The 279109-nt window shown below is 35.0% G+C and overlaps 2 protein-coding genes across 3 annotated transcripts; both read left to right on the forward strand.

Annotated features, from left to right (window-relative positions):
* Positions 1 to 43588: 43588 nt before the first annotated feature.
* LOC149786448 (four-jointed box protein 1-like) lies at positions 43589 to 88724 on the forward strand. 2 transcript variants are annotated; one of them, XM_089976892.1, is made up of 2 exons: positions 43589 to 43724; positions 86193 to 88724. In XM_089976892.1, the coding sequence occupies exon 2, from the start codon at positions 86866 to 86868 to the stop codon at positions 88441 to 88443; it is 1578 nt and encodes a 525-aa protein (XP_089833018.1). In that variant the 5' UTR covers positions 43589 to 43724; positions 86193 to 86865; the 3' UTR covers positions 88444 to 88724. The 2 variants fall into 2 exon arrangements, with proteins under 2 accessions (XP_089833018.1, XP_089833019.1); XM_089976893.1 differs by lacking the exon at positions 43589 to 43724 and adding an exon at positions 79608 to 79724.
* LOC149786449 (four-jointed box protein 1-like) lies at positions 43596 to 169922 on the forward strand. The gene is made up of 2 exons (XM_089976894.1): positions 43596 to 43724; positions 166030 to 169922. The coding sequence occupies exon 2, from the start codon at positions 166854 to 166856 to the stop codon at positions 168381 to 168383; it is 1530 nt and encodes a 509-aa protein (XP_089833020.1). The 5' UTR covers positions 43596 to 43724; positions 166030 to 166853; the 3' UTR covers positions 168384 to 169922.
* Positions 169923 to 279109: the final 109187 nt, after the last annotated feature.

Genomic DNA, 279109 nt, shown 5'->3' on the forward strand with positions numbered 1-279109 from the left:
AATTCAACCACTGTGAAAGCTGTGTTGTACATGTAGCACAGCATATATGCAGAGCCCAAGGCTTGTCTTGGTCACCAACCTTGCATCCGAAGTAAAGATGATATGCCTTCTTCACTTGAGAATTGATACTTTTCTTCTGGTTGGCAAATGTCACTTCCCCACAAATATAGCAAAAATTGTCCGCGGTATTAACACACTTTCGAGGCATTACTGTTCTTTATTGTACGTAAATGGATAAAATAATAAGTTTTATGTAACAGTAGCTTGAACTGTCTCGCACAACGTCTAAAATATTTTAAATGCTGAACCTATCTGATTGGGCTTTATATAGTATACTGCTTACGTCAGCTTCAGCAGCCGCCTGGCATTAGTATAATAGGCCTACACATGTATAGTACACTGCTGACGTCAACTTACTTCAGCAGCCGCATGGCATTAGTATTGCATTGCATCAGAAAATGATGCAATCAACTGTGGATGATGTGAGCATGATGGTATTATGCAATGTTACATCATTATTCCGGATGTTGCTGCAGTCCTACTGGAGAAATTTACACAGTGAAACATAGAAAATGAGGTATATGAATATCTTCAAAACGAGAGCCAATACAAATTTTTCACGGTTATATTCGTGTTCGGCACACCAAAATACTACAGATTAGGGCCTTTTCAAGTCAGTAATGATTTCACTGTTGACCAGTGATATCTAAAAATCTAAATTTATGAAAACAAAAACTTTTTCGACTTCAGGTTTCAAACATATGGTCTGTGGAATTTGTTACTTTTTATATTTTTGTCTATAAGGAGCAAGTTTAAGTTTCAATTTGTCTATTAACAGTTCTGAGGAATCAAATTATTTTAGTAAATCTTAGGTTAAAACTGACAAACATTTGCAAATTAAAGGTAGACGTATCTCAGTGAGCAGCAGCTGTTTTGATTTTGATGTAGATTTCGGAAGAATTACATCTTGTACCAATATTGTTGAGTGATTTTCATCACTGGGACACAAACGTGAATTGCATCTTTGTTTACAATAGAAATTGTTACGACTGTTTCAAAGAGGACTAAAGAGAAGGAAACGGGATAATATTATTTAGAATTTTCTTGTTAAAAACATCCAAATCATTATTTAATGTATTACAAATTTAGTCCGGAAGCTAAAAAGAGACTGAATCATCGTTTAGTTAAAAACATTGCATGCTTAAATTATCACCTTTAAGTTCAATGCATCAACTTCTTGAAATGAAAACATTAAAATAGAGACTTTGAAAGTATCGAAAATTAGTAAGTTTTCTGTATAAATGTGAACACATTCAATTACTTTTATTCTGTAGAATTTACCCTGACATTTCCTTGATAACAGAATGTGTGTATTCAGGAAGTAGTATGTATGACAAAGGGACACTTACTGAAACAAACCTAATGTCATAACAGAGTAGTAAAGAAATTTCCACTTTCCTTTGACTGTAGTTTAAATCTGTTTTAATCAGCATATAAGGAATTCAGACAGACTGATGACACAACTTCACGGTATATATCTAGACCTAGCGTCGGTTACTTACGCCACGTGGGGACTTTTCAGAGGGTTATACAATATCTTTTATCAAACGTCAAATGCATAATTCAGTTTTATTTAAAGTATACATGGCAAAAATTGGAAAGACTGTGTGACTAAAAATGGGGAGATGTAATATATACAAATCTACACAAGTGTTTTGTTCTGAGTAGGGGAAAGAGCTTGTTTAATACGGCGTAGGAACATACATTTCAACCTGATGGGCTCGACATATTCCAACGCCATATGAAACTAGTTCTTCCCGCCCACTCGTAACAAAACACAAGTAGTTTTGTCTGTTTAAGCATCACAAAACTATTTTTTATTGTTTTTTTTTTTTGTTTGTTTAAATGCTTTTATATGTCTACATGTGGCTTCTAGTAGGCGTACTGCGTACACATTGTCACTGTTACGCGGTTCGTGTATACATGAATCCGTTATCGTCAGAATGTCTGAGAGGAATCCATCAGCAGTAACCAACAGCAAATGGACACGTGTCGAAGCAACACCCGAGTATGATGATATTTTAAATCAAACCATTTTTACAGCTATGTTCAAAACAAAACCGTTCATCAGTCACATATGAATGGTAGTTGCTGTGTCATGACACATTCAATAAATATCAAGATTACTTGTATAAAGCAACCATCCAAAAGAAGCGGGTTTCATTTTCTAAATTGATTTGTGTCTTCCTCGTAAGCTTTATAGACGACAGCAGGTGTAGACTAGTGTTTCTTTTGTACAATTACGTATTACGTAAATGTAGTGTTTTATTGCTGAAAAAATGCAAGATTCTTCAGGTCTCTGCATATGTGTTTTTTTTTAGTTTATCAGCTTTGTGTAAAATCCTTTCCATTCAGTACAGCGGGGGAATTCAGGTAGAAGCAAGTACATGTATGCTCGCTGAAACACCTGGAAGTAGATAACACAATTACAAATTTGAATCCATTGCGATGATAGTACTGATTACCGAGTTGGTGAAGTCATCAGGATTGAAAAATAACACTAAGTGCGACGGTTTTAAGCTTGCGCTCGCGCATTTATGATGTGCGTTTTTAAAATTTATTTCCCCGATTACTTATCGAGTTGTAAGATAAGAAACAGCAACGATTAAAATAACGATTCGAATAGCGACGATTCAAATTAAAACAATTCAAATAGCAGCCATTCGTTCCCTTAGAAATGGGTGACCACAGAAAAGAATGCATTAACCATACAAAGAAAATAACACTATTATTGTATCATCGTGACTGAACCGATTTAGTGACATACTCCACTTTTTCCTGACTTGAATTGGAAGTTTCGAGATGAATAAATATTCTTTAAGATAGTTAAATCTTCCAAAGAGGAACTTCCGTCCTAGAGATTGCATAGAGTCCAATTCAGTATATAAAAACTTAAAATGTGTCCTCTTGCAGTTATGACCAATTTCCAGACGCTAAGAATATTGCCAGATTGTTTACTTTAACTGTAAGATTCATTACAGACAGATCCGATTTAGCGTATATTTGTGTCTTTCTGGCATTTCGCTTTCACCATCATTAGCCTGCCATATACTACGACATTCCAACTGGCAAAACTATCTCTTGAAAGCTGACGAGAGTTCAATTAATAGAATATATGTAGTGTATTCAATTGCTTCTGTTAATGCTGCTTATAATGTATATGGCTTCAGTTGACACAAACGCCTAATACACCATTACAAAGAAATATAACTGTATGAAATAACTTGCATGCAGATGTACTGGCATAGAGATTCAATGAAAATCAATGGAGTTTCAAGATATCAATGCCGTCAACATGGTCTTCGTTTCGTAATAAGTATTTTACCAGACGTAGAACGGTTACAATGCCATATCCCCATAAATGTCGATTGCACTTAACAAGACACCATATATATCATATAGAAGGTACGGCCAAAATTAAACTTGTGCAAATTGTGCCAGCTGATCACTGTTTACAGTCTCTGTGTATCACTGATGAGACAATGAACACGGTAAATTTTGTTGCACTTATTTCGGTAGATTGATGTTTACGTTTGGTTAAAAATAGGACTTGTATTTTAGCTGAAAACGTGTACGATGTAGTTATCTCACTTGTTTGCAGTCTGTTAAGTCACTTTTTATTTCAGAATCATGATAAATTGTATCTAGAAACCACTTCAGTCTCAAACGAAGGCAATCTTTTGGCTGAGTAAGAAAGTTTTAAAAGTTTTTGAGTGATATAATGACTCAGTAATCGTGTTTCGGCCAAATGTGTGAAGCACTTAATTCGTTTGTAACCTCTCTCTCTCTCTCTCTCTCTCTCTCTCTCTCTTACGTTTGCTCTGAAGTTTATCTTCGTGAAATCTCTTGTCTAATTGGAAGAAGCCTTATGAAAACAATTTTTCAATAAAATGATGTATATTATCCACACGAAAAAAACTTTCAGTAGCTATTATACCAATCACTTGCATCACACATGACAAAATATATTATGGAATTTGTTTTTTGTGTGTAAATAATCAGAGAAACACCACCTTTTCTTTGAAAGCTGAAAAGATTGTCTTATCAACTTACAGAAATCAAGTTAAATATAAATAGAGAACATGTTTTATAAGTTAACAATATTTCGATACGTTGAAGCCAAGTCTATATGATAAAGTGGTCATATATCGGCGGAATTTGTTATGTCGAAGACAAGTGTCAATACGATAAAGTAGTAGTTGCTTGTTTGGCGGACGTTTTTTTAGGATATGTACGTTGTAGAGAAAGTCATACTTACGTGACTCAGGTTTATGTATAAACCGTAAACCACAAGGAGTTTGATGTCATTGCCTTAAATAAATTATAGGCGACTCAACCGATTTGTGTCCCTTGTCTGTCAATTAATGAAATATTTATTTTAAAAAGTTTCCTTAATAAATAAATAAAATAAATAACCAAACTGAAATATAACTGTCTACCACACATTTACCCACGATAAATTCACAGACAAACGTCTAACGGAAAGTTACGGGTAATATTTTATACAAAGACATGTGGTAAACAATATATCATTATGGACATAGATCTTCCCAGTTCTTTATAAATTCTTCGAAGGGAATGCTTGACACAATATGCAACGTAACCATAAGCAAATAGAAAAACTTCCAGTTACAGTGTGTACACAGATATGAAAGTTTGCATGGATAAAATTGGCATGGTATCGATGTGGGCAGATGGGGGTGGGGGTGGGGTAAAATGGAAAACACATTCATTTCCTTCGATGAAGGGTACCTTGTGAAGTAAGTAAAGTGCCTTTCAAGAAGAACATCATTGGTTACTATCCAGGCAACAAAACAACTTTAGATAATTATCACCTGCTTGTAGAATATTTGGCTGAGGAACAGTTGATTTGACAATGAACAACATCTGCAAAATATAGGATAGCATTTCCTTTGTAATGCTTAGATTTTACACAGGCAAACGTTTTAAACCGATTACTTGGATTGCACATCAAACAGTTCAAGCACAGAAGAGAATATTTACATAAAACATTAGATACTAAACGTCTGATACAGAATTTACTCGGGAACACAGGCCATCAAAGTGAGATTCCTGAGTACAAATGTATGTCAATCTTTGTCATAGGTTTCCGGTATTCCTTTGACTCAGTAGAGTAACCGTCAAGATGACGACATTCCAAGATTCCGGGTCGTAGACCTTGGCGTATAAATGAGAAAATAGACCCGACTGTGCATATTTCTTTGTGTACTCACAGAGGCGGCGTTAGGAGTACGCGGGGACTAGGCCCGATCATGACCGCGCTGGGCCAGAGTATAGGTATCTCGATTGGTATGCTACTGCAAACACTGATTATGTCTAGACTAGATCAACTTTCGCGATTTGACGTACGAATTTTGTTTTTTTCATTATTCATTTTTAAAAATCCTGTTTGTGGACAACGGGTTTTTTAATCGAAATATTAGCATGATGACAATGTCTTTGGCCTAATAAACTGATTATTATTGTCGTTTTTCAAATAAAAGGAAGACACGAATTAAGAACAATAATTTGTGTGCATTCCGTGCGGCCTTTATCAGCGTTTCCAATTTACCGGAGAATATAGCTTGACAAACTCATAAGGACGATCTTAGGCCTGAAGCGCGGGGCCCCTCAAGAGCGGGGCCTGGGGCGGTCGCCCCACTTGCCACCCCCAAACGCCGTTCATGTGTACTCATGTATATCAATATATATCATACCCACAGTATAGTAGAAGTTAATGATAATATAGGTATTTAAATATGTGGTTTGTTTTCAGCATTTTTTATGTGACCATTTGATGATTTTACAATGTTAGGTTTTTATCATGGCTTAAGTTATTAAATTTTAATGCGATGGTTTTACACCTGTAATATTCTGAAAATCTCATTTGGAAAAAGATTTTTTTTAAAAGCACGGATAGTAATTTGTTTCCATGTAATCTATTTAGTTAGAGAAATCGTGATATGTAAATTATCATATATCATCTGATACGGTGATACACACTATAACGTTTTACGATTTCAATGGCAAACTTTTCCAACTTTTTTGAGCCTGTATCTTTAAAACATTGCTCTTTGTAATACGCGCTATCTTTGCAGAATTTTTTGTCTGCATGTTTTATTTTATTTATGCGCAAAATAAAGTTATTTATTTGACCAGGAAAACGAGACACAATCTGAAGCCATTTTAGATAACCTTTCTTGCACGTTTAGGGCACTGTTAGACATCGTAGAACAAAATGGCATGGATTTTACAATCATCAAGTTACCTAGTTTGATCGTGATTTATGGAGGCTGTAATTAGATGGTGCACCCTTCTTCAATGGCAGAATTATACAAATTGAATCCTAAATGCCACAATGTCTTGACGGTACCCTTGACACTAAGGAGCCTTCCTTGTACCAATATAAGCATGCTCATAAAGTCTGGTATTTTCAAGACGTCCATGGAGAGACTATACGTTGAATAATTAAACATCTGCTCGCATAACAATTCATAAATCACCATGCTTTTCCAACGCACATTTCTTCTGATCCAAATGCATCTCACATTTGGCTGAATTATTCATGATGTCCAACACGAGTATTCATTATAAATTACCCAATCTCATAATTAAATACAAATATTCAATACTGTACAGCAATAGTTTGATAAATCTTGTATTCCAGCTATGATGTATGCACATAAAAATGTCAAAGATGATTGTTTGTTACTAAAACCCAATATGTGCCCCTTTTTGAAACCATAACAGTTTGACTGATATTGTGCATTAATTGTATAACATAAGAAGTACCGCCAATTTCTACAGATGTCTTCCGGACTTCAAACAAGATTCTCATCTTGGAAACACTTTTTTATTTCCAATAAAGACATGAATATATGATAATATTGTTGGCACATAGTAAATCTTTAAAATATCAGATGATACTGGACACTGCTACTCGTATATCAAGAGCTTTACAAACGACACTTTCTAAAAATAATAGCCGAGTGGCAAATACACTGAACATTTATGGTAAACGTGGACTCGGATATCATGCATGGTCGCCTAAAAGGTTATTTAATGGGCATCATTCGCAGAAAATATTATCTTAAAGGTGTAAATAAATAATTTTTTTAACTGAGCATTAATAGTGGATGCCTTGAGATAGGAAAAAAGATGCAAATGTTTCCTAATAAGCAGATGACATTATATAATTTTCGGAATGAATATGATGTCACAACCTTTGTATCTGATATGCGGTAGTATGACCTAGGATACAGTTGAAGAGCAACATTTGTTAAATATGAGGCATGATTATGAATGACGACGTTGAATAACAAACGTTGTATTGTAATAAGCCAAAGGCTCTCTTTACCTAGCGAATCTAACCCTGGCGTGAATCCTGCTAGAAGTCGCTTGTTTTCCCCTGATTTCTAAGGACTTCTCAACAGCAATCGTGTTGTCATGCAGTGTGTAATCGGTTTTCAAGTTTCATGACTTCATGACTCGTGTACAATATGAGATTTTATTTTTAAATTAAGCTTTGTTTCGGTGAATAGGAACTTTTATGAACCAGTTACACGGTTGTATTGACCTCTTATTCTCATCGGTCAGTGTGAGGTTTACTGGTTAATAAAGACTTATATTAAGTCAGTAATGGCTTATATCGATTGTTAGAACATATTTAAACTGGCTAAATACAATGGAGCTTTTATTCTACTGCATATGTCTGAAAATCAACACCTAGATGGGGGATGATTAGACGTTGAATTTTGTTACAATAATAGATCAATTTGGTATATTGAACAAATGTGTTGTCCATACCAACAAACTAAACATTTGCATCGATTTGGATATATGAGTCCTGTCACCAAATAAATGCCCCTTTTCCATGATTGAAAATCGTTCCAGGTTAGCCTCATCTACAACTAGATACAAGGAAAGGCTAAACAATCGTGTTGATATTTTTTTTATACGTTTTCATTGATAACTGCCATTTCGTTGATACTATATGTATATTAAAGCCCAGTAAGATGACTTTTTGACTTCAAGACGGTTTATTTAGTAGATAAATAGGTAATTCCAATATTTGTTCTGCATTCCGCCCAGTCATTTGCGTGGGACAGGCTTTAATTTATTTACAGTACGATAAAGGTTTATTTGGTTATTTCAATGAACCACACGTCAGCCAGTTTCCAACCCTGGTAATTATTTTAGTCATCAAAACTCAAAATTACTGTACGCTCAGTATATTTTAGTCTACTGTGAGGAATCTTGTCTGATGAACACTTCCCAAAGATACCTGTTATGTAACACTTTGCAATCACTTAACACCTGTGAACACCTGATGACCTTGATATAGGATTATGGGTCATAGCAACGAGATAAGGAGGTGTTAAGTACGTTTGATTGACATTGTGGAACTATTAATTCGAGCTACTTTACAACTTGAATTTCTCTACAGAAGTTTGTGGACAATTTAAATAAATAATATAATAAATTATTGCCTTTCATCGACTGGCGAGATATATAAATTGGGATGTTTGACACCTGAAATCAGCTTTTATAACTATTAGAGACGTGCTATGTAAATAATCACGTAAAGACGATTTCATCCATCTCGGTCTTATCTTGTGTTTTATATGTTGTTTTATTTGTTCTTGTACACGTGGTAAATATCTAGATTATATAACAAGGCGGAAAGTTTTTGTCGACTTAAAAGATTCCTATTTAACGGATCTATTTCAAATTATATTTCAGAAATCCATGAAATGTCTATTGCAAATAGCCATTTAAACTGTAGTTGCAACGATATGCAAATATATTGTTAATAAATTGCATATAGCAGTAATATTCAAGCATATAACAGTAATATCCATACATGTAACACAAAGATCACACTAACATACAATCCAGATGGCAATATATCTCTACTGGCAACATTCGATATATTCTGATAACATTTTCCAATGCTCAGTAGATATGATGCGTCATGGACAAACACAACCTGACGAATCGCCATCAATCTACAATCAGTCATCATTCAATTTTTCTTTTCTCGAAACTCAAGAGACCACTAGCAAATCTTATTCTTTGTCAAGTGTAAACTGTTGCGGGATGCAACATGTTGTCCCTATTTTGTCTGACAACAACAACGCAGCCCCCCCCCCCCCATGGTTAGACATCTATACACTGTACACTGAATGCTATAAATATGAATACTTAATAAAAATATTTTTATCCGACACGCATGAAAGTTTTTGAATGACAATCTAACACATGTCTGCAAATAAAGTGCTAAAACTGTAAAAATGTCAAAATGAAAAAAAGTGGTTCCAAGTTTCAAAATGTTCCTGAGCGTGATAGGGAGAGGTTGCGGTGACCTATGTTTTGGCGATTCGACAATTACATAATATTGGCCAAATTTGTAAAGATAATCGTGTTTGCATTAAGGTTATAGCAAAACCTTATGTTTTAGACTATATATGTATGATATTGCAAATGTTTACTGACGTCTTGGTATAATCTTTGTTCTTCAACGTAGTGAGTAGATAATACATATTTCTGGTCAGGAATGGCACATGTATGGCACATAAAGATTTAATGGTATAGTTTCTGTTAACCAGAAGAGTGGTAAGACGGAAACATTTCTGGTCATGCATGACACGTGTACGGCACACACAGATGTAATGGCATACACTGTTTTTCCAGCAGAGACGGAAGATGATAAACAGTTCCAGTCATGCATAACACATGTATGATACATGAAGATTTAATGGCATAATCTATGTTAACCAGGAGAGAGAGAATACACATTTCTGGTTGTGCTTATGGCACATACATATGTAATGGCATAATCGTTGGAACCCAGCAGAGAGGGAAGACAAATACATTTCTGCTCATGCATGATATGTGCATGGCACAATCGTTGTAACCCTTTGGATAGGGAAGACAAATAAATTTCTGGTGATGCATGACACGTGCATGGCACATGAAGATGAAATGGCAATCGTTGTAACCAATTAGAGAGGGAAGACAAATACATTTCTGGTCGTGCATGGCAAATGAAGATGAAATGGCGTAATCGTTGTAACCAATTAGGGAGGGAAGACAAATACATTTCTGGTGATGCATGACACGTGCATGGCACATGAAGATGAAATGGCGTAATCGTTGTAACCAATTAGAGAGGGAAGACAAATACATTTCTGGTCGTGCATGGCACATGAAGATGAAATGGCGTAATCGTTGTAACCAATTAGGGAGGGAAGACAAATACATTTCTGTTTGTGTAACTTCAAGTGGCAGTAGAGATGAACAAATGATTCTTCAGAATTAAATTTGTCTGTTTTTACTATAAGACTTTCATGTTTCAGCTTATGTTATGATCATGGATGAGGAATCATTGAGTTATAAAAGCCATGAAGGTTGAAGTCTTTCTGTGCCCACACATATCCTTCTTTACTACATGTATTGGTATATCATTCCATTATACGTCTGCACTTCTAAATCCACACTTTGCACACCAAAACTAGCTTACTTATTTATCATAAGCCTAAACTCGCATTTTATATTCATGCAGAGGGTACACTGGACGGTCTTCTTTCTGGTGACGCGAACCCTGAAGAATTAGTACTTTTGGCTCCAGATAAAATATGATGCCCAGAATAGGATGCATCTGTAAACACATAAGAGTAAGGTTCGGCAACATGCATGCGAACTCTGTCCAGAAACCAGTCCCGATTCGTCCACCAAATCAGATGATGGTAGGAATGAAGATCTGGATAAACCGGAGCAGTCTGAGTGTCCCTGTGCAGTTTTGTGTTTGCCAACAGCAGAAACCGATTATGCATGAATTAGCATAAGTTGATACCTGCTGCACAAAATGTGTTCGTACACGTCAGAGCTGACGCAGGTGCAAGGCTTTTTATACCGTATTAAATGGCCAACAAAAGCAAGAGATCAAACATATGCAAATCAAACAGGTGTTATCTTTCAAAACAAGGTTAAAGAATGACTGTTTCAAGCAACTATTACTAAAGTGGGCGATTTATCACCAGAGGAAAGTCGATGGTACTCCGTCCGAAAATACCCGCCCTTGGAACTAATGTCTTTTTCATATTGTAATCAACTGGAACCAGTGCAAATTAGATGACTCACCATTGCCAATCCCCCATATCCTCCCCTCTACCACCAACCCATGGGACAATTCCTCAAAGGGCTAGTACCTGGAATCCATTACATATGTGATGTTGCTTCATGTTCTGACTCCATATACAATGTTTGGTCCTAAAAAATAAAATATAAAAATTTCACTTTTAAAACCATGTAATAAATAGCACAGTAATATTGCCACATTCACTACCTTTCACGCTGTTTCACTTTTACAAAGATTAAAAGTATTCTATTTAAAAAAAACACAAACAGCAACTTTGATTTGAAACTCATCATGTAAAGTTTCGGCAATTGCTTGCTTTAATTTGACCCCTTCCATTCAATATCCAGTAGCCCCTGGGGCCCCAAAAATGCATGAAATGTTTTTAGCTATTGCAGAACTGTACTAGAAGGGAAACAAAGGAACTCTAAACAAACAAACCCCAAAAGAAAGCAAAACAATTACTATTATTCTTTTCCTGCCTTTTGCCGTACCGGTCGACTCCAAAAAAGAAAAAGGGGACGCCGAGGGCTAATGAAATTAAAAAGATTTATTACCAACCTATATTCTATAGTGGATTCACTGAGTTTTGAACACTACTTAATGCATAGTATAAAACGTTGTTGTGTGTTCAAGGACCTCACACTTATTCCTTACCTGTCGCTCCAAGGAGTCAGTAAGACGATTAAAATCTACTCCATGCTAAAGTATTTACCAAGAACTTTGAATTGATACCTATGGTGACATGTCTTTGTAATGTAGTATGTTTTGACCCCTACTGATCCCTTTGATCCCCTGTTCCTGATTCCCTGAGACCCATTTTGAATCAGATGTTAAGCGTATATTTTTAGCAATTTAAGCGCTCTGCCAAAACGGAAAACTCACAGTCAAAGGAGGGGAAATATATTATGTTATTTTCATCTTTAACACTGTATCGGGACCCTTAGGGGCTCCTGACTGTCGCAAGTAAGTTCATACGGACGTACTCAAGGACAGACAGAGATACGAAACCAAAATATCCACCTCATTTCGTAAAGGCAGATAAAATGTTAGAAATTTAGAAAAACTGTATGTATGTATGTATGCATGCACGCATGCACGCACGCACGCACGTACGTATGTATGTATGTATGTATGTATGTATGTATGTATGTATGTATGTATGTATGTGTGTCTGTATGCATGCATGCATGCATGCATGCATGCATGCATGTATGTATGTATGTATGTATGTATGTATGTATGTATGTATGTATGTATGTATGTGTCCTTCAGTATTTAGCATATTCAAATTATAAATAGGCGTTTTTCCCCCAATTTTATGCTTACCTTTAAGTGGCATTTTGTGATAGCCTTTGTCCGTCCGTCTGTCCGTTACTATATCTCCTATAGCAAGAGCGACGAAGGTTCATTAAATTCTGTACATATCTTGCCAAGGTAGTGATCATCTGCGAAGAATGGTGTATGACTTTTGGCCCCTCTCTCATGGGGTCCAAGCGAGGGATCAAAGGTCTTTCTTTTAAATCCCTGATAATAGAATGACATTTTTAAAAATTCTTTTTGGCAAATATTTACATATGCATTTGTTGAAGGAGGGAAATATAATATATGTAACGGAACGTGGATTACGCCACCAGTACCATGGCATGGAAAAGGTAGGTAAAGAGTGGGGAGTATCTAAAAAGTCTATGCTTGTGTTAGAAGAGAGTGCTCCACTAGTCTAAACACTTGAAAAAAAGACATGACTTAGTCCGCCCAATGTTGCACCGAATTACTGTACCGTACTGCTGAGCAGAATTAACGTGTGCAGGCGTATGATTTATGGTCATAGATATCAGCCATATTTCGTAATATTCTAACAACAGGATCGTAATAATCATGTGAGGGCATTCAAAATGCGTGGGAAATTATGAAATATATATATAAAATATACAATAACCTTGTACCAGGGAAGAGGACTAACAGAGGCTGGCTTGAGGTCGAGGTATAGGTATCCCCTATTTTTAGAGACCCAAGGTGGTTGCCATTTTTAATGGTTTTTAAACGCGCTGATACCACAAATAACTTTCTTCTGGTCAAATTATCGACCACACATTCACAATACTCCATGTTCACTCTTGCATGGTTCTTCTTGCTTCACAGCGTGAGTTATTAGTACGCTATATATCGGTATTTCAAGACCCAAACGCCTAACACACAGAATTATTCCAATCTCAAATTACTAAACACTTTTATGTGTGCCTACTCTGCGAATTCTGTATATTAATAAATTAGGGAGGGGTCATTTTACGAAACTAATCCGTGCTACCGTAAAGTCTAGTTAATTCTGTAAATGATGATGCATTCTCCTGGTAATTGGCTAATTAGTCGGGTTATGAAATATATTGCCAACATCGATTCCCATAGGTCGAAGAAATGACCATTAAAATAATGGCAAAGATATAAACGGAGATGGTAATACAAATAGCAAATACCGTAGGCTGGTTACTGTTTCTCTCACCACTGTGCACGATGCCTTCAGGACACACGGTACCAATTGTATGGAAAAATGGGAACAAGCCTGGAAATGAGTGAACACAAAATAGAGTATATATGGGTTTGGCCAGGATAGGTTAATAATATAAGTTATATTTTTTAGGAAAAATAATTCTTTGACAGTTTATCCTAGTTTTAATTGAGAAAAAAATAGAGACATTGTTTTATTGATGGAATTTCAATCCTTTAACATTCTTGAGTTTGCATTACTGAAATTGCACCTGACACTGGTGCGGAATTGAAAACACATGTTTCAAACACACGTAGGCACAGAAAATGCAGCAGCTCATATCCTTTTCTCTGAATAGAAGCTGACATCCAGGTTTCATCTATACTGATAAATATAGGTTTGATTACGAGCACTCAGAAATTTAAAGTTATCGAATGTTTAATATCATGGTGTTTACATAGGTATAATATGGGGACTCTATTAGTACCGTGAGTCCTTCAAAGCCGCATTCCTTTACACGGGTTATGTGGGTAAATGTGACTTTGTGAAAGACTGACAAGGAGGAATCCGAAAATTTCAGAGTTTAAACCGCTTGTTGCAATGGATATATATCTTTTCTCCAACTCAAATAACGATGCAAATGAAATTCGATTTCAAATTTACAAACAGATCATTTGTGACAGTTTCTTAACCATACTCAATCGTGTGCAGTGCCGGTTTTAGACATAGTGAGGCCCTATGCTATGGAGATCTGTTGAGGTCCTATTTGACATAACACAAATTTGAGAGGCCCCTTCAGTCTGAGTTCAGACTGTGAGGCCCTAAGCTGTAGCTTGTTTAGCTGATGCCTAAATCCGGTACTGATCGCGTGTATGCGTGCGTGTGTGTGTGTGTGTGTTTCTGTATATATGTATATATATATATATGTGTGTGTGTGTGTGTGTGTGTGTGTGCTTCTCCTTTCAGATCGAAACTCATGCCAAACTTTAGTTTATTAATTATTTATTATATCTGATTAAGATGATTTAACCCTGTGTTATTCAAAGTGTTTTCTCCCAACACTTGTCTTTCAGAACCTATTCTATTTTGCCTTCCTCCTTCTGTATACTTTTTTGTTTTAGTTTTTTTTTTCAGTGGTACACTTCTTAAAATTTATTCCTGCAGAAATACAGCTCAGGTTGAATTTTACCATTTATCTGCTTGCATGCACCTCATCAAAATGTACTATCCTCACTACATATAAAAACGCAGGTAATATATCTCCCTGTCTTTCACAATGTCATAAAAACTATTTCTCCCTCAGAGATATTTAACACTAAAAGTACCTCACAAATGGCCGAAGCTAAATCCTTTAGGCAACATTTTCAAGCAACAAAAACAGAATAAACAAAATACAATAACTTCTTGCATGACGTGTTCCTTTCAGTCCTATTTAAACTTGATGTTTGGAAATGGAGTGAGTATAAAAAAGGGAGAAAACTGTTTAATTAATTACTCTCATTTTCATCTTTATGTTTAAATATTCGTTGTTAACTACGATATACATCATTCACGGATAAATGTTAAAGATTTTGCAACAGGTTCAATTATTTTAATTATACATTTCATTTAACGAAATGCTGCTGTACATGAAAATAATTAATCTGGATGAAATTTCATTCTTTAAGTGATACATGACAGTGGTAAGTACGCCTTTAAAATATAATATCTTGTTCTGCAAAAAAAAAAAAATTATTTTCATTCAACCGGGATAAGATAAATTATGAAACCCGAAATCGGATTCCATTGTAAGTCTTATGTACTTGAAATTAAACAGCTATAACATCTGCATTGTATTTGCGTTATTACTACGTAGATTCCAACTTGAGGCGATTGTTCCTCCTTGAAACAGAGTAAGATAATTGTGTCAAATATAACAAGAAGATTTATTGTTATCGAGGGCAAACATTTGTAATGCATCAACATTTATATTCTTAAATATTGGACCTTGTTGGGCCTCATCGTAAATTATATCAAGCAAAAGCTGTGGTGCGAAATTTATTCATGATGAGTCAAAATATGATGTAAACATAAATGGCGAGATTGAAAACTATTATAATCGTAACCGTTCTAGCTGAACATGTAGAACGTCAGACTTTATCATATGATGGTTTCGATACTCCTTTCCCCCAAATCAGCCGATGTTGGTTGTTTCGGTGTGTCAGTTGCAAGAAAAGGCTCTCAGCTTCCATTTCCTCTGGACAATGAAGCCAATGTCTTACAAGTGCCATTAAAACAAAATAAAAGACAGAATCAAGTACTGGTGAACTTAAACATTCGTTCCTTCCTTCTGTATGATTTTGTATGCTTGTGATATTAAACAGCTCCGAACTATATACAACATATGTTTTATTTAGCTCGAAGCATGAGGATGATATAAACATATCCAATAATCGTACACAGATCAATTAACGATAGATAACTTAAAAGTAAAAGTCCGATTTAGAACAGTTTTCGAGAAATTATAAAGTAGCTTGTATGTCATAATAGTTGGCTGGAATATTAGGCAAATCTGCTGCAATAAATAGCGATCGTAATACATGATCTACCTCGAAGAAGATTGTTGTTTAGACAATATTAATAAATACGCTAAATCACAGAAATTGTGCGTTGTCTTAAACCTTTAACCATTTAACACAAAAACACGAACCCTGCTGATCTCTAATTGTTTTAAAAATCGTAGTCCCAAATTCCATGTTCATATGTAATTTCCTGTCGGGTCACATGCTTCGTATACAAACTAACTTTGAGATGGGACTGGTTTAGTTCATTAAGCGAATGACTGTCTTCTTTCAGTGACAGGTAAATATCATACGAATTTCATTTCTAATTTGACAGAAAAACTACCTGACCTGATACCGTTGAGCTCAAAGAAAGTTTATGATTTCAATATTTCAACTTTATATTTTAACTTTAAGTATATATATATATATATATATATATATATATATATATATATATATATATATATATATATATATATATATATATATATATATATATATATATATCTGTGTGTGTGTGTAGAGAGAGGGAGAGAGAGAGAGAGAGGGGCAGACAGACAGACAGGGACATTATTTATCTACCAGGTTAGAGAGGATCATTTCGTTCGAATCAGAACTCGAACTATTGCCATAAATAGCGGTACATATCAGCGTCTTGCTCTCGTGCATTAATGCTATTGTCAACTCGGCCACGTGCTCATTCCGAAAATATTGAAAATATCGAAAAATAAAGCTTGGAACAAGGCCGAAGGAAGGAGCGCAAGATGGACTGAAACCAACTAGCTGAACAAGTGTAAATTTAAAGTCATCTAAATGTACCAACCCACTGTATTTCCGTTTATAAATACCAGGTAAAATTATAGTTTACAAACGTCTTTTAGAGAGAAGAAAGAGCTTATTCCTGGATCCGATATTGTATGCTACATGAATATATGAAGTACATGAAGGAAACGTATACAGACTGACACAGATACAATATTCTAGGTTACAGAGTAATAATTTGTTCCAATCATAATTCGAACTCGTAAGGTGAATAACGGCACACATCGCCTGGCTCTCTTGAATGGGTGGTATAATCCACTTGTTCATGCGCACTGATCCCGAAATAAGAAAGCCTGAACAGTTCACTTGTCTGAATGACAGAGGAAATCTACAGGAAAATAGTTTTTAAAAACTGGGAAAAAAGTGTCAAAATACGTGTCAATCTTATGATTGTTACAGCATAACAATATCTCATCAATAATCAAAGGTGGGAGTAATTCACATAAATTGGTGCTATCTATGAGGAGAACCACATCGGATTGACCTTATTCCAAGCTATAGGCAACGGACGGAAGCCATTATTATCGAAAACCACATCTTCTATCAAGAACAACAATATGTACTAAAATTTATCTCGGTTAAATTATGATTGCTGAAGGTAGTAAAGGTGACATGTGGTGAATCTGTAGCGGGATAGTGTCATCATCATCATCATCATCATCATTATCATCATCAATTCAAGTAAAGAGAAAAGGAGTATTTACATATGTGTACGGGTAAAACTATTGCAAAGATTTGGGTAAAGTCAGACAATCATCCCTTACAGAAATGCTGACAAGACTGTAAAGGTTAAATTCTTTAATTTACTTCAACTTCCATATGAATTCTCGGTTACTTTCTTTTCTTGAGCGTTCTGTCCGCCGCGGGTTTGACCCAATCGTTGGCACTTCGAAAAACTCTACTGAATATCCAGCTGAGTTGTGGTGGTTGGCAAATTACACATTGATTTTGTAGGAGAGTGACTATTGCGATTCTTCATTTGTTTTGTGAGGACAAAGAGTTAACATACTAGTATCATGCGAGCTTCTAATTGATAGTAAAGCTAATTCCTGTATCCGAACTTCGGAACAATTTTACCTCAGACTGATGCTTGCAGTTTGGGATGTACATGCATTTCATTGCAATTGTATGTACCTGCATCTGTATTCCGTCCAAAGTTACCTTGTAAAATAAAAGATAGATGGCTTTTGAGATTTTAGGTTTATTGTAATAAAACATAAGAATTTCTTCAACTATGCCAATCAGACTTTAGGAATATTCGATCTGGTGCTAATGCTTCTAAACGATCTGATATAAGTTTGGTTCGTAAGTAACAAGGAAGGGGTCTTCGTGGAACGATCCAAACTCATATCAGATCGTTTAGTTTTGTTTTGTTTGCTGTTTTGTTTTATAACTTTCATGGTTTTATGTTTTTGGAGGGCATTTATATGGAGGGTTCTAGTTTTGTCATTTATGTGGAGCATTCAAGTTTTGCTTATGTCTTCGTCAAACTTTTTCTTCCGTATCCTTTGCTTCTGAATTACGTCTTTAACTCTCCGTGTCATTTTTTCAAGGATAGCTGTGTTGAAGCAGATGCGGTTGGTCGGAAAGTGCAGGCCGCATATACATTTTGTTACTTGCTTTAGGGTGGCAGATGGTCGAGAGCAGATCCTGGTGAGATTCAGTTGGTTTGCAATATAGTTTTTATGTTCACCTTTCAAGGGGTAGATAGGGCATCAAGTCAGATATTAGACCTGTTTAATGATTCCTACATAATTTTAATTGTAGAATGGAAGACACTGGCTAATTCAACCAGTATTGTAAACAATTTCGCCACTTTCGATTCATTTTTATTATATGTCACCAAGGACTCTGCACCAGCTTAGAAGTCTATTGGATGCCTCACTGAGAAGCTTTTGTTAAAGACTTCCCATGAAAACATCGGCAAATATGCTATTTAGTACCTAGCACAGTCCCAATGAATTGCAAGAAGTACTGATTGTTGAACACAAATAGTTGTTCAACTTGAGAACATGTATTACGTTTTTGACCAAATGGTATGAGGAGAAGGAACAGACGAAATACTAAGTGTTTGTTTATTGGCTCGGGTTCCCGTAAATCTGGTTATAAGGAACATGCATACATAGTGATTAGAACATTGACTGCAAGGAAAGTTTTGTTAATGTGGTTTGCATCATTTTGGATATATGGAGGTAGTTTCATCTACGAAAAGGCGAAGGCGACAGTCAATGTTCGTTTCAGAAAATGACATGCCTTGCTGAATCTGCTTCCATTGCATGTTACGGAATAAGTCAAATATCCCTGAGTTAGGTCGACTGATAGTATGTAAGCCAGGACTTAGTCATCAATGTTCCCTTCATTGTACATTTCTTTTAATACGTAATTTCCCTATATTCCTGTGTCATTGTTAAGTTTCTTATAATACCTCTAGTCTGAATATTCGCTGTTTAATTCAGCGATGCAGTCAAACGTATTCATGACATCAGATCAGGACTCCGAGTCTGCATGATTGCAAAAATAATCTCCCCTCTCGCCCTTATTTCAGTTACTGTCTTTCTTTTTGGATTAAATTCTCTTTTTGATATGACTATATGCGATATAAATGTAACTATCCACCGCAGACAAAAATGCCTCTAAGGCTGAGGCTTTAATAGGGGGTGGAACATAATCGCTCTTGGGGGGAATCAATTACTGTAATTGGATTCCATAGCGTAGTCACTAAACCTTTCCTTGAGTGTCTTTCTCCGTGCAAAACTGTTGAAGCCATCTCTCAATTCGAACAAAGGGTATGTCTTGGACTGGGGACAAAAGTTGTTGCCTTTAGGGAAAAGACTTATGGTAGAATCAAACAACTCAACCGATATTAAGTGGACGACGAGCTTGATATACCTGTTTAGGAAGAGATATTTCCCGTGAGACTTTGTATTCTGTATTTGTTTGGCTGATTCTGATTGTCGAGATCTTACGTACCACGTGCTGTTTTGTGCTATTTGTCCAAAAATTGACTTTTTTTGCTAGTTAGAGATGTGGCATGTTTTTCATTTTCAGGAGAAGTACAATTGGAAGGTAGGTTCCTGCTTAAATTTGACTGATTTGGTGTAATGGGTTTGCCTTCAGAAGTGTAAAACCTTAATGGAAAATTTACAGTGAAATGAAGAATTGATAATAGTTCTTGTTTTTTAACAGAACTGGATACTTACTCAAATAGAAAGGGCAAGAAAATAAAGTTTAAGACCTAATTAAACATTTGTTTACGATCTAGCTCTCATAATTGTCCACACTATGTGGTGCCCTGATTTTCTTCCAGGAAGAGATTTCAGATTAGACAATAAGGGATTTAATGTCCATTGTTGAAGAGGATAAATGCAACTCAAGAATCCATGAAGGTAGATTTATTGTTTATTTTTTAAGGAAAACCAAGAGACGAAACAGTATAATCACTCAAGAAAAGACGGAATAAAAACGGTCGGATAGTCTATAGAATAAAATTTCCACAGACAATGCAGGTTGTAACCTAAAAGGCAATTTGATTTAACAGACATCAACACAAGCAACAAGTTTACCCGTTGAATAGTGTCGAATTACAGTAGGAGATTAGTCAGAGCTTAGTCACGTGTATGTACTCACATCTGTGCCGAGTGTGTCCGCTATAAAATGTAGTTCTAAGTCTTTCTTTGGCTATTTACATTCATCCTTGCATATTGATACTTTGACTGTTTTCTCTTTTGAGTTTCTATTTTTATTTACATTGATCAAATCAATATAAGACACTTATAATTTATACAAGAAAAATAGTTTTAATGGAGAAAGTAGAGTTAATGCTCAACCATTCATTTTCCGGCACATGGAAATAAGTGTGGCGTAGAAACGTAGCGAAATGACGAGCCAACAAGAAGTGATTAAAATATTTAATATTTGTACAGATATCTAAGTCATTATTATTCTGCTTTAGTTAACAATACTACCGACCATAAAATTCTCTGTCTGTCTGTCTGTCTGTCTCTTTCTCTCTATTTATTTATCTATTTATTAGTAGTAAATATTTTTACAAAGTTCTCCTTTTTCCTATTGGGCATATCTGTAATTGGCATCTTAGAAAAATTAAGTTAATTCTTATTGGATCAGTTATGAGTTAGGTCACATGTATAAGTATTTTACAATTTTAGATTGAGTAGTAAGATCTGTCACGTGGGGTATATTGCGACATATATCCGTAATAGAATCTTGAAGGCGCATATAAGGAGAGAACTGAACAATCAGCTTCACTCCTATTTCGGAGTCATTCTTATTTCTTGCCTTCCTGTTGTAACATCAAGTCTGTAGATGTGTTTTATGTTGTATTTAGACATTATTTTTGAGGGAAAACATTTGTTGGGACTATCCATTGGTAATAGAAAGGGTTCATTGGACTTCAGTATTATTCTGGAACTGTTGTGAATTATTCAAAGGAGTTCTGAACACACACACACACACACACACACACACACACACACACACTCTCACACACACACACACACACACACACACACATATATATATATATATATATATATATATATATATATATATATATATATATATATATATATATATATATATATATATATATATATATATATATATACATATTCAACATCGAGTTACAGTAGAGCAAAATCAGAACATATGAAATTTCGACCAAACTGCCATATTCTCATATCCGGCTTTGACATTTTTGTTGCTAGGTAGACTTTTATGTAAGAATTTAATTTGAATGTTTCTTAATGTAGTTTCCAATGTACACTGAAATAGTACAACATAAATATTGTTCCACGTGATTGTTGAGATGTCCGAATTTACCTTATACAAATGGGCTTCATCTTCAAGAAAACATAAAGGCAATTCCGTAATAAGGTATGGTACAGTAAAATTAAAATGTTGAAGTCATTCACTAAACAAAATATTTAGACGTGTCACATACTAGCCACCATAATGTCTCTTTTTATTAAGGCAAATATTATCTTAAAACCCAGGGCGGTATTTCATGCCTCTGAACATTTCAAGAAAATATTAAATGACATAGTCAATTTAATTAATTTGCGGGAATGAAAAAAGTGTTTTGACACCTGAATGTCATACGTCAATGCTAATTATGATGCACATTGCCCTTGCACCTGCGTGACAATCAGTTGTCGTTGACATCGCGGTAAATGATGTCAATGATTAATTCATAAACTCAGAGTAAGGTCTGGCATTAGTTTGATAATATGAGTGGAGTAATGTTCTTTTTTTACCTAACTGATTTTGTTTGTTAATTTGATGTTTTACCGCTAAGCAACGAACGAGGTTTGTTGTATCGAGCTGAAGCAATTGGCGTATAGTTCCTTGCAAAATGACACACCGCATCAGCCTTTACAGACTGACCTGATGTAGGATTTGAACCTTCAACCGTCAAATTACGAGTCCGGCATAGTAACCAGTGTGCCACAGCGACAGTCATTGAGAAAATGAAACATTTGTATAAGTAACATCAGTCTAGGTACTGTGGGTCCGTGTGTAAACAACAGTAAAGAGCATTTATTGTAATCAATTGTTATAAACGTTTACACAGACATAAAAATGGTATTAGCAGCTGCTTCGCTTGACGCTCAGCATTGAGGGGTTGGTGTTAGGACTGGTAGGCTTGGTGCCAGAATAATGTGACTGGGTCAGACATGCTGCTACACGGCTGTGGCATTATGCCCCAGTGCTAGACGTCACTATAAACTGCCACACTGCAGACATCGTAGCGATACGACTAAAATTGTTAAAGCTACATTTAAAATCAAAATCACACACACACACACACACACACACACATAAACAAACACACGTTTTGTATATGATGAGTATTCTGGTGTCAGACAATAACATATTCCAGCATAAAGTTTTCTATTTTTGGCTCATCAAAATTAGATGTAATCTCAAGTTACATTTTCAAAACAAAAATTAGATTCAATGAATATACATTCCTTTTACAACAAAAGATTGTAATTTATAACGAAATGTTCTGACTAAGTAAAACTCAGTTTAAAAGTTAACCATCAGATGCTTTGCTCCTGAACCCTTCATTTATTAAAATTATCATATAGTCGTTACACTTTGCCTACATTGTGTGCAGTTTCATACTTTTTATATTATACATGTGAACACATCATTTAATGTGATTCTGATTGGCCCAAATAAGCCCATGAAATCATTGTGCAGTATTCTCTGTACTGGTTTTCTGTGATCACTGGAAAACGTTTTGATCCCCCCTTCTGGAATTTTTGTTTTCATTGAACATTTTTTGCCGTCATTTTTTATACGACTCGCAAAAGGGAATTGGGAAGAAATGGTTACGTCTGTTTCAATATTGCCAATATAACCCCACAGTTTTTTTTATGTTATGTATAACATATCATAACATGAAAAATGGCAAAACCCTTAAGACAAGAACAATAACAACAAGTACAACTACCGGTATTGCTTAGATGAAAACGAGGATGAGGGTGAGGATCGATTGGTGGCATGTCTGTAGCATGGAATCCACTTATATACAAGCTTGGTTTAAATGTGAACTTACTGAAGTAAATAAATTCGCCTTTGTTCACATAAGAATGTAGACATTAACCGATCTCCCGAACTGACAGAACTTTATCCAACTACAGCATATTTACGCGGTAAATATGTTACGCAAGTCTGACTCAGAAAGAGATTTGATTACGTCTTCTATACATTCTAATGTTCCAAATTAAATGCTGCGAATATACGGTCACAAATACAATACAACAAATATGTGCATTTCTGCATCCAGTAATCTTCTTTTCACAAAGGTATCGCAACAATGTAATGTTTAGTTGTGAAGTCGAATTTCAACGTAAACACTGTCACCCTGTCGTCTAGGCCAACTCAAACCGGTACTCTGCACCTTATCCAACAATGTGACATTCCACGCATTGGACATTTTGTATTGAAAATGCTTTGTCTCTTGTAAAATGGTCTGTTTATTTGGATGGAAGCTTATTCTTTGATTTATAGCTATCAAAAATGTATAAGTTTACTGTTTCAATTTTGTTTGGGACTATTTTTTACGCACAACAAATGAAAGGTACAACGTCTGTCAGAGTGAACGAAATTATTCGTTCTTCTTTCCATCTAAATAATTTCTACTGAAATAAAACTTTGGGATAAAAAGTATCTCAAGTGGGAAATGATTTAATAATAAATGTATGAAACTCGTTAAATAATGTCCAGCTTTTGCTTGCCTTTATAAATTCAATATTAAATCGTTACCCATTTGAGATCGTCTATTTATTAGATTTTGTAGCGATCCCCCTCCCCAAAAATAAATTACAACAAAAAGTAAAATAATGTCGAAACAAAATATATCAAGGCAGTAATCTTATGTTCAAGAAAGGTGACCATGAACTGGTTTTTTGACTGTATTATATTAGCTAGTCATGTCACATTGTATAACTACTTTAGCAAGTTATGTCACACTTTATACTATGTTATCATAACAAGTTATGTCACATTTTATACTATGTTATCATAACAAGTTATGTCACATTTTATACTATGTTATCATAACAAGTTATATCACATTTTTTAAATGTTGAGAGAAACACTCTGAAGTTTCTTATCGGTTGAAAATATAGCAGGAATCAGTTGGGAACTTGAGAATATGAAACTTTGTTGGTGAATGCAACCGCTGAATAGGACTTGGCCTTGTGGGGAAATGGTCATTGGCCCCTTGCTATGCAGATCCAATAGTGATTCAGATGAAAGAAGATCCGCCAAGTGAATTCAAAAATGAAAGAAGACATCTGTCGAAAAGATAATCTCCCCGAATCAGATTTTCGTATTTTTCTTTAATTTTCTCTTTCTCATTCTGGCGTACATTACTCTACTCCATTTATGTTTTCTATTTTTATTAAATGATTTTCTTCAAACGTATCATCCATTAACTTATTGATACACGAAACTATTGTATCATATTTAGTGACGTCGCCAGTGATTTAATTGAACTTTTCTCGAATAGAAAATGGTATACGTTCATAATACAGCAACATATCCATTATGAATTGTAACTTGGACAAACTTGCATTAGACGAAAAGTCGTAGGCATTGCATCTCATACAGGTTTCTTCAACTCACCCCAGTACCAAACACTTATAAAACAACTATCAGCTACCTCGCTTGGCGCTCAGTATTAAGAGGTTAGTGTTAGGACTGGTCGGCCTGGTGTCACGATAATGTGACTGGGTGAGACATGATGTCATATGTCTGCGGCAATGTGCCCCCGTGCGTGACATCACTATAAACTGTTATACTGCAGACATCCTAGCGATATGACTGAAAAATTGTTAAAGCTACGTTAAAAATCCAAATAACACAAACACAAATCACCCCGGACAGGGGCCCTGGGTGACCAAGCAGTCTATAGCGCCAGGGTTTACCGATCACTGCCATCTCATCCATGTCCGTGTATCTTCGTGTCTCGGGCTTGGCCAATGATTCCATGTGACAAAGCTTGCATGTTGCTTCCCGTGTGTCGGTGATTTTTTTTCGGGGGATTTTCCGGGTTCTTCCTCCACCAGTTATACTGGCTGCCATGTATAGCATATCGCATCCTGAAAATGGAGTCAAACCAACAGCAACAATGACAACAACAATGACAACAACAATGTGGACAAATGCATAATGTATAATCGTATAACGATACTTCGATTTCTTCTCTTTACAGCTACTAACCTATTCTATACAACTTGACATGATAAATTCTCTCTTTTCTTGTATTGTCGGGTATAATTTCTTGCATCTGTCGATCGTTTAAGGCAGCTGCTCCGATCCATCATTTGAACTCGGATACATCAGTTCTGGCTTGTGAGACTGTCAGGCCTTATCTTTGCACAAAACCGTCGATATCTGCGATCGACAATTTGTGTCAGCATCATTTGACGACACGCCAAGTGCTGATTGTTAGACGAGACATCTAATAAGCTAAATTTTTCCAGCTCCGGTATGAACTGAAGATCGATTCATGAAGGAGCAATTTAGTCAAACGTTTTAATAAGAGATATATAGCTAACGAAAGTATATCCTTTTGTAATAAGCAAAGATATATACAACGTTGCCAAGAAGAAAAGAAAGAAAAAACGCGTTATGTTTACTCCATAGCACGCTAAAATATTACAAAAAACAATCTGCCTTGTAAAGATCTGAGAAATAATTAAAGTATTCTGAAACGGTGGTCAGTCTTCCGGTAATTGTCTGCAGCAGTCAGCGTCATGACAGTCCTCTGCAATACGAATCGTGTTCATGGGTACCTCGGCCATTATTAACCACACTAATCTGAACATGATGAAGATCCGGTAAACGGTTTTAACAATCCACCGCATATGTTGACTTGATAGGTGCTAACTTTGAGTATCAAAATTAGTTGATTATGATGGGCATTATTAAATGTCTCCCGTCTGGTGGAATAAGTGCAGACAGGTCAAAAGGGTTAACTATCACGTGACAGCTCCAATATCTGAATGGACTGTTATTATCTTTCTAGAGCCAGATGCATGATTAAACTCAGTTTTGATGAATATAAATCGATACAAGTCTCCATATTGTCCTTGAATCCCAGCTGGCTTCCATAACATTTTCTTTTGGTTTCCTAATGGCTTAAAAGATGTGATAAATATTTGCAGATATGCCTTTGAAAGAATTATATATTCATTTTAACTTTTCATTTTTCTTATTGATTCACTTTTTATTAAGACCTTTATTATTTTCTAAGCCCTAGTAAATAACAAAATGTATGACTTGAGCAAAGTTGATGTAACGTCATCGCAAAATACTCTTTTCGAAAATTGACTATGTCTGAGATTAAAAACAATGTGAATTAGTGCTACGTAAATGATTTGACATTGAAAATAATTACCCCCAACCACCACCATTATTTACTATTTAGTGTCAGGACAGTTACCTAGGGACCAGAACACAAAATATATTACATATATACGTTCGTGCTATGTACAGTTTGGTTAAAAGTAAATGAATTAAAATGTCCCCCTCCATATCATGGTATCAAAGTCTTCAAGTTTTATAAATTCTATGCCTTTTCCTTAATCGTGTTTATCATCATGATTACAATTATTTTCATGACAAAGTACTTTGGAAAAAAATATATTTTACTATAATGGCGACATGCTTTGGTGATGTCTTTATTTCTTTTCCACTTTTGATTTCTTACCAAAGAAATCCAATTCTAAAAATGGCGCTACATAATACATGAACCGTACCAAAAGCGGGAAAGAAAACCCAAAATCAACAGGAAATAAAAAGCTGAAATGCAATTTTAGTGTATAACCATGCTCAGACGCTCTGAGAGTGTCGGGTAGATCGTGACATGGTGATTGGACGAGAGAGAGAGAGAGAGAGAGAGAGAGAGAGAGAGAGAGAGAGAGAGAGTTTGAAAATTGCATTAAATTTGGTATAAAAATTGGAATTCACCGAGTTTCAAAGCCGTATAAGGTACAGCAAAACAAATCTTTGAATTTACAAAGTCTCCACGTTCATGCTTACGACAACATGATTTTCTTACATGTACTTTGTCGATCTTTGTATCCTCGCCCCGTATATTAGCGATGGATCAAAATCCATTTAAGAAGTACATACTCTTGAAGACTTTGATTTGACAATTGATGACATTTATTGCCTATGTCCTTTTATTTTATTCAATATACTTCACCCCAACCCCAACCCACCCTTCCCCACCCCCAATCTTCAAACAGGACAAATGCATTCTGATTCTTGAAACATTTAAAATCTGTACCAGAATGAAAATCAAAAGCACGATTTTTATATGCAGTTTTTACTCTCAGCTTTCCCTGGTGTATCAGAAAAAGTGGACAAATATACTTTAAAATCTAAATTCCTATAAGGAAATCACCTGCCAAGTTTGACCACAAATCGACATACAACATTATCTTGTATGACATTTGCATCGTTGTTAATGTGTTTTACTCGGCTATTTATGGGCTTATTTACTGTTTTGACTGCACGTGATGACTATAATGTGCTTTCTTATGGTCTTGTGTTATCTGACCGTAATGATGAACAATAACATCTCTATCACTTTAAGTTACGTGTAACACAACAACATTATATTTCTCCTAAACGAAACATTTACACGTATTGAAACATTGAAACTTTGGAAGTTCACCTGGATATCAAAACAATGTTTGGAATTCAAAGGTACATTTTTTTTGGTCTAATGCTTTGATTGTATTGTCGTGTGTGTAACACATTCTAGTTTAATAATGATATTGTTAACAAGTTTCACTGGTGATAAACGTTGATACAAAACTGTTGTATTGTAATTGTGATTCAAATTACAAATATTAATACTCAAAAGGAGCAAGATTTCACTTTCTTTTATATAAAAGCCAACTGTAACTTGCACATAGTGAATGTATCTTCTCTTTAGCAATACATGTATCTAAGTGGCCTTGTCCACGAACGCTTTTTTCTATTTTCCCTGTTTTTAATGATCTCGCGTGTTATTACCAGTAAGAGTTATCTCTAAACTGGGCAATCATAAGAAATAAAATATTCACCTACCTTCCCGATTGTTTGTAACTCGAGATCAATTTTATAAACAGAAATTATCAAGTATAATAAATGCAATAAACTACTTAGTCATTTCGTTCATTAATTTATAACTTCTGATCTGATTGTCACCTGGGAGTCCCTAACACTGTAATCTGCTGCGCTTTTCAAACCCAACGGGTGCTTCTTTCCTTACACAGTATCATATTTGCGTGGGCGAGTCTATTTTGTTTTGCAAAAAATAGCTGTGACGTCGTTCGCCGACTTCATAATGTTTCGAACAATTCCTAAAATCTCTGTAACTTTTTGGGCTACATTTCTTAGACCACATGCATGAGTTACACCATTTTAATTTGTTCAAATTTGGTTTTAGAAAGATTAAACCAGACCTTGCAAATACTGGATACAGATAAAACATTTTCCTGAAAATGGACTGTTGTAAAAACCAGGAAAAGGACAATAGGTATGGGTGTTGACAGTGACAGTTGCTGTTTGATTTCAAACGCTAACAAGATGACAATGTTGGACGTCTCCTGGTTAAATCAGGTTAAAAACTATACATCGATGAATGAAAAGACAAAGTTTTGTGCATTTTTATATCGCTAATGCTTTTCGTTTTCAAAAAAGGTAATGGGTACAAACAAACGGAAGGATAAGCGAATAGTATAGAAATACTGACCAATTTGCTTGTGTCGGGCCCATGTTTAGCGTTCTGCAAAGTAATTATATAATTTGTCATTTCATATAATCAATGCCACATCAAAATACTGCACCCTCACTGCTACACAACGTGTACGCCTGGACTGACTTCAATATAGACATTGTGGGTTACATTCCTGGCATGCATTCAATTTTCTTGATACAAACGGAAGCGATCATTTTTGAGGTGCATAAAATTGTTTACGGTAGAAACAGGGTGTATAGCTTCTTGAGCCATATTCTAAAACAAAGTAAACCATGCATACATATACTGGGACCCAGGTAAGTGTTACTTTAGTGCCATGCATATCGTGTCAATATTTACTATAAAATTAAGGCTATAAAATTAATCTATACAAATATCTAAAAATACAGAGCAAAAACAAAAATAGTTTAATGTCATCGAAAGGCAGATGTTCGAGTGATGACAACATTTTCATCATCACCAAGAAAATCGTGTGTGCTATTTCCAAGCACATGCTGATAAAATATTTCCGAAAGAAGGTATGTTTACATAAAAAAAAAAACGCTCAATGATTTTGTTACTGGATGTGTGTTTTTCTTTTCCAATGCCAATTTAATTGAATGAGTTATTTCCTGCAATTTCGCAATTTCGTAAACGAAATGTGATTCTCTACAATTGTTTCAAATAATTGATAAAAATGGTTCAGTACGTAGAGCATTATAGCGAAAGGCAGTAATTTTGAATTATGCAGTTGACGATGATAATGAATATAGCGATCATGAGTAATCGCTAATGCTGTACATCAACGTCAAATAAGCCTAGGAAAAAATTAACAATGCGTCCTTAATTTGCTAACATTATTAAATTATCAAAAGCATTTGCCGTGTACAACAGGATCAGCATACGTGGAGCAAGCAGAGGTTCATGGGTGAAGACATTCAAAATGACATTAATGTCATTACCATTCCACCTGTAAATGGGGGGGGGGGGATAATTTCATTAGCTTGTAACAACATGTGCACGGTATCTTCCAGTCGTTAAACGAGACCTAACATCATTTGGTCAAGCGAGCAATTACAAACCAAGCAATCAAGTAAGGGCCTAATGGCAATATAAATGTCCCATTCCAGGAAAGCATTTATATCTCTCAATCCAATTTTAAGCATGCAAATGATGCTTACACTGTATTCGTGATTTACGCTGGCTGACGTAGGAAAATGTAGAATAAAAATTAACAGTACCACTTGCCTTAAGTTCAAACATAGTTCTCTTTCCGTTTGAATGAATAGAGTGAGGACAATTAAGTTAAACAGATACTGGTAAAACAGAACCAATCAGGTATTTTTTGCCCATGTTTCAAGTCAAACATTCGTTTGCGGAGATATGAATGTCACGCGATCCTTATTTCTTGAGAAATATATTTTAGATAGGTCATAAATCAATTTAAATTTTGCTGCACTAATCTATGCACATATTTTAACCTGTTACATATGCACCCATCAAACTGTTATTAATGCTGTATTTTTGTATTTAATTCAGACATCTGCGCTTTATTACAGTTTTAGTAGCAGGAAAAACAAAAATAGGTCTTTTCGTGACTGTGAAAAAGAAATAACCTTTCGTGATGTAGACTTATATTAATACAGTAATATTTTTGGGAAAAAGATCAACACAAATATAGTAATATATGATTTTTAAAGACAGATCAACACAAAGCAGTATCTGTCTTTTTGTTGTCATTCTTTGTCTGCATTTCAGGATCAATGCGTGTTATAAACATTAATATATTTATTAAAGTATATCCATCCTAACAGCAATACAGTGATTGATGTAAGGCGTCAGAGGTTGGAAATAATGTACCTTCTTCCTTGTAATCATGAAATTCCGCATTTATAGCATTTTATATCATAACGTTAAAATAATGATATCTTCATCCACCCAACATGGGCTAACCATATGGTATGACACGTGCAGCTAGACCATAGTACTGTGAACAGCTAGCGTTGATCTGAGCTTGTGTTAAGCAACTTAAAGGTCAATCACATTGACAGTGCTGCAGTATGTAGGTTGCATTGACCTAGCAAGTCAGGTCACAATCAATAGCGTTTAGTCGTATACAGAAAAGACCTCATCTAATTTCATGTAGGTTACTGCCACTCATATTTTAATAGGTACTAAACTACGCTGCAGACACAATCTGGTAAGCAAGTCTTAAGATTCAAAGAAATAGTGAAGTATGGGAGATAAAATTGTCATGCTAAAATGACAATCACGTGGGCGGGGGGGGGGCATAGCTTTGCCGCCCGTTATGCTTCAAACTAAATTATTCTGAATTAATGTTGTATACAACTCTGAAGGCTTAAGATTCATAGACACCATCTCCGTTAGCCAACATTAACGTATTAAATCAAACTGTAGCCATCTGCTTGGGGTACACTTTTAGAGGGAAACGGTAGAGGGCTATTTCGCGAATTGAAAATAATCACACAGATGGCTGTAAGACTTACTTGTAGACTAAAAAGAAGAGTTCCACTAAAGTGAGAAATATTAGTCACAGCGACCCACTTTACGTGGCAATTTCGTAGTTCATCTTGAGATGCACCAAAATGACAAATCCAGAAGAAAAAGCATGATAATTAAACAGTGAAAATCGGGTCACGCCGGTCTGCTTCGGTCGGGAATTGGAAGCTGTGTCCGCTGATCAACAATGTCTTGATCGATCTAGACAAATAAAATACTATCGATACATTCAAATAAAGGCACCAAATTGTTTGGAGGCTAAACGTCTATAAATGAAAACAAATTTAAATCGACAATTTGTTTTATGTTCAAATTTCAAGCTCAACGGTTTCATGAACTCGGGTCACGGACAAATTTTGTAATAATATAACGTTTAAAACAACGACAGAATTTTCCTCGTTAACTTGTATTTTTGAATCGAGGACAGCTTTATCTAGTCTTGTGTACATTAAGTTCAATTTAAGTTATTCATTTTGAATTGATTATCTCAATATTTGATGGGAAGTTTTTGATGTGAAAAGGAAAGAATGTTTTCACTGTAATAGAATCGATGGTATTACGTAACGTTTTCCTTTTTTTTCTGAAATATCAGTAATTTAACATTAAATATTAGGAATTTAACATTAAATGTGGACATGCATAAATGACGAAACATGAAGTTTCATTATTGTTAAAATACTTATGGACACATCAGTAAACATCAGATAGTATTACATAAAATTGAATTAAAACTAGTTTTAATGTCATAGTACTGTCCTTTTAGTACTCTTTGATTGCCTGTATAATCTAAGGAATGAAAGGCACATGTTAATCTCACACATATGACACACCCAGTACCAAAAGACTGCTGCGAACCTGCGTGAAAATGTGTGCCCATCATATAAATACTCATTAACTTTAATCTTCCATTTGTAATAGCAGTTGAGAATTTGTCGAATTTGGGCAACTATCGTATGCTGTTTCGTTTACAAATATCATATAAATGTGTGGTGCCAAATCGTTCAAAATGGATGAGCTAAGAAATATTTCAAACGTGGCCTAGTAAAAACATAGTTGAAAGCTGCGAAAGATATTGAAAGGGCGTCGCTTGCGCAATTATCAATTAAACCGACAATATTTAATTGCTTTTCCAGATTTTATAAGAGAAATGATTGAAGACAAAAGGAGTAACCTATAACCTGCCATCTATATCTATTACGATCTTTCTTAATAGAACAGAAGTAAAGCTATCGTACACTACACAAACTGTTTACATGCCAAATACAAGGTGTGGCGTAATACTTTTGAAGTACTTCTATAGTAGTTATTCACGTTCCAAATACAAGGTGTGGTGTAATGATTTTCAAGTAGTCCTTCACTAATCATTCACATTCCAAATATAAAACTTGGTATAGTGATGTTCTACTCCTAAACGATTTGTCTACATTAAAAACTGCGTATCATCTCTATAACCAGAATGCTGCTTGACAACAATTATTGTGCCGAAGATGCAACGAGAATATGGTATAATCTGTCAGGCAACAAACCCGAACTAATTTTGGTAGTCCTTGGCAAACTCAGCAAAACATTCAGGTATAATTAGCTTCATAAATTCATCAAACATTAATTTGTAGGGTGGTCGAGTCTTGAAATAAAAGAATGTGTAAACTGAAAATTGATAGGTAAAAGTAGCTCCCCACCGCCTTGTGATTAGACAAATTCCATAGCTTTTTCAACTGGGTTGACAGTCTCTCCTGCATTCTGAACAATGTTTGAAACACGAGACATAAGGTGTTCCAATTGTTGTTTCGTATCTTCGAATTTATATATCTCATCGAATGACTTTTTCAATGCATCATCTAACATTTCGTAACAATGCTTGTAGAACTCAGCTGGATATGTTAGTCCATAGCGTTTCCCACACCAAGTCTTTTCTTTTAAATTTCATTTTAGGAATTTTATTGTTGTATATGCGCAGCATACGTTTGCTGAAGGTAGTCCTGTTGTTCTTTATTTTGACTATTCTTATAGCATTGCACAAATTTGTTGGAAAAGTTGGATGTAACAAATCAGTAGATTTGTAAGTATTTTCTTAATAAACTGTCACATTGGTAAAAACTTGGATGTAACAAATAAGACTGGGAATCCTACCCAAATACCGAGCTCTGTCCTAATTCCCAGTACACGTTCAAATATACGCTTGATTGAACAATACTTGTCATGGACAAGCACTACAAACATTTCGAGGAATGAAAAGTAAAAAGTATGTGCTCTTTACAGGAAAGGATATGATGTTCCGTTTAACAGGAGGCAAATAGCCACAATCATTACTACATTGCCATGTATGTTACCAGTACAGGACAAATATAGCAGACATAGATAGCACTATCAAGCCAAAAGAAAACTATATATCTTTGAACGATAACGAGTTCCTATTATGTACTGACGTAAAATGCGTAACACTGGAAAATGAGTGAGTAAAATTTGTATCGATCACAAGATCAGAGTGAAAATAAATTATGTACAAAATCATCCCAGTCAATTTGCATAATGGTACACATGAACAGTGTGTGAAATCCTAGTCAAACAGCATAATGATACACATAAACAACGTGATATCCGAGTCAAAAGGCATAACGGTACACATGAACAACGTGAACTCCCAGTCAAACAGCATAATGGAACATATAAACAACGTGAAATCCCAGTCAAACGGCATAAATGGTACACACGAACAACGTGATAAGGCGACGAGAATGTGTGCATTAAATGACATGACAAAAAAGACTGACGAAAATAACATAACAAATAAGACTGTAAGTTGTTTAGCAAGATAACGATAATCAGGACGTCTTCTCTCAGATTTCATTGAAAATGGCATAGCAGAGAGTCACACAGTCACTGGACCAACGATGCATTTTCCCTGAGCACAATTTTACCATTAACAATGTTGGTACATCAATAAACCTTTGATCACAAAGAATTACCATGTAATTAACCAAATTCAATTGATTTTGGAGTAATTTGTACGTCATGAGGTACAAAGTGCACATTTTATAGTAGGCAGATGTACAGATTCTGAAGATCTAGTTTTCACGCACATTCAGCAATTATTCAGATTTTTCTTCTAAAAGAATGACCTAATTTAATGAACCTCCAGATAACGTCTCCTACAAATGTTACAAAGCAAAGCAGGTAGAGCAGGGGTGGGCAAACTACGGCCCGCGGGCCGCATGCGGCCCGCCAAGGGCTTTCATGCGGCCTAGGAACAAGTCATCATTCGCACTGACTCTGTTTATGTAACTGTTTGTTTATCAAATAAATGTGCTTCTTTTGAAGTTTAGGTTTAAGTTTTCAAATATTAACAATATATTAACAACTGAAAATTAATTAGATGTTATTTAGAAAAAACCTTTTGTTTTTGCAATTTCAAATATTAATTATTTTACTTAATGAACTATGCGGCCCGCGACAAGGTGTAAATTTGTGTATGCGGCACTTGCACTGGAACGTTTACCCACCTCTGGGGTAGAGGAAATGGAACAATGAAATGAAAAATATCAGAGATGCAAAGATTGTGTGAAACAAGGAAGATACTTGTATATTACGATAAGGAGGTAATGAACAGATCAAAGTTAAAAATAGATAGAAAATACATGAGAGTATGGGAAACAGTTAAAAGAAGATCAAGAAATTTGTACAGGAAAGTATACCGTATCCAAATTAAAGGAATTAATTTTCAGGAATCTCATCAGTACATCACCTTACCCGTGTAGAACAACTCACTTTAACGTATTAAATTAGTTAGCCCACGCAATCAAGATAATACAAGATCTTGATTTAACAAAATGAAAACCCACATCACTTAAACTCGGGGGTTTTTTTTTACATACAAACTGCTAAACATGTTTGAAATCAAGGCTCTTTCATTTTTTAATAGATAACCAATGAATAGCGACAGGTTACAGTTTGGTATGAAATTTTGGCAGAATAACTAAACTTAGCAGTGTAGATGACGACGTAGTTTCGCAGTATTTCATGCTGGTGTTTTATTCACAATAACATTACATAGTTGATCAAATTTGCAAATTTTACTTTTGTGTTCAATGAATAAATTGCTGTAAGAAGGTAAAATACTTGTATAACAAGTACATAATTGCTAACAGACTAGAAGAACATAAAAATGGCGTACCAAGGTTTGGGAGGATCTGTTGTATTAGTTGCCGGCAAGTGTAAATACGGCTCTGGAACAGGTAGTGTTGACTAACATAGAACAATGCAAGCTGATGAAATGAATTTTATATACAGTCTACACAAACTAATCCTCTGTCAACAAGGCTATAACACAGATGAAAACATCATGATAAAATTACAGCAGTACAAAGAAAAGATTCAATAAAATTTGGAATATGATTTTGGAGGCGACAGTCCCTTTCTGTCGAGTGACATTATGATTAAAATGGGTTGCATCATTGGAAAACAAAATAAATTACAGGAATTCGGTGACTCATTTAAACTCGTTTAAACTTAGGTTAAAAACGTCCCATCGATGCCGGGGTAACCAAGACGGGTATTGCATAATCTCGTAGACAACCTAAGACAGTAAGACAAACAACTGTAGATGACAAACATGAAGACAAAGTAAGTAGCAATTATATGGAGAAGAAGGAGAATTATGAATATATTTCGTAGCCTATATGGAACAAGCATAAGTTGTCGCTGATACGGTGACACATGTAGATTTACAAACTCCAGACAGCAACAGCTGTTTTTATATTTTTATTACTCATGGTTTTTGCAGCTTATTTTGAAAAATAAGTTCATTTCCTCTAGCTGTTTAAGTTTTTTTGTGTTTCCATTTCTGGCAACAATATACGAGAAGAATGAGTAGTTAGAGTTCGAGGAGAAGTTTATAAAGGTTTATTATGAACAGCTGGATAAGGAAAGACAGCACCTTTTACAAAATCGTGTCATTGAAAGTGTGGTTGGTGACATTGTCACTGCAATTGCTGTGTGTGAAGTAGCTCTTACATTTTGTTTGAAACAGTTGGTTTAGTCTATCACCTTACGAATATTTTCTTTTGAATTGATCTTTCCAACAATTTCTCTAAAACTACTTTCCATCTGTGTGAACTAACCAATTAATTAAGCATTTGTTAGTTCAAGAGTTTGCAACTATGCCTTAAATGCGGCCATTTCATCTATTCGTTTTCATTACTGAATTTGATTGTTAGCCCCTGAATGTGTCTCACAGATGCCTCTACATCAGACTTATTAAACTCAAGTTTTGATTGAGAACTTCCTTAACATTCACATAGCACTTTATTTCCCTTTCCTCACGAATTGTGAATACTTTTTTTCATTTCCTTAAATGAAGCTTATATCTGCTTCCTTGAATTGTTCGTTTATGAAATGGATTATTTTTTTGTATCGAATACGTACAGCTGTACTTTTAGGCACTAGTATCGGTTGCCGGATGGCAATAGATGGTTCAATATTGATTTTATTTTGTCTCCTCTGATTCCTCACCAGGTAATGCCCATTTCCTGTCCTGCCTTACTCAACCTAACATGGTTTGAAAACTACCAACACACGCCGCGTGTTATCATATATGGTTCTAGTAGCAACATTTTTTCTAATATCATCCTTCCATGAAATTTGAACTAGGCTGCCAATAAGCTTTTTCATATGCATTAGCATTGACCAAGAGCAGTTTAACGAGTTTTGATAATTTAAAATGCTATGGGCACAGACGTCAATTTGGCCTAGCACAGTAGCATTGGTTAATGCTCTAGCCACTAGCTAAGCCAGCTGTCCTATAAGCTATTCCAAGATGTATCCCAAAAGCTTGACCTTTCTCCATACGATTTGGGCATCGGTATCCTCAACATATGCCTAACAATTACCACGAATGATATGTTATTGAAGCAGGTATCGTCATGGCGGATATATTGGAGTGGTTCTGACTGACATTTCAAAGAATGGTGTTGATGGGAGGAGGAGACAAGGTCCGGTTGGCAACCACTGGAAACAGGGCATCGCAGAGCATGTTAACAAAACGAGACTTTGTTCAAGAGTAGGGTCCAGTGAGTCGGTTCATCCACTATCATTTGATATTTGTCGCTTTGTTTGGTGAGGTCACTCAGTTGACAGGCAAAGCACATATCGGATGATCTCAGGGTTCAAACCGTGGTAAAACACACGTCATCTATTCCAACAACTGAGACCTGTTGATCTAAAGGAAAAACATTTGCCGCCCAGTGTTAGCGTCTGATACATATACCAACCAACCAATGTGAGTGGCATGGTGCAAACTTTGGTACCTAAACTTCGACGTACGAAAGCAGGCAGTTGTACAGCCTGTACAGTCAGTGTTATATTTTTGCTAGAAGTCCTCAAATGTATTTTCTTGACTGTACCTAAAAAACACGACTGCCTCTGGAGGGTATTCGCAAGTGCTAAGAACAGCAACTCTTTCAGTGGTGCTCAAGTCAGGTCAGCCGCAGTTTGCCCTTCAGATGTTAAGCCGAAAGACATTTAGTCGTCCACAATCCGAACCTTTAATGGAATCTTTACCATGATTTCATCGGTGCTGTACATAGTTATTACGTAGACAGACTTAAATATTATCGTTTGAGTTGGTCAAGTTTGCAGTTTCAATGCTATCTTCTTCAATGTTCTTCAAAACCAACTCCTGTCAGCCTTAGAATGATTATCATACGCTTCTGCTTTTAAGAATGTTTACAATGGCACTGAAAGGAAGCTTGGCAGTCTGCACAACTTATGAAGCAACGGTGGTCCCAGTTAAGCCATATCCTCTGTCTAATCTCTTTCAGAAGTTCGTCCATATCTCAATAGCCTCCACCTCTTCATAGTGCTCGACCTAATCTTCAGTTCACGTATGTAGACTCTCTCTGATTATGGGAACATAGCTGCTTCTATTTGCTGCAGTAGATAGCCTGGCAGCCTGTCTACTGCAGAATGCCAAGATAGATGGCCAGAATGGGTTTGGGCATTGTGCAGACTTCATCCTTAATGACGAACTGATGTGAAATAGACTAAAAGATACATCATTGATAAGTATGCTAATTAACACTGAAGTTGCCCAGCAATATTCATGTACCCTTATAGGAGATGCCCAGCAATATTCATGTACCCCTACAGGAGATATTATATTGTTTTCATGCATTCGTACGAAAATGTAATGTACCCATAAACGAGATGTTAATATATATTAACAAGTAAATGCATGTAATATCTACTGCAAAATAAAAGTTTTCTTTACTAAAAAAACTCAAATTAGAGTGTGTATTTACCAACACAGTGCATACAATCTTTGAATACTAGTTTTCGATGAAATAGTTATGGTTGTATGGCTTGCCAGTTAGATAAATCTCATTATGAAGTTTCACAAAATATGCATAGCACTGGATTTCAAACTAGCTACAAAAGTATGATTTAATCGGATCAGTTGAATAATTTGATCACCGTCTATCTTTCCAGAACAAAAACGATGACCACGATATATATACCACAGAAAGTACTCTTGCTTCAAGATCAAAGTTGAAAACAGCTAAGCAGTGTAAAGTTTTCATTAGTGGTCACATTCAATACCGCATGATATCTTTTCTATAATCGTTCAGTACAAGAAATTTTACTTCTTCCCGGAAACAAGGGTGAATCAAACACTTGGAATTATCTGATAACTAAGACTATGTAATCTAAAGATCATCACACGATGGTCAGGAGCAGGCAAGATAATATTTTCATAAATCCAACTGTTGATTTCGCTTTCAGATACATTAATTTGACCTGATATATACTTGTGATCGGCTGAAGGTCAAAGAGACAACCTTGAAGATACTCGATGATGTTTTATTAACTTTTTGCGAGATAACGTTTTAATACATGGCTGTAATTTTTTTCCCACTTGTTAAAAATCTATCTTCAGAAGAATGTAAAGGTCAAATAACATCGTAACTGCTGTGTCAGGTAAATGGATATTAGAATCCTGACTAGTACCTCGAGTTATTTTATTTATAGATCTTACATTTGCTTGTCAGATGTATTACGAACAGCAATAAACAGTCTCCATTATTTAAATTTTCCTGATCTATTTACCAGATAATAAACTGTTTACGAATCTATACCCAAATAGGCGTGTAAATGTCCCCGAATTGATCAGATAACGGTGTTAAATGTTTACACCCTTTAGAACTAAAACCTTTTTATCGTTCAATTTATAAGCAAAACTTAACACACAAAAAATGACCACTAATAATTTGTTTTTCTACAGACAAATGAGCGTCGCATACTGATAAAAATAGATAAATGAAAATTTTAAAATCGGTGAGAAATTACTGCGATAAATTGTGAGCTCCAACCTTGAAGGACTTATTATGTTGTACAGCAAAATATAGTTGTCTTTTACGGGGATTTTTTTGGTTCTATCGACAGTTTTAAAGCAGTATCGGCAAATATCTTATTTATATTCAAAACTATAATATCATTAATGGTTAACAAAACAGGTAAGAATATATCACGTAAATGAAGCTATTAATGGTGGATAAGAATGATCTAGGCGAATTTAAATTGACTGAGAATATAAAAAAACTTCTTCTAGAAAACTGAATTCAATTTATTATGTTTAATTAAAGTAATCCGAATAAATCCTACTTAGATACAATCATTAGACAAAAACTCTCGATCAGTGTATGCAGACATTTGACTCATCCACTTTTAACTGGATACGATCCGATATAGACAACTGAAATTAAAACTGGAAAATGACCTCTTCTTTCCCTTATAAAAAGCACTATAATGCAAATACCAAGGCATTTCGAACATACATTCATGGTGTGTCTTTTGAGAAATATGCATAGACATGAGAGATTATGCCATTAGGGACCGATCATTTAATTTTCGGGTGGGGGAGACTATGATTTGTTGGAAAAAATAACTCCTGGCTCTCAAATAGCTTGCTTAATACGCATGCCCTGATTTATAGTACCACAAATAAGCCAGGCTATTTATAACCATAATACTAGTTGAAACAATGAATTATCTTGAGGTAAAAGAAAAAATCAATCCCGATTTTAAAGAAAAGCCTGGGCCAGAAAATGAAATAGTCGGTCCCTTATCTCCTAGAGCCAAGCCAGGAATTGTAGTTTTACATCAGGTCGATATGTACCAATGCTTAAATAGTTACTGTATTCTGTAAAATTGACGTTTTAAGACAACTGTCTATAATGATGTGTGCGTTTTAATTCAAACTTCTTTACTTTCTGAACCTTTATCTGAGGTACATTTTTTTTTACCGTTTTCAGGGAGAGGAAGATTTCATAGTAAACCGCATGAATGATATATGTCAAGTGTTTTTCTTAACAAGCTAACGGCATTCATAATCTCTCTCTCTCTCTCTCTCTCTCTCTCTCTCTCTCTCTCTCTCTCTCTCTCTCTCCTATCTTAATAGTGGAACCCTCTCGCCTATGTTAAAAGTGGAGAAATCCGCTTCAATATTAATTCATTGGATCTAACGGGTCTTTCTTACTAGCAGAGGTGGTATCGCCATTCAGTTTTGTTGCACATTGATAATTAATAAGACTCACAAAGCATACGCCTGGAAATACCAAACTGTTATGAATATTTAATTTGTATTTGTTAGTTTTTTTTACCATGATTATATATTACATACAGTTATTTTTTGGCTTGACCTTTCCAAAATTAAGCTCATTGTCTACGTGACCAGAAAAGTTTATTTCTATAAACAAATAATACATAGCTAAAATTGTCTCTATGAGTGTGGGTTAGTTATTAGGATCACTATCAACAGAAGTAAACATATTTATTTGGTTCATGGTCATAGTTATTGGAACTACCTCATAAAAATGCCTAGCCTACCTGATGTGTACCACATTCTATATTATAATTTTAGTAACAGAATTTATCTTGTACACAACTTGGAGTTTACAATAATAAAAACATTTCATAAAGTCATAATATTTCCAGAAAATAGTAATTGTGACCTAGGTCATGCAGATGGCTTTATAATCTTGCCTATCTAGAAATTACTCATTCTTGCTGTAAGATCATGATGCAAAATCATTTGTATTGTTGTCTTTAGTATTTGATTTGGGCTAGACTTATTTATTCAAATTGTTATGCTCTGGAATTACAAAGTGCTCAGTGTTATTCTCTGAAAGAAACATTACCTCGGAATTATAGTGATTTCAGACAATGGCATCTTGGAGTATAGTATTGTGATCAATTGAAGATTGTTAGCACATCATCACACTTCAGGTGGCGGGTACATAAGTACATTCTAGACTACAGGCACATCAAAACCTTCAGCGCTGGATCTTATTTCGTACACCGCTGGAATTTAATAAGAACTTTATTAATTAGGACTGGTCATATAACTTTTTGGACTATTTAGGATTTAATTCGCATTACTGTACGTTCTTTATAAATTGTCACTTTTTATTCCAGGGAAAATAAATTATTTGTTTAATTTTATAAACCTTATTGGTTTTCGCTCTTTTATATTACTTTATTTAACATAGAATCATAATACATCTACAACAAAACTGATTATATAAGCATTGCTAATTTTATTTAAATAGTAAGAACAAAATAAATTGAATGAAATTGTGACACAAAGCTGACCGTTACTCAAAACAATTTATTAAGTTGAGAAGAAGAAAGTAATACATTGAGCAATTTGGAGGCTGCGATAGCCTATGATTTAACAATTGCTACAGTCTTAGTCAAATAATGTATTTTTTAATGTTATAATTCTATAAGACGTAGCAAGCGTGCTCCTAATGGAAATCGATCATCCAAGCAAGTGGAATGAGATATGCAACCCTTATCCAGTCTTTAAACGAGACTTAATTAGAAATAGGATGTAAGGAACAAGTCTTGAAGGTAAAATCAATTCAGGTGATTGTAATGCTTCTTCTTCTTCTTCGCGGGTTCGATCCCCGGCCGAGTCATGCCAAAGACACAAAAATGGTACTAACAGATGCCTCGCTTGGCGCTCAGCATTTAGAGGTTAGTGTTAGGACTGGTCGGCCTCGTGTCAGGACAATGCGACTGGGTGGGACATCATGCTACATGTCTGCAACATGATACCCCTGTGCTAGACATCACTATACACTGTCACACTGCAGACATGGTAGCAATATGACTGAAAAATTGTTAAAGCTACGTTAAAAATCAAAAATCACACACACACACACACACACACACACACTTCTTTTCTCTAAGTCTTGCTATATCTTGATGACCCTATCAAAACATAAAACAATGTTTGGTTTTTAGAAATCCCTTAATCATTCCCATTACGCACGAGGACCGAACTGTTGAAAGCAAACTATATTCATATTGAATAAAGGTGATAAGCCAGAGCAATTAAAATTATTATACCTCGGTTTGTTGCTAACCACACAGATGACGTAAACGCTGGTCCACGCCACGACTGAGTTCATATCAAATGTTCAAAAGGATAAATCGCACATGCGTGGTACCCTGATATATGCACATGCACGTCAGACTGGTTATCCCTCTCTAATCAATGAGAAATTCAAATGCCAAGGTATGTCCTTTCTTTTGGTGTATAATTTATTTCGAAATTCTTTAACATGGAAACCTTATCCGCGCTATTGTGTTATCCTATCAGGTAGAGTCAGTGGAAGTTTAAACATAATGATAAACGCGAAATTCAGGTGGATACCCCATTATAAGCGTGTTACTGCTTTGGGTAGACTGTGTTACAAATACAAAAGATAAGCCAAAGCAAATAAGGATTTCAACATTAATCAGTCCCGACTTTTCATATAGCTACGACCGCTCTAAAGTAGGTGGCACGTAGCATACTGAGGGAAACAGATTTAGTTTTGAGGTATCGGGGTAAGTCATTACGGATTTGTTTTCGTCATCATCATCATTATCGTAGCCGTTGTTGTTCTTTTTGTCGTAATCATAATAATAATAATAATCTTTTTCTCCTCCTCCTCCTTCTTCTTCATGATCGCAACAGTATTTCTATGTGCAGTTTCGTCAGCAACTATTAATGATATAAACTTTTATCGTGGTGTTTGGTCCCCTTGTAACTTGCAATTCATTTTAAATTCTGTGTCATGCAACCGACGACTCGCGTCAAATTCAGTTTCTATGCAACCGAATCAACTCAGTCTCCGTGCAACCGGCAATTCATATTAAAACCCAGTCTCCGTGCAACTGGCAATTGATTTCAAACGCAGTTTACATAGTTTTTGTTCTTTTACTTTTGTACAGTGCCTCCCAGTTCCGAGTATTGAATCCTATTTTTAAAATGAAGCGTTTTTTGCATCCAATCACGTATATTTGTAAAAAAAAAAATAAGGCACGTTCAAAGCTTTATGTTCTACAAAAGTAAATTTAACTGAAAATTTTTCCCGTTCTTTTCTGTTTCTAATTACCAGCAATCGTTTTCTTTTTGCAAAATACATCTAGATTATTTATCTATGGTTCCTTGTTATCATATGTTAAGAATCGTAAAAACTTGTGTTTTAGAATATTCAATATAAACAGCAACTAACATCTCGCTGAGGTACTGAATCGAATTAGGTTCTGTTCTACATGCATTGCAGTGTGGCTTTCTAGCATCCACAACGGTATTAAGCATCAATGAACGTTTGTACATTTAAATATCATTCTCATAAATTTTTAAAGTTATCTATACCCCACACCACCCCATCCTACCCCACCCTCAACATCGTGTGCATGTGCCGTTTTGATTTGCTTACCAGTGACGTTATTTGCCTTTGCAAAAATTACAGCCAAGTGAACGTACGAACGCATTCTACCTATTAAACACGCTATCTGATAAGTCATATAGGCCGTACCATTTCTCCGAGTTAACATAAGTGATGAACATTTTAAAAACAAAATTTCGTAATGAGAGCCACATAATTCAATTGTACCGATATTTAGAAACAGAAAGTATCGATTTAGGAAATAGGTCAAATATAGTCACCAGTGAGGAATCAGAATTTAAAGCGAACGAGAGGATGATTAGTCCAGGAAGGCGGAAATACTAGGATAATGCCATTATGCGGATGATAAAAAATGTATATCCAATACGAAATTAATCAAATGGTCATTGTAATTTATTCCTCGTTCTTGAAAGAAGTTGATTAAACCATGTATAAAATGTATATCCACTGATGTCACACACAAGACGTATTAGCCAAAAATAATTTTAAAAAATGTGTGGAAAGAAAGACTTTTCTTCGAAGATGTTTCATTTCTCATTTATTTTTTTCATCAATTGCTAACTACTATGAAATTTGACAAATGATCCTTAAAACTTCATAGTTAGATTTTGAAAGTCAAACAAGAGAATAAAGTTTTATATAATAAATATGCTGTCATCCAAAGATTTGCCATCCGATTACACTGATTGATATTGTGGGATCATACTTCAGTGACTGCTGACCTGAATAAACTGTTGTCCTCTTTCTTGATCCATTCCGTGACAGGTCATTAATTTCCATTCTGGTTTATTGTAAACCCATGGCTACAGGGCAACAAGTGTCGGATTACTCCACTCTCAATCCAGCCAGGTATCCTCGCATAATTTGGAATTCCAAAATACATTTTTTTTTAAATCTGTGGATAGTGTAACATGAACACAGGAAATTCTTCTAATAAATGTGTTAACTATCCCATATAATGTTAGATATACAGTATTAATGAACCTGGATGCAAGAGAGGGTTTCAAGGAATATGGGCACACTTTCCGGCAAAAGTGAGTTCGACAACTTTTCCTTTCTTTCTTTGAGCATAGTTCTCGGCATTTTATTAATTATCTGTAGCACAGTTTCGTATCTTAATATGTGTGGCTTGATGATATGAAATGTTATTTCCGTTTAGAGAAAATACATGCTCATACAAATTACACTTCATTCAACAGCTAATGCGCAACAACAGGCCATTTTATGTTTGTCTTTTACCAAATATGGTGTCAGCTTGTGAGTGGATTGATCTATCTCAATAAATAGTCAAAAATTAACAGTTCATTCACTGTCTGTCTCTAAGAACCAGCCAAAAACCAAGTTGACGAATGGATCAATCAATGTTGTCACGTAAGAAATCATCATCGTCGTGAAAAATGTAGGCTTTCGTTATGTTTTTGTTGTTGTTGAGTTTAATTATAGTAGCGTTCTCACAACTGTGCATGTGCCACTTTTTTCTGACTGCACCGCAGCCTGCTAGTTGTTCCTGGGGAAGGGGATGGTGCCACCTCCCCCAGGCTTTTATGGATTCAAGGAACCCTGATAGTTTGGCCTCAATCTGTGGGTCCATAAAGGTCCCTACAGTTGAATGGTTGGCTGTCATTAGTGGGAAGGAGGGCTCGGGAACGGTCCTGCTTGCTTTACATCGCTGGTTTCTTGTTGCATTTGCCTGTTGTTGTTTTTTTTTTTTTTTTTCGAGATTTTTTTTTTTTTCTTCTTCTTCAAAATGTTCTAAAAGGAGGTGGGATGTTCTATGCTGTTTATAGAGGTTCTTAGTAGATATCATATATGAAGAGAGATTTTCAAGATTATTATGGGATTACTAGTCGAGGTGTTTAGGGTGTGTTTCCTACGTTATGTTATTTATAAGTTTTTAGATATTACCTCTTTAAGTTATTTATTAATTGATGTTTTTAGAGATTGAATGTTATTTATACTTTATTTAGCAAGAGACCTGAGTCCTAGCCGATTACACGGTTCGTTAAGGACATCTAGGACATCCAATTTTGCGGTTTCCTTAGTTTTTTTAGAGGTGCTTCGTAGGTGAATTATTTATTAATAATTTTATAAAATTGAATGATATGTTATGGTTTTTTATGTGGTGGCTTCTAAATTTATTTAGCTAGTTACTGGGTCTTTTGGTTTTGTGGGGATAGTAATTATATTTTGTTCCTAAGTCCTGTTGAGTCTATCAATTGATTTCTATTTTTATATGCTGATTGTTTATTTTCGTTATGTTAAATGTGTTTAGACACGAGGATATGTGCCTTAGGCTTTAACCAATGTCTTCGCATCTATGAATTCATTTCCTGTTTATCTCATCAGAGACAGTTGTATTGCAGTGGGACTGTTTGTACTTGAGTTCTCAAATTCAGTCCGGCTCCTGATGACTTGTACTCAAGGTGTTGATAGTTAGACATAAAGTAACTGAAAAAGTAGAAAGTAAGTTTCAGTGATATCATTTTTCTTCTCAGTTGGCATCCATTTCTTAAATGGCAATAGAGACGTCTGACTTCAAAATACTTACTAAACTACCTGAAAAAGGGGCATGGATATGTTTGCTGCCTTAAAGGGAGACAAAGATTTTGATCATCACCAATCTCGTCGCCGTTGTCGTCATTTTTATAAAAATGGTTTTGTGTCAGAAATGAAACATCTACATGTGTGGACCCCAAAACATAAAGCTAAATAGTTTCACATTTGAAGTAGTGTTCGACTGAAGAAGCGGAATAATGGAAGTCGATTCATATCTAATGCAGGAAATATAGCAACTAAAGTTAAATGTTACAGATGCCTGAAGACATCTTTCAATTGATAGTAGATATCCTACAATTCTTTAGTTTGGTACGAACTATACGTTTAGATTCCTAGTTCAGTATGTGGTTGGAGGTTGTTTAGTACATGGTTGGAGATAGTTTAGTACTTCGTTGGAGATAGTTTGATACTTGGTTGGAGACCCTTATGTGTCCTTTTATGAGTACTAGCCAATCTTGTCCTAATTCTGTCATCTCCAAAAATTACTCGTCTTGGAATCATGTAAACAAGTGATGAAGTTATAGTTTAGACTATGTATGTATGTATGTATGTATGTATGTATGTATGTATGTATGTATGTATGTATGTATGTATGTATGTATGCATGCATGCATGCATGCGTGTGTGTGTGTGTGTGTGTGTGTGTGTGTGTGTGTGTGTGTGTGTGTGCGTGCGTGCGTGCGTGCGTGCGTGCATGCATGCATGCATGTATGACGCTGGTGTCAATAGTGATATTATTTAATGCCAAAGATTAAACGCGGATGTCGGGAGTGATATTATCACATAGTCGATACACTTTGCCTACAGTGTGTGCAGTTTAATATTTCTTATATTATACACGTGAACATATCACTTTATGTGATTCTGATTGGCCCAAATAAGCACGTGAAATTTTTGCGCAGTATTCTCTTTACTGATTTGCTGTGATCGCGTGAAAACTTTTTTAACCCCGCCTTCTGGAAATTTTTGTTGTCATTAAACATTTTTACCACCATTTTTTGATTCGACTCTCGAAAGGGATTGGGGGAAAATGCTCTTGTCTGTTTCAATATTGCCAATTTACCCACACAGGGGAATGTTATGTCATGTATATCAAATAAGAACATGAAAAATGGAAAACCCCCAACCCCCCCCCCAACATAAGAACAATAATAACAAGTAAAACTACCAGTTTTGCTTAGATGATAACGAGGGTGGGGGTATGGAAGGATGGGCGGTATATCTGTAGCATGGAATCCACCTCATATACAAGCTTGGTTTTAATGTGAACTTACTGAAGTAACTAAACTCACCTTTGTTCACAGAAGAATGTAGACATAAACCGGTCTCCCGAACTGACAGAACTTTATCCAACCACAGCATATTTACGCGGTAAATATGTGATTCAAGTCCGACTCAGTGTTCCAAATTAAATACTGCAAATATCCGGTAACAAATACATTACAGTAAATATGAGTATTTCTGTATCCAATAATCTTCTTTTTATAAAAATACAATTTTAACTATGTTTGGGACTAATTTTTACGCACAACAAATGAAAGGTACAATGAATATCAGAATGAACTAAATGAGTCGTTCTTTTTTTTCTATCTAAATAATTTCTGCTAAAATAAAACTATGTGATAAAAAGAATTTCAGATGGGTAATGATCTAATATTAACTTTATGAAACTCGTTAACTTATGTCCAGCTTTTGCTCGCTAAGGCTCACAAAAGCTGTATCTTATTCAATTCGTTTCATAAATTCAATATTAAATAGTTACCCATCTGAGATCCTCTATTTATTTAATGCAATTTCGTATGCAACGAATACATTACATCTGATATGCATGGCGTTTCTTCAAAAGAAAACAACCACCATTAATTTTGTATAATTCAACAATTCGAGGAATTGAAAAAGATTTTTTGTTAGTGTCTTTCCTTTGCGCCCTACTGAACAAAAGAGTGTCACTACAAGCTTACTGATCCCTTGATGTTTCAACTCTCATTAGTGTTCAAGGTAATTATTGTTAGGAGTTGTTTATAATACGGCACCAATTCGTAACATCTTTGCAGGTATCTTACAGATTATCGACAAGTCTGTCATTTGTAGTAATGGTGAGTTAATCTTATATGATTACGCAATTCCGAACAACTTTCCCATAATTCCTCACAAAATTCTTCCTGGTTATTTCCATCTCTGAGATACAACATATGCAGATAACGATGATAACATCTACATTTTCTCATCGTCATAATGTGATTGAACTATTCTATGACCTCGGTTATTTTCCAGAACAGTTATCTATGCCCGTTGGAGCTTATTGGAGAGAAACGTTTTTAAATACAAGTGTGTTTTGTTTCTTTAATATATATATATATATATATATATATATATATATATATATATATATATATATATATATATATATATATATATATATATATATATATATATATATATATATATATATATATATATATAAAGCCAAGGCAAAAAGCGAAATTTGTCAACAAATTACCGATAATTTATAAGTGAGTCGGCGATGAAAGGGCCTCAAGGCGTTGCTGGACATCTGTAAAGAAAGGAGTAAGACAAGATTATGTCTAGGGTGTCTTTGTTATAAAATCTAGATGGATGACACTTTTGTTTCTTTTTGTAAGATCGGCATGGGTAGTGTGTGTATTCTGTACTGACAACGTAGACATAATTATGTACAAGTGCTAAATGTTACATTCCTTATTCTTATGTCTAACAGGTGTAGACATAATCTCGTGGGACGAACATGTATCAGATAATTCTGGTTTCGTTACTTGAAATTGTTGAAGAGGGAGAAGTTGGACACTGTGCTGCTGCTACTGCTACTATTACTACTACTACTAATACTAATACTGATGCTGCTATTTTTGATGTTAATGATGATAACAATAATGATTATGATATTAATTCTGATGCTACTGCTACTACTACTGCTATTACTACTACTACTGCTATTACTACTACTGCTGCTGATACTACTGCTATAATTATTATTATTATTATTATTATTATTATTATTATTATTATTATTATTTGTTATTGTTGGTGTTTTTGTTAATTTGTTAAGAGTAATGACGAAATGGTCATTGATCGTTCTTGTCTCAAAGCACGTGCTCATTTGGTCAGATACTGACCCGCATACAGATATAAGTTTTTGTTTATATTTCCTTCCTGGAGTAAAGTATTGAGGTGAGAAAGCTAAGAAACATATTCAAGTCAAAAGGGATTGAATCATATCAAATCCATGCATGATTCCTTCGAACATAACGGTTATCTGATTGAATTTAATATATATCCGTTATTTTTTGCGTGGATTTGCCAAGGATACTGGCGTTATACAATTTGCGTTTCGTTTTCAGTGTAGAGAGATGCGTCTTGATCATAATTTTGAAGTCACATTCTTTGCAAGTATTACACTGAATCATTATTTTAATGAGATGAATATTTCAGTATTAATTTTGTCTTGTTATATTTAGTATGGCGCTTTTAAAACATTCTTGCCCTGTAGAATTCCCAAACATTACCCGTCTACCACCAGCTATTACTTCATTTTGTTGTTTATTCGAAATTCCTATAAAGTCACTAGCCTGTCTTGACATGCGCAACGAGTGATCCGTTATGTAATGATACTTTCCCGACTGAAAGGTCATCTGCTCCCTGATTGGTTGGACACCTGAACAGTTTACACTATAAAGCATTTATGCATTCAATGTTAAATACGTAGATTTTGTGTGGCGGTTTTGGGTGGTGATGGTGGTGGTCAATTTCCAGAAAGCCATTCGCAACTTTAAGATAAAATCATCTCCTGAAGAAAAGAAAAAATGCCATTTATAATCAGTGTTATCTATGACACAAATCAAGATAACTCCAATCTCGGACCAAGGGTAAGGGGCTTAACACTCAACCCCCACCCCCAGGACGACCAAGGTCAGCTGATTCAAAAGCGTCGTTGGGAAAGGCGCTTAAATCTCCTGTCCTCAGCATGACATAGCTAACAATGGGTGAAAGATGCGGTCAAAACACACAAAAGCAAGACAATCCGTTTCGGGAAGAATGCGATGGGATATTATTAGTTTTAAAGAATAAAACCACAAAACTGACGGAAATTGATTTTTCAATGCATTTAAACTTTTCTAAGACGTTCAAACATTATGAGCATTTTTGGAAATTAATTTATTATAGACATCACGAAATATTGTTAAAACTGACGTATGAAAATGCATTTTAAAAATGTCCCCGAGTAGATCAGTTTCGTACTGCCAGGCTACATGCAGAAAATTATTTGTGCAGTTGTCAGTAGTAAAATGTAACAATAAAACCTGGCGCAGCCCTTGCCGAAAAATGTGACGTGTCGAGGCAACATTTAGGTATGATTAGATTTAAAGTAACACCTATAAATAAGAACTTCCAAACAATATCATTCATCAAGGTCACACGGGAATTGTATTGGTGCATCACGACATATCTAATCAAGTTCCATATCAGTTGTACAGTTGAACAAAGAAACAGGTTGAGTTTGCAGGTCTAATTGACTAACTTTATTTGTAGTTTTGCACAGTTACAAATGTAGACGGAATCCATATGTTGTGTAAACATAAATTGTATGATCTAATTTCTTTGTTGTAAAATGTCAATACGACGTTCTTCGATCTATATTGGAATATTTTTGTATTCTCACGCTATCAGCGTTGAAACATTTTCTCTATACGAGTATGGAAACGTTTTACATTAAAAAAGGACGCATTTAACATCACAGTGCAATACCAACACTCACGTCTTCAGTGCTGTGCTGTGGTGATTAACCGATCTACTTTGACCATAATGTCGTGCTGAAGTGACATCGAATGTTGTAAAGAAACGAGCAACGCATACCATCAAGTTCTTATTACCCCAAATTTCCCAAGAGAAACCCAGTTCGCATATACGGTTGGATACTGAAGCCATTAAATTAATTAGAATACCAAAAATTATTAAATGTTACGAAAGGGTCAACATCTTTATTTTTAATTACCTTTTATAAGTTGTTAAGAGTAACATATGCATTTGACTTTCAGAGTTAAGATATATATATAATTGAAACGTTCGCAAGTGTTATCTTCAACACCCATCATTGCACAAGAATCTGTTACCGCACATCTAGGTGGATGTTCGTCCGCCAAAAACACTCATCAATCCGGGAAGTATCACTATGATTACCTCTGCGTCCGAGGGCCCCAGGTGGCCTAGTGGTAAAAGGGCCCCAGGTGGCCAAATGGTCGAAGGCGCTAGCCTTTACAGATCACTGACAGTCAGTCTCGGCTCAGGCAACGTAGGTATGTGGGGAAAATATTCCAGTGGCATTCCGAAGGTCAGTGGTTCTTTCCAGGGTTTTCCCGGGTTCTTCCTTCCCCAAACAGACTTCCTCGTTCAAAAAAACCCCTCTAATCTTCGAGTCTCATATAGTCGAAGTTATTCGACTCGCACCGGAAAGAGACTTGGACGTTACGAATGGGAAGTATCCTCAAGTTCGTGGTTAGTATTACGTCATGATAACTTCATAATAACTTAAATGACTTCATATTGTTTCGATGACGTGCCATCACTAATAGCACTAATAGCATTGTAAGCATACGTTTAAGGCTAATGAAATCAAATAATGTTCTTTATTATTGTTTCTAAATATCACTAAAAGGTTGCAGGAATAACATTAGAACTTTCAAGTCCAAGTATTTCATTGACCATTGAAACGTCTTTAAACGGTTTTCTTCTTCTTTTTCTCAAGAACTATCTTTTCATGAATATATGTTCTTAGCACATATATCTGAATGTTCATCCGCCAGAACTGACCTGTTTGGAAAGTATCACTCGAATTACCTACAAGTCACTATTAGAGATTCGATGAAATTTCTAATATATTTTCCTACTTATTTTGATAACATTTCAACATCACACATGAAAAAATTGTTGAATGCATCCAGTACGAGCATCTGATACATAAATCCAAACTAAAGTACTTGGTTATCGGTAAGCTTCGCTTGGAAAATAGAATCGGTTGTATAGATCTTAATTAAATCCTAGTTTGGCTTAGATCTCTCACGCGAGAGTTTGCTTTAACGAGATTATTAATAGCATAAACCACAATCGATTAGCACAGAATACGTTAATTGATCGAGATTTTCAGTGTTGGTGTGAAGATAAATTTAACACATCGACTGTAGTCACCAGATGTCTGTTTCCAATTATTGGCAGTTATGTGTACATTTCGTTCTGTAGGGCTCTTTTTAAGACATAATAATGAATATTTTGGTGATTTTTTGGGATGTTTGGACGGAAAAACAGAACTAAACAATCCAGCGCTTTAACATAATGCGAGACCCTAGAGAAATCCCAATCTTTAATAATTATATAAAGAATTACTTTTATCTCAGTGTAGGTAGAAATTCATGTCAATACAGAGATTCTCAAAGACAGTGAAGGATACGCTGACTGTATAATCTTTAGGTCATCCATAAATAGAACCCAACCATTCTTTGCACACTTGTCAGTTCCTGTCAATCAAAAAGGAATTTACCTACATGTAGAAACGTCTTCGACGAACAGAAAACTTCATTTTACCCATTTTGCAATTAAAAATTAAAAAGTTTAGTGTAGTGTACACATTTTCTGTGTAGTATTATTACCGGAGTATATATGGAGACAAATTAATGGCCAACAAATTTTATTTAGAAAATGATCGGGTCGTTTTATTTATTATATACTGTGCAAATGGCCTTACAAGTTGCCATTCTCTTTTACGATGTGAAGCATATCTTTTTTCCCAGTGTCTAAATATGTAACTCTGACTGTGTGCAATAAAAGAGAAATTGTGATTAAAAGAGCACATTCATGTAGAATCAGAACCTTTCTTGGGTCTCAAACTTTGTTGATTTGCATGTGAAATTAATTTCATGGAGTCAAACTTTCTTAGATTTCATCGGCGAAATAATGTTTATGCAGATTTAAATATAGTGGATTTCAAAATTCAGCAATGTCATCTTGACTAAATCATCAAAGATTATGCTTGACATTTGTTTGAGAAAGATGCAAGAACTTGTAAAATGTTGACCGTGCCAAACATTACTAGACTTAAATATAAAAAAAATAGTGCTACCTCATTCCGCATTGTCGACGCTCTGGAGACTACCCACAATGCTCTCACATGGCGGCGTAGACGCTTATCTCTTTGTACACAGTCATTTGAAACATCATCCAGTTTAATATAGTTCAAATACTGATATACAATAGCTTCCCAATCAGGCCGTTGTAAGTTTCTCCACAATAGTAGATAAGGATCATACATGGTTTTGTAAAGGACAAATCATAGGAAACTTCTATGATTTAATGTTTTACACCGAAAAGCACACAATTTTTTCTGGTCAAGTCTCTAATTGGTTTGACATCGAAAGAGAGTGTAGACATTTGGTCAAGTCTTCTCATATATTTGTATCCTGTGTGCCGAGATTTTAGTCCATATTATAAGAACAATTACAAATATTAGGGGATCAAACACAGGTAGTATGTTATTTCTCAGTATGAAGACAATAAAACACTTACTCTTAACGGTTCACGTAAATCATTAATGTCTGCATTACATCTTTTATGTCATTGTCTCCAAATTATTTGGTCTTAGTATATTATAGGTAGTTTTTAATTGGAAGTAGAAAAAGTAGTAGCAAGAAATATTGTACAGCATATAAACTTAACTGGACTTGTACTGAGTTTGCTGTCTTATGTGTAAAGTTTTCAATGAATTTAGAAAAATGCTGCTCTTAATTATCCTTTTTAAATTAAGGAAATTAAAATAATGCTCATTTAGCGGAAGAAGTGTTTGGAATGATATCGGTCATAATTTTTTTATAGCTATCTTTGCAATTAATACTCTTTTATTATTATTTTCAAGTTCATCTGACCTATTGTTAGTGAACTAAATATATTATTTTACAAACTTTGTATGTCAAGGGGTCAAATGACAAAATTAACGAAACATTGATTTGAAGGATTATCATGAAGAAGATCAATTATGGCTAATATGCTTAATCTGGAAATGATTTCAAGCTAACATGGTTTGAAAGAAAATTGTCTCATGAATCGAAATGGAGAAGGCTGTCAATTTTCTTTATAAATAAATGAGAATTTTTAATATATATTTGGAATAGATTTTATTCTCTTAGTCCAAGAAGATTTTAATCATTTTTGCAAAGAGATTTTAAAGCATATTCGGAACTAAATGGAAGATTAAAATGTAAAAAAGAATTTAATGCATATTCGGAACTAAATGGATGATTCAGTGTAAAAGAGTTTTAAAGCATATTCGGAACTAAATGGATGATTAAATGTAAAAGAGATTTTAAAGCATATTCGGAACTAAATGGATGATTAAATGCAAAAGAGATTTTAAAGCATATTTGGAACTAAATGGATGATTAAATGTTAAAAATAGTTGCATTAAAAGAAACTCATTAACAATTGCGACCCTAATCTACGGCAAGCTTTTATACATAGTGTTGTGTATACCATTGTAAGAGACACAAAAAGTTCTAGAATTATAAATTAAAAGTTGTTTGCAAACAATGAAATATCAATGTACAGAAGAAATAGAATTCGGAATGTGTCAGTTTAGAAGACAACGACGGAGAGCAACTTTTCTTGATACCCTATAAAACCTACAAAATATGCAAATTTTACATGGTTCCAGCTTAAATTATTACATACAGACATGACTACAAATGTATTTCTCACACGAATTTTGAATTACATCTAACGAGCTCTGTTACTTTTGTATGTTACACGCTGAGACAATAACAAAATTTGGTACGGTCACATCAAAGATTCTTCTAATGATATTTTGCAATGGATTTAAAGCAGACGTGGTCACATAGCTAACATAAAATTCATACAAATACATATTATATTTGGAAAGAGAGACGAAAACCCAGGCTGATAATTCAATTATTTGAATAAGTCTATATTCAAAACAGCATATTTATTTTAAAACACGTAAAGTTTATAAAAGATTTTATTTATTTTAATTTTAACTTAGAAAATATAGTGCTTATAGAAAACATAAATGGGAAAAGTTGGGTAATAGATAGATGGTTATTGTACAAATAGTTATTAGATTCGTATAGCGTTCTATGCAATCTCTGTTCAGGTCTTGGAATGTCCCAATGTCGGTTGCCTGAATTTTTACGTTGGCACGCAATCATGTTTTCTAATACAGATTAATAATGTGAAAAAAATGGAATCTGTCACTATCATAGGCAACCGTTTATCTCTGACAGTGTAAAGATAACTTTTCATAAAAGATTGTGCAATCGAAATGGCAAATTTTGACAATGTTTCTCAAATGCTTACGTGGATAAAGTAAAAGCTCTATGTGAGTGTATATATATATATATATATATATATATATATATATATATATATATATATATATATATATATATATATATATAATGTTTCTCAAATGCTTACGTGGATAAAGTAAAAGCTCTATGTGAGTGTGTATATATATATGTATATATATATATATATATATATATATATATATATATATATATATATATATATATATATATATATATATAATGTTTCTCAAATGCTTACGTGGATAAAGTAAAAGCTCTATGTGAGTGTGTATATATATATATATATATATATATATATATATATATATATATATATACGGTGATATTGATAGTTTGGTGGTGATTTTATATCAGCGTATACGTTGCACTGACGTGTTGCATATAAATATAGGCACTCTTCATATGTGATTAAATATGAGCTTGTTGTTACATACAAAACACATTTCCTTTTCTTTCCTATCTTCTCACTCTTTCTTGTCTCTTAGCTTCTTTTCTTTCATATTATAGTGTCACAAAATAGTTGTCTGAAACAGCTTTCGTTTTTGTCTTCTTGAAAATGTGTTCAAACACTGCTCCAAATATATAACGTATTACATGCATTATGTCAACACTCATCATTTAAATAATAAAAAATATACCAGAAGTACACCCATTCTTCTAAAACAAATCCAGGTTAGGTGCAGTTAATACAACTGCATAATGTACCCTATATATATATATATATATATATATATATATATATATATATATATATATATATATATATATATATATATATATACTATCTTATGAACAGAGTCCAAATGCAAACACCGTAGACCATGACCTGCCGTCGTATAATACACTGGCGAATAAGGGTGTATGTTGCTTGTTTTGATCATTACTCCAAATAAACTGCATGTACCCAAATCAGCCTGCACATAATGCTACCGCAGATCTTGGTCGGTGCAGTTAGGCTCAACTCATTAGCTAGTATAAAAGGTATGCGATATATTGTGATGGACATGAAAGTGTGTGACAAGTGCTGGATAAGAGCAGAGAGCTGTGATCGTTGGGATGTACTGAGATACTCGTAACTCTTGAGTTGTTGTGTATTGTCAGAAATACGCTAGCCACAAGTACGGCAAGACCCTCGTGACAAGTCGAAATCAGGGAGGATTCCTTGAGTAGGCTATCGTGTTTTGGCTTAATATTCCTAACGTTGTACGCCACAGCTAATACTGTTTGAATACAACAAAATAAGACTCGCACCTAAGATAGTATTTTTAGTACGTAATTTTGTTTTTCTCTTCTCCCGAGTATAAAGGAAAGTAAATGAAATTCCATATTAAATACTTCTTGCAGAATGTTGTTTTAATAGAAAGGTATTCTAAATCAGGAAATCAATTACTCCCAGTAACCGTGTATGCTTATCATTAATAAACGGTGAATATAGAAACTGTCATAGTGAAAATTCAAAACAATCGTCAGAGAAACATTTATTAGCACCAGGTTATATGTTTGTCATAGGAAATTCCACTCGCATGACCACACTTAAATGTATGATGACGAGGATCATCCCATTTTTAGCGACGTTTCCAAAACATTGCGATTGATTATCAATCATACGACTAATTTCAAAGGAAAGATTGTTTAAAATTGTCATTTTTTTAAAAAAATAATTATTTGTCTCTGTGTTGTAGGCAGGCTTATTTCTTGCACATACGTTGCTCCTTTAAAAGCAAGACATCTTCTCTTTTTGTCATACCAAAGACATCAAAATGGTACTAACAACTGCCTCGCTTGGCGCTCAGCATTAAGAGGTTAGCGTCAGGACTGCTGGGACTGGTGTCAGGATAATGTGACTTGATGGGACATCATGCTACATGTCTGCGGCATGATCCCCCAGTGCTAGACATCACTATAAACTGCCACATGGCAGACATCGTAGCGATATGGCTGAAAAATTGTTAAAGCTACGTTAACAAATCCAAATCATACACACACACACACACACACACACACAGACACACACACACACTTCTCTTTTTCAGTAAAAGAATGCTTTTCTAAAACCAGAGCATTCAATAATATAAGTCAGGCATATATTCGCAACTAATTCGGAACATGAAAAGAAATTAGTCTTATTTTAACACGGTCGGACACTTTTATGCATATGGGGTAATTAATAATGTCATTTGGGTGATTATGAAGTAGTTATACTAATTTAATGTTTGAACAAATTTTAAAATAAATATGTGAGGTTCTTGCCACTCCAATTAAAATAAATCACGCGTATTCGTTGTATCGTGAAAACTTTTCACACTTTTCTTTTCTGGCAACATTTTTTTTCCGCTGAAGACACGCGGATATTTCCAACTTCAAATTTAATAGCAAATGCTGAAGACGGTTTAGAGAGTTTAAAATGAATTAGACAACTCCGTATAATATTATGATGGGCTTTTAAGGAAAGTAAAAGGAAAGTGGTTCTGAAAACAGTATCAAGATTATCGCAAATATTAAATTCGAAAATGTTTGTGGCAAGCACATACAAACTGACCAGTCCCAAAACGTTGCATAATGGAAAAAGGGGGATGTTCCGCCTAGAATTGATACAGGTTAAACAAAAAAAAAATTCTTTACGTTTCTTTTTCTAAGTCCTTATCAATAGCGAGGAGTGCAGATATACACTGGAATGATCACATGATGAAATTATACTGCGACAGATTAACAGATTTGTAAATAGTTCTTTTTACTCTAATGTCTGCGATGAGTCTAAAATATTTTTAAATCCCTAATTTAGGAGAGTATATTCAGTAAACACTGAATTTCGTGCATTTTGATGCCTTCAAACAACACACGATTGCACATTATTACAAATCTGTTGCTTCTGCAAATTCAAGTTAAAGTATAACTCTTTAACTATTAGCATTGTAAGCAATCTGATTAAAATCAGATCTCCACTGTCCAACGTAAAGATTGACAGCGACCGCTTATGGGTCTTGTTCTGATGACCTTTGAATTAGCCGATGGAAATGCATCTTTCACATTGTTGTTCTTCAGCCATACTGCTCAGTTTCACAAACGGGAACGAATACGAACTCATCTGATTGGCTGATAAAATTAGCGATTATGCCAATATAACATTGTTCTTCAAGACATGACCCCATAATGGTCGCTGTCAGAGCTTCACGTAGGACAATGGAGTTATGATTTTAATTAGACTGGCATTGTAAGATATATCCATGACTTGTATTTCTTACCAAATATACGCATCAGGTATTCTTAAAATAGTTCTTGTCCGTCCGTCTCTGAAACTGTCTGAATGTATACATTCTGCTTTTAATGTTTATTTCTTGAAATGGTGTCTGAAATTCCTTCTCTCCTTCCACTGATCAAAGCTACATCTTTACATATATATAGTTGTACTACCCAGCCTGAATTTGATGGTAACGAAAGCAGTTATCTCTGGCAAAATGTCAAAGTTATTTAGCATTTTGCCAATAAATATATTGAAAGGAAAGTGTTTTTGGCATTTTGTTTAAAGGTACCTTCTGTGTGTTTTCTGATTGGCATTAAACAGCACTCGTATATACCATTTTGCATTCATATTTTTGTCCCCCCCCCCAAAAAAAAAAAAATGTTTAAACGGTAAAAGTATTACTCATGTTTATGTTTTCTCACACATATTTTAGAGAAGCATAGTTTGATTTAATTTTACATCTTTTTCAGCAACTATCTGAATTTCCAATAAAGTAAATGTAATACTTGTTGTAAATCTTTTAAAATACCTATACGTGTTCACTGAGGAATACATTGATTCTTTTGAGCACCATAAATTATTGTACACCTTTTCATGAGAAATCATTATTCCTGATGCTTGTACAAGGAAAATTATGTGTGGATGATAAAACTAACATAACATTTCCATTTTATTTGTATGGTAACTATACAAACTCACATTTCAGAAAGCTGTGTCCACCTGAAATACTATCGGGTACATTGTATGTGTAACATTACAATAAGATTTATCGTTATGGAAAGCTATAAAACGTCCAATTAATATTAAATTTATATAATCGCATAAATTAGACCTAGTTGTTCGTAGGCTTCTTTTGAAACGCATCTATGAAAATAGTCTGACATCCACTTAATTATCAATTCAGAAATATAGCCTGACATCCACAGAATTAACACCTCAAAAGCTAATAGGTAAGTTTCATTTGTCATTTTAGAACCAAGTATTCGAGATTTGAAACAGCTCGAGTATTTGAGATTCAAAACAGTTATTCTTTAGGTGTTATCCTTTTGACTAGTGATAGATACAAACACTAATTATGCAACATGCCAGTATAAATGAGCTCCACCCTTGAAGCACACAAAATATTTTACAATATTTAGAGAATGGTCACATCAGAATTAAAAATGTTTTGCCTCTTTCGTGCTTGATTGTTGTGTTCTAAAGCACATATTCATTATCATATATCGGCTGATGACTTCAACATAAGCAACAACTCTGTAAGATACAATCTTCTTTACGATACAATAAAGGCACATATGCATATCCTACTTAAAGCTGAAAGTGAACTTCCAAGTAGACTTCCAAAAGGACTTTCAAGTGGACTTTGAAGTTCACTTTCAGCTTTAATTAGAATAGAAATTTGGATTCTTCTCAAATTAAAATCCCTTTCTCCATATCTGTTAGTAACTTTCGAAGAATCTCAATATTCGACCTTGTCAAATGAAATTATTTACTAAACGTTTTTTATGTCGTCATTTCGATAGATCATGGCCATAAATTGCACGATGCTTTACGTAGATTAATAAAGTTTACCGTGCAAGTAAATTTAAAATAAAAATCTTTAAAATTCTATCTCAAAATTTGACATTTAGCTGATAATTTGGGATAATAGAAAATAATTTTGGAAATACCCTATTCAGATTGCAAACAGCTTCTAAACATACTAAAATGTTCATTTAAAAAAAAAGATATCACATGCTTACATTAAATCGTTGTTAATTAAATCGTTGTTAATTAAAGCATGTGTAAACTTTACATAAGACTAAAACTGATCAACAAGTACTTAGAAGTTTGTTTTAAACTAATTATATTTAATTAAGATTATTTGAAGACTGAATTCATACTTGTATACGATTTAATCCGGTGTAAAAACTGTGCAAGTGAAAAGCATTTTATTACGTACTGACCAGCAAAAACTGTCGTAATCATTCACTCCCTATTGATTTTAATATACCAATACATCAATGATAACCCATTCAAAGTTAATAAAAGCTAAATGCATTTTGTGTGGGTCAGACATGATTCTGATCGTAAAAGATAATGGCTGTTGTAAGGCAAAGAGTATATATGTACCTCTCTCTCTCTCTCTCTCTCTCTCTCTCTCTCTCCACGCTGGTTAACTCTATGTACCTGAATGGGAAATCTACGTACCATCAAGCTTGTATCTAATATCTCTACAGTGGTAGATAGTGAACAGTTCTGAATGCGTGCACACAGACTCACACACGCTCGCAAGTGAGCGTGTGTGTATGTGTGACAAATTGGAAAGATTAGACTTGTGAATATTTTTCTAAATTTGATGTATACTCCTAAAATGGGACTGTAGATGAGAGACAGAGAATAGCAAACTGACGAAAGTGATCACTGATTATAATTTTATATTGCGAGTGAGAAAGCAAAACCAGTATTATAACACATTACACTTCACCTTATGACCATACATAGTTTATTGTGCCTAGAAATTGGTTATTTAACAAAGACTGCAAGGGCGATTTGTACGTTTTTTTGTATTCTACTGTTTTTATGTTACTTCAGATGTAAATGAAAATGTGTGGCTGATCTTTCTCAATTATATAAAACGTGTTTCGTGTAGTTTATATGATAATCGTGTTTCCTATAGTTTATATGATAATCGCGTTTCGTGTAGTTTATATGATAATCGTGTTTCATGTAGTTTATATGATAATCGTGCTTCGTGTAGTTTATATTATAATCGTGTTTCGTGTAGTTTATATGATAATCGTGTTTCGTGTAGTTTATATGAGAATCGTGTTTCATGTAGTTTATATGATAATTGTGTTTCGTGTAGTTTATATGATAATCGTGTTTCGTGTAGTTTATAATGATAATCGTGTTTCGTGTAATTTATATGATAATAGTGCTTCGTGTAGTTTATATGATAATCGTGTTTCGTGTAGTTTATATGATAATCTGATAATCGTGTTTCCCGTAGTTTATATGATAATCGTGTTTCCTGTAGTTTATATGACAATCGTGTTTCCTGTAGTCTATATGATACTCTTGCTTCGTGTAGTTTATAAGATAATCGTGTTTCGTGTAGTTTATATGATAATCTGATAATCGTGTTTCCTGTAGTTTATATGATAATCGTGTTTCCTGTAGTTTATATGACAATCGTGTTTCCTGTAGTTTATATGATATTCTTGCTTCGTGTAGTTTATATGATATTCGTGCTTCATTTAGCTTATATAATAATCGTGCTTCGTATAGTTCATTTGATAATTGCGCCTCGTGTAATTTATATGATAATCATTTTTCATGTATTTTTTTATTAAGTTTTTCTTTATGTCTCTTGTCTCCAAGAACTTTGATACGTATTCAGAACTGACAAGTTTTATTTTGTGACCGAGTGACCTGAAAACAGTTAGTTTTATGCTGCTTTGAAACAACTAATTTTGTATTTTACAATTGATACAAAAAACGACAGCATCAAATTGTTTTCCAACAAGATGTTGGACACAAAAATTGGAGAAAAGAAGCAAATATGCATTGAAATCACCTACGATTCGCATCTAGTTTCAAGTAACATACGTTATGAGCAGTAGGATCAGGTGAAGGAATTTATGGCATGACACCAAAATGTTAGACCATACTACATGAAACGATGAAATAACTTACTTTAGGATTAAATATATTTTAGTCTAGCATATAAAAAAGTTCAACCGTAGAAATAAAATTGGATATTTATTTAAATCATCAATGTAAGTTCCTTTGCACAATGCTATTAGAAGAAATGTTATAAGGTTGTAAATCAGATAGGACATACACCAAAACACTTTGTGGACTGGTTTTAAGATAAGTTGATGCTCAAGACTGAATATTTGAACTACCAAAATGTTCACATGATGCTGTTGATATTTGTCCAGAATAGACTACAGGTCATTTTTTTTTCGACAGCAGTAACGTTACCAAAGATAATTGAATAGAAAACAGCACATTTATAATCTTTCACTGATTTTCCGCTACACAAGAGCAGAATAAAAATGTATATATCTGCTTAGCTTTTGAGAAAAGTACCCTGATCATGTACCAGGTAAACGGTATTTTTATATCTATCCTCAAATATACGACATTCAAGTAAAATTTAAAAAAATTAACACCATGAAATACAAAAAAAGCAGATGTAATTATTACAGAATCAGCATGAAAATCCTAGTATCCTCGTACGTTTTGGCAAATTCGATACTATTTAAAGTTGCTAAATCACTTACTACCATTATACCATTATATTCAGTCTTTGATGATTAATGTAGGACTCATTGATGTTATTATAAAACACTATGACAAGTGAAAATGAAAGTACCCTTTTACCAACATATGAAAAGATGATCGGGGAGGGTGCGCAAATATGAAGAATAAAATATTTATCACGTGAATTAAATCAGACTGTAGTATCAGCATCATGTAATGTAAATTTCATGTACATACCTTTGAAGTTCTCTTTTCAAAATGACTTTTATATAAATATGAATTTTTTTTCAGGCTGCCTTTCTATTAAATATTTTGTCATACACATTGAACAATGCATGCAAAAATGGAAAAACGTCAACAAAGCCAGTCTAGTGTCGTAAACGTTTGCCAAGGGGTGGGTAATTGAATCCCAGACACCATGTGACAATAGTTATTGCTACAAATAATACTATCATACAGGTTAGATAATTTTTAATTCATACTCTAAGGAGATTCGAACCCAAGTCCGTGGATAAACGGCACCCATCGCCTTGCCTGCACGCACCTGCCTGTATTCCATCACGACTAAGCACACATCACCAACAAATGATGGAACTAAGCCGGTGTTATATACACTCGCTCGTAACAGACACACTCGCATGACGAGCTAGTAATTAATTCTTATCTATCTACACAGTCATTCCGGATTTCTATGAAAGAAATTAGAAATTATAGTACTTATAACCGCTAGTTACATAATAAATAGCATTGAAACACTATTTTCACCAAGGCATATCAATACCACAGTGCATTCCAGTCGATGTATATACAAATGTCAGTATCGGATTCTCCTTCGTAGCAGTTTTGTTTAGCCTTTTCCTTTGCCCACAAAATCACAGGAGAATCAGTGTCAGAAAATATTTTAAGCTCTGTATTAACCATAGGTAAGGATTCACGAGATATGACCCGAGCACTGGTATATTAAGCACACTTGTGGACAATATTAATATTGTTTAAACTTTTCAGTCCGATATAAAAGGGGCTTAATTTCTATATCCTCCCTTCAGAAGAGTCTAGGGTACTAATCCTGAGTGATGAATAAAACGAAGCCATTCCCGTGGTAAAATCCAAAGATTCCAATTGGCATTCAAACTTGTTCTCCATTCATCTGATCAAATACGTCTAATCTAGTTCGGAGGTGGATATTATAATATGAAGATAATAATGTTCAAGTTTTCGTTAAATAAACTACACAGGATCAATAAAGGTTCATTTAATCCAGGTGCGAACAGAGTTTTCTGCGTTGAAATATGTATACATTATCAGATTTAAATCTCACAAAATGTAGATGACAACGTACATTTTTCTTTAGAAATACGCACACATGCACACAGTTTTATTCACATAATTCCTAGACGTAGATGATGTATTAGTTAACTGCATAATCTGCCAAATTCCTTTTTTTACTTAGCAATGATGTCATTTGTTGGAATGTGTTTTGCGAAAAGAAAAACTGGACATCTGACATGTTTTGCTAACGTCAGTCGTAATCAATAACAACTAAACTAGCCCCAAAATGTTCTTGTAATATATATATATATATATATATATATATATATATATATATATATATATATATATATATATATATATATATATATATATATATATATATATATATATATATATATATATATATATATATATATATATATATATAATGGATATAGATTAAAAATGACTCGAGCATTCACTGATAATATTTATTAGAAAACCGTCGTCCTCATCGTTATTTCGTTATATTATTGCAGGCTTTATCATAAGAACACTTGGTACACCCCCACAAATCAGTACTTTTCCCCAAAGAATTAGATGTCATAGTCCCTCTAATCGAAGCACATATGTATGTATATATATATATATATATATATATATATATATATATATATATATATATATATATATATATATATATATAAATTTTTATACTAAATATGCATACTTACGATATGCTTAATTTTTTGTCTGTCTGTATACAGTTCAGTTTTCATTTGCATCATAATAAATCAGTCTGTCTTCATTTTACAAAACTTTGAGTAAGGTTTGACACGTGTTGAATGATTATGTGGATAGAAAGACATTTCTGGGATATACATACACAAATTCGTCCACGTCGAAACTCCATTCGTTCTTGGTACAGCCTTAAGCTCGTGATATTATTGATCTATTAACGTTGTTTTTGTTGCCTCTTTAGCAAATGAAAAGCTAGTAATGAGTAAAACATCCCAGAACTTCTGGACTTTATACCATTAGATTATTATGACGTAAGGACTTTAGGTGTCAAACAACACACCCTTTCCAATTTACCTCTTTCATAAGTACACCGTTTCCAATTTACCTCTTTCTTAAGCACACTCCTTTACAATTTAGTTCTTTCTAAAGCTTTGTTTGACATAAGCCATTTATATTCTAGTGGAAAATAAGTTACGAAAATTCATCAGAATACAAATAATTGCTCGAATCTCACAAAAGCCACTCGTTTGAACTCCATAAATTTTGTTTAATAACAGCTAGGGCGAATAAAACACTTTCTTTAGAAATAGGCGATATAATTTGTTTCATTTGAGAAACACTGTAAATAGAAGATATTGAAAACCATAGGAAAATTCTCATCAATTGAAAAACCAGCCATTTTGGTCAAGTCGTACGGAAATAAACTGGCACAACAGGGCTCAACTGTATACTGTATAATAATGACAAATAATGTAACAATCGATCACAACAACAGAGAAACATTTGAGATAACTGGTTTCACTGTTACTTTTAAATGAGGTAAGAAGGAAACGAAAACAAAAAGTGACTTCATATCGTGGGAAAGATTTTAATTTGGTTTTATAGTCCAAATTTTGATTTCTATCAAATGGAGCCTATGAACCAAAAAATAATGTTATTTGTATTTGTGATTGTGGTAACATTCTTTCTCGTTTTTGTTTCGGCAATTGTCTAAATTCTTTTTTAAATTAGACATCTATTTCATCGCAATGCATTCCGTTCCGAGTTCGCCTTACTATTCAAGTATTCAGGTTCAAAGGCCGTACGGCAGATCTGATTAAGTATCGCCTTAAGTAAATTCTTTTGCATGTGAATGAACACTGTTACAATGATAATAACAGACTTGCGTAATAAAACGCGTACAGAATTCTTTACTCTTTTGTTTGCAGGTACACATTTGGTTATTGAGATCTTAAGGTGTGGTATTGAAGTAACACATAGGGACATTACAAACGTGTTCTTCCACATGTTATTGAAATAAAATGTTTATAAGACCTTGTAATACGTAATTTAGGCTACGTAGAGCACATACTTTGATTACGTAGAATAACATTGGCTTCTGTTCTGTGATATATGATAGCGTCATTGCACACTCCACATAGTATTGGGAATTTAATAAAAATGTATAATTTTATCCTGCAACATTAATTTTTCTTTGAATCGTCACCGGGCAGAGAACCGTGTTTTTCATGTTATGCAATCAACATATTCGGAAGAAAACTACAACAAACAAAATGATCTGCATATTATGTCAAAACTGTCGTGGAATTTAAACAATACTATCAGATTTCACAATATCTCAAATAAATCGTAGAAGCTGCATTTAATTTTTGAAACGGTAGGCGATCCTAATTGAGGTAAAATTTGCATTTAAATTACTTGCATATTTTTACACATAGAGGTTAGTCTTTGTGTTACAGAGAAGATTTATTAGCCCTGATTTCGTTGTCTGTTCCATTATTAGCAATTCGACAAGGTTAAGTTTAATTTAGACATATGCTGTAAATGTCTTCTTTCGAAGAAACACGATGATAAAATGCTGACATACAGGACAGATCAACAACAACGGTCATTGTAACCACGACTAACTTTCTCATCTATGTACAATAATTTTCACTCTGGATGTTACTTGTTAATTATTTTAATCCTCTAAGAAAAAGTGATGTGCAGATCTACAAGGTAGATATGGCAAGGTAATGTTGATTTATGATCACTTCATAATTATTTTCATCAATTTGTCAGATTAAGCATATTGTCAATAGTGGATGCTCACGTTATAAAAACATCCTCAGTGCGAAAAAGGCACGAGAAACTAGAATGGGTTCTGTGCAAGGGAGTCGCTAAAGACTTGAATGTGTGTATTCGCTGAAAATAACGTTGTTAAGGATTCTAATGACTTTCATTCATTCAGTTTTGTAATTGAAACGAGAACGGAACTGTTATGTCTAGTGTAATGTTAATGGGAATCAGTAATTAAATAGCCATTAGAAAGTACATTAATCTTGTGAAACTCGGTTTGTTTATGGTCTGCTATATGTCGAATATGCCCTTCCCTTTTCAAGTCGTCTAACGGTTAAGTGAACGAAGACTTAATTAAGAATCACTTCCTCTCCCGACACAGATATTAGAAATCATTGCAGTATAGAGATTTAACAAGCACCTGTCCCCATAAATCTAATTAATTGTTCTCTGGTCCCAAGTTTATTTGTTCTCCATCGATCAACAGAAATATGCATCCTTACAGTCGCAAACTAACATGTAGATCATATCTAATCAACTTGCCCAGGATGCTTTTAGGACCAACTATCTTTTGATATGCCTACCAGACTCGGTGCTAGTGATGTCACTATACGAATCTCAAACCCGAACTCCAACCTTTGATTAGCGCATATTCAAGCCCAGATTAACACACGCGTGCTGATGTTCCGTCGAAACAATTAAAGATGCAAAAGCCGCCCCTAATTAATACGCGTAGTAGCTGTGTGGAGACAATTCAGTAAATTATTAACCAGTGAAGGAGACGAAAAATAGACGGCATAGCAAATTGTCCACATCTTTTTTCTGAAATGTATAGATATGATGGTCCTAAACCTCACATCTTAAAGGTACGCGAGTCAATATCACATGTGTTCATCTTAGCTCTAGCTTGTGGGGTACAATAAAAATACCGTAAAATAATCGTTAGCTTATTACTGCAGCACTAACATTTGCCAAAAATGTTCAAGAATCGTTAATATACACGGTATCGTTACCATTAGTCGCAGAAGACGAAATTATGTTTGAAAGGGTCAACAGCTTCTCGAGCGGGTACTTAACCCTCCGAAGCGGTTGTTTTTTTTAAATTCATCATTACATTTAAGTGATGGATCCTGAATATCCACATGATGACGATGTTTCGAAATTTAATCATAAGGTGTTGAATCGGCTTAAAGGGGATGCCAACCTCGATATTTTGCCGCTTGTTGACCAATATGTGTTTGAGAAAAGCGATTACCAGTCCTTCCTTTACGCCCAAATGTAATCTTGCTAAGGACCAAATAAAGATCGACCGTTAAAATCAAGTTGCTGAGTCGATACCATCTCCATGCCAACTTGGAATCATTGCATTTGAATGCAAAATCTCCCGGTCGCAGAATACACCAGGAAACAGCAAATGTTTGTTTCTGCAACGATGAAGTGGAATGCACTGACAAGTCCACCCGATAAAACTCTCCGTTGATTATATGTTGACCAACATTGACTCAACAAAGAGAAAGATATCTACTGTTATTCGACAAGGACGCACTTTTCCCTGTAACAGGTCTTGGACAAAATCGAGAACGATGAATAAGGCACCAAGCCAGTGCGTAATCGATGGCTGCAAGAGACAGAAATATTTCCCAGGAAGATATTTTATACGATAGTGTGACAATTGTATGATTGAAAATGTAATTGATTAAAAGTGCATGTGTGGTCGGGAATTGCAATTATGACAACCATCATAGGCACGCCAATCAGAATGGGTGGAACCAGAAAAGTAATTTCATTACGGTTACATTCGCACATGCGTGTCAATTCGGAAATTCTTGTGATCGCCCAAAGTAGTCTCAGCACAATTGACAAACTGTACTCTGCGTCCATTGAAGATAGCACAAATACCATTGCGGATTTTGAAACGGTGGTGGTAAAAATGAAAAACCACCATTGTATGGTAAAACGTGTACAACAAACTCCGCTTCACAAAAGGAGTAAATTCCTTTTAAACGGTTAAAGATATATAAAATGCCCCCAACCCCCAACCCGCAACCCCCAACCCCAAAACAACAAGTAGACCTTCCGTAATAAATTATTGTGGAATGCAAAAGATGCTTGGTTTCTTTTCTTTAAAAGAAGTCAAGGATCTATATTTAAGCAACTCAACTGGATTATGGCAGATATAGAATGCTCTCAAATATTGCCATGCTGTAAAACCGTATAGTATCAACCAAAACGGTTTACAGCCTGTAATTGATAGTAATAAGTCCATACAAAATTTTATATCAACGAGAAACATCTGTAATTTATTATTGATAGTCCATAAAATATCTGGCATCGACAAAAATATCTACAACCATTTATTGAATGTATTCAGTCAGTTATGCATGGATTCCATGATGGGGAAGAAATAACATCGCCGCTTGATCAAACATTATCAACAATGGAAGGGAATCTTGTATAGGCATTGCATAAGCTCTCAATGCGCGCAGTGATTTTAGCAGTAGCCAGACGCTTTACCGTAAAATACCTCTTTTATGCAAGCATGATAGTCAAATGGAGGCAAACGGTTGAGACAGGTCTTGCTAGATGAAATCCATGAAGAAATCCAGGGAAAACTGGATATTGGATAAGACAGTTACTATTTGGCCAGCACTAGTGTTTGCTCACAGAGCCGCGATCAATATAGCAGCGACGTTTTAGCGGGAGGTAATCATGGGAAACATTCAACCTACATTGTTTAGAAGCGAAACTTCCACCGAATAGCAGCATAATGAGCGTGTATGAGATCGTGCTTACCTACTATCACGACTCCGACCCGTGCACACATGAGGCTGGATTCCATGCGGACTCAGGCAGGCTACAATCGCTTATTCAAACATGAGCAAAAAAAAGTCCACATTGAGAAAAAATTCATGGGGTACTTGAAATGATTCTGGACCGGGGATTCGTTGTTGTTGTTGTTAGGCTTAACGCCATTTTTCAGCACAAGATAGGCTATACAAGGCGGCCAGTATTAATGGTGGATGAAGAACTCGAGAAAACCCCGGAAAGAACCACCGACCCACGAGAAGCTACTGGCAAGCTTTCTCACATACCAACATTTCCCAAACCCGCGACTCGAACCCACGCAAACAGAGGCGAGATGGCAGTGATCCGTAACGGAAAGCGCTTTAGACCATTCGGCCACTCGGGGCCGCTCCGTGGATTTGTGTTAGGTAATTGTCGTCATAAACGCCCATTATGATATTACTGATGGAACATGTTTCGGGAAAAATCAATCTTGTACAAATTCCACAATTTTCTTGACAGACTTATCTGGTGTTTTTTTTTTTTTTTTTATTGCGTCGCTCTAAAAGCAAAATCACAAAAAATAGAATTCTTCATAAAAATACCACAATCAAGTCGTTGCCTCGGTCAAAAGGTGTATATGTACATGTATTTATAGTCGAAATATCTTACGTGTTTTTATCGTACAAATATATTTTGGTCTTTGTACGAAATTTAGGCTATAAATAACCCGTGACTTGGTGACAGCAAAATTTTTCTCATCCTATTTTACGTTGACATGCTAAGTTTTCATATTGTTAGACATGGGTCGGTGGTTAGTCTTCTTCACGAGATAAAATAATTCTACTGCAAAAATGTTAATTTCGGTTTATCTTCTCTGGTCTACTTTAACAGTTACATATTATATCATTGCAAGACATTGCATTTCTGCACACAAAAAAATCTTTACTGGCACGAATATGAGGCCATGCTTAGTTCCATTCACGACCAGGTTTCCACTTTCTCAAAGGATCTAAATCCTCAGTACGTACATCTGGAATAGCTCCCATATATTTGAAATCCTGCCGGTCAATACAAAGTCATTGCATAAGAACTTTGATAGTAAATTTGACATTGCATTACTAATTTTGTGACTGATGAAACTTTGAATAGAACACTTACCATAATTCCAAACTGTGCTAAAATTAGACATAATAAAGTACGTTATTACATACTTTACTTGTTTTTATTTACAACTGACTAATGGGAGAGAATTTCAGAACGGTTTGGGCAGAGTTAGAAATACTCAAGGCTCCACTAATGTTGCTGTAAATACGAAGGTATCAAGATACAAAAGTACATGCATCTTCTCTAATGGTTTAAGATAACCTATACATAGTAGTTAGGCTCATTATAAATGACTTTCGGAGTCATCTTCAAAACTATACCACGTAACATGATACTATGGACGGTAGTAAGGTTTCTTCTAACTGTCCTTAGTAGTCAGTGTCAAAACGGTTCTTTATAACACGAGCGCGGTTTGTTTAGTGCATGAACCATTAGCGGATATGTGAATCTTCTTCCGAAGAACTACAAACAAAAAGGTTTAAATTACCTAGTTTTGTGCCATGCCCTTTAAGACATATAATTTAATCCTAGATTGGACGGTTGTGGTTGACGACAATTTGTTTCGCGTTTGGTGATTAAGGTACAGACGGGTCAAATGTGTACTAAATATTCAGTGACAGTCCGAATACTTGTGAGTCCTATCATTATGTCCAGCTGAACCGGATGTATCCGTAAGTTCAGCATAAAGGAACAAATTCCAAATCACTGCAAACATTTCAGACGGCCTGGAGGTCATAAAACCTTCGATGTCGAGTTTGAACTTAAAATTCGGTGTCAACCAAATACTTAAAGACATGAGTTTTAGAAAAGATGTGTTAAATTGACTGTGAGTGAAAACTCGTCTCAAATTCAGAAACGTCGAGTTAAATTGATATGATTGAAAACTCATCTGAAATTCAGTCTCAGCGTTTAAAGAGTTTAGACAAACTCTCAATAGTCTCATTGGCTAATTATCTGGACTTCCAAGAGACTTGATCAGGTGATATATTGATGTAATAGACAGAGGATTTAGTAACAAATTTATTAAACGAGTTTTGTAAATTTAATATTAAATATTTACCTATGTGAGATTATGTTTATCACATAGTTTTAATTTCAATGGAGTTAGTTTGGAAAGAATGAAGAAGAAATAATTTCGCTTATAATGGCTGATACGTCGCACCTTTCAAATGATGCTAGCAAAATTAAAAAAAAAAAAAAAAACAGTCCAAGACGCTAGTCAATTTAATAATACACAATTGTAAAACCAGTCACATCTTGAAGTAGAATTTTGTTGGGACAAAAATTTGAATTCAAAATGCAACTGTCCCAAGTCAACAGAACATTTGACATTGACAGCAGAAGTTTTCAACACTGAATTTCCTACAGAAATTTCTGTGTTAAGTTGCACAGTTCCTCAAGTTAGGTTAGACGCGCCGTATACATCGAAATCGAGGAGAAAGTTAACAACGTTTCTACTTAAAGTGTTTCAATTCCACTACAATAGATGCACTATTGTACACGGTAGAAAACGTAGCAATCCAGTTGTTGAATATTCATGCGATGGGATGATTAATGGGTGCAGAAATTGTACTAAATTAGATAAAATATTTTGCCAAGTATAGTAATTCCAGATTTAATGTACATGTATTTGTGAACGGATATTTGCATTATATTATTTTGTAGATAACTTTCTGTCGGTTGTGAGACCGACATTTTTCGGCATTCTTTTCGAAACAGATGTGATTTAACTCCTAATAGATAAAATAACAAAATTTATTCTTATAAGTTAACAGTTAGAGCACACTTGTCAAAGGGTTGGATTGATAGTAACAGGTTTGTGCCTCCACCACCTACCTATCCATTGACTAATACGATAATACGATAATCTATTTGTAACTAACCTCTTTGGGTTAAATTGGCCCTTTCCCAGTCCCATTTCACAATACCCTTTGGCCAGTCGCTTAAAAAAAAAAAAAAAACAGCCGCTTTACGTAGATAGCAATAGCAACAAAGAAAGTTCCGGAAAGGGGAGTTAGGAAAATCCCCACGGTCGCAGCCAATCACTAAAGAGTACACAAGAATTTCATGGACCTAATTGGACCAATCAGATTCATACTAAGTGATCTGTCAACATGTTGACATTTCAAAAATATTAAACTGCACACACTATATCTAAAATGTAACAATTACGTGGTAATATAACTCATCAGCTTATTTTCACAGAATGTCGAAAGAAAAACAAATACAGTTGCAATATTTTTTATTTATTTTAATCAAACTATGAACATAATTTGTGCACAGTCATATACAAAAATAGTACTTAAACTAAATCTGAAGCATTGCAATTATAGCCAACATTCTACTCTCAACTTACCCTGACGTTAGAGACGTATTATATAAGAAACTTCATTTTAAAAGTTGAAATTATGCCGCTCTTCATTCTGACTGCTGTTGTTTGACAATAATGCTATGTCATCTGTGGCTTTTTATATTTTGTTTTGTTAATTATTCATAGTGGTTCATTCCATTATATCCTTAGGGTACAAGGATTAGGAACAAATATTTCAATACACACTGAAAAAACAAGTGTTTGCCAGACAATGACGTGCTGGCAGTTAGATTCTCAGTTGTTCTGTTTTACGCAATTTACTTTTGTCAAGTCAGATTTAATATATAAATACGCACGTTGGATCGTTTGGGTATACATTCAATATGCAGTTGTTTTATGCCTTTGACTGGAGACATAATGTTGATTTATTACCGCAGAATCACGTACATTGTCTAGATGCAAAATATATTTTATGAAGAGGCAGCTGAATTCTTAATGAGTATGTATGTATATATATATATATATATATATATATATATATATGTGTGTGTGTTTGTGTGTGTGTGTGTGTGTATGTATGTATGCATGCATGCATGCATGGACGGATGATTGGATGGATGGATGCAAAGTTTTATATCATCCAACATCCCAGATAAAGAGCACATTTCAAGACGAGTAAATAGATAAACGGGCTTTTATAGAGCTCAAATGCTATCGTACTTGCAAAGAGATATTCGACTTTAGCGTCCTTCGTGTGTTTTACTTTATTTATTGGTATTATCATCTACAGATGTGTTGATATCTCAGCTGATTTGTCATCTTATGATAAAGTTTAGTACCCGGAAAGCTTACTACTTTTGATGGTAAAATGTAACATTTCGATTTTTATTTGCTTGTGAAACAAATTTGAAAACGAAAGCCACAGACTCGTTATGTACCGTTGTTAGAATCTGTCAAATGGTTTTATTTTGAATTGAAAATTTGGCACTTATCCTAATAGTAATTATATTAAACCCTATTAAATTCTAAGCTTTCCTTCCAATTTGCAAAGTTGTGGCTAATTAGGTAATCAAGATTTAGTCCAAAACTAATTAGCACCGGGCCATTTCTACCATAAAAGTCCTGGTGCTTGAAAGAAAAATGTGAGTCTATGAATTTATGACTGAAAAATAGAGTACACATGAGTGCAAAGGGCTTTGACTGGTTCATTGTGAAAAAATAAAATGTTTGGAAAACGAATCTTTAGAGATCTTGTCCCATTTGTAAATGAAAAAGAACAGCAATGTTCTGCTAATGTATTTTGTATTTTAAAAAAAATCATTGACTGACTTCGCATTACTTTTTACTGAAATTGGCATCTGTGTTGAAAAACGCCTCTGCTCGTATGTCTCTTTTGTCATGCCTAAGCTTGAATGAAGTATGAATATATACAGAGAACCATAAGTTTGATCATGAGCATTTAGAAATCCCAACTTACTGAATTTTTAATATCGTGGTGTTTTCATATACTTACTGTCCGAGGTGAATTAGTACTGCTAGTCATGTATGCAGATATTCCATAACTAACTGATTTAACTCCCTTTATATTTCTGTGTCGTCGCAACGGCACAACTCGCGGTTGATAATTGTTAATATGTACACATTTTTATTCGAGTATATGTATAATTCATGTTGCCTACGACCATAACAAGTCTGACAGCTGCTTTGAATGCATTAACCATGTTAATGTACTAACGTTTTGCATCCAATTTCTATCGACATGTGTTGTCTGTTGTTTTTCAAGCTATAAATGCATAAATATTCTACAGCTACATTAGTAGTAAATCAATTGTTCACACACAATCTGAATACTATTCACACACAATCTGGATACTATTCACACACACAATCGGAATACTATTCACGCACACACAATCTGAATAATATTCACACACAATCGGAATACTATTCACGCAAACACAGTCTGAATACTATTCACACACAATCTGAATACTATTCACACACAAATTGAATACTATTCACATAAAATCTGAATATTATTCAAACACAGACAATTTGAATATTATCTACACACAATCTGCTTTTCTCAGTCCAAATTCTTCTAATGTATTCGACTGAAGAAAAATGGAAATTAAGTTTATTTATAAATGAAAATCACACGGTTATTCTGAAAGCTGTATTTTGGTTTTGCTTCTTGCTTTTGTCCTATTGATTCGTGTAAGCAGGTCCACGATCTAAGCCTACCACAACACCCAGATTAACTGGTCATATACAGAACATATAATTTGACATGGTTAATGCATTCAAAGCAGCTGTCAGACTTGTTATGGTCGTAGGCAACATGAATTACATGAAATTTAATATGAACAATTGGTTTTTCATCGTGTTTTTTAATTTGCAGAACCGTGTATCCGATAATTTGAGACTGAAAAATGCAGTAAGCTCAGTTTTTCACATACGAGTTACTATTATAAAATCTCTCTATCTCACACACACACACAAAGAGACACACACACACACGCATGCGCGCTCCTACACGCGACGATTGACAGGTCTAAAACAGCAATAGCAATAAGTGTCATTTTCATGTTACAAATAAACGCTCTTTATACGAAAATGGCGAACCTCTTTTGGAAGAAATGAGATAGCAAATTATGATTTCTTCTAAACTTGTGAGTCACATATGCTCAAATTTTACAGAGGCAATAAAAAGTGAAGTATATCGATTGAATACATAATATAACTTAACCGGGTTTCTTTTTAATGTAAAACTTTGAATCAAGTAATGAAAAAGACCTGGAAGAAACTTTGGACAAGTAGAATGACAGCAATATGTACAAGACTGGATACAAAGACAAGTTATGTATTTCACATTGACGGTAGAGGCAAAACTGTTGTCTATGATACTGTATTCATCTTTCGTTTACCCCGTAGAGATGTGATTTTGCAATTAAAATGCAAACATTGTCGTTTAGAGCGCTAGTGGATGAATCAACGTTGAGAAAAACATCACATTCCAGTGGCATTACAAGAAATTATGCCCCACCCCACCCCCACAAAACTTAATTATTGCCCCCCCCATAAAGGTTGTGTGATGGGAATTATGAGTCAAGCTGCCATGCTGCCATAGGCAAAAAATTTAACTTTCATCTTCGTACAGTCACAAAATGTCTGAATGATCAGATTTTATATTAGCGTGATTTTCTTACTTGAAAAAAAGAAAAACGTTTGTATAAGAATACATGGTCAGGTACAAGAACTCTACAGTCCTTCAAAGGATAGCATTTTTATTCCTAAATATTTCGGTGGTTTTATTTTCAAATCAATTCTAGTAAGTGTAAAGAATATATAAGAATGGAGGAAGATCCATTATCTATTGCTTTTTAAAAATGTTGTTTGACAACAACGTACTGTGCTTTATAACAAATATTTTTAAAGTGCTGACAATTGACAGGTAGTGCTTCTTCTTGAAAGGCAGTTGCAATCTTGCCGACAACTGACAGGCAGCGCGATCTTGTATGACAGTTGACAGGCAACGCGATCTTGTATGACAGTTGCGATCTGCCTCCGATTGACAAATAACTTGTAACTAGACAGTTGCGTTCTTACGAATGAGCTCTACTCTGATATGTGGGGATAAAAAAAAATTAATTCTGCACTTGATAGCTTTATTGTGGTTTGTTATAATTACATTTTATTTGACTGTAACGACGAGAGATGACTCTGCGTTATCACTAGTGGTTACATGTAAGACTTCAACAATCTACGTTTCTTACAGAACTATTTTCTCTCGTATTTTATTTTTAGTCATTTTGTCCTCAGGAGTAAACAGTCAATAATTCACTCAGATCTCTTGGATCGATACAGTTTCACGAAAGTCAATCGTACTTGTCTGATATTAAACACCAATAACATTCCATTTTTACAATAGTCTATTCAACAAAAGTTATTCAGTCACTGATATAAATTTAATAACCTCACTCAAGATGGTAAGATAAGTTATTTACGTAACTTTTTGGCATTTTGCGTAGTGCAACCGCTTTGCCTACTTACTTTCGCGTTAATTCCATTTTCCTAAATGCATGAAATTAAGTTTATCTAAGACGGGGGCGGGGAGTGGAAGACGGAGCCAGCTTACACTTCCTCCCCATCAATTTAACTCAGCATGAATATTTTCTACAGTAAGTTTCCTTTACAGTTACATGATTAAAAGTATGCCCTGGAAACTCCTACAATGCAAGTGCTTAGCCCCTCGGCCCTCACCTGGGGTTCCATCCCACAGATCCTTTGCCTACTTTTTATCCCTCATCTCCGCCTGCTCAAAAACGATATTCTTGGATCCGCCCTTGTGCTGGGAACGGTTATGTTTTCAGCGTTTGCCTTTTTTAAAAAAAAATTATTCCAGTAAAATCTGGTAATTGTTATACTAAGCTAGAGAAGTAAAATGAATGTATTGCTGGAAAAAGCAGATAAATCACCCTTTATGATTTGCGTACTTTGCATTACGTATAACCCTTCTGAATTAAACTTTCGATGTATACAGTGCGTTCTCCTTTAAAATATACAATAACAGAATTGTCAAAAGCGGAGATTTCCAGAAGACAGCTTTAGAAATCAGCGATATTGATTTATTGATACAATACACACTCAGGAATGGTTTAGAACTTTTTGACATTAATTCATAATAATGTCACCGTTTTTCTATCAGTAAGCCACTTGTATAGGTATGCCCATTCTATAGGTAAGCCACTTTAATCCCATTGTTTTATTCACAATGATAAACCAAACAGTGAATATTTATTAGAACAGATTCTGAATTGCATGTACGAAACCCATTACTTCGCTTTTATTTCAGAAATCTGTTAGACAGCTTAAGTCCGGCATCTTGCACGCAAAAGCATCACACTTTCTTACTGTTAGTGAGAACACGTTCTTAGGTTGTCAATTTCTGGTCTTTTACACTGACAACATTAAGCCAGAGACCTTGACAAGGAAATGACAGATCGCTCTCCTACAAATCAAACCAGAGTAACAAGACCCTTAAAGCTAAAGCTTAACCTCTATTATTATCAAGGTGGCTTCATGTCATCGCTGAATTAGGATACATTCCTTCATGTCTTGCTTCCAGACAAGATACGTCATTCATAATATGTTGGTTAAACAAGAGCTTGTCTCCCCTGATTAATCGGTCATTGTCCATATACTTATACCATTGATCTGTAAATAGTATGTAATCGCTCAGAAATGACCGATGATACCGATCCATTGAAAAGGAAACTCCAAGTACATTTTGTTTTTTCATTTGATATAATTTCTTTTTTCACTGGAAAATGAAAGAGACAGCTTATGGAAGAATGCTCAAAGAATGTCACAATATTTTCTAAAAGAAAACTGCTCGTTGAGTCTGAAATAAATGAACGAAGGGGACAACCAATACGAGAACACAAGGTATAATTCTGATTTCATTATTATTATCCATATCCTTCTTCTTTTACCTCCTCATCGTCCTCCTCGTCCACGTCCTTCTCAATAATATACTACTACTACTACTACTACTAATAATAATAATAATACTAATAATAATAATAATAATAATAATAATGCAAATAGTAATACTAATATGAACCAGAAGTCATATAATAATATTATATTAGTATACGACTTCCGGTTCATCGCCATCTTGGGAAAGGGGTAAGATGTGGGACGGGCGGGGTTTATTTATGTAATCCATTCATTTGAATATTAATAATACGCATTAGAATTTCAATGTGTACTATCCATTTTGTATACATCATCAATAAGTGCAAGGGATTTAATAATAATAATAATAATAATAATAATAATAATAATAATAATAATAATAATATGGAAAACAAGATAATAACATGATGGATAATTCACATTGAAATTATAATGCCTACTATTAATAATTAGATAAATGCCATGTACTATGATTACATAAATTTTACCCACCCACCCCCACCCCCGTCCCGCATCTCACCCCTATTCCATTATGGAGATGAGCCGGAAGTCGTTAAAATGGCATAGCTCATCTGAAAATAGTGTACTTTGTAGTCAACGTGCATTAATTCTGATTATAACCATATAATTTACTAAAGTTTCACAGTAATTCGGTGAGGCCTGTAGGATATTATATCAATCTGTAATACAATAAATGGCACTCACTCTTATAAAAAGTTTTGGAGCGCAATGACTTGTTACTGTTTGCATATTACTATGATGACCATGTTATGCAGTATGTTTCACAGTAATCCATCGACATTGTGGGACTATATGCATTAACAAGATTCTGAACTGTTCTGCATTCGACTGCGAGAATCTTCAAAATTATGCCCATAACATGTGTAAAGTTCCGTAGCGATCTGCTGAAAGCTGTGTTAGAAATTGCGTTTCAAGATTATATTACACATCGGGCTGCAAGTCAAACAAAGCAATAACTCAGATGTCCGGATATTTTTAAAAAATTGCCGATATGCGCATTATAACTTTTCTCAGTTTTGATGCCGATCCATTGAAATCTGCAAATTTGTCCAGTTCACAAGATTCCGTTATGCACTATATTATTTGCATATCGACAGGGCAGCAACTCGATTTGTTGATATGCGCATATTTTGGTGATCGTAAAATTTCGTAGCATGCCGTTAAAAACTGCGACTAGTTGCGAAAAGGATTATGTGTACCGTACGCAAGGAAGAACAAACAGACAAACTAACAAACTGATTCCTATATATAGAATGGCATATACTAACAGCACGTGCACTTGTCTATTATTGCTTCCCCATAAATTCTGTAGTGACAAACTTTATATTTTTCTCTGACTTCTCCTGCAGATTTTCTGACCTATGATATAAGTTATTTGAATTCGGTAGAAAGCAGCATTGAAGTCCAAAACAGAAAGTAAACTATTTGTTGGGTCGAACCTATTTGCATTTGAATGGATGCAATTCGTAATGTCATGGAAAGGTCACATCCACTAAACATTCCGGTCATTTCACTGAAATGCAACCATTTCTAGAAAATGCAACACAACGTACTCCGAGTCTTCATAAGTTACTACCTAACACAATTAAGCTGGTCTTGGTGCATTTGAACTTATAACTAAGGCATTGGATTTCATACAAAATTTAGAGAAATGAATGAAATATAAAGTAACTCAATAAGTGTGGTGACTTCTTTCAAGGGCCGTACTCTTGCCCTTCGCCCCTGAAATTGCTCGTCTAAATTAAAATAGAAAATTAAAACCAAATTGGCGGAATTATCCAACAGATGCCAGAGGGCATGCTTTCATCCTATATTCTTCGTGAATAATATTCCACATCTCTTGCTGCCTTATTTCGCAAATTAGAAATTATCTTGACGGTATCTTTTGTGTACGCCCAGTGCAAAGTGAAGTGCTTTCCGCCTCTGCTACACAGACACAGTGGGGTTTAAGGTGGTAACAGTCGAGTTGGCCTCTCGGTTTCATTGTTCACCGTGTCTGGACAATGCCTAATTGGAGAACTGGGGAGATTTAACCTCCGTTTCCCCCACCTTCTGAACTGATCAAAGGAACGAGGGGAAAAAAACTGTTATATAAGAACTGCTTTCATAACGTTGCGGTGGGAAATTGACAACTCTGGCATTTTAATGATCGCAGCGGGATTTTAGTCTTTACGACTTGCATTCTGATGTAAGCTTGCTGAAATTAATCATCTACTCTTTTGAATTAATCATATACCGATCATTGTGACATTATTTGTTTATTACTAACCTTTGGAAATCTTTGATAATATTTCAAAACAGTATGTTGCAATACTATCCCTTGAGGATTTAGGGTTCAAATTTCACAGTATCTCAGCTCCTAACTCTAGCCTCTTGTATTTCTCAACTTCGCATACCAGTCTATTGTTTTTCTTTAGTATGTTTTACTATACAATGTCCGATGATATCACACGAGCAAATAGACTGAATCAAAGATCATGTAAGCAATTTTGCTTTCACACTAAATATTTGAATTAGCTTATTTAGATATGTTTAAGTCACTTTTATTTTATTAAAAAACTAACTTGCAACTGTGACAACATCGTTTAGGATATGTAACATTTTTAAAATGAAAAATGCTTTTTCTTTCATACTTTATGAATGATATTTTGGTCATATGCGCACATTTTGTCTTACAAATTACATGATATTTTGGTCGTTTGCGTACAGTTTGTCTTACAGATTGCATTATATTTTGGTCGTTTGCGAACAATTTGTCTTTCATGATGTATTCATGATATTTGGACTTTCACGTCCAATTCTTTAACTTCTAATGACAACGGAATAAAGTTTCCAGCATATGTATATCGTTAACACATGGGGGACGGGGGCAAATAACCCATACCATGTACTGAGTATACAAACACGTGACAATGTATTTAGGTTCAACAATGAATGTGTGTTATGGAAAACCAAATAGCAGAGCAAGTACTAAGACACGGATTTACATTTACTGTTGTGGATCAAGACCGTTCATTTATAGTTTCACATATATATCTAAGTATTAAATTCCGCTTGGTTGAGCTTGGAAATCTAAGAACGTACGAAAAGAAACCCTATCATGCCGACAGATTTATATGTTTCGAGGCATAACATCACATCCAGAATTTTGTCGGGAAACAGGTCTAGCTTAAATTCTGGTGGCGGCTATCTCTTGTGTGTGTGTGTGTGTGTGTGTGTGTGTGTGTGTGTGTGTGTGTGTGTGTGTGTGTGTGAAATTGAATTCGTTGATTATTGTACCTCAACATAACATCACATCCAGAATTTTGTCGGGAAACAGGTCTAGCTTAAATTCTGGTGGCGGCTATTTCTTGTGTGTGTGTGTGTGTGTGTGTGTGAAATTGAATTCGTTGATTATTGTACCTCAATTAAATTTGGCCAGGCGGCGATGGGCAATTGCCGCCCTAGTAGCCACAAAATAAGTAAGGCAGGTAATACTAGATTGTCGTTTTTATCATTGTGATTGTCGTTTTTGTCACTGTGCTGACTGTCGTTTTGCCATTGTGATAACTGTCTTTTTGTCATTGTGATGACTGTCATTTCGTCATTGTGCTGACTATAATTTTGTCATTGTGATGTATGTCGTTTTGTCATTGTGATGATCCGTTTTGTCAAATTGATGATTGTCGTGTTTGTCGTTGTGGTGACTGTCGGTTGGTCATCGTGATGACTGTTGTTTTGTCATTGTGATGACCCGTTTTGTCAAATTGATGACTGTCGTTTTTGTCGTTGTGATGACTGTCGTTTGGTCATTGTGATGACTGTCGTTTTGTCATAGTGATGACCGTCGTTTTGTCATTGTGATTACTGTCGTTTAGTCATTGTGATGACCCGTTTTATCAAATTGATGACTGTCGTTTGGTCATTGTGATGACTGTCGTTTTGTCATTGTGATGATTGGATATGTTTAAGTCATCACTATATGCATCAAGAAGAAGAGGAAGGAGAATTAAATAATAATAATAATAATAATAATAATAGCATCACCTGTATCATTTCCTACATCATCGTCATCATCTTTTTTATAAGCGTAATCATTCTAAGCATTATCAATTTTTCTTTTATTCTCTGTCTTCCTCTTATTAGGCTCCTTCGTCCGTTTCCACTTTCCTTTCATCTGACGTTTGTTTTTCTTTTTGTTGTTTGTTATATAATATTTTAAATGTTATTTCTACTGTTCTCTATTAAATTCGGCATAAATGTAGACTGCTTAAGAAATGAGGCGTTTTTTTATAGTTTCGTTGTAAATACGATGTTTTCTAGGTCAGCTTAAATTATATTCCAAATTTTGCTGGCTGAACATGTGAAGGGCAATTGCTTAATACACGCATGCATACATACATAGAGATACCAAAAACACATAACACATGCTAGCAGAGTTTTGTAGAAGTCAGTGCCACTGGAAATTCGTATGGCCATGCCTTAATTATGCTTTGGCACAGTTATCGGTGCCTGTATTTTAAAACTTAAAGACATAATAATGTTTCCTACCTGAAATATTCTCAGCATGTTTTTTTAATTATTTTTTTTAATGTTTTTCTAATTTCATGATGTTTGTTTTTGTAATAATATTACTATGTTTTTTATCTTACAGGTGTTGTCTAATGTTGTAAAGCGCTTAGAGCTTCTAAAGATTAGGCGCTATACAAAGTCCGCAATATTATTATTTATCAACACACGACTTCTCGGAATAAAGATCAGGGTTGGAAATCAGTCTAAATATTTTTGCCTCAATGCTTTCCAAGAAAACGTATAATTTTATTTCGAAATATATTGAGATTTGTTTGCAACTTCTTTCAACAGAAATGGGGGCCCCGAGTGGCCGAGTGGTCTAAAGCGCTCTCCGTTACAGATCACTGCCATCTCACCTCTGTCTGCGTGGGTTCGAGTCTCGGATTCAGCCTGTGTGGGTATGTGAGAAAGCTTGCCAGTAGCTTCTCGTGGGTCGGTGGTTCTTTCCGGGGTTTTCCCGGGTTCTTCCTCCACCATTAATACTGGCCGCCATGTATAGCCTATCGTGTGCTGAAAAATGGCGTTAAACCCTAAAACAACAACAACAACAAAATCAACAGAAATGTGAAGAAGAAAAAAAGAAAAGAAAAAAATTGAAATTTTCACATTCTTACAAATGATAATTTGTCTTGGTATCTTGGGTCTGTTACTCGAGATACCATTGGCTTGGTAAACATCTAAAATCTGGTGTTGCAAAAATGTTTTCATATATTTGCCATAAATATGTAGTCTTTCCGTCGCTCGTGCATCTAGTGTTCATTGCATTTGTCTGCTCTCGTGTTACATGAATATATTTAAAATCATAATATGTTTGATTCTGCTATTCAGTCGTCGTTATTTGTTTATTGTGTGCACATTTTTTTTTCTTTATATGTTTAGATGTTTGCTTTTGATTAATTTTTCTGTCCTTATTTTATATTGATCTATTTTCTAGTTAACTGCCTATTTTAACAAATCTTTTTTATTTATATTCCTTAATAATAATAATAATAATAATAATAATAATAATAATAATAATAATAAAAAGAAGAAGAAGAAAAAGAAGACGGGTGACAGAAATATGAATATAGTTTTAATTTGGTGTTCAGAGTTCTTTCTGATTTAGGTGAATACAGTCATAATATAGTTAAAGCGGTTTTTCCCATTCTTGTTTCTCTTTATAAAATAATTTTCAGTGACATCTTTTTAAAACCTTATATTTTAAAAACGAATTAGAGTCTCAGTTCGGCATATTAAATCGGTGTATAACTTAGAACACACATCCCTGTTGGACTCGGTGTTTAACTGTCCGGGTGCGTATCTGAAGTCTTATAATTGAAAAATTAGTTTCTTTTTTTCAAATTCAAAATCCTTATGTAATGTTTTACGACTCTAGACCCATCAGTATATTTCCCGACCAGTCAAAAATAATCTAAAGCTGCAAAAAAATAATATCTGGAGGGAAAATCAATTCAACCTTTTTACGTTATCTGGTCCGCATTGTCCTGTGAATATTATCTTATTGTGCTATTGAATCCAATCACAAACTAGTTTTCTCTTGCGGTATAATACTTTTGTAGTCACTTTTGTTCCCATTTGTATGACATCCAAGCGACGATCCCGCTTAGGTTACTAATCATATATGTTCCATTAGTCAGTCAAGTAAGAAAAGCTTAGTGGCTAAGTCCCGCCCAGAGCATTTGCACATGCGCAGTGATTGAATTCTACAAGCTAAGTTGACGATGATAAATGAATGCACAAACAACATAAACAGTAGATCTCTCCGATAGCAGAATACTCGCCACATACGTTCGATATTTACCTAGCTGCCGACATGGGTTGAGAGAGGGAGTTCATTCAAAATAAACTTATTATCTTTTGTAGATTACGAACGGAATCGAGTCAAAGTGCGAGTGACAGCAGAGTGGAGAACGGGGACACATTAGGAATGTACCATTTCTACGTGATTATTAACCAGAAGTGACCGACAAAATATTTCACATTCACCGGAATTTAGTGATTAGTAATGTAATTATATTTTTATGGATAAAAAGAGCTTGGGGCGATTCAGCTGGATTCCAGTCGAGGTTGATCATGAGTATAACATTAGCTATGCGTATGACAGATTAGGCTGGATTTATAGTTACTGGCACTAATTAACGAGATATTTGTATTCGTGCACAGAGTATATACTTAATGTATACGACCCAAAATAACCTTTTTTAATTATTTAAGTGTTCATCGCATGTCCTAATGATGTAAATAGTTCTGTGAAAAGTAGATCTACATATTGCATCCACGTCACATGATCGGAGTCTCCTGTTTCCTGAGACTGGTTTACACACTCGTGTATATGTCAGAATTTATGAATATATACTACATGTGCAATATTAAGTACTTGTAATATACTTTTATGTCGCTATTTTGTTTTTCTAAAATTTATTGCAAATTCGGCATTACAGTTTTCGTTCAGTTGGATGTTTAGTTCTTCTGATTCATATAAGGGATTTAATTGTCAGTGTGTACTATCCTTGAGTGAAATCAAAGCGTCGATGTGATGAAGTTATTCACTGTTGCATTTATGATGGGAATTAGTTTTACATTCGGATTACTTCTTGGTCTTGTGATACATTTACCTGCTTCGACCTTACCAGCAGCATTTATTCCGGATGCATTCGGAGGCATTCGGTTCCAGAGAAGCCTACAAACCTTTGGGAATGGTTGGACAGAACCCGAATCGACAGCTAACGACAATCAAGCAAATAGTGTGTTCGAGGATAAAGCTTCTCTACTTTTGCCAGGGGCCATAGAAAAGCAATCAGCTCAAGCCCATTATTACCCACTTTCGTCTAGTGTAACCAGTGAGAACAATAAGGCTCAAGAGAGTATTAAAGACAAATCTGGTCATTCCGAAACAGTAAGTCATATATCCAGTGAACATCCAGAGTCTCTAGTGTATGTAGATTCCGTGCAAAATAAACTGATCTTCAATGATACATTTATTAAATCTAAATATACAAAGTACTCTAACACAGGGGGCCAAGGAGAGGACGACCTAAGTAAGAGTACTAACGATAAAGACAAATCAGCTGTTGAAATTGTTTTGGTCCAAAGAAAGCACGAAAATTCTAAAATAAATCATCAAGCATTTGACAATCAGAATCAAACCATTCCAAAGTTTGAAAGCGACAATGTTTTAGTTGACAGCATAATTTGGGCACCATCTGTGGAAAATGCTTGCCCTTTGGGCTTCTTCATGAAGGACCATGAGAGATGGCAGAAGAAAGTGACAATAGAGAAAATACTTAAAATAGAAGAGGGCTGTGGACGCATGCAAAATCGTTTATTGACATTCCATGACGCTACTAAAGCATGCGTTCGTTATAGGCTTAACGTAGACCAGATTCAAGGGGAAATTTACTCTTATTACCTTAGCAAGTTACTGGGTATGAACAACGTCGCCCCTTCAACTTTGCATCTTGTCAACTTTAGAGATAACCAATGGAGTATGGTTCAGCATCAGATCGCCACCTCCCAATGGGCCGAAGATAAACCGTTTGTTTTGGCTCGATGGATAGATGGTCTCAGCCCTGCATACATTCCACACGAATTCAGGGAACAAAATAACAAGGGTCTGCAGCCAGACCACGACTATCTAAAAACAAAGACCCAATCCGAGCTTTGTGAACTTTTGCAGTGGTCTGATTTGATAATTTTTGATTATCTAACAGCCAATTTGGACAGAGTGGTCAACAACATGTTCAACAAACAATGGAATGACCAGATGATGAACAGACCCGCTCATAATCTGGAGAAAAGTTCTGATGGTCATCTAGTCTTTCTTGACAATGAATCCGGACTATTTCATGGATACAGGTTGTTAGACAAATATGCACCTTTTCATCAAGTGTTATTAGATTCATTGTGTGTGTTCAGGAAGAGTACGGTAGATAATATAGGAAGGTTAGTGAAATCAGATTCAATCGGTGATGAATTACAGAAATTATTTGAAGCAAATGAACCTTTGTTTAGACACATTCCGAAGATACCGAAATCAAATGTCAAAGTATTGCAACAAAGACTGTTAGATGTCTATAAACGAATACAAACTTGTAACTCTTTATATTCCAAGTAACACATATATTTATATTTAAGACTATCCTAAAATATTTTTGATACATTTTGTTTGACAAATTTTCATTCCATTGACATTTCTTTCCATTCCGTCTTTCTAGACATAATGTGTTTTGTTTCCTTGCTTCTCGTCAAACGAGATTTGTCGCTAAAAATGTGTAATAATTATAAATGATTTATATCTACATACATACATGACTCTTTAAGGACGTACCTTGTTTGGATATTGTAATTTGTACATAGATGTATTACACAATAGGGACCAAGTCTCTATCATTTTGATCTAGTTGTACTAGTTTTATCTGTTATCTTCCCTATAGGACATTTAATATATACAATACAACAAGAATGTACCTTTGAATGATATCTCAGATCAATATACGAGGTTAATTTGCTATTATGATACCCCACAATGGAGATCGTGTGACGGTGGAATACACGCAGCTGGAGCAATGCGTGTTAGAAGTACCTGACCCTTGTAATGACTCATCATACACACGGTCTCCATACGAATCATCTGAATTTGTCCAGATGGAATCCCTGCTACCTCTCCAATTCAAGCCTAGTACATTTTAAGGCAACATTATATCTCAAGTCCTAATTTAAGCTAAAATATTCGGAAGAGTTTGATTAAATATAATTTCATCATCTAAAGCCATTTAAGGGTCTACTATGCTTTCCAAACATTATTTCACGTACATTTAATCGCATTACCATTTTCCTTTTTTAACCGGTTCGATGCGAGCGGATGAAGGTGGATCAGTTAAGAATTAACGTTCTGCAAATTTAAGTTGAACTTCAGAATAATTTACATGTTAAAGAAAGTGTTTTATTTATAATGATATCCCGTTACTAACATTTAAACTTATCAGAACATCTCGTTTTAGTTGATAGTTTTTGGGAAACGAACGGCATTCTGTGACTAGTTTCTTAAGATTGTGCGTGTAAAGTAAGGTTATTTGACTTATTCGTGATACTGTAAGAAAAACTGTATTTCATATGGTAAACGTTTTGTCTCTAAATATGTTGTGTGTGTGTGTGTGTGTGTGTGAGAGAGAGAGAGAGAGAGAGAGAGAGAGAGAGAGAGAGAGAGAAAGAGAGGGGGGGGGGGTTAGGGGTTATTAGTAGAATAAAATTTTTAGAACAGGAACTGATAATCTCCAGACGAGGATTTCGTGTTGTGCCAACCGATTTCGTGACTAGATTTACTCAATAATTGACTGTTTAAACCACAGGATCTGAATCTGACTGACATTACCGAATATATATATATAGGAAAGGATATGCAATAGGAAAGGATATGCAATAGGAAAGGATATACAATAGGAAAGGATATGCAATAGGAAAGGATATGCAATGGAAAGGGTATACAATAGAAAAGGATATGCAATAGGAAAGGATATGCAATAGGAAAGGGTATGCAATAGGAAAGGGTATGCTAAACAGAAAAATATGCAAAATAAATATTAAGTCACCATTTAAGGAGAACAATTTCAAGAATTTTGCACGTTCTAACTAAAGGCTTTGAATCGATTTGAATGGATTATTATATTGATGTGATCGTTTAGGGCGTATTTCCTGCGTGTATGTTTGTTACTCATAAAATCACGCGTCAGTGAACATATTTATTTTGTTGTCATAAAAAAACAAAATGAGCGTCCGTTTCCTCAAACATTATATTTTTATACAGCCATATTTCAGTGAAGTTTGAAATGCAATCCGGGGCGAACAACAAAGATTAGGAAATTATTTTTAACAATATATAAATATCTGTTGTATTTTTAAAAATATATAAGGATATGGTATATTTCAAAAAGATATCAATATCTGTTGTTTTCAACAATATATAAAGATCTGTTATTATTTTAACAATATAAAAAGACCTGTTAAATTTTAACAGGATATAAAGATCTATTATATTTTTTCATACTTTTGCTGACTGCAGTATAACTTATGAAACGTATTTCGTGCATGAGACAGTTTTATTTTGTTTAAAAACGTATTTACAACTGTTGCCATTTGTATAAGTAAATATCTTCAATTGGTCTGCGAAGAAAGAGATTGACACGAATAAATAACAAACTTAAACATGTAATAAAAGTAAATATGATATTACTACAAATACTAGTACAACTATTCTTCTTCTTCATCTTCATCTTCTTCTTCTTCTTCTTCTTCTTATTATTATTATTATTATTATCTAATACAGTAGTAATGTCCTAATAGTTTGTGTGAAGGGTGACACATTTCGTTAATTAAGATATTCACGTGTAATAAGTAAAAGAACTGTACTCTAAAAACGTGACAACATTTAACAAAAGCATAAATATCAACTTTGTACTCCTTAATAACGTTTGAGCTAGCGGACACTGGATAAGACATAGGAAGAAATTAAGAGCGAGTTACAGCACATACTAACATAATAAGCCTACTGATTTTGAAATAATTAAAAAATTAACAAAGAATAGAATGTCGTCCATTTCACGCAAACTCATCTTTTTTTTTCTTTTTCGTTTCAACTTTGCGCGACATCCCTTCTTGCCGCTGCAGCTACTATTTTTATTGTCAGAGAACGAAGATTTCCTTGCAAACTTTACAGAAATGCAGGAGTATATAACAGTTCTATAGCTTTATTAACCTACAACCCCATGACATTTCTATCGGACATAGAATCGTCATCTTTGACAGTTCTTTCTAACCCCAGTTCAATAGATGTCATTTAATGATATATCAGTAGCCTTAAGGTTTGGACCCTGAAGACACTAAGGCGACGACGGACATAATGCGAACCGACGATAGTTTTTGTTTTTAGTCAAAACATTTATGAATTAACTTTTTTCGCCCTGCAGATATGGAAGATACAAACAGTGAAACATTTATGTATTATATGTGTTTGCCCAGTTGATTATGAATATATAGACAGTGGCTTTGTTAAATATATTTCACTAAATTAAAATCAAGCAGTGGGCTTTATGCCTCGCCAGAGCCACACGCCATTATTTGTTTCGATTTCTTATGATTTAAAAGAAGATGCCGGAAAACAGAGTTATGTCACTGACCAAGAGAAAATGTCACCTTGGACTTTTATTTTGATGCTGTCTCTCCGTTCTTGCATTTGTTCTAATATTTTACCATTACGTTCGCTGTTTTTGCAGAAAATGATATATTTCATTGTCTTCTTTCTTAATTTCTTTGCTTTCTCTCTACTTCTAGCAATTGGTGCTGTTGTCTGATATATGTATACCACACGTATGAATAACCGCTTAAGCATCATCACGAGCAGACGACATGATTGCCAATAATTTTGAAAACGAAAACAAATAAAAAGCGCTATGTCAGTCACACTGGAGACTTTCATGAAATAATACCTTTTCAAGCATATACAAGCACACGTTCCATTATGGAATAAATGTATAAGTGTAAAAAATATTATTTCAAGACAGCGGTGATAATTTGGAATATGCCCTAATGTATGTTTTATTTCCATATTCAGAAAGTTCACTATCACCCAGCAGACGCATCCCATTATAATGGTAACCAAATCTTACAATATGCTAACAATATGCATTTATGTAAGCAGCGATTAGGTGTCACACTAATTTCGTACAGATATCTCTAAATTACAAATAGGTTTAAAGCATTAGCTAATTTAAAATAACGTTCTAATTGTCATTGACTCAACTTGCTTTACATGTTTCTATTCGATATTCATTGTCTGCAACATATGTTAAACTCTACGAAAACGCTAACGTTTTTAGAGCAAAACTGTGGATCAAACATGATACTTCCTCTTTATATAGCGATTCAAATCTAACCATACTCATAATCATGTTTAAAATCGAGGGGGATGTAAGGGGTGCGTGCGTATTGATCCCAAACCACAAAATTTAAGTAGATAATGATGCCTGGGTAATAGCCAGCGGTGAACATTATTCCTAATATATTTACATAAAAATACAATGTAATAGCAACTTGATGCACGCCATTCTGTGAGAGTGACCACTGAACTTAAATTTCAACCACACATTAAATGCATTGAAACATGTTTAAAGTGATCCCCAATAGGAACCCTTAAGTATTCTCCCCGAAGAAAATCATCCTTTACTTTTTTTAAAGTCTTTTTGAGCATCTAAATATCAAACAGAGCATAAAATGTTTGGCGTCTTTGGACAAGCTCTCTTGTAAAATAAGCGGTATTTTATAAGAGGTTTGATTGTAATTCGAGATGCTTAATGAGATGAAATTTCAACAAATACCTGTTTTCATGTGAATTCGTGCAGTCATGTATTAAATTGCATGGTTTAGTTTATGACAAGGTTTATTTATTGGTCACATAATGAAGATTTTCTTGAATTATTTGCAGAAATGCAAGGGTAAATTACGATTTTATCTCTTTATTATACCTTCAACCCATGACATGTCTGTCAGACATTTTTTATCGTCAACTTGGACAAGTCCATCTAACCCCTATTCAGTAGCTGTCATTTAATGACATATCAGTCGCGGAAAGGTTTGGACCTTGAGGGCTTTGAGGCGACGAAAGACAAATTGTGAATAGACTGTCGTTTTTAGGAAATGCAAATAACTGAAACATTTACATTATAAAATATGTTTGCCCAGTAGATTAGGAATATACACACAATGAATTTAACATATATTTCGAATTTAAAATCATCGTATTTTCAGCCTTAACTCATGTAGAGGTCATTATTAGTTTCGATTTCTGACGATTTAGAAGAAGGTGCCAGAAAGCAGTTTTTAAACTTGACCACAAATAGACGACATGATTTCCAACGGTTTCGACAAAGATGACAAACAGAGGGCGTCTGGCGGTCACGATGGAGACTTCCATCAAAGAATACCTTTTTTGTACATACACACGTAGACATTCCACAACGATGAGGTTCGTCAAAATGCATAAAAAAATATCTTCGAACAAGAGGTAGATTAAAATCATTAGGTTATTTAAAATAGTTTTCAACATGAGCAGTGCGAAGTTTCATTGACTCAACATACTTTACATGTTTCCATTCAATATTCGTTGTTACCAATACCTGTTAGACTTCTATGACAAACGGTAAACGTTTTTTGTGCAAAACTATGGAAAGCACATATTAGTTTAAAAATAGTATAATGTGATTGTAAGTATTATCACACTCTTATCATTTGGTAAATCGATTCTGGAATGGGGGTGTGTCATTGCCGATTCCAAACTAAATTTAAGAAGGCAATAATATCTTTCTTAAGAAAACGAGGAACCTGATGCACGCGATTCTTTGACAGTGGCCATTGAACAACACATTAAAATTCATTAAAACATGTTTTTGGAGATCGCCATTGGGAACACCAAACATTCTATCTGAAGACAAATTATTGTTTACTTTAGTATAACTCTGTTTTGATCATCTACATATAAAACATAGCATCAAATCCGTGGTCTCGTTAGCCAAGCTGTCTCTTAGAATAGTCGGTTTTTGTTTTTGTATTTTCACGACGGATTTAATTTGTAATTCATAATGCTTATCGACTGAAGTGTAATAAACTGTCAATGCGTATGGACTGGAATGTGATAAATTATGACTGCTTATAGACTGAAATGTGATAAATTGTCAACAAATAACTGTCTTCATGTAAATTCTTGAAGTTATATATAGAAACGCGTGGTTTACTTTATTATGAGGATGATTTAATGGTTGTATAATTAAGATTTCCTTCCAAACGTCACAGAAATGCGGCAATAAATTAGGTTTTATCGTTCTGTTATACCTCCAACCCATGACATTTCTGTCGGACATTTTTATAGTCATCTTCGACGGTTCCTTTTCACCCCGGTTACATAGCCGTCATTTAATGATATATCAGTAACAGAAAGGTTTGGACCCTGGGGGCATTGAGACAAGGACGGTCATACTGTGCACCGACGATGCCATTAACTTAAATATTAACGTGTTAACATTGTTTCGCCCAGTAGATTAAGAATATTCAAATAGTGAATTTGATATATTTCTCTGAATCAATTAGCGTGCTTTAAGCATTAACACAACTAGACATTATTATTAGTTTCGATTCCTTACGAGTAATAACAAATTACCAGAAATTATTGTTTTGTCAGCAACTTTTGTTTTAATGCTATCAATCCGTTCATGCTATTGATTGCATTTAATGGCTCGAAATATTCTTAACCTGCTACGTTTATTTTCCAAAAGTGTGCAATGGTGACTGTGAAAGTAGCCATAATACTAATAATATATCCCGGAGCAGATCCCGGATTTATGTATGGTTTCGATTTGGACAAGTGGTGATCCATTATTCTTAAAATTATCTTTTTATCTTGGTGTATTAAATGAAAAGGAGTGCTCTAGTGCTATAACTTCAATTGTGTTCTATCAAATTATCAAAATTTATATAAGCATTACATTACTTTGGCAACAATCAAAGTAGCATCCTCGATAATTGAATACTATTGAAAATAATTATCTTTCATTTCTTAATAGAGCAATATTATTATAATTCGTTCTTCTTGGACCCTATGATTCTTTGACGTGCGTTTGATTAGATTACAAATATATGCCTTTGCTGAATGGTTATCACAAAGTTACTTTTGCGCTTGCTTCTCATTACTGATGTATGTATACAGTTGTTCAAAGTGAAGTTCGAAGAATGTAGAAAATAATTATGCATATTTATAGGGAAACTTCTTCGACCACCAAACTGAAAATCCTGCTAAAGTCGCATAATAACTATTGTTTTTATAAAAGATAAATAATTGTTGTTGTTGTGGGGTTTAACGCCATTTTTCAGCACACGATAGGTTATACATGGCGGCCAGTATTAATGGTGGAGGTAGAAACCGGGAAAACCTCGGAAAGAACCACCGTCCCACGAGAAGCTACTGGCAAGCTTTCTCACATACCCACATTGGCTGAATCAGAGACTCGAACCGGCGCAGACAGAGGTGAGATGGCAGTGATCCGTAACGGAGAGCTCTTTAGACCACACGGCCACTCGGGGCGCCTAAAGATAGATAATAACATGGAATAAAAATATACATTACATCAAACTGAGGTTTATACATTCTGAGCATTCTGTGCTGAATTTAAGGTGTCAGTTATAATGATAAATGTAATTCCACACCATTGTTCTATTTTACTGTAGCCATGAGCGTGATTTTTTTTATGGGCATGGATCATAAACACGTGTCAACCGTCCAATCAGTCTGCAAGTGGTCGTAGTTTATTGTGTACATACATATGATCTTGTTATAACCAGAAATTATGAATATGTTCCAACAGTTGAACAAATGTGAAAATACGTAATACCAAACACTTTTATTAATAAAGATAATTGTCCACCTTTCTGAAATTTCGAACCAGAGACAATTTGATATGTATTCCTATTCTTAATTTTTATGCCGCACCACGCGGCCTTGCATGATATGCAACATTGCCTTACCTGCAAATAATAAGTCAGGTGAAATCGTACCACCCTCACTCAGGTCCTATATAACAGAGCTGCTAGTGTGTATGGTACAAATATTTCAAGCCTACCACTAAAATCTAGTTTGGTAGGGTTAGTTACTTATTTTCTAACGTCGTCGAAATTCCCACATTCATCGTCAGAGCTAAATTATTTGTACCTTGACAGACACATTGCCTGCAGCATAATTATACTTCGTACACAACGTATGTGATGGATCACTGGAGTTTATTTCATTCATGTGATGCAAACCTCCTCCAATATCAGTTGGTTTGAGTTTCCTTTGGTACGAATTTCGTAGAGGTATTAACAATGCACATGGATAGAGTTTGTCCATAAAAATGCATAGCTTGTTGCACGGTTGATACACATACATTGCATACATTTCGACTGAAGTTTAAATTCCTCCGTTATTGCATCAGCATTTATGCGATTTTCATTACCTGTAAGTTTGTTTAAAATCTAATAGAGCTATTTATGACATATATCGTGCATTTTTCTCGTCGTTAGTGAGACGATATTCTTATCAACTTTATACTTTTTAATGTTTTATCTTTTCATTTCTTCCCTGAGGTCATTTATTACCTAATATGTACAGTTTTGTATAGTGTAGTCGCCTAATCGTGTGTGTCTTTCTTGATTGATTGATGATGCTGTTTTGATGTACTTCGCTTTTTTCTAAGGTGTTATATATCAAAGTAATGCACATATAATACTATTTGAACTCATTAATATTCTAATGCGCTTTTTCCGCCTGAATTCTTCATATAAAAACTCATTACCTTTGGAAAAACCCATCTTATTATTCTTCATAATACTTGTATCTATATATTGTATTTGCTCCACTTGCTGTAATGTCATAATGTTTTCATTTGGTTCCCTGTACATTTCACGAACGCGAATTGTGTACCGTTGATTGTTGTAATCTTTCCAACTTTGTATATGTCATCTTTTTTGTCTTACTTGCTCATAAAACACTACTTCTGTATTTGTCTCTCCCTTTAAGCCTTCCAGTTTACAAACCACATACGAATGCTTGCTTGACTTGGAATATTTCTTTGGTAAAGTTAGCACATTTCATGATTTCATTTGCATGTTTAAATCATTTTTCGGCGATTTTAAATTTAGATATTCCATATGTCTCTGTAACCATAAATGTCGATGCATACCGTTGATCCCGCTTTCCTACTTGCTTACTTCCAATAGAGAAACGTCTACTCATCAGTGATGAGTGTTATTGCAACAGCGAATTATATTTAACAAAACGGTAATACATTTTCGTGTTCATTTTGAGTGAAATACTGCCACATCCTAGAATTTGGAGTCCTGTTCAGCCTTTCTAGTACAGATGCTTTATTGCCTGAGTAAGTTGAGAAGTATTCAGTGCTTTCCTATTCCAGCAAATGCTTATGTCTCCTGTTGTAAATCTCATCTCTTTCATGAATCTTTGAATCTTTCTTTTCTTTAAAGGTTTCCCTAATAATATTGTGAATATAATCTACATTTTCGTGTACACATTGTTAACCCATGCGTATTATGAGCAAATATATATCGCTGCCAATTGTATTTGTATCATGTTGTTGTCTTTTCCATAGGCTTGCATGTCTTCCCGCCATAGGTCATCCACGGGACTAAAACAAATCCTTGTGTGTCAAATGTGTTATCTACCTTGTCCTTGTTTCTACAAGTTATAGGTAGGCTGTTGAGGCAAACATCCTTTCAATTCAACATATCTTATTTTCTTTTCAAGTCAGATGCTCAGAATTGATTTTTATTTGTGCAATTAACTGGACTTCAGGGTCGTAGAAAAGATGTATTAAATTCTGTTCTTTGGCAGCAACTTGAAACGAAACAAAAACATGCAAATAACACTTTGTGCCTGCTAATTTGTAATAGGTATTATCGGTGTCCGTCCAAAAATAGATTCATGTACTTTTATTGTTTGCACTGTTCAAAGTTTCTTTTAAAATTTTATTTAATGATATGTGTCAAATTTTGACATTTCTATGGATATCGTTTAATTTGTGATATTGCTATGGCTAAAACTTAAATTAGCACTTCACATACTGTGTCATCACATGGAATAATAGTGTTGAGCATACATTCTAACTTAATTGTTTAATTCTTAGTTATTATAGATATACTGTATTGTTTCCGGGATCATTAAGCTCAATGTAACATTTTCCCAGCATAAATTTATGCATTTTTTCCACATGAAATACTAAATTCATTCTTCATAATGCTTTCTTTTAATAATTTTTTTAATCAGAGTTGTTGCTACTAACATGGAAGTTATCATGATTAAATGCTGTTTGAAAAACTATCTTTTCCAAAGCGTTGCATAATAACATTATAGTGTTTGATATCAGCACAAAAAATTTGTTCGCTGAAATCTTATTCTTTAATACCTTTAGCATAGGTCACACTTTTATCCCATCTTAAAAACTCAGGGCCTTATTTTAAGATGCCAACATTGTTGCACTCATGTTCAACTCAGATAATAATTATACCACTGAAAACTGTTGAATGTAATGCAATGCAGCTTTGTGCCATTACCTATGAAGTTTAATGTCCTACTTGTGAAATCTGGATCGTTTAGGACAATTTAGAGATGACGCATTTTGAGCACTGTTGCTAGTCTTGTAGTCAGGTCTTATGTAAATTGTTTAAGTTCGAATAAACAGTAACACAAGAAAGATTGAAAACAAGAAGTTTTGAAAAAATACAATAATTTATTTTCTTGAAAAATTTCTGTAAAAATGAAACAAATATGAACTTACGGTTTTATAGAATCAAATCCAAAAAAATCTGAGAAGTATCCAAGAATAAATTGTTTGAAGTCCTAATAACAAAATGTTCTACTGATTTCAAGTTCAATCCCGACGAAGAATCCAAGATGGAAGACGATGGCATATGCTGCAATCTGTAGCGTTGAAGTCTACAGTTCCTTGTAGAAACAAGAATTATCACTCCGGTTTCTGATAGCTGAATAAATTTTTATAAATAAACTGTCCTTGTTGAACAATTTTACATAACACACGTATTTTTCAGAACAATAACAGAATTAATCCTTTTAAATCCAAGTAATTTGAAATAACTCCAAATATCACAACATACAACTAACTGTTTAACAGCCCAACTTCTACTGAGATTAATTCTCCAAAACATGGGTTATATGGTCTTGTAAAACGTAAACAAGTGGTCACCTGATCATCCTCTGGAAGTTTACAGAAGCTAGATACTTGATAAAGATCACGTCTACCCAGTGTGACCCTGACGAAAACCAATCATTTTACTCTAAGAAATAAAAGAAAATTGTTTACATCTTCAACCCAACGTCCAATCATGACCTCGAAAACAACCAATCATTTTAAAATAAAATAGAACTTGTTTACGATGGTTGCTACAAATGTTGATACAAGGTCAGGATTTAGATCAACACCTGGTGTTTAAAAAGTAACAGTCACGGTCAAACTATTTTCTGAAAAAGTATCATCTCTAACGAATGAATTTACATTACAATATCATGTAATGAAAAATAAAAAAATTCAAACTGCCAAATAATTAAATTGAAATAAATATATATTAAATCAGATATAATTAAATCAAATATACATAACACAGTCGTTGAATAAACGTTTATTGCAGAGAAAAGGAGGCGAGTTATAATTATCATTATTATGAGTCGCAATTGAAGTAAACATTTCTTGCAGCAATAAGGATATCATCTGTCGGGAAGTCCATTGTTAAACATTTAAACTATGACAGCTGCCTATATTCTATTTTGATTCATTTTGACAGAGACTATAATGGCTATTTTCTGCTTGAAATATAAAAGTGATTAATTTACCACATCACGTGTGATGTTATGATGTCTTCTAAGGGGACTTTACAATTATTTCAGGACAGATAGCTTATTTGGAATTCATTTATTTTCTTCTGGTTCATTATGTAATCGATACTGATTCAAACTCAAGATTTACGATTCTGCAAAAATTGATTGTCTTCGAAAGAAGCCCAATTACGATATTATAAGTTCTGACGAAGCTTGGCTTTGTGTGTTTCGCTGTTATGAATGTTGCCTGCTTAACTTGCAGCACCCTCGGCATCTCAAGCCACGGGCCATACACCGCTACGCTATTTTTTATCACACGTAGCTAAATGCGCAGATATTTCCTCGTTTCTTATGAATATGCATAAATCTACTTAATCAGCCGTGATAAGGGCAAGTAATTTTTTTTTATATTGATATCCAACATGACCTTTATTGATGCTTGAATGAGCCGAGATTTTTTTCAAACACAGTTGCTTATCACTCAGTACAATGAGCGTTTTTACGGAGGTATAGAAGATGTTACATTATGTGCTTGATGACGTAGTTTTGTTTATGTTTGCTCACGAAAGAGGAGGAAATCTTGGCACAGACAGTCACAGGCGATAAAGGAGCGTATCGAATCGTGGCTTGTTTTGCGTGACGATGAATGTACAGTACAGAAAAGTTTGTAATATTATCCAGAACTTATACTGCAAGTGTCAGTCCCATGTATTCCCGTTACCAATCACGCAGTACATAAACTATGGGTTGACACTTCCTTTGGTGATAGACTACATTTACATTTACAAACGTATGTGATAGCTTACATTTCGCAAGGACAAAACTTAGGGTCAGGAAAGCAAGTTGCATCAAAGACGATTCTGGAAACATTTTGTAGTGTTATACAGACAGGTTTCAAGTTGAAATATCCATACCTGTTTAGACCCCCCTCCCCCCATGTACAGGTATCGATCTAATATTATATATCAATATGTGTTAGATGCACTCTGGACTAAGTAATAAGCATTGCATTCTATTCGTTTCTTTATTCGTTGCTGCTCTCATTTACTTCAAAATTTCGTCATTCCTCTTATCTTTCATTATTTCATCGGATGTGTAAAGCATGTGACCTATTAAAGCCTTCTGAATTTTTCTCCAGCTCAATTAGCATGGTTCCGGACATATTTACAAGATTACTGTTCCATGTGGAAATCGATATAGTATTTCCCAGACGGAAATACTTACCATTTTTGCAGCATATATCCACTCCCAATATCAACTGCAGAATAGTTGCTACTGGCCATGGACATAAAAATGATGCAACCTCTGTGTCCTCTGCTGCCATGCATATTCCAAATGAGCTGTAATGATATACGAAAATGTGGAATCAAGAAAAAAGTCGGGGCCAGTTATTGCATTGCTCGGGCTGGATGCATACTTAAATAAATCTGATGGTACGTTTCTGAAAACGATTTACTATAAAGGGTAGTTTTGTGTAGACAGAGATGCTGTGATATGAGTGATAGTATCGATTTGGCTGGAGACGTGGATGAGCTATATTCTCAAAGAGACTGCATGACTCTGTTGCTCTTCTGTGGAGACATGGAGAGAGACTTGGTCAGAAACAGGAATATGCGCACAAAGGCAAGTTCAGGGTTTTTATCAGCTTGAGCACTTTGTGTGGCTGATACGTGCTTTATGGTATGGCAGATATATGTACTGGTCATATTCCAGTAGACGGAAGTTCTTTTCTGATATTTTTATTTATAAAAGCTGCTGACTAGGCTTTACTAAATAGTCGTGAAAATGAAGATTTATTCGTTGCCAAAACCCGGAGTTTCGGTTTAGAACTCGATTCAGGCTATGTTGAAAGTTGGATCAAGAGGTTGCAAAAATATGCTGCATGTGGTGGTAGAGATAGAATGTACAGATTATCCTTTTTCGACTTCTTTCCGATGTCTAGGTCAAGTGTCAAATGCTGCAGAATAACCTCCCTTTTCTACTGACATTATGAAGTTCACAACAATACATTTAAAACAAAGTAAGTTGTAATGTTATGCTCACTAATACATGTTTAGAATTGTAAATAAAGGCTGATTGCACTGTTTATATTTTTCTTTATAAAACATATAGAACTTAAATAATAAGGGACTATCCCGAAACGTAGGACATGCGACCTCGACATTGGAAATGGTGCCACATTGAAATTCCTGAAGGTGGATTCACAACGATTTGTTTTGGACTACTTTGGAACTACTGTCCAAACAACCTTGTTTCCATGGTAGATGGGTGATTAGTATTTATTCTTTTAGGCAAGGTATGGTCTGTAAACTTATTTTGAATAACATCGAAAAAGTGACTAATGTATCCCACCCCCACCCACATAGATACTAGGTTGCCTACCTTACCTTATTTTACATCAGTATCTCAACGTTCTGGTAAGATTGTTTGCATTTCGTCATCATATCGTAAAATAAAACCTAGGCTATTTATAGTTTTGACAATACGTTAATATGAGTAATGGATCTTGCAGATAGTCTGATAAAACAGAAAGCATTTTCTTTATGTATTACTGGCTGAAGAGTAAATTTAAAACGAATATGAATTATTTAATGTCTTCTTTACTGAACGACCCATTCCGAATCGTGCATACATTCAGTCTCCTTAAGTAACTATGAGGCACAAGTACAATCTGGAAACATTAATTAATCACTTTATATTTTATAAATTTCAATCGATACTTTCTTCCATCAGCGCACACTTAAGCAATTTTGATAAATGTAACGAAAGGCGAGTGCAAGATTAAATAATTGCTATTTTTGGGAAACATAGTAGACTATTCATGATGAGAGGTGGTGTGTCTCGGACTCTCTTTCAGGTAAAACTGCTGTTTTGGGGAAACAGAGTAGACTGCTATTCAAAGTGAGACGTGGTGTGTCGCAGACTCTTTTGCAGGTAAAAGTGTCAGTTTTTGGGAAATAGAATAGACGGTATTCATGATCAGAAGTGGTGTGTCGCGGACTCTCTTGCGGGTAAAATTAATGTTTTGGGGAAACAGAGTATACTGGTATGATAAGAAGTGGTGTGTCGCGAACTCTCTTGCAGGTAAAATTCCTGTTCTTGGGAAACAGAGTAGACTGGTATTCATGAAGGGGAGTGGTGTGTCGCGGCCTCTCTGGCAGGTAAAATTGATGTTTTTGGGGAAACATTCCAGCTGGTGTTCTTGATGAGGCGAAGCCTTGGGACGCGGACTCTCTCTTCAAAATGCGTTTTTTTTTTGTTTTTTTTTTTTTTTTTGGAAACAGGGCAGTGTTCACGATGAAGCGATTTCGTGTTACACAGACATAATTTCCTAATTTTTAATGTGATGAAAGAATTCGACAATTACCTTAAAATATTATTAATATTTTCCTCTTAATTCCGCAGTGATTTGTATTTGTTTTCTTTCTGGGCCATCTCAATATTTTACTGTTACCTTGGTTCCACATACACGTACTAATAATTAGTTCTGTCTTCTAAAATGCCACTACACCTTAGGGTGATCCATCATCCGCAAATTGCAATTACTTAAGGTAGCAGTGCACTGTTGATGACGATATTTTTATCAAATGTAAAAAATAGGTTTGCGCGGAGAGATGAAGGTTTGATAACGTATAAGGTATGAAGTGATTAAATAATTTTGACATAGTCTATAACTGTGGCAGGTAATTATTTTATTTGATTAAAGACTATGAGCGTCGCACGTAATTACTTTAATCGATTGAAGCCTAAAACTGTGGCAGATAATTACTCTACAGGATTGGAGACTAATACTGTGTAAGGTAATTATTTTACCAGATTAAAGACTATAACTGGCATGTAATTACTATACCAGTTAAAGTTAAACGTGCGGTTAGCAATTGTTCAGAAAGAATCTATAACATCGTTGACTAAAAATGTATTGTTTGGCTTTGTTTCAAGAAATGATTCAAGAAATAATCGCTCGTGTTTTGAGTAAATTATTTGAATGGAATAGATCTTGCACATTTTTTTGTGTTCCGTGTCAAGATCCATCTGACTGATATGCAAATGTGTTTGGATTCAACTATAGGTAATTACGTTCCGTGTCAACATCCATCTAATTGATACAAATACGTACTTGGATTCGACTAGAGGTAATTGCATACTTTAAATCATAACACTCCTTTGTTTGTATTAGACGTTTATCTGAAATTGTTGTTATCAGGTTTCGTTTACATTGTGATCACCATATATTGCTAAATTTTTGCACCGTACCGGTTTTATTTTCGGTTTGATTTATATAGTCAGCTTCGTCATGTTCTACATGTTTCAATTACTTTGAGTGATCTGGATCTGGTATGCAGGTTCTTAGTGTTATCCTTGCATAGCTCAAAAATCTGGCTGCTAATTTTATTATGCATTACGTACGGGATATTTCACACAATCAGTTCCTTTAAGCAAGGACACACATAATGAAAAACAAACGAATAATGACGTCATTTCAATCAGTATTTCTCTCAGGTAAAACTGTTTGAGAACAAATTGTCGCGAAGAAAGGAACTTATCGTATTCAGATTGCTTGCTCTGTTCAGACTTCGTTTAAAGCACATATGGTATTCAGATTGCTTGCTCTGTTCAGACTTCGTTTAAAGCACATATCATATTCAGATTGCTTGCTCTGTTCAGACTTCGTTTAAGGCACAGATCATATTCAGATTTCTTGCTCTGTTCAGACTTCGTTTAAGGCGGCTTCAGTCCAAACGGAGGAACTGGTACAAGTGGCACATCGACACAACCTCCCTACCACATACCAGTCAAATCCGTGTTTTATACTAGTAAAGTGCTTCCTATCACAATTTGTCTTACAGCAGCATCGTATCACTTGTAGAAGCTCTTCTGGAGCTAACGGTGTAGGAATAGGTTAGGGCCTCCCTCGAGAAGAATACTGGTCCTATTCCCGTGGAACTAGGTCTTCGTTCTTCTCCAACCCACCGCAGCACTTTTATGTACAATCGTTGGCTTTGCTATCCAGATGTAGGTGGTACGGTCTGAACAGGTATAAAGGCAGTGCTTATACATCATTTCCACTGCAAACATTCTGAATTAAAGATGAGTTAGTCCTTCTGAAGGACTAATATTTTAACTTCTTATAAATGCTTCTTCTGTATCCTTTCAACCTGCTCTTATGTTGCTTTTCGACAAACATGAATTTGTATTCTTTGAAATTGTTATTACATATGTTTCTTTCTGAAACATTCTTCCCTCCAGCAAACAAGCCAAAAGCTGCATCATGCATGCTGTGGCGCTTGCAAAATGCAATAAGTAACAAATTTCTGCCAATTATTCTAGGCTCTATATTTCTTTGTTAGAAATCTATTTCGAATCAGATTTAAAACAGTATCATGAGAGCGAATGTTGGCCTGATAGGGTAGGAGGATCTCGTGGTCGGTGTCTTAACCAATGAAAGCGGTTAAGCCATCAACAGAACATGATACTGCAATTTGCAATATCATCACATCTGCCTCTCTTGCCGCGTGAAATGTTTAAAATCCATTTTCTCTAGCTTCTGATTCAGCAAATTTACTAAAAATTTGTCTTTTGTCAGTGTTGGCTAAAATGGATTCTGTCTTGTACAAACTTGTAGGGCATATTCTTAGTGAAGATCACATCTGGGACAACTATCAGTTTTGTAACGAAACCTTGTATGCATTTATAGAGCTGGAATTAACTCAAGCTATGCAAGATGGTGCAGGCCATATTAAGGCCCCACAGAGCAGAACACTATAGAGTTAAGTAAAATGAATCATTAATAGTTGAAAGAGAATCCAAGCAAGGCTATGGTAACTTTGCAACGGATATTTAATATACGGCAGCGATTCCTTCATAGATTGTTTCATTTTTATTTCGTCCGGTGATCGATCAATCTTACAAACTTGTGGTTTGCATAAAAGGGTTAAAAATACCGTTGTACAAAGGTAAAAAAAAGTCGAATAACCCCATCGAAAGTTATAGGCTGTTACTTTACTGCCCGTTATCTACAAAACTTTGTAGAGACATCCACTCATAGGTGTCTTTTCACTTGGCTCAACGATATTAATTCTGCAGTACTATTCCCAGTTCACAACATCATCGTTACCAAAAGGGTTTAGGCTGCATGACAGCGAGTTTTCGCTGTTGCAATCAGTACAATGTAAGGTAAACAAAACAGGCATTAGATACCGTGTGGCACAATAAGTTTACATGTTAAATTATTTATATTGGGAATTATGAGTAAATCCCGGTTGATGTTTAAATAATGCACATAAATTTACAGAGCAATGTCCTGGTGTGTGGGCATTAGTATTACTGGTTACCAGCTGGCCAAGGAATGAGACAAGGAGTCGTTTTATCAACCTTGATATAGACAATATTTATATATGACTTGCTACTCAAGTTAAAACATATTGTATTTGGAACAAAGATTGAGTCCATATTAGTGGTAAATCCAACCCAAGCTGATGCCTTTTCACTTCCGGCTACCTATCCTAACAATTACTAAATCTGATAGATATCATATATGCCAGCATCAACAAGTGACGATTTGAACTATACTATCTTCGGTCCGCAATACAAGAATTATGTCAATATGGAATGATATACTGCGTCGTTATATTTGCAGGTTGCAAATTGTGCAACACATCTGGGACATTTGTCTATCTGTTTAATAATTTTTTCTAAATATTTTTACGCTTTTATCATTGTAAAGTGTGTTGTTAATTATACTTAATTATCATACAATGTGATCTTCTGTGGAAGAACATAAAGATGATGATGATTAAATGTTTTATGTTCTATTGCTAAACCCTCGGAATATACTTCCAATAGTCGTCAGCTGCTTATCCGAAAACAATTTGATCAAAATTGTACATTCACTTTCAACTACTGATCTACGAATATCAAAAAAATAAAAAAATAGGCTCCGCTGTCCTAGTGGTTAGAGCGTCCGCCTCGGATGCGAGAGCTCTTGGGTTCGATTACCGTCCATGCCATACCAAGGATTTACAAAAATGTTATTAACAGCTGCCTCGCTTGGCGCTCAGCGTAAAGAGATAAGTGTTAGGACGGGTCGGCCTGGTGTAAGGATAATATGACTGGGTGGGACATCAAGCTACATGTCTGCGACATGATGCCCCAGTGCTAGCCATCACTATAAACTGCGATACTGCCAACATCATAGCGATATGACTGAAAAATTGTTAAAACTACGTTAAAAATCCAAATCACACACACACACACACACACACACACACACACACACACAAACACACACACACACGAATGTCCAATCATAGCAAAAATACGTGATGCGGTTTGCCCCGAGTGTGCGGAAATTATAAATTTGATGCGGCTTAGGAATGTTGAGGCCGTCAGGATGATACGTATGTTCCTACGCCGTATCAAATCAGTTCTGTCCCTCGACTCGGAACAAAACACTTATGTGGCTTTGTATTTATAATATATCCCTATTTTTTATTCACGCATTCGTTTATATGTTTCATGTATAATTTTAAAAAAACTGAATAAGGCATTGGAAGTTTTATAAATGATATTGTACAACCCTGATGTACGTAACCTGGGCTATATATATATATATATATATATATATATATATATATATATATATATATATATATATATATATATAATTTTCATTGAATATAATAAATTATTTTCATTTAATATAATAAATTATTGATGCATTGAACTTTGGTGATTATTTAAGCATATATTTTTCAAAAGATCGAAGATTCTGTCTCTTTGTAACATGCGGACTAGTGTTTTAAAATCAATTTGGATATATTTTGACAAGAAAATTCTAAACAATATTGCAATATTGTTCTGCTTTCTTTTCTCTGCTTCAACAATAATTAGAATTTAAAATGTAAACATAAAGTTCTTTCCATGCTGCCAGTGACAAAACGTCTCAACAAAATTGTAATAAGATGTGATTTTTCTAAATTTGTGTCACAGTAAAAACAGCTGATGCTCTTTGTTATACGTATACCTTTTATTTGGCAAATGTTTGTCAATTTCATCCTCAGATTTTCTATAAAAATTCGATTCCTTGGTAATTGTAATATACATAATTTTAATATTTCACACTAACGTGATCAAAGCGCCGTTAAATAGCAGCCAACCAATTATTACTCAAATAAATAGTAAATCAACATCATCGAACCCAAAGTATATAAACTTCTGCAAAATAAAGTGGTGGTGAGTCAGGTACTTAAAAGCCTTGCAATATTCAAAACACACTTACATGACAACCATATGATGGAAAATGGCCACCATTACTAAAAAGGCTTGAGACAGGCAACTGCTCCGAATGCTTGTGCATTTAGGATGATATATATAGTTGGTTAACTGTCTTCATCTGTACTACTACGTTCATCATGCATTGGAGGTCCGTTTGGAATAGGCTTCTTCAACTACTTCCTTCGGAAACGAGAACTGTTAAAGTTTTTCTCAATCGTTTTGCCCCACTGCTATAACCGCCATTGTTGAACATACCGCCATCACGTGATGATGGTCAGTATACCCGTTTATGCTATAATAATAATAATACTAATAATAATAATAATGAGGATTTTGTATAGCGCCTAATCTTTAAAAGCTCTAAGCGCTTTTCAACACCTAGACAACACCTATAAGATAAAAAACATATAATGATATTACAAAACAAACACCATGAAATTAGAAAAACATTAAAAAACATGCTGAGAATATTTAAGGTAGGAAACGTTATTAGGTCTTTACGTTTGTTCTTGCAGTCGAAATAAGTGAGTTCTGAGAGCCCTCTTGAATGTGATCACTGTGTCTTTGTGTTTAAGTTCAGTGGGCAATTCATTCCACATTGCTGGGCCCTGGTATGCAAAAGAACGCTGTCCATATGATTTTGTTTTCATAGTGGGAATAATGAGAATACGATTGTCAGAAGAGGAGCGTACGTATCTTGCTGGTGGTACACATGGATGAGGTCGGATAGGTATGTTGGACTAGAGTCCGACAGTGAAACGTAGCAGAGAGAACAAATTTTGTGTTTGATTCTGGATCGAATGGATAGCCAGTGTAGGGTACAGAGCAGCGGGGAGGTGTGCTCTGATCGTGGTACTCTACGTATGATCCAAGCAGCTGTGTTTTGAACCTTTTGAAGTTTCTGGAGCAGATATTGAGATGAACCAGACAGAACTGAGTTACAATAGTCCAGCCTTGAAAGTACTAATGAACACACAAGTGTTTTAGTGGCATCAACTGAAAGATATTTGCGAACTGAGCTGATGCGTCTCAGCTCAAGATATGCAGCCTTGCATATGTTCATGACATGCTGGTACAATGTGAGAGTACTGTCCAGAGTAACACCTGACTGTGTGAATTTAATGTTGACGTTGCTGATATTTATTGTTTGAGGTAATGGATGTGAATGAGAAAGTCTTTTTGTTGTGATCATAATGGCCTCAGTTTTATCATCATTCATCTGCAGCTTGTTACATGTCATCCATGATTTCACATCAGAAAAGCACCTCTCTACACCTTGGATGGTAGCATCAACTTCAGTTGGGTGGCTAGATTTGTATATTTGGGTGTCATCAGCGTACAGCTGGTGAGACACTGGATGATGATCTATGACACGAGAGCGACTGAGTGTACAGAATGAAGAGAACAGGTCCAAGAACAGACCCCTGTGGAACACCACAACATAGATCAACTAGGCTGGAATGTATTCCATTTGCATAATAGTCCCTCATCTGCATTAAATAACCACTTCAAGGCACTCCAGACTAGAGTGTTTACCAGACTCAATCATCATCGACTGTATACTCTTCAAATAAGTATAAATGGCTGAGAGAAAGAGCGAAAAAAGAAATATGAAATCCATTTATCTCAATGCCAACTGCACAATTCAAATTCTCCTTCAATCGTCACCCATTAAGTCCTAACATCTGTTGCGCATTAATCAAAGCATCAAGGATAGAAAAATTTCCACAAAACGTAATTTTGTTCATTAATTTAGAATTTCTAATCTGATTGTTACGGGTTCCCTTAGCAGTGCCCAGCTGTTCGCGTTTCAAACCAAGTTTTACTGTAAGCCTGCGCATTGTTTTATCTCTTTCTGATTCATGGAAAGGTCAATTTTACCGTTTGGGTAAAGGGAATAAAACTACACATACATAGAAAACTTATGTTGTCTGCAATTAAGATGTTCAATGTCTAGTTTTACGATTTATTTAAAAAGCTTTAACGAATAAAATAAAAATAGTAAGCAGTTTAACTCTTATATACATGCGTTGAAAGGGAGGCAAGTCCCAAAGTTACAGAAACATACGGAATCATTCGGAGTTTATCGAACAGCATGAACAAAAATAGACTCTCATATGAAAATATGGACGCCACGTTACTAAACATATTCACATGTGGTGTGAAATGCAACGATATGACAATGCTAGGGATCCCTGTCTACAATCTTGTTAAAAATGATAACATTATGAATGAAATTATTCTGTTTTGTACATGTTTCACCAGTTAGATGAATACTACAGAGGAGTCACAGCTCAACACCATGCATGTTATTACTTTTGAGCTTGGCAAACTATAGACGGTAAGTGTACTTTACTGAAGATATCCGATATTGTTAAGACCAAACTTGACATGTTTTTCGGTTCATATTTTAATTTTTAAAAATAGAAACAAGGCTTTTTATAGTCACGAAAGGACAATCGCAAAAATGGACCAAAGGTCTGTCACTATTTCTCTGTCCATTTGTGTTAGAGGCATTGACCATACATTGCAATTGCTGATCCTTCTCTGTCAATGCGTATAATTGGCAGATACTGCTGATCAGTCTATACATGAACATAAAATATGCCCTAAGGTTATACATTATTATTCTGCTGAACGTTTTTTTTTTTAAATTGACAGCCAAATTGAAATGACAAAGTTATTTACTAACTTCTCTTTATATTTTCTTAGAGAACCTTAGTGTACAATTCTGGATGCTTACCTACGCTTTTCTACACTTTGTGGTGATCTAAATATAGACAAGGATGATAACTCTTTCTTTATGAAAACATAAAGGTTTATAATCGAACCCATTCTAGCACTTAAAGTGTCATATTTAAAAGCATAATTATACTAATTTAAAAAGAATGGACAGTTGCCATATTGGTCTCAAATAGCGTTAGACTCTTTCTTAACTATTTCTGTAAACTGTATTTTATTCTCCAGCCGGTAAATCGTGGATTTGTCTTCACTTAATCTCTGCTGATTATTAACGTTAACTGGTTGACCCGCATTGACACAAAACTATTTAAAGAAAGGATGCTAAAGCTGTGTGAACAACGTCGACTTTAAATCTGTTTAACAAGAACATATTTCGTTAACATCTGCCCACAGTTTACTTTGGTATGTATAATTGTATTATTTTACAAATCATGAAGCTTGTTTTACTATAGATGATTGCTTCATTAATACAGTGAAATTATGCAAATCGCAAAATGTTAATTAAAGCAATACACTCATCAATCAAATAATCAAAAACAAATTCACTCACTAAATTTGAAGATGAAAAGATCGCACTAAGTTTATCAATGCTTCAGGATATAACACACACACACACACACACACACACGGTGTTTAAGTGTTCGTGCGAGCTAAACTGTCTTTGATATAACGGTTATTGTGTTCAGATTTGAAGTTTGCTGACTTTCCATCTCCCACAATCTGGTACATCATCACAACGTAACAACACATGGTGCCGATGTGCCAAATTAGTTCTGAAACATAAGATTCTTTCTAACAGCAGACATGCCAGGTCATTAACTATCACCAAGACGTTTGGAATAAAATTTAATTTCAAATTAGAAACCATACCACATGTAGGTACAGCGTTCAGATAGTAACTAAATGTGCCTTAAATCTTTACTTTTTTCTTGGAGAGGCAGAATTGTATACTCACCATCTGTAACCCTATTTATTCAATCTGTTTTTTCACATAAACAGAAATCATTTGCGGCATCTTTCCGTGCTCATAAATATTTCCTCAATCACTCAGCTTACTGCCAGTCTGGAAAGGCATACTTCCCAATGTTTACTTGACATATTGTTTCTTCCTTTTCGCGCACAACTGGTTTATATCGTACATTTCGCGTTATACACACCATAAAATACCACAACATTGCAAAGATGTAAGTTGATGTGCAAGGCTTAATTTATATTTCACTGAAAGTGGGAAACTCATTCAGCGGTATAGGTAAGACCGATGCCGAATTTAGATATAAAATACATGGTGTCGATCAAGAGCATGTGAGGTGGATCAGCTTGGTTAATTTACTGAGCCTGATGTAACGCCAGGAAACACAAAGTTTATTTGTTTTAAACTTTTCAATGACGTAAAAATAACACTGAAAGAAATAAAGTTACAAAATGTATGAAAACCAGAATGAAGAAGTGACACGTATTGCTTCCAACGTTTCGCAGATATATTATTATATTTGTTAATTTACATGTCATACATAGCTAGTGAAATTAGGCCTTATAATATTGCGTGTTAAATGCGTATTAATCCTTTGAATCATGAAAGTCAATTATTTAAATAAAACCAAAGCCGCCAATCAATGACAGAAACAATGAATAACCGGAGGAATGGTCAGCTATCACTTTTAGAGGGACAGTTGTAACCATATCAGCTTATTGTGAATGGTTTTGTTAATATAAGGGGGATAGACAAGATAGGCTGATGCCTGCCAGCAAGCAATGAATGTAAAGGAACAGAGATGAGCACAGCACAATTTATAATGTATATCAGATTTTTCAAATATATTTCGAAAGAGACTTGGCGGAGGAAAAGGTAGGCTTCAGTAACCTTGTTTTAAATTGCTTCCAGCTAAGTTGGATAAGCTCGACTGTAATGATTGTCAAATCATATATCCTGAAATAAAGCAAGACGTTTCACAGCACATTAAAATCACATCAAAATTTTGCTTTGAGTTCAAGGGTATATAAAGGGACCAAAGTGCACGAAAGAAGGTTGTGAAAGCAAGATAAATGACACATCAAAACTAAATTCATCTTATTGAAGATAAAGATGAAAGATAGAGAAAATGTTCTCTTCATTAATTGCACGATGTCATCTATAAGTTCCTATGTGTTGAACAAATTTTCATTATTTGAACTAAACGAAATAGGTTCAGCACTAATATTATAGAAATAAGTACAACCTTTCCAAATGTTTGAAAATCACAAGTATACATAAAAAGCTAATGAACGTTATATTGTAATTACTAATATTACCTGTTGATTGAAACGTTGTTTTTTTTTAAATTCTAGTTTTAAACGAAAATAATAATTTCATCCTTTCCGAGTCTGGAATCAAAGTAAAAATTTAATATGATATTATACCAGTTCGTATGGAAGCATCAGCTTTACTGATTCTAGACATGATATGCTCCACACGAAAATAGATTATATTACTGATGCTTGCTTTTGCTTTTGTTCCTCTTCTATTTTGGATGGGTTGAGTCCTAAACAAATGCAAACCCTAACAGGTAAAATAAGAACACAACATCACAGGTGACTTAGCTTTATGTTCCCGGATTCTGATCTGGTTTCAGAGATCTCAAAGACCAGCTGACTCGAATAAATTTAATGTTTTCTATCATGCCACAGACTGTGACGCTACATTTATTTTCCCATAACTCTTACTGTAAGGCGATATCACGAGGACACCGAGTGTCTGGGTTCCCAATCAAATCAATAGTTAGTGACACATAAATTAACACCTCAAGATAGTGTACATCGACTGTAACACATAACAAATGGGACCTAATGAGCAAAGATGTTCTGTTTTTTTTTTCTTCTTTACCTTCTGTAATTGTACTGTCGCGCTATTATTTAGTAGACAGTTGTATCGCAGATTGTTGTTTCGCGCTTTTTCTTTCTTTTTTCCTCTTCATATTCTAATTCTTGCGCAGCAAAGGAACAAATAACAACATTTTGGGAAACGAAAACACTTTGTTTTGTCATTTTAAGGATTATAACTTTGTAATTTGGACAGAGTTACGTGGCCCCATAAATGATGCACACTGCTCTCTGTCCTTCTCAAGTAATTGTACAGTATTTCTCCTTAATCGATTTGATTTTGCAGCTGAAATGTTGTTGCTGTTTGTTGTTGTTTTTCTCTTCTCTTTTTGTTCATGAGGATCTATCAGAAATAAGAACAAAAGCTGATAATTCTTGATTGTATGTAGTTTGTTGCTTTTTTGTCCTTTTCTCTAGCTTTGCGTTGCGGCCCACCCCGGGTCAAAAGCGCTAAGTATTTTGGAAAGAGTCTCTTTCGTGTCTAATTAGCGAAGCTAACCCGGAATGGCGACAAATTATATGTTCATTAAACGTTGCACGCATGAATCGATTGGAAACTTGCAATGTCCTGTCAAAGAAGACAGCATAACGTCGAAATATGTTTCGACGCATATTACATTTTACAATATTTTCTCTTCACATCTAGAGGCAATTCAAAAGAATGCTTTCATATCCAAGCGATGCAGGAGAAAAAATGTAATCATATCAGACTATACATGAATTGATTGAATTTCATTTTTTGTTTCGAAACAAATGGTTGACATAATCTGCTGTGAAGACTATTCTTCGAAATAAGAGTCATTTATCCAATTTTCAACAACATATTTGGTCTGCGTACTTCACCTAAGTATGGTTACATTAACAACACTGTAGCACACAAGTGCTGCTTAGATTCAGTGTTATTTTACGTCTGATATTGAGCGATATTAGTTAATAATGAATGGAAAATTTCTTTTACAGAGGTCATAATAAATAAATAAATAAATAAATAAATAAATAAATAAACAAATAAATAAATGTTAACCACACTATGAAAAATAGTCGGTATTTTAGCTCTTTGAGTTAGGCCTACAACCTATTAACCTCTATATCTGACATTTTGATTTACAATCTCACAATGCCCTCTATATCTCACTCTTTGAGTTACAACGTCATAATAAAGTCTAAATCTCACTTTTTTAGTTAGGCCTACCACCTCATATTAACCTCTATATCTCACTCTCTGAGTTAGGCCTACAATCTCATAAGAACCTCTAATCTCGCTCTTCTAGTTAGACCAACAACCTCATAATATCCTCTAAATCTATTTTTTTTTAAATTTACAATCTCACAATGCCCTCTATATCTCACTCTTTGAGTTAATACGTCATAATAAACTATAAATCTTACTCTGAGTTACAACCTCAGAATAACCTCTAAATCTCATTATTTGAGCTACAACCTCAAAATGACCTCTATATCTCACTCTTTGAGTTATGCATTCGTAGCTGAAGATAAATTATTGCATGCAAACGTTAAGTAATCTTCAGATTACTCACTGCTAGGAGGAAATGACCTAAGTAGCAATAGGTATGCATTAAAATTAATGCACATTGAACAGGGTCTCACAAACAAATATCCTCTTTTGAGGGAATATTTTCGCAGACTTTACATCGATTGTTTATATGTTCATTAGGAAAGAATATATAGGGAAAAAGATTATTAATATCCCGTGAAGATGACGTAAAGTATATTTAAAATTTTTATCATTTTTAAAGCATATATTAGCACAGAAGATATATTCTGTACGTACATTGTCCAATATTGTGAAAATACGTTCGATGCTTTATTCATTGATAATAGCCCATTGATAATAGGTCATAGATAATATTCCACTGATTATTGGTTACCAATAGTAGTCCATTGATAACCTGTCATTGATGGTATGTCATTGATAGCTTAGTTAATTGGTTTATTTCATTGGCAACTCAGAGTTATTCTAACAAAATCAATGTGCATGCTCTGTTTACTGTCATGGTCTAAATACAAATTGTGCATATGTCTCTAACGGCAATTTGATATATTCGTCTAAATAAAAAAGCAACAATCGCTATGACGGCATTATGATATATTCGTCTATATACAAATGCAATTCTCACTATGACGGCAGAATGATATGTTCGTCAAAATACAAATATAATGATCAGTGCCAAAACCGGCATTTCCATTAACAAGGCGTCGTTTTATCTCCAGGAATAATACCTGCACGTGAAAAATAATATGGATAATATTAGTACATTGTCTAGATATAATACCAGGGTGCTCCGCCATACAGTCTCATGTGTGTGTTACAAGGTGGATGGAACAGGAGAGGATATGAAAAATATATCTGTTTCTTCAAATGAGCAAGATTGTGAAAATTTGCATTTCGGAGGGAAGAATATTATATTAAAAAGATTATCGAGGAATTAATTATAAGAATCCATTAATGATAGGTAGAATGCAGTAACATTATGTAAATCTAGATGTGAAGGCACGTATCCAGTTTATACTGTTCAGATTTGTTTTCATCCAGTTTAAACCGATATACAAACTAAAATATAACTATCCATTAAAAAAGAAGCAAGAAAAAGCCCCCCCCCCCGCCCTCCCCCCCAAAAAAAGCCATCTCCTCCCTATTAAAGACCGGTACGAAGTCAATTGCCCTCTTAACAACTGGATCAAACAACCATTGACCTTTAACCCTAATCTTTGACCTCATCCGAACCTCTCACCTTCATCCCAGACCCTTCATCCTATTTCAGTGATCTTCAAGATATTGCTTTGAAACCTAGACCCCGGTACGAGTTCATTTTTCCTTACTACCTCGTTACTGAACTTGGAGATTCACCATAAATCATTGGCCAGGGGGTGGGGGTGGGGGCGGTACGACGATTTTGTCTTGCCCTTCACCTCTAACATATCACCTTCACTCAAGACCACTGGACTACAAAAGTTTACTAAAAATAATTGAGGTCACTATCACATCATATATATCTTAACTCCCGGTCTACTACCACACTAACCACACTCGAACGTTCCCTCACATTAACCTTTTTCGATAAGTCCTCTACTTTTCATTGACTTCTTCAACGTTATCTTCCTCCGTAATTCTGCAAATGTATCATGACAATTATTGCCAGATGTCACTCTATATACCAGCTTTTTGACAGCAGCTTTATAAAAAAACAGACAGAGAACGTTTAAATATCTTCGTCATTATGTTCCTACTCACAATTCCATTCTTTCTGCAACCGTTTAGTTGTAGTTGTAATGTATTAAATATTTCTAGAAGTTCCTCTACTTCACTCTGTGAGGTTAACATGTTCAACATTTACCTTTTGCTTAGTTGGTTGCAAGTGTTGTTTGTGTGTTTCATATTGCTCGTTTGTCTTGTGTCACTCCGGCAGCTTGGAAATTTGTAAAGCATTTTTAGATTAATTAATCTCCTAATAAACAAATCGTAAGCATCTGAAACGACTTTTGTTATCACCTAATTATTTTTGCACTTCTGAGAGTTTAGTAGTTTTTTTTCTTTGACAATCGGATACACCGATGTTAATTTATTATTCACTTTCTCTGTCCATGTTTTTTGTATCTTTGAAATTATTATCGTATAAAGTCGTAAGTATTTAAGCTTCAACACACTTTAGTACAAAACTTGTTTTCGTTGCATCAGATTATTTTCTCCACTGAACCTCATAAAGTTGTAATACAATTGTTCCCCAAGATAAAGTCATTGTCTAGTGTTGGACTTAGTCTGAATTTAAAGCTAAAATTACTCGGCCTTCTAAAATAAACTGCTGTTAATAATATAACGCGAACGGACAATTTATTGGCTTTGGGTTACATGATATAACATATAACCTTTAAGTCTTTGTAACTTAGAGTTGAGGTTTTTTGTGCAACCTTCTGCATTATTACTTGGAGTATAAAATTGTTAGAAGTTATCTTTCTTGCATTCGCTATATGTTTTCCTCGTTGCCAGTATTAGCAGACGTTGCTATTGTCCTGGTTTAATTCTTATCGGTTATATAGTACATTGTAACGGGTTCTGTATCGTTTGAAATATTGTAATAAACAACTGACAAAATATTCTCTTTCATGACATGTTCATACTACCTTCTCGTGGTCAATGGGATTTGAAAAGGATATCTCTTTCTCCCACTGTAATTTCCACAGTAATATAACTTATCGTCGCCATTTAAGTAACGGCAGTCATTGCTTTTATGCTGTTGTTTTATTTACAAGCATATTAATTGCATCTTGACTTTTCATTATAGCTCATTAACGTACTCATGATTTTATCAATATTATTTAATGTACCTATAGCAGAAACTACAGTGGCACCGTGTTTTAAAATTACATTATATACCTGATTGTCTTTTGATTTTTGTTTTCAAGAAACCATATTGTATCTGCACCAAACCCTATCACAAGTTAGACGTAGTACAACACAGGCCAACAAAACTACTCGCCTAGTTGCCGCAATACTCTTTCCGCCGGAAACGCATGCCTTGCAAAACTCTACAAAGCTTGAAAACTTGTATGCGCTTTTTAAACTCTTTTCTTAAGTCTCTGGAATGCTCTATCTCCTTAACAAAATAATTCATAATTTCATTAATATTTAACAGCCTAAATAAAACAAATTCCAAGGTCAATTGGTATTTATGTACAAATTACGTATTTATTTATCGTGGGTGGAAGTATCCCTCGTTTTATTAAATAGTCAATTTTAAAATGATTCAAAGAAATTATAACAACCTCTTGTAGTGCTCCTCCCATATCTAGTTTATTTGGGGACTCTATCCTCTTTGATTGCATACCGTAGCTTACTGTAATAGTTGAGTTTATTGATGAATGGTACATATGTTGATTATATTGTTCATTTTCCTTCCCATTTATTAACATTAATTTTATTGAATTCACAATTCCTGTATTGATTAATCTAGTATTAACTAATACATTAATCAAGAGAATTGGTGGAAATGGATTTGCTATATTTGACTGTTTGCATGATATATCAGTAGTCCCAGCCGTCACTTTTTCTTTTCTGTGTATGTTTTTTGCATGTATAACATATACACCTATGTTAAAAACGTCGTCATCCATCAAATGACAAATGTTGTAGCATATTTAATACTATCTGACAAGATAAACTTACGATGATTTTTTTTAAATATCTTTTGTGAAATTATCTTCTATGGTGATTAAAGAACCTTAAAATCTTCAGTTTTACTTTCTCCACTTTCTATTTATTTTGTAAGTAAATTTCCGTCCTTGTAAATAAATATTAAAGTTCCTTTCAAGTCATGTTTCAGGTAAAGTTTTACGTAAAGTTTTACGGCGACTTAAAAATAAATCTTAATTTTCAGAATTTACCTTCTCCATCTCCAATTTATTTTGTGAGTCTATTAAAGTTTTCATAAACAGCTATTTAAGTCATATTCAACTAGCGTTTTTATCAACTTACAATACCTCGTTGTATAGTTTGTAACGAATATCACGAAATTTTTACTTGCCTGTTCCCAGTTGCTAGTGTGAAAACACCTGCGGAGGTGGCTTCACCAATACCATTTTTAACTCTCTGTCGCGTTTGAGACCGTGTACATGTGAAGTTAGGCTGTATTCGCCACCTGGTTTTAAATTCCTGATGAATCCAGTCTCCCACATCATCCGTAGTTTTAGAAAAGATAGTCAATTGATATATAAACCTATATTACTCTAGGTGTTAAGTTTAATGTGTGCAGGTATTAGCATATAGGATATTGATTCCATAAATATATTTAACCACGGGAAGTACTTCGTGTGTACTAGATTTCCAATATATAAATGTTCATTAAATTGAGTAGTCAAATCAAGAATTAATTGTGTATATGTACCCATTCAAACCTAAAGCATTACCTAACGTCACTTGTGCATAGACTTTATAACAAAACTACCCATATATTGTGTTTTAATCTTAATAAGTAAATTAAAAAAATTCTGGAATATAAAATTGTTTACATATTAAAATAATACTCGTAAAAGAGCAAGCATTTTATTATATACATTAAAATTTAATAGTATCTATTTAGCGTTATTACAATCAACGGTGCGACCATCCATCTCTCTCTCTCTCTCTCTCTCTCTCTCTCTCTCTCTCTCTATATATATATATATATATATATATATATATATATATATATATATATATATATATATATATATATATATATATATATATATATAAACAAAAAATTGATTTAGTTTTATTGATCACTGTCTGTAAAATCATGTTTTTACTAATTATAGCATATTATTGGTTTATGCACTGTTGTGTTCAAATATGTGGAAATCTTAAAATAGATAGAAAAAGATAAGACATTTTTACAATTATATTGCACTTATTTGTATGGAAACTCTAGTTTCATAATCAGTGTCACTGGAAATTAATAAACTTGACGGATATTTGGCTGGCTTTTTATAATATATTTTTGGGTGTGAGGATGTAGTCTGGTGCTCTGTCCATCATAACCTTTTTAGGGGTTTGTAGTCCAGGACCTACTCTTTCTATGAGGGGTCACATGCATCTGTTTGTACATGTAAATCAAATTTTGCGAGCCAGTTGTATAGGGTGAAGATCAGAAGTTAGGGGTGAATTTAAAGTGACCTCATACCGATCTTCAAATTGTTTTGAGAAGAAGAAAAAAAAAACTGTGCCTGTGGTGTAACATGAAAATCAAATGTTAGTAACATAGTTATTTGGAAAAATATTTTAGTGCCGGGGCCAAATATTTTAGTAAACATCGAGGACCTTCAGTCTAGTATGAAGGTCACAGGTTATGGGTAAATGTCAAGTGTTTGTGGCAAAGTCAGTTATCAAGTGGTAGCAAAAAGCCATGTTGAATTGCAACACACTTTTATATGCACTGGGTGGCCTGGGGTTTCACATAAAAAGACAGATGTTAACATGTTATATCAAACACCTATTTAACGTGAATGAAAACTGATTAACTGGTTTAACCTGTATAGTACTGGATCAGTGAGTGGCCTCACGTATGAGTTTCATGCACTAATCGTGACTACCATATCTTGTGGGGCATGAAGTGTAGGTCAACAAGTGCAACAAAAAAAGTTAATAATTAGTGGAAACATGTTTCAGCTGTTGATATTGGAATTTTCCATCTACTCGCAATTCAGTTCGTTGATTAGTTAATTCATATATTCATTGATAGATACATTCATTCGCATTCTTTAGTTTATAAGCGAAATATATTTTCTTATTCCCGTTCCAATATTAAGGCTGCAAAGCAAACAATTATTCTTAAAAAATCAAAAACGGGCTTCAAAATAAAAGTAGGGATCATAATCATTTTTGTAACACATCATAAGTTTTGGGTTTGATTTTTTGGAAGGATTTATCTTCTTAAAGTTTATTGCAATTCTTGATTGTTACAGTTTTAAGACGTTACTTTTAATTGGCACCATAAAGCCCTTATTATGATGATGCGACAAAACATACATACATACATCCATACACAAATACATACATACATACATACATACATACATACATACATACATACACTGCAAACAATAAAGGAGGCCGGAGTGGCCGAGTGGTCTAAAGCGCTATCCCTTACGGATCACTGCCATCTCACCTCTGTCTTCGTCGGTTCGAGTCTCGGATTCAGCCAATGTGGATATGTGAGAAATCTTGCCAGTAGATTCTCGTGGGTCGGTGGTTCTTTCCGGGGTTTTCCCGGGTTCTTCCTCCACCATTAATACTGGCCGCCATGTATAGCCTATCGTGTGCTGAAAAATGGCGTAAAACCTGACAACAACAACAACAATAACAACAACAAACAATGAAGCCTTCATGCTTTTCATAGCTTCATATTTGTCTTTAGTTTTCTCGGTTTTTGCTGTTGGTGAAGAAAACATTAGAACATTACTTGCGCATAATGTCTGCAAGATTATATATCCGTCTATTGACATTATTAAAGAGTGTGCGGTTTTTTTTTTTAAGTCAATGCGACAATACAATGACGTATGAAAAGTAACGATAATGGCAATAATTAAAATCGTCGAATGGCTTCGAATGTATACTTGTCCATGAATACTTCCATTTTCTGATTTATTAACTTCACCTTCAATAGATGGTGTCTCGGTTAGTGGGTTCATTTTTCTCACAGACAGACGGTGATAATGTTCAAAATTGAACTTTGACCGATTCAACTGTCGATTTTAAGTTAAAAAAGGAAAAGAATCTTGAAAACATGAACATGTATTGAAGGAGGCGGCCAGAGAGAATAAAAGCCAAGCTGTTGTTTTTGTTAGCCCAAGTTGAAGTCGTTAGCTGAGGACGCATGCTGTCAGGTGAATCACTTCTCCAGTTGGTAGACTAACAATACAAAAATCAGTGAACATGCTTCTGATTGGCAGTTTCTTTAATATGGCTAATTTTCATGGATGGAATGTTATTACAGCTTTATTTAAGCATTAATTATTTATCAGAATGAACATGTCAGCGTGAGAGTAACAACAACCCCATTCAGAGTGTAGAAACAGGCGACCTGATTTTCAATGTGACCTTCTTAACCTTTACGATCACTTATTGCACGGCCAGTAGGTTTGAATAAATGCCCGTGACTGGTACAAATAAGACATACAGTTAAGTCCGGCATCTTTAACGTATTAGTTATGCATCCATCTATTTGTTATGTCTTCTTTGTACGTATTTATATAAAATAATATTGCTTTGTTGCTGTTTTATATTGCATATTGATAAATTGTCAGCATTAGGATTTTGTTTACATTATTAAAATAAGAAAAGAAATAATATTTCTGAATACAATGTAATTCAATGAGGACGAACCCTGTTAGATGCGGTGGTATGTATACCACACATCTGAAATACCATCTGTTCAGTGGATGTGAGTAATGTAATCTTTTGATGTGACTGTTTTGTGACTGATTTTACTGTCCAAACTATTTGGTTTGTTTGATCCCAGACAGCGTACATGATTCATAGTTATACGTTTTCTTTGTGTATATGTATAATATTGACTTAAAGATATGTTTTCTACCTCGCCTTATAACAACGAAGTCCCTCAGATAACAACGACGTAGAATTGTTTACTTAAAAAAATACTTCAAATGTACCAATTACATACCTGAAGAGCATCAATGTCGCGAATGCACTAGAAAAAATAAAATACGTATTTCACCTTTTCTAAGGGATACTATACCAGACAACCAGGGTCGGTTTAAAACAAGCTAATAAGGCTAATCCATTTTGAGCGTCGCAACAACTGAGCGACGCTCCCTCCTTAGGCCCCACATAACTTTAATCTGGCCCTGGCCGTTGTCATTACTACGTAGCCGGCTAGGGATTTCCTTAAAAAAAAAATGGATTGCTAAGGATGATTATGTAAATTTTGACTTATTTTACACTGTTAAACTAATGCAGGAATACGTTGCTACGTATTATTACGTATGATTACGTCGTCGTAGGTCTATCAAGACGTAACAGTAAGAAAAATCACGTCACGTCATATTTTGTATTTATTCGTAATAAAAGATAAATAAACAAGATTTCTCTTTCAAACTGAGATGTATTCAATTTAACTTTAAAAAGCAATTTAAATACAATTTAGTATTCAATAAATAAATGAGAAAGTAGTATGCAATAAATAAATGAGAAAATAGTATGAAATAAATAAATGAGAAAGTTGTATGCAATAAATAAATAAGAAAGTTGTATGCAATAAATAAATGAGGAAGTTGCATGCAATAAATAAATGAGAAAATAGTATGCAATAAATAAGTGGAAAGTTGTATGCAATAAATAACTAAGAAAATAGTATTCAATAAATAAATGGAAAGTTGTATGCAATAAATAAACGAGAGGACCTGTAACTTGGTCTCGCAGACATATCATGCAGATCGCTAACTCGTTCCGCTGTATCAGTATTTATATTTATAGTTACTTTTTAAACGCAATGGATCGTTGTATTTAAGGTAAAACGAATCAGTGAACAAGATAAGAGAATATTGCTTGTCCTATACAAAATAATATGAAATTTGTATTTGCGGATGGATTTGCAATTAAAACTTTCTATTAATACTGTTTTGCCGATATTATTACATGAATGCTAAATCCGGATTTTATTAATAATTATGTTATTGAACGTGTAGCCCCGGTTTATTTCTTTTACACAAAATGGTATTTTTATGTAACATTACGCCACTGTACATGCTATGTTCCACGTTGAGACCGGATCGTTTCCTTCCAATATTTTTTTTTTAAATAGACCTGCTATATTTAGGGCTAGCCTTGTTACCGGTGAAAAGGAATAAGATTTCAAAATATTAAATAACCCGATGTTACACGATGCTGCTGCTGTTATATGCTATTTGTTCAAACAGATTTTGTATGATTTTGGTTTGATTATTTATTGGTATTGTAACGATTCCTCTCTTTCGATTGAGTGAAAAAATAGGCACACCAAGACTGGAAGAGCAATATATACAAACACATTATTCTAGTGTTTTTGATTCCCTTAAATATCGGATATTTAAAAGAATCTTTTAGTATTTTCAACCCTTATGAACGCGTTTGCCACCAAAAGTATGGAACACTTTTAATAAAGTTCCGTAAAACGAATAATAGATTTTTCACTGAAACTGTGCGGCAAACTTTTGATATATCGGAAAGAAAATGTGAAATAGATACCTCACAAGATGTAGGCAATGAATTTCACCTTTACAATTTTGCTAAAAGGAGTAAAGAATATATACGCAAGAAGTTTGTCAAAATTTAGTGACTTGATAAAAAATACAAATGTTAACGTACTGATTAGATTAAATAATTTTATAGAACTAATATTTAAACCAATCTGTTTCAATTTACAATCAAAATACTTACGTCATTGATCTTTTCGCTCCATTTTGTCATGTACGTATGCAAAATATTGAAGAGAATAAATCAATTTTATCCTACTCTTTTCATCCTTCTTTATCCGCAATACCACCATCTCACTAATTTCTGTAATGCTTAATCTTCTATGGTTATTGATTTATTTGAGTTAGCAACAAAGAGTTTCAGTCTCTCCCACAGTATCCGACATTACAAAATATTATAATCTAAAATTACACATATTCCAGTGCCGTTGTAATATGACGTCACATGACATTACGTAATGGACTGCGTCTTTCATTACCTTATTATTCCTTGTTAAAAATGTTCATACAGTGTTGTCTGGTGGACATCGCTATAAGACAATAGTTACATAAGACTAAGGCAATAATATAATAATATTAACATATTATTTCTTTTTACAGAGGGAATTTTTTTCTGCTATATTGCTGTTTGGTAGTTATACCTATGTGTGTATATCACGCCAGTTTGATAATCTTCCTCTCTCCAGCATGAACCTCTAGTGATGACATGATTCCACTGACTCTAATGACTGGCACAAATTCTCTTGTATTGCGCCCTTGGTCTAAAAATGAAGAACGTTTTTGTAATATAATTAAACTGAACTTTCTGAAACGAGTTTTACTGAAATATGGTACGTTTTCTGTTAAAACCCTTTGTCCCATCAGCCCCACCCCACCTCCGCCAACGAAGCCAAATTACATTTTTAAATTATGTAATTATTAATATTGTATGTGCCAGCTTATCACAAAGACTGTTCATGAAGAGAGTGTCGTTGGTTTTACCGGAATGGTACAGGTTTGATGCGTGCAAACGTGTCCTGAACCACGAAGTTTCCGAGGTTTAAAAAAGCCCTGTATGATTATCATTTTTTTTCACGATCAGTTATTAAATACAAAAATTATATACCAAATACAGTCCTCCCACCCCGAAAACCCCACGATAAAACCAGATGTTTGATCATGGATGACGAAAAAAAATTGCAGTTTCGAAGTAAAACAGCGCAGATCAGATAAGAATAATTAATCAACCGAAAGATATATTTGCAGTCATGCGTTTTTATCAGTTATTTCTTCAGTGCTTTGATGTTTAGGGAATTAGGAGCACAACTATAATGTCATTATTCGTTATATAAACAAAGGCCATTATTCATTAATATAAGCAGACATCAATAAAATGTTTAGACGTTCCTGATAAATTATATCTCAGTACCTGTCTTGTCTTATGCGCGCCACTTGACATTTAACAAAGGGACAAAACTTTTCACAACTAATACATACTCTTCAGAAGGAAGGTGGGGGTAAAGGGTCCAGCTGGATTAGGAGGAAGGTTTTGACTGGATGTACGAACTATGCAAAATGTAGTTCTTTTTGTGAACATAGCGGATATTTACATGAGAGTAACAGGATTTCATAGAGAACTGTCACATACAGAAAAGACCTTGGAAAAGTCTAACAGTCATGATATTTAATTTAATTTAATTTAATTTAATTTAATTATGCCTGATGAATTTGTTTTTACAGTAAAGATCCAATATAATGCTTCTATAATGACTTCGAAAATGGTAATTAGAGTTAAATTTGATATTGGAAAATTACTTTTTTGAATTAAGGTTAGTATGGTTTACTTTCACATAGCAATCTCTCTAGCCACCAGAGCAACATTATTTGTTTTAAATCACTCGTGTTCAGATCATTTTAGGATAAACAATATAGCACAATCCATACACATTTTCCAGGTCATAGGTTTTCCCACAAGGAAACTAGGGGACTCGAAAATGTGTTGATGTTGTAATCAATGGATTTTCAGCCGTTTTCGTCATTTGAATAACCACTACGATCTCGACTCAAATGAAAAGATTTTCCAAACTAGATTAAAAATGTTGAAACGCAAATAGTATTACAGGTATATGAACTTTTAAAAAATACATCGTAAATTGACTACTTAAAGACTGTGGGCACTTGCTGACACCAACATTCTAAGGGGTACATATCGAATCCATTAACATACAGAACTGATACAATTCTCGTGTTTTCTTTACGCAAGAAAACATTGTAACTTGATTATTTTTAGAACGTTATTGAAGTAGAGGGAACCGAGTTCGCTGTGTAATCAAAATAAAAGCGCACCGAGAAACATATTTTTGCTATCAATGGAAACCTACAGCAGTGAATAAAAATTGATAAGATATAAAAGTGGAATACGTAGACCGTTCTGATCTAAACGATTATTTTATCAAAGGTTAAGCCACGCCACCGTTAAAGTTATTCAATTTTATCAAAGGTTAAGCTACGCCACCGATAAAGTTATTCAAGTATGTGATGACCAAACCGTTGCATACAGAAGGTTATTAGTTATTTGGACAGTAGCAGTAATGAAATAGATGCCAAGTACATTATGGGTTGCAACATACTTGTTGGTGGCTTATGGCAGATAGTAGATTGTAGTAGAATTAGGAAAATTTATTTTCAAACGAAGATAAACAGTTGAAACAATGTTTGAACTAAAACATAAACTATGTATATAAAAAGAGCCGCGTAAGTGCAGGTTATATTTTATAATACAGCTAACCGATGCCAAAGACGGCACTAGTGTTTAAATGCAAATATACATCTTTCATGAAGTAAATGTCAGTTATTAGTTACTTTCAAGAGAGTTACAACTGTCTCGAGATTTTAAAATTTTATGATTTAGCCTCAAATTCCTACAGTCGATTAAGTAGCACGAACAAGAGTTACATGTGTTATGAACGCGGCGTCGTTTCCAGGACGCATAAATATTTGTGATGTGCCACAAAAATGTTCGTGAAAAATGTGAAATAGAATAGCAATAAATTCCCTGACTTGAATATGCCTCTCTCAAATTTGTATTTAAGTCATTAATAATAAAGACTTATGTGATATTGCCTGACAGACGGACATACACACAATACAATATTCTGCAGACATTTGTCTTGTAAAGTAAATTTATATTATTTAACAAAATAAATTGAAATTAAACTGTTATTATAAGATACATATTGACGCAATAGGGACAGACAATACAAAGCGTCAATTAAAACTAGAAAAACAAGATGCATTATTGTGAATAGTGGTGTGAAACCTTGACTGAAAAGCATTCATTTAAATGCTATATAGATTATTTGGCGATAAATCTTGCGTACAGCTGAGATAAAATGGTTCATGGCTTCAGCTATTGTGTCCTAATTCATTAACATAAAGTATCCGGGATCTTCCCAGATAAGTCGCTCTGGGTAATAAATCAATAATAACACATTTTGATTTAGTTTTGTAGAAAATGATCGTCAATCATATGATACCCCGCCTGGTTCATGTGTAAACCATTCATTCCATGACACTAATATACAAGTATTATATAATCTAAATTGATTCTGAATTCAAATGAGTCTCTTTATCGCATTTTTAGGAGTACAAATATGATTTATAGCATGTGTCAGCATTAGATTTGTGCATTTTTGTCAACACACTGTGATAAAGATACCGACAAAGGGGCGCTTTGAAATGAACGACATAACAATAATTCAAAACTGTGAAGTTATTTTTGTGGGTCAAATTTAAATGGTTTGTCTATTCACTATATTATTCTGGTCATTTTTGTAATATTCAGATACCTGTCATAACCGAACAATATGCCGGCATTATGATCTAACCTTCCTTCATAGTGTACTTAACTTTTAAATGCACTTTACTTCATCAAGATATATGTATACAAAGTTTTTGTCCACCAAAAGAATACCCCATTGCACTAAAAGAGCGGAAAAAGGCATATTTTAATACAGTGTATGAAACGTAATAACTGCAAAGATTTCGATCATCAAGCGAGAAAGTTAGAATTTCTCATGTGTTTGTTTTGTTATTTATCTCCCACTTGGTAAATTACATTTATCATATTGAAGTTTAAATTGAAACAGTTTGTAAAATTGACACATCAAAGTCCAACAAAGTATTTGGTACAGTTTTCAGTTCTGATGACAATAAGAAGTCAATAAGAAATGGAAAAGAAACGAGGCAGCGAAGAGAAGAGTCAAAGAATCGAGTAGCAAAATAATCAGTGCCACAGCGTCTGCTTGACGGGGACGGCTGAGTAGTTGCACATCTACCCCCTGACTATTTAAAAATCCATTGTGCACTATATAAATATATCTGTTTGAGTTTTCGTCTGCACCCAACCCACTTGACTATGGTTTGCTCACCCCACCAACCCCACCCCACCCGACCCCCACCCTCCGCTAGAAACATTCCTACGACCCCCATGGTCAGTGATATCTTGTCAAAATGCATGTAATATACCACAGCAATACATTCAAGGTCACATTAGCATTTCACTTGACGCGTGTCACTTAACAAGGTCAACAGACGAGGTTTTTTAAATAAACGAAGAAAGCGTCGACATTTGTAACTTGTTCATCGGATCATGTGATTTGTCATTCATATCTGGAAAGTTTATTGTACTAAAACTTAGCATATTTTATGGTATATCAAAGTCGTCTATTCAGTAGTGTATATCTTTAATGACATAGAGGGACACGATATCAAGCATCACACGATATCCACTTTGACGACATAGAGGGACACGATATCAAGCATCACACGATATCCACTTTGACGACATAGAGGGACACGATATCAAGCATCACACTATATCCACTTCGAAGACATAGAGGGACACGATATCAAGCATCACACGATATTCATATCGACGACATAGAGGGACACGATATCACGATACCAAGCATAACACGATATCCACTTCGACGACATAGGGGACACGACATTAAGCATCACACGATATCCATTTTGATAACAAAGATGAACTAGATATTAACGATCATACAATGTGCACAATGATGACAAAGAGTGACAACATATTTTTATAAAGGTTTTATTGAAATAAAGATAGATGATAAATACCTGTGCTACGTAAATATTGGTACAATATTTCAACCATAAGACAAAATGAATATATTTCGAGACAATTATTTGTGTTATTCTACAATGAAGGGAAAGAGGGAAAATGGAGAGTAGTAAAATAAGTATTCTTTGGATGCACATTTTAAAGATAATGTATAATTATATATGGCATAATTAGCATTTTTGCACAGACAAAATACGACAGTATACATATATCGGCATACCCGTTTGCGCAAATATACAAATTGTTTGTAATTTAGGTCTTAACACAGAAGTACCAAACATAAGTGAAACCAACAGCTTTAGAAAATCAACAAGAAATTTTATCTAATGTACAAAATGAAAATCTAAGAGACAATTAGACTATTGTGAATTCAATCACAAATAATCCTGTATGTCATATCAGATGTTCAAAAGCATATAATGTCACGAATGAATTTTAACAGCTTTGTGTGCCCTGATTGAGCAATATTCATGAATGTCTTGATGTAACACAATGATATAATCAAGAATATCTTTGCGTGAATTCTCCATAATCCCGAAGTAGTGTTTTAATCCAAAGCGACACCGCTCCGGTGGCATAGTGGTTAAAGCGTCCGCCTCGGATGTGGGAGGTCGTGGGTTCGATCCCCGGCCAAATCATACCAAAGACTTACAAAAATGGTACTAACAGCTGCCTCGCTTGGCGCTCAGCATCAAGAGGTTAATGTCAGGGCTGGTTGGCCTGGTGTCAGGATAATGTGACTGGGTGGGACATCATGCTACATGTCTGCGGCATGATGCCTCAGTGCTAGACATCACTATAAACTGCCACATTGCAGACACCGTAGCGATATGACTGAAAAATTATTAAAGTTACATTAAAAATCCAAATCGCATCAGAACCCAAAGCGTATATGAGCACTTTGTAATTCCAATGAATGATTGAAATAAATATTTATTATCCAGTTATATCTGAATGCAACTGTAAATGATTCCACAGACTGATCATAAAACAGAAATGAATAATTGCTTACCGAACCTTACTGAATACAAAATACAAACTTGACTTACGAGACAATCAACTGCTTTGGAAAACAAAAATTTCTGATTTAAACTCTACAAACTCTACAAACTCTTGAACTCAACATCTTGTTTTCCATTTAAATCATGAAAATGTGATTCTTGTTAGAAATGTATTCAAAATTTCAGTACAATTTTGCACTGTGTATCATGGTTTCGAACCATGACATGGGTCATGTAATTCGGATTTGCAGAACTAAGAAAGTACATTTTGAAGAAATTCAAATGCAACGGTAAAATTATATTTATTGTCATTGATATTACCAGCTAAAGAAGACATATGTTTATGCCTTGTCAGCTGCATCTCACTGTTGGAGGGATCCCAACTATGTATATGATCTGCATGATTTCAATTGTTAGCCTACATCCAAAATATTGCATCAAAAACTTAAAAGGTGAAATTTGCAAAGCAACTATTGTGTGAGAGTCCGTTTAGCTAGCGGAAGTAAGACTTCGTCGTTTTGGTTTATTGTCTCTGAGGCTCTTAGTTTTCAACCAAAACATTCAGTTGCACATCTTCTCGAATTGAGTGTATTAACTGACTTCTAAAATGTTACCTACCTGATACACATGCGATACCCCTAGGCCTTAACATGCTTCTCGTTGATATTTTTTTAAACCATAGAGAGCACTGGTCATAGTCTGAACCATTCTATTTTCGAAAAGATTAAGAACATTTCTCCTAAATAACCGTTCAAATGATCAGAAAGGTATTTAAATACCGTGTCTCTCACGTTTGTTGTGGACATTACGAATATCACGTTCATTTGGTTGCTTGTTCGAAAGTTTCATCTGTGACTGAGTGAACTCGTTTGCCTCGTTAACCGTATCATCTCTACTTTAAAATGGATGAAACAGATTGTTTAGCTCTTTCACAAACAAATCTAATATAGAAAATCTACCATATGAACGTACATGATTTGTCAACAAAGTAGTTCATAATGCAGGATACAATTTTTAGACACACGTGTCATCCAATATGAAGCCGTTCAGTATGAAAAAATACTGCACATTATGGCAATGTAAAGTTAACGGAGAAAACAATGAGCATATAATAAAGCTTATTATTATATGCTCATTTTTTTCCCTGTTAACTTTACATTGTCGGAATCGTTCAGTATTCCCCGATACTGAACGCGCGCGACAATACACATATAGCATTCACGTGAATAAAGGAACTACTTTCTATTGTAAACAAGCAATGACGCAGACACCAGCACTTTTGATTTGTAAACAAATCATATACACTCACGTAAGAGGCTCTTTACGTTGTGGTTATTTAAATTTGTTTCTGAATGAACTAAAACATGTTTCGTGGACTGCAAAAACAACAACAACCCAGCTGTTTTGGCACATTCCGCGTTGATACAATGTTACGGATTTAGGCTAGCTACATTATATAAAAGACGGACGATCATGTCCTTACAAATAACATACAAGTGACAAGGAATATACTGTATTCTTTATCTGGTGATAAGAATGGCAAAATAAATACACTTACAGTTTTACATCCTGAATTTCCTCAAAATGTTTTTTTCTTAATTCTGCAAATCCGAATTACATGAGCCATGTCATAGGTTTTCAATCTGGATTACACATTTCGAAAGTGTGCTGTAATTTCTATGATAAGTGCAATTGCATCCTCCTTACTGCACTCAAAATGAAATGCACATCAAATTCCATAGCGTCTGTTTGAAAATTGCAATTGAAAGACTTCATATTTTCCCACGTTATGATTTCAAACATTCAATGACAGAAACAGAAACACATTTGCAGACGTAAATACGCTTCTCCTGCGCCACTTCAATCCGATGTAGTTCATGTATAATTTGCACAGATGAATCCAGTCCAAAATCACAAACTTTCGTCGAATCGAAACAAAATACCAAAATATATTCACTCCAGATCAAATGGAAAAATCATTGCAATGCGCATTCATTCACAATATGACTGCAAATTTCAATTTTAACTAGACACGCAATTTTCTTTCGAAAGTTATGTCGACCGCGCGACTAAGTTCAAATTTATCTGGGCGGAGCTATGTGCGCATTAATAATGATGTCATTTTGTAATGTCAAATCTGCGCTTGTGTATTTAGTTTGGAATACGGCATTCATTCATTTACGTTGTTTCTTGTAGTGTATTTTGTTTATATAATTAAACCTTAGGTAGAATTAAAAAAAATGAGTATATAATAAAAAGGTTACTGCATTTGTATGGGAAAATATGAACTCGTTTTGTCGGAAGGATATACTGCACTCACAAGTTCGTGCAGTATTCATTCCGAAAACTCGTTCATATTTTCCCATACAAATGCAGTAACCAATAAATATTGACTTGGTAATTTGCATGCAATGGCATGATACTTTCGTAAGCTAGTTATTACTGCCAGATACATGTTTGTTCTTAGACTGAGATGTTAAAGGCAATAAATGCAAAGAGAATATGTTGAGCCTCGTTAATAATCAAGAAGTAAAAAAAAAATGTCATTGCAAGAAGAAGGTTAAAAAATACTGACACATCCTTGTTCCTGTCAGTAGCTCCAAGCAAAAACGGATATCTTCCATCATTATCATGCAGGACAATTAAAGAATGTGAAGTTTACATGCGTGAGTCAAAATTGATGAACATAACATTGGCTGCTTTGTACAGACAGCAGCTGCTTCAGAGCCCATATTTATTCTAAACAAATTTGTTATAGTTTGACTTAGAATTTTCTTTGTACGAGATCTGGCAAACAGATAACAATCTAAAAACAGCGGACAGATGCACAATGTTGCTCTTGATGGATCACTGCAGTTATAGTGACTGTGTTTGTCAAGATCAACATTGTGAGAATAGTAGATAGACACTGCAGCTTTGGGGACATGTGCAGATGTCAACCTTGGCTCTGATTGGAATGCTCGCGTCTTAAGTTGTCAAGAATTTGAAGGAAAAGGTATTCCGCAAGTGAGGAATGTTTACAAGGCATGCTCTTGTGTCGAGTCTAATCCAAGCAGAATTTTTTTTATGTTTGAAGTGAAATACGTGCTTAAGAATGACACGGCGTATCCTTCTTATGCATTGCATATTCACATGACGTGCATTTTTTTCCCCTCGGTAAATAACCGAAAATAATCTACTGAGGTTCTAGTTCTTATCTCGTCAGAAGAGTCATCCCTTCTTTGACGCCATCTTTACACCACATTTTACACAGCACTTAAATACCAACGTTTCTGGTGAAGAAGACTGGATGAGCCACAAATAAGTTAAAATGGACTGAACTCTACCTGTGCTTTTCGCACAAATTGTCTTGGCTTACACCTTGCACGTGTTTGTCACATAAATGATATAGAGAATTATGTAATGACTCATCCAATTGTTTAGTGCTTGCACTGGACATACCAGCGTGTACGGTAAAATTGACTGACGTTTGAAAGGTGGACAGAAAAGACGAAACGTTCAGATAAATGCGCATACTTAAGGTCGGGTAGGACACTTGTAACTTCTTTATCATGATTATCTGCCTTGAAAAATACTTTAGTCGACAATACAGGTGGGCACTTGTTCTAACTGGCAAGTTATCGGTGACAGCAGGGGATTCGTTAATAGATACTCGTGTTCAGGCTTACCGCGAACAACCGCATTCTATTTTACAAGTTTTTATTAGAGAAGTCATTCACATCGAAAAAAACTTCTTGATTAAAACTTGATTAACGTGACATTTTCAACTGCAATGCTAATGGCGTGTTACGTCATGACCAAGTTTAAATGTAGGGGAGATATTAGCATGTGTTCGTATAGAAACTCCCCCCTCCTACCCCTCAACCCACCCTACTCGGCCCAAGTGAACGAGACGGTAGGTCAAATCAGCTGAGCCATTTCGTTTCATCCACTATACTGATTAACAAATTGCACCTGGTAATCCCGCTCTTGGAGCACGGAATTACTTGGCTGTATTTCTTAAAAACATCGAAAACAGAACTTTTCTTGATAGAAACCGCACAAACCCCACGTAAATGAGCATTTTGAAATAAAACAAGTTTTATAACTCTATATAAACAAAACACTTTGCCATATGTATATTGTATGATTACTTCATGTATAGATTAAAAATGTCACGCTTTGTGAAACTCGCTGTTACTGTCTTGGATCCTATTAATTATTATATACACGTGTATTCTGTTTATAAATATAAACCCAACAAAAATCAAAACAAAAACAAAAATATCAACGACAATGACAACAAAAAAGAACATTTTGCAGCCGAGTTACTACTCTATAATATGGATATTACTGTCACCAAACAGTTCGCCAATGTTCATCATCGTTATTTGTTGTGTTTGCTTCTCTTTTAAACATATATTATTGTCTGTGTAAGAAACAAATTGACAAACCCATCCAGACCCTTTTCCAAAACATACAAAATATCCAAAGATGAATTTCATTTTTTTTTTAAATCGAGTATATTTAAAAACATTTTCAAATTTTAAACAAAATGTAATATTTCAAGGGAAAACAGTAGAAATATGTACGTATATAAGTAAATAAACACACAATTAATACGAGTGACGCAGACAGACAGACAGACACACACACACACACACACACACACACACACATTGCACTGGTTAATCACTTTTGTCCATTTTGTTTAATTTCTAAAATTTGGTAATAAGAACACAACTATAAAATATTAAATTATTAAAAACGTCAAGTTCCGTGGATATATTTCTGAACATATAGAGTATGACATTATTTGTTTCTTTATGTTGTTCGATCTCACCCTTCCATAATGCATTCATAGACTTACACAAAGGGTATATTGAAAGATAGAACTAAAGAGCTGGGATTTTCTTTGGATACTAAATAATTGGCAATAGTACAAATAGTGTTCACCATCTTATTAATCTTTAGCACATGCATACATACACACATGCACACATATACACATGCACAAATGCACACATACACATATAAATGTGGCCCCGAGTGACCGAGTGGTCTAAAGCGCTCACCGTTACGAATCACTGCCATCTCACCTCTGTCTGCGTGTGTTCAAGTCTCGTGCTCGGCTAATGTGGGTATGTGAGAAAGCTTGCCTGTACCTTCTCGTGGGTCGGTGGTTCTTTTCGGGGTTTTCCCGTGTTCTTCCTCCACCATTTATACTGGCCGCAATGTATAGCCAACATTGTGTTGACAAATGGCGTACAACCTTATAACAACAAGAACAACAACACACACAAATACAAGCACACATGGGGGAGTTAACTAAATTCACTGTACACAGATTTGATTTAAAAGGGTTGTATACGGGAGTGATGTTAAGGTGATGTTTGCCAACACCATGCAACGGTGTTGGTTGTTGTTGTTATTGTAGGGTTTAACGCCATTTGTCAGCACAAGATAGGCTATACATGGCGGCCAGTATTAATGATGCAGGAAGAACCAGGAAAAAAAACCACCGACCCACGACAAGCTACTGGCAAGCTTTCTCACATAACCACATTAGCCGAATCCGAGACTCGAACCGACGCAGACAGAGATGAGATGGCAGTGATCCGTAACGGTGAGCACTTTAGACCACTCGGCCACTAGGGGGCAACGGTGTTGTCTTGTTAGCTGATCAACTTTTTAAAGATAAAAAAATGATTTAGAGAATTTAGAATATCGTCATGGAGAGAGCTAGATCGATAAATCGTAAAATGGAGAAAGGACGTCTGAACACAAAATTAAGTCTGGTAGAGATTAGTTTGATGATTTGGGTGATAAATAGAAGACAATAAGCCTCACATATATGTGGAAGAAGGTCGAATAAACAGTTAGGCACTTAATTATTTATAAAAGACTACGTTATGCATAATCTCTTCCTCCTCTTCTTCCTTGGTTTTGCTTAATTTCAAATGAGTAACTTTGAATGAGCCGCATTATTATTTCCTGTACATGCTCTTAATTTCTTTGAATATTAATTTCATTGTGACTTTTATAAGTATTTTGACAGACATAAGTCATAACTGAATGATTATTAGCACTTATTGAATAGCATTATGGAAATAAGAGTGATCCCAAGAGTTGCATTTGGTATGAAGCGACATGTGTTCTATATTATGTCTCTGTTATGAATGATACTTTTAGCATTTGATGCATTGGGACATTGTTTCTATTTAGTTTAAATGTTGTTGTGGTTTTTTTTGGGTGGGGGGTGGGGGTATTTTTAGCTCCCTAAAATATGTCAGATTAACATGGACGATAAAGACTATGGCGTTCCTATAAACGTGCAACGTTGTTGTTTGACCGTCTGGTATGTTGTAATTCACGTTTCATATAATGTATACCGTCTCCTAAATTGGATTGCCGACCTAGGAAGAACGGCTCTATTTAAATAATGATTCAACATTGTGCAAACTTGCAAATCTAGTTTATAATCGCTTGCAATGCGTTTAATGACGTTTTCTTCAAAAGCCTGTACATTATGCATAGTTTATAATTCAATTTAAGTCATTTATTTCCATGCTGCAGACCCTAGGCGAAAAACGCAGTTGAATAAAGGCACAAATTATTCACGCACAGTGGATTTCGCTCTTCTTTGAAAAAATTCCGCCTGAAGTACGTTTTTTTCCCTCCTTAAATTTTTATTAATCGTCCTCAGCGGGATTGTAAACGCTGAGTCAACAACGGACGAAAGTAAAAAAAAATGCAAAATTTGACAAGAGATATGTCTTTGAGATCAGTATTATCTGTTAATGTTCACATTTGTATTTGTTTTAATATTTTGATTACCTTGTGAATTTTCGGTACGTTGAGCAGGAATTTTGTTGTAATAGGGAAAGAAGACTAGTTGGAAATAATGTCTCACTGGGTCATTCATTTAATAATCCACTTAAGTATCAATTTAAGTGTTCCACATGATATATTGGTCTACCTCCTAATTATAATGGTTTATATGACTGCTGCATTAATAATTAAAATGTTCAATTTTTGACAACCACCTATGACAGTGGAATGCAAAGCATCAAATTTCACACAAAGTTGTATGCGTATTTCATGACAGTATTTATATCAACATCCGAGGGGCATATTTATATAATCTTGGCAAGGGGCGGTTATTTTCGATATTATTGTCCACAGGACTACAAAGATTGCGTTGTTCCTTAGTTCCAGGGAAAAAAATAAGTCACTCTATCTTAAATTTCGTTCGCCATCACCTGTTTTTTTATATTTTGTTTAACATCAACAGGTGCTGAGATTGCTCGTCATCCAGGTGTCGAAATTCATAGGTTACAAACTTGAAAGAACTAAATGAGTCTCTCCTCTAAAATTCAACCCATAATATCTTCAAAAAGATAATCTCCTCATATTTATCAAATAACTTACTACTTCTTTTTTCCTCGGTTATACGACCGCAAAGCAAATATTAAAGTGTTTAGTTGTAGAGTCTCCTACCGTTCCTACTTACGGTAAAAAGGCTTGCATCAAATTTGCAAAATAATCTGCTATTCTGAAGGTAATTTTACACGCGTACATGTAGGTAGTTTATTTGTGAATGCAAATGTCACTTGTTTGGTCGTTGACAGGCATCTTTATTCTCGATTAACTTTGGCTGGAAATAGAAAGGTTTGCGCTGATTTCTATTTGCAGGAAACTGAGGAGGGGTACTGCTGATTTCTTTTGGTAGGAAACGGAGGACGGAGAGTGCAGATCTCTGTTGGTTGTCGGAAAGAGAAATTGTTACAGTCTGGCACGTGAAAACTCGTTCCTTGTAGTTATACCATGAAAAAGTGTATTATATCTAGTTGATGGTTAGAATCATCTGCTTTAATGCAGTAATCTGTTCATAAAAATCATCTTGTCCAGTCTTTCGGAGACTCAAAAATGATTCAAGCCGAATTCGGATGCACTGAAGCTTCGAAAATGAAGGAGGAATTGATGTCTCTAAAATCATATGACAAGCAACAATGCCTCACACAAGGAAACTGTAATAACAGCCTAAAACAACAGTAGAGAATACCGAGACTACATAACTTAAAAACTTTTTTGGTAGCACACAGCCGGGGCACTTTGTATCAAAAGGCCATTCACAATCGCATTATTGTTTCCCATATCTGTTTCCATATCAGTTGGAAACTCTATAGCCCAACATTTAGATTCGTTTCAAATGCCGTGCTGACATCTTGTGACACGAGATTTAATCCCCACCCGTCCCTTTTGTTGTCGGTAAATGAATCCCATTTTCGTGCTGACACTTAGACCTATCTAGTAACTTTACCAAATTGTTTCGTCATTCTTTCGAGTAAGATGATGCGCCAAAGTGTTTAGTTTGGAGGAAAAATGAGCTAGTATTAATGTCGATGCGACGAACTGGCACGAAATGGAACGATACTATGGAATGATAGATTTTAATAACATATTTCTCCTCCGGAATAGAGCACACGTTCCGGTAGCTACATGTATGAGTGAAGTTTTTTATAATTCCTAAATTTATTACAAATTCAATATCTTCTTTTCATTGATCTCTTAAATATTATACTGGTCTACGCGAAGAGGAAGCTAATATCTGTATTTTACAGCTCAATAAAGCAAATTATAACTCTCATGCAAATTTTTATAAATTCTCATTGGCTGAATAGATTCTGAACATTAATGCAACTTTTTGGCTTGCTCGTAGAGATTTAAGCTCCGCAATTCATAGCTCGGCAAAAAAGCCCATAATTGTATGGCATCGGTTGAAGCAAAATCCCTTAATTTTTGTATTATTTTTCATAGCGCTATATCCCATCGCGAGCTGTACGTTCGTTTGTGGAGATGAAGTCACTGTATGGAAAACCAGTACATTGTATCACTGTTGACCGCATGTAACTTGTTCAATCAATGATAATTCAGTCTTTGTTTAATGAAAGTATGAAAGGTGCCAATTGGACAACTGTGTCAACATTAAAATGACCAAGCCAGAACACGTGATTCTTAGGGGTACAGCAATACCAGCATGCACATTTAAAATTCCGAATTTAAAAGTACAAACACAAACGTAAAAATTAAAAAGAAAGCAAAAAGTAAAAATGTTTAAAAAAAAATAGAAAGCAAAATTTTTGAAAATAACATAAAATACAAATTTCAACAAAACATTTGAAAAAATTAAAACAAATAAAGAAAACGCTTTAAAACTTTGAAAATTTTAAAACAAGAATAAAACATTTTAAAAGATTAACAAATATGAACAGAATTGAAAAAAAAATCAGCAATTGTAATAAAAGTTATTAAGAAAACACATTTAATTATTTATTAACTGTAAAAATAATTTTAAATAATTAAAAGCTTTTAACAAATGTTAGACAATTAAAAATATTTCCAAAAATTTAACAATCTTTAAACAATTATTAAAACAAATATAAAATAAATAATTTTGCAAAAGAAATTGAACAATTTAAACAATTTTAAAAAAAGAGTGACAAAATGTAAACAACATGAAACAATTTAGCAAAGCAAATAAAGAATATAAATATACAAGAGTTTAAAAATTTAAACACAATAGCTTAAAAAGCTCCTCCCTCTTCCTCTCTAGGCATCTCAGATGGTATTATGATGCTTTATATATGTGTCTGTCTGTCTGTCTATACTTCTGTATGATATTATTAAAAACATTACTCAGCAAATCAAACCCTTTTTGATTTTCACTTACGTTGGTATATTTTCGTGAAATAGGAATACAAAGACTTAGAATTACATTACATTAGAGTGCAATCTCTCTTTTCCCTCCTTTTTCCTCTCCATTCACTTTCCTTTTGTGTGGAGGGCACTCGGAAGACCTAGTGTCATTGTTCTTGACATAAACAAACTTTTTCTTGGCTTTTGCCTCGAGACCTGCTTAGCTCTTTCTCAAAACATTTGCGCACACATTTAATTTTTTACTCGTTTGTGCGTGCACTTTTAAAATGTTACTTAGATAAATATTTGCAGCATGTACACTTAATACTTTGTTTAGAAAAGGTTTGCACATGCGAACTTAAAAATATAACAATTCCCTCCCAACATCATACGAACATAATTCTTTTAAAATAATTAAAATGGCTGAGACTTTTTGCTTAGTTTATTACTTGCGTAAAGTTCTTTAATTAATCTGTACAAATGCTGAGTAGAATTAGGACGTTAACAGAACAATAAAATTCCTCGGTAACACATACACTCTTACTGATTTCACTGATAGATTAAGACCCGTACCAAACTTTTTATAACTAGGACTATTAAGTCGATAAGAATTATATTAGTTTCCCGTAACACGAAACCGGAAGAAGAAATATCTGCCTTGACAATGAAAACCACTTGTAAATATTATAGGAGACAAAAATATCATTGCCACCAGTTCTACTATTTCATGCACACATGACATATGTCATTTTTTTTACTCCCCTGGAGGTAAGAGCAGGAACTAAAAATAAATACCTGAAAATTTAGTTTTGTTTCGGTCAAGCTTTGTAACGATTCCATAGACTTGACTCTCGAGTGAAATAACGTCTTTTTATATTAGTAATAGAAGAAAAAAAGGATAAATAAATATAATGAAATATGGTGGCCCTCTACATTTTCTCATTTTGCATAGGGTTAGAATTTTAAAGGAAACCAATTTCCCCAGCTTTCCACACTGGTTAAAATGGCTATTTAAAAAAGAACTTGTATATCGTATGTATAATTCAAAGAACCTTTAATTTCCTTTATTTTGGTGCTTGATTGATGGGTGCAATATGGTTATGGATTATACAGCTTGGCCTTACTCCAGATGTGCATCTTTCAAAAAAAGTGCTAGCTCCACTTGATCATTTTCACTTCCTGACCTTCAGAGGTAAATTGTATTAAAAAAAAGAGCCGATAACGTTTTTTTTACATTTTATATATTTGGTAATTCATTCATTGCACTTTCAGAAGCTGGTTTGTCTAGTCTGGCAAAATTCATTTTCCCTATTTTAATAGCTGTTATGGATAGTGTACTTTCCAAAAGTACAATATCCGAAGAAATATCATCCACATTACATTAATGTAGCATAGAGGTATGCCAGCATTCTCTCCATTGTGCATGTTAAAATTCAAACAACTTCACCTTACATACGTCACTCTCTCAAAAGGACATAATAACTGGTGAGCATCATCAAAGTATCTCATTAATATATTTTGAGTAATATTTAAAGATTTACATGTTGTGTCCCCTTGTTGAAAGCAATGAAGTTGAGTTATTTAGCGGTAAAATCAGAACGTTGTAACTGATCAAAATTAACTAGACTGGTTGAAAACTATGTTACGGTGATAGTGCAAAGGATTAGATAAAGAAACAGATTTTCATTCATTCCAAAATTGAAATGAAATGTTTGAACTATGAATAAGTACGTAATAAATAATTAGAAGGCAGAATATACCAATTAGATATGATTCACATATAATATGACATAAAATTTGACTCTTCAGAATCCCAGGGATCTAGAAAAGGAATGGACCATACGCAATTCTCTCTCTCTCTCTCTCTCTCTCTCTCTCTCTCTCTCTCACACACACACACACACACACACACACACACACACACAGAAACACACACATACACACACTTTTACCAGACATACTTTTATCATTGCAGAAACTCACCGTCATTGTGAGTAATTTCTTCGGTATATCTAACAGCTTATTTTATTTCTAATTCCCCACAAGAAATACCTGATACAGAGTTGATCAGAGCTCTTTATAACTAATTGAAGTTGATAAAGTTGAATATTTAAAGGAGGATATAATTGTTAAAGAAAATTATATATATATATATATATATATATATATATATATATATATATATATATATATATATATATATATATATATATATATATACATATATATACATATATATATATATATATATATATATATATATATATATATATATATATATATATATATATATATATATATATATATATATATATATATATATATATATATATATATATATATATATATGTATATAGACATATAGACATATAGATATATACATATGCATATATATACATATAGCTATATCATTATATATATATAGATATACATACATATAGATATACATACATATAGATATATACATATAGCTTTATCAGTGTATATATATATGTATATATATATATACATATATATATATATATATATATATATATATATATATATATATATATATATATATATATATATATATATATATATATATATATATATATATATATATATATATATATATATATATATATCAGTAATCAAAAACCCTTGTTTTACATATCAGTCTTCGGATCTTGTATTTATCTCAAAATGAATGCCATAGAAATACATTTAAGTACATTGTTAGATCCACTGCATCAGGTGGAAAAGTACGTGATATTTAATAACGAAAACATAGCCATAAATAATTTATTAAATTCAAATTTATATTTATGTTTTGAATTTAAAAAACAATCAAATATTCAACTATTAAATCAAATTGAAAAAAAAAAGATTCGTGTTTACTTGTGTATCTTAGCTATATCAATACTTAATTTTTGCCGGACAGCGCAGATTTGAGGCAAAAAGTAAATTTGATGATAGGTATGTTTGGTGTGATCGATCTTAAGCTATTATATTAGGTTCGATCCTGTGAAGTTTAGATTCTAGATCCAGCTGTTGTCGCTCAACCAATAAAGCTACCAACGACATTTGCTGGACTAATCAGATTTGACTGTCACAGCCCAGTACAGTCCATCGATTTTTTATTCCGTGGCATTTTGACAACATTCTGATATCAAAAATATGTCCTATCATATTTCGTTCTAACTACAATAACATATCCGATTCCCGAACCGGTCGTTGCCCCATAATTCTGGTTCTTCGTTACATTTCTGATTTCCAAGCCTGTGAACATTTCTTTAAACCACCAGACCGCGAAAAAAATATTTGTTTAGCATTAGTGTACCTCTGGGCCACTGTAAGACCAAAACCATGACCTATAAATTACAATCAACAAATTTCCCATAATCATTTGATTTCATAAAATGCAGTGACATACAATCGGGCATTTGCCATAGGGCAGAAGTCTTCGTTGGATCAGATTCAGTCTATTCTAGTAATAACGTGTGAAATCTCTTACCTGGCAGTGGGCATGTAGAGGATTCACCACGTCTCTGTCTTTGATGTACATTTTCTTTTTTCCACAATTGAAAACAAAATCTGATTGAGTTATTTCTAAAATGCCCATTGAAAATGCTGCTTTTTAAATTCCTGAACGGAAAATAAAAATGCAATTTTGCTTACTGAAAACAGCATTACGGTTAATCTCCGCGTCCAAAGTTTTCGTTTCTTTCAATTTGCGTTTATGATTAATACATTTTTATATAAATGACCACGCTGAATTAGGCCGAGAAACACACTACACGACATTTAGACTGCTAATTGCTCTGAAATCTTTTTTAGCGATCACATAAAAATGAGACAGGATGTATGACTACAGCTCTACCGTCCCCATGACACAAATGTATCTTCAACAATAGAGAGCTCACCACCTTCAGGCAATGCGCTGGGTCTCCTTGCAAATGAAATCTTCCTAATATCGTTTAGAGGATACCATTTTGAGTCAGTAAATTCTCATATTCCTTTCCTAGATATGCAATTGCAAGAAACACGCGTCCCATTTAAAAGCAGAACTGATTATCTTCCTTAGAATTGTAACGTTATATTACTGAATATTTTATTCGATTCTTATTTCCTCGCATGGGAAAGGTGGCGAACTTTTAAGCTAAAATGATATAGGTTCCATGACTAAGCATGTTGACTGAAATATTATAGATGCAAATATTTTTAAATTACATATTCTTTGCGAATGACTGAGTTTTAAAATGTGCTTGCTGGACAAAATTGTACCCACCCCCACACCCACTGATTACGCTAGTTTTAAAAATCATTTTAGAATAAACATTTCCGGTCATGTGACCGGCCCAAAAGTAATACAGTTGGATCAAGTCTACGGCAACGCGAAATGTAATATATTAAACAGACCCATATTAATAGTCATTTTACAAAATCTTTGGTACATATTTCGAAAGGAGTGTGTCTTCGTGTATCTAATTAGGCACCCATCTGGCATCGCTATTTATCACTATATTCAAATGAAGAATTTACATGCTTAAATTGTGATGCAACGTCTGAGTTGGGGTTCTTGGAACACAAAGGTGGGCTTCCATGGACACCAAGTTAGGCCTACAGGGACATCAAATTAGGCGTCCAGGACTTCAAGTTGGACTTCCAATGACATTAAAACCGCAGGGACATCAAATTAGGCGTCCAGGGACTTCAAGTTGGACTTCCAAGGACATTAAGTTCCATATTTATGTTTTCCATGGTTTGTTAATGTAGGAGGGTTATATTGATGCGAATTTCCAACTTCAGATCTCAAATAGCTGTGACATTGAATTCGTCCAAAGCTGTTCTTTTTCTTGGCTTGCTGGTGTTTGTCCAAAGTATTCTCTTCACTGGCTTGCTGGTTTGAGTTTAAGCTATATTTTTTCTTGGCCTGCTGATGTTTGTCCAAAATATTCTTTTCTTGTCTTGCTGGTTTTTGTCCAAACTATTCTTTTTCTTGGCTTTCTGGTGTTTGTCCAAACTATCTTTTCCTCGGCTTGCTGGTTTTTGTCGAAACCATTCTGTTTCTTGGCTTGGTGGCTTGTCCAAAATATACTTTATCTTGGCTTGCCTGATGTTTATTGTATATCATCTGGTCAACACTTACAATATATGGCTTTAGAGAAATAATATATGTATTTCGTCAACGATAGAGACAAGACACTGTCTAAAATGCTATTTTAATTGGAAAGTTGCATAACTCTATGATCATGCCAAAATTGCTTTTAACTCTAACCACACACGGCGAGAAGTAATAGAAAAATGCCACCCTCCCCCCCCCAAAAAAAAAAGAAACACTCAAGACAAGAAACAACACCATCAAAGAAAAGCAACAAAACTCATCTGAAGTTTAGCATTTGTTTCTGCGCTCAGGTTAGTTTCTTGACTACGGAGCTAGATGACTAAACTGACATGCAACACTCTAACACATGGACAAAATCATTTAAATACGTTGATGTACTTCGCCAACTTAACTACACTCCTGTATATTCCCAATTTAACTTCACTCATGTATATCATCAATTTAACTACACTCATGTACATCCCAAATTTAACTACACTTATGTTTATTCCCCATTTAACAACATCCTGTATATCCCCAATTTAAATACACACATAAAAACCATTGCAGCCTAATACAAATCTGGAAGACAAGCCCAGAGGAGATTGCTGATTTAAATGAGACATTTCACTGTGTCATGAAGATGCATGAAAATCACAGACTAGTAAATCTATGTTGTGTATTTTTATTGTCTTTGGGACAATAACCAGCACAAGTATGTAAATTTTGTCGTCGCTTTTACACAATCAGGTAAACAAATTCCAGTCGGGTAGCTGGTTATTTCGTCGCCTTAGACGTTGTCTTGATGCCATACGCAAACAAAATATCGTGTCATGTCGATGGCAGCCTAATACTTCCAACTAAGACCAGTAAAACTTGGTTTTTAATTCGTTATGCGTTGCATTATTACAACTAGGACCATCCCTTCCACCATCCTGTATTATCCCAGTGACAGTTGCTACCGGTCCCCAAGCAAGGATTATACGATGTCATATGCATGACTCAAAATATGCGTAACCACATACTATGTACCATACGGAAATCCCGCCACGATGTAGACATGCCAATATCATAAGTAACTCAGTTAATATGTAAATCTTGTATCTCAGCTAGGATCGTGTATTTGTTTTTGTTTCTATGGAAAGGTTGTACTTTTCTAAAATCACTTACATGGCACATGCTTCTAAAATTGTATGATTTATGCAGAAAGATTCTGATATCTCTATGTGCATATATGAGTGGCAAGATGGTGATGTATGTATGTATGTATGTATGTATGTATGTATGTATGTATGTATGTATGTATGTATGTATGTATGTATGTATGTGTGTGTGTGTGTGTGTGTGTGTGTATGTATGTATGTATGTATATGCATGCGTGCATGCATGTTTGTATGTATGTATGTATGTGTGTGTGTGTATGTATGTATGTATGTATGTATGTGTGTGTATGTATGTATGTATGTTTGTATGTATGCTGACATCTATCTATCTATAATATGGGGGCCAGAAGGCTGCATGCCATACCTTGTCGAAAGCCTTTTTGAAGTCAGTGAAGACATGATAGAGATGCTGCAGATACTTTTTACAGAGGATTCTAAAATTGAAGATATGTTCTATAGTGCTACTTCCTGTTCTGAAACATTCCTGTTCCTCAGCAATAATTGCTGTGCTTGGAGTTTCAGTCTGTTGAGGATGATCTTGAGCATAACCTTGTTGGGTGAATCATGATGCTGATTCATCGGTAGTCTGGGCTATTGACATGTTTGCAAGATTGACGGCTATCGCAGATTTTTCTCCTACATGAACAAGTTCTGCTGGTGTATTTGTCTACCCCAGCTGAATTCTCTTTATTAAGTGCCTTTACTCCAACCTCTACTTTTTCAATGAGGATCAGGTGGTCAACCTTTGTTGTGGTCAAAGGGTTTAGCACAACTTGGTCTCCATAAATCTCCTGGTTGTATAGCTGCGAATAGTATTAAGCCCATCTTTTAGGAATCTCTTGATATTGTTGCGAGTCTAGACTCTTACAAAAAGTAACAGAAAAGAGTGAAGACATCAAACTTTGTAAAATTTAACACATAATTTATTTTCCTAGAATATCAAGTGAAAAATCTTACCAAGGTCGCGCTGTGTGTGCTTATTACTGTCGTGTTGAAGGTTGTGCTCAAGAAGTCAACATCCAAAGAGACAGATAGATTGCAAAGTTTGAAATAATCCCTACAGCATGGGCAATGCTAGATATACTGCAAAGTTTGAAATAATCTCTGCAGCATGGAAAGGGATAGATATATTGCGAAATTTGAAATTTAAACTCTTTAGGAAATCATAAATGCTTAATTGCTTCCTTTAAGAGGACCTCATTTGGAATACATGGATTTTATTTGGGGCAATTTAACTTTATATTAGAAAGTTGTTTTTGAAAAAATACAGACTGAAAGAGATCTGCGAGTTAACAAAGTCGACGTGAACATTTTGGAAGAAATAAAATGGGGGAAAACTTTCTTAAAAAAAACGTTTTCCAAATGTACCATACATAGTAGGTCCCCAATTTTATATGGACCCTGGTTCCAAAAGGTAACAAACAGACAACTTCGTGATAAATCTTAACGACTGATAGATTTTACATCTTATTCTAATGTAGATATAGAAAAGGAACCAGCTTCCTACTTCCTATTCGACAATATATATCAAGTATACATATAAGACAGTGACTTGGCTGCATCTTCCAAGTGCGGAGTGACTTGGCTGCATCTTCCAAGTGCGGAGTGACTTGGCTGCTTCTTCCAAGTGCGGTTGACTTGGCTGCAGATTCCAAGTGTGGAGTGACTTGGCTGTAGCTTCCAAGTGCGGATTGAATTGTCTGCAGCTTCCAAGTGCGAATCGACTTGGCTACAGCTTCCAAGTGCGGATTGACTTGGCTGAAGCTTCCAAGTGCGGATCTTTTCAGTAATGATTTGCCACTTAATTACAATTTTTCGTATGGAACACCAGGAACCGCCAAAGACTGTTTGCATTGTCTAAAATAGGGTATTGTAGAAATTGTACCATAATAATATTACCATTTGGTACTGATATGTTTTCATTACTAATGGGCAAATGACGATATATTTGTATCAGGCAAAATATTTTTATTACATGTAAGGATCTTTGCTTATATCATGCTTATAATGAACTCTGCAATAAATTCTGAGTATCACATTTTTTTATGAGATCATCCAGTCCCACCATGCAGACATCAGCGCCTTCAAAGATCTACCCCTTCCATCACCACCTTAAAATGTTGCTGATATGCACTAAGGGGTCGTCCATTAATTATGTCAACAAAATGGGGGGAGGGGGTTTGAAGAAGTTTGACAATTGTTGACATGGGGGAGGGGGAGTTCAAGATAAATTGACAATGTTATTTTTTTTACAAAAAGTCAGCCACTATGCCCATTATAACAATTGAGGAACATTTGGCTTCCCTGTGGGAAGATGATAGAAGCAACAATATAAACTCTCGATTTTTTTCATGAATTTAAAGTGTTATAGTCAATTTGAAATATGTTAAACAAGTATAAAAAAATGTATTAAAATTTATTTGTAGACCTTTTAATTTCCATAATTTTATTTTTAGCATATTTTTAGCATAAAAGCCAGCCGTATAAAATATTGTTAGTTTGTGTGGGGTGGGGTGGTAAAATTTTATTAGAAGGTCACTGAAAGTTTGACAGTTGTTGACAATGGGGGGAGGGGGGTAAAAAATTGCCTAAAAATTGTTAACATAATTAATGGACGTCCCCTAATATCATTTCTTAATTCGTTAAAAGTTTCGCATATCTTCTCTGTTTTTAAAATTGATTCAGAATGTGTGTGTGTGTGTGTGTGTTTGTGTTTGTGTGTGTGTGTGTGTGATTTCACTAGGTTACCGGAGCGGTCTGATTGTGTGTAAAAAAGAATGAATCACTTTAGGCCAATTTAATGAGCATTCAGTGTTTTAGTTGCGTGAAGAGAAAAACAAAAGTACTATACTTGTTACTCAAACCTCACTCAGCATATTCAGAAAAGTGGCAGGCATCGTATATAGATGTTGTTAATCAACAAACGTTGCTTCAAGTAGCCTCAACCCTCAACCCACCACCATCTAACAGCTTTAATTATTTAACTTGAATACCTTTTAGTACTACATTAGTCCTGTTCATTACATATCCCTATTGTAGACGATCATCAATCAATATGCATTATAACCAATCGGATAATAGTTTGGTCCGTTGGGTTGATTGATTAAATTTGACTGGTTAATTGACTGACTAGTTGATCAAAGGAGAAATGCTTAGAACTGGTATTTGCTATTGTTTCCCTCGCACCACAACTTTCGTTCTAAAGTAAAAGCAATGAATACGATGGGAGGACATCTATCCATCTCAACATACTATATATCCTTTGATCTCGAAATAATCTGTCAAAACAGCATATTTTAGAACTGTCACACGATACTTTAAGACAGGAAGCCGAGGCAAAACCTCTGCAAAAACCACGTGACAAGTCAGCCTTCGTATCGATGGAGGCAAAGGAAAAATGATCGTATATTCATTATCCTGTCTGTTTGTATGTGTATCTGCGTCCATGCCTGTTTAGTCATTCAGGTGACAACGACTGTAAGTATTTCCATTTTCCTTACCCTTTATTTCGAAAAATGAAAATATAATATTTTAAAATTTATATTGTTCTTCAAAATATCGACAATTCCTCAGCATCAATTCTGCCTAACATACGATGTTTCTTTCTGTTGTCGATGTGATCTGCCATTGCATACAGCCTAACAGAGAGAGAGAGAGAGAGAGAGAGAGAGAGAGCGATTTTTAACGTAGCTTTAAAAAGAAATCAGTCATATCGCTACGATGTCTGCAGTGTGGCAGTTTATAGTGATGTGTAGCACTGGGGCATCATGTCGCAGACATGTAGCATGTTGTCCCACCCGGTCATATTATCCTGACACCAGGCCGACCAGTCCTAGCACTTACCTCTTAATGCTGAGCGCCTAGCGAGGCAGCTGTTAGTAACATTTTTGTAAGTATGACTTGGCCGGCGGACGCTCTAACCACTAGGCCACCGGAGCGGTGTGTGTGTGTGTATGTGTGTGAGAAAGAGAGAGAGAGAGAGAGAGAGAGAATCTTTATTTGTAGTCAGAAATATAAGAAAATCCACATTGCATTACAGTTACTTGTGAATACAAAGTTTCTCTTTTTTCAAAAATGCATTTCAAAATAAAAAAAAATGTAACTCAAATTCAGACCGGTGTCTTTTTTATAATATTCTCTTCTAGACTTCTTGTTTATTGCTAGTTTGTTTGTTCGTTTAATTTATTGTATGGACATGTGTAGGGTGTTTTATTTTTCGACCCTACATGTTACTGATCTGATCTTTCGAAAGACTCTTACAGTCGTTAAGAATATATGATTTGCACCCCAAGAGCATTGACCGTTTTTTTTTTTTTTTTGTTTTTTTTTTGTGTTCACAGGACACACTCCGCAACGATTCGGTTTCAAATAATCAAATGATACGTTAAAACGCTCAATGCTTTTCAGCTATCTCATATCTTAGCGATTACTGCACGGAATCTTGCGACCTAAGATCAAACTCAATCCAATTATGGCGTAAAATGCCAAATTTAATTCCAGCAGATTATTTTCACGTTTTTAAACAAACATGAATGTTTTCCGTCTAGCTTAGCATAACCGAGCAATGTTTCGTGTGATACAAATAACAATATCGAATGCAATGGAGTCAACTGCATTACAAAAGACTCGAAAGAGGAAAAAAATATCAATTATGTTTGGGGTTTTTTAAAATTATATTAAGATGTAAAGTAAAGCAAATAACTCATGAGTGGTAATTATTAGTTAGCCGTACCACCGTCTGAGTACTAAATGCGTATATACATTAAATGTGCTTAAAAGTTTATCACAAGTTTTATTCAACTGTAAGACGATGGAATAAATGTACATGCCACATCCATTTATTAACTTCTTTGACTTTTTTTTTTTTTTTTGGTTTGTTATAAATACAAAAATAATGCTTGTTTAATTACCGATGAACATTTACATATGAAAAACATTACTGTTTGCTTTTGAGACTGTAGTATTTTTGCATGCATATAAAATATATCCCATTTACATGGTAACCGTTATAAATATTTCTCATTAGTATTATGTTATATTAAGCATATCATTTCACACGTGCTATAGATGTTTATGTAAATCTTGTTGATTTAGTTTCAATTAATGGAAACAAATATTTTGAGGCAAATACTGATTGTAAAAAATTTCATTTCCTCGAATACATCCATATGAGGTGATTCCTATGTTCATCACCGAATGGACAAGTTGAAAAAAAAACGTTTTTTTTTTCCATAGTAAATAACATTAAAAAATAATTGTAATTTTAGTGTCATTTGATAGGAGAATATTATTTCATCATGTGCCCTATAAAAAAATTAGAAACAACTCATCTTTCTCTGCATTTTTAATTCGCTAATTTCAGTTCGCAGAGAAGAACCCGGCCTCTTTTGTCCATATCGCGTATGCCTCCATTCAGACATTTCAAGCCCGTTCAAAAACGCGGTAGGGAGCTGAGGTCAAACAGCTTAACTATCCATTAAGCCGTCGTGTCAATTGTACCTTAACAATGTCCTATTTTGATCTGCTGTGGAGATTTAACTTTGCCGAATCAAAAATAGTTATGTAAGATTTGGAATATTCACAGTCGACCGTATTTCCTTCGAAGACGATAGTAGTTAAAGGATAAATTGTTTTGAGATTGTAAATTGTTAAATTGCTTTGTTTATATACTGTAATCCGAGTGATATATGCTCCGTAATGCATAAAATTACTTTACATGGTCCCACACTTCAAACGGGTCTGACATGTATGCCTGGAGCCGCTATTAGAAGCAGTTAATAATTGTAATACTTTAGTTTTTTCATTAATGCTGTTATATGACTCACGGTACTAGTTCAGTTCCCATAGTAAACCTATGTAAACACCATGATATTAAAAAATCATCAACTTAACATTTGTGAGTGCTCATGATCAACCCTATATTTATCAGTATAGACGAAACCTGGATGTCAGCTTCTGTTTAGAGGAAAGGATATGAGCCGCGGCATTTTCTGGACCTGCATGTGTTTGAAACACGTGCTTTCAATTCCGCACCAAATAGTCAGGTGCTAATTTTAGTAATGAGTGTTCCAAACTTAAGACTGTTAAAGGACTGAAATTCCATCAATAAAACAATGTCTCTAATTTTTCCACTTACAACTAGGATAAGCTCTCAAAATATTCTTTTTCCCTAAAACATAGCTTACATTATTAACCAATCCTGGTCAGCCAAACCCTTTTATACTTACCCATTTCCAGACTGGTTCCCATTTTTCCGTATCATTAGTACCATGTGTCATATACGTTTTTTCATTGCTTAAATAAATGCCAGCATCGTGTCGTTGTATTTATATCTACCGTATGTACTCGTTTATAAGTCCGATCTAACGGCAAATTGCATTGACCACGATCTGGCAGATATAGGTCTATGAAAATTGTTAGGAGTAACCAGTAGAACAAACAAAACAGACCCCGATTTCTCGGCGTTCTATGCAACAGCAGATCAAGTTATATGTTATTTGCAGTGGGACCTACTTACAAGCTAGTATTTACCGCATATATTTCAGAACTCCACATTTCAAATATATGCACAACTTTGCTATATTATTTCAAACTGTCGTAGAATAGCTTATTCTGTGGAAACGTAAAGTAGGAATGTCTGCACAAATGTCATGGAGATCTAAACCAATCATCTCTGCCCCAGACTCCACCAAAAACTTACGTTTGAGCTCTATTCTAGTAAAAAAATGTGATCGATGGACCTGTCCCCACCCCAATGTCAGGGGTTGCTTGGTCGGTTGCTACGTCACTGACGAAATGGTTTCTCGGTCAGCTGCAGGGTGATCATCATAAAATCACAGCTAATTCCAACATTTTCAACATTCTGGCCCAGATGACACATTCTAAATTGCGTATACGACATATTTGTTGGAGTTGTATGATAAAAATTTAAAACTAGAATACCGCGTGTACCCGTTTACAAGTCGCTCAGTAGGTAATGGCAGATCAGGGTCCATGTCTATTGCAGTTAGACTCCATTTATACGCGGGTATATGTAGTCATAGGTCGGCTAATCTTGAGTTATTGTACATGTGTTTTTAATCAACTTGGATTTTAACATGCATTTTATATACAGTAGCACTTAGTTATTTCTTATTTGACTTTACTGGAATAATTGACACATTCAATTAAAAGTTATATGTAACCATAAATAACTACTATATTTATTATAAAATTCTCCTCCCCATCTTTGCCAAATATAAAATTCTGTTTGAAATTTTAAAGACACGGAAGGTTCACTTAAATCCTGTCATCCAATAGCGTGTTACTTTTCTTAACTAAGTCAAACTCAAGATAACGCAAACGCGATGTTTCCATTTTATGTTAGAAAATAAATTAGTTGTTCTGTGTATTAATCTATATTTAAACAAAAGAAGATTTGCATATGATATGTAGTAGTAGAAGGTTAATAGGCGTTTTTGAGATCGTCTGACCAGTTCTGGTTAACAGTCCCATAACCGCTTCTAGCCTGCCATAACGTTTTACACTGTGGATGGCTTGCATACGTGTGCATATGTAATATGTGATTGTACACCGCGTGTGGATGGTAAAGACGTCTACAAACAGATATACGCTGACAACAGATACGTGATTTGCTGTTAGAGAATTGCAGCGATCTATTATATAATGCCAGTAAAGACCACACAGCTTGATACCGATAGTATTGCGAATGAATTCACGTCTGCGTCTAATGAAATTACACCCAAAGGTGAGTTTGTGACATTAAAGACAACATTAAATCGCTATTTCGCTTGAATGCGTCAAAGCGGCTCAAAAGATGCTATATAATTTCCAAAGAATATCACATCTCACCTCTATCCACGTGGGCTTGAGTCTCGGCTCCATCAATGTGGGTATGTTAAAAAGGTTGCCAGTAGCTTCCCGTGGGTCGGTGGTTGTTCCCGAGGTTTTCCTGGGTTCTTCTTCAACCAAATATATTCACCACAATGTAAAGTATATCATGTGCTGAAAAATAACGTTAAACCCATTAAAAACAAACAAATAAACAATGACTTATGCGGAACATCTTGATAAATAAAAACTGGGCTTGATTTAAAGAAAGCAAGACGAAAACAGAAAAAGCTAAGATATTGTATGTCGCTAACGTTAACCAAGTCACTGGTGAGTGTAAACATTGAGACGAACAGCGAATATATCACATATATTGAAACGGCGAAGATGACAGCAAAAAGAAAAATGTCTTCATCATTAATATAGAGATGGTATCCAGTCTCACTGACTTTGAGAAGAAATATGAAGAATGTTACGACGACGCAGAAGCAAGACAGCTGAACCTATATGATAAGTATACAAATGATATATTCAAACATGCAAAAATACAAGCCAATAGACTATACGAACAAGTGACACTGGGCGTTTGACATTGTTGAATACAAACGTAAAATAATGATGTTGTTGATGTGCAAAAATTTATAACAGATTAGGAGGAATTTTAGTTCAGTGCTGAGATCACACAGATTCGTCGTAAATTCGGGTACTATCCTCTTGGTAATAAAGTGTTTATCTATAAACCAAAGCATGCAAAGCATTAAATAAGAGCAGGCGATACATACATACATAATGAAGCATCCATGAATTCAATTAGAGAGAAAAAGCTTCCGCATATATAAGGAGCTCAATGGCAATTGTACGTAATCGATGTAAAGGCTTATGCCATGAAAAATGGTAAGTTTCTAACAGAACATGTCATTACGAATATTATGAATGCCACTTGTTCGAATGAATTGTTGACCCTGGTGCTCGGTCTGTCTTAGCTATGGTATCGGTATCAATTCGCGACAAAGACTTGTGAAAGCATCCGTCCCAAAAAGTGCGAATGATGATTCAAGCAAAATGTCGACGATATTGTCAAGAATTGAATCGATTGCTGTTTATAAAAATGGCTCATTGGTAAATAAGCAAATATATTATGTTTTCAATATTATATACGGGCATGCAGACTGTAAATAAAGTCGAAAATGTGCACGAGACCGGGGAATAAGGATACCAAGCTGTATCAGAAAGGTAAGATATAATTGCACTACTAGCACTCGCAGATGAGCCACAGCTGTCTGTGACACACCTTCTCGTAGATGAGCAACAGCTGGCTGTGGAACCTTCCCCCTAGATGAACCACAGTTGATTGCAACGAGAGCGAAAGCTGTAAATAAAGTTCTGCAATCCACGCGAGAACGTGGAATACCAATACCGAGAGGTACACGAAAGGCAGGTATATGTTGGGCTATTTAGAGCTACGTCCAATTATGAGACAGATTAGTGCAACATCAGCACCGTTACATATAAAGATTATCGACGAGTCAGGCAAGCTGAAATTGCACATGTAGTCGCTGATGAGAAAAACCGTCGCAGTGTCGAAATTAATATTGTTGACGATGCGGTATTATATGGTCCTCAAATAATAAAAGTTCCAGATATCAAGTTGCACAAGACCTCTCATAATCTTCAAGATTATAAGTAGATCATAACAAGTGAAATTAAACCAAATAGAAACGCTCTTTAACGTTCGGAAATTATATTAACATTACGACACGAACTGATTTAAAGCAGACATTGTTCTCAGTGTAGAATTTACCATGTGCCATCAATAACCTCTTATCCACTTTTTCACAGTGGCGCCTGTGTAATCTTAAACAATGGAGACATTGAGGCCATCAGGAATGAAATAAACAATGGTTATGCAAAGATCCTTGAGAAGTTTGAAAAATGTTTCGATATGCTTGGAGGTTCATCTCATATTTCCCCTTTACAATACTTTCCGTGGGTCAAGTTCTAACACCAGCGTGTATTTCCGCCACGGACAGTAATTAATTTGAAAGGTAATGGCAACCGGTATTTTAAATGTCCTATCTTATACTCGCTGCATCTTGCGAGCGATCATACAGACCACCCTCTTAAACACAAACAGCGCCTGGGTGAACTTAAGTTTAGTAATATGGAATGTTCTGAGCAGATTACTAGCATCAGTACATTTGTACGATTAGTCTGCCATCATATCGCCGTTAATGTGTTTACTTGAAACAAAGGCCTTTGACGGATTCCGCTATTCACCACTAGCAGCGAAACTACTGTAGGCGAGTGGACTAAACTTACTGATTTGCTGTTATTGAGCTACAAGGAAAACGTGGACGGTTCTGATGTCTGAGCATCTGAGCGTCGTTGTACAACTGTGTGTTGATAAATGAATTTCCACGCATTGTTGGACGGCACAGCAAACATCATGAAATAAAGTTTCAATGTCGACTCTGCTTGCACTCAACAGCTGCTTGACGGCCATGAAGTTTACTGTGAGAAGCCGCATCGTACACTCATGCCAGAACCATGTAAGAAGATTCTGAAATTCACTGCGGTGCAACGGAAGACAAACTTATCGCTTATCATTTATGCGTACTTTGAATGTCTGAATTTTCCAGTGAGAACCGACGGTTCCAACAACTAAGAATCCACAGCGATCAAATCATATACGACACAAATAGATGAACAAATCTTATGCATGTTTCGCTACGCTATAGTCAAATTTGGTTGAAGTGTTTATTAAATGGCTGGAGGTTACAGCGAAATATAGCACCCGCAGACATGATAATACCCAACGATGACGGGCGAGTTTACCGCAGAGACACATTGTTGGATCTGTGATTATTTCATTGTAACTGATAAAAACGTTCACGGTCTTTACCACATAAATGACGCGTACAGATGAGCCGCACACAGCAAATGCAACCTGCATCTGAAAATTTACCCATCACGAATAAGACTTCCGGTTTGCTGTCATAGCAGGCGCGGATATGATGGTCACTTGATCATGCTAGATTGGCAACAGAATCGAGCGCAAATGATAATTATTATTTTCAAGACATTTCGGCTATGCTGGCTGCAATTCATGGACTCGACGCAGTTTCAGAATTTGAGCTTGGACAAACTCATCAACAAACTTGCAATGGAAGGCAACAATCGCTTTAAGATTTCTAGTCGATGCAGTGTTGGTTGCTCTGATGACGATGGAACGGAACTTTCTAAGTTCAAATTGCTCACACGTGAAGGAATATATCCCTATGAGAAGATAAGTAATCAAGAGAAATTTTCTTAAATTCATCTGTTACCGACTGAGGATTTTTATTCCTAGCTGTCTCAAGAAAGTATTTCCACCAACGACTGCGCGCACGCAACAATGTCTGGGTTGCCTTGGTTGTCGAAACTTCGTGATTACCACGTCTTGTATTTGTGCATCGACGAGCTACTAACCCTTGATGTTTACGAGACCTTTTGTGATATCGATATGCGTGTGTATCAGATCGACCCCGCACATTACTTATCATCACAGTGAATGGCTTACGATGTAGTCCCATCGAAACCTAGATATAGTTGGAAGTTGGAACTGTTCACTAATATTAATCAGTACTTGGTTATATATCAGTATGCATAATGTATCTTTGCGCCAACAACATGCAGATATGGGCGATGATGCGACCGATGTTTATATGTGAGTTCACGTTTACCAATCCCACAGAAGTATACATTCACATACACATACACAAATACAATAGCAGCTGTCATTATGGATACTTCGTTGAAGTTGACATGGAATATCCGAAAGAGCTTCACCACAGCCTCAAAGATTATCTACTGGCTCCTGAAGAGCTGTGGGTTCCCCAAGAGTGGTTCTCACCATACCAGTACGCGATCATGGATGAGAAGCGAAGCTTCCAAGTGAGTATGGCTACTGAATATATAAAGCTGATTCCGAATCTGACCCAGAAGATCAACTATGTTCTTCACGTAGGAAACCGGCAGATGTATCTGCCGTTGGGAATGCGTGTGTCATGAATCTATTTACAATGATTTAGTATATGTTGCTGAGATTTTGTGAGCGAGCGTGGATGGATCTTTACATCAAGCTGAATGGGCGAAAGGCCTCCACGAACGAAATGTAAAGGACTTTTCATGCTGATGATCAATGCCATGTGTTGGAAAAACCACAGAGAATTGGCGAAAACGAATTCGCATCGACATTGTCTGAAACAGTAAGCAACAAACAGTTAACAGGTTGACTTCATAGAAGGCGTTCGAGTCACGTAAGATAGACTATTTGCCAGACATAGCAAGAAATCTCATCTGACTTTGATTAAACCTATTTATGTTGGCTCGTCTGTGGAGAATATGGCAAAACTGGTCACGTACGAGTTTTACTACGATTCGATTAAACTGCGGTACAGTGATAACATCACGATGCTGTACACGGATACTTACTCATTGCTGGTGTCTCGGTGGATATGGGCATGGTATCAATCCGCAACGAGTTTGACACCAGGGGGTACTCTAAGGACCATCCGCTGTTCAACATTGTCAACAAGACAGTCGCAGAAAAATTCAAGGATGAAACCGCGGACAAACACGTTGAGGACAACGTGGGACTATGACCTAAATGAACTAGTTTGTGGTAGGAACTGGTAAAACTATTAATAACCTCAATGGGTTGTAGTCGCGAAAGAATTCCAACTCGCGGAAAATCTTATATATCACATGGGTATATTGCCTTGCACATAGGTAAATGTGTCTCCGCTGAATACCATGCTATGTTCTTTCACACATGTCATCGCTTCGTACGCGTATGGCCAGATCCAAACATAAATCTATGCAGGAATTGAGTATCTGAAGGGAACGACTTGTAATTTCTCCTGCACAAATGCTGAATTTAGTGGTTGGACCACTTGTTCGTTCAATGGCGCCAAAATGGTTGTGCGATGTTCGTTTCGAAATGCGGAATAGGATCTTCTGAACGACAGAGTCGGCTAACGCAGTTTTATGCAATGCAACCATTGCAAACTTCGGTGGACGGCCTAACATATAAACGTACTGCGCAGCTCTGCTGTTAATCTGACCAGGTATGCCACCTAAGCCGATTTGATGAAAGGACAATCTTTACATGTAATATTGGCACCAGACAAGGCTGATTATTACGCCCTCTTCTATTCAATCTATTTACAATGATTTAGTATCTGACCTCCGACAAAAGTGTCTAAATGGTATCTGTATTACTCAAGGAATATATGAAATTATTATGCTGTAGTGTGATGATGACTTTGCAAACTGTGCTGATAAACTCGTTTTTTACAAAGACAGATTAATATTTTGGAGACATTTTGCGAAAATACTGAAATGTATTTTAATTTTGATAAGACTCAGATTACTGTATTTATGAACGGAGGATTTGCATTTGCAAGGCGTAACAAAAATTTGTATTATACGGGTAGACAAATCCAGACAGGATATTGGCATGTATAGATAGGATTATATTTCACTCTTAAGCTTATATGTACTAGAGCGAATCAGGAACTCTTAGTTCAAGCCAAATAAATCTCTACATACATTAAGCATTATTCAAAATAAGTTATGAACATTTTCTGTGATAGAAGCTTTCAAAGTATTTGATTCTATGATCACACCTGTCTTAACTTATTTGGTGTTAAGAATATTCACATACAATTGAAAAGGTTCATCATCGGTTCTGTGTTAGATTTCTAAACATTCGGAAACATATATATTCCCTTTATCCACGAGGAATAAGTACTGGTTGTTGTTGTTGTTGTTGTTATTGTGGGGTTTAACGCCATTTTTCAGCACATGATAGGCTATGTATGGCGGCCAGTATTAATGGTGGAGGAAGAACCCGGAAAAACCCCGGGAAGAACCAACGACACACGAGAAGCTACTGGTAAGCTTTCTCACATACGCACATTGGCCGAATCCTAGACTCGAACCCACACAGACAGAGGTGAGATGGCAGTGATCTGTAACGGAGAGCGCTTTTGACCACTCGGCCACTCGGGGCCCACAATAAGTATTGGATTAGGTTAATCAGAAAGGTTGTTTTCCTATATCAGAGACAATGCTGTAACGTGCTGAAGAATGAACACCTCTGGTAAAATCACATGAGTTCCAAAAAAGTACAGAAATAGTATTTGGATGTGGATTTTGTTATCTTCGGTACGCACAACATGCAAGAGATGAAACCAGAGTTTTACTCAGTGTCAGACAACGTTTTAAAGACATTTAACCTCAAGATTGAAATTCACTGTAAATAAATCGCATAATACATATCAGTATAATAAATTGTATGATACTATTCATTTCAGTTTTACATAATCATTGATTTACCTTCCCATCTACAAGATGCATGTCAAGGAATATTATATTCTTTGAGGAAGTCTAAGAAGCCTGTCATTGTATCTCAACTTGCACAATATGTCTTTTCAGCATTCCAAAGACCAAATGCACATGTAACTATATTTTATATGCGATTATACAGATATGTAATGCTATTTCTGTTTCATCTTCCAACATATTTATTCATGGGCGCAGAAATTTCCGAGTTTTGTTTTCTTCTTCTTAATCTCACTTTTAAATTTATTGGTAATTTTCTGCTCTACATCATTGCATTATTGTTATGTAACTGTAGTATTATGTACTTATGGCATTTATTATCGATAAACTATTGTCATTGACATTAAAGGAATACTGTACTATTTGTATTTACACTTACTATACTACTTAAAGACCAACTGTTTTTAATCCCTAGCATCAATTTCCAAACAACGGTGTTATGCCAAACAATAATATTTTAGTTAGTTCGCGGAATACGAGACATTTGCCGACATCTAACAACAATTTCACCTAAAATCAATTCACCAATTGTTCACATTGAAAACAACTTGTCGCCATGAAGCTAAGTGGCCGGAGGTGAAGCTCACGTTTCTTTTTACACGTTTCTTAAAGTTTTATTCGTTGGTCGTAATGTTTCACTTTTTTGTCTGGGACGGCAGCAACACTGTTAAAATCATGTTTTAAAGTTTTTGCAACTTAGATATGAGGCGAAAGTATAATGCACAGTTCCGAGGAACCCTGATTTTTATCTGCTATAAGTTTCCACGAAGATTAAGCAAGTTCTGATGGAATTCGCCGACTTTCAATCGGTGAGTTTTTCTTTCGACAGGATGTCCAATCGGTGACATTGTCTTTCTGGGATATGACGTGCCGGCGAGACGTCGTATCTGTGAGTTGTCTTTTATATCCTAGTTAAATTAAGTATTATTCAATGTTGTAATATTGCTTTTAACAGTCATGTGTGAACAGCATAAAGCTTATAAGGAATATGAAAATGTTATAATATTTCAATGAGCCAGTTTATGATAAATAAAATCAGAAGGGAATAATACCTCGATGACGTGGAGATAATACTTCGATTACGTAAAGTTAATACTTTGATGACGTAAAAATAATTTTTCGATTGGGTAGAAATAATACTTCGATGAATTAGAGATGATACTTTGGTGAGGTAGAAATATCATCCGATGACGTAGAAATAATGTTTCAATGGCGAATAAACAATACTTCGATGACTTAGAGATAATATGGCGATGACGTAGAGACTAAACTTCGATTACATAGAGATAATACTTCGATGACGTAGAAATAATGATTCGATGACATATAAATATTACTTCGATGACGTAAAGGCTTATACGTCGATGACGTAGAGATAACGCTTCGATGACGTAGAGATAATACTCTGATGCTGAATAATATTTCGATGACTAAGAAATTATTCTTCCATGACGTATAGATTAGATTTCGATGAAACAGAGGTTATACTATGTCTGAAATTCTGCTCTTGACTTATTCAGCTAAAAAGACGCCCAAGCATATTCTCTATTGATAATGCTATATCTGGCCAAGTGCATTCGTTTTAAAACAATCTCATAATTTACAAATTTGTTTTTTATTCACCTGTTTTGATCAGTATCGGCTAAATGATCAATTAAAGTTTTATTACCTTTTGTACCATAACATCCTTGATTTTATCGACTTTTAGAGGCGACGTGTCTCGCATCGTCATATTTTGGTCTAAAATGTCTTTGTAGATCCACTGACTGAATCCTCACCCTAAACTTCATACTACTTTTAACTACCTTGGAATATTGGACAAGAGATACAAGAAATTGATACATGATTTTGATATATAAGATTTTACAAAAGATGCCCCATCCCGACATCCAAATTGTTAGCAAAGTAATTTTACCTGTTTGGGCGGACATTTTCTCCAAATGAATTGTGCTAGATGGCCCTTTTCTCGTAAACCCTTAGGCAGAAATAAACACAAGTTCATCCTATGACACCTTTCAGTGATAAAGTTTAGCAAATGTCAAGGAATCGGAAAGAGCACAATGTATTTTTTTATTTGTTAATCCAGAATCAGAACACATAGAAACTTTTTTTGAAGTCAAGGGCACATTGTGAAACTGTTCGACAACTATAATTATATGACCGGAGTACTCGCATTCAAAAAAACAAAGTTCACTGCTGGAATTTGCTTCTTTGTCTGAATGCTCACATGGTTGTATCCCTTTACGTCCCTAAACTTAGATGGGGGTTAAGATACGTCCAGATACACATCTTAATTTTAATAATTAATACTTATAGCACAGCATATAAATATATTTTTTTAAATATCTGACAATAATTCTGCAAAATACCTTGTTTATAGAACTTTGGAGTTTAAGTAATGTTGTATAATGAGATAGAAGCAAATAAAATTCTTCCATCTCAAGGAACTGGGATCTAAGACGCGTGTTAAAATTGCAGATTCGCTTAATAACATGTATTTAGTTCCATGAAAGAAACAAAGGCTTCAACTCTATGATTATATAGTTCTAAACGAAGCTTTCTTAAAAGATTATATACATGACAGAAAGAAAGAAGAATTAATCCTTAAATGGGCAATCAAATACACATTCTTCTTAATCAGTGAAAATTTTGTGAGAAAAGAATGAGGCATTTGAGAAATTAATCCACAGTTTTCAAAACATTAATCAAATAAAACAAATATTTCTATCCCGAAAAGGTGATAATAAAATTAGCATATTTTACGCGACGAAATCCTGCGACAAACGTATAGATATGTTGTGTTCATCATTTGGTTTTAACATTTTACGAAAGAAATTGAAGACATAGCGGATGTCAGGTAACCCTAATATAAATGATCCATTATTATGCATTAATTAAGCGCTAATACTAAATCTGTTTGCACAATATCACCGCCTGACATCCTCGTTGCAAGGAAGTTATTAGTATTACCGGAAGCACTACTCTACACAAATCAGGCTGAGAATGTCACTCACTGACAGTCATTCATCACCAGTCATTTTTTTACAGTTGCTCAATCGGTATGGCATGTGTTGGAGTTTTTCATTATACATTATTGTTCGCAGTGGTCATTATACGTTATTGTTCGCAGTGGTTGACGTGAATGGTCGATAATTAGGGGTAAACATTTTTGCGATTTTTTTATTGTTCGCAGCACCTTGCAAAATAATTCTAGTAAATGAATTGCACAAAGCATGCCATACGAAGATTCCGAAAGCTTAGCACAGACGATTCAAAATGCGTGACATTTATAATCTATTTTTTCTTTCCATATTACAGGATTTACTACTGTTGCTACTGTCGCCAGTGCCACTACCACTATTCCTAACAGTGATAATAATTAAAGACAGATGATGACGATGGTTATTATTATTATTATCATCATCATCATCATTGTTATTATTAATAATATTATTGTTGTTGTTGTTATTATTATTGTTATCATTATTATTATTATTATTATTATTATTATTATTATTATTATTATTATTATCACAATCATAATCATTATTATTATTATTATTATTATTATTCCTCTTTTTCCTTGGTTTATTTAATGTCACCATTGTTTAATCTATTTTTAAATGAAACATTTATTCGAGCTTTCGCCGATCAGTATTACACAAGAATAATTTTCCGCCTCTCGTATAATCTTCCTTTACTGCGAGATGCAGCGATCAACACATTTTGTGTAACCAAAGTCAACATTTTATAAATTAATTCTTTTAATTTTTATTTCACTCCAGAATGTCACAAGATATACAAGTAATTTATATTGGACAGTCGACCATGACTTTTGATTGTTTGATAGGTTCATTAATTGAAATGTAAACTGCACAGGTGTTAAATTATTCATCATAGATAACTGTACAAAGATGATCCCGAAAGTCCACCAGTCCGACGTTTTATTTTCCTTTAACTCCGACATTTCCTTAGTACATAACTTATCCGATAGAAACTCTACTATTTTAATGTAATATTTCTAAACGAGATCTCCAACAATTCGACCTTGTTATAGTAAACTAAGAATGACCAATCGCATGTTTACATGGATTTCTTTCTTTGTTTCTTTTTCCTACAGTTTAGAAACCATAGCTCAGTCTCATCAATTTATCATTTAATATACACTTAGATCATAAGCATGTCACGTGGTTGTTCCATCCAAATCTTCAAATATGGTTTAAAAATGTAAAATATCACGTGCATATTGATTTATAAATTGGTTTACTGATTGATTGATTAATTAGACAAGATCTACTCTTTACTAAATGGTATATCTCGTTATCTAGCTGTCTATCACCATGAAATGTCGAGGAACAACGGAACAACATTCTAAATCAAAGCTCCTATTAAAGACAATTAAATTTTCGGGCATATCATTTATTGTTATATTTTCGGGCATATAATTTATTGTTATCCCTACTTTCTCTCTATAAAGGAGTTTGCTTAGTCAATGTGTGAATGAGACTAATGTTTGGAAATGGTAAAATTAGGGTTTTCAATTAACACTTTACGATATCAGTATTACAGAAATATGTGCCGCCCGTTAAGGACAACAAGGCTCGATGTGTGAGTTTAACGGTCAACAAGTCCAATTTGAACATGATTATTTTGTTGTATCAATAATTGACAACAATGAATAATATGTGTGCATGGAATTGTTGCCATGAATTTACTATATGTATGTTAAACCAAAAATCATATAATCTGTTTCAATAAGGAGTCTATTCTGTATCTCCGTCTCTTTTCAAAGTAAATCGAATTTTTAAAAGTAATTGTGTATTAAAATTTACCTGTTTTCAATAAGTAATTTGTTCACTTTTTGACTCGCTCCGCGTTTCAATATTTTATTAGGGAAAATTCTTCAGCCCTGAAAAGAAAATAAATTAAAAATTAAAGCAATCGATAGAATGGACAACCGGTCGACAAAGTCTTACACAGTTTTTGTCTATTATGCCTTTCGCCCCGATCAAACACGATTTGCCGCCTAAGGTAGAAACGATTGTCTCCTCTTTTTGTTCCACCTGTAAATGTTTTATTGTTACGATCCCACCAAGGTTTCTATCATATGTTTGATTCCTCCGTAGCGACACTAAACATATTAGCTCAGTTACGCCCCCAAATTTTCCGAACATGCGCGGCACTGTCGAATCCGCCACGCCTGTAAAATTCCTCCAATAGCACAAGTGACATGCTTCATAGACTGATAGCTGACTGCATGTACAACATAAACACTAAATCTCTCTGATAGCAGAGAAACCAGGTACATGATACATGTGTACATACCGTCGAGTGTGAGAATGGATTCATTCAAGCGCTAAATGTGCTCATTATCTGTTACAGATGGAAGGATTCGCCTTGTCAAAGTGAAGCCATGACGCGAGAGTGGAGACTGAGGACAGGCCAAGGATATACAAAAATAAAACGACATGGCGGATAATCTGTAATAGACAACACAGGTTCATCCAGTTCGAACGTAACTAGATTGACATAAAGTAGTGGAAACGAGTGATGAACTTCAATTCCTATCGGAACATATGATGTGCATCACAATAATTCTGTGACCAAAAGATGAGCTGTGAGTTTGCATTCCGGTACTGATTAAAGAATTCATCACTCATGTACCAGGCGACAGATTAGTATTTGAAAGGTAGTGATTCGCCTTTCTTGTCACACTTAAGAGTTCAGCAAAAAATTAAGAAGACTGGAACATGTGTAATTGATGAACAATTTGAAATTCGCTCCCGAAAAGAATATGATTTACTTCACTAACTGATGACCATGCATACATGAATGATAATGCACAATGAAAGATTGGGGGAAATTAGTTTCAGCTTACACTACAGCAAGACGAATAATATTTCTTTGATGACCGAGGGACTTCTGAAGTGGCTGTAATGCGGTCAGTTAACTTTTTCAACGTTCTCGTATACATATTGATAGTCCGTCAACAGGAGTCGTGAACTTCTATTCACCTTTATTTCATGTCCGCTTTAAACTGTATAATTGTTTGTTGGATTGCATAGTTAATTGAGTTCTGCCACCAGGTTCTCTCTTAACGCACATTTGATCAATCATCCAGCATCATAATCTATGGAAGACTGATACAGGATTATAATATTTTTGTGGAATACTCTTTCCATGTTTAAGAAAGAGAGAGTGGAGTAATGAAGTTGCTTCCAAATTTAGCCATGATCTGGATAGGTTTCACATTCGGAATTTGTCTAGGTCTTTGGACCTATTTGCCCGTTTCGTCACTACCAGCAAGATCTCTACAGGATACATTCGGAAGTTTACGATCACAAAGAAGTCTGCAGACCTTAGAGTTTGTTTGGCCAGAGCCCGGACAATGGGCATCCAGCAATCGGATTAGGGGTGTTATTGAGGATAAAGCGACCTTACTTTCGCTTGGAGCAGTAGAACAAAGCTCAATCGAAGCCAGTTATAACACACGTCTGCCAGATTTGACACGTGAGGGTACTGTGGCTCAATTACATCTTAAAAGAAAATCTAGTCATATAATTAATGAAATTACGGGCGAACAATCGGAGTCTATTGTGTACGTAGATTCCGTGGGAAAAAAGCTAGTATACAATGAGAATGGCAACGACACCTTCGGTCAACTCTCGCCACGAGACAAAAAGTCTACTGATGAAACCGTATTCTTTAAAAAAAGAGACGAAAACTATCATGACGCTATTAAAACAGTCAAAGATCAAAATAAAACTGTCAATAGATTTACGGAAGACAACATATTATTTGACAACATTTTCTGGTCAACATATATAGAGGATGCCTGTCCGAAAGGGTTCTCCATCGAGGCTCAGGAAGTGTGGAAGGAGAAGGCAAGAAACGCAAAAATAGTCAAAATTGAGGAGGGATGTGGCCGCATGCAAAACCGCTTGTTGACATTCCATGACTCTCGTAAGGCGTGTGCCAGATACAGACTCAATGTAGAACAGATTCAAGGAGACATCTATTCGTACTACCTAGGTAAGTTGCTGGACATGAACAACTTACCCCCATCAACTCTGCAACTCGTCAATTTTAGAAACAACCAATGGAATATGGTTGAAAATCAAATAGCCACTTCCAAATGGGCTGAAGATAAACCGTTTGTTTTGGTTCAATGGATAGATGGTCTCAGCCCTGCATACATTCCACACGAATTCAGGGAACAAAACAACAAGGGTCTGCAGCCAGACCATGACTATCTCAAACAAAAGACCAAATTCGAGCTTTGTGAACTTTTGCAGTGGTCTGATTTGATAATTTTTGATTATCTAACAGCCAATTTAGACAGAGTGATCAACAACATGTTCAACAAACAATGGAATGACCAGATGATGAACAGACCCGCTCATAACCTGGAGAAAAGTTCTGATGGTCATCTAGTCTTTCTTGACAATGAATCCGGACTATTTCATGGATACAGGTTGTTAGACAAATATGCACCTTTTCATCAAGTGTTATTAGATTCACTGTGTGTGTTCAGGAAACGTACGATAAATTCCATAGAAAGGTTAGTGAAATCAGAATCAATAGGCGATGAATTACAGAAATTATTTGAAGCAAATGAACCGTTATTTAGATACATTCCAAAATTACAGAAGAAAAATATACAAATATTAAACCAGAGGCTGTTTGATATATATAGGCAAGTTCAAAGATGTTATTCATTACATAACAAGAAATAAGTATTCGAACATTTAATGTACTTTATTTGTTTCTTGTTAATACTGTTTGTTTAGGCGAACGTTGATATGCACTCCGTGTTCTCTAATCGTTTGTTGTAACTTGGTTTTTATATTGCGCCTCGTCAAACGAGATCAGTCCGTATTATGTCTTACTTCTTCAGTCAGTTGATCTGAGTATGATTTTAGTATGTTTAGTATGACAATGAATCCGGATATTAATCCATACGACAATCGATACAGACTATTATCATAGAAACAAGTTGTTATACACACCATTTCATTGTGTTATTAGATATATCATGGATATGAACCAACTATTGTTCATATATATATATTGATTAAAACACAGGAACCAAGTTCCTATTTATTGGTTTGAAACATTCTTTACTGGATTAATTTTCTAACCCGTCTGATAGGATCTTTCATGATAAGGTACTTACGCCTGACTAATATATGTGATTTTTGTCTCACTACCGTTTGGTTCAATGGCTCTGGCCCAGAGGCAATGGTGGAAGAGCAAACTTTACAGAGCTTTGTGTTATGCATGTACAGTAAGGGAATATTGTACCTGCTTGTTTTTAGACAATCCGATATTAGATTTAATGCTTATTTCAAGCCTGTTTAACTATAAGCAGTTGTGATTTTTTAAAGGGTACTGAACCAATTACAGATGAGAAGGAAGATACATAAATACATACATACATACATACATACATACATACATACATACATACATACATACATACATACATACATACATACATACATACATACATTCATACATACATACATACATACATACATACAAACCTATATAACAATAAGACAAAATTTATAATTAAACTATATAGCATTCGAAATATTTTATGAGAAAATCACGAGGTAAAACCTACTTACATGAAAAACAATCATATAAATCAACACTTTACAAACTGGACAAATATATAAGACAAAATGTCGTTAAAATATAATAACATTCAGCCAACATAATATGGATATGAATCCATATGACAATGGATACGGATTCATTGTGTTATTAGATAAATCTTGGATATGAACCAACTATTATAAGCTTATTCATAAATACACACACACACACACACACACATATATATATATATATATATATATATATATATATATATATATATATATATATATATATATATAGAGAGAGAGAGAGAGAGAGAGAGAGAGAGAGAGAGAGAGAGAGAGATTGATTAAAACACAGGAACCAAGTTCCTGTTAATTGGTTTGGAACGTGCTTTACTGGATACATTTCCTCACCCGTCAGATAGGATCATTCTTGATTACAATACAGGATAAGGTATATACGCCAGACTCTTCTGGATTCCATACGAATATTAAGTGCCGTTATGAGATTCTGGCGCCTATTCTTAGAAAATGATCGTTAATATTCTAATGGTTTTCTCTACTTCCATTATTCATTGACATTCAGCCATATTAATTTTGGAATCTTTTAATTTTAGAAAAAGAATTTTAATTGGGAATAAATGAAATAAAATTTTACATGTTAAAGGACATTCGTCAGATTATCAAATATGTATACAATGATGTATTAGTAATCTATAAATTCGAGGCCCTTAGACCATGTGCCCCCCCCCCCCCCGGCCCCAGACAGCTGTAAGTTGCGTGGACTTAGCATTTTAATTCAGACGTGTGTGTGTGTGTGTGTGTGTGTGTGTGTGTGTGTGTGTCCCATTTCAGCCAAAGTTACCGTGTATTTATTCCTGGTGTTACAAAGCAAGAACATAATGGATCCTACTTTCAGACACAATATTTTCTCTCTCTCTCTCTCTCTCTCTCTCTCTCTCTCTCTCTCTCTGCAACTGCTTCATATTTTGTCTGACGTTTGTGTTATATTAAAAAGACAGCAGGATAAGCATGTATACTGTCATAAGCTGGAAATAAAATAACCGTATTATCCTTGAATACCCCTCCCCATAAGAAGATTGCACAATTGTTTAAACAGGAGTCTCTTAAACTACCAAACTGAGTTGAAAATTCTTCATTCTAAGACTTTAAACACAAACTTTATAGCTTGCAGTCAATGCATATGGCTACGTATAACATGTCCTTCTTTTCGGTTTCTTAATCACTCTTTAACAGATATGTCGTGTGTGTCACCGTCTTTTCAAGTGGTAGCTGTAGATATGAGCACGTCATATTTGTATGTAATGAAAATGAGAATTTCATATATATGTTTAATTCACCTCGTAACGGGATGTTGTAATGAAAATGAGAATTTCATAAATATATTTAATTCACCTCGTGACGGGATGTTATTCATTTTGTTAACATCATGAAAATATTAACAAGAGACGAGTTTGGATTGCTACACAGTTTAATAACATATTCACAATTACAATTTGTTACACAGTTTAATAACATATTCCCAATTGCAATTTGTTACACAGTTTAATAACATATTCCCAATTGCAATTTGTTATACAGTTTAATAACATATTCCCAATTGCAATTTGTTACACAGTTCAATAACATATTCATAATTACAGTTTGTTACACAGTTCAATAACATATTCCAAATTGCAATTTGCTACACAGTTTAGTAACATATTCCAATTTGCTCCCAGTTCAATAACTTATGTCCAATTGCACATTGCGACCAATTTTCTATACTATCTTTTTTGATCACTACTCACTAGAATTACGTTACCAACACTTCTTACAATACTGTTCATTAGGGTAAATTAAACACACACACACACACACACACACACACACCAAGAGGACGCTTGTATGGATCGAGTCCACGATAAAGGTTTGGTGTTAGGGTAGAAAGGCCGTAATAAAGATTAAGGCCGAGGATCACCGCCTATACGATACAAGACACGTTACGCGAGCGATTGCTTGACATATTTATATGCCGACCAAAGCGTTGAATTGATGTTCGAATATTTTAATTACAGTCATGTTTATAATTAACACACTTTTATTTGCTACAGATTTTGTCTCGAATATCTGGAAATAATAATAATGAAAAATATTCCAATCGAGATACGCAAAATTAGGATATTAACGGTATTTAGTTGTAAAACGGAACCAAAAAGCCCCAGGGCAATGTTGATATCAGAAATAATCTGGATCATGGAAAGAGTAGCTACTTTGAATTGTTATATTAACATGCAATTTTCTGTGACCAGAAAGTAATATTTGATGTTATCAAGTATAAAGACGCTTGTATTTATGGTGTTATTGCTGCTGATTTTATATGTCACGTAACCCCTTCTCTTTCTTTCTTTTTTTACCTACGATTCTAAGACATCGTCTTTGCTGTACATTCCATGTTAAAATAAGATCCACTTGTTTAGATTCTGGATTTAGGGAACTATCTCATCTGGTTATTCAGCGATTATGTTACTCATCATTATCATCATCATCATCATCATCATCATCACCGCTCCGGTGGCCTAGTGGTTAGAGCATTCGCCTCGGATGCGGGATGTCGTGGGTTCGATCCCCGGCCCAGTCATGCCAAAAACTTCTACAATTGGTACGGTACTAGAAGCTGCCTCGCTTGGCGCTCAGCAGTAAGAGGTTACTGTTAGGACTGATCGGCCTGGTCTAAGGATAATGTAACTGGGTGGAACATCATGCTACATGTCTAGACATCACCATAAACTGTCACACTGCAGACATCGTAGCGATATGACTGAAAACTTGTTAAAGCTACGTTTCAAAAATCCAAATCCAAATCGGACCCCGGCCGAGTCATACCAAAGACTTACAAAAATGGTACTAACAGTTGCCTCGCTAGGCACTCAGCGTTAAGAGGTTTGTGTTGGGACTGATCCGCCTAGTGGCAGGATAATGTGACTGGGTGGGACATCATGCTACATATATGATGCCCCAGTACTAGACATTTGTATAAACTGCCTCACTGCAGAAATCGTAGAAATATGACACACACTCATCATCATCTGCCGCCATGTTCTTAGGTTCATTATAATTTATATAAATATACTACTTCAGTTTTCTTAGCTTATCAATAAATTGTATGCAGTAATGTATAACAGTCTATCTATCTATCTATCTATCTATCTATATATGTTTCTGTCTCTTTATTTATCTCTCTCTCTCTCTCTCTCTCTCTCTCTCTCTCTTTCAATTCACCATTGTGTGAATACATCGTCTCGAACATTGGATATCTATTTTTAAAGCAATTTCCACCGAAAAATAATTGTACTTAAACTAAGATGTCAAAACTATTAATTCAAACTTTATCTACAACTCATCTTTCTCTTCTCTCCTTTCTTTTCTTTCTTTCCATCCTTCTTTGTTTCCTTCCTTCCTTCCTTCCTTCTTTCTTTCTTTCTTTCTTTCTTTCTTTCTTTCTTTCTTTCTTTCTTGTCTGTAGTTCCCATTTGCCGGTTGATACATATACGTGGATTCAAAATAGTTACTGTTGGCACGGACCCTTTCCTCAATGAATTGGATAAAGAACTGGATAATGAAAACCATTTATGTCCCCCTCATTTTTTATCGTAAAGTGCAAACCACTCAAAAGTAAAAGGGAATGTCACACATATATCTTTGCCAGTCAAGGTTCAGTTAACATTTACGATGTTTCCTCATCTAATACTCTTGAAGTATCCAAAGCTAATAAAACTCGAATCCTTTTTCTACGGCTAAATTAAGTTCGCATCTTATTTCCGTTTATCATTTTAATTAATCAAGCTTCCATTTAGCTTCCGTTCTACATTTTAATTAATTAATTTTCCATTTAACTGCCGTTCTACATTTTAATTAGCTAAGCTTCCATTTAACTTCCTTTCTACATTTTAACTGGCGTGGTCGCTGGTTAAATCAAACTTTAGACTCCCTGTGAAAGTTCAAGATTAAACCATGAATATAAAAATCGTATATGATCGTTATTCTCGGTGTTATTCATTTACCATAGCATTGCTTTCGAGTGCATTACTTGAGATGAAGAAAATCTGCATGGTTAAGAATTCAGAACGAGGCTAAGTTCACGTCAGTTTGTTTATTTATTTATCTGACAGCTTCTTATTTATCAAAAATGTATCTTGACTTTTATGAGGAAATAACGCGATCTACTTTCAATAGTCGTATCACTTTCCTGGTCCGTTTCGTTTTAAAGCCAAGGCACAAGTCAGAGTGCCCTTCAGTCACTAACAACAAAATGTTTTAAACTTTATGCCACTCTTGGGCCTGACCCCTACCCACCACAAAAATGTATACACTTTTGTTGAGACAGAAATATGCGTTATCAACGCATACCAAATGTTATAACATGTAATAAATCCCATTAATTGAAGTTATGTTATTTTTTTATTAAATACCGCAAATGTCCATGCCTCTGGTTGTAGAACATGTACGAGCTATATTTAATTTAAAGGATGTGGCCCCACCCCACCCCAAAAAAATAATATTCAACCTGTGTACTGATGTTAAATAATAATAATAATAATAATAATAATAATAAGAAGAAGAAGAAGAAGAAGAAGAAGAAGAAGAAGAAGAATAACAGTACTTCTACTACTATTTCAATACTTCTACTACTACTACTACTGATAATAACAGTAATACTACTACTACTACTACTACTACTACTACTAATAATAATAATAATAATAATAATAATAATAATAATAATAATAATAGTCTCGTTCAGTTCTGGTGAAGATGCTTACAATGAGTCGTTTCTATAGGTGTTGTTGATAATACTTTTCCTTTCTTTCTTCTGTCCCAAAATATACACCATTTATACCGTAAATTTCGTGGCCAATATATGTGCATCTGAGATAAATATAAACATATTCATCTGAAATAAATATAAACATATAAAAACTCTTAATACAAACGCAGACAATGTCTGCCTCTGGTATGTTATCGGCGCGTTAGTTTCACAACAGAACCAGTTTAAATTTTTCGCGGAGAAGTCAAAACCTGTTTTCCTTATACATTTGTAACGTGATCCTTTCGAAAAATAAAAATAAATATGAAAATTGCTGATTTACGTGATCTGGGTCTTTATTGAAAACGTTGACTAACCTTTATATGCGAGCGTAAAAACCTTTAACTCAATCACCGACCTTATTGACCTGTAAACCAAACGACGACCCTACTAGATATTCGAGTAAGCCTCATTTTGACAGGGGTGGGCATTATTACCGGTATTCCAGTTTATCGCGGTAATTTATTTTGGTGGTACGTACCGCAGTATATTTTCACTGTACTGGTAGGCCGGTAGTTTCCGTCAGTAAGGAATATACGGAAATTCCCGAGCTATCTTGTAACGAATTTAATGATATTAACGGCATGTTTTCATTTTTCATGACAAAATAATTTTAAATATTAATGTTCGTTTTACAGACATTTGTGTTGGTCACAAATTAATTTTTAACATTACAAATATAATTATATGTATGATCCGTTAATCGCAACATTTGACGCATGCCATGTATGCCAACATAGTGCCCAAAATGGACTGTTGTTAAAGATATTCGGACCGATTCCAACTTTTGGACAAACTTCGGATTATAATGATTGCTATTATTAAATTATTTATTTGCGTATGTAAATGTGCTAAGTATTGCTTTGTAAGACTATAAATCATCCAAAGATTTTCAAGAGAACAAATGTTTTCCTTTTTGCATTTTACTTAATACCCCATGTTCACTGAATATTTCCCCATTTGTTCAGTATGTGTGTTTTATGTTTACTGACTGTTTACTGTCTGTCTCTGATAAATGTCTTGCCCGGATGTTGCCATCCCACTCAAAATGTACCAGCCTATTAAATCAACATTATAGCTAGTGAATTGTAGGCCACAGCGTGAACACTTCATAATTTTATTAACAAGCTGTTTAACGCCAGCACAATTGCCTTTCATGGGGTGTCAGCTATAATGTAAGACTAATCATCCCACTTTAGCTGCAGGTTTTGAATTATAATTTACACAAGAATTAACATACACACAAGGTCCTGATTATTTAATTTTCGAGGGGTGGAGACTGCAATTTGCAAATAATATAACGGTATATCCGTTATATCCGCATATATAGTGAATATAACACTATATTATATATACTGTTTTTTAGCTATGGATCGGATCAAGATATTTCTTGCCAGTTTCTACAAACATAACGTTTAAAAAAGTACCCGGTCCCTGTCTCAGATCATTGAATTGGTGGTCTCTAATATAACTGCAGTATACCGTAGTTAGTATCTCAGTTTGTAAATAAATACTGCGGTTAATCGAGATATAAAATAAATCGTACTACCGAGATCTACATTTTGAGCGTAACAATCGCTTGTATAGACCTTTCAGTACAGAAAGATCTCACAGAGCCACGCGAGAGGTCAGGTGAAACGAGAATACATGCCTTATTGTTGGATCATTTAAAATGTATTGTTAAGAACGATATACATGGACCTGGCGAACCAAGTCTGCCGTGAAACTGGATCCTATTCAAACTTGTATGCTTTGTATACAGCATGGATTACATTTGCAAGTAACACTGTAATGGCTTGATGTTAATGCATTCGAAGGCAAACGCCAAGTTAATTCTTGCATAAATGTGGTCCAGAACGTTACAAATACAGTGCAAAACTTTTCACTAATCTAATTTTATCATGGCATGTAGTCTGGGACTAAATTGTTATACAGAAGAATCACAATTCCAAAACACAACAAAACAAGAATAAATAATGATTAGCGAGGGCAATGTTGTTTATGCGAAAACATTTCACACACACACACCCCAAACAAAAATAATAATAATGGCGAGGGCAATGCTGTTTATGTAAACACAACTCACCAAATACAAAATGTTTGGAGAGGGCAATGTTGTTTATGTAAATTTTAATTTTGGCGCACATGTAACATACTGATTAACCTTCATGTACGTTGAGGTAATATTGTAGGTTTCATACTTTTAGTGTGTGTGTGTGTGTGTGTGTGTGTGTGTGTGTGTGATTTGGATATTTAACGTAGCTTTAACAATTTTTCAGTCATACCGCTACGATGTCTGCAGTGAAGCAATTTAAAGTAATGTCTAGCACTGGGGCATCATACCACAGACATGTAGCATGATGTCCCACCCAGTCACATTATCCTGACACCAGGCCGATCAGTCCTAACACTATCCTCTTAATGCTGAGCGCCTAGAAAGGCAGCATTTTGTACCATTTTTAGAAGTCTTTCATATGACTCGGCCGGTGATCAAACCCACGACCTCTAGCATCCGATGCAGACGATATAGCCACTAGCCCACTTGAGCGGTAAACTTTTAATGTATGTATGTATGTATGTATGTATGTATGCCTGTATGTATGCCTGTATGTATGTATGTATGTATGTATGTATGCCTGTATGTATGTATGTATGTATGTATTTATGTGTATGTATGTATGTATGTATGTATGCAGGCAGGCAGGCAGGCAGGCATGCAGGTAGGTAGGTAGGTAGGTAGGTAGGCAGGCAGGTAGGTAAATAGGCAGATAGGTTATTACACTTATTAATATCAAAGCCGTCGTATGTTGAATATGACTAGCAGAGACAGAGACAGGGAGAGATTTGCCATGCATACATATTACACATATATGACGTAACCGGACAATTATAGATAACATAATTCCATAGTTTATCCTTCTCTTTCTTCTCATCAGCATTCGAGAGATTATAATTGTTGGACATTTGATGTCTGATTCGCTATTTCCATCCGTGGCAAATCTGAGGAATTTTCTGCTTACAAAGGAATACGCTAATGGGGGTAAAAAGGCAGTATTATTGGAGGTTCATCTTTTGACTTCGTACACTGTTCAGGTTTTATTTCAGAATATTTAGTATTGTTAATGACACAGTGTTGATGACTGGGTATGCCGTATACAAATGTGATTGCACAGCTTTCGTTTGTGCCTTTGCCTGTGTCAAATCATAAATTGTCCTTTCGAAATGTTTGCATCACGATGGGTTTATAGTCTCTGCTTGCACGTAAGTTTTCAAGAAAGAAGTATTTAGTTCGTGCTATATAGATAGTGAAAGAAGTAAATTATGGTTATGTTGTACTGCATGTATGTTACTTGTAGACAACAACAACAACAACCCAAAAAATAAAAACAACAAAACAACAACAACCGGGACTGACCCTTTTACTAGGGTAAGACATTTGAACTGATCTAAATTAGATTAAGGGCCATCCATTTAGTACGTACGCGAAAATCTAGTAAAGCTTGACCCCTCCCCATCCCTGTACACATGCATACGTTTCACATTCCACCCCCAACCTGTGTAAGTATGCTTGACGCACCCGTCCCCGACTTCTATAGATCGACCTATATTTAATCCACGCAGAAACCATAAAGGATTAATAACATTAACGTGTTTAATAAAACAGATAGTCCACCGAGGGTGAATGTCTGGCTGTATCAAAGAAATAAGCTGCGTAACTTTAAAACGTTTGTCTAGTGTCCACTAAAATTTAAACGCCGACTGAACAGGTTACGTATTAAATAAATTATTATCAAAGTTTCACACACACACCCATGTGTTCCCCCACCCACCCACCCCCACCCCACCCCCCCCCCCATACGCAAGCGTATGCATTTGGGTTAACCCTCCTCTATGCGTACGTACTAAATGGACGGCCCCTAATGCCCTTCTTTCAAGCTACTGGTTAAGTTTGCGGTTGGTTGGCGGTGGTGGAGGGGGGTGCGCTGTACAGACCAAATAACAATGCTTTTCCTTAAGTGTAGTGGCCGATGCAGATCTTCGTATCACACAGAATGCATATCTTTTTTAAACAATGAAATGTATTAGCTACTAGACTCCTTTTCTTCAAAATAAACCCTTCTCTACTAAGTGTATCTTAGTAATTTATCTTGAATAAGCTGTATGGTATTAAAGGGATTCACAACACTCCATTGACACCTCATATAACGCTTAATACAGTTAATCTACTTCTTTACTCAGATTCATCCACAATTCAAATGTGTAATGCAATGCCACTTTTGTGTACCAATCCAAATTGTCAGCAAACAGACCTGTCTTTTTAATGTTCAATTAGCATAATACAGCTTTGGTAATAACGCTTTTGAGCGTAATTATAGTTGCCACCTTAAAATATGAAGTAGTCATATAATTAATTAATCTATTAATAAATTATTTTTGATATATTGTTTATTAATTAATTAATTGATTAATAAACAGTATAAGAAATAAAATAAAATTAATTAATTAATTAATAGATTAAATACAAAATTAATATATATATATATATATATATATATATATATATATATATATATATATATATATATATATATATATATATATATATATATATATATATATATATATTATTTTTTAATTTATTTATTAATTTATTAATTAATTTGTTTATTTAACGAGGTGATACATATGGACATAAGCCAATCCTACACGTACGATGAACATAATTTCATGCAAGATCAAATTTAATTCCGATAAAAGTTGCAATTAAATCTGATGAAATGTACTGTTAAATGTTAAATATCAGCTAATAAGCAAACGATTGCTCACAAACATCATGTATGCCAGTTCAGGTGGGTGTATCAAGAACGTATTCATATCTACCCTAGTGAATCCCTATATGTTAGTCAAGGATTATATTCTCTGACCTCAGAGGCAGATACATAGACGATGTGGGTGACCATGGTGGGAGATTCCAAATGAAGATCCTTAGCTGTGTTTACTACTTGTCGCGTACAATACCATGCTTGTATCTGGGTTAACATAACAGTCCTTTTGTGTACGTGTGTGTGTGTGTGTGTGTCTGTGTCTGTGTATGTGTCTGTGTGCGTGTGTGTGCGCACGCGCACGCGCGCGCGCGTGTGTGTGTGTGTGTGTGTGTGTGTTTTGGTAGCACGGGCAAATCTAACTCTAGTGCATAAGATTGGTGTCAGGGGCCATCCTAGTAAATGTTACAATCCTCAGTCCCTGACAACCAGGTTTAATTATCCCTTACACGCACTTAGGCATGTTGATTCTTTTTTTCGCGTATTATGTGCATTGCTTTTTGGAGAAAATATTGCACAATTGAAAACTCCTTGTACATTTTATGATGCCCACAATATGAACAATGTCGATTTCAACTGCACTATAATCTCATGGGTAGAGCGTGTTTATATATCCCTAGAGGAAGATATATGTATCAGCCAAGAACAAACTTCGGGACAGTTCTGTCCTTTGGAAGGGCCATGGTGGACTATTCCAACTGAACACCTACCGTCACAATCATATCTGTAAAAGAACGCCTAGGTTATAACAGAAAAATAAAATAAAATGTGTTACATAATTGCAAGAAGAGTTAAGATAATTTGTGAATATGAGGTTTGTATGAATATTAAAAATACAAAACAAATTCGAACTAATCTTGGCTCTACAGATAAGGGTTATATATGAAACAAGTGGCCAATTTTTATCCGACACTCCCAGCAATTATTCATGAACTGCCGTTTTGTTTTTAATTTTCTTAACTTTCTCTTTTGAATTTAACAAATGAGTTTATCTCAGCAACCGTTATAGAACTTTTATGAAATTCAAATTTTAATACTTTTTCGATTTGATCTCTGTATAATAGGGTAATTTCTCATTCCGGTATTGTAGCATGACTGATAATTGGAACATATGTAAATGTGTTGAATTTATCCCTGAGTAATAAAATACAATTAAATCCAGTGTAAATATTTGATTGCAACGTAACAAGACCTTAAAATCATCACAAGATGCTATTTTTGTCAAGCGCACCTATATAATGATACTTCATTGTGAGGAAAATCGACAGAAAAGTAGAATAAAAGACAAACATTGTAAATTCTTCAATACTGCATGAAGTCTCCATGAAATGCCGTACCTCGATAACGGAATTGCAACCCAAGAGAGCGTTCATTCTTTATTTAATCCATGTAAAATCTTAGTCGGAGGACTTTATTCCGATATCCAGCTCGGTATTAACTAACATCAGAATCTCGCAACTGCCTTCCTGTAATAATTAAGCTGGCATTCGTTCTTACAATATAGAGATTTTTCTCAAAGCATTTCAGTCAGTCTCTATTCTCGAGAAGAAATACGCCAGTAAGTGGTGAAGCAATATTTTGTTTGTACCGTGTTCTTTCAAAATGTTCAGCATCTTGATTTAATATCCTCCGCAGAGTATATGCATTTAATGCATTCTTCTGTGATAGCCCGACAAGAATGCCATGGGAAAATAATGTAAAAGCATTACATTGCTTGAAGAGACTTTCATCAAAGCCAGACATTTTTGTCAATAGTATTTCCTGCGATATATGTTTTCTGCTGCAATTTGGGCGAATTTTTTGAACGTTAAAACATTCGGGTAAAATATAACAAATAACATATTCCATTTTCTTTGATTAATGCCAACTATTTATCCTTAAGAAATGAAGCCGTGACAGAATGTTGAAATAAAAAGTGGCGCCTGTGTTGTGGTCCAAAGAACAATTCTTATGTCATTTGCCAATCTCCCTTCTCCATCCCTACCCCTCCCCCACCCCATAAATAAAATCGTTGTGTAGAATTACCTCCATTACGCTAAACTGAAGGTGAAATACTAAAATGATTTCAGCTGCAAAATAATTTTAAAAAGCGCCCTCTTAGCCCGGCACCCGAGGGCAACTGCCTCCCCCACTCCTTCGCGCTGCCAATGAACATAAGATCTTTACACTAAAACAATATATACATTTGATAAGCTGTCCATAATAGAATTGACATAGCTTATAATCACGTAGCTTATACAGTTTTCAAAAAGAAGATATTCCAGGGAGTTAAGAATTTGAAAAAGAGGACCTAGATATGAATGTACTGATGGGAGCAGTAGTTTATATTCACCAGGAGTAGTGTTCCAAATAACAATAATAAAGTAGCAGCGTCAATCTCATTCATCTGTTGAAAATCAGAGATGAAGATTTTTATGGTGTATCAAGCAGCAATATTTCTTAAAGTTGCAACGTACGTTTAAGACATCGCCTCAGCGATAGAGGAAGATCGAAAATTAGGTCTCAATCAGAATTGGATTTAGCAGCAGAGTTATAATGCAGCAGCAGTAATATTAGTTGTTGTAGTAGTAGTAGTAGTAGCAATTGATGAGGAAGTAGGCTTGGGAAATTCTTTTCTGTTTATAGTTTCTATCAATTTAAATTTCCCAGTATTCTATGCCTTTTCAGCTGGGGAGTGAATTTTATGCGACTATATATATATATATATATATATATATATATATATATATATATATATATATATATATATATATATATATATATATATATATATATATATATATATATATATATCATAATGTTTCCATAACTAATGTATCATATATAGGGGTGAAACATCATGATGTTGCAGACCAAATAACATTTTTCAACGTTTAGACAATTATATTGCCTTTAGTCTAGCACTCAGTTTCAATGCAAATTTGGTGCCAACATTTCTCCCAGGTTCAGACTTAATGCATATTTGGCAACCGCAAATTCGCTCGCTATCCAAGTGCTAAGTAACAGCCTGAACAAAGAGCGTTGAGTAAATGTTTACTATGGAAACGGACGTGGCAATATTTTCTATGAATGACTGAAATTCTCCTTGTAAACCTCTACACATCTCTCTCTTACATCAGAAACACACACACACACACACACACACACACACACACACACACACACACACACAATAACATACACATACACATATGCACGGACTCGCGCAGTTGGGAGTATCACACTGTTGCAGAAATATAGTAGCATTGAGACGTTTGTGTGTATCATAGAGCCAGGTACTACACAGTATAAATTAGATGTTGGGTAATGCATCGAACCTCCGAAAACGTTAATCCTTTCTTGTTCAGTCTGACACTTGCATCCCAAAAATATTGTTTCCTCATTGCTGTCGGATTTGATGACACAGTCCAGCATCGTGCCAATTCTACCGTTTATGCTGGATTTATGTGTAAATGAGTCGTGTGAGGCAGAGCTGTGCCGGCCGAAATAACTGCAGTGTCGACTGTTTGGCTGCAAATTTCAACTCCACTCATACTCCAAACATTATTAATTTCCGCTTTAGTTTTAATTGCACATTTTACGTGCAGAAATATATATTTTGCTCATTGAATAATTTTCTTGTCCGTTTCTTCGTTCTTCCGTTCCATTTGTTCTTCATTCTCGCCCTACAATATTCTTTTATTGTGCAAATCTCGGCTGCAGATATACATCTCTTATCAAAATCAGATTTGTAAAAATGTTTCCCCAGTATTTTATTATATGTACATTTTTTTCTGAATCTAGCTGAAATTCAAAGCATTATATTATATTACGTGTTTAGGCTCGAATAAACCTTAACAAAAGAAAGAGTGAAAACAACAAGCTTTGAAAAAGTTAACAAATAATTTATTTCCTTGGAAAAACACTGTAAAAATGAAAAAATAAGAATTTACGTTTTTAAGAATCAAATCCAAAGATAATCCAAGAATAATCCACGACTTAAATTTTAGAAGTCCTAATAATAAAATGTTCTACTGAATTCAAGTGCAAATCCCGACGAAAAATCCAAGATGGAAGGCGATGACGTATACTGTATCATTTGCGGTGTTGTAAGGTCTACGGTTCTGTGTTATTTACAAACAATAATCCGGTGATAGAATTAATGAAATGTCTTTGTCCAAGAATTCTGTATGAGCACTAATTTTTTTTCAGGAAAAAGAATTATCCTTTAGAATCCACATAATTCGAGTAAATATTAAAATATAATTCCCAAACTGGTCACAAACAAACGAACATCTTGACATCAAGTTTTTAAGCCCAAACTGAGAAAAATCTCATTAAACAAAGATTACACAGTAACTCGAGACGCAAAACAGATTTCGGATGAGGGTCACGTGATCACATTCTAGATTCAGAGGGTATAAACAAGTCTAATGGCACGTACTCCAGTACTGCCTCGATTCCATTATTATCATTCACATATTAAAAATGAATTTAAAAAAAGAAGTTGTTTACTTGACCCTCAATCGAGGCCAGGAACTAGATCAAAAATAAAAACAGTGTTTTTATTATTAGGCGTCCACGAAAGAGCCAGGTCAAACTGACTTTTCTGGAAAATACCAAATTCATAGTAAACAAAATTACATTACATTGACATGTAAAGAAAATTTAAAAAATTGAAACTTACAATTAAATTAAATCAAATATAAATTAAATCATATATACGTAACACTTCCCCCAAATAAACGAACATAACGATTTGTATGATAAAGCTTTCCTTTTACCATAGATTAATTATACAAGAGGTTAAAAAGAACTCACATAAATTAGACACATTGTACAAGATATAATACATTATTATACACGGGAAAGTGCGTCTACTATTAAATTATCTTTTTCCCTTGATGTGCCTGATGTCAATAGCATATTCCTGTAACAACAAACTCTACCTTAGTAGTCTTTGATTTTTATTTTTCGTCTTGCTGATGAAAGTAAGGGGGTTGTGGTACAAACTGGATGATCAATACGATTTTAATCTTCTTGAATCAAAACTGCTCCAACTCCAACATCACTTGCATCAATAGACGGTTTAAATGATTGTTTGACATTTGGAGCTGTAAGAACTGGTGCGCTTTTAAGTATGGCTCTTAACTTGTCAAAAGCCTCCAGACAGTTTTCAGTCCAGAGAAACTTGTTTTTCTTGCTGAATAAATTTGTCAGGGGTTCAGCAATTATAGAAAAATTGGAGGAAAAAATTCCTATAGTATCCAGCCATACCCAAAAATCGCATCAGTTGCTTTTTTTTTTTTTACAGGCACAGTGAATTTAGAGATAGCCATGACCTTGGCATCTATAGGTTTAACTTGTCCATGTCCCGCGATATGTCCTAGAAAGTTACACTAGCACGGCAGAACTTTTGGAAAAATTAATTGTCAAACTTGCATCTGTGAGTCTGTCAGAGAATTTCCGAATTGATGCTAAATGTTCTATCTAGGTGTCATTGTAGATGATGACATCATCGATGTAAGCATCACAGTTGTTTAGACCAGAGGTTATCATATTCCTGAGACGTTGAAAAGAACTTGGCGGCCCTTTAATCCCAAACAGCATTACTTTATATTGATAAAGTCCATCTGGAGTTACGAATGCCCAAATTTCCGTTAGTGGCATTTGCTAAAATCGTTTCATAAGGTCAAATTTGGTGACATACTTGGCATTTCCTACCTTTTCAGTCATTGATTCTTGGTAATGAAAATGGATCTGTTTTTGTCACACTATTCAGCTTCCTATAATAAGTGCAAATGCGGAAAGTTTTATCTGATTTTGGAACAAGTATGCATGGTGAACTACAGTCACTTTTACTTAGCTCTATGAATTCATTCAACAGCGAATACTGAATTTCTTTCTGACGTATTCCTGTTTGAAAGGATTCAACTTGTACGGGTGTTGTTTCAGAGGTGTGGAATGTACAATTTCAAAGTCATGAATATTTTTTTTTTTTGTTCTTGCAGAAACATCTGGAAATAAGTGCTCATATTCAAATAATAATTGTTTAAGTTCAATTCTTCTTGCTTTTGCAAATGTGAAGGTTTCTAGTCCAGATCTTTCATAATTTCTGAATTCCGAGGATTTGTCACTTCAGTATCAGTAGAATATATTGATATTCCTTCACTTAAATCTTCACTGAATGAGACAGGTACAATTAAATTAATTGCATGTTTAACCTGGCTATCTTTTTCAATATACTTTTATACTTGGTTTTAATCCCAGGAGCACTAATAATATAATTTAACTCGTTCATGTTCATCTTAATGGTCGTAATATCTAAATTGACGAAAATTTTGAAGAATGGCAAAGAGAGACATAACTCTATTACCAGATTCAGAACTTCTCTCCATCGTAGTTCTGCCAAACCGTAATTTCACTTTTGACTTGAATTGCTGAATGGCAAATTCAAGCATAATAGGCTGGAAAGTTCCTGACCTAACATTTGATCCTTGACCCGATTGGACAAATTCAGGAAGGCCAAATTGATTATAAAAGAACTTATCACTGTTTTAATATTCCTCATAGAAATTGCCTCTGGAAACCTTGTTGACGCACATATAATGGTCAACAGGTATTGGTTACCTGACTTGGTCATAGGTAAGGGACCAACATAATCTACCATAATTCTACTAAATGGTTCGTCAAAGGCAGGAATAGGTTGTAGATGAGCCTTAGGTATTTTCAGATTGTGTTTTCCTACTATATGATAAGTGTGACAAGATCTACAGTAGTTACCAACATCAATTTTGATTTTGGGGAATAGAAGTAAGTTAAGATTTTGTGATAAGTTTTATGAATTCCTAAATGACCAGCCAAATATGTTTCGTGGGCCAGACTAATTATTTCCTGTCTGTAAGATTTTGGAACTAAAATCTGATAGTTCACTGACCACTCATCACCAGCAGGTACCACAGGAGGTCTCCACTGTCTCATAAGAATTCTATTTCGAATGAAATAATAGACAGGAGCTTCAGTGGCTTCAGTTTCACTAAAGGCCCTTTGAAACAAACAGGGGATCTCAGGATCTTTTTCCTGTTCGACGACAAGTGATTGTCGTTTATCACCCTGATTAGAATAAAGAGAATGGCTCGATTTCACCATTATCATTCACACATCACTTGACCCTCAATCAAGGCCAGGAACTAGATCAAAAATAGGAACAGTGTTTCTATTATTAGGCGTCCCCGAAAAGAATCAGGTCAAACTGAATTTTCTGGAAAATATCAAATTCCTAGTAAACAAAATTACATTACATTGACACGTAGAAACAATATCAAAAAAATTAAACATTCAAACAATTAAATTAAATCAAATAAAAATTAAATCAAATATACGTAATAACTAGTACATATGCACCGAAATGAGTCGCTCAGTATCCGCAGAGATTGATATTATTTAATTTTTAAATAAAATTTAAATATTCTAAAAATATTCGTGTGTCAACACTGGTGATTTGTTATGACCTGTCCTGTGTCGTTGTTCTTACTCTTTGATACTATCTAATGTCTGTGATCATCTCGTCTACGCTTGACAAGTTCCCGATAAGTCCATCTACACCTTGGCATATTGAGTAGATATTTCTGCGATTCGGGTCTGTAAATTTCATTGGAAACAGCGGCAAGCCACCGCATCCAATCAAAATCAGGTTGTTCAAATTTGAATACTGTTCCTACGTGATCAAGATAAGGGGAGCACACAACTTTAATTGACTGATAAATAAGCTCTTTTCTCAATGTCAGATTGTGTTTGCACAAATACGTTTCACCCAAATAGACATGTAATGGCTTTCCTCTGGTACATAATCATACTTTCGATGTTAAGCTTACAGAGAATCATTTTCAGGTCAATTGACAACACCGTTTTCGGCCGATGTACAATGCACCACGCTTTAGGTCAGCTTGAATTACATACCAAAGGAAGCAACACATGAAATCCGTTAGATGTTGCTAGGACAAAGCACCGATAAAGCCGTTCGATCCACCAAGGTGTAGGTAGGGTCATTGGAATACTGGCTAGCGAAGATGTGATCATCTTCCTAAGACAAGGTTCCAATATGTTAGCCGCCCGATAAGGTGGCCTAGTTGTTAGAGCGTCCGCCTCGGATGCGGGGGATCTGGGTTAGAACCCCGACCAAATCAGAAAAAAAAGACTTATAAAAATGGTTCTGCTTCGCTAGACGCTCAGGATTAAGAGGTTAGTGTTAGGACTGGTCGGCCTAGTGTCCGGATAATGTGACTGGGTGGGACATCATGTTACATGTCTGTGGCATGATGCCCCAGTGCTAGACATCACTATAAACTGCCACACTACAGATATCGTAGCGATATGACTGCAAAATTGTCAAAGCTACGTTAAAAATCCAAAACACAAACGCACCCCCAATATGTTAGCCTATCTACACTTTGTCGGATCGATCCGATATTTGATGCATTGCGTTACCGACATTTATTGGATTTCATGAGTTTCCTTCTTTAGTTTGTAATGCCAAATAACCAGTAGCGTACAACAGCGATGAAATTGACTTTAAAAGGATATTTTGTAAGTTTCACATCGAAATTCTGACTACACACCAGAATAAAGTCATAAAAAAAGCGTTTTCAGGTTAAGGATGAATTTGTGCAAACTATAACCGGCAGTGGAAAATCGCTTATTTATTAGTCCATTCCAGTTGTGTGTGTTCAGATTTGAGCAACTTGATTTTCATTGGATGCAGATCAGAATCACTGAAATATCTGGTTGATCCGCCAAGATGTAGATATGCTAAAATATCGGAACCTTGGCTTACGAAGATGGTCAGAGATGAACTATATACCACGTATGTAAACCGAATGTTCGCTGAGTATCCAATTGCATACATTCCTGCTCTGCCTCGGTTAAGTGATTGAGGAAATATTTATTACCACGAAACGAAACTGCAGAAGGATATCTGTTTAATCTCGGATTATATGTTATATGAGGATAAACAATTTACATATGTCTGATACTGGTCCGTTATCATAGTGACGGGGTTACTGAATGAATGCCTGCATATTTATAAATAACAGTTGGGTTGGGGGTAATAAAGTGACATTTATTTCCACTATTGGGACCTTTTATCAATATTTTCGATACATTTATGCTTCATCCCACTCCTAAAATAAATAGAAAACATATGTTAACCCTTGATAAAAAATATATTTATTTTCGATTTTGAAAGTATATTACGCTATATTTATCATTAAATTTAAGTCAAAGTTAATTGTCATTAAAAAAAATACGAAGAGTGGTCACTTGCCTTACATATGTAATTAAGTCTTAATAAACTAACATTGATTATTCACATCTGATAAAATGAAATCAAAAGGGTGTTACATTTAGTTGTTTCTAAAATTTAATTTTAAAATCTGCTATTGTATTTGAACCACTGTGTGCGTGTGTGTGTGTGTGTGTGTGTGTGTGTGCGTGTGTGTGTGTGTGTGTGTGTGTTTTATATTTTTAATGTAGCTTTAACAATGTTCCAGTCATATCGCTACGATGTCTGCAGTGTGGCAGTTCAAAGTTATGTCCAGCACTGGGGCATCAAGCCGCAGACATATATCATCATGCCCCACCCAGTCTCATTATCCTGACACCAGGCCAACCAATCCTAACACTAACCTCTTAATGCTGAACGCCTAGCGAGGCAGCTGTAGGTACCATTTTTAGAAGTCTTTGGTGTGACTCGGCCGGGGTTCGAACCAACGCCCTCCCGCATCCGGGGCGGACGCTGTAACCACTAGGCCACCGGAGTAGTCTCTTTGATCCTGTAGAACCTCTCACCTGAGGGTTTATCTGAAGAAAAACAACAACGTTTGACAGAATTTGATATATAGTAAATCTTGTAAGATTTTATATTTTAAATGACGAATGTACGTTTTCGGTCACATTCAGCAAATTCGGAAGATAGAATAAGTGTTTCCGATGGTTATATGAAGGGTTTGTGCATGACACTCAAAATGGATGACATATGAAAGGGTCATGATCGGACCGACCAACAAGCATTCATCAACGAAAAGAATGTATTCTGGACAAATGAAACTCATCAATCACGAACAGCCATTCTTATGAATGACAATACTGACAACTGCTGTCTAACCTTGTCGCAACCGAAGTTATACAAAATCGTCTGCATTTTACTGGCTGTAAAGAACGAAAAGTTTTATTGGAGTTCGCTTTGTAAACCTGATTAATGAGTGAAGAGTATGGAAATATTCTTCGAAAAATTGTATTCAGTATGGTGCACGAAAAGAAGAAAAATGAAAAATGTCGAATGGCGAGATATCTCGACTTTTAGGTTTATGGAAGACACATGGGTCAATGAATAATAAATTTTAAAATTTGTCATTCGTCAGGAAATTATTTAATTTAAGATGAAAATTGATGTGGTGGTCTCGTATGGATACAATTTTTGTTTTTAAAGTTACAAAGCAATATTACATGCATTACAAATCAAATGCATGCATATTAAAATTGATTATTTTTCTACCGATACCTATTCTAACTTATACAAATTTAGAGAGAAAAAATCACCTTGTTTGGTATATATTCTGACTTGAATTGAAGACTGTTAAAAGTATGAAAGTATTATGTTTAACCAGATAAAAATTAATACGTTGATAATAATTTGGAGTCTGTGTCTTCATTCGATCCATTATCGTATGATGGAATATAAGTTTACGTTTCCCTTGGTAAATAAATGAAAATCAAAGTACCTTCATAAACAAATTTAATTTCTCCCAGGAAATGACATTCAAATTATTTTCTAATTAAATGATGTCTCGGTCTCAGTCTGCATGTGGTAAGCTATGACGCCAACAGAAGAGGATTCGATAGTTTCACATTAGTATTCTTATTAGCTTAAAATAGACGTATTTTCGAGAAAGTGAACGAACTGTCAATCACCGAATCAGCTGACAGGCATGCCTCTTAAAATTACAAACAGTTACTATGTATAGAAAGCGTGCAACCGTAAATTATAAAGCGAGTTTCATTGTGTTTAGTGGAGCACAAAATTGTTTTGCTAGAAGAATGAGAGGCAAGTCAAGTGTGTAATGGTACGTATATGTCCAAAAGGCAAGTGTGGAATAAATAGAACGTATATGGCCACAGGCAATTCTGACTGTCGGTGTCATTGGACTAGGTATTCGGGAGTTAATACATGGTGAACATAGTTAGACTAGAAAATCAACGATTTGTGGTATACAGCTGGTATAAAATAAAAACCAGATAAAAAGCTAGTGCCGTAGTTGTTGATGACGTAACTAGTCTGCTATAAAGAGTCCTGCATAGACGATATAATTTACACGTGGTTTAAATTGCCAGCAGAATTTTAATATGAATTCGTGTTTTTTGGGGTGGGTGGGGTGAATGAGATTTATATAAAAATATTGAGACTATATTCTAAAGACGTTATTGTTTTTCTTCTTTATATTCTATTACATACACTTTTTACGGAATGCATTTTGTAGTACTTCGTGGTTACATTTATTTGGAAGACTATCTCCTAAAGGTTGTATGCAATTCTTCATTATTACATTTTTAGAATCGTACCTTTAATTGGCACCATATAGTCATTATTGTTCTGAAGTACCGTTAAACGCTAATACATACATACATACATACATACATACATACATACATACATACATACATACATACATACATACATACATACGCTCTGGTGGCATAGTTGTTAGAGCGTCGGATGCGAGATGTCGCGGGTTCAAACCCTGTCGGAGTCATAACAAAGACGTACAAAAATAATACTTGCATCTGCCTCGATATGCGTTCAACTTTAAAAGGTTAGTGTTATGGCTTTTCGGCCTGGCGTCAGTATAATATGACTGGGTGGGACATCATGCCCCAGTGCTAGACATCAGTTTAAACTGTCACACTGCAGGCATCGTAGCGATATGACTGAAACATTGTTAAAGCTACGTTAAAAATCCAAATCACACACACACACACACACACACACATACGAACGGGTATATAAATAAAATATGTGTCACAAATTCACTTCCAATTGGGGGGGGGGGGCCAAGTTCCCATCTCACGTCTGTCTGGGTTTGCGGCTTGGGTTCGGTCAGTGTGGATACGTGAGAAAGCTGCTTGCCAGTAGCTTCCCGTGGGTCTGTTATTCTTTCAGGGGTTTTCCCAGGTTCATCCTCCGCCATTTATACTGGCAACCATGCATAGCCCGTCTTGTGCTGAAAAATGGCGTTAAACCCCATAACAATATCAACATACCAGTTCTGAACTTGCCTCAACAACTAATCTAAATTACTAGACCAGTCATATGTGAGGTGATTATTTCACAAATTACTTAATAGATTTTCCAAGACCAGTCAGGCTATAGTGACAGTGAGCGAACACAAAAATAAAAAAATAATTTTTTACACATCACAAATAGTGGAACAAAGCTATATTGTGCTATTTCACTCACAATTTCCAGAGAGGCAATACATGCTTTACAACTATAATACGCAACAATGTTGGTATATAGACATAATGCTAATTGTTTACAAATTTTGACATAAAAAAGTGCGGTTAAAGTAACGTTGATAAATTAATAACATTCAAGAAAACAAAAGAGTTAATTTGTTGTTAAAGTTTCAGATTTTACCTTTTCTTCATTGATGAAATAAAGCATCGTCGTCCTTGATATCAATATGATGAAAACTGCGAGGTAGGAGGAAGGAATATATTAGATTTGTGATGTTAGCAAAACGCAAATATGCATTTTATTATCAGTTATATCTCGAACAATTCGCAAATTTTACAAGATCAATGTAGACAAAGATAGACATCATAAGTTAACGAAAGCAAAGTTCGATTTAACTAATGGTAACTCAACATATGAGAAAGCTGTTTATAAGCAATCATATGAACGTCAGACTATGATATAATGTGAAACTATTCACGCGTTTCAATGGACTGAGAAAGCATTCACTTTGCTGAAAATAAAAGTTTATGTGAGTTCTAAATACTTGTTGATAACATCTAAATACACATTACATTCCATGAAAATATTAAATAAGACATAAAGAAGAAACAAGAACTTGTACTCCTTAAAAACACTTAACATGATGACTGCAATAGATATACTTTTCTATCAGAGTGATAAAAGATATTAGAAAGTAATAAAAAGAGACAACTTTCAAACATACGAAGCTGTTTCAAGCTGCATCCCACGTTAAGGACTGCAAGTTGGTCTTTAACCAGGTTTTAATAAAGAGAAAAGGTGTCTTAAACAACATAAATGTTGTTGCAATTATGAGGATACAGAACATTTTCAAAGACAATATAGCAGTTACACCATACATGTTGCCTTCTTCCTGAATACAACTTGTATCATGTACATTTTTAATATATCCATAAACCCTTTAGTAAGAAAACATTACCACAAAATTGCCCAAACTTAATTAATATGAGAGATATACAATTCAGCACATCTTCCAAAGTGTGATGATCCCAAGATTACAAAGAGAGAAACAAGGTGCAGAACTAATATTTAAATTCATTTAGTATGTGAAATAAGGATACACATATACAATGCACAATAAATATTTGAGATACACTCAGTTCTAAACTTTTATAAATGCAATAGAAAAAAATACTGACAAAGCTTATGGCAAACGAAATACAATAGACCAAATATTTTAGGAGTGTAGAAAATTATTGAGATTTTAAAAAATATTACAGTGGAAGACATGATCAACAGAGAACTACGTATAAATGTGAATTTATATTAAAAAAATTCACAGCAAAACAAAAATACATACGAAGAGCTGAACTTGACAAACAACTTGATAGTGATTGCAAGAATTCATAAAATGCCAAATACTAAACGTTTGAACAAAATAACCAGAATACCCTAAGCATCACAATATACTACTGCAAGCAGACTATGAGACATTATACACCTTTATGGGACTACATTAAAATATATTATTTGATATTTGCTTGTATTTGATGATAAATGAGTGGATGTTTGTTTTCTTTTCCTTAAACTCTGATGAAATGACAAAACGTGTACAAAACACAGTTTTGTTACTAAGAAAATCTGTTTACAAGGCAGCATTTAAATCTGATCTCGGTTACGTGCATTATGCTTTTTGAAACAAAATTGTTTAACATGTCAATAGGTCCTCAATCAGACATATGTTTTGGAGAAATTGTATTACTTATTATTCTATTTTCGCTTAATTAGTTGGCAATTGACTGCATAGCAACATGTGAACATTAACCTACACAGTTGTTAACGCCGTCAAGATGAATGTAAAACCAGACCAACATTACTCAAAAGCTTGAATTTTTGAGTGATAAATAGTACATTTTTTACCAGTAGACTGAAACAAAAGAACACACATTATCAACGTTACTATTTACCATGTGACGTTAAAACTTTACATTAGCCTGCCCTAAAATGTTTCTGAAGAAGAAATTTTCAATCATCGACACTGAAGAAGCTGTAAAACGATATACTCCAACTAGCAAACTGACTACCTTATGGTGATTACAAGATACATTACCACCCTGAAAATGCTTTGCTAAATCAAACCTTGACCGACAGTTAAATGTGTAACAGTTATCCAAAGGACTACATATATGTTTTAAAAAGCAAGCACACGAGCAATTGTAAAGAATGTGCAAAACAGAATTGCGTAGCTTTGCTGAAATAGAACGTGAAAAATAAAATATTGATATGATTCGGGAACTGCTCTTCTCAAGTGTACCAACGTCGTCCATCAAAAGGTAATGTTGCACCTGCTCCACCGTTATATCACCCATTTCGAGCTGACAAGTATTAAATTTACACTTGACAAAAACAAAGAGATTAAAAAATGATTATGTAAGTAAAAATGAACATTCTTAATGTGCTGTAAAGACACGCAAAGTATCATTTATTTTTTATGACAATAGTTGCAGTTTGTATGGGAATAACAACAGTTAGATTAGGCGTTCTTGGAATGATTACCGACGTCGTTGTTCCTTCGACTTCGAATAAGTTTGATACAACATTTTTATGATTTGTTTAAAAATATTTAATAGAAACATTGATCTCCAATCAGATCAATACTAACTTATGCAAACTACAAGCTGATGACTATGGATGCCATGAAAATCAATAAATAACGATGGTTTTAATTACGATGAGCTGATTTTAGTCATCAATTAGTGTAATAGGCACAAAGGGATTATAAAATGCATTTAGAAAAAGACATTAAACAGAAATTCAACGCCTCGTTACGCTGAAAGAAAGACACAGATGAACTGAAAAAAAGAATTTGACAGGAGTTCAATAAATTGAAGGAAATGGAGATTTGGAGACACTTACACCGGAGAAAGTCTATAATCGTTGCAACAAATGGGGTATACAGTTGTCAATGCAGAGAAAGTGTTCCAAATGAACAATACTCCTGAAGAAAAATGAAAAGTAAATTTGTAATGGAGGGATCTTGTACCATTTTGTACAATTTTTTACTCTTTTAGTTATTCCAGTAGAATGGAGGGTCATATAACAAGTGTTGTCCTCTTAATGGAGAAATCAAATTGATAACATACACGGCACTCTACCCATTTCAGTGGAAGGAATTTATTTACTGTTGGGTATCACAATAGTTTCGATGAAGTAACAAAACACAACATATTTTACTATATAAGCAACCAAGCCAGAATGAAGAAGAGCTTTTGTAATTTAATAGGGATGTTACAACAGTAAAATGCACACAAAAAACATGACATTAACAAATATATGATAATCATGATAACACAAAAAGTATTGAAACACTACATAAAAATTAAAATCATTCATTCTAACAATTATACAAAGTAGATAAATAACTACCAAGTCGAAGTTGTTACAATTCAGTTCTGTTAAAATTATCAGATTTCCACTGAATTTATTACAATATTCATGTTTTTGAAACTCACAATTTTTACATCTTCCTCCATCAGAGCAGTAAAATCAAAAATTCCCCTATGGAGAATATTCTTTGTTTTTCTAGAAATTCGACCAGATAAAAATGTTTGCATGCAATTCTATAGGGGTACAATCACCAGATTGAACATCAGCATAATAGATGAAAACGGAAACGTAATTGACCTATATGGTATGTCTGTAATATATGCTATTTAGGCTGTATGAAAAAAATGATATCTGAGATGAGCTAGTGAGGTAGTTGTACCATTAAGCATTTCAGTAGCAATAGAGGAGAAAGACGCAAATAACAGTGTCACAAATTTACGTGATCCTGTGATTTTACTGGATGCAGCTAGCAGACAGTTTGAACATAGCCATATTTGTTAAACAACTGCTCACGACTTTTGGAGTATAACAATTTAAAAGATATAAAAAAAATGGATATAACAAGTTGACAAAAAAAAATCTTTCGACCTGAGTGGTGATGAAAGCGCTATCAAAACCGCACATCTCTAAAAACAAATACATACTTCAAAACAGATGAAAAAGAATTAGATGCACAATACTTGTTTTTATTGAGACAGGGAGCCAATCTTCTCCAGTAGTCTCAAAAGGAAGATAATAGTTTTGGTTGTGCTTCTTCGCACACTGTATGATAGCAGAAGGAGTAATCATTGGACGAGTAGTAGCTTACAATACAGAATTTGCTAGAAAGCAATCTATTCAAAGTAATTGATCTTGAGTGAGCTGGCAAAACAAAAACGATAGAACATGAAAATGCAACGAAAAATGCACTATTCAATGACAACAGTTCCGAACAATCGATACATTAAACAACAATTTGAAGGAATAAGGTTTGTTGACTCAGTATTCATAAAACCTGGCTGAAACGTTTTTGATCAATATGCCTACATATGCCAAGGGAATACTATAAAACAGACAATGCAGCCAAAACTGACAGATTTCATCCAACCTCTGAAGAACTGATAAAGTACAGTAGTACAAGTGGCCAATTGGTTTCATTCTCTTTACAGCTCTGTGCACATGGGTTCGAGTCTCGGGTCGGCCAACGTGGGTAAGAAAAGCTTATCAGTAGCTTCCCGTGGGTCGGGGGTAATAGTTCTTAGAGACGATGACCATAACGTTCTTTCCAACTGGAATGAACAAAATATGTCTTTCCCATGTGACAAGATATTATTGTAATATCCTCGAGCATGTGTGCTTTGACAAGATGGCTGTGCTATGTTAAAGGCATCAGACCACTAATTATTGTACAGTCAAAGAATCAGTCCACTGGTAGCGGATTTAATAAATAGAGTGATAAATATTTGGACATGCATCCAGTGGCTAGCAAATGGTTTTAATTTTCATCTATTATACATTTCATAAACCTCTTTCTCTATACTATAGTTGACAAGAAAATATTTACCTTTATGTCCATACCCTGTATTTCAATTCCTACTAACAAAATAGTTTATGGTCTCCAGGTGCGAGGCTATGTTATTAGGTGCAGAGCGGGGAGTCTAATGTTCGAGGAAATACTGAGAATTATCTATTTTTTCAAGGCTGCACAAACGTTTCTAACTAATGAATGCGAGCATGCATTGGTTGTATTCTAATCTAACAACGAAATTGTTTTTATTATTTAATATATTGCAGTCCTGTCGGAAATGAATTACTGGTCCCTAAAAGCGTAGTCCGGTTCACGAATAATAGGCAGTTCGAAACTTGTTTAGACAAAGTCACGTTCCAGTCTCCCATGTACCTTTTTATTTTGCTTCGTCACCATTGTGAATTGCCGTCATTCATATATACAAGCCCGTCCACAAAGGGTTCTCTGAACATAATTGTAAGAGTCCCTATCTAGCGATCATAAAAGAGGCGTGCATTAATCTAGGTGGAGATTGTTTCTGAGTTTATATGGATTTTATACGAAACTTTAGTAATATAAAGACATTACTTACGAAAAATTATATTCTCTATACTCAATGACTTACTGTAATGTTTAAATATTGTCACTTTATACGAACAAATACTAACGAAGATCCGTATTAAGTATCAGACACTAAGACTGCACGATTTCTACCATCGTTCTCTACAACCAACCACACTCTTCCATAATTGTAGGTCATCTTCTGTTCACATATTTCTCTTGTCCTTGCATCTGCGAGAAATATAGGAGCAGAGGGATACTGTTTGGTGTGATTCTGTACATACAATTTTAACTGTAGTTATAATGGAACATAACTGTAATCATATGTTTGTGAACTTTTTTGAGTCAATAATAAATTTCTACATTTCTTTTTGGAACAGCCACGATATTCAAGCCACCGCCACTACTACCACCCATGGCGTCTTTTAAATTTTGGCAACGGTAAGACAAAATTTCCGATTAGAAGTTCAAACGTTGCAATCGCAAGGTCCTCCAGCATCCAAAAGCGCACCGCTCACACCGCTGTTTCTAATAAATGACACGCTTGAAGAGCAACCGTTCCTTATAAAGATCTACATTTTTAATTGACAGTGCGTTATCAATCAACTATTATTCAGAGTATTAGTCATATGATGTAAGTGCAACAGACCACACTAAATATGGATTCGACTTTGTGGGGGCGGGGGTGGAGAAAAGATGAAACTACGTAGAAAACAAGTAACAAAAATACTAAACACGTAAAGTGTATTTGCTCGATACAACAGAGAGTTTCACGGTGACCGTCAGTACATTTTGTGCTGTGATTTTATATATACCAGCTCATCTTTGCTTGCCAATGAGAGTTTATACACATGGTTTCACATCGATGATAAACAATGTCATGTGGGTTGACGACTCTTTTTTGTCGAAGATGGTATTCTCATGCAGCGTGAAAAGGCTAATATAAGAAAAGTACTATATATTTAAAATCAAATATTGTGGTTATGGAATCCGTTGATATGATGGTATAAAAAGTGAAACTTGAATTATATATATTAATATCCTGTATATTAAATACAGAAATTATTTATAATTATACATAATAATCATAGCTGGTTACTTACCGAAGATTATTTTTTTCCTAATCACTCGCAAAGTTAACATAATGAACTCGGGCTTAAATTACTTTCTTAAATTTACTCTTTTTGATAAATACCAAACCACGATGATTTGATCCCATAATAAATTCCTTTCCGATGACGTTAGCCTTTTTCAGTGATGTCATATTATTCGAAGGAAGGCTTTTTCGCATCGCTGGGGAAGATTTTGACACATGATGAACAGACATGTTGATGGAACCCACACATTCATGACTGACACAAAATTTCGCTTGATTAGCCATTCTTCATCTTTATGATATTTAAATGTCTACCGTCCGTATCAATCACAGACGTCTCACCTCCGTCTGCGTGGGTTTGAGTTTCGACTCGGCCAAAGCTTACAGCGGGTTGGTGGTTCTTCCCAGGATTTTCCCGGGTTCTTTTTCCGCCAGATATACTGGCTTCCGTGTATTATGGCCTATCATTTGTGTTAAATCTACGATAGCAGCAGCAACAATAACAACCGTAACTAGTAAGTTAAATTTAAAGAAATGTATGTCTTCTCAGTTTATTTAAAAGTCTGTATATATACATGTTAATTTTCTGTCAAATTCAGGATTTGTCTGGGACATTTTTCCGGAACTTTTATACGGATAAACTTAACGAAGAGAATCGTGAAATTATTTATAAATGTTTTAGATATCTGATAATTAATTAGGTCATTCGGTAGTAAATTAATTATATTTAGAGGAAAGTATAAATGTTTCAGTTTGAAGTTTTCAACAAAAATGTTACAAGTATCAATTCAGAATATAAAGTTTGTATTTTTAACCCTAATGTATTAGTCTCTTCTTGTGTGAAACAAGGGTGGAAGTGTGCTAAATAACGAACATAAATTTATGTCAAAAGCGCGCAACTCAACTGTTTTTATGTCTTCATCAATTTCTACTATCTTTGATCATTGAGTATTTTCAAGCTGACGTGGCAGCACGTAATGACTCACATTTAGATTGATGTCTTTAAAATACTGATAGATAATGACAACTGACATTTCTTGGTAACTTCAACAGTAATGACAAACTGGTTTAATGTTATACTTTAATCTGTCTACATTGTCCATCTCAGTTGACGGATTGTACAAGAAATTGTACATAATAGGTTGAGAGGTCACGCAACAGTAACCCAAACAAGCACACACTGGCTATTGCAAATGCAGTTTTGTTGGATTTTAATTATTTCGAATCAGCATGGGAATGGAGGAGCCAACTTGTTTTGCTAAAGCGGCTAAGACGATTATGGGTGACGAGCATCGTATGATGTACTCGTGGGGGCGGCAGGGTCTATTAACAAAGAGGAATTTCGCTAACAACACAACAGATGGTTGAGGGGTATGGAGAAAAACAAATGTCACAGATAGTCTAAATAGAACAAAATCGTATCGTTATTGCTACACATTTCAGTCATCTCTGCATAAAATAGTACGTGAAGGACATATACGTTTGTTTTAGTAGATATAAGGAAGTATGACACGAGTGGAGTGGGATCATTTGTATTGTATCGAGTGACGAAGCCACGAGTGACAATACAAAATTGTTATACTTCACGAGTGAAATAATTTGGTATATCCGCTCAATAAACTTTTCTGTCATATATTTTTAATGGCAAAATTTGCTTGTTTTCTCCATTCTGTGCCAAATTGCGATTAACGATTGTAGTACTACATCGATGAAAAGAAGTTCCCAAATTGTACAATAACTGGGATAGCGAAGTTTTACAAACGTAGCTTCTACGTGTAATTTTCCAATCGTTTATTTTGTCAAAATAATGAATATATTTGTACGAAAAAGAAGAGATTTGCTTTTTCCTAACACATTTTATGCGCGGATTGATATTGTTTGGGTTGGAGTAATGTAGAAATATCAGACATCGGTTATATCTGACAGACTTCGGAGCATAACATCTTTTAATAATAGCTTTTAATTATTGTGAGTTTACTTGTCAGAGTTTTTGTTCTTAACTTTGTTTATTTCTACATTCAAACGCGAATTTATTTATTTGACAAATTTGCAGCTCGGTAGCAGAAGCTGCATTGAATTTGCGAGTGTCACGTACTTTCGGTTTGCAATCAACACTAATCAACGCCATATTTTTAAATCGTGTTCAAACACAATTGTGATTCGAATTAAATTACTACTTAAAATATTACTACTATACTTTAATCAGAAGCTTTTTCCTAACAATGTATACCATTTGTCTTAGAGTATTACAGATTATAAGATACAACACTGTATGCGTGGCAATATAAACAGTTTGTGTAGTTCAGTCATTTGCAGTTTCCGCTGTTTGAAATCATATCTTGATGGCACCCCACTGCATGCATAAAAGAACACTAGAGGGTCTACAGTTGACAGATGTTAATCATGATGTGCAGGGATGGAGAGGGAAGGAACAGTAAAAGAAGTTAATGTAATAGCCCTAAATTATTGAAATACAGGCTCGAATAGCATGCAACATGGCAATGAATATCGAATTCGAAGTAGGTCACGTAAGTTTAGTCAATGACAATTTGCACAATTCATGTGAAAAATTATTTGTGAGTATGTTACTGTTTGAAATCTACTTTTTGATCTTTCCAATTCGTTTGTATGCATTTATTTTTAATGGGACCCCCTCATTGCTTATTTATAAATATATAGCATGACATGAAAATGAAATCTCATTAGATATGGAAACATATGTTTGAGTCAATCACTTCAGGCAGATATATTTTCGATATCGAAAATATATCTGCCTTGTCACTGTGGTGATACCACTTTTATCGCCACAATGTTGATATTGATAAATCGGTATCGACACTGTGGCGATAAAAGTGATATCACAATAGTGTTGATATCGATTTTGTCCTACTAGTCGATAGCAATAGTATTTCTATATCTCATTATGAAATACATAATGAAAACAAGTAATGGACACGTATGTTAAAGTTACAAATCAAAATCCATAAGAATAAACGTATTTCCTGTAGATGCATGCTTGAATATGAGACAAATAGACAGAAAGATGAAGAACCAGACAGATTGCAAGACCAAGATATGTAGGTCAGAGATTAATAACAGATTAAAAATCAAATTTACGCTACAATGTTCCTCTCGTCATGTCTATCTTTTAATTTACAGTTTAACTGCTTGATTTTAATGTACAACCGATCTGATTGATCTTTTTTCGATCCTGATAAACATCGTGACATCTTTCTATCCTGACAAAAACAAAACTCAGATCGATCAATTACAAATTTGAAGTAGACGCTACTGTTTCTTTTATGTTGCTAAAGATCGATTAAAATCCACCTATTTGCTTTTCTCAGCCATGATACAGTGACGTATTGAACAATTACAGAGGACAAACATGTTGCGTAGAACTGACTAATTCCTTTCTGAATTGTATCATTTTAGTATGTAAGTATGCATGTACAAAGAACTTTGGTCATATATAGGTTTGTTGGTATATCTTCAGGACAAAATTTCACCATTTTAGAAACGGCAGCAATTGCATATTTGAATCTAAGTTTCTCTAAACGTGTTGGAAAAAACAAATACAACTAAATCAGCGACTTTGTCATTTCTATATGCGCCTCGAGCAAAACTACCGGCTTGCCTCGCTTCTAAGACGAGTCCAACTGATGATATCATAGACCCTGATCTGCCTTCGCATAAGGTGCAAGCAGATGAAGGTTCATGTTGTTTCTTTTACTGATTACTCCTAACAAACTGCATAGAGTCAGATCTGCCGACGCGTTGTTCAGTTTTCAGTTGGAGTCTACCTATGAGAGAGAAGAGATTATACTTAATTCGTTTCTATTAATACCAGTTTCATCATTCAGCAGTAATCCTTAAAATTGATCTTATTTTTATAAATGAAAGCTGGCACATTATTTTAAAATCTATCGTTTGTTGCAAGAATATCCTTACATTTGACATCAGCGTAATGTAGTTCGGTGTTCGTTCTTACCAGTGCGTGGGTTAAATATTTTTCAATTTAAATCTTTTAATTTTATCTTTCAAAGTGTCACCCAAACCAAATTGAGTCATCTCAACCTTCTAATTATCTTTTCGGTGGAGGAAATTTGTCAATACAAATTATCAATAGTTCTTTTCTCATACAATAAACACTACATTTCTTGTAGTTTTGTGTTTGCGTTATCAATCAATTGAAATTGTCAATACATTTTTAGAATGATCGATTGTATTGTCTGGTACGGCTAGATGGCTCAAAAAACAGGGCCAAGATATTCCGAATTTAGTGGGCGTGTCCATAAAATTGTCTTTTAGTAACCCACTTTGACACTGTATAAAGCAAAAGCGTTTACCATCTAGTTCTATTACGTTTGAATTTTGCTCTATGTCTGAATAGACAGCTTCTGAATGGGTTAAATTGGCTCAAGTCACTACAACTGCTTTCATTCACTTGACATGTCTGATCCGCAATGTAGAAATCATCAAGACCCAGGTGATCAATAAAGAAAAAGAAAAAAGTGAGAAACCAAGCTGGCCTTTTGAGTCCATCCTGAGAACCAAAGATTATATAGGAATTAGTATTTTCATATACATATTTAATGTAGAGCATCTGAATTTATTACATCATACAATACCATTGATCAAAAACTTCCTGGCCCATTCAAGTCTATGAAGCAACTAGAAGTGTACATTCAGTACGAAACATTCATCAAATTCTCGTTGTCATGTTATAGAACGCTCGCGCGTTCGCGTGAGAGAGAAAAACAGACAGAAGAGAGGAGCATTCGCTCTTTGAGGCATTATGCTCTTAATTAAAAAAGACACAACAGGTTAACACATGGGAGTGTTTATTACAATGATGAAAATATGTTTGATTTAATTTCCTTATCCTGATAAATTATGTATTTCCTAATCTGACTCGCAGGTGTACATTTCTGATTATTTGCCAAGTTCCTTGTCCTGGACTTTACAAGATATCGTACGCTCAACTATGTCCAATATTTAGATATTTACGGTGCACCAAACCGGAAATGAGACATATAGTTACTTAAGATCCCACGAATGCGAAGAAAATATACCAATTTCCAGACTTCGGTCATGAGATCATTTTAATTGAAAAGAATTGGTTTGTTAATTGCCTACTGATCCCGCGATCATGTGATATCCAACATAAAATTTAATTGATTTCCTTGTGTTTACGTACCATTTATTGAGAAGACAGGAACTTACACATAAATTTTATATCACCTGCATGTGGAAAATCATGAACTGCGAGATCCAGAATCAGTTAGCTGTAATAAAGAAACATTACGACAGGGCGTGGAAGGGATGAAAGGGAGCGTGGCAAGAAAATTACGCTTGGAGACAGTATGTTAAATTCACAGTATTATGATGTATTGTAAAAGCATAAATTATTATTGCATGAAAAATAAAATTGTTAAAGCTGAATTAACATTTTATTGGGCATGAGAGATAGAGACTCACTGTTGACATATTTATACGGGTAATTTATACGGGCGTAAAACATTAGTAACTTTGGACGTATTCTGAGCCCATGATTGCACAAACTGTTTTCTTTTCATGCGTGGAAGGTACCATAATATTTGTTGTGTTATTTTACAAAAACAATGAAAATTATAATATCAAAGGCTTTTCAGTTGTTTCCATAAAGCACATGTCCTGTTTCATAGTTTCACTAAAATGGTGACAACAACATGCCATTTTCTTTTTAATTGGGATGCTGAAATTGAACACTATGGAAATTCCTGACATAGCAAATGAATGATATTACACTCACAGACATGAAAAAAATTCCTGTCGACAAATGCCAGACATGTGATATAAATGTCTTGGGTAAAAACAAATGATTGACATGGTAATGACGGATAAATAGATTGATTGGTTGGTATATAGACTGATCATTAGATACATGACTGGTATACTAGGCGAATTTTGTTTCTGCAAATAATGACGATTAAATCCCTGGATCAAGTCAAGGCGTAGCCTAAACCCCAATGGAACATTTGTGGTTTGAAATTCCGAGCTACTTCATGTTAAAGAAATGTAAAGAGATACAGATGCAGAAATTTTGATGGAATTAAGATCAAATCTACTACTCATGTACCTGTCAGGACCCTGTAAAATCTACTACTCATGTCCCTGTCAAATCTGCTACTCATGTCTCTCTAAAGTATACTACTGATGTCCCTGTCAAATCTACTACTCATGTCCCTGTCAAATCTGCTACTCATGTCTCTCTCAAATATGCTACTCATATCCCTGTAAAATCTACTACTCATGTCCCTGTCAAATCTACTACTCATGTCCCTGTAAAATCTACTACTCATGTCCCTCTCAAATATACTACTCATATCCCTGTAAAGTCTACTACTCATGTCCCTGTCAAATCTGCTACTCATATCCCTGTCAAATCTACTACTCATGTCCCTGTCAAATCTACTACTCATGTCCCTGTCAAATCCACTACTCATGTCCCAATCAAATATACTAATCATGACCCTGTCAAATCTACTACTCATGTCCCTGCCAAATCTACTATTCATGTCCTTGTAAAATCTACTACTCATGTCCCTGTCAAATCTACTACTCATGTTCCTGTAAAATCTACTACTCATGTCCCTCTTAAATCTACTACTCATGTTCCTGTAAAATCTACTGCTCATGTTCCTGTAAAATCTACTACTCATGTCCCTCTCAAATCTACTACACAAGTCCCTCTAAAATCTACTACTCATATCCCTGTCAAATCTGCTACTCATGACCCTGTCAGATCTACCACTCATTTCTCTGTCAAATCTACTACTCATGTCCCTGTCAAATCTACTAATTCATGTTCCTGTAAAATCTGCTACTCATGTCCCTGTCAAATCTAAAACTCATGTCCCTGTCAAACCTACTACTCAAGCCCCTGTCAAATCTACTATTCATGTTCCTGTCAAATTTACTACTCATGTCCCTATCAAATCTACTGCTCAAGTCCCTCTAAAATCTACTACTCATGTCCCTGTCAAATCTGCTACTCATGACCCTGTCAGATCTACTACTCATTTCCCTGTCAAATCTACTACTCATGTCCCTGTCAAATCTACTAATTCATGTTCCTGTAAAATCTGCTACTCATGTCCCTGTCAAATCTACTACTCATGTCCCTGTCAAACCTACTACTCAAGCCCCTGTCAAATCTACTATTCATGTTCCTGTCAAATTTACTACTCATGTCCCTCTAAAATCTACTACTCATGTCCTGTCAAATCTGCTACTCATGACCCTGTCAGATCTACTACTCATTTCTCTGTCAAATCTACTACTCATGTCCCTGTCAAATCTACTAATTCATGTTCCTGTAAAATCTGCTACTCATGTCCCTGTCAAATCTACTACTCATGTCCCTGTCAAACCTACTACTCAAGCCCCTGTCAAATCTACTATTCATGTTCCTGTCAAATTTACTACTCATGTCCCTCTCAAATCTACTACTCAAGTCCCTCTAAAATCTACTACTCATGTCCCTCTAAAGTCTACTACTCCTGTCCCTGTCAAATATACTACTTATGTCCCTGTCAAATATGCTACTTATGTCCCTATCAAATATACTAATCATGACCCTGTCAAATCTACTACTCATGACCCTGTCAAATCTACTACTCATGTCCCTGTCCTTTCAAAAACAAATAAAGGATTAAAAAAGACCCAGAAAATTAAGTCACATATCATGAATAATCATATAACAGTAATAATATACAATTCATTTTGGTTTTTTAAACCAATGTCACTATACGAAGCTGAGCGTGATATTTAAAGATTAGCAAAACTTAACGTACTTCTGGTATAGATGGAACAAAAGAAATATATTATCATAAATTGGCTAATTATTTAAAATTGAATTTATGAAACGAGCTCAGTACTGTCCAGATTTTTTCTAGCTTTGGTGAGCACACACACACACACGCACACACACACACACACACTAGCTCTAATCAGGTAGAGAGAAACTGATGTGTTTTTGTTTCGGCCGTTAAATATAGAGCAAAATCAAGCACATCAGAGAAGAAAATAAAAAACAGTTTCGGGCACACAAAATTAAACGATAAACATGCCACTAGTTTGTCAGGCGTCATCCGACAAGACGGGGAACGTAATCTATTGGAGTCTGTTCATCTTTTTAAATTAAAAATTTCCCGCACATTTAGCCAGTTCTTCTAAGCAGAGTTAAATCATGGTAACTATGAGAGAGAGAGAGAGAGAGAGAGAGAGAGAGAGAGAGAGAGTTTCCAATTTGGAATTCTTTGATAAACACAAACATATTTATTTATTTTATTTATAATTTGCAAATTAAATCTCACAGATAGTGGTTTGCAATTTATTGCTTTTAGATAAATTGTCTGATAGTTCAAGGTGCCATAAAATTATCCGAATTCTGCACTCAAACGTTTCCATTCCAGAGTTCCTCCTCCTTTCCTCTGTAATCTGGAGGTGTATTAGGTCTGATAAATACTTGTCAGGGAAAAGAATGTGAATCCAAAATGTCTCCTTTGGTACTTTTTTCCTCTTCTTTAATCATTTTTTTTTCTTTTTTTTTTTTAAGCTCTCCATTGTACGACCAGTACACATGGAGGAATTTCACGTCAGCAGGACTTCTGCTACATAGATCTTCTTCACTCGTTTTTTCGCGTTTTCAACAAGGTAACGGATTCTGATGCAAATTTCTCTTGTAGCAGCGTTTCTCGCAAACTTGATAAAACACTACATCTAGTCTTACATTCGTAAATTTTATAGATAAATCGCATTCGAGCCGATCTGAATTATGTCGCAAAAAGTCACAACGTCTGGAACTCCAATACACCGTCCCATTTTCTTTAAAGTCTCATTCAGCAACTATCTCTCGTCATCGTGCAAAATATATTATGGCTGGAAATACGTAATCTACTTTCCGCTAGAAAGTTTTCATATTCCACGTAATGAAGTGGCGTCAGTAATTTCACACATCCACAAACCCAGCTTATGCAAAAGAAAACAGATTTGTTATAATAACGAACGAAGGAAAGAAAAAGAAAGAAAACAAATTGTTTTCTAAATATATATAAAAAATCTTGTACCATATAACGCAATTTAGCAATCACAATGAGTGCCATCATTTATGATATAATTGTTGTTGTTTCCTAAAATTCAAACAACTTCTGCACAACTGAAACAAGTCAGGTATGGTGATTTTACAATGAATGCAAGACGGAATTTCAATGAAAACTTGACATTACAAAAATCAGTACCTATAACTATATTTTTATGTTTTAGTGGCATGGAATTGTCTAAAAGTCATGGGGTGTTTATCTCTTGGAAGTATGTTGTTTAATTGAATGCATTGCTTCACTTGTATATATTCGGACTCTAACTTGCGTCTTTTCTTCGAATTATTCCTACATTTTCATGTTTCTGCTTCGAATCTGGGTCCAAACTACTTGTACATGTATTCCAGATTGGTCGTGCTAATGTTTCAAAAAGAATCTCTGAGGTTTCTGTCTTTGTTGTTATACCTTTACTTTTGATAATACATTTAATGAAGATGAGTAGCGATTTCGTCAACATCTAAATTCCAGAAGAGATTTTTTTTTAGGTTTTTGTTGTTGCTGTTGTAGGTAGAGGGTTCCTTACTAATGACTACAGAACATCGATTTTTTTATTGTTAGAGGCGAAACGCTCCTAGCTGATTTCGCGCTCGGTAATTTCCGTAAGGCAAAGCTAAAGTGACGCAGTGTAGGGAACACAGCTTTCCAATTTTCATTGTAGTTTCGTTCAACAAGTGGAGCCGTGTGTGAAATAAATGGTAAAAAGGTGTATTGTTGGAGGTTGTGGCAATACAACACGAGTAGGAGTGAGCTTGCACTCATTTCCTACTAATTCTGTTTCAAGAAAACTGGATTAAGCAGATACGAACGAAAGGAAAAGAAATGACTGAGCCGACTAGTTACAGGCGAGATAGTCAAGTTGTCTGTAGTGACCATTTCAGAGAAGACGATTTCGATTCCGCTTCTAAAATGAAACAGTCATTTGGGATTAAGATTCCTGCCAAATGCAGTTCCAAGTGTGTTTTCTCACCAGAAAACCCATAGTACATGCGCACCAGATCAACAAATATCAAGGGTTACGTCAGGCCTAACAACACGTAGCCCGTGAGGAGCTTTTCAAATGCGAGAGAAAAAAGTTTATTGATTTTATCATGGTCGGCAACTAAATCAATCTAAAGTGAATAGGAACAGGCAACAATGTGTTTTAAATGATAGTGCAGAGTCTGTTCAAGAAATTAAATTATTGTTTGCTTGAAGTTACAGAGTTTTTCATGATAATTTCCAGTATAACAGACCAATGATGCTAACAGGTTTATTCTTGAAAGGTTTGGGTAAAAAAAACACATAATACAAATGTCACATTTTCTCAATGGAGGAGGGATTTCGTGAATTTATGAGTGACTTTGTTTTATATTTATGTGTATACAGCTATCACCTTTCACAAAAGGGACCTGATACTGGCGCCATAACTATTGTGAGGACATTTTGCCTATAATTGTTTGCGTACTCTGACAGAATTTCCTCGCGGTTTCCATACTGCTGTCTGTATAAAGTCATACGAAGTTCAGATGACCCCCCTCCAGCATAGCTGTGTGCAGCCTGCCATTTAAAGACGTTGAATCCATTTACAAGTTGATATCATTAATCAATGTTTTATGGTTAACTTTGTCAGTTGCCCTCGCAAGGTCCTCAACCAACATTACAAGTTATATTTCGCACGATATTTTATTGCGAAAACCATGTTTAGGGTCGTTGCCGCCGAACTTTGTTTAGTACGGTTATTCAACATCACCAGTGGTGGTTGGGGGAGGGGGTATTTTCCATGATTAACATTATAAACCAACATGACTTATATGTAGAATGGCATCTTTTTTATTTCCAGCTTATCTAGACTAGTTCTGCTTCCAAACTGGATAGTTGTCTATATAGTTGAAAATATACATTTATAGTCCAAAGTTTGATATGACCATAGGGTTACTACCACGATGGTCTTAATGCTGGAGGTCACACTGTATTCATACTACCATTTAATTGCTTTACAAGCTTTAAAGCAACGACGTGATTTATGACATCACAGAGACTACAATTAAGACAACTAGGGCGATAGTTAATGGGGATGACTGCTCGCCTTCTTAGAACGAGGTGAAACGTGGGTTGTAGACCATTCTTTGGTAATTGTCTTGTCAGAAGGAATCAGTCAAATATCACATGTATAACTGGGGCTATTACCTCATTATTTCATAACATTATATAAATTTGTTCGCGAGAAGACGATTTGTGTTCATGCTTGTAAGGACCATGTACCTTGTTTAAAATTATAGCTTATACATCTCACAACACAAGGTAGTCTTGAATTCATCTAAGAAAAGCCAATGTAACTACCCCCAGGTAATTTACATTCCAGTTCTCTCGATCGATCGAAACGTTACACTCCTGCATAGTCTTGCGTCAACTCGTTAGCTTTATTTTAATTAGTATATTTTAATTAGTATAAAAGAGCATTGCGATAAAAACATGTGAACTAAATTTATTAGCATGTGCCAACTTTAGAGGAAGCTTTTGCAAACCAACCCTTCAAAGAGGTCAGCTTTGGAAGGCTTCTTTTCTTAAATTGTGCTCAAAATATTTTGTTACGTCTTTACTGTTTTATTTTTTGTTCTTAATAGAGAATATAACACTGATTGTATTCTATGCTTCTTAGCCTTAACGTTAAATTCTGCTCCCCATTTTCTTGATGTGGCTCTTTTCAAGTTATTTTATTTTGTTATTCTTTGTGGGGTTTTGTGAAGTTTGGGGGGTGTACAAAGAAATTCTTTGTTTTTCAACTCTACAGAAAAAAATGCCATTTTAAACAAACGATATGAATTAAAAGTTATATATAAGACCCCCGTGTTAGGAATATTGACATCTGCATTATGCATCTAAGCACATGAGAATAACATCAAATAATAACCTGTGTATTTGTCCATGTAGTAATCATAACGTATTTCTTTGAGTTTCTATAAAATGAGTTAAAATTACTTTGTACTCTGTAAAAAGTTGTGTTGTCATTTGTTCATACAACTATTTGTACAATAAGAAAAAAGATTGTGTCCAAGGTCTTCTTTAAACATTGTAGGGTTCTTTGTCTTAACATATAAATTTATTCACCATGACTATACATGGATTTAAAAATGAAATACAAAATCATTAATCTTTCTCCTCTTCTCTGTATGCGGTAAAGTAAAATGACTTCACATCCACGTATGAATTTAAAAACCTATACTTTGAACGGTTTTTATACATTCTGTCAAAACAGATTGGGGAGGGGACCACAATTTTACAACAGTATGCTCGTGTTTATACCTTGCAAACGATAAATACAAAGTACATAAAATCTTTTTACAAAGGTTTTGTTGATCTTTACACAAAATAAAATACATTCGAAATCTCCTTCGTTGTAACATTTACTTGTCTAGTGTTCTCTGTTTTCTCCATACAGCTTAGTACTGAAATTAAGTCAAATGAATGATACAGTAAGCAAATTTTTGCTCTCTCGTCCTGTATAATACATGTCCAACTGAAATATCAGTATCCTCATAAATGAATTTTGTTACTCTAAGTGATTCCATAGTCTGTAGTATGGGATTTGATATACTTATGTTTTGCATATCTTGTACGTTATCGATGGGCGCGTCCTTGACCAGTGATGGAAATATTGGAATTGTGTATGAGCGCCATTGACCAAATACACCGTTTCTGTTCAGGACACACACACACACACACACACACACACACACACACACACCTTTGGTGAATTTAACATTACATGTGTCAGTATTGGGATCTATGAAAATTTCGCATCAAATTTTGGTTAACTATAACTTCTAATGATATGAAGAGGGAGAGTTGAAGGCCACCTCTTTGTACTAAAACCAATTTATTAAAGTGTAAACAGGCGCCAAGCAAAAATGTTGAGTTCACAACTTTCAAAGATGTTTGAACTGATTCGCTGCAATTCAGACATAAATTAACCTGACTCAATTCTTACTGCACCTTCAGACTGAAAGCGAAAGATTAATCAAGATTAAAGGGATAGCCAATCATCACGTTCTCTGTAATAAAAAGTTACATTGCAGATATCAGTGTTTTCTAATAAAGTTACCGTAGACTTCCACAGGGCTTGGTATGCCATCGTTGAGAAGTTTGTTATGTACATGCATTAAACAAAATATATTCCATTTAATTGCATCCTTTATTTCTTTTTTTGTTTAGTATATTCATAAAATGTTATCACTGCCGAATTTAATTGACTCTAACAGTCCCGTAGTGATGCTTTGCTATTTAGATTCGTCAGTTTTCTTCGTTCATCTTCCCAATTCAAATTGTTGATGTATTTAACTGGGCCTACTTTTATAATGTGCAAGATGGTTGCTCAGGTAGAACAGCTTCATATTTCCTTCTCCTTCCACGTCAAGGAGCTTTAGTCGCGTATTTCGGATGATTTTCATCTCTGTGTATAATAATATTTGTGCTAGTAACGGTTTCGCGAACTTCAGGAGCGGTATTGATATTATTTCTTTTCGTAAAATAAAATGGTCTTGAGTTTTGAACTTTATATGCGGACTTTACGTATCTGAATAGTTCTTCGGTACTATCAATTTCAAGAAATCTTAAATACTTATTTTACTTGCCTATTGTTTTGAATCTCGTCCAAACATTATTTCTTTTGTCGAACGTAGCTGGATAATGTATCTCAAAGCGGTTTCTATACTGAAATTCATCTTATTCTTTTTTCTTGATATGAATTCCCAGTATAGGTGCGCTGACTGATCCAGTTGTTCTACACTTCGACTTTCCCGACAATATTTAGGCCAAAAATGCATAACGGTGCATACATTTTTTTTTTAAATAGTTGTTGCTTCATCACTTCCTCTTTCATCCTGAATGATGCACTTATTTTGCAAAAATTCTTCAAATAATCGTTTTAGCACACATTTCAGTTCTTTACCTCCTGAACAAAGTCAAATTAAAATTATACAACTATTTCACAGTACAAAATAATTGGGATTATGACGACTTTGCAAACATAACTTTGCAACAAACTGGCATATTTGCGAGAGTTTTATCTGTAATAAATTGGCACATTTGTAAAAATTCGGTTTTAACAAATTGTCATATTTGTATGAATTTGGATAAATAAATAGAACCTTTTGTCATGCCGAAATGATCTTACTGTGCCTATATTGTCCTTGTACATCAAGAGATTTGCATGTAAGAGTTTAACGTTGTTTTTTTTCTGAGTTTATCATGGTATAAACTGTCAGTTGCCGATTTACACAGCAAATAACGCCCGAAGGGCGTTATGTAAGCTGTGTGAGTCGGCAACTGACAGTTTATACCACGATAAACTCAGAAAAAACAACGTTAAACTCTTATAATTGAAATTTCAATTATTTGTTATGTTATTTTGTTTGCCTCATTAAAAAATAGAAATCTTAATTGAGCTTAGTAATACATGTTTGGGGTTTTTCTGTTACGTAGCTATATATAGCACTTGGGATTGTCCTGCTTGATCGTAATAAGGTCATCATAATGCCATTTCTTTCAACCAATGGAAGCCAAATTTATTCAATTATATTTTTAATTTTTTTTAGGATGCTGTTTTCCATTAATGCATATTTCGTGTCTGCCTTAACTGGCAGTGTTTATCTTATGCTGTACACGTGACTCTATTTATAGAAGTGGGTATTCTTAGAAAAGTAGTTCTCCTTACTGTTCATACAGAAATAAACGCAATTCATTTTGATCACGTGGTAACATTCTGACCAGTGGAAATGTTACTGTCCTTTACCAGCTACTGGCATTGCAATTATGGTTTAGTAACGCTTGTAAAGAGCAAGCACAGTGGAAGTTAATAGGAATTCAATTTTATGTGAAAGATTTTAGAAATAATAGCGGGAGAAGAAAAAAGTCAATCACTGCTACAGTATAAACAACGTAATTGTACAACAGGTTTAAATTGAAAATTTAGTTGAAGAAACTGTAATGAAAACGGACAAGCAAATGTCGATACACGAAGTCTACAACATAGTCTCAAATGAGATTTGAAATTTCAATGAAAATTGAAAGCATTTAGTAAAGACTATTACTTAGAGTGAAGGAGTCTGGAAATGAAGTGCAGGAGTTAGAGACAAAGCTAATAGGAGACGAATTTATGAGCGATGAAATAGACGTATGATGACTATCTTCCACGTCATTAAATTTGATGACTCAAAGCCTACGTCATACCTCTACATACATTTAACAATCTTCCAGGTCATTAAATTTGATAAATCAAAGCCAACGTCATACCTCAGCATATATTTAACAATTTTCCACGACATTAAATTTGATGACTCAAAGCCTACGTTATACACTAACATACATTTAACAATCTTCCAGGTCACTAAATTTGATAAGTCAAAGCCTACGTCTTACAGCAGCATACATTTATCAAACTTGCAAGTCATTAGATTTGATAATTCAAAGCCTACGTCACACCTCAACATACATTTAACGATTTTAGACATTAAATTTGATGACTCAGCGCCTACGTCACACCTCAACGTACATTTAACAATCTTCCACGGCATTAAATTTGACGCGTCAAAGCCTACGTCAAACCTCAACATACATTTTAACAATCTTCCACGTCATTAAATTTAATAACTCGAAGCCTACGTCACACCTCAACATACATTTAACGATATTAGACGACATTAATGTTGATGAATCAAAGACTACGTCATACCGCAACATACTTTTTAACGATCTTAGACGACATTCAATTTGATGCGTCAAAGCCTACGACACACCTCAACATACATTTAGCAATCTTCCCCGAAATTAAATCTGATTAGTCAAAGACTACGTCACACACCAACATACATTTAACTATCTTAGACGACATTCAATTTGATGAGTCGAAGCCTACGTCACACCTCAACATACATTTATTAATCTCCCACGTCATTACATTTGATGTGTCAAAGACTACGTCACACCTCAACATACATTTAACGGTCTAAGACGACATTTAAATTTGATGTGTCAAAGACTACGTCACACTTAAACATACATTTAACAATCCTCCACGTCATTAAATTTGATGACTCAAAGCCTACATCACACATCAACATATATTTAGCAATCTTCCACGATGTTAAATTTGACGAGTCAAAGCCTCAATTGAAGCTATAATAAAAGGATTAAAAGTAGAGCCAGTAAAACCAAAAGTAACAGTCTGGTCAATAAATTACTATAATAGCTACATATCCGAGATGTTTTGACATGAAACATGTACAGTAATAACTTAGTGAAATTAGGGGCATCGTTAACGACTTGTATCACGCAGCAATCTATACGGCTTGCATCGTATGATGCAGTTTGCAACTGAGCATTGTTGTATTTCAAGACTTGAACACACAACAAACTTACTTATAAAGAGTTTATGAAGCTAACTGTATCTGTCGGTTTTATTGAGTTAACTAAGGAAAACCTAATTAGTTCAGATTGCTTGCCATACAAAATTCTACCATAATTATTCTCGTTGCACTTTGGTGCAAGAATTGTTGAGAAACAACATTCTTGTTGTAAAGATGCTATTCGTTTTTCTAATGTAGACAACTCGTATACAAGTACTTTAAAATCACTAGGTACAAATTTTGTATTTGGAATGTGAACAACTCGTGTATAAATAGTAGTACGCCACTAAGAAACACTTTGTATCCGGAATGTGAACAAATCATGTAAGAATACTAGTACCTCACTAGGAAACACTTTGTATCCGGAATGTGAACAAATCATATAGGAATACTAGTACCTCACTAGGAAACATTTTGCATCTGGAACGTGAACAACTCGTGTAGGAGTACTATTACCTCACTAGGTCACACCTTGTATCTGGAATGAGAACAACTCATGCAGGAGTACAAGTACCTAACAATGTCACACTTTGCATCAGGAATGTGATCAACTCTTGTAGGAGTACTAATACCTCGCTAAGTCACACTTTGTATCCGGAATGTGAACAACTCATGTAGGAGTAGGAGTATCTTATTATGTCACGCATTATATCCGGAATGTGAACAACTCATGTAGGAATACTAGTACCTCACGAGGTCACACCTTGTATTTGGAATGTGAACAACTCGTGTATGTGCACGGTAAGTTTAGTAGGTCATATATACACTCTGAAATGTGAATGCTTGTAATAAATTACAAAATTCTATCAAACTGATCTTATATAAATAAATAAAATCCTACTTTGGCTTGAAGATTATTTCAGATGCTTGCGTAACCATACTTATCGATCAGATCTGACAAAAATTCGAGTGTTTTCCCAATATCTGAGAAATGAAACTGGGAGATATGAAAGCAATATAATCGATAGAAGTGAACGATATTGCATGCTCTGTGTCAACGATGATATGAAAGGTGAATATCATTTTATATTAGTATGCTCTGTGTATAGTATCTTGCGTGTAAACCGGATTCGAAATTACATCTGGAAGATACTATTCAATTCTAAAAATAAGAAAATAATATGTTCACTTCCGAAATTTGTTTATGATATCATTATTTCTAGAGTAATTTGTTTGTGTATAGTTCCCCATCCTATCCTATTGGGCTATTGTCAATTAGGGTTCTGAGTTTATGTTTAGAATTGTGCATATGGCATTTGATAACACCACGCAGTATATGTAATATTTGTAATAATGTATTACATAAGCAATGAAATGCTTATGATAATAAACTATTAAACTGAATAGATAGATGGCGGGTTATAGGTTGCTCCTGGTATCTTGAGTTTTTAGTTTAAAATCTGGATAAGCAGTTAATTTTTTTCTTCAGTTTAATTAATGTTTGAGCAACAGCTACGCTGCTCTAACATCCTTGCAAAATGTATATCCACTCTGTTGGTTCTAGGCCATTTTGAAGCTTTATTGATTTAGTCAGGATAGAGTGGGTATTATGGAACCATCCGTTCTATACCACTGGAGTTTTGGCGGCAAACCGCAATGTCAAATTCTCACTGGAGCCTATGATGGACAAAAGCGTAGTGTTAAATTCTTATAGGAGTTTATAGTGATTCAAATCTCCAAGAATGCCCGTAGTAACATCGATAATGTTAAATTCCCATAAGCCCCGAAGTCTATCGACCCACGATAACCACCAGCATAAAAAAGAACCCTTACAAATAAGTAAATAAAGAACGTGAACAAAAATCTTGTGGCTGTGGGTTGCATAATATACCCGATACATGTCGTATGAGGCAACATAATGAAGGCACAAGCAACGGAGAAAGAGTGCATCGGCAACGGATATTTTCTTGGGTTCGCCCTCTCCCTCTCGCATTTAATAACCTCTGTTCCTTTCATTCCACTCTCCAACCCGTTCTCTAAATTGCTCCATCTCGCACTCTGTCACTCTCGCACTCTCTCACTCGCTCTCGATTACTACACCCTGTCATCTCCATCTCATACAATAATCATTCTAGCTTCTCTCTCTCTCTCTCTCTCTCTCTCTCTCTCTCACCTTATGACCTATCCAGTTCGCTAAACGATCTCTCCATCTCGCATCTCTCACACTCGACCTAATGTCACTAGATCTCGATATCTTGTTCTCATCCATTCTGAATGATTTGGTGTTCTATGTTAGGCACTTGTGAAAATATGGACATATGACGGTTTTCTGTGTGCAAACAATTTACGTAGCAAGAGAAGAGTCCGCGTCAGAGTCTTTGAGAGTGTATTGGCAAAATTATGTACAAAAGTTATTCGTGCATCATCAATTACGTAACACACATTTTATACATAAAAAAGGAGTTTGCAAACACCAAAAATAGAATACAGTAAAATATTTTTAAAAATTGGACGAACTTGTTGCAATTGTTCTATCGCCTTTTAAAACGTCTTGAACACTTGATAAAAGTGGGCCTTTTTTATCGAGAATATCAGAAATGGTCATAGGATTGGTAAGTTAAAGCTTAATCATTCACAGATAGTCATCAGAATGGTCATTTAAACATAGTATTAAACATAATAAATTTAAAGTTAATACCTCTGATGTGTACGTTACGCTCCTTATATGCACAGCAATAAGTCAGTATAAATGTACGTTTTTGGTGGAATTAATAAAGATCAATCAATCAGGGCGGGACATAGATGTATTAGTGGAATAATTAATTCAGGGAAATGTTGAGAGTGCTAGATTATTACGGCTGAACCTGTGTCTATGTTCTTATATATTTAAAAATATGACGTTTTTGAAACTGAAGATTTTCGGAAAGAAGATCGTCTCACTATAATACTAATTGCATTTGACAGATTAATTAAATAGCGGCCCATGTGCGTTGGTTTAAATTGGCTATCTTTGATGTCTTTATTGAAATAAGTAATTTTAATGGAACAATATGATCTTAAAATTAAATGGGAGTTTAATTCTTTGTAAAAGAAACAGTGTCTTGTTCATTGTCGTGTACCATGCTTGTATGTATGCGTTGCATGCTGCATATGTATGTATGTATGTATGTATGTATGTGTGTGTGTGTGTGTGTGTGTGTGTGTGTGTGTGTGTGTAATACACAAACACGTCTTTTAATCATTACTCTACATATAACATAAATTAAGTTTGTGTCAATGAATATCAGTGGGTTATAGGTGTTACGGATGCTCGACATAAAATGTCTGAATCGCAATATCATGCCACATCACGTCAAATCTCAGAACCCATATTGAAAAATCCTTATAACCATGGACAAGAGAAACATCATTATTAAATAAAGTGGTACATGTGAGACATACCTCATCCCAACCCAACCAAAAACCCCACCCTAAAAAGCAGCAAACAAAACCAAGTTACCAGTTATAAGTACTCCATATGATTTCCAGTGGTCATCCCTAGCCTGACCTAGATAAAGTGAAATGTTATGCTAGTTTTTTCTAAACACTTATTTGGTGCGTTCCAAGACAAATGAAAAAAGCAGTTATGCAAAGCTTTATGATTTCACAACCAATGATGATCCTTTAATATTTACTGGCAGGAATAATAATGTATGGGACTTCAATTGGTCAACATACACCGAAAGTATGTCATACTGATCAAAAACAAATTTCATATAACGTTTTAACATGTACATAGATATTTATGTGCTTTTTAAATAACGGTAACTTGTAGAAAAAGAACCGCACACAAACCTCATAGCTGGTTGAGCTGAAAAGGCGAGCAAGATGAGAAGTTCTGTATTTTCCTTTTGAAAAACTGAAGACTACAGATATAAAAAGTCTATTAGGACACGCTAGTGTTTTGCGATACTCTTCCTTCTCCAACGATGTTTCTTGCAGCCAATATAACCAAATGGCACAGCACGGTTCAAGTTGCACTCTTCTTAGTTGATATACGGTAGTAAGCACTCAAAACAATGACGTGTCACCACAGACCACCCAATAAGGAAACAGTTCAAGCCATTTGAGTGGAGAGTATTTTCAAAAGCTGAAGAGAATTGAAATATGGTGTTTTAATTAAACCTGACATTTTCATTACGGGCAATCATTCCTGAGGGGGTGAATCGTATGTTATGGTGGTTAGAATTAAAGTTTAGATTTATAATGGTTTCATAGGGGACACAAAGTCACCACAACCGCTATGGAGGTGGGCGAGGCAGGACAGAATGGAGCCGCAAATGCCAACGTTTTACGGGGTAGGGGTATGTTGGGGGGGGGGCATTTTGAAGTTATGATGCTGGTATTATCGATATATTCTTTGAAGGTGTTGCTTTCCCTGCTAGTGCATACGTTAATTTTCTGAGCAATATATATATATATATATATATATATATATATATATATATATATATATATATATATATATATATATATATATATATATATATATATATATATATATATATATATATATATATATATATTAGAATAACAACAGCATATTTGGAATTTTATTTCTTTCCGTGTTAGACGAGACGAGCTTGCTAAATCGTTCTTTAAATGCTGGTTTTCTCACAACGTGCAGAAACAAATGACAATGACTGTAGAGGTGCCGTGGGTGGTATGGTTGATTGGCGGATTGTACCTTCTTACAAGGTGTCCGCTTTATTTGTCTATCGTTGTCTAGAGGGCGATCGCCCTCGGTATTGTTGCCCGGATCGAGTAAATATTAATATAAAGTGTGAAACTTATAGGTGGAATAAATAGAGATATGAGCAGATATAGAGAACAGAGTGACACGAGCCTCCGTACATGAAAATAACAATTTAATCAATTACACAAACAACTGTATAATATATTACATTAGGAAGATACACTTCTCTTTGAAATAAATCATTCAGCTAATTTCAAACACAAATATATTTATATAAATAGCCGATCTGTTTTAAAAGATAGAATTGGTTCATCATAGAATCGAGTGAACAATCGAAGTCATTGCCTTGTACAACTTCATAACCTGCTTATTTCCGGTTCATTCTAACTTCACTGTGGCTGTCCTTCTCGGTCATTTTGCATTTTTCCTTCTCCGACCTCCCTACTGTCTCGCCTCTTTTCGGCCTCAAACTTTACGTAGGTATTGGATACGTACTAACGTAGATACTTGGATCAGTAGGTACGTGGATACGTTAGTGGAGCTACTTCCCATTTCAAAATAAACAGAGAAACGACCTAAATCTTCTGTCAGATATCCTACTGGGAATAGATCATTACTCCCCTCTCGTTATGTCAGATATCGTCCTATCGGAATTCAAATACATACCAAAAGCTATCTGGTCAAGCTAAACATGACAGACCATAAACAAACATAGTTTCATAAGAATAATGTACTTCCTAACGGCTACATAATCACCGACTCGCATTAGCATCACACGAGACATAACAGTTCCGTTCTCATCTCAATTACACAAATGAATGAAAGAAATTCATTGTATGCATATTTACGTTATATTCAGCGAATACAAACATTCGTGTCTTTAGCACACATGAAATCGTATAAGATCGGTGAATTCAAACGGATTCTCGTAACTCATATTAACTAAAGTAATGCATGAAATTCTTAGATTCCTATAACAATCACGACGACAAAATTCAAACAATTCGTCAAACTTTATAAAGAGGATCATTGTACGAATTCAGATAGATGAACTCAACATAGTTATACTCATAACAAGAAAATTGATCTACGGATTTAAACAAATAAATTCAGGCAAATATAAGCAAATAAATTCTAGCAAATTATTATATTGGTATCAACGAACTACATGAGATTGACGCAGATACCTTGTGCTTTCAAGCTTTGTTCGCTTCTACCGCAAGAATTGTCCGTCGACTTTCTAGACATCCGGTCCCTTTGACAAATGTTTTACGACATAATTTCTTCAACATTCAGTCTCAGAGTCTTTTATATTTTCACTCTTGCAGGAAAAATGTAAACTGACTAGATTTTTTGATGGGGCAATATTAAAGACCAAAACATTTCGTGTGAGAACCATGCCCCTTATTTAACGTGACCAATCAGGATTAAATATATATACCGCCTTTTATAACTAGGCACCAAAATTTCGGTCAGCCTGACTTCTAGATTTCCAAACCTGATTCTGGAAAAACTCAACTCTGATAGTTCCGATATAAAATTTAAGTTAACTTTCCATTTTCAAACCTGTCTAACGGTTAAATAAACGAAGGCTTAATTAAGAAACACTTCCTCTCCCGACACAAACATTATAAATCATTGCACTAAATCGATTTAAGAAGCACTTGTCCACATAAATCTAATTAATTGTTCTCTGGCCCAAGTTAATCTGCTCTTCATAGATCGACAGAAATTTGCATCCTTACAATGACTGTGGATGGATGACCGTTGGACTTTTTAATGTGCCAATGTTAATCCCGAAACTCATGAACGACAGTTGATAGTTGTATACAAAATCGCCATGGCCATGATCGGGACTCATGAAGCAGAGGTATGTTATACAACAGATTCATACCTGAAACTCACAGACGCCTATTGATGCTTGTATCTACTGCTCCAGGATCACGACAGAAACTCATTGACGACAATGGTCCTTACAATGTAATGTGCCTGGTCGTACACTAGACTTACGGACGTCCATAGACTTATGTATGGAAATGCGTCAAATTCGAAGTTCGCAACCATGACTCAACGATGACTATGTGGCTTTGCATATGATGTGTAGTGTCGATACTCATTGATGATTTGGGACTTTTTAAGGTAATCCTAAGTGATCGCGCGTCAGACTCACGAACGATCATGAAACATTAAGTAATGTGAAACTGAATTGAATCACAATATGATAAACATTGAACTTCTGAATCTATATCATTTAACAATGTTATATTATCTCCAAGCCTAAACGAAAATGATCATATCCAATAGTGTATGCAATATTAATTTATCATAGGAAAGATTTAAAAATTTCAATAGCCTTTGAAAAGGCTACTAATTCCATATAATTTAGAAGATTTTATTTTTGTACTTGGAAATGGAACACTGAGAAGGCAAGGGATGCGAACCCAATTTTTGAGTTATTTCTTTCTCATCGATTGATTGGCTGGTACACCAAAATGCACATATTTAAGAGTTGGAAAAAAACGAATTAGTTGACATGATGATATAACAGTAAGCTCTCTCTCTCTCTCTCTCTCTCTCTCTCTCTCTTTGTCTGTCTGTCTGTCTCTCTCATGCTGCGTGTTTCAATCTGACAGGGAGAGTACATTGCTATGAATGTATGTTTGTCTAGGAGTCGAATTGATTGATTGATTTCAAAGTAGACTTAAGTCATGTGTGAACGATTGATCGATTCTAGTTGAGATTTGGTCAGATTGTCTGTACTTAACTTGAAATTTTAAAAATCACCTGAACTTAACGTATATCTAAAATCCTCTGGTTTTCCTTCTGTTATCTAATTTACTGTATATAACATGCACAAAAAAAATGTCGTTGGAAATGAAGTACTTTTGCGACAAGTGAAGATCAAAATATGCTTCGGAAACAAAAATAATTAAATATGCTTAGAATTTAAACAGTTAATATATTGTTCAAAACATATTAAACACTCGCCAAACATTTTCCTAAACAGCATTAACACATGCAAAACATATTCCTCAACATGTAGTCTCTGCCTTTAAACTGCTTAATATATTTCCAAACATTTGGGACGCATTACTATGACATGAGACAAATGTGTGTTGTTGTTTTTTGATCGGTTGGATATAAGTTTCCTTTTGCAAAAACCAAAGCCTTTTATTTTATAAGGCAGTCAGTCATAATTTAGCACACGATAATTATCTATACTGCATTAAAAGTAAAACCAAACAGACGCGATTTGACTACTTCACCCAACTCGACGCGTACGTTGAGGACAGAAACAAGTAGATACGATGGCATAGAAAGGCGTGACAAGCTATGTGAAATATCCTGAACGAGAAATATGGTATATATAAAGATAAATATCATTGTGTATGGCGTGACACTGGTATGCTAACTTAAGCACGATATTTATTACGTAACACATTAATATCCATGCCGATAAACATGATACGCTTATGCACATGCTATTAATGTTGTTGTTGTTGTTGTTGTTATAGGGTTTAACGCCATTTTTCAGCACAAGATAGGCTATACATGGCGGCCAGTATTAATGGTGGAAGAAGAACCGGGAAAACCCCGGAAAGAACCACCGACCCACGAGAAGCACCTGGCAAGCTTTCTCACATACCCACATAGTGTTATTAACGTAATGAGATCATTAGTCGCGGAAGGACATTTATGGCTATTTTCGTATGGGAAAGAAGACTTTGTTTTCATAATTCATCAAAATCCAGTTAGTTTTATTATGTGGAAAATGTATAATCTATCGTAATTGTACACGTGTGCCTTTCATGTGCATGAATAATACAAATATATGCCTTTTCTAATGTATTAGAAAAATGGCAACCATACTTATATTGCCCATGAATAGTGTGTACATTTTTCAATAATATGCATATTGAACTAACTGGAATTTGGAAAATTTCTCTTACCATTCCAGTTTGTAATATATGGTTTACATTATGTGTTAATATAGAATTTTATCTTTATCTTGATATGTCTTCTTTTTAATCTCAATGCACAGTACATTTAAGACTGAAAGAAATCTCTTTCGAAAACAAATACAATTTTCATTCTTCTCTCATTCATTAATTATTCTAGTAATAATAATAATAATAATAATAATAATAGCAATAGCAGTAATTTGTATTTTGGTTTGGTCGCTTGTTTGCTTTGTGCCTGTTTAATGTTTGTTTTGTAAAATTGAAGGGTCTGACCATGTACTTATACATTATTCCTTACAAATTCTTTATTTCAGACCAGCTTCATACATTGAAAACTGCTACCTGAACATCAAGATTGTCAATAGTCAATCACTAATGTCATGAATTCATATAATGTGTCGCATCAATCGTTTCACTGTAATGGTCTGGTTCCTGTCAATGCCTCTTTCTGCCACTGTCAGTAGTAATAGGGGATCCCCTATTACTACTACTGTCTATTTTTCTCTTCAGTCATTTTAACCATGTAATTATATCCCCTACGAAGAGGACTAGTAAATACGTTGCAAACAATTCTCCTCTCCAGTAAGAAGCGATTTGTTGTTTGTTGTGTATTTTTCTTTATTTTGAACAAACTGATTATGTAAATAAAATGCCTTCAATATAAATTGTTAACAAAGGTGCTTGCATTGATTAGTATAATATACCACTCATTATGAGGGCTTGTTATGTCTCTCTTGACCTGAAATTTGGCCCTATATCTCTCCATGACATTCCTAAATTAAAGATGTAGGGTTGAGATAATTTATTTTATTTGATACATGTCAAATAAATGAACAATAAATCAAAGTTATTTATATATTCCGAATGGCAAATTTTATTCAAATTATTAAGGTCTTATCTTCGATTCCGGACGAATTAATCATTCACATCATTTCTGCAATTTTATACCTTTACAATTGTTACAGAGCAACATCTACTTGAAACCATATAGTCCGGATTAGGATGATGACCTGTGAAACCCAGTACATACATACATACATACATACATACATACATACATACATTTGCAACAACTCAGTAATACTATTTGCAAACTTAGAAGCATAAAAAATAAATCTCTGCAAATATTATTACGTACAAGTTAGGAAGGTAGAATCAACTTAATGCTAATCAATATGTACTGGCACCATGAATGAATAAAATAGAAAGTAAGGGAGAAAGTAATTAAGGAAAAGAGCTGTAGGGATAAAGGTGAAAAAGAAAAAGAAAAACTACGAAACGGAAAATACGGCAGGCATAGGAGATCACGTTTGTATCTAAGATGTACTTACAGTGTAATTACGTATATTTCCTGGTCTTAATTGTACGAGAACCAAATGATTTGACGTTTTCGATTACAAAAGAAACTGATTAAAATTATATTGATTATCGCTAATAAATAACAACCTAAGGTAACTTCGGCTGTCGTATTCTCATTGACCAAAATATTAGCTTAAGGAAGTGTTATTTTCTTTTTTAATTATTCGTTCCACTTTCATGCAGAATCTATTCAATAGTTGTTATGACGACCCCTTAACCAATGAAATAATTTCAGCATGGCAATAATAAGGAAAGGCGTGATTTTCGAAGTCTACTACATATTGGGTTTTGTCGTTGACACCAAGAGGTATGAAGATTGAGAATTATTTACATTGAACCAGTCAAATCGAGGTCGTACATGTACCTTCAAAATTGAGAGTTATATCCCTTGGACCAAAGTACATGTTATTGCTTGACCATAAGAAGTCGTGACGAATTTCGTCAGATTTGTTTCATCGAATGGCATTACTTTATCATTTAATAGGAATTTAATGAAACACAATCGACTCCAAAATAAATCTGTATCCATTTTATGAGGTGTCATCCAAAATCGATGAACACAATACATTGACAGCAATCACGATGCACACTGACTTTCAAACTTACCCGTCACCTTGACCGCAGCACTGAGACAACGATACTGAAACCTTATACAGAATTTTTCTGTCTCATCTTTTCATAATGGTATCTCTAATTTTCCTTGTTGTATTGTGTCATTTTTTCATCATATCAATATTTCATTTTGCTTCTTTGGCTACATGACATTCCATCCTTTTCAACAAAACTTTGCTCGTTCAGAGATCACTGAGAATCATTCCATGTACGCGCGCGCATCCAGAGCAGTAAAACAGTGTGTATTATTGCGCTGTGTTCGGGGTTTACTCATTACATGAGGACGTGAAAAATCTTCAAATTAATGTTTGTTTGTTTCAATTATGTTATTCATATAACATACAAGGATGATTACTATGCATGGTTTTATGTATGTAATGGTAAGGTTATTGGCTGAGTTTTAAGAAACAAAATATTGGGCGTTCGTTCATGTAGTGTTGAATGCCTCGTAGCCTAGGGTATCCAGCTCCACATGACCTCAGCACCAATTTTATTCAATTCTCAGTTAATAATAATCCACACTTACTGAACAACATCCGCCTACTAATCAGTGCACTGTTCATCAGCCACACCTACCGACCAACACCTCTAGGGAAATGAAACATTGAGTGGAACTATAGCCTTCTATAAGCATTGAACATGATGGAGAGAAGAACAAACACACACGTAATGACAGGCACTGGCATACGTTTATATTCTAGTGTATATTTTATGTCATATTCTGTTGCAAATTCTTGAATGAGCTGTTGGTAAGAAAAGAAAACAAAAACCACAAAAGAACCAGCGAGATATTGCTACACTGTCAAACAAGGTCAGAGTGTGACGTAACATAAGACATAGTGTACTGTTATATTACTTGAGTTTGTTTTGAAAGAGCAAACAACATCTGCTACTGGATCGATTGATCGAGAAAATAAATGATGAAATAGACTACGAAATATTGTTACACTGTCAAACAAGGCGAGACTGTGGCTTAATATCGGCTTTTGGGTTTTCGTGTGCTTTAAGGTTGTTACAATTTCTGTTTGTTTGGAAAACATTAAAAAGCACTCATTGTCCAACAACTGGACTGATTGATCGATAAAGTAAAACATTTGGGCTATTTATTTTGTAAGAAATGTACTGGACTGTTCGTACTTGTCAGAAATAAAGTGATCACACCATTTTGAAAGCATGACCCTATGCCGACATGGAAATTTAACATTAGTCAACAGGATAACATGATAGGATTCGCAACCCAAAGGGTCAGGGATCGAATCATATCAGTGGATGATCACGTTAAATGTCTTTGCCTGGACTTGATATTTGTTTGGAAAAGGAAAATACCAGTCTGTCAATAATTTTCCGGCCGTTTACCTTTTGTCTGTGAAAACGCAAAGAGACTCTAGACACAGGAAAAAAGAAAGAAATGGCACGCAAGACATTTTGCTGCAATATTCGTGTCTTTTTTTCTTCTCCAGTACGTTTTTACAAAGTGAACAAACAACATGATTCGCCCAACTGATAAACCAAAGCAGTAGCAGAGCAATGTATTTTGTTTGCTGTTTTCAAATTCAAACAAAAAACATGTAGCAATCTTAAAGTACACAAAACCATTTTTATGCCAAATTCTGATCCTCTTTGACAGTATTACTATAACATCGCCTATGAAACTTAATGTAACATTAAATTTATCCTTGGATTCTAAACATAAACAAATCTATGTCATGAAGTGTGTGTTCCTTCTTCCTTCCATCCTATTATTTGCCTATAAAAGGTTAGATTTCCTTTCAGTGCTTAATTAGCACATTGGTGTTGGTTATTAGGTGTGGATGGTTAAGAAGGTGTACGTACTAGTATGTAGCACTCTGCTTTGCTCAGTAGTCCTTAGCGTTGATCAGTAGAGGGTGTGTTGGCTTAGTGGGGGTGTTGGCCTGTAAGACGGTGTATTGATCAGTAGGTGTGGATGCTGGTCAGTTGGTATGGGTTTTAGTCAGGAGGTAAGGGTGATGGTATGTAATACCGTCTATTGGTCATTTTGTGTGGATATTACTAATTAAGACGGTGCATCTGTTAGTAATTATTGGTACTGATGAGTAGAGAGGGTGCTGATCAGTTGCCGTGAATGCTAATCAGTAACAATGTGTATTGGTTAGTATGCGTATGTATTAAGGAATATATTTGGGTGCTGGTCGGATTAACCTGTGTTGATCAGTAGATTTGGGGTGTTGGTCGTTAGAGGGAGTGTTGATAAAGACGGCATGTCAATCAATGATAGAAATGCAATTCATTTGGTGTGTTTTCGTTCTTATGACTATGTATTGTATTGTTCAGTTAGGACGGGTATGCGGTCAACACTTAAAATGCTTTGCTATCTCGAATAATCAGTCAAGTAGCAGATGTTTACATATATCAAAAGACACTATAACTTTTAAGACAGGTGAAAACCTTATCTTCTGCAAAAGTTGGTCTTGTTGGACAGTATAGTAATGCCTTGTTGTCGTTTTACCGTTTTCGTATTCGATCAATCATAACAATAGCAGCTGTTGTTTGCTGTTTTAAAAAAGAAAATGCAAATCTCTTAAAATCGAAGAAGAGCCTATCTTACGCCAAATTCTAACTTTGTTTGAAACTGTGAAGCTTGATCTGACATAAAATTTAAACTTCGATTGTAAACGTCAGCCAATGTATGTTATTAATGGTGTATTTTTTCTTATTCTGTGTTTGTTGTTATCTTTATCCTGCTTTTTGTTTATGGTCTATGAACGACTATAGAACCGCCATAATTTTTAATTTCCATAAAGGTGTTGGTCAGTACATGTGGGTAATGATAGCAAAATAATAGTTAATGAAACAAATTTGGTCCGTATCATTAAGACTTTTATGTTACTTTGAGGCATGAAGCAGTTCAGCGACAAAGACTACCACTGGCTACACTTGATTATAAGAATGTATTTGGGAAACATTTTTAGCATGATCAAGCTATATTGTTCCCATTTTCCACTGAACACCTGGGACTTGTTTAGATCGAATGTTAATATTCATAGACTGCGCGACAATAAGATAATAAATGCGGTTATTGCAGGAAAATGCTAACAATTTCAAACTAAATGTTTTAATGAAACCATTTATTAAAAGAAGAAAATACTTTTGCTGTTTTATTCCGTTTATTGTGGTAAATACGTAAAAAGTAGAATTATATAGGATTAATTTTAGTAGAATTATATGTAGTCACCTGAGTACTATACATGTTTTATGTATATTACATTGAACGACAGTCAATTGTATCTTAATATTTGGCGCAAATATGCTTTTGTTTTCTTATCATTACACAATTATCAGGGATCTACCTCCCCACTGTATTCCACATGGCTCGAAATATATGGTTTTTTAATTTAAAACTATGGCATAACGACATTTTGGAGGGGGTGGGGGGCTTGTTTGCCCTATTAGGCTATTTAAAGTACATAATTACAAACGAGTTATCTGAGACTAATTATTATCCACTGTAACCATTTAATTTTTATATGTTACCAATCAGACTATTTATTTATCAACATATAATTGTTCGATCTCTTGACAGGCCTAATGAAAACCATTTAACAAATAAATTGATAATACCTTGTAAAAATGGACAGGAAATAAATTTGATGATTACAAATTCTCCCACACTATAGCATGGTACTGAGGCATCAAGTGTTAGTATCATAGTCTTGGACAAAGTTAGTTGAGTAACAATATCTTTGCAGTTTTTAAGTTATCATAATTAGTGATATTTATTCAGAACTTGTTTTTGCAAGGGGATTCGTATACTAAATATTTTAATTTTGTACAAAAGTGACTTTAAATAAAGGGCTAGAACAAGTATCAACGGGATACTATTTCTTCCTATTTCAGGAAAATGATAGCGAGCACAATCAGTATGGGTCCACGGCATTGATTTACAGGCGGAATCAGAGAAATAGGCAAACATACAATGTTGATTTTAATTCGTATCTTTAAAAAGCGCTCGATGACTCATACATTGTTCCTGCATCTAGCATATCTTTGAGATATTGACGAATTTCTCGAATCGTGCCAGGAGGTATTACTTCGATAATGATCTTTGAGCGGATAGTTATCAGTCATGATAATTTTGTGTTTACCAAACTCGGTACGGCCCAAGGCCAACTGGTCATTGGAAAACAGATGTTTTTCTATCAGTTGGATATAAAAGTTAAAAGAAGTTGCACAATTTAAGCACATATTTTCTTTAGAAGCGAAGAGGCAGAAATTATGTGCTAAAATACTTTTCAGTTATTTAATCTACTGTGAGAAAGAACAACACAATAGTTGCTGCTTGTATGGCCTCTTTCTAAATACCTTTATCAATCTAAGAAACAATATCGTAGTATGCAGATAAGGTATTTCCTTTATAGCACAAATTCAAACTTCTTTAAATACAAATATTAAGATGAAATATTCAATCTGAAAATAAATATTTAGTACTCTCCAACCAGTTTATAAAAAGCCATAAAAAATTTCAGTAATTATTAGAAGTTCAGAGACTATCTTTGGTAAAATGTGCGGTCGACATACATACATTGCAATGTGCTCTGGTGTTATAGACAACTTTAGTCGGTAAATGCTCATTATCATATTATTTCATATATTTACCGATAAAATGTATTAGAACAATTTAAAAACTTAAAAGTCATAATATCAGTACTTACCTCGGTCAGAAGACTCTGAAACCAGTTTTTGTTTTACCAATATTCCTATGACCCGATGATAAAACTCTATCGACGCGCTGCATCATGGAATTGAATGGCGGTAAGGCATGACCCTGTCATTGAATCAACGCACTAAACGATAATACAGTAACAAGAACAAAACAATTCACGTTCAGAATCGAAACAAAATGCCTAAAGACTAACTTATTTTTTTTTAAGTGATGTCAAACAAATGAAAAGCAAAATTCCGGTACAAATTATTATCGTGTTCCTGCCGAATAAAATCATAAAAATGAAACTCAGTCCATGTAGAAATAACCAATTTTCCCTGCTCCAATGATTTTGTCCTTAGAAATTCGTTTGATGTTTCGTTACTGATTATAAATATTGAAAGGTTCTAAAATTACTGTAAGTATCTTTAGTTGAGAAGAAAACTGAAAATAATATTGATGACCGGCTGTCTTGGTGGAGGCAAAACATAGTTAATTAAATGTTTTAGGAAGTTCTTTTCTTTCTTTCTCTGTTACGACTCTGTGGTTTTAAACTAAGTAACAGTTCTGTAAAATTCAACAAATAATTGTTTCCCTAGAATACAAAGTGAACATTTAAAAAGAACTTAAGTATGGTAAATTAAATCCAAAATAGTCCTAAAGGTTCTATCACAAGTCCAAATGTATGAAATTCCAATTGAATTCCACTGTTATTCCAAATAAATTATAATATCGAATGGGTTGATGTGCATGTAGTCTCGAATGTGCTAATGTGCCAATGGCCTGGAATGTGGCGATGTGCTAACAGTCTTTTGATGTATTGCAATAATATAATCCAATACGATCTGTATGCCTTCAAAATGAAATATGAACGGTAGTGGGGTTTATGTAAGGGCGTTATGCAAACTGCGTGTTTTAGAAGCTGACATTTTATACCACGATAAATGGACCAAAACACAACATTAAACATTGATGTTTGCAGTTCTTTATACTCTTATTAAGTCCATAATTTCTTTTTTATTGCTTTTGTAAACAAAACATTTCGTTTCAGGTTTGATAATTGTTTTGTCCTGCTTTTGAATATTTGTTGAGGGCTTTTGGTACGCATGAGCTATATATGATGTGTGGTTCAGCAGATTGCGACGATAAACGCAGGAAAAAAGTAGCATTAAACTCATAAAATATTAACCTTGAAAATCGAATAGTTTTTCCAAAATAGTTTACAGATAAACCAAAAAAGGGCAATTGTGACGATAATCAAATCCAACGAATGATACACAATTCTTCTTCATATAAATGTTCAACACTTTCAGACAACGTTTTTATATCTAATCAGATGTCTAAAAATTATCGCTTAGATTTTTTTCGCTCTTTCTATGGTGTCTGTGGTAACTGGTGAACACAGCTCGTTGACGGTGTTGATTCTATGAGATCTTCAGAGCCGTAGAGAGCGATCACGTGCCCTGGCGTATAAAACAATCGGGCCTCTCCTAGTTCTTGTTCAAACAAAATTTTTCTTTTATAAAAGTAAAGAGCCCCTGGGCCCCGGGGATACATCTCTGGTTGCAGACCCCTCTTATCGGCTATGGAGATCTTAATTCTCCAAGCATTATGTGGTAGAGGATCCAAGGAACGTTTCAGTCTGGTGTAATTCAACTTCTTATTGAAAAGAAACTTAGCATATTTCGAAACGTAGACACTTTTTGCAGTTGAAATTGGGCGAATTTTCGACTTCTGACCTTGAATCATCGGTTGTTCTATCTAGTTATTTTTTTATACAAAAAAAAGAGTTCGAGTCTTGTTATCACACTTTACGTCGGGGTCGGGAAAGAAGAAAGATAAACACAGTTAGGTAGCAAACGTAAACATGTATCCATCTACAAAATACGAAAGGAAAGATGTATCATTCCTGTAAAAAGTAAATTCAGAAATAACTAGAGAATGAATTTATTAGAAGAGTAGTTCATCTCTGTAATAGATTTTAAGTTACATTAAATATATTAGCTGCAGATCCTCATAATTCTTTATATATATATATATATATATATATATATATATATATATATATATATATATATATATATATATATATATATATATCTATATATCTATATATCTATATCTATATATCTATATATATATATATATATATATATATATATATATATATATATATATATATACACATATATATACATATATACACATATATATACATATATATATACACATATATATACATATATATATATATATATATATATATATATATATATATATATATATATATATATATATATATATATATATATATATACATATATATATATATATATACATATATATATATACATATATATACACATATATATATATACATATATATACACACATATATACATATATATATATATATATATATATATATATATATATATATATATATATATATATATATATATATATATATATATATATATATATATATATATATATATATATATAATACTTATTTAAGTTAAATTATACATATTTATACCGACCACTAAATTATTCTGCTTAAAAATTAGAAATTTATGAACATTTATTTTTTTGCAGATACAGTCGATTCTTATAATTTAAAAAAACATTTGTGTAATCCTAGTGTAAGTATTTATTACATTTTTTACTATCTGTGTTCATTGTTGCCTGGAAAAAATAAACGTATCTACTATTAATAGGAATAAAAACATGTAACCTTTAGAAAACAATGATGAGTTGGTCATACTTATTTGTCTGGTACACATTTAAGACTAATATATTCCCTAATAAAATAATAAACGTAGGTTGCAATCCCCAATGTTCAGCACTTCCGGCCAGGTTTATTACAATTTTATTACTCACGAACAATCTGTACCGTTTCAATGCATCGGCCATAAACGTCATAAACGTGAATGTAGCATATTGTCCTCACACGTGACTTAAAAGCCAAACCCATTTCCTTTCTTTACCTGACTTAGTACAGTTTTTATTTTATTACTGAAACCCGATCCATGACTTTGCGTTTTATTACTCTTCGCATGATGTTAACGCTTCAGTCCATTTTCGCTTTTTAGAATCATGACGATTGGATGTAAACGGACGAATCTTCTTCGTATGCATGATAACATACTTAAAGGAGCGGCAGACGTGGGCAAAGGAACAAAGAAATCGTGTTTACACAAACCAATAATTTTTTTATTACGCTTGTTTCTATCCATGTTTGGATTTGTATGGTGATTGATCCCTGTTATTCTTCAGCAGTTACGAATAACCACATTCAATCATTTCTAATCTGACTGTCTATACGGAGTCGATAAAGTAGACTGTAGAACACGATATAGACAGGAGACATTATGCAATAGTAAATAATCGAATATCTTAAAGCATACTTTCAACGGCCATTCACAAAACTGTTATAAAATACACAATTTTTGAGAGAAGAAAACAAAAGGCAGTATGATTTAAAAAATAGTTGTGAACATCGCCTATTCTTCTATAAAGAAAACCCGATCTCATTAGTCATCATGTATGGGAATAAAATGTTTAAAATAATTTTTTTAAAAAGGTTTCCAAAAAAGAACCGATACAATATGTGCTCTTTAAATGTACATTTAAGTTGTATTGGACATCAGCAACGGGTATCATGTGCTTGACACTATTCAGAAGTTTTCAGAATATATCATTCACATTTGGGAGAATTTTAAATTTATTCTTCTCTTAAATGCAACTAAATGTTTTTAAATGTGTACAGTTCACAATAAAGAGTACTTACCTATCAAAAAGCACATGATAGGAAGTAAAAATGATTCAAGTTACCTATGAAATCTGGAGAGATGGTGCCATTTTTGAAACTATGTTATCGGTTTGGTTGTGAAATTCTCCAATAAACCTTCATCAAAGAAACTACCAAAAAATATGATCAACTAATTAACTAGAAATCTAACACATTACATATATAAATGAATGCATACATACATATATACATACATACATACATACATACATACATACATACATACATACATACGTACATACGTACATACATACATACGTACATACATACATACTCTGCTCAGCATGTCGTCCCTTTTCTATTTCGACCGGCTTCAACAGCCATCTCGGAATCCAGTTAAGCTTGTTGAAGTTGCGACTACATACCTCATCTTGTTCCCATGTCGCCTCATTCTCGCGACTGCACACTCCAATAAATTATGATAAATGACATAGTGTTTTTACATCAATGTTGATAAGCGTTTCGCGCAACACTTCTTAGCACGGAAACGCAAGATTAACTCGAACCTCAAGTGTATGGTACAGAAGTCTAAGTTAATGAACTTCACCATAGTAGGAGAATGAATAAAGGTATCGATTGCACGCACAGGCCACTCATTTCAGGGCCAAATACTCGGCGACGTGTCTGACATCCATGATGCAAAAGATGCCATGGCAGTCACTCACTGGTTTCATGAGGCCATCAAACGTTATTGAACGCTGGATGTCTTACTTGTTATCCACAGCTACTGCCTCCGAATATATCGCAGACTCATTGGAAAGCATAAACGCAACTGTGTCCTCGCAAAACAGTGGCTAAATCACACACCGGATAGGGTTTACGAAAAGGGAGCGCGTTCAGGTGGTCGGATGGATTGTCGTTTCCAAAAGAACGCGTTCTGCTTGTATTGGTGATAGCATTTATGCGTATAGTGTTTTCAAAGCTACTACGATCCTTGCAGAGGTCGCGACCAACCCGTTTCACCTGCTCTCGAAGGTCCTTGAGCTCCGTGAGCTTGAAATGACAGTTTTGTGTGAGCGTCCAGACACTTTGTTCCTTGTGACAGCCTGATAAACTGCTTTTTGAAAGCAAGTCTTTGTTAGCCAGGCAGTTATTGATAATATACGGGGTCAGCTCACCTGCGACGAAAGCCAATCGTAAAGCTGCTTCCCGAGGTCGACCTTGGGGTGCATCCAAATATAGCCCCATGTATGGTATGTCTTGTTCCAGATAATAGTTGGGAAGAAGATGGCAATCAGCTGAAACATCTCCCGATAATAGCCTTCAAAAATGTCTAGTTTGAAAACTGTCTTGCAACACCCGATTTGTTATCTGCAGACTGTCGCAGAGTGGGCGCTTCGAAGAAACACAAGCAGCATTTTAGTAGAACGCAGTGACGAACCCTCTCATGTTCAGTTATGCGTTGCTTTCCTGTCATGAAGGAGATGTACAAATACGATAGACCTGTCGCCTCTGCCTTTTGTGTGATCTGGATGTTATTTTCCCATTGGCGTTCCCAACGTTTCTTCCGCTGCGTGGAGGGAATCATCATGGTTGAAACACATGTCCAGTCAAAGGGTGCCTTTCACTGTGAAGTACTTTCCTACAGTAAGGTCAGACATATGCAGGTGTTTTGTCAACATGGCAACCTTAGATTGTCAAAGCTTGCCAAATACAAAGTTTCATGACTTGATCCAGCTGTTGTCCGGGTCTGCGACCTTAGCTGTGCAGGTAGTTGTGAATGCCTATGACAGTAACCTCGTCCTTCCATACCTTGTGGTAGTAAAAATATTTCGGTGTCCCGAAGAAATGCAGCTTCGGGTTCTTCAAACAGCTTCATAACGCTCTTCACGCTGCTTGCAGGTAAATTTAAATCGATGGGTTTTTTGGGGTTTATTTTTTATAGCTGTGACCTTTCTGTAGCAGAACTCGCGGGATTACAAGACGGCCAACCGCATATGAGCCTTAGCTGCATCATGACGTCGTAGTCCATTATCTTATTCCGTAGCCTTTATTACGTAGAGTATTCGTGGAAGGGGTACTCTCATCATCTTTCATCATTTCGTCTGTGTTTTATTCTTGCTATCTAGTGGTCGAGACAAATGTCCTATCAATGCGTGGCTTGTCTTCAACTGTACTAAGCCCATTTCTCCCGACTGCATCCGTGGTGGAGTTTGGGGATGAGTTGACATTGTCATTAGCGTTAAGAATCAGATGAGCGGTAACAATACACTTTTAGTAGCCTTCAGAAGTGCTGATGCTAAGCTACGTGTCGCTCTGGACCACGCAACGGTCGATTACAAACACAAAGCCCACCTTCGAGTGGGCGTAGCTCCTCATATTATGGCACTTATTAATTGCACTTGGAAGAAGGTCTGTGGGACTTTTATGGGCAATTTCAAGTTTTCTCAGGAATAACTGATGCTCCTTGAAGGATGTGTCGTTCCCGAGGATGTCTGTATTTGTCTTCGTGTGTGCATCCAGAACAGCACATACGTAGATCTATCTAGAACAAAAGTGGATGGGTGTATATCAGCGAGTATAATCATTGTCATTTTTCACAAAACATTGTTCAAATTCAAATTTGACAGAGCTTTCCACATCAAGGCCAAAGAACTGAAAGGAAAATGGCCCCTTGATGTAAAACTGTCGTTACAGGTTCAAGAAATCAGACCTGCTGAATCAGTATATCCTTAGATGATATCCTAATATTAATTCAAAACTTTCCATAACATTCGAAAAATGAAGCGACTAGATTTTACGCCTTCCAAGTCAAGTGTTTATTCAGAGATACACAGTATGGGGCCACAAATGGAAGCGAGCAACTACAACAAATCATAAAACTCCGGAAACCGGGTTGTACAAAGCAAAGTGGCGAGGGCTGCTCTTTTCAAAATGTATCATCGAACAATCGATGCCATAGATGATAGATGTTACTGATTCCGCCCTTGCTACATCCAGTATGAGCATTTGTGTTGGCGATTTAGGCCTACTACTCTCCATTATTGCTGCTTTCATTATTATAAAGCATGAAACAGCTGCTCCAGCCCACAAAATGTCTGGGATTGCCTGTAAGTCTATTAGCAGGCGCCCTCAGGTGATAACCCTGGCACCTGTCTGGTGGCGTGCTTTGAAGCAGGTGTGGTCAGTTAAGGAGACATTTTCATCTTAGGTGGATCTTGAACGCGTACCAAATGGTACTTTGTATCGTCATTATATCGTAGCATTTGAAACAAACCAGTAAAAGAAAATGTCCTGTCATTTGACTTTCGTGAATAAAGCAATTAATTTATTTTGTGTATTCATAACACATAATATCATCATAAATTTGCATATTTGGGGAGAACGTACCTGTGTAGTATTGTTCATATTTGACAATGTTTTAACTTTTAAATCACAAACGCAATAAACATAGAAAGCTAACATGAACGTGTTCCAGTGCCAGACTGCATCTTGGGACTCAGTAAAAATGTTTGATCGAGAACAAGTCTGGATTGAGCGGGTGGGGTGGTGTAGAGAATCAATCTACATGGAATCAGTACACAATTAATTTTACTATATATTCTCTATATTTGTTTCTTAGAACTGAACTTGCCTTTGAGTCCTAATGATAATAAATCATATCTTATTCTAAAGTACATTCAAAGATGAACTCGCAGTGAAGCTATAGGTTCACCGGAATTTCTTTGAGATGCGGGACTGTAAACAAAGGAATGTGCAATGGAACACAGATTTCACTTCCGGATCATAACCAAGGACTTATTACTTACTGTGCAATATCGCCGAAACACACACAGACAACCACACCATAAGCTCATATTCTAAAGAATAAACAATTACCTTTAAATCCATACCAAGAAAGCCTAAATCTAACTTTTGTATCACTACCAAAAAGAGACAAGAAAAATGCTCTAAAAATGGACTGGGACTACACTCGTGGGTACTGATCTGGAACGAATAAGTGAGATCTGATTCTACATCCGTGCACACAAACCAACACTAATCAGGGACAGGGGCTGTTTCAACCTGCCGCATGTCTGGGACAATCTGTTAACTCCCTCACTATTTCCTCGGGTGATGTTAACAATCAGTAGAGAATAGACCAGTCTGCTGATGAAGTCATTTGTACGAGGACGAAAATTTCAGATTAGCTTTCTGTCTTTATTGTGTATGTGATTTAAATTTAAAAACATTACCAAATATAATTTTTATGGTTGATTCAGTTCCAAATTTAAATATGCTTATACAGATATTATTGACTACAAATCCCAGAAATTTCCAAAAGCGAAAACAGAAAAAAAATACATTTATCTGTTTGTGCTAATTCGTGTGTATTAATTGTTACGATGTATACTTATTGACAACTATTAATTATGTCATTATTATATTAACAAACTCTATCAACCATTAATTATATCATGAACTAATAGAAAATAATTAAGTGTACAATTATGGGCACAAGCTCATACACATTAATATGCATACCATTTTATATATATTAGCAAGCTTGAACAAGTTGCAAACATGTATTACCTTATTTACAGCTGTGTTGATATTCTCTATTGTCGAATCTAAATGTGTGATTTGGATGTTTTTGTGGGGATAACTCATATTTTCTTACACCCGGAGAGACCAAGGACAGGCGGGGACGGGGGTCATCCACACATGTCTTACTATTTGGAAGGCTTCCATGCCAGCGGGGTGGCAGGCGTGACTTCAACTTCCTTGACTGCATCTATTGCAAGGGGAAATAAACGTCCACATCCTTCTATATATATATATATATATATATATATATATATATATATATATATATATATATATATATATATATATATATATATATATATATATATATATATATATATGTGTGTGTGTGTGTGTGTGTGTGTGTGTGTGTGTGTGTGTGTGTGTGTGTGTTATATTCATAAAGATTGGAAAATATCAGTTTTCTCAGTGTTCTCAAATAGAGCCTTCAAATCACTTCTGCCAAAAGTTGTTAAATTGTAAAATAAACCATCATTATTTCAAAGTGTTTTTCTTTCATGTTTATTTTTTATGTAGACATTTGATTCGATCATTCCTAATCACAGTATGTTGAGATAGAGTTTGTAGAAGAAGCTTGTACAATATATTTTACCATGTGTGTTTGATTAGAAATAATATAAACTGAATTCGGAAGAAACTGAAAAGTGGGTAAATATAATCCTTCTCCCTTTAAACAAGCACATCTTTGTATTTGGTTCAGAAATGAGCGTCTCGTCTTTTCGACAGTTACAAGAATTAAAGAACGATCTGATGAAAGAAAATACTTCGATCACATTGCCTAATTTTGAGATGACGAATGTTGGGAAACTTTGTCAGGCTGTTGACAGTTTTCACACTGCATTTTTACACGCATTAAGCTACTATTTGTTATTTCCTTGCAGACGTTTTTGCTACTAAAGTAAACACTTCAATCTCTTAAACTTGATTTAGCATGTCAACGACAATGCCATTTATGGTGTATTTTCAAAGTATGTATTTTCAGTTCCTCAGAAATTGGAAACGCAGATAAATCTTTGGTAAATATTTCATTGTGCACAATGTTACATGTATTTTCTACATATGTATAACATAAGCTATTTAGAAGTAGCAACAACTTCTCCCAAAAGATTGAAATACGATCTTTTACCATTTCATTCTCACGTGTAACCAGTTTGTATCTACTTAATGCGTAAAGTCAGTAATAAAAAGGGATTTGAACACGCAAGTAAATATCTTTGCCATGTAAATATGAGCCGTCTCCGGAAGCAGTGCATAAATTCCACATGTGCGAACTTGTTCGGTATGCAAATTTCAGCATGTGAGCACTTACCAAAATATACACACGAGTGTAATTTAACTAATTCATTAAAAATGAAGGGAGGAAATTGGGCAGTTTTTTTGTTTGTTTGTATTATAGACTTTTAGAAGATAAGTTGAATTTGGTCAGTAAATCTGTATATGGCCACGCGCTTCAGACATGCAAGGATTTCCTATGTCTATCCAATGTATGTTATCTGACGAATGATGCATAGCTTGATGGATGCTTGAATCAATGCGATGGTTGGTAAGGAAATGCCATTTTGTAGGAAAAAAGTCCAAGTCGTGTGACAATATTATTAGCGTGTAAATATTATTATTACCAAATCTCAACTGATCGATAAAATAATGAATAGAATTGTACAAAATCGAAAATAAATTTTCGAAAGAGAAAGTTCACTAAACTAAAAATTCAATATCTAACCCATCTAGAAGAAACCTGTCAGGAACAGCTGCAAGCTTCATCACATACAAGACATGTCTCTCTGTCAAGGTTTATGTTTCACTGACAGAATACTTGCGTAAATGTTAGTCTCTCTCTCTCTCTCTCTCTCTCTCTCTCTCAGTCAGTCTCTCTCCCACACAGTCTCTCACTCAGTCTCAGTCATCAGTCTCTCTCTCCCTCTCCCTACCTACCTACCTACTATCTACCTACCTACCTACCTATATCAACGTAACTATCTATCTGTCTGTTTGTTTATATATCTACCAACTTGGCTATTAACCTACCAGCTGATCTATTCACCAGCATATTAGCCTATCCATCCATCCATCCATCCATCCATCGGTCTACGTATCTATATATTTAGCAGTATGTCTGTTAGTTTGTCTAATTTCACTCACTACATAATAAAGTACCATCAAATGCAGGTATCTGAGTATATTTTAAGTTTCTTACCGTATTAAATAAAATAACGGTGAATCATACATTCTTATGCATAGGCAACCTAAATGACATTTAAAATATAAGTAATTTAGCTCTTTACCTTCTTTCTGTCCGTCTGAAATACAAACCCCTGGTGGGGGTCTTTCGAGTTTTATTTCTCCACCTCACTTTTTCGGTGCAGACAAAAAATACGTCAGTATTTATGTTCATCGTGTTGGCGAAAAGAACGAGTTTGATATAGCCTATGAGCGTGTCGAGGTCGTCGGGCCTCAGTATATTCACACTCCGTATCAAACTGATTCTTTTCTTCAACTCAGGACGAAACAAGAGTAGGGTATTGTTTCGTACTTATTATATTCTCACTCATTTTACGCTTTCCCAATAATTTAGTTATACAGTGAGAATCGAATTCATAGCAAAGTAGTATTTACAAAAGTTTGATTTTAGAAATTCGACTCGTGGACTGCGATGAAAACGTTACGATGATACAGGTTCCGAGAGGTAGAAGTTTAGGTAGGTTTGTATAGTCCGAGTTTCCCCTGGCTCTGTATCTATACCTGACCTAAACCTGACCTAAACACTGATATAGGTACAAGTCTATGTATGTTTTTATAGTCCGAGTTTCATCTGACTCTGTAACTCGGCGTTACTAAATACTGATACAAGTGTAAGTCTAGATTAGGTTTTGTATAGTCCGATTTTCTACTGACTTTGTATCTATACCTGGACTACAGGTTCAAATCTGTGTAGATTGGCCGATCAAAACTGTACCGCACACTTTCAAGAGACAGTCATGCATAAAATACCCTTGTGTCTTGGAATGACGAGACTATTGACAAGCTGTGCTGTTATCTTATGCATCAGAAGCAATAACCCACCTTTTTCCCTTCACAAAGGTATTTAATATTTTGTTATTTTGTTATTTACAATCAGTTAGTCACTGATTAATTAGAAAATGTCATCATTAATCACTTTTTCCTAAACATGATTAATTAAATATGTATTAAATTTGACTCCTTTTAAATTGTCATGAAAACTGAAGCCATTATTTATTCGAATCAAACTGTGACCCAGCAGCTTTAAGTTGAAAAACGAGTAGTTTTTCTGAGTGGATGGCAGTTCCATAACAAAAAAACCCAATCAATAGCCGACATATTTATGGGAACATTAGAGGACAGAATCTTAGCTTCTGCCCATTACAAACCACTCCCTTTTTAACTCTTTCATGAAAAAGAGATGCACGTAAATCACAAAAGAAAAATATTAAATGACTTTATTACAAACATAAAAGCATTCTCACAACTCTTCATTATTTCTTCTCTTTAGTTGTCAAGATTAAATTATAGCGAATTTTTAAGCTAGTTTTGTCTTCGCAAGACACTTACACCTCACGTGTGCCTCCACGCGCAAATCAATAAGTCAATAATTTATTAAACATTTTGGAGAAAACAAATGCTATAAATAGTATGAATATATTTTCAGATCATGGAAATATATGAATGCTTACAAGTATTGCCACCATGTGTGTATCTTTAATTGTTTTAATTAGATTGTCGTCATTTACGAACAAGTACACTAGTTCAAAACTGCGTAAACAAAATGTATTGTTACAACAACTGCTACACTAACATCAAAATATAACGTTGTCATCTGCATATGCTCACAACATTGTCTACCAAAACGTGTCGAACATTTGCCCTTTTTATGCAGTCCTGCTGACAAGCTTATTGAGAAAGACATACGGACAGACATGACCAAATCAAGAATACCCCCCCCCCCATAAGAAGTCGAAACATAGCAAAACTATATTAGAAGAATGTCAATCTTATGTTGAGAAACGCTGTAAAATATTTAATACTTAAAAATATGCAATATTTTTAAGGGCGTCTATCGTACGACTAAGGTGTGTCCCGCAGCGTTTAAAGTGGTTTTTGAAGTTCTGAAAACTTAAAACTAGCAATTGTTCTGGACCGCTCTGGTTTTAAACTACATTTTTGAAAAAATAACGTCCCAAGAAGAAGACTATAATATTTAGTATTTCTTTTCTGGTCACGACCATTACAATTTTCAACTAAAACAAATCACTCGTAAAACACACACACACACACACACACACACACACACACACACAAGTTATAATAAGAATTCAATAAACATTATTTCGGAACAAAACTAATACAAAAAAAATCAATAGCAATTACTTGCATACAATAAATAGAAAAAAGTCATTTTCATCAGAATTGTAAATCTTAAAGCTAAATAGAATGGGAACAAACAAATGTGATTTTAGAGTTATAGTTAATGGTATAAATATGGATGCAAAGTTAATATTTGATAATAACTACGAATTGAAAATATACTTGAAATAAATATATTTTCACATTTATATTTAAACAGTCTGCTAAATTAAAAATGCATTGACTCTATCTTTTATTGCAAAGAAGTATATTATCAAGGCATGTCTTTTCTAACTAGCATAATGGGAGAAATTTAAAAAATGCACACGATTGTCTGGCAACTAAAACTGCACAGCACGGTCAACATAATTTACCGTGAGACAGCTAGTTATTTTAAGTTTAATAAAGCAATACAGTTACTCATTGTAAACGTTTACATTTGATTATCTTATTGTCAATGTACTATTACCAGATAAACTGAGAAAGTACACCACCAGCCCATGGTAGGAAGCGGCCACGAGAGATGCAAGGTGGAGAGAGATTTCGACTTAAGGATCCAACAAACAGAGGAGAGATTAGAATCTCAAATCAAATACCTTCCTAGACAGTTGCACGAACAGTAGCTACTCCTTAGAGGACTGACCGGAATTAACAATGATCTGGGTCATGTTATATCTGACGCAGGTATAAAGACCGACCCGGAGAAAACATCTGCCATTAGGACTTAGCAGAAACCTAAAAACATTAAGGAGTTACGTCAGTCTTTAGGGTTGGTAGGGTACTATCTCCGCTTTGTTGAGAGATTCTCGCAGATAGCACAACCATTAAACGCTCTATTAGAGGGCCATGGCACGACCAAGGCGTCTCAAAAGAACAAGTCCAAAAACAAACAAGTAGCTCCTTGGACTTGGGGCACTGCCCAAGAAACCGCCTTTACAACTCTTATAGAAAAGTTTACATCTGCACCCGTCTTAGCATTTGCCGACTATACTAAACCATTTATCGTGCATACGAATTCTAGTGGCTCTGGTTTAGGCGCGGTCCTATATCAAGAGCAAGAGGATGTGAAAAGAGTAATTGCCTATGCGAGTCGTAGATTGAGACCCAGTTAAGGACGCTATCCAGGTCACATGCTCGAATTTTTGGCGTAGAAATGGACCATGACGAATAAATCCTACGACTGTCTCTCAGGTTTTTCATTCGAGTTGGTCACGAACAGCAACCCGTTAAAATACGTCCTTTCCAGGGCAAAACTTGATTCTAAAGGGCATAAATGAGTTGCGGCTCTAACAAACTACAATGTTTCCATCAGGTATAGAGCTGCCAAAATAACGCTGACACCGACGGTCTCTCTCGTTTATCACAATGTTTCCATGCGTGGTGGAAGCCAGTTGCCATGCAGCCACTGTCTCTGTAACCTTATTGGGAGTATTTCGGGTGATTCCGCTCCTCATTCGACCGATGAGGAGGTGTTTTCGTCTAAACATTATAATAACATCAAGTGGGACAGGGAACAGTTGACTGATAAGACTCTAGCGAACATTATTGATCTCAACAGTAAAGGTTTTCGGCCCAGGGCGGAGAATTTCCGGAGAGAAAATGAGTCTGTGCAGAAATTTCTCCGTGAATGGAACCGCCTTTTAGTTGAAAACAGCGTTCTCTTCAGGACCACTTCTCTTGATGGTCAGTCGAACAGACAGCACGTGATCCCAGAGTCATACCGGAGCCTAGCCTTGAAAGGTATCCACAGCGATATGGGCCATCAAGGCAAGGAGAAAACACTCTTGTTAGCTAGGCTAAGGTTTTATTGGCCGGATCTGGAGAAGGATTTGAATCGAAAGGTGGAGTATTGCGAACGGTACATACGCAGAAAGACTCCGGTTAGGGCAATGGCCAAATTACCCTCAATGCACACCACCCGCCCAATAGAGCTCGTCTGCATAGACTTTTTGTCACTAGAACGTTCTAAGGGAGGGTTTGAGAATATCTTGGTGATAACTGATCATTACACCAGGTATGTTCAGACCGTTCCTTTCCGCAACCATATGGCTCAGACTACCGCTAAAGCCCTTTATGAGCACTTCTTTCGATATTAGTCTCCCGGAAAGGCATCACAACGATCAAGGACGTAATTTCGAAGGTGGAGTTAAAAAGGAGGTATGCAAATTAGCGAACATACAGAAGTCTCGTTCCTTCCCGTTTCACCCACAAGGGAATGGTGCCTGCGAACGCGTCAATGGAACTCTCTACAGACATTGAAGGAAGAGAAAAATCAAGATTGGAAATCTTGCATTGACTAATTGTCCATGCATATAATGATACTAAGAATGATTCCACCGGATTCTGGCCCCATTTTCTTATGTTTGGGTGGCACCCATGGCTTTCTGTCGACGCCTATCTGGGCACTACACCAGACTGTAGATAGGCCGCTGGAGAGACTCAAACGTACACGGAAAACTGAAAGATCGCCTCCAATTCGCTTACACGGCAGCGGCGAGGGGTCGAGCAATAGCCATACTAAGAAGAAGGCCCAGTACGATAAAAAAGAGGTCCGAGGGTCCAAACTTGAAGTAGGGGACATAGTCTTAGTGCGCAAAGTTGGACTGAAAGGGAAACAGAAATTGGCCGACAACTGGTTTAAGGATGTATATCAGGTGATCTCAATCCCCAGTTTAATTATACCCGTGTACAAGGCAAGGAGTGTCGGTGGTATGAAATCGACGCCCACATTGCATCGTAATATGATTTTGCCCTTTGACCACCTTCCTTGTCATCCAGTCCCCATGAAACAGGTTCAGAAGAACCTGATGTACCAAAGACCACCCCTTTGGAGTCGAGCTCTGAGTATTCGAGTTCTGACTCAGACTCCGACCAGTATGTTACACCACAAAAACGACCCGGTTGAGCCAGGAAGGATAATGTTCAATTCCGTGAACACTCTACATGAACTGCCCTTGATAGTAAATCACCATTTATTATCGCTCTTCATTTTAGCCGGTCTCTTGAAAGCGTAAACTTTCAGACCAGTAGGTCTAGGCAATATGGTAGTAGCTTAAATGAACCCACGAGTCATTTTTTTTTATTCCCTCTCACGTCTCACATGAGCGTACTCAGTTCGGTCCCTCAGAGATATCTGCCGAAAGGTCAGTTCGAAACCCGACCATAATAGAGGGAGACCAGGACAGCCAGTCTGAGGTTAATCCTAAGCCCACTGGCGCCACAGGTGTCGCAGAAAGACTCAGGCCAGCAACGGCTGTCGCGTACCGCCAGAGGCCGAAAACAGCCCGACCGGCTGGGCTAGTGGATGTATTCGCAAACGGTTTACTACGTGTAAGTTACTGAGATCTGTCTATAAATTTCGGTCCTGTTTGTTTGCAGTAGAAAGTTGGAGCGATGCAGAAGAACCCCTTTAATGTAAATTAAATATAGCAAAGGTATTTGAGGACGACAATTCAATTATTATTTTAAATGATTAATTATAGTCCCAATTTCAGTGTTTTAAGTATTGTCTGCAGGGAGAGCAAATTTAAGCTCTGTATTTGTAATCAATTTCACAGGTATGATATTTGTTGTTTTTTTTTTAAAAAGTCTTGAAGGATAGTTCCGAATGGTTATTGTTCTTGTACTTCTTACCCGGAAAGCATACATTTGCTTAATATTAGGAACTTTTGAACTTAGTTTTAACGTCACGAACATTGATGATTTGCGTTTTGATTTTCTTTTAGGCTAATAATTTACTTGTGTTTTCTTAAGCTGATAATGTTAATTTCTTCATCGTGATGGAGAGATAATTTATTATGTGATGCATACACTCGTAACCCAATTAACCTTGCAGGCAAAGTCGCCTAAAAGAACAAGCGTTAAAGTTTTTATTCAATCTTTTTATTCTTCATAATTTGGTCATATTTCCAAACCTTTGGTAGATTTTGTTCATATTAAATCACTTGTCATCATGACACAAATCAATTCCTTCTGCAACACCCAATCTTTGACCACAGGGTCAAGGTCACATTGTTTACAGCAGTAGGTTTGAGTACTGGCTCAACGTGAGCCCTGGCTTTATTGTCTTTTGATTAAAAATCTGACTATTAAATCAAATAATAAAATGGTTTTATGTGATTCATATTTCAAGATATCATGTTATTTACCTGAATCGCTTCATTGTAAAAGCTATAGTGTTCTCTTTCTTAAAGCGCGTTAAATCTTGACAGATTTGTCTTGCTGTTGGCATTGGTGTCGAATGATAGCTTTGAACTTACTAGAAATCATAATTCATGGAAATAATTAAACTGCATTAAATTTGATATTCGAAGCCACTGAGCAATCCCTTCCATACCCTAATGCATAATTTCAGGCACGTTAATGTATGGATGTCTGAATAGTACATTTATTCGATACCTGCATCATGAAGATGAGGGAAAAACAGTAGTTTCCAAACGTACCGCTGTACTGTTACTATGTCTATTCACTGGAAGACGACATTACTTGGCCATCTCTGTAGAATACACTTGTATAATTTGGCCTGTCCGAAAATTCGGGCATGGCATGGAATGGCATGGCCTTAATAAAGAGAATATCTGAGGCTTCTGAAATTAAATCGGATACCTCTTACGTCATTTCCGTTAGCATCTAAGTGATCCATTGTAGGATGATGCTTTGCAAGGTACATAAGGGTCTTCTTCGTCGTAGACGCAAAATCATCATTCAGTCTCCAGCGAATAAAGAAGAAACAGTCATAGAAATGGAGCAGCGACGGAATTAATTCCTGCCCAGGCGTTGAATGCGATAAAAGGCTTAGGCCTCTTTGTTGCCTCCTGCTGCAGTTTGAGAGCCCAGCAAAATAGAACTATGCTACTCTTAATTTGGGAAAATAAAGAAGAAATAAGAAGGCCCAGGAGTCGCTGCGAAGGGGGGAAAATGCAATGACAGAGGGAGCAACTAGTGCAGACCCATTTAGTGTGCAGCCCACCAGCAACGACTCACCAAGCAGATAGCAACAAGCAGCCGACGCCAAATAAAGAAACTATTCCAAATAAAGGAATAGTACAACACCAAGGAGCAAGGCCAAAAGTCGTGACTGCACTGCAACTGAATACAACACAGGAAACACCTGCGAGAAAAGCAGCCCATATCCCTGTAAAAAAAAAAAGTCAATATCACCAGGGCAGGAACCCACTCGTGAAAAAGCGGTTACAGTTGCAACAGACCTGGACATGTCATCATCTTCTAATAAAGTCCAGTAGAACACGATGCCGAAAACGAGGAAAATCAAGAAGTTGTAGAAGTGGAGGAAGAAGAGGAAGAAACTGACCCCAACCGCAAAAGGTTTATGGAAATGGGACAAAGACCAACGTTTAATGACGTAAAGAAAGCAGGCCACATTATTAACGCTGTGAAGTATCTTACCTGGAGATCAGTGGATGCCTACAAACCTAGACCAGACCAATGGCATTATGGGGTCAGGATTCTTGTACAATTCTACCAACATGCCTACAACCAATATCCTCTCTGGCAATTGGTGGAAGCTGCATTTTACTTGTCCGCATTACACGGATATGCATTCCCTGACATCACCGGACAAGACACACGAAGCGAGGCCAAGTGTAAGAATGCAGAGGAGCGCCGTGACACATTCTAGCCATAAAATAGCCCTTCTAAGGGCTCTAAATTAATTGCCTTTTTATTTGAGGCATTTCATTTTGGCTTGAAATCCCAATTCTATAAAACCACTACACTGACTTGATCCCTTTATCCACCGTTCAAAATTAAATCTTTATTCAAACTAATAGTGGCCAAACTCTTTACATGTCGCTTAGACATCTTAGTAATTAGAAAAATTGTAGGGCGTTTACAATGTATACTATATACTAGACTTTTTAGAATAGTTAGGACGTAGGAAAATTTTATGACTCGTTTGATTCGATCAAATTGCAATGGTGGCTATTGGCATTATAATAATAATAATAATAATAATAATAATAATAATGATAATAATGATAATAATAATGAGGAATTTGTATAGCGCATAATCTTTAGAAGCTCTAAGCGCTTTACAACATTAGACAACACCTATAAGATTAAAAAACATGTAATGATATGATTACAAAAATAAACACCATGAAATTAGAAAACATTAAAAAACAAGCTGAGAATATTTCAGGCATGAAACATTATTAGGTCTTTAAGTTTGTTCTTGCAGTCGAAATAAGTGAGTTTTGAGAGCCCTCTTGAATGTGATCACTGTGTCTTTGTGTCTAAGTTCAGTGGGCAATTCATTCCACGTTGCTGGGTCCTGGTATGCAAAAGAACGCTGTCCATATGTCTTTGTTTTCATAGTTGGAATAATGAGTATACGAATGTCAAAAGAGGAGCGTAAGTATCTTGCTGGTGTGTACACGTGGGTGAGGTCGGATAAGTATGTTGGACTAGAGTCCGACAGTGAAACGTAGCACAGAGAACAAATTTTGTGTTTGTTTCTGGATCGAATGGATAGCCAGTGTAGGGTACAGAGCAGCGGGGAGGTGTGCTCTGATCGTGGTATTCAAAGTATGATCCAAGCAGCTGTGTTTTTAACTTTTTGAAGTTTCTGGGGCAGATATTGAGATGAACCAGACAGAATTGAGTTATAATAGTCCAGTCTTGAAAGTACTAATGAACATACAAGTGGTTTAGTGGCATCAACTGAAAGATATTTGCGAAATGAGTTGATGCGTCTCAGCTCAAGATATGCAGCCTTGCATATGTTCATGACATGTTGGTGCAATGTGAGAGTACTGTCCAGAGTGACACCTATATTTTGTACTGACTGTGTTAATTTAATGTTGGTGTTACTGATATTTATTGTTTGAGGTAGAGGATGTGACTGAGAAAGTCTTTGTGTTGTGATCAGAATGGCCTCAGTTGTATTATCATTCATCTGCAGCTTGTTACATGTCATCCATGATTTCAGATCAGAAATGCACCTCTACACCTTGGATGGTATCGTCAACTTCAGTTGGGTGGCTAGATTTGTATATTTGGGTGTCATCAGCGCACAATTGGTGAGACACTGGATGATGATCTATGACACTTGAGAGCAACTGAGTGTCCAGAATGAAGAACCACCGACCCACGAGAAGCTCCTGGCAAGCTTTCTCACATACCTACGAACCCGAGACACGAACTCACGCAGATTTTTGTGCTCATACATCTTTGTGTCTGCTGGACCAGGTTGTAAAACCATTTGTAATTGTATATCCGAACACCTTAAGTGTTTAAGTACTTTAATGGAAAAAAAGAAGCAAAAACTGTTATTTTGTCATTTTTGTTCCTATACACCTAATCTGAATAACATGAAAGAGGCTTGCAGTCACCAAGGAAGAAGATGAACTAAAAGTGTGCCTGTCGAGTTCTATGTTGTGTCGTCTGCTTCGACCTGTGATACACCATCTTTATATACTCCATCATTTTCACTGATAAAAATATTATAGTGTATAGCTTGTTTCGTTTAAGCACATGCGCAAACAAATGATAAAAGCCATATAATAAAGTCTAAATTTGCCAATATTACTTAAGTTAATAAAGATAATATTGTTTATGAGAAGTCAAACAAGATTTGAAACCTGGAGTATCTGCAAATCCCTGCGGGAAATAGAAAAAACAAGTTAAGCATCTTGTCTCTTTTTTCTTTGTTCGTTGATGAATCAAGAATCGATACCAGATCGGCCCTAGAGTTTACAAATATTTTCGACATTTCACCTTAAATTAATATTCTACGGTGACTTTTGTATGATATTCTTGACAAAATGGAATCTTGGTCCAAAATAAAGACTGAATATGGGGTTATAAATTTTTTTACAGTTAGAACTTGTATGCGATTTAATATATATGTAGATAGACTCTTCCGGCTACCAATATAATCGAGATTTTTGATTAGGTAGACTTCAGAAGTTTTTTTTTCTGACGAAGTCCACTTCGTTGCAGTTCTACGGTCAAATTCATTCCTTTCAAAGTTGAAGGATTTGATATAATTGTCATTAAAGGTAGCTCTGATTCTTTGACACTAATGCCCGAATTCCGGTTTTATAGATAATTCACTTAAAATGTCATTGTTAAAAGAATTTTTTCGAGGTTTATCGGGAGTACATATAAAATTATCTTCAATCTAATAAACACACACCAAATTATTAAACCCTGCATTTGTTTTAAGCAAAAGATCACACACCACATTCGTACGATGATTAAAAATTGCATCGTGTACACCCACAAGAAATAATGATATTGCATAAACCGTATAGAGTGGTATGAACAGTATGATTTGATATTGTCATTATGAGACCCTTTTTCGAAATTTATCGGCAGAAGAAATCGTACCGTTATGACTAGGCATTTTATATTATTAATTCACGAATGTTCGCACGGCATAGGTTAATGCTTGGGTGTAAAGCAACACTGATGTGCCTCATTGTTATCACCTTAAGGAATGTCGTTTTTGAAACTGTAAACACGCTACGAATATAATGTTGCATATCAAAGTTCACTTTAAAAAAACAACAAATGAATAAATAAAAAATAAGCCAGATAATTTACAGAGTTACCTATCCAGCAAGTCCTTCAAATTTCGAGACTGGGTAAGCTCGAAACACATATCTTGAAAAGATCATTTTATTTATAAAGAGAGATAGTATATGATATATGTATGGCATGCATGTGCCCATCAATATATGTATATCAAATAGTGTGCTATTCAAATGAAACAACATACGAACATTAGCTCATTTTTTTTGGCAATTCCCTACTTGTTTTCATGAATTCAGATATATGTGCGAAATTTAAGTCTGTTTTCTTTTTTTCTTTTTTTTTCTCATTAGTTTCATCCGGTACTAAAGAAAGCATTTAGTCTTTATATGAACAATTCCTGTACATCAAAACTATTTTCCTTTTTTTTTTTTTGGTTCTCATCTTACTGTTTATGCAATTCTGATATTTTGTTAGATCCTGAAGTGCCAGTCTGTTCAATCAACAGCAGTTAATTTATTGCTAACTTCTTTTCCTGATGATTTAATATCTTTTAAATTGCAATATATCCATCAACGCCATACATATCTGAGTGTCAACTCGTTTTTTTTTACAAACATTTATATTAGTAACATCAATTTTTTAAACCGTATTTGCAAGGTAGATAAAACAATTATCATTGAAGTTTAAGTCACTGTTATCTGCCTCGCATATCGATGCTGACACGAGTTTTGATTTGTCGACGGAAACCTACTTTACTAAGATATGTTAAAGTTATCGCAAGTTCAGTCGCGATGCTTTGCATGAGCCACGGCTATGGACTTTACATGAAAACATATGTTAGACGCATCCAGTGAACATCTATCTTGTTTAATCATTACTGTGGTGTAATTTGTTTGGTACACACTGTAATTGTCATTAGGAGTGATTCTAACTTTTGAGTTGTGTTTCAAACATTCAACATATATGATTTCATCGTTGTAACCATTTGCTGATGATTCTCCTTCCTATGAGATCAATTGCATCATTATACAACACCCCAAAACATGAATGTCACTGCATCATCATACAACATTCAGAAAACATGCTTGTCACTAAATTATACAACACCCAGACAGCATGCTAGTCGTTACATTATACAACACACAGACAGCATGCTAGTCGTTACATTATACAACATCCAGAAAGCATGCCTGTCACTATATCATTATACAACACCCACATATCATGCTTGTCATAACATTATACAACACCCAGAAAGTATGCTAGTCGTTACATTATACAACATCCAGAAAGCATGCCTGTCACTATATCATTATACAACACCCACATATCATGCTTGTCATAACATTATGCAACACCCAGAAAGTATGCTAGTCAATACATTACACAACACACAGATAGCATGCTAGTCGTTACATTATACAACATCCAGAAAGCATGCCTGTCACTATATCATTATTCAACACCCAGATAGCATGCTTGTCATAACATTATACAACATCCAGAAAGTATGCTAGTCGTTACATTATACAACATCCAGAAAGCATGCTTGTCAATATATCATTATACAACACTCACATAGCATGCTAGTCATAACATTATGCAACACCCAGTAAGCATGCCTGTCACTATATCATTATACAACACCCACATGGCATGTTAGTCATTATATTTTATACCCAGAAAGTATGCTTGTCACTACATTATTATACAACACCCAGAAAGCACGCTAGTCATTACATTATACAAAACCCACATAACATGCTAGTCATTACATCATACAACACCCAGTAAGCATGCTAATCATTACATTTGACAACACCCAGATAGCATGCTAGTCATTACATTGTACAACACCCAGAAAGCATGCTTGTCACTACATCATTATACAACACACAGAAAGCACGCTAGTCATTACATTATACAACACCCAGAAAGCATGCTAGTCATTACATTATACAACACCCAGAAAGCATGCTAGTCATTGCATTAGACAACACCCAGTAAGCATACTAGTCATTACATTTTACAACACCCAGATAGCATGCTAGTCATTACATTGTACAACACCCAGAAAGCAAGCTTTGTACTACATCATTATACAACACACAGAAAGCAAGCTAGTCATTACATTATACAACACCCAGATAGCATGCTAGTCATTACATTTTACAACATCCAGAAAGCATGCTTGTCACAATATCATTATATATTCAGCTTTTAAATGAGAGCTGTTGCAATGCTTGCAGTGTCAGTTTTAGAGATTAACCTTTCAATTTGTCAGTACTTCTCAAATACGTGATGAAGACGAATACGAAAAAGTACAAATAGATGACGATGAAGCTAATGCAACATTGGTTTTTTTTTTCATCAATGATATGGTGATTATATCACGATTTTGCTGCGAACAAAGTTGGTTTCGTCGCTAACTCGTGTGGCTTTAAACGTTCCTCCCCAGGTTAAATGAACGATTTGTCGGACCGTTGCACACTGAAGTTTACGATAAGATGTTATCTTAGTGATATCAATTTTGCTTCAGTCTATTCTGGCTAAGTATTTTTTCGCTTGGCTGGCTCTGTTTTACTTAGTAAGTAGACGTTTTGTTGCAGTATGAATTATTTGGATGATTACCTGAGAATAGGTCATCGTTATCGCAGAAGTTATCAATTTGTGAAACTTTGATCTCTTTTTTGTTCATAACACATAAATGTAAATAGTTATCATTCGACCCTACGAAACTAATACTAAAGATGTAATTTCAATCGTTGTAAAGAACAACAAAATAATGACTACGGAGCATGCACGCCGTCTTATCGTTCTATAATGCACAATAATATTTAGGTGAGTCAATCGGTTCACCTGAACGTTCTTAGCTCTTTGGTATTTGCGTCATTTACATGTATGTCAAGTAACTTTTGGGAAGAAACAGCATCTAAACAGTATTTTGCAAATATAAAAATTAGTGACTAATTTTGAAATTTATGTACTAGAATCGGCATTATTTATCCGTGGAAAGACAGATAGGTTCGTGGATACACAAGATAATATATAATGAATATAGGATTTAAGGTATACAGGGGTACATTCAAAAACGTCCGCATTAAAAACAAAAATTCATATAATGAAGAAATAAAACAATAATAACCGTCATTCTTAGTATGCCACGATAACATAGCTATACATTTGCATACAGTTGGATTTTATATAAAATATTTTGAAGAAAGAAACAACAAATTGGCAAACCTAACATCATGCGTGCAGTATGGTTATTTCTTGAGGTCTTGAGCGACTATTACCGTATGTACTCGTTTTTAAGTGTGGCCAAACTATAAACAACAATGATCCTGATATACAGTAACATGGTGCTCCTGAAGAGCAGGGTCTATGTTGTTTAGTCTACTGATTACTCATAACAAACTGCACAGACCACAATCTGCCGACGCATTATGCAGCGACACATCGGGGTACTGCACTTTTTAGCTGGGCTCTTCTTATAAGTGAGTACATACAGTACTTTGTATCAACGATATTTGCAAATATAAAGGGAGGGAGCCAACGGATTGGTTGGATATTGTTGCGTTGGTTTTGAACAGCAATAGTTTCAAGGTTATATCCTGCCAAGATCAAACTGCCTTGCCCAAGTACACATCACTTTAGTTGATCTAGGTTGATCCGATGATGGAACAAAACGTCAGCACCTTCATCCAGTGAACCTCGGCGGAGAACTTAGTTTCCTTTTTATATGCTTTGATCGAAATTAATTAATACTCTTTTACTATCCACGTTCCTTGAGGACGCCAGGGAAGTTGTCTGGGTAATAGAAACTGGACACTTGTTGCCTGATATTTTGTTTTCGCGAAGAATTCATCTGAGATGCATGCAGTCTCACGATCAGAAAGATATATAACAAACAGCTGATCAGATGACCTCCGGTACTGAGACAGGGAGCAGAACAAGAATCAGTGAAATCTAAAGTTAGCAATATATATAAGTCTAAAGCCGCTAGTAACTGAAAAATCGTTCTTTTTGGCGACTTAATTGTTCAATAGTGCAATAGTGCAAGTGTTTGGTTTTTTTTTTTTTTTTTCAATAATATTCTACTTTGCGATGAGCTTTTGTATATTGTTCAATAACTTTATACGAAGTCGCAATGCCAGCCAGATTTAAACCCCTTTCGGGGATATGTCAGATTTGATTGTATCCAGATATAAACAGATGAACACCCGGCCGGAGGTGAGTATTTACAAGTTTTAAAGGAAATCGGTGCAGCACAAATGTTCCTAGAGCGATTCTTTGAAATATTACTGATTATTGACTTGATTCTCCAGGTATGGAAAACCAGTTGATGTAAAACCTTGATAGGGAAACAATTATAAAGCGTTCAATGACAGCTCCGGTGGCCTAATGGTTAAAGCGTCCGCCTCGGATGCGGGAGGTCGCGGGTTAGAATCCCAGCTAAATCATACCAAAGTTTATAAAAATGGTACTAGCAGCTGCCTCGCTTGGCGCTCAGCATTAAGAGGTCAGTGATAGGACTGGTCCGCCTGGTGTTAGGATAATGTCACTGGATGGGATATGATGCCACAAGTCTGCGGCATGATGTCCTGGTGCTAGACATTACTAGAAACTGCCACACTGCAGACATCATAGCAATATGGTTGAAAAATCGTTAAATCAACACACACGCACACAAATACACACACAGTGTTAAATAACGCTCACAATTTCAGATCACGGTTATTTTCCCTCTATATTGACATTATCGTTCATTGAAGAAACACGCACTACGTATATAACTTATTACTTACCTATCTAATCTTACACGCTTCATCTGGCGTAAGACACAGCTGTTTGGTATCGACCGCTTCGGTGGCCTAGTGGTTAGAGCGTCCGCCTCGGATGCGGGAGGTCGTGGATTCGATCCCCGGCCAAGTCATACCAAAATCTTTTAAAAAAACGGTACTAACAGCTGCCTCGCTTGGCGCTCAGCATTAAGAGGTTAGTGTTAGGACTGGTCGGCCTGGTGTCAGGATAATGCGACTGGGTGGGACATCATGCTACGTGTCTGCGGCATCATGCCCCAGTTCTAGACATCACTATAAACTGCCACACTGCAGACATCGTAGCAATATGTCTGAAAAATTGTTAAAGCTAAGTTAAAAATCCAAATCACACACACACGCTGCTCAGTCTCTATTTCCGTATCACACATCCAGACTCGAACAACGTATGTACGTCTATGAGGTCCGCGTGGAGATATTTTATATCACAATGAATATAATTTTTATAAATCCCAGTTCGATTTGAATTTCATTCATACATTAAAGCTGAAAATATTTAGAAAGCTTAAAAAGGATGTTCATAACAAAAAGAAAACCGCATTCGTGTTTCTTCCTGAGTCGGGGAAATAGCTCGTTTGATAAGGTTTATGTGTACGTTTCGGTCTGAGGGCTACAAGGTATAATTATAACATGTCAACAGGTTCCTCCTTCCAGAAATCAGAGGCTGATTTTGACACCTATTCAAAATATTGTTCATGTGCTATTTTTTATCCACTAAATAACCGCTCCGGTGGCCTAGTTGTTAGAGCGTCCGCCTCGGATGCGGGAGGTCGTGGGTTTGATCCCCGGCCGAGTCATACCATAGACTTACAAAAATGGCACTAACAGCTGCCTCGCTTGGCGTTCAGTATTAACAGGTTAGTGTTAGGACTGGTCACCCTGGTGTCAGGATAATCTGACTGGGTGGGACATCATGCTACATGTCTGCAGCATGATGCCCCAGTGCTAGACATAACTATAAACTGACACACTGCAGACATCGTAGCGATATGACTGAAAAATTGTTAAAGCTGCGTTAAAAATAAAAAATCACAGCACATCACATCACATATCCACTTAATTGCAAATGATCGTGTGGAGATCGATCAAAGCAATACTCATATAATAAGAGTATGAAGGTGACGAAAGGACTGAACTGCGTTTTTATTTAAATTGAAACGTTCACTGTAGTTTCGATATGAGCGTGTTTCAAAAAGAGGATTATGCAATAACATTTTCTTGCCACTGTTTGAGACACAATTGATATGATGAATTTTATGATTATTTCCTTGAAATGGACCCTCCCTAATTTCTTAACATATGGAATTATCTAAATATTTTAGGTGTACATGCTCGGTAATTTCATGCATAAATAATCCTTTCCTTTGTATCATATATTTGAGCCATGTTTTGTATTGTATGACGTGAAGTACTGATATTCGGCTGGAAACACTGACGATTCAAGCAAATGTGAAATAAAAAGAACCATGCCAATTTTGAAACTTAAGTTTCATGATCCGTGGTTATTAGGTAATAAGAGGAAATTACTTGCAGTAATAACATTTTAAGATTCCTTCAGTTGACAAAGACTTGCTGTGAGATCCATGGAAATAGTGGATACATGGACCATCAAGCCACGTTCATATCCATGACATGTTTCATAAAAGTGATTAGGATGGTTCGCTGTACTATGCAAGCTCAACAACGCACTTTTCACACTCATAATGAGCCGTTACTTTCCATGCTGGTAAAAATTTGATTGAATTTCGATTATTTATCGACAATATCTGCATCTTTTATTCTTTATATTTATATACGACTTATGCTGAAATGTGTATACCGGTGTATATTCTGTTCATTTATGTACCTGTTGACCCGTATAGTCACACATATTAATTCATTTGTAATGTGTGAGAGTGTGTGTATGTGACGAGGTTTTCTTCCCTTAGTTTTTACTTTTATTTTTAAAACAACCGGTCGCAAAATTGAGGCTTACATGGCAGATGAGTTTTTTTTATGACCAAATGTGTTATCCTCCTTAAATAAAGTGGTTTACGATTATTATTATTATTATTATTATTATTATTATTATTACATTATAATGAAACTGTTATGAATACCCTAAATATGTGAATGACAATACGAGACTGCTGTCATACTACTGAAACAAAAATATACCATTTAAATCTTACTACTCCAATGCATGCGGTTGATAAAACGTTGTAATTGTGGTGATAGAAAATCATAATACAATTGATCAGGGGAGATAAGTTTCAGTGTGCTGGCTGTGCTTGTACGGATTTCTTCCCTTATTAGTGACATGTACATGACTGACCATAGATTATTTTTTCGATATCTTTTCTACAAATAAATCAATTTAAACATTGAACAACGAAAACATTAAAAACAGTAAAACAAAGTAATAAATACCTCTAGAAAAAAAATAAAACAAATAATTAATTACCTCTACATTGTTTAAAAGAACATCAGAATAGGTGTACTTGCTGAGAAAGATATTCAGCATAGACGCATGTATGTACGTAAATGTCGACATACCGTCCTGCAAATAACGTTGAGAAGAACGGTATACAAATTGTTTGAATCCTTAGATATTCTAGCTTATCTATATTCTCTGGTCGATTCATTAGTTCAAAGTATTACAGCGGACTGGAGTCAGTAGTAGTATGAAAACGTAGGTAATATTCCTCCTAATTCACCGTACGAAGTAAAGAGGAATCCTCTCTTTGGGATGGTTATCATCCAAGTAATATGGCAGATTTATAGACCAGAGACTTTACGTGGGCTTTGGCTAAAATATATGGCAGTTGAAAAAAAAAGAAGTGCAGGAAAAAGTGCATTTAAATTTTGCTTTTAAATAAACAAAACGTGGTAAAATATATTTCTAAATTTAGTTCGGTAAATAAATCAAAGATGAAGACTTATGTATATGGTCAAGCTAGTCCAAGGAGTGTTAGAAAAGCATCAAAGCCGAAATACGCTTGAAGCAAGTTCTTGCAAACATAAATTGTGACATGTGAATAGGAAACATGTTAACAGATTTGTCACTAAAACGAACTTTTAAACATCTTTATGACGGTATCAAATAAGACTTGTATGAATTTTCCAACGGCACTGAACCATGCCTGATAAAACTCATAATTAGGATATTTCAGCCATTTGGTTCTGTAAAGATGCACCTTGACCTGGCTACCCGACTTATGAACCGCACATGCGTAATAAAGAGAAGATTGAATATGAGCCGCACATGCGTGAGGGAGAGAAGATTGAATATGAGCCGCACATGCTGTTGTTGTTGTTGTTGTTGTAGGGATTAACGCCATTTTTCAGCACACGATAGGCTATACATGGCGGCCAGTATTAATGGTGGAGGAAGAACCCGAGAATACCCCGGAAAGAACCACCGACCCTCGAGAAGCTACTGGCAAGCTTTCTCACATACCCACATTGGCTGAATCCGAGACTCGAACCTACGCAGACAGAGGTGAGATGGCAGTGATCCGTAACGGAGAGCGCTTTAGACCACTCGGCCACTCGGGGCTCCAGCCGCACATGCGTGATGGGGAGAAGATTAAATATGAGCCGCACATGCGTGATGGAGAGAAGACTGAATACAAGAAATTGCATGACATAACAAGACTTTTGAGCATAATGAACAGAAGTGAAATGATTAATGTAATTGAACGTTTGTTTGGCATTTTACATGCTAACTTTGGAGAAGAAATGACTAAATGTCAGATGTGGATGTTTATTGCATTAACATTTTTTACACTGTAAGCAGAGAGAGAGAGAGAGAGAGAGAGAGAGAGAGAGAGAGAGAGAGAGAGAGAGAGAAATATCAAAATACAAAAAGGATGCGGATACAATAATTTGCCTGAATTTGTGAAAAACAAGCAAGCTTGAATACAGAAAACAAAAAGAGGTTGACAGATGTTTTCTTTTTTCTATGCAGTTGAATCTCCGCTAAAAACAACGAAAGATCACCTAGACAGACCATCAAATTATAGTTTAGTTATATGCAGTCACTTGGTTTCATGGATGTCCTATAACATTAGAGTGCATTAAACAAATTTAACAAGAATACGACATTTATGTAAATGTTTATGAAACACTGAAGACAAATACTTTACACAATTTAGGGTGACAACGACCAAAGATACGAAAATTGTTATTATAACAACAACATAAACACATGTATAAATACAACTGGAAAAATGCCAGAATGAATTAGAATAGGTATAAGATCATAAACAATCGAGAGGTTAGATGGACTTAAACTATTTCAAAAGGTAAACCAGCCCAGTAAACATGAGTATGAAACTATTTGCTTGTTTGTTTATTGCATGGTATATGGGGGCGGGGGTGTTTTTGTTGTTGTTCTTATTTTATTGGGGGTGTAATTGTTTTCGTGTTTGTTTGATGTTTCATTTACTTGTTTGTTTGTTTGTTGGGGGATGCTTATGAGCTGGACATTGTCAGCGCTTTATGATCAGCATGTGTCATCGTGTCAAGAGGAGGTTGTGTTTTAGGCTGCAACCACAGCAGGAACGGTAGAACCTGTGCGAAGCATAACATTGTGATGATTGAACGTTTGCTCTACATAATTTGTACCAACGTTTTTCCTCTTCATTTTTTTTTTTTTTTTGTCTTACTGTCACGGTGTTTATCAGCTTTTGGAATACCATTCTTTGTTATATCTGAATTAGGGTAGCCACTGTGGCTCAATGGTTAGCGTACCGAACGAACGACCGAAATGTTGCGAGTTCGAACCATACCATCGGACCAGCCTTGGTCAACTAACATGGTGTGTTTTGGGGCAAGACACTTTGCTCCAGATCCCTCAGTACTGAAAAACTGTGATACTGTGCAGTAAACCACTAAAAACGTCTATGTAGATGGTATGTTTCAGCACAAGTTTATCCGAATCACTGGATTGTTGCCCCTTATTGCTGTATCCGTATATACAATCCATTTTCATTACCATTTCAAACAGTATCATAAAGATACAGTCGCTTCCATCAGCTTAGTCCAATTTCACGTTTGAATCTGTATGTACTGTTAATGACTGTACCTACATCTTTTCGATCTGCGTTGCCTTTTCTTTTGTTCACAATCTCGTAGACCAGATCGTAGTCTTTAACACTGTACTGACCTGTAAGTTTGTTTTGTGACGCGAATTTCTAGAAATATGGTTTTATGCTTTCAAAACATATCGAATATTGATACAATATGTTCTTTTTTTAAATTAGATATATCTTATGTACCATTAAACTTGCTATCAACACATTTTCGTATTTAGAAGTTAACGGGACTGGAATTGACTGTCTCAGTTTTACGAAAGGACTACAACGTTTGGTTCACAAAATGTAGCAACTCCCCAAACTAATGTATATAAAGCGATTGAATTAAAGATAACCAATCTTTATTCAGATGATTTTGGTCACTAAACCTTTAAATTGTTAAATAACATCATTTAAATCTTCCCGAATGTAGCGCTGTTAGTAACAGCGGTGAAAAACCTTTCTTAGATGACTATTGATACAAGTTGTTTGATCGTGTTTAATAATATGTACAGGGAAATAATGGGGTGGATGGGATTTCAAACATAATCTAGTCCTCATATTTACTAACTATTTATATTTTTTCTTTAATCAATGATTATCCAGTAATGAACACGTTCCAATAATTAAACTATGGAGAGATACAGCTCAATATAAGACACACTCAACTGTCTGTCAACACTGATAATAAAGAAACCTGCAAAATTTCATTTCTAGAAAACAGTTCAAGGTCTTTGAATGAAAACGACATCTGACTAAATACTAATACAAATCTGAGACTTTGAGTCATGCGATCATGCCCGAATATAACATCCAATATTGCATTCAATTACAAGCTCTCTACTGACATGGCGGTTTGTCAAGTAATTTATATGCAGTGTATTTTCCGACATCAGATAAAAATTAGTATATGGATACACTCTTCAATTAGCTTTTTCACTGGAAATGGTCATTGAAGACAGCAAACTAGAGCAGAGTATATCATTTAGTAAATTCAGTCTGATAGCAAGATTAGAGCTAATAATGTCTTGTATTGTAAACAGTAAAGTCACTATGGTAATGATGGTTGTAGCTAATACAGTCATACAATGGACACGGTAATATACACATTGGTAATAATGGTAGTAGCTAATATAACCATGCATTGGACATAGTAACGGTCGCACTTGTAATGTTGGTAGTAGCAGATATAGTCAATCATTGGACATAGTAACACTCACAGTGATAATGATGGTAGTAGCGAGTACAGTCATGCACTGGACACGGTAATAGTCTCAATGGTAATGATGGTAGTAGCAGGCATAGTCAAGTATTGGAAGTGGTAACAGTAACAATGGTAATGATGGTTGTAGCCATGCACTGGACACGGTAACAGTCACAACTGTAATGATGGTAGGAGCAAATAAAGCCATGCATTGGACATAGTAACATTCATAAATGTAATGATGGTAGTTGCAAGTATAAACATGCACTGGACATGGTAACAGTCTCAATGGTCATGATGGTTGTAGCTAATACAATCATGCATTGGACACGGTAACAGTCACAATGTTAATGATGGTAGTAGCGAGTATAGTCATGCATTGGACACGGTAATAGTTTCAATGGTAATGATGGTAGTAGCAGGTATAGTCAAGCATTGGACACGGTAACAGTCACAATGGTAATGATGGTTGTAGCCATGCATTGGACACAGTAACAGTCACAATGGTAATGATGGTAGTAGCGAGTATAGTCATGCACTGGACCCGGTAACAGTCACAATGGTAATGATGGTAGGAGCAAATAAAGCCATGCAATGGACATAGTAACATTCACAAATGTAATGATGGTAGTTGCAAGTATACTCATGCATTGGACATGGTAACAGTCTCAATGGTAATGATGGTTGTCATGCCCTGGATACGGTAACAGTCATAATGGTAATGATGGTTGCCATGCACTGGACACGGTAACAGTCACAATGGTAATGATGGTAGATGCAAGTATAGACACACCAAAGAAATGTTCAATAACACAGGAACAGAAGACAACACACATCAGCGAGCTAAAAATCTACCCAAGCCAGAATTGCAACCAACCGAGTAAACAAGAAAAACTAGCACAGACAGTTCAAAACAAACAAAAACCAAAATTAACAAATAATTTTTAAAAAAAACAGAAAATGGAGAAAAACAGGAGAAGCAACAGCAACGACAGCAAAAGAATCAACAAAAAAGCAACAACAACAACAAAGTCAATAACATAAAGACGAATTCGAAAATGTCAGCAGAGATACAACACTTGGCGACCCTTTCATCCCAAACAACATTACTCTTAATGGTAAAGTCCATATGGAGTCACGAATGCCGAAATTTCCTTTGCTCTTTCCGTTAGTGGAATTTGCCAAAATCCTTTCAGAAGGTCAAAGTTGGTGACATACTTGGCATTCCTGATCTTATCAATCCAGTCATCGATTCTTGGTAATGGGAATGAATCTGTTTTTGTCACACTATTCACCTTCCTATAAACAGTACACATACGGAACGTTTTATCTGGTTTGGAACAAGTATGCATGGTGAACTCCAGTCACTTGTACTGGGCTCTATAAAATCATTTTCTAGCAAATATTGAATTTCTTTTTTCAAGTATTCTTGTTTGAGAAGCTTCATCCTGTACTGGTGTTGTTTCACAGGTTTGGAATTTACAATTTCAACGTCATGTAAAATTTTGTTTGTTCCTGTATAAACATCTGGAAATAAGTACTCATATTCAAATAATAACTGTTTAAGTTCATTTCGTTCTTGCTCTTGCAAATGTGAACGTTTCTGGTTCAGATCTTTCATAATTTATGAAATCCGTTAATTTATCACTCCAATGTCAGTAGAATCCGATGATATTCCTTCACATTCATCTTCAATGAATGGGACAGGTACATCTAAATTAATTGCATGTTTAACCTGGCTTTCTCTTTCAATCTACTGGTACTCCTATAATGTATTTAGATCCCAGGAGCACTAATATTATAATTTAACTCATTCTTTTTCTCCTTAACTTTGTAATGGCCGTAATATCTAATCTGAAGAAAAATTTGAAGAATGAGCAAGAGAGACAGAACCCAATTATTTCCAAACTCAAAGGTTCTCTCCATTTTAGTCCTGTCAAACCATACTTTTACCTTGACTTGAATTGCTGAATGCCAAATTCAAGCATAATAGGCTTGACAGTTCCATACCTAAAATTTGACCCTTGACCCGATTGGATAGAGCTAAGAAGGTCAAACTGAGTAAGAAATTTTATCAAAGCTTTTACTATTGTTTTAGAATTTATATTCCTCAAGGGAATTGCCTCTGGAAACCTTGTTGACACACATAATGGTCAACAGGTATTAGTTACTTGACTTGGTCCTTACACTGTGATCCTTACACTGTAACCACCTTTTTCATTGGTACAAACATAAATTTTCCATCATGTTGTACAGTAATTTAGCCAGCGGAACAGTCTTTGCGACGGTCGAAACATTGTACACGCGCGCTGTCTTTAGGTATGTGATTTTTTCGCGTTGCGTCACATTATCTTAATTTGTAACCGGTCCTGTTAGCATTCTCCCATGGTAAACGATACATTACCGAAATGTTAGTGAAATTCGTGGCAGGTATCTGTTACAAGAGACAAAGCAAATTAAACGGCAATTGAAATGCGCAAAATAGTAATGAAATATATAGATATCTCCGATAAGTCTGGTTTGTGTGGCAGGTATTCCTGTAGTATATCCAGATAATCAAAAGTACAGATAATGCAAATTTATACATTTGGTCTGATATTGATAATGCCAATTATTGCTCCCGAAATTCACGAAAATGCAGGTACTGCGGTTACCTCAGTGTATGTATGATACAATATAGTTACCTCAGTGTATGGATGGATGGATGGATGGACGGACGGACGGATGCATGCATGCATGTATGTAAAACCAGACTCTAATTCTCTAATTCACATTATCTTCAATTAATCATGTATGTATGTATGTATGTATGTATGTATGTATGTATGTCTGTATGTATGTATGTATGCATGCATGTATTTATAAACACTCTAATTCTCTAATTCGCATTTTTTCTCAAGTAATATTAGTAGTAGTAGTAGTAGTCATTATTATATCATTAATATCACCATTATTATTATTATTACTATTACTACCTGACTATTTTGGCATGTATGAATAAAATACATCAAACACTGTGAATTAGTTACCAGGTGTCCTTGTATTAATTTTTAAGTAATTTCACCACTAGTTAAAATACCACATTTTTCTTTCACCACACCATGAAATATCTCCGGTATTAATGTAAAAGAAGAAAAAAACCTCTATTAAAAAAAAAATGTATACAGTTATCATTTAGGTACAAATAATGATCTAAACTATTTACATGACTGTTTTCTCGTTTTCATCATTTCTTTTCATTATATCCAATTTTCGTCTTAAGTGGTTTGTTTTCCTTCTAATTTAAATATATGAACACGAATTTCTGAATTAAAAGGAGTGATGGCTGCTCATGATGATGTGATGCGTACATTTGCTAATTTTACTCTGAAAGGTACAATAAACGTGTCAGATATTTCATTATTCTATCCTGACAAGTATGTGTGTGATCGTTTTAGTGTCATTGTTCCGGGAGGGACTGTGTGTGTGGGGTTTTTTTTATTATTTTTTTAATCAGTTTGTTTTTCCTTGAGAAGATTTTATACTTGTTGCGCTCGCACATCTTTGCTTGATTGGGGGTACGGTATGGCGGCCTTATTCATCAGGTATCTATATAAAATAAATTTTACAGCACTATTATTTGATTTTTATTTAGACCGGTCTAGACCTCGTTGTCATAAACTGAGTCTGACATATAGATGTTACATAGTATCCATGTGATTTAATGACAAACTCTGTATGTCGACATATTGCCCTTGCTAAATAACATCTCATAAAACAAAGCAATGAGTGGGTTATTTCTTTCCACTCTTAATATACTCCAGTCGAATTTTTTTGGTGTTATTAGAGAACTCTCTAAATTAGTATTGTTATTATTATTATTATTGTTATTATTATTATTATTATTATTATTATTATTATTATTATTATTATAAACTAGGTTCGTGGCTTACGGTACCCATCGCCTTGCCTGAACTAATCCCAATACCCTCTTTATTAAGCGTACCTCCCTAGGAAAGAGATGAAACATAATCAAGCAGACACTCTCGCAAGGTGACCCATTAATGAACTATCAGTTATTTATATGGTTTCCCATGATTATTCTGACAGAATTCAGACAGAAATCAAGGTATATAGAGGTTACCACAGAAAGTTACATGTATACACCGGACAGAAAGGAAAGGTCAATCCTTGCATGAATGATGCTTTGTATGATACAGGATGGGTCATTTTTTATTTCTAATGAGATTCGAACCCATGTTAGCGAGTTACGTACTTATGTTCATACGTGTTTTCATGCTTGTACAGGGGCTCCGAGTGGCCGAGTGGTCTAAAGCGCTCACCGTTCCGGATCACTGCCATCTCACCTCTGTCTACGCGTGTTCGAGTCCAAGGCTCGGCTAGCGTGGGTACGTGGGAAAGCCTGCCAGTAGCTTCTCGTGGGTCGGTGGTCTCTTCCCTGGGTTTTTCAGGGTTCTTCCTCCACCAGTTATACTGGCCGCCATGTATAGCCTATCTTGTGCTGAAAAATGGCGTTAAACCCTACAACAACAACAACAACATGCTTGTACATGTAATACGTAACCGAAAATTGTTTCTTATAATGTATTGTTTACGTTGTGTTTTATATCATACAATGGTAATGTTCACCACATTTTGTCATACATATGTTTGTACCTTAGGTGACAGTATGTGTTCTTTCTACTCACAGTCACCTAACATATATAAGTACCACGTTGCCCTCATATTCCACCAGCCTTGTCGCCTGAGATTTTGATGCCAAATACAGATTATATTCTTTCTGTTCTTAAATTCAAATTGTATACAGTAATGCTTGCTTTGTTTCGTATAAAATTATGATGCTCGACTTATCACAGCGTAAAAAGTTTTAACGTTAACAACGGTATCTTTAAGCAAGATATCTAGTCATAATATCACATGTGAATTATTTTAATTACGATGATCTGTTCATATGAATGTGCACCAAGGAGACCCACGAATAAAGTAAACACCACATGTGCCACGTTAAATAAAATTAAGACTTGGTTTTATGCCTCAAGTATTGCAATTATGGGATTTAATTATAAGATTTGTTGAACGTCAGCTAGTTTGAAATTCTTATTGCGTTCAACGGAGGGCAGTCAGCAAAGCGGATAATTGTTGTATTACGTCTTGAACACTAAACATTCATTCAAAAGTAAATATCCATCCTTCATACAATTCAGACCTAACAACTGCATTTCATTTCCACTTTCACTTACTTAAAATGTCCTCGTGGATAAAGATGCGTCATTCTTTGAAAAACAAAACAACAAGCTTTTTATCTTATAGTGTAACACCTTGTAATGTTAGTTCATGTATCCTCAGAGTATGTTCTCATTTGTTTGTGCATTAATATATTTCGCAATTCTCCCATTTTTATATTTTCTTGTGCATTCCTTTCTTTGTTCGTTCATTCATGCAATCATTTATATGCTTACGGTCTCTCTGCTCCTACGTCTGTTTCTTTGCTTGTACATTCCTTTTCAAAATTCTTTTAAGGACTAAGTAACTATTTTGTTAAAGTCATTGAAATGTCCCCGAAAAACATGATGTGGAAAATGTGTCATCCTTATAATTAAAATTTGCAGCTAATATTGTAAGCATAACAAGTCATATTGTAAGCATAACAAGTCATATTGTAAGCATAACAAGTCAATGTATATCGTGTAGCTTTTCTCCATACTTTATAAAGGTGAAGGGCAAGTCATCAGTCATAGAACATAAAACACCTGTTTATGTACAGGTTATGATTTTCAATTTCACACAAGTTAAAATACGTACGTGTTGTTTCACCAAAAAAAAAATTGTAAGTGTTTAGTGCTTTGTGATTATTACATATGAAGAAATCAAACTTTGTGTAAGTCTCTAGTGCGTTCTGTTTATTTCATACGAAGAAATAAAGTTTTGTGTGCACATACTTGATAAATAACATAACAAATAACAGAAATCCTTCATGTATGACAATCTACTACGACATAATGGAACAAAGTTGACTGCATATTTTCCATAACTGGACATTCTTGTGACAAGAGAGACACGTATGTATAACATACCACTACAAAAAGGCAGGTTATGTAGCATATAACACGAGTCTCTGACCTAAAGGGCAACAAAATCAAATTACCAAAATGGAAATCCACACTGGAATATGCGTACTTGATTGTATTGCATCACTTCAGTGTGTAATATACACTAATTCAGTTGAACGACATGATTTGTTGTTGTTGTTGTTGGTTTTGTTGTTTTTGTTTCTTTGAAATGTTGCATCTTCTTTGATGTGTGCGAAAATGCAATGCTGGAAATTCTGACTTGTTCAGTTGATAACTGTCTGTAGAAAACTACCAACTCCTGCATCTGAGCGTGGAACTATTGACTTGTGGGGTTGATAACTTTCCACAGAAGACTACAAACTCGTAGATCAGAGAGTGGAAATACGGACTGGCGAGGATGATAACTTTTTATAAAGGACTACCAAATCTGAGAGTGGAACTACGGACTTTGGGGGATTTATAACTTTCTGTAGAAGTCTACCAACTCTTAGATCGGAGCGAGATGTTGATACTAAAATGTCGTTGTAAAAATTACTTTAAAAATACAAAGAAGGTAAATAATTTTGGATAATATCATAGTTCGATCCACGAGCTGGCGCATATATTTAATCAAAACGGTCGTTTCAGACTGAGGGAGATAAACATTATTTCTCCTCAATTACCTCTAGAGCATTTTCAATCCTAGTTTGGGAATGTGATATCACTGATCTCTTTTAAACCACATCTCTACGTCCAGCGCTGTTTAAACTAGGGTCGAGCAAATTGTTAACTCAGTAGGCTTCCTTGTAAACATTTTGTAAAGATTTCTGCTTTTCTTGATAATAATAATAATAATAATAATAATAATAATAGTTGTAGTAGCAGAAGCAGCAACATTAGTAATAGAGGTAGCATGATTATTCTCATTGTGATTATTATTGTTATTATTAATATTATTATTATTATTGTTATTAATATTATTATTGTTATTATTATTATTATTATTATTATTCTAAGGATCGCTAATGTCTGATTAACACAGTGGCTTTTCATGAGAAAAAAGTTTGACCTTTGCATGAAGAAAAATTAAATCTACGAGCGGAGGAGAAATTATCATTTTTCATAAAGATTAAACGTTTGAAGGAGAAAAATATTTGGATGGTTCATATCAACGTGTAAAGGCACTTTTGTGAAATAGATACATTCTATATAATGATTACGCATGTTCACCAAAAGTCAACTTTTCATGAAATTTTTTTAAATTTACCAAACTTCACCTCTGCAGTCATTATGGCTACTTAACCAGATTCTATATACATATCTAGTATCAAATCTGTCATAACCTTCCTTGTCCAGTTTATCGATCTTGGTGGCTTGCACAAAAAGACTGAAGCGAGCATCAATAAACATACCCTAGCTATCCAGGGTGTAGGCTGGATTTGGCGGATATGGTGCAGGGTATTAGACCCAGGCGGCTTCTTTCTTCGTTCTAATTACCGTATTACTAGCCTATTAGTAAAATCCAACTGCAAATAACATAAATCGTAATACGCCGGTAGATCAGGGTCTATGTCGTTAGTTCCAGTGATACCCTGATCTGTCAGCTCATTATGCGGCTGCATATCTAGGTGTATACTGTTTGCAATTGAAAGCGACTGATAAGCGAATATATAAGATATTGGTTCGGTCGAACATTGAACATTGAAAATTTATTGCACCATTATCGCATCATGCTGTGTGGGTTCTTCGAAGAGTCTTAATGGAAAACGTTTATTTTTACGTAAAAATAGTCAAGTAAAAGTCTTCATTTAAATGGGGGGTTTTTTTCGTGAAGAAAATATTTCAATTATTTTCACGACAACATTACTTCCTTCTTAAGAAGCGCAATCTTGAGAAAGAATGTCCCTTTTACACCAAAAAGTATAATGACAAATCTAATGGATTTTTAGGTGGGGGTGGGTGGTGGTTTACATTTTTCTTGAAAAAAAGTTAAATCGTATAAAAGAATGTAACACATTTCCCTAAATATTAAACATAAAACATTTTTTTTCGAATAAAGGAGTGGTTTGTGATTTAACCAGTCTTCCAGTTTCTATTGAAAATCTGTGGCAAAATACTCTAAGGTCTGAGAATGACAACGCATGTTTCTGAAATTAAATAGCATTAAATCTGATTAAAATTCACAACACTCTCAAAGATATACAAATAAATAAACTAGTGTTAATGCAGATAACCTAGGCTGCCAACACTGATTAAAAGTTTCTATAATTCCTAATTTAGCCAAAGCCCAAAGGTGTTTTAGTATCAGACGCATTGGCACGTTTTCCCCATACACTCTTTGACTCTGTTTTTGATGAAATCGGCTTTGACAGTATTGTCAAAAGGACATCGAGATTGAAACGGTTTTACGTCTAAAAATACGATTCTTTTTATTACAACATTGAAAGACCGGCCGATGTTCTCACTAGCATGAATATATGTGCTATTCATTGGACCTAATACCGTCGACCTCAAGCCGATTAGCAAGTCTTGTTGAAATATCATTTCAGCAATGTTCACGGTGAGTGGAAAATCGGATTAAAATTTATTATTTACAGCAGACGACACTTGTGTGGTCCACAGTCAAGGTGGGTTTTCCGACTGGTATAGCATACAGCCAGAAGACATAACGGTGTCATCTGGTACAGCGAGCATCATCGTTACCGGAAAAGACGTACAATGAGAGGGTTCAGCTAAAAAGCAAGGCAGTGGGTTGCATGGGTTGCATCATCTTCCGGTGCATTCTTGAAACATAAGAAAGCATGGAAGCGCTCAATACATGGACTTTCCTTTTTAATTCATCTTCTATTCAAGCTATTAATCTAATTGCACTTTTCACTCCTCAACGCGCTTAGGCCTAATATCACTGAAGCGGTGGCATTAATCTTGCTACCAATTTAGTTTCTTTTCATTTAAAACACAAGACTTCATTCAACATTAACAACGCGCAGTTACAAGTTTCAGTTAGCAGTCATTGTTCTTTGCCACATTCATTTTTCATAATGACACAAACTTCAGTAGAGTGTCTCCAACCTAGACATACGTACCTTTCCTATGTAATGCGAACCCCGGTTTACCGCCTCCGTGCTTTAAGATGGTTTTGTCATTGACGTATATTTTGATACGAAATTCATCTTGATCACTACGTTTAAGAAAACTAATTTTTTTTAAATCAATAGTCAGTTTACGTCTCTGTTGATATTTTTTCTCTTTGTGAAATCCTGTAACGCTATTTTTCCTCGCTCTGCTGATGTCTTGAAAGTCAAGTAAGTACTTTTAAGTGCATCGGTCTGACGCCCTCATCTGTCTCCCTAAACTTGATGTACGACTTCCTTGTCTCCTGGAGAGAACACGAGTCTCTTTAATTCGTTAATAGCTTCATTATCACATTTAGAATTGCTTAAAATACAATGTCATCCCATACAATTTCAGAAATCGGTTAAGTTTATATGAATGTGTTTTCGTTTTTCAATACAAAGGTTGTTCGCTACATTACAGTACTTCGAATGTATTAATTTAAATAAACACCAGTGCTTCACCGGTTACTTCATGTGTCACCATACATGTTTAAATTGGCATGGAAGAACGTCCTTGCATTTCAAGTGGGTGGGTGAAGTCATTTCGTCGGAGAAAGAGAGCTACATGTATTATATATGCTTTATACTGTAAAAAGGAAAGACTGTTGTACAAACTTTGTCATGAATGTTTGAAGATAAATGTCATGAGTTGATTTCTTTCACGAATCATGTTATACCAGACTAATTCGATTTTCTCCATACAAACTATGATTTGTCAATAGCTTCTAAAGGCAGATTCAAATTATTGTTATTATTATTATTATTATTAGTAGTAGTAGTAGTAGTAGTAGTATTGTTGCTGTTGTTATTATTAGTATTGTTGTTGTTGATATTATTAGTGTTGCTGTTGTTGTTATTATATGTGTTGATGTTATTATTATTAGTATTGTTGTTGTTATTATTAGTGTTGTTATTGTTATTATTGTTGTCATTATTATTAATATTGTTATTATTATTATTATTATTATTATTATTGTTCTTCTTCTTCTTCTTGATGTTATCATTGGTGTTCTTCTTATTGTTATTAGTATTAGTGGTAGTATTACTATTATTAAACAGTTGGAGCATGTGAGATCAAGATCAAGAGCAGTCTACTTTTTCAGATTTTCGTCCTCTTTTATTCTTTGTTTTCAACAATTGCAAATGATCTCGTTTTTCATGGCATCCTGCCTGACGTATTCAGCATGATTATCGATTTGGTTATATTAAAATATTTTTAGCTGTTACATTTAATGATTCACTTGTGATACATATTGCGGCAAGATGCTTTTGTGAAATGATTATAACCATACATGTTTTTAGTATGGCTGTTGATGTGCGACCCAGTATACATTTACAGCCGTCAAGTATGGGCTGTGTGGGTTGAGCGTTTGTTTCAATGTCAACGTTTATGTTTAGTTACACCAAACTGACCCTAGGGAATTTAGGAGTTAGTTTGGGTCTGGTGATTAATATCGTGTTACTTTGATTGGACCCCAGTTTAAAAAGAAAAAGAAAAAACAAAACAAACAACAACAACAAAAACAACAACAACAACAACAACAAAAATAACAAGTGCCTACTGCTCTATCAGGCATCTATTTGGGGTTGTACAATCAGAAAAGTCAAATAAAAGAATTTTAAAACTATAGCCTACTGTCCCATCTCTGTGTTAAAAGAAACCCACAATATATTCATTAAAAACAAATTTTATAAAGCATTCTAAAATATAAATATATTTTCTACCGACGAACGAACATTTTACGGTAATTACGATAAAGAGTGGGGTTTGATGTATTATCTAAAAAGGAGGTCAAAACGGGGCTGTAGAACAATATGTCATTAGAGGTCAGAGGTCGCACGTGGCTGAATAAGGGATACGAGCCCAATAAAACTTTGGTCTTATACATTGTACCGAATTCTTGCAAGATCTAGTTGTAGGTCAAAGCCAGTTCTATCAATATAGTCAACCCAAACCACAAATGAAGATTATCCCGTATAAAGAGATAAGCACCGAACGTGATCAAACACTATAACAAGACATTGAATGACAGATAACAGCTCGTCATCGAGTGGTTCTCGACTGTTTGATGTGTGCAAAAATGTTACATTTAGAATTCAGTGCGCATGCGTTCCTCTCTACAGTGGCATATAACACCACTTGAAAGAGTAATTTAAACCTGATTAGCATTTGTAATACCAACACAACTAGATTTAAGATGTTTGCCTATACACGTAACATAATGCATGGCAAACAGAAAGACATTACAGAAAATGAAAGGCTCCAAACTAATTCAGCTAGAGTTGAATGTAGTCATTTACATTTGGAAATTCGGGTATTCGGTACAGTGTTATAGAAATTTCGCTTACTCATGAATTATTTACTTGTTCATCGGGATGATTTAAAATGAAGTTTACACGTATTGTCTGCCGATAAAATGCAGTGATGCAATAAATCATAAACGGTTTACTGCTTATGAAAATGTAACTGGTGACACTGATCAAATATATTTTAGAGAAATTAAATTCTTCCCATAAATACTCACAAATTAACAAAAGACTATGCAACACCATGGTTTCAACGCTAAATTTATATATTAAATTAAAAGTTGCTTTATTCAAAAGCTACTCGGTGAAAAGAAACACTTTTCTGTACTTATATTAATTGCAAACAAAGCATTCATGTGGAAAGGACAAGTCTATGGCACAAAGAAATAAATTGCCTGGGAATTTGTTAACAATAATGAGATGTATTTACACTTCAGCACAGTCATGTGTAAAGCCTCTCTCCAAATCAATTTTTTATTTTGTTATAAATAATATAGAAACTGCCTTACAATTAAATATAGAGGCGTGTATCATTGTAGAAGAAAGGTCTTTCAATCTTTTTTTGTTTGCTGATAACACGGTGACATGTTCAGAAATAGCAGATGGTCTACGGGCATCCTTAGATAAGTTACATGTAAACTGTATAAGTTACATGTATACTGTATAAGTTACATGTATACTGTATAAGTTACATATATACTGTATAAGATGGGATATATTTCTATATATTAATAAAACTTAGCGCGTGATTTTTAACTAAACAGTTATAATAATATGTTTCTTTTACATACGGAGATGTATTTATCTTATGGCTGTGAAATTTGGAGATTTTAAAAAGTGGACAATATGGGATGGGTACATAGAAAATATTCCAAGTGTATATTAGATGTTAACCTTTTTATGAACAATAAGCAGATATGTGAGTATCATTAAGTACTGGCTGAAACTGCTAAACGCCAATAACTATATTCTTATGTCGCGTGTTTAGGCTCGAATAAACAGTTACACAAGAAAGAGTGAAAACAACAAGCATTGAAAAATACAATAATAACTTATTTCCCTGGAAACTTCTGTAAAAATGAGGAAAAATAATATGAACTTACGGTTTTAAGAATCAAATCCCTCCCCCCAAAAAAAATCCAAGAATAATCCACGAATATAATGTTTGAAGTCCTAATAACAAAATGTTCTTCTGATTTCATGTTCGAATCCCGACGAAGAATCCAAGATGGAAGGCAATGACGTATACTGCAATATGTAGTGTTGAAGTCTACAGTTCCTTGTAGAAAAAAGAATTATTACTCCGGTTTCGGATCTTTGAATAAAGTTTTATATTTTTAAAAAAACTGTCCTTGTTCAATAATTTCACATGAGTACACATATTTTCCAGAAAAGTAACATATTAAAATCCTTCTAAATCCAAGTAATTTAAATTAACTCCAAACAGCACAACATACAACTTCAGTATAAGATAACGCCCAGCTGATACTGAAAATAATTCTCCAACACAAAAGGTATTTTCGTCTTAAAACGTAAACAGGGGGTCACGTGATCATGTTCTGGAAGCTCATATAAATTAGGTGCTTGTTAAAGATCACGTTCATCCAGTGTTGCCCTGACGAAAACCAATTATTTAACTCTAAGAAATAACAAATTAAAAAAAAAATTGTTTACACAGTCCCATCATGACCTCGACAACAACCAATCATTTTAAAATAAAAATAGAACTTGTTTACGTGGTTGCTACACATTTTCAATCAAGGCCAGGATCTAGATCAACACCTGGTGTTTATAAACCAAACAGTCAATGTCACACTATTTTCTGAAAAAAATGATCATCTCTAGAGAATAAATTTAATTTATAATAGTATGTAATATAGAATAAAAATAAAAAATTTAAAACTGACAAACAATTAAATTGAAATAAATATATATTAAATCAGATACAAGTAAATCAAATATGCATAACAATATTCTTCAAAAAATATACAAATTGATGCTTACTGCTTTCGAGAAAAGAATGATAAAAACTGTGTTTTTTGTGAGAGCTATTCTATTGGACTCAGGATCGGAAGAAGTCTGATATTACCCTAATTCGGTCCACAGATCTTCCTTTTTATAGCTTTTTAATCGAAGAGTAAAATATATATTTTATTCTGACTGGCGTTCCGCAGTTGCCTCGAAAACTTTATATATGATTGAAACCACTTCTTTTCTTACAATAAATGTTAATGCCAGTCACAGAAAGGATTTAAGTAAGTTAAGGGTTTCATCATACCCAATAAATATCGCGACTGGTAGACATGTAGGAAAAGAACGACATGACAGTCTATGTCAACTTTGTGCGAATAATGAGACCGAAGATGAATATCATTTTGTTTTAATCTGTCCTCTATACCTAACACTTACAAAATCTTACATTGATCCTTATTATTGGCATCCTTATCATTGGCATCCTTATCATTGGCATCCTTATTATTGGCATCCTTATCATTGGCATCCTTATCATTGGCATCCTTATTATTGGCATTTGGCATCCTTATTATTGGCATCCTTATTATTGGCATCCTTATCATTGCATCCTTATTATTGGCATCCTTATTATTGGCAACCTTATCATTGGCATCCTTATTATTGGCATCCTTATTATTGGCATCCTTATCATTGGCATCCTTATTATTGGCATCCTTATCATTGACATCCTTATTATTGGCATCCTTATCATTGGCATCCTTATTATAGGCATTTGACATCCATATTATTGGCATCCTTATCATTGGCATCCTTATTATTGGCATCCTTATTATTGGCATCATTATCATTGGCATCCTTATTATTGGCATCCTTGCTATTGACAAGTATGTACAAACTACTTCAATTACTCAAAAATGAAGATTTATCTGGGTACCTACATACATACATACATACATACATACATACATACATACATACATACATACATACATACACGCATGCATGCATGCATGCATCCATCCATCCATACATACATACATACATACATACATACGACAATGCTTATAGTACAATACGCATGGGTCATGCATGCGCATGTACTCATCTTAAATTACACATAAATCATTCTTATAAAATCTAACAATACTTTTCTTTAACCAAACTTTATTTAATCCTGAATTTGAATGATCTGCACGATTACTGTCATCAAGAAACTTTCAGACGAAAATTTTCGTTCTATACGGTCATTTACATTGGTGGCCATGCCCTAAACTCTGGTCTAGAAAAGAGCCCTTCGAGTGGAATCGTCACAGTACGAACTTGTTTATCAATATGCATAGCGTTCATTGTGACATCACAGAGACTGATATTCAATCTGGATTGTTCTGAATCATACTTTAAGTTCATTTCGTCCAAAAATATATACACACTTTAACATTGATTATGCCATATGCATGTTTTGGGGCGTATAAATAATGACGTTCCAAAGGAATGTGGATGTATACAAATCTAAATGAAGTGAATACTTGCCACTTACAGGTATGTTTAATCAAATTCTATAAAATGACACCCATTACTGAAATAATCGGTGTTTTATGCATACATGACCTATGTGACTTTTACTATAGACTGGTACGTGTTATATTAGCACTTCCCTTTATTCCCTACTTTCTGAACACGTATATGCTCAACTTCAGTTTAATTACTTATTCATATGACAAGTCGTTACATTTTCCATTTTGGAAATGACTACGTGAACAGAGTGCTACCACTCTGGTACAAATCAGGAGAGAGGTGGAAGGATGAAGGGGATGTTAATGCATTAGGGGGATTGGTAACGGTACGGGTATCCCGCCCCAAAAAAGGTTGCACAACAACGCTGAGTAAGTTTAGAAACAATTAAAATGCATGATCTTCCAAGAGCTTGGCCATCTGAGTTCCCACTAGGGTGGTTCCGTCCGACAAACCTCTTGCCTACTTCTTTATACCCCCTCCCTCAACCGACATTTATGGATCCTTCCTTGACAGAAATGGATTCCGTATTCTCTTTTGATTCTGATTTTATTTCTTTTTTTCAGGCACTCTTAATCCTTAGTATCAACGATGGAAATTTCGATTACGTGCAGATGCAAGTTCTGATTTGATTTCTAAATATCCACTGTTTTAAACGACGTTCTTTTGTTCTAGAAACTTTAACAAAATAATATTACGAAAACAAAAAGGACAACTAAAGTAAAGATAGACTATTTATGAGGTAAAGTGTTACTCCAATATTTAAAGATGACATTCAGGGGTTGCTTTTGGGAGCAAGCACAGAGGGACCATAAAAGTATCATCAAAATTTAGTTTTACGGGGTGGGGCATTATATCTAGCTAGGCCACTGATATGAACCAAGACGTGTTTGGAAATATATGGCAGAAACGAAGAGTGTTTTAAGAAAGTAGATTTAAGAAAGAATGACTAAACTGAGACAAAAACCACATTACAACAGAGAGATAGTAAAGTCGCTTATGACATACTCTGTATGTACCAATGTGATATAGTAACAAAAATGGTTTGGAAACACTCCTTATTTACCGGTGTGATACGGTACAGGATGTGGAATACCATTGATTTGGAAATACTCCGAATATGTCAGTGTAGTATAGTACAAGATTTAGAATAACAATGGCGACTGGGTTTAAACCTAGAGTCCTAACTAATATGATATATGCATTGTTTCCGATACAAACCATTGTGAATCACTGTCAGCCAAGCAAAACAACACTTTGGATGTCCGTCTCGAAAGAAGGCATATACGTATGTATATAATATAAATATATGTATTTTGTCATGGTCAAATCTTGATCCAGAAATGATTTATTCTTTCCAGTGGATAGTGCAATAAATCATTAACATATTTGTCTCTGCATTTTACTGGAGATTTGCCACCCAGCGAAGAAAGTTAATTTCATTAGATATAAATCAGCTTTTAAGTCTAAACAGAAAATAATGTTTACTTGTTTGGCCTCTTGGCTTTTACGTAGGTTGACACGTATAACAGGTGTTGTTCGATCGGTTCCGGAATGGTCACGTGCACTAAAATATCCAGTCATTTCATTAAAATGCAAATATGTCCAGACACTGCAATATACGCTATGCTGACATCGTTATATGTTGTTGTGCAAGTAGTGACTAACGTACTGAAGATGGTCGTAATGTATCTGAATGTCATGCACTGTATTTCATCCAAAATGTAGGCAAAAAAATTTAATAAAATATGTAAGGAGCGTGATAAGTGTAGTATTACCCTAGAAAAATGACCCATCTTCGTTCAGGTAGGTTTTAGTGAAAGGCAAGAAACGCCCTGGCAAAGTTCGGTTACACGGTACATCCAAAACTGAAGAGTTTGTCGGTAAGACAAAGCTTCTACACTATAGTTTTATATGTAAGCAACAGTCGTTAGTGTATGAAATCATGTTGTGATTACGTTCCCCTGGTGTACTTTAGAATGATACAATAAATACCCTCTCCTATTTCCATGAAGATACCATACATGTAACATTTTGTACACTTGTATTCAACTTTCATAACAAATTAATTTGTGTCACAAAAGTCATTG

This window comes from Sinohyriopsis cumingii, chromosome 12 (genome assembly GCF_028554795.1).
Source record: "Sinohyriopsis cumingii isolate HCF-2022 chromosome 12, ASM2855479v2, whole genome shotgun sequence".
In the NCBI taxonomy this organism is placed as follows: domain Eukaryota; kingdom Metazoa; phylum Mollusca; class Bivalvia; order Unionida; family Unionidae; genus Sinohyriopsis; species Sinohyriopsis cumingii.

What these genes read in the sequence shown, in the direction of transcription:
- LOC149786448 (XM_089976892.1), top strand. Translation starts at nt 86,866, where the DNA reads ATGAAGTTATTCACTGTTGCATTTATGATGGGAATTAGTTTTACATTC.
- LOC149786449 (XM_089976894.1), top strand. Translation starts at nt 166,854, where the DNA reads ATGAAGTTGCTTCCAAATTTAGCCATGATCTGGATAGGTTTCACATTC.